This window comes from Xenopus tropicalis, chromosome 9 (assembly GCF_000004195.4).
Source record: "Xenopus tropicalis strain Nigerian chromosome 9, UCB_Xtro_10.0, whole genome shotgun sequence".
NCBI lineage: Eukaryota > Metazoa > Chordata > Amphibia > Anura > Pipidae > Xenopus > Xenopus tropicalis.
Window position 1 is genome coordinate 89,731,311 of NC_030685.2, and position 267,919 is coordinate 89,999,229.

At 52.6% G+C, this 267,919-nt stretch overlaps 10 protein-coding genes and 2 long non-coding RNA genes across 13 annotated transcripts; 3 read left to right on the top strand and 9 right to left on the bottom strand.

Annotated features, from left to right (window-relative positions):
* Window positions 1–5,626: 5,626 nt before the first annotated feature.
* heg1 (heart development protein with EGF like domains 1) lies at window positions 5,627–40,520 on the bottom strand. Its single transcript, XM_031893888.1, has 13 exons — window positions 40,301–40,520; window positions 20,956–23,172; window positions 20,756–20,869; window positions 20,450–20,572; window positions 20,214–20,317; window positions 18,967–19,025; window positions 18,259–18,428; window positions 17,912–18,046; window positions 13,416–13,458; window positions 12,466–12,503; window positions 9,076–9,158; window positions 7,557–7,925; window positions 5,627–6,359 (listed from the first exon to the last, which is right to left on the bottom strand). The coding sequence occupies exons 1-13, from the start codon at window positions 40,518–40,520 to the stop codon at window positions 6,216–6,218; spliced, it is 3,819 nt and encodes a 1,272-aa protein (XP_031749748.1). The 3' UTR covers window positions 5,627–6,215.
* Window positions 40,521–45,092: 4,572 nt separating this feature from the next.
* slc12a8 (solute carrier family 12, member 8) lies at window positions 45,093–89,233 on the bottom strand. Its single transcript, XM_031893157.1, is given in 17 exon segments — window positions 45,093–46,567; window positions 46,645–46,705; window positions 47,550–47,667; window positions 49,053–49,150; window positions 49,370–50,000; window positions 52,857–53,003; window positions 53,133–53,220; window positions 61,024–61,049; window positions 61,051–61,112; window positions 65,575–65,688; window positions 70,824–71,055; window positions 72,006–72,197; window positions 72,627–72,773; window positions 76,269–76,463; window positions 76,571–76,635; window positions 80,318–80,389; window positions 89,136–89,233. Coding segments are annotated over 14 exon segments (2,172 nt in total). The 5' UTR covers window positions 76,362–76,463; window positions 76,571–76,635; window positions 80,318–80,389; window positions 89,136–89,233; the 3' UTR covers window positions 45,093–46,404.
* Window positions 89,234–94,057: 4,824 nt separating this feature from the next.
* znf148 (zinc finger protein 148) lies at window positions 94,058–114,051 on the bottom strand. The gene is made up of 7 exons (XM_031892893.1): window positions 113,956–114,051; window positions 104,670–104,757; window positions 102,606–102,942; window positions 102,117–102,241; window positions 101,829–101,912; window positions 101,581–101,699; window positions 94,058–100,946 (listed from the first exon to the last, which is right to left on the bottom strand). The coding sequence occupies exons 3-7, from the start codon at window positions 102,923–102,925 to the stop codon at window positions 99,369–99,371; spliced, it is 2,226 nt and encodes a 741-aa protein (XP_031748753.1). The 5' UTR covers window positions 102,926–102,942; window positions 104,670–104,757; window positions 113,956–114,051; the 3' UTR covers window positions 94,058–99,368.
* Window positions 114,052–117,097: 3,046 nt separating this feature from the next.
* snx4 (sorting nexin 4) lies at window positions 117,098–128,877 on the bottom strand. Its single transcript, XM_031893158.1, is given in 14 exon segments — window positions 117,098–117,651; window positions 120,931–121,045; window positions 121,139–121,284; window positions 121,359–121,458; window positions 121,999–122,063; window positions 122,065–122,155; window positions 122,451–122,512; window positions 122,613–122,685; window positions 123,385–123,440; window positions 123,528–123,575; window positions 123,703–123,852; window positions 125,703–125,841; window positions 126,636–126,757; window positions 128,697–128,877. Coding segments are annotated over 14 exon segments (1,314 nt in total). The 5' UTR covers window positions 128,796–128,877; the 3' UTR covers window positions 117,098–117,603.
* A 2,018-nt stretch (window positions 128,878–130,895) lies between these two features.
* LOC116407716 lies at window positions 130,896–140,192 on the bottom strand. The gene is made up of 3 exons (XR_004220518.1): window positions 140,115–140,192; window positions 139,843–139,907; window positions 130,896–131,582 (listed from the first exon to the last, which is right to left on the bottom strand). It is a non-coding gene; the product is annotated as an uncharacterized LOC116407716 (long non-coding RNA).
* Window positions 132,753–150,019, top strand: tgfbr2.2 (transforming growth factor, beta receptor 2, gene 2). Its single transcript, XM_031893595.1, has 7 exons — window positions 132,753–132,855; window positions 140,143–140,290; window positions 142,607–142,809; window positions 145,103–145,896; window positions 147,356–147,497; window positions 147,707–147,834; window positions 148,021–150,019. The coding sequence occupies exons 1-7, from the start codon at window positions 132,807–132,809 to the stop codon at window positions 148,162–148,164; spliced, it is 1,608 nt and encodes a 535-aa protein (XP_031749455.1). The 5' UTR covers window positions 132,753–132,806; the 3' UTR covers window positions 148,165–150,019.
* A 1,168-nt stretch (window positions 150,020–151,187) lies between these two features.
* osbpl11 (oxysterol binding protein like 11) lies at window positions 151,188–165,924 on the bottom strand. Its single transcript, NM_001030491.1, is given in 13 exon segments — window positions 151,188–151,528; window positions 151,902–152,055; window positions 152,505–152,687; window positions 154,899–155,085; window positions 156,651–157,137; window positions 157,210–157,350; window positions 157,729–157,877; window positions 160,185–160,386; window positions 160,924–161,109; window positions 161,547–161,626; window positions 162,200–162,375; window positions 162,999–163,067; window positions 165,570–165,924. Coding segments are annotated over 13 exon segments (2,196 nt in total). The 5' UTR covers window positions 165,695–165,924; the 3' UTR covers window positions 151,188–151,471.
* Window positions 165,925–171,487: 5,563 nt separating this feature from the next.
* LOC101732858 (glycerol-3-phosphate dehydrogenase [NAD(+)], cytoplasmic) lies at window positions 171,488–186,974 on the top strand. The gene is made up of 8 exons (XM_031893889.1): window positions 171,488–171,567; window positions 173,302–173,479; window positions 179,859–179,999; window positions 183,146–183,284; window positions 185,029–185,141; window positions 185,839–186,072; window positions 186,246–186,393; window positions 186,892–186,974. Exons 1-8 carry the CDS (start codon window positions 171,527–171,529, stop codon window positions 186,972–186,974), a joined length of 1,077 nt encoding a protein of 358 aa, XP_031749749.1. The 5' UTR covers window positions 171,488–171,526.
* A 9,862-nt stretch (window positions 186,975–196,836) lies between these two features.
* lmln (leishmanolysin-like (metallopeptidase M8 family)) lies at window positions 196,837–210,595 on the bottom strand. Its single transcript, XM_031893306.1, has 17 exons — window positions 210,408–210,595; window positions 205,539–205,636; window positions 204,106–204,136; window positions 203,077–203,159; window positions 202,786–202,903; window positions 201,829–202,007; window positions 201,586–201,691; window positions 201,384–201,478; window positions 200,721–200,838; window positions 200,276–200,383; window positions 199,970–200,046; window positions 199,716–199,826; window positions 198,656–198,788; window positions 198,418–198,577; window positions 197,966–198,096; window positions 197,136–197,346; window positions 196,837–197,055 (listed from the first exon to the last, which is right to left on the bottom strand). The coding sequence occupies exons 1-17, from the start codon at window positions 210,549–210,551 to the stop codon at window positions 196,955–196,957; spliced, it is 2,004 nt and encodes a 667-aa protein (XP_031749166.1). The 5' UTR covers window positions 210,552–210,595; the 3' UTR covers window positions 196,837–196,954.
* Window positions 210,596–211,878: 1,283 nt separating this feature from the next.
* LOC105945676 lies at window positions 211,879–228,190 on the top strand. 2 transcript variants are annotated; one of them, XR_001925372.2, is made up of 4 exons: window positions 211,879–212,659; window positions 215,004–215,133; window positions 223,941–224,022; window positions 228,109–228,190. It is a non-coding gene; the product is annotated as an uncharacterized LOC105945676 (long non-coding RNA). The 2 variants fall into 2 exon arrangements; XR_004220387.1 differs by lacking the exons at window positions 223,941–224,022; window positions 228,109–228,190 and adding an exon at window positions 215,405–216,581.
* Window positions 214,521–237,467, bottom strand: parp14.2 (poly (ADP-ribose) polymerase family, member 14, gene 2). Its single transcript, XM_002942598.5, has 17 exons — window positions 237,073–237,467; window positions 234,780–235,048; window positions 234,628–234,661; window positions 233,260–233,478; window positions 232,368–232,607; window positions 229,991–232,248; window positions 228,691–228,927; window positions 228,058–228,273; window positions 226,366–226,441; window positions 224,778–224,927; window positions 223,902–223,964; window positions 223,473–223,649; window positions 222,394–222,600; window positions 221,301–221,906; window positions 218,992–219,131; window positions 217,693–217,867; window positions 214,521–214,905 (listed from the first exon to the last, which is right to left on the bottom strand). Exons 1-17 carry the CDS (start codon window positions 237,263–237,265, stop codon window positions 214,616–214,618), a joined length of 5,550 nt encoding a protein of 1,849 aa, XP_002942644.2. The 5' UTR covers window positions 237,266–237,467; the 3' UTR covers window positions 214,521–214,615.
* A 2,755-nt stretch (window positions 237,468–240,222) lies between these two features.
* On the bottom strand, window positions 240,223–260,103 carry LOC101732564 (protein mono-ADP-ribosyltransferase PARP14). The gene is made up of 17 exons (XM_004919679.3): window positions 259,733–260,103; window positions 256,307–256,578; window positions 256,160–256,193; window positions 255,386–255,604; window positions 254,456–254,689; window positions 251,396–253,653; window positions 250,522–250,758; window positions 248,718–248,939; window positions 248,119–248,194; window positions 247,109–247,258; window positions 245,608–245,670; window positions 244,685–244,861; window positions 244,321–244,527; window positions 243,233–243,838; window positions 242,325–242,458; window positions 241,851–242,025; window positions 240,223–241,217 (listed from the first exon to the last, which is right to left on the bottom strand). The coding sequence occupies exons 1-17, from the start codon at window positions 259,923–259,925 to the stop codon at window positions 240,928–240,930; spliced, it is 5,547 nt and encodes a 1,848-aa protein (XP_004919736.2). The 5' UTR covers window positions 259,926–260,103; the 3' UTR covers window positions 240,223–240,927.
* Between the last annotated feature and the right edge of the window lie 7,816 nt (window positions 260,104–267,919).

Here is a 267,919-nt window from a genome sequence, read left to right on the forward strand (position 1 = left end):
ATATTGTCACCCAGTCTATGCTTACTAGGTATACTGGACACCCTACAATTGAGACCTCCAGCCAAATTGTGCTACTTACAATTGCTATACTATGCCAAAAAGTCATTGTTACTACACTGGAAATCTACAGGACCACCCTCGCTGAACTTTTGGAAAAAGCTCATTAATGACTTCCTACCAAAACAGAAGCTAGTGTATCAAGCCTGCGGATGCCCGGACAAATTTGAGGCCATATGGGGGGCATGGCTCCTGGCAAATGCACCACCCTAGCCGACCTGGAACACTCAGCAAAAAAGACACAAGGTCTCCTTCTTGGCTTTGTATAAAAGTAAACCTTGGATATGGCAGCCCAGCTCACTCCCCCTTTCCTCCTCTTCTTTTTCTGACTCTTCTTGCTCCTTTGTCTTCTCTTCTTATTTTCCTCAAAGGGAATTTTCCCTTACGTTGTTGTTAAAATTAAAAAATGCAAAATAAAATCTTTAAAAAAAAAACTTGGTGAAACTGGAGGGGCAACAAAGGTGCCTCTAGGGCAGGGGCAACTCCCCTGGGCCTCAGTTATTATGCTGAATTCCAGGGCAAGAGGGAGACAGTAGGGCAAGATGGAGACAGTAGGGCAAGATGGAGACAGTGGGACAAGATGGAGACAGTAGGGCAAGATGGGCAGTAGGGCAAGATGGGGACAGTAGGGCAAGATGGAGACAGTAGGGCAAGATGGGCAGTAGGGCAAGATGGGGACAGTAGGGCAAGATGGAGACAGTAGGGCAAGATGGGGACAGTAGGGCAAGATGGGGACAGTAGGGCAAGATGGGGACAGTAGGGCAAGATGGGGACAGTAGGGCAAGATGGGGACAGTAGGGCAAGATGGAGACAGTAGGACAAGATGGAGACAGTAGGGAAAGATGGAGACAGTAGGACAGGATGGAGACAGTAGGGCAAGATGAGACAGTAGGACAGATGGAGAACAGTAGGGGCAAGATGGGGACAGTAGGACAAGATGGAGACAGTAGGACAAAGATGGAGACAGTAGGGCAAGATGGGGACAGTAGGACAAGATGGAGACAGTATAGGACAAGATGGAGACAGTAGGGCAAGATGGGGACAGTAGGACAAGATGGAGACAGTAGGACAAGATGGAGACAGTAGGGTAAGATGGAGACAGTAGGACAAGATGGGAGACAGTAAGGCAAGATGGGGACAGTAGGACAAGATGGAGACAGTAGGACAAGATGGAGACAGTAGGGCAAGATGGGGACAGTAGGACAAGATGGAGACAGTAGGGCAAGAGGGAGACAGTAGTACAAGATGGAGAGAGAGCTGGACAAGATGGAGACAGTAGGGCAAGATGGGGACAGTAGGGCAAGATGGAGACAGTAGACAAGATGGAGACAGTAGGACAAGATGGAGACAGTAGGGCAAGATGGGGACAGTAGGGCAAGATGGAGAGAGAGGACAAGATGGGACAGTAGGGCAAGATGGAGAGAGAGCTGGACAAGATGGGGACAGTAGGGCAAGATGGAGAGAGAGCTGGACAAGATGGGGACAATATGGAGACAGTAGGACAAGATGATGGACAAGAGACAGTAGGGCAAGATGGGACAGTAGGGCAAGATGGAGAGAGAGCTGGACAAGATGGGGACAGTAGGGCAAGATGGGGACAGTAGGGCAAGATGGAGAGAGAGCTGGACAAGATGGGGACAGTAGGGCAAGATGGGGACAGTAGGCAAGATGGAGAGAGAGCTGGACAAGATGATGGGACAGTAGGGCAAGATGGAGAGAGAGCTGGACAGTAGGGCAAGATGGAGAGAGAGCTGGACAAGATGGGGACAGTAGGGCAAGATGGAGAGAGAGGACAAGATGGGGACAGTAGGGCAAGATGGAGAGAGAGATGGACAAGATGGGGACAGTAGGCAAGATGGAGAGAGCTGGACAAGATGGGGACAGTAGGGCAAGATGGAGAGAGAGCTGGACAAGATGGGGACAGTAGGGCAAGATGGGGACAGTAGGGCAAGATGGAGAGAGAGCTGGACAAGATGGGGACAGTAGGGCAAGATGGGGACAGTAGGGCAAGATGGAGAGAGAGCTGGACAAGATGGGGACAGTAGCGGCAAAGATGGGGACCATAGGGCAAGATGGAGAGAGAGCTGGACAAGATGGGGACAGTAGGGCAAGATGGAGAGAGAGCTGGACAAGATGGGGGACAGTAGGGCAAGATGGAGAGAGAGCTGGACAAGATGGGGACAGTAGGGGCAAGATGGGGACGCAAGATGGAGAGAGAGCTGGACAAGATGGGGACAGTAGGGCAAGATGGGGACAGTAGGGCAAGATGGAGAGAGAGCTGGACAAGATGGGGACAGTAGGGCAAGATGGAGACAGTAGGGCAAGATGGAGACAGTAGGGCAAGATGGAGAGAGAGCTGGACAAGATGGGGACAGTAGGGCAAGATGGAGAGAGAGCTGGACAAGATGGGGACAGTAGGGCAAGATGGGGACAGTAGGGCAAGATGGGGACAGTAGGGCAAGATGGAGACAGTAGGGCAAGATGGAGAGAGAGCTGGACAAGATGGGGACAGTAGGGCAAGATGGAGAGAGAGCTGGACAAGATGGGGACAGTAGGGCAAGATGGAGAGAGAGCTGGACAAGATGGGGACAGTAGGGCAAGATGGAGAGAAGCTGGACAAGAGGGGACAGTAGGGCAAGATGGGGACAGAGGGCAAGAGGGACAGTAGGGCAAGATGGAGACAGTAGGGCAAGATGGAGAGAGAGCTGGACAAGATGGAGACAGTAGGGCAAGATGGAGAGAGAGCTGGACAAGATGGGGACAGTAGGGCAAGATGGAGAGAGAGCTGGACAAGATGGGGACAGTAGGGCAAGATGGAGACAGTAGGGCAAGATGGGGACAGTAGGGCAAGATGGAGAGAGAGCTGGACAAGATGGGGACAGTAGGGCAAGATGGAGAGAGAGCTGGACAAGATGGGGACAGTAGGGCAAGATGGAGAGAGAGCTGGACAAAGATGGGGACAGTAGGGCAAGATGGGGACAGCAGTAGGGCAAGATGGAGACAGTAGGGCAAGATGGAGACAGTAGGGCAAGATGGAGAGAGAGCTGGACAAGATGGGGACAGTAGGGCAAGATGGAGAGAGAGCTGGACAAGATGGGGACAGTAGGGCAAGATGGAGACAGTAGGGCAAGATGGAGACAGTAGGGCAAGATGGGGACAGTAGGGCAAGATGGAGACAGTAGGGCAAGATGGGGACAGTAGGGCAAGATGGAGAGAGAGCTGGACAAGATGGGGACAGTAGGACAAGATGGGAGACAGTAGGCAAAGATGGAGACAGTAGGGCAAGATGGGGGACAGTAGGGCAAGATGGAGGACGTAGGGCAAGATGGGGACAGTAGGGCAAGATGAGAGACAGTAGGACAATGAGAGACGGTTAGGATGGGGACAGTAGGATGAGAGACAGTTAGGTGAGAGACAGTAGACAAAATGAGAGACAGTAGGATGAGAGACAGTAGGACACAATGAGAGACAGTAGGATGAGAGACAGTAGGACACAATGAGAGACAGTAGGATGAGAGACAGTAGGACACAATGAGAGGCAGTAGGATGAGAGACAGTAGGACACAATGAGAGGCAGTAGGATGAGAGACAGTAGGACACAATGAGAGACAGTAGGATGAGAGACAGTAGGATGAGAGACAGTAGGATACAATGAGAGACAGTGGGTCAGTATTTGCTCTAAGGAACTTTACAAAACACATTATAATTAAAGCAATCTCCTCCGTGTTTGTTATGGAGATGTCTGTGCTACATTGTGTCGGGAGTCGGACCCACAGTCACAGTCACAAACCCCCCCGGTGAATAAAGAAACAGAGAGGGGCAGATAGTGAGACACACGTGTAACATGTTTATTCCATTATTGTTGCACTTTCTCTCCCGGTTCCTCGCTCGCTGACTAGAACGCCAGACGTAATTACGCAGAATTGTATAAAAATAATCCAACTTTGCTCCGACCGACCCTGTAACCGGAATTGCCCCCCGGGGCAGGGGGTTTTGCTACAGACCCCCCGGGGGGGGCAGTTACGCAGTTTGCACACAACAAGATGGCGGCGCGTGTGTTACACACTCACAGGAGCGGCAGGTACATTAGTGAAACACAAATAAAGTTAAAATAAATAGAATTGGGTACAATAAGTGCTACAAATCTACCCTAAAACTCACACTCTGAGGGCCCCGGTACGTCGCAGAGCTTGCAATCTAATCAGGGGGGCAGTCTGAGCCAGTTGGGGGCCCAGGCTCACACACTTTGGGAATTGGGAATAAAATGCGACCCTCCTTCCCCACAGAGCTTACAATCTATTGGGCAGCTGGAGGGCCTCAGCCTTATCTAGAGACCTCGCTGTTTAACAGAGCTTACAATCTATTGGGCAGCTGGAGGGCCTCAGCCTTATCTAGAGACCTCGCTGTTTAACAGAGCTTACAATCTATTGGGCAGCTGGAGGGCCTCAGCCTTATCTAGAGGCCTCGCTGTTTAACAGAGCTTACAATCTATTGGGCAGCTGGAGGGCCTCAGCCTTATCTAGAGACCTCGCTGTTTAACAGAGCTTACAATCTATTGGGCAGCTGGAGGGCCTCAGCCTTATCTAGAGACCTCGCTGTTTAACAGAGCTTACAATCCATGGGGGGAGGTTTAGAGGAAGGAAGGAGGTATACAGAACGTTTAGCAGTTTGGGTGATTAATTTGTTCTATGGAGCTTACACTCTAATAGGAAATTAGGCCACAGAGCTTACAATTCAGGAGCCATACAGGGCACGTCAGGCACTAAATGAGCAATGGGGGCTCTGGGGGGGCAGATTAGCCCTTTTGGATCAGCTCAGTACAAAGCGGTGCCCCCCACCCAAAGGGAACCCCCATTTCTCGACACCCCGGAGACCCGGCTCTGTTGCTTGGACACAAGGCAACTCATGGGCAGGAGTCCAGTTCTAACAGAATAATGCCAAGTGGTACCAGCGCCACCAGTCTAGTCCCGGCCCAGAGTCCCTGCTGCAGTGTTGGCCCAATAGAACAATTCTGATACATTTATTCATGAGTCGCAACAGTGGCATTTCCCATTCTCTCATTATTCCAGTCGCCGAGCAGCCATAAGGGGCGGGTCCTACGGGAGGTGCTGCCATATTGCACTGTGGGTTCTGCCAACAGACTCAGCACCCACAGCCCTGTAACCTGCCTGTACAACTCCCAGATACCCTTATGGGGGTACAGTAACCCCATTCTGCCCCCAGCCTATATATACAACTCCTGCTTGTGCGGGGGGGGGGGGTGTTGGGGCCCCTGTCTGGGGCAATCTCGGGCCCCTGCCTGGGGCAATGAGACACAAGTTTGGGGGCTTGGGGCCCTGCCTGGCCATGAGACACAGGTTTGGGGGGGTTGGGGCCCCTGCCTGGGCAATTGAGACACAGGTTTGGGGGGTAAATTGGGGCCCCTGCCTGGGGCAATGAGACACAGGTTTGGGGGTATTGGGGCCCGGGGCAATGAGACACAGGTTTGGGGGCTGTTGGGCCCTGTCTGGGGGCAATGAGACACAGGTTTGGGGGGTGTTGGGGCCCCTGCCGGGCAATGAGAACCAGGTTGGGGGCTGTTGGGGCCCCTGCCTGGGGCAATGAGACACAGGTTTGGGGGTATTGGGGGCCCTGCCTGGGGCAATGAGACACAGGTTTAGGGCTGTTGGGCCCCTGCCTGGGGCAATGAGACACAGGTTTGGGGGGTGTCGGGGCCCCTGCCTGGGGCAATGAGACACAGGTTTGGGGGTGTCGGGGCCCCTGCCTGGGCAATGAGACACAGGTTTGGGGGTGTCGGGGCCCCTGCCTGGGGCAATGAGACACAGGTTGGGGGGTATGGGCCCCTGCCTGGGGCAATGAGACACAGGTTTGGGGGTGTCGGGGCCCCTGCCTGGGGCAATGAGACACAGGTTTGGGGGGTGTCGGGGCCCCTGCCTGGGGCAATGAGACACAGGTTGGGGGGTGTCGGGGCCCCTGCCTGGGGCAATGAGACACAGGTTTGGGGGGTGTCGGGGCCCCTGCCTGGGGCAATGAGACACAGGTTTGGGGGGTGTCGGGGCCCCTGCCTGGGGCAATGAGACACAGGTTTGGGGGTGTCGGGGCCCCTGCCTGGGGCAATGAGTCCGTGAGTGACCCCAGGGGGGCAGATCAGCCTCTCGCTAGAAATAGTCCCTTCTCCTGTTCTCCTCGCTGATGAACGAGGGGTTGTACTGCCCGGGGTAAATGCACGAGTGGCGCGACCCTGGCAATCCCGTGTAGGGGTACAGCCCGTTCCTGTCCAGTTCTGGGTTCCGCAGGCCCGGCTGTAAAATCACAGAATGGGTCATTAGTTAATCACAGGCACAAGGCATTGTGGGAAGATCCCCAGGGGCCACATCACCTGACACCCGTCTTACAGAGGGGGGCGCTATTGGGCCCTAGTGTTGCCTCTGTGCCACGGCATTCCCAGTAGCCCCCTGGCATTCCCAGTAGCCCCGTGGCATTCCCAGTAGCCCCCTGGCATTCCCAGTAGCCCCGTGGCATTCCCAGTAGCCCCGTGGCATTCCCAGTAGCCCCCTGGCATTCCCAGTAGCCCCCCAGCATTCCCAGTACCCCCCGTCATTCCCAGTACCCCCCCTGGCATTCCCAGTAGCCCTGTGGCATTCCCAGTAGCCCCCCCGGCATTCCCAGTAGCCCCGCGGCATTCCCAGTACCCCCGGCATTCCCAGTAGCCCCCTGGCATTCCCAGTAGCCCCGTGGCATTCCCAGTAGCCCCGTGGCATTCCCAGTTGCCCCCTGGCATTCCCAGTAGCCCCCCGGCATTCCCAGTACCCCCGTCATTCCCAGTAGCCCCCCTGGCATTCCCAGTAGCCCTGTGGCATTCCCAGTAGCCCCCCGGCATTCAGTAGCCCCGCGGCATTCTCAGTACCCCCCGGCATTCCCAGTAGCCCCCGCATTCCCCAGTACCCCCGCACTCCCAGTAGGCCACTGACATTCCCAGTAGCCCCCCCGGCATTCCCAGTAGCCCCCCGGCATTTCCCAGTAGACCCCCGGCATTCCAGTAGCCCCCGGCTTCCCAGTAGCCCCCGGCATTCCCAGTAGCCCCCCCTGGCATTCCCAGTAGCCCCGTGGCATTCCCAGTAGCCCCCCCTGCATTCCCAGTAGCCCCCCGTGGCATTCCAGTAGCCCCCCTGGCATTCCCAGTAGCCCCCCGCATTCCCAGTACCCCCCGTCATTCCCAGTAGCCCCCCGACATTCCCAGTAGCCCCCCGGCATTCCCAGTAGCCCCCCGGCATTCCCAGTAACCCCCGGCATTCCCAGTACCCCCGGCATTCCCAGTAGCCCCCCTGGCATTGCCAGTAGACCCCCTGGCATTCCCAGTACCCCCGCATTCCCAGTAGCCCCCCTGGCATTCCCAGTAGCCCCCCGGCATTCCCAGTAGCCCCCTACGGCATTCCCAGTAGCCCCCCGGCATTCCCAGTAGCCCCATTGCCAGCCCGGGCTGGTTCCGGGCCACATACCGAGTAGTAGACGTCGTTGATCTGGAGCAGGTTCTTGGTGCTGCCGTTCTCCTGCATCTCGATGGAGTCGCGGGCCCAGTCGGGGGGCCGGGGGGGGTTCTTGCCGCACTCGGCATAGGGAGACATCTGGAAGTCGCCGCTCTTGAAGATCAATTTGCTGAGGTCGTTCTTGTTTTTCCTGCCCAAAAAAATCAGAATTTGGGGTGAGGGTCTCTGTGTGCGGATGGGACCCCTTATCCGCCGGAGGGATCTGTTATCTGGAACGTGTGGGGATTCCCAGGGGCTGAGGATTCTGGGTAACAGATCCCTGCGTGCGGAATATAAAGGTCGCGGCTTTATCAGATGAACATAAACATCATTATAGATCGGCTATGGGGCAATTGCACCGACGTGCGAGGAGTTTGCCCCCGGGGGGAGGAAATAACTGCACTTTATGGCTCTGAGCAAACAGGTGATTTACATAATGATAAAGGGGCGGGGCTAAATATTCTCCAGCAGCCCCCCCCCCTAGCAACCAGGTAACCGTGTCAGCCAGGGATGGGCACAGGGGGTGTCTGTCCCATTCCCTTCCCTGCACTGCTGGTTCTGACTCCTGATACAACTCCCCAATATCCATTCATCCCTCATTCTCACTGGGTTTATTGTTATGTGTAACTGTCACTGTGTCTGTCCCTTTCCCTTCTCTGCACTGCTGGTTCTGACTCCTGATACAACTCCCCAATATCCATTCATCCCTCATTCTCACTGGCTTATAGTTATGTGTAACTGTCACTGTGTCTGTCCCTTTCCCTTCCTGCACTGCTGGTTCTGACTCCTGATACAACTCCCCAATATCCATTCATCCCTCATTCTCACTGGGTTTAAGTTATGTGTAAACTGTCACTGTGTCTGTCCCTTTCCCTTCCCTGCACTGCTGGTTCTGACTCCTGATACAACTCCCCAATATCCATTCATCCCTCATTCTCACTGGGCTCTATAGTTATGTGTAACTGTCCACTGTGTCTGTCCTTCCCTTCCCTGCACTGCTGGTTCTGACTCCTGATACAACTCCCCAATACCCATTCATTCCTCATTCTCACTGGGTTAAGTTATGTGTAACTGTCACTAGTGTCTGTCCCTCCCTTCCCTGCACTGCTGGTTCTGACTCCTGAATACAACTCCCAATACCATTATTCCTCATCTCCCTGGGTTTTAATAGTTATGTGTACCTGTCACTGTCCCTGTCCCTTTCCCTTCCCTGAAAACTGCTGCGTTCTGACTCCTGATACAACCCCCAATACCCATTCATTCCTCATTCTCACTGGTTATAGTTTATGTGAACTGTCACTGTGTCTGTCCTTTCCCTTCCCTGCACTGCTGGTTCTGACTCCTGATACAACTCCCCAATACCTCATTCATTCCTCATCACACACACGTTCTTCCCTTTCCCCATTCCCTGCACTGCTGTTCGGATCTTGATAACAAGAGACATATACACATACTATAGATTGGGGGGTAAGTGTAACTCAACCTGCAATACATTGTGACAGTCAGTGCGACGCCCAGGGAGCAGTAAGAGCCCGCTCCTGCAGCCAGCAATAACACTGTGATCAGCCTGATACGCTGGGAAACAAAATAATAAGAATAACCCCTCCCCTCTGATTCCCAACAGCTGAACTGTAACTCACACCAATGCTACAGTAAACAGGTGACTGTTACCCAATGTTCTATATATCTGTAACCTTGTTATGGGCTAAGGGGGCCCACCTGAGGCCAGTTAGGGGGATTTGGTAGTGCTTATTTGTGCCCTGGGTAACCCTTGGAACTATAGCGGGGTGACTGTTACCCAATGTTCTATATACTGTAACCTTGTTAGGTAAAGGGGCCCAGCCTGAGGCCAGTTAGGGGGGGATTTGGGGTGAGCGCTTTATTTGTTCACCTGGGTACCCCCCGGAACTATAGCGGGGTGACTGTAACCCCAATGTTTCTATATATTCTGTAAACCTTGTTTATGGGCTAAGGGGGCCCAAGCTGAAGGCCTAGTTAGGGGGGAATTTGGGGTGAGTGCTTATTTGTGCCTGGTACCCTGGAAACTATAGCGGTGACGTACCCCAATGGTCTATATATCGTAACCTTGTTATGGGCTAAGGGGCCAGCCTGAAGCTAGTAGGGGATTTGGGTGAGTGGGTATTTGTGCCTGGTACCCCTGGAACTATATGCGGGTGACTGTTACCCCAAATTTTCTATATAATCTGTAACCTTGTATGGGCTAAGGGGGCCCAGCCTGAGGCCATTAGGGGGGATTTGGGGTGAGTGCTTATTGTTGCCTGGTACCCTGAACTATTAGTCGGGTGACTGTTTACCCCAATGTTTCTATATATCTGTAACCTTGTTATGGGCTAAGGGGCCCAGCCCTGAGGCCAGTTACGGGGATTTGGGGCTTATTTGTGCCCTGGAACCCCTGGAACTATAGCAGGTGACTGTTACCCAAATGTTCTAATATATTCTGTTAACCTTGTTATGGCTAAGGGGGCCCAGCTGAAGGCCAGTTAGGGGGGATTGGGGTCGATGCTTTATTTGTGCCCTGGGTACCTGGAACTATAGCGGGGTGACTGTAACCCAATGTTTCTATATATCTGAACCTTGTTATGGGCTAAGGGGGCCAGCCTGACGGCCATTAGGGGGAATTTGGGGTCTATTTGTGCCCTGGGTACCCCTGGAACTATAGCAGGGTGACTGTTACCCAATGTTTCATATATCTGTAACCTTGTTATGGGCTAAGGGGGGCCCAGCCGAAGGCCAGTTAGGGGGGATTGGGTGAGTGCTTATTTGGCCCGGGTACCCCTGGAACTATAGCGGGTGACTGTTACCCATGTTTTAATATATCCGTAACCTGTTAATGGGCTAAGGGGGCCCAGCCTGAAGCAGTTAGGGGGGATTTGGGTGAAGTGGGTAATTTGTCCTGGTACCCCTGGAACAAGCGGGTGACTGTTTACCCAAGTCTATATACTGTAACCTTGTTATGGGCTAAGGGGCCCCAGCCTGAAGGCCAGTTTAGGGGGGGATTTGGGGTGAGTGCCTATTTGTGCCCTGGTGTACCCTGGAACTATAGTGGGGGTGACTGTACCCAATGTTTCAAATATATCTGTACCTTGTTATGGGCTAAGGGGGCCCAGCCTGAAGGCCAGTTAGGGGGATTTGGGGTGAGTGCTTATTTGTGCCCTGGGTACCCCTGGAACTATAGCGGGGTGACACAGAGGAGTTGGTACCAGGATGGCACAGTGTATATATACAGTATATAAAGTATCTGCAAGTTAATTGTTAATCTGGACCCACATCATTAAATTTAATCTGCAGATCTCTGAGCTTTGTGTGAGACGTAAATAAACAAGAGGAAATCTCCTGCATATCAATGCCTGGGGGTTATCTATATGAATTTTGCTGGTTCTCTTCCTGGCATAACAAGCCCTTGGAGTGGAGATCTGATCTGAGGGTTCAGTTGGTACAAAGTTCCCCCCAATCATTAATTCACCTTATTACACAAAACTGGGGGGTAATGCACGCCGGACAGGTGTCAGTACAGGGGCCCGACCCGAAGCCTTTGGACCCCCAGCAAAATAATAATAATAATAATAATAATAATAGTAATAATAATAATAGTAAACAAATAATAATAAAACAATAATAATAATTAATAATAATAGTAATAATAATAATAATAATAATAATAATAATAATAATAATAATAATAATAATAATAATAGTACTAATAATAATAATAATAATAGTAACAATAATAATAATAATAATAATAATAATAATAATAATAGTACTACTACTAAATATAATAATAGTAACAATAATAATAATAATAATATAATAATAATAATAGTAATAATAATAATAATAATAATAATAATGGGGCAGTTAATGGAGCTTCAGGCCGGGCAGCTCAGGGAGTGCAGCGCACACTTTGGCCACTGGGTGTCGCTGTTGCAACAGATCCGGACTAAGCGTCGCTGCGCTCAGAGGCAATGTTGGCTTCGGACCAGGCCTGGGCTAAACCGGATCTGTTCTGAGCTTCCTAGAACCATAAATAACGTCACATTCCCACAAGCCTCCGGGAAATCACTTCAGTCTGACAGGGGGACCAAACGGCCTGTTCGTTTCTTGACTACGGAGCTGCCGTATGTTTGTTAAACTACATCTCCCAGAATCCTCTGAGCGGCAGCTTGTCCTTCCCACACGTCTCCTGACAATAACCCCGCCCCCCAATTGTTCAGCTCCTATATTGGCGCGGATGTGTGAGAACTCTGAGCAGTGAAGGGGTTAAAGAGAAGAGGCGGTGCCTGTGGCTGTGGGGGCGGAGCCATATGTTGGGCCCTGTGGGTGGGGGGTTTCTCTCTGTGAGACCCCAATACCCTTTATGATAAGTAACGACCCTGGTGCCCTATAAGCCCCTGACATGATCTGGGCTTTGCCCCAGACTGGGGGGCGTAGGCCCTCAGTTCCCTGAAAGTTTTATTCTTCCTGTTCGCAACTCCAACCCACCCCGCCTGGACCCCCAGCCCCCCCTCCATACCCCCAGCCCTCCCCCAGCCCCCCCCCATAACCCCCCCCAGCCGGACAGGTCATGGATCTCTGCGGAGCATACAAAACCCCTTCCAGTTTAACCCCTTCTGCTCCAAATTCACTTCCTCAGCAGCTTCCCTTTCAGTTTAACCCCTTCACGCCCAGCTCAGTCCAAATTCCTTTCAGATTAACCAGTTTCCTGCTGACTTTAACCCTTTTCACTCCACTTACTCATTAACCACTTTCCTTCCAGTGTAATTGCCCCATTTCCAGTAGGAAAGTGACCCCCCCCCCAACCTCCCTGACTCCCCCAGCTCTCAGTTTGGGGGGACACAAGTACAGGGGGGATTATACTCACGGTTTGAGCAGTTAAATCCTCCCAGGCCAAAAGGGCCTCTGGAAAAGAGACAGAGGGGTATGAGGAGGGGGGGTATTGGCAGGGTAAGAGGGGTAATGAGGAGAGGGGGTATGTGGGCAAGGGTAAGAGGGGTATGAGGAGGGGGGTATTGGGCAGGGTAAGAGGGGTATCAGGCAGGGTTAAGAGGGGTATGAGGAGGGGGTATTGGCAGGGTAAGAGGGGTATCAGGCAGGGTAAGAGGGGTATGAGGAGGGGGGTATCGGGCAAGGGTAATGAGGGGGGGGTATCAGGCAGGGTAAGAGGGTATGAGGTAGGGGGGGTATTGGGCAGGGTAAAGAGGGGTTTCAGGCAGGGTAGAGGGGTAATGAGGAGGGGGGGGGTTATTCCCGGGCAAGGGGTAAGAGGGGTATTGAGGAAGGGGGGTATTCGTCAGGTATGAGGGGGGTTCTGGGCCGGGTAAGAGGGGTTATGAGGAGGGGGTATTCGGGCAGGTAAGAGGTATTGAGGAGGGGGGTATCGGCATGGTAAGAGGGGTATGAGGAGGGGGGTATCGGCAGGGTAATGAGGAGGGGGTATGGGCAGGGTAAGAGGGGTATGAGGAGGGGGGTATCGGCAGGGTATGAGGGTATGAGGAGGGGGGTAATCGGGCAGGTAAGAGGGGTATGAGGAGGGGGGTATCGGGCAAGGGTAAGAAGGGGTTATGAGGAGGGGGTAAATCGGCAGGGTAAGAGGGGTATGAGGGGGGGTATCGGGCAGGGTAAGAAGGGGATGAGGAGGGGGGTAAATCGGGCAGGTATGAGGAGGGGGGTATCGGGCAGGGTAAGAGGGGTATGAGGAGGGGGGTATCGGGCAGGGTAAGAGGGTAATGAGGAGGGCGTATCGGGCAGGGTAAGAGGAGGGGCAATTGAGTGGGTGCCAGGGTACATCTGAGCATGTCGGGGGTCACTGACCTGGCGCAGCTGCCGTTCACTCGCTGGAATCCATCCTCGCAGGCTGAGGGAACAGAGAGTCGGGGGGTCAGTCTGTGCGTTAGGGATCCGGCCCCCATAACAGATCACATGATCCCGTAATATTCTATTGGCAGTGACCCTAGCGCTCTGCCCAATCGGGCACCTTGGGTCGTCAGCCCCACTGACTAAATCGAAGGAGGAGCCATGTCTGAAGGGGCGGTTCCCCGTTAAGCTGACATTTAATATGTTATAGAATGGCCCATTTCTAGCAACCTTGCAATTGGTCTTTGTTGTTAATTTCTTTTTATAGTTTTTGAATTATTTCCCGTCCCTTTATACATCCTTCCAGCTTTTAAATGGGGTCACGACCCCCCCCCCCCCCCCCCCGTGAGGCTTCAATTTTATTATTGTTCCTTTTTATTCCTTCATATTCCAGTCTCTCGTTCACACTACTGCCTGGTTGCTAAGGTAACCAAGAGCCCTAGCAACCAGATTTAAGTGTAAGTCACAACTGCCCCTATTGACCCAGGCCTTGCCCCCCTCAGGCCAAACAGACCCCTGGCCATGGTATCAGTTCTGATGTCAATGCCCCCCTGTAACTTGTCTGGCACTTTGGGCACCGCCACTGGCACAACTGGCATTTTAGTGCGAGGGCAATTACCGAGGGGCATGTAGGGGCACCGGTACCTTATTATGGGATGGACTGGGCACTTACACAGGTTGGTAACTGAGCCCTAATATTTCCAGCAGGGTACAGGGAGTCAGGGGGCGGGGAGTCGAGGTGCGGGGAGTCGGGGTGGGCGGGGAGTAGGGGTGCGGGGGGTCATGGTGGCGGGAATCAGGGAGCGGGGAGTCAGGGTACGGGGTGCGGGGAGTCAGGGAGCGGGGAGTCGGGGTGCGGGGAGTCAGGGAGCGGGGAGTCAGGGTTCGGGGTGGCGGGGAGTCAGGGAGCGGGGAGTCAGGGAGCGGGGAGTCGAGGTGCGGGGAGTCAGGGAGCCGCGGATCAGGGTACGGGGTCGGGGAGTTAGGGAGCGGGGAGTCGGGGTGTCGGGGAGTCAGGGAGCGGCGGAGTCCAGGTTCGGGTGCAGGGAGTCCTGGGAGGCGGGGAGTCGGGGTGCGGGGAGTCAGGGAGCGCGGAGGTCCAGGGAGCGGGGTGCGGGGAGTCAGGGAGCGGGGAGTCGGGGTGCGGGGAGTCAGGAGAGCGGAGTCAGGTACGGGGTGCGGGGAGTCAGGGAGTGGGGATCAGGGAGCGGCAAAGTCAGGAGCGGGGAAAGTCGGGAGCGGGGAGTCAGGAGCGCGGATCAGGTAGGGGTGCGGGGAGTCAGGGAAGCGGGGGAGATCGGGGGCGGGGAGTCAGGGAGCGCGGAGTCAGGGTACGGGGTGCGGGGAGTCAGGGAGCAGGGATCGGGTGCGGGAGTCAGAGCGCGAGTTCAGGGTAAAACGGGTGGGGAGCAGGGAGCGTGGGATCAGGGAGCGGGGAGTCGGGGTGCGCGAGTCAGGAGCGCGGAGTCAGGGTACGGGGTGCGGGGAGTTAGGGAGCGGGGGTCCGAGGTCGGGGAGTCAGGGAGCGCGGAGTCAGGGTAAACGGGGTGCGGGAGTCAGGGGCGGGGAGTCGGGGTGCGGGGAGTCAGGGAGCGCGGAGTCAGGGTACGGTGCGGGGAGTCAGGGAGCGGGGAGGTCGGGGTGCGGGAATCAGGGAGCGGGAGTCGGGTACGGGTGCGGGAGTCAGGGAGCGGGGAGTCGGGGGTGCGGGGAGTCAGGGAGCGCGGAAGTCAGGGTACGGGGTGCGGGGAGTCAGGGAGTGGAGAGTCAGGGAGCGGGGAGTCGGGGAGCGAGGAGTCGGGTACGGGGTGGCGGGGAGTCAGGGAGCGGGGTGCGGGGAGTCAGGGACGTGGAGTCAGGGTACGGGGGTGCGGGGAGTTCAGGGAGCGGGGAGTCAGGGAGCTGCGGAGTCAGGGTACGGGTGCGGGAGTTCAGGGAGCTGGGGAGTCGGGGTGCGGGGAGTCAGGGAGCGGCGGAGTCAGGGGGGGTACGGGGTGCGGGGAGCAGGGAGCGGGGAGTCGGGTGCGGGAATCAGGGAGCGGGGAGTCAGGGTACGGGGTGCGGGGAGTCAGGGAGCGGGAGTCGGGTGCGGGGAGTCCAGGGAGCAGCGGAGGTCAGGGTACGGGGAGGTCAGGGAGCGGGAGTCAGGGAGCGGGGAGTCAGGGAGGGGGAGCGGGGAGTCAGGGTCGGGGTGGGCGGGGAGTCAGGGAGCGGGAGTCGGGGTGCGGGGAGTCAGGAGCGCGGAGTCCAGGGTACGTGGTGCGGGAGTCAGGGAGCGGGGAGTCGGGGTGCGGGGAATTCAAGGGAGCGGGGAGTCAGGGTACGGGGTGCGGGGAAGTCAGGGAGCTGGGGATCGGGGTGTGCGGGAGTCAGGGAGCGCGGAGTCAGGGTACGGGGTGCGGGGAGTCCCAGGGAGCGGGGAGTCAGGGAGCTGGGAGTCAGGGAAAGCGGGGCGGGAGTCAGGGAGCGCGGAGTCAGGGTACGGGGTGCCGGGGAGATAGGGAGCGGGTGAGTCGGGTGGCGGGGAGTCAGGGAGCACGGAGTCAGGTACGGGTCGGGGATCAGGGAGCGGGGAGTCGGGGTGCGGGGATCAGGGACGCGGAGTCAGGGTACGGGGGTGCGGGAAGTCAGGGAGCGGGGAGTCAGGGAAAGCGCGGGTGCGGGAGTCAGGGAGCGGTGGGAGTCATGGTAGCGGGGAGTCAGGGAAGCGCGAGTCAGGGTACGGGGTCGGGGAGTCAGGGAGCGGGGAGTCAGGGTATTCGGGTGGCGGTGGAGTCAGGGAGCGGGGAGTCAGGGTACGGGTGCGGGGAGTTCAGGGAGCGGGGAGTCAGGGAGCGGCGGAGTCAGGGTACGGGGTGGTCGGAGGAGTCAGGGGACGGGGAGTAAGGGAGCGGGAGTCAGGGAGCGGCGGAGTAGGGTACGGGGTGCGGGAGTCAGGGAGCGGGGATCCAGGGAGCGGGGAGTCGGAGCGCGGAGTCAGGGTACGGGTGCGGGGAGTTAGGGAGCGGGAGTTCGGGGGTGCGGGGAGTCAGGGAGCAGCTGAGTCAGGGTAACGGGTTGCGGGGAGTCAGGGAGCGGGGAGTCGGGGAGTCGGGGTGCGCGGGAGTCAAGGGAGCGCGGAGTCAGGGTAACGGGGTGCGGGAGTCAGGGAGCGGGGTGCTGGGGAGTCAGGGAGCGGGGTCGGGGAGTCAGGGAGCGGGGATCATTGGTGCGGGGAGTCAGGGAGCGCGGAGTACAGGGTACGGGGTGCGGGGAGTCAGGGAGCGGTGGAGTCAGGGTACGGGGTGTGCGGGGAGTCAGGGTAACGGGGTGCGGAGTCAGGGAGCGGGGGGTTGCCGGGGAGTCAGGGAGCGGGGAGTCATGTGGGGGAGTCAGGGAGCGCGGAGTCTAGGGTACGGGTGCGGGAGTCAGGGAGCGGGGAGTCAGGGAGCGGAGTAAGGGAGCGGGGAAGTCAGGGAGCGCGGAGTCAGGGTACGGGTGCGGGGAGTCAGGGAGCGGGGAGTCGTGGTGCGCGGAGTCAGGGTACGGGGGTGCGGGGAGTCAGGGAGCGGGGAGTCAGGGAGCGGGAGTCAGGGAGCCGCGAGTCAGGTCCCGGGTGCGGGAGTTAGGGGGGAGCGGGGAAAGTCGGGGTGCGGGGAGTCAGGGAGCGCGGAGTCAGGGTACGGGGTGCGGGGAAGTCAGGGGACGGGAGTCGGGGAGTTCGGGGTGCGGGGAGTCATGGGAGCGCGGAAGTCCAGGTAACGGGGTGCGGGGAGTCAGGGGAGCGGGGTGCGGGGAGTCAGGGAGCGGGGTGGCGGGGAGTCGGAGCGGGGAGTCATGGTGTCGGGGAGTCAGGGAGCGCGGAGTAGGGTACGGGGTGCGGGGAGTCAGGGAGCGGGAGTCCCAGGGTACGGGGTGCGGGGTAGTCAGGGTACGGGGTGCGGGGAGTCCAGGGAGCAGGGGTGCGGGAGTCAGGGAGCGGGAAGTCATGGTGCGGGGAGTAAGGGAGCGCGGAGTCAGGGTACGGGGTGCGGGGAGTCAGGGCGGGAGTAGGGAGCGGAGTAAGGAAGCGGGGAGTCAAGGAGCGCGAGTCCAGGGTACGGGGTGCGGGGAGTCAGGGAGCGGGGAGTCGTGGTGCGGGGAGTCGGGGTACGAGTGTCGTGGGCGGAGTCGGGTACGGGGAGTCAGGGGGGGGGGTACGAGGTTCGTGGTGCGGAGTCGGGGTACGGGGAGTCGGGGTACGGGGAGTCGGGTACGGGGAGTTTGGGGTTACGGGGAGTTTGGGGTACGGGGTCGGAGAGTCGGGTACGGGGTGCGGGATCCGGGTACGGGGAGTCGGGGTACCCGGGTGCGGGGAGTCGGGGTACGGGGAGTCGGGGTATCGGTACGGGAGTCAGCGGTACCGGGGAGTCGGGGTAAACGGGGTTGCGGGACGTCGGGGTACCAGGGTGCCAGACCCGGGCAGCGCCGCTCACCTTTGCACGAATGGTCCATCTTGGTGTACTTGAAGTACCCGGGTTTGCACTGGCAGAGGGGCACGCCGGTCCCGTCGGAGCACTCGGTGGTGTCCCGGTCACATTCCGGGGGGCTGGCGCTGCACAGACCGTCGGCTGCAAACAGAACCGGGAAAGGGTTAAGGGTCCAGTCTGTTAAACTGGGTGCAAATGGGGGGTTTTACCCTTAGCTGCCTGGGAAGGCTCCCCAGTTCCATCAGGGCTGGATATTGTGCCAACATGTTCCGTGGCGCTGCCCAATGCAGGGGATGCTGGGAGTTTTCACATAATGGGATCTGGGGGGGCTGCGGGGATACTGGGGGGCTCACCTATATAGTAGAGCTGGGGGTGCAGCATGAGGTGGCACCCAGGGGAGCTCTCCAGGCCCGACTGGCACGAGCGCATGTAGTTCTGCAGGTTCTGCTTGATCTCCTTTTTGGTTACGTTTGAGCCCAATGAGAAAAGGTTCTGCACCGAGATGAGGATGTGATTGGTGTCGCTGGAAAGAGAGACCCCAGGGGCTTATGGGGGATTTGTGCTTTACCCAGAGGGAGGTGCCCCCCACCCACGTCACGTTCTCCCCAATTCTCTTCTTCATCCCCAAAATGCACGAGTGCCAGCGAGTGGGCGAGCAGTCGGCTAAGGGAAATCCCAACGGCACTGGGTCTTCTCCCCCCCGGGGTCTCCGACCCTCACAGACTGCCCAGAACTGACCAACAGCTGCTTTGTGCCTCCCCAGTAACCTGCATGGCACTGCCACCCCAACCAACTGCCACCTCAACCAACTGCCACCCCAACCAACTGCCACCCCAACCAACTGCCACCTGAATCAACTGCCACCTCAACCAACTGCCACCCCAACCAACTGCCACCCCAACCAACTGCCACCCACAGGACTAATCAGGAAATCAATAACTGATACAAAGTCGGTGCCATAATGGAAAGGGGGTGCATGGGTGACACAGTGTCATGATACCCCCCTCTCACCTGTGTTACCCCCAAACCACCCCCAAGGACCCCAGCTCCGCCCACCTTACCTGCTGTTGGTCACTTCCGACAGGTAATAACCACTCAGGCCTGAGAAGGATCTGTTCAACTGCACAAGAGAGAAGAGAGTTCAGATCACAGAACCGGCCCAGATGTTAGACTGTATGAGACTACCAATGAGAGAGACTGGCACTGAGACTACCAATAAGAGAGACTGTATGAGACTACCAATGAGAGAGACTGGCACTGAGACTACCAATGAGAGAGACTGGCACTGAGACTACCAATGAGAGAGACTGGCACTGAGACTACCAATGATAGAGACTGGCACTGAGACTACCAATGAGAGAGACTGGCACTGAGACTACCAATAAGAGAGACTGTATGAGACTACCAATGAGAGAGACTGGCACTGAGACTACCAATGAGAGAGACTGGCACTGAGACTACCAATGAGAGAGACTGGCACTGAGACTACCAATGAGAGAGACTGGCACTGAGATTACCAATGAGAGAGACTGGCACTGAGACTACCAATGAGAGAGACTGGCACTGAGACTACCAATGAGAGAGACTGGCACTGAGACTACCAATGAGAGAGACTGGCACTGATACTAACAATGAGAGAGACTGGCACTGAGACTACCAATGAGAGAGAGTGGCACTGAGACTACCAATGAGAGAGAGTGGCACTGAGACTACCAATGAGAGAGACTGCACTGAGACACCAATGAGAGTGGCACTGAAACTACCATGAGAGAGACTGACACTGAGACTACCAATGAGAGAGAGTGGCACTGAGACTACCAATGAGAGAGACTGAAACTGAGACTACCAATGAGAGAGACTGACACTGAGACTACCAATGAGAGAGACTGAGACTACCAATGAGAGAGACTGACACTGAGACTACCAATGAGAGAGACTGGCACTGAGACTACCAATGAGAGAGACTGACACTGAGACTACCAATGAGAGAGAGTGGCACTGAGATTACCAATGAGAGAGACTGGCACTGAGATGAGAGACTGGCACACTACTGAAGAGACTGAGACTACAATGAGAGAGACTGGCACTGAGACTACCAATGAGAGAGACTGGCACTGAGACTACCAATGAGAGAGACTGGCACTGAGACTACCAATGAGAGAGACTGGCACTGAGACTACCAATGAGAGAGACTGGCACTGAGACTACCAATGAGAGAGACTGGCACTGAGACTACCAATGAGAGAGACTGGCACTTAGACTACCAATGAGAGAGCTGCAGGGGCGGAGCCGAGGGGCAGATACTCACCATATGCACAATCACCTCCTCAATCTGCCCCACGTCGCTGTATTGCCCCATCGTCCCATTTAGGAAGTTTCTGGGCACCTTGATGTGTCCGAGGAAGGTTCTTGCTGGGGGGGGGGGGAGAGGGACACAGGGTGAGACCGACCCCATCACATGAGTAATTTTGCCCATTGGGGTACAATGCCCTTATTGCCCGTATCGGGGGCACCACAATGTACCCCCCATAGAGATTTCCTTACCCGGGACACAGCCGCTTTCCTTTTCCAGGAAGGACCCCAGGGGGCAGCGGCAGCTGAAAGACCCCCTCTTATTAATGCACGACGCCTGGGGGGGGCAGGGCTCGGCGAGACACTCGTCCACATCTGGGCAGAGAAGGGCAAATGGTTACAGGGGCCCCCCATATCCGCACCCCCCAATGCAAATGATTCTACAGCCCCCAAAACTGATACTTTTCCCCCCACAGAGAGAATCCAAATCCCAGAATCCCCCATTAATGCCCCATCCCCATGATCCACTGATTCCACCCCCCCCCCCCGTTCACCTACCTGTGCCGCAGTGTTGGCCCTGCCAGGCTGGGGGGCACTCACACTGATAGGTGGCACGGCCCAACTCCACACAGCGGCCTCCGTTCTGACACGGGTTGGACAAACAACGACCACCTGGAAAACACAAGAGGCATCAAGTGGGCAACTCCCCAATCCGGTGCCCCCGGCCAACGTAACCCCCAGTGCCCACTGGGCTGTACCTCTCTCTGCTGGTTGTGTGGCCCTGGGGGCGGTGATCACTGGGGCTTTTGTTGTTGCCGTAGTTGTGATGGGCTTCCCTTTCTGTACGTGTGATTGGGTCGTAGTTTGGTCGGCGCTGCGTTCGGTGGCACCAACTGTGCTGGTTCTTATGTCCATCCCTGGCGTGAAGGTCTCTGGATTCAGCTCGGTTGTTATTGGTGTCGGAACTTGCCTGTTGGGATCGTTTGTGGTGAAGTGGAAATCACTTGTTTTTGTGGTGTGGACATCAGGCTGGGGAAGTCCTTGTGTCGTGGGGCGGATGGGGGGCAGGAGAAGATCACTGGGGGTTGTTGTGGAAGGAGCAGTTGGTTGAGCAGAAGGTTCTGAAGTCACCACGACCGTCTGTAGCTTCTCAGTTGACGTTGTCCATTCGCTTCCATCCACTGGTTTTGAAGTCTCCACCAAAATGTCTTCTGCTGCTGAGACTGTTGGGTTATTTGTGACTTCTCGAGCGTCTGTTCCAACAAACACCGTTGTGACAGAACCTGTGATGGTTCTGTGGGGCTGAATGGTTTGATGGATGGGACCAGTCACCGAACTGGTGGCGGCTGTAGTAAACTCTGAAAACTGGTTGGTTGTTTCTATGGTCGAGAGAGGGATGGCGGTCACCTCTGTGCCCACCGTGGCTGGGGAGGAGGCTGGTCCAGATGTGGGTAATGTGGGCATGGGAGAGAGAGAGATGGAGGATGTGGAGGAGAAAGCAACAGAGGGAATCTCTGGTGGAGAAGGTGGGAGTGAGGAAGAAGAGAGCAGCTGTGGTGGCTTTGGGGATGAGGAGAAGGTATCTGGGGAGGAAGAGGAGGAGAACTTGGTGAAATGTGTGGAAGTTTCTTGTACAGGAGATGAACCCAACTCAGCAGAAGAAGCTGAAGGTGATAAAGTGGATGATGAAGGCTCAGACTGAAGAAGAGAAGGGTGTGAAGGTGACGGCCAGTTGGAAGCTGATGATACCCATGTGGATGGATTGTTGGTTGGAACTTCAGTTCCAGTATCTGGAGCCGTGACAGGGAGGCTGGACGAGGGCCCAGAAGTATCCGAGACACGGTGAGCGGTGGGAGACAAGACGGTGGATGCACCATAGGAAGGAGTCAGCAGGGGGTAAGTTCTAGAGGTTCCAGAGTCAGATGCAGTAATAACATTGTGGGTTGTGATCTCCGGCGCCATTGTTGGGCTCTCAGACTCTCCGGCTTCACTCGTAGACAACAAACTTGAGTTGCTGCTCTTGGAGGTTGTTAACCCAGATATTGTGATTTCCGAATCCTGCACCGTTATGGCGTTCCTGGTTACGTTGGCCGATTCCTGGGTTGAGGAGTTTGGGCCACGGATGGTCTCGGTGTTTTGGCTCCAGTTGCCAAACAAAGTCGTGTTGCCAAAGTCCTGCAACGTGACCTTGGAGTTGTGTAAGTCTTGTGCCGTGTTGCCCCATGTAGCGGTGCCGGAATAGTGTCCGGTTGTGCCCAACTGCCCAGCCTGGTTCCGCAGGAATCTGGGCTCCGTAGCCGTGTCATAGGCACCGGGGATCTCAGTGATATCTGCCGACCCATTGGGCTTGGTGACTGACAACAAAGTGCGGGTGATGGTGGCTGAGTGGTACAGAGTGGTGCTGGCGTGGGTGCCGGTGTTGGTGCTGGTGTGGGTGCCAGTATCGGTGCTGGTGTGGGTGCCGGTGTGGGGGCCGGTGTGGGTGCCAGTGTGGGTGCTGGTGTTGGTGCCGGTGTCGGTGCCGGAGTGGGGGTCGGTATCAGTGCCAGTGTGGGTGCCGGTGTGGGTGCCGGTGTGGGTGCCAGTATCGGTGCTGGTGTGGGTGCCGGTGTGGGTGCTGGTGTGGGTGCCAGTGTGGGTGCTGGTGCCGGTGTGGGTGCCGGTGTTGGTGCCGGAGTGGGGGTCGGTATCAGTGCCAGTGTGGGTGCCGGTGTGGGTGCCGGTGTGGGTGCCAGTATCGGTGCTGGTGTGGGTGCCGGTGTGGGTGCTGGTGTGGGTGCCAGTGTGGGTGCTGGTGCCGGTGTCAGTGCCGGTGTCGGTGCCGGAGTGGGGGTCGGTATCAGTGCCAGTGTGGGTGCTGGTGCCGGTGTCAGTGCCGGTGTCGGTGCCGGAGTGGGGGTCGGTATCAGTGCCAGTGTGGGGGCCCCTCTTATTCACTTGTCTCCTTGTTACCGATTTATGGACAATTTCAGTGGCTGAAAAACAAAGGAACAAAATGAGAAACCGGGTTCATACAATGAGGGAACCTGTAGAACAGAACCAAAATAGTCCAATTGTTTAGGATCTTGGTGGAACCAGACAGCCACTCACACAATACACGGATGCCCCGGCCCCACGGAGCTTGCCAGGAAATGCCCCGAGGCCAAACCGGGCAAAAGCACCACATTTTATTGCTTTTCTCACCCAAGATGCCACAAATTTCCATGAACAGTTGAACTGGCGAAACAGTTGCAACCACAGCCGCAACGACCTTACAGGGACACGGGGGCTTCCAGGCATGAATCCAGGGGCAAAGGTGGGGTGAGGAGAGGGGCTTTCTGTGTATTTTGCCCCATCGGGGGCCTTTTCAGTGGGCTGCACAAGGGGGGCAAATACTCTGTTCCAAACCGAATAGTTTTATTAAAGGCAAAGCAAAGGGGACCACAATACTCAACATCCCTGGCCGGGGGGCTTCCTGCCTGAAGTGCCGCTATGGGGGCCCCCCACTATGCAGGGCCCTGGAACTCTATGTGCCCCCCTAAAGGAAGCTCAGAGGGCATTTATTCTCATTCCTGTATATAAAGACCCCAAAGCCACTAACTGCCCCACTGAGGGGGCAGTAACATCCAGGCCCAGTGTGGATTTGTCCTTTTGTTTCCTCTTGTTATTACCCTGTGCAAATGCCCCGAGTGGGGCCCAGTAACCCCCCCCTCGGAGCAGGGAATGATGGGAAGCTGCGGCTGCGGATATCAGGATTTTGGGTGGAGAGGAATTGGCAGGGAAAGGAATGTGAGTGAACAAAGGAGACGGCCGGTATCTCGCGAGTCGGAGGCTCCCAGGGTCCCCAGTGTTTCCTTCCTAGTGACCGACCCCTCCCAGCCCCGGGAACACTGTGACCTGCCCTAGGGGGGGCCCTTCTATTGTCTAGACAGGCGGCACCGTCCCCCCGCCCCCGGCCTTATAAACATCCTACCTCCTGATTAGGGAGCACGTCTGGCATTACATGGGGGGCACCAACACCCAGAATAGAAACCCACCATAACCCCCCTCCATGCATTCTAGTTCCACAGCGGCTGCTTCTGCAGGAAGGTCCTGCCATGTAACTACTACTCAGCCTCACAACAGTAGGGCAAGATGGAGACAGTAGGGCAAGATGGAGACAGTAGGACAAGATGGAGACAGTAGGGCAAGATGGGAACAGTAGGGCAAGATGGGGACAGTAGGGCAAGATGGAGACAGTAGTGCAAGATGGAGACAGTAGGGCAAGATGGAGACAGTAGGACAAGATGGAGACAGTAGGACAAGATGGAGACAGTAGGGCAAGATGGAGACAGTAGGGCAAGATGGAGACAGTAGGAAAGATGGAGACAGTAGGAAGAGACCACGTCAGGGCTAAGATGGAACCCAAGGGCCAAGATCGGAGACCAGCTGGGCAACATGGAGAACAGTAGGGCGAAGAATGGAAGACAGTAGGGTCAAGATGGGACAGTATGGGCAAGATAGGAGACAGTAGGGCATAAGGAGACAGTAGGGCAAGATGGAGACAGGTAGGGCAAGATGGAAACAGGTAGGAAAAAAAGGCAAGATGGAACATACACAACAGTAGGCACAAAATGCCCCAGACAAGTAGGGAAGAATGGACACTAGGGGCAGAGGAACAGTAGGCGCAAGCAGGAGACAGTGGACAAGATGGAGACAGTAGGAGCATAGATGGAGACATAGGGAACACACACACACACACACAAAAGACAGTAGGGCAAGGCTGAGAAGTAGGGCAGATGGGGCAGAAAAAAAGGGAGCAGTAGGGCAGAGACAGTAGGGCAATGGAAACAGAGGGCAAGAATGGGGCGGTATGGAAAGACTGGAGACAGTAGGAAGAGGAGACAGTAGGCAGAAGTAAGGACAAGATGCGAGACAGTAGGCGAAGATGGAGACAGTAGGCAGAGGGAAACAGAGGGCAGAAAAAAAAGTAGGACAAGATGGAGAAATAGACAAGAGGGAGGAACAGTAGGTGCAGAAGTAGGGCAAAGGGCATATGATGGAGACAGTATGGTGCAAAGAGGAGACAGTAGGGCAGATGGAGACAGAGGATGCAAGATGGAGACAAGTAGGCGCAAGATGAAAACAAGTAGGACAAGATGAAACAGTAGGGCAGATGGAGACAGTAGGTGAAATGGAGACGTGGGGCAAGATGGGGACAGAAGTGCAAGATGGGGACAGCAGGGAAGATGGAGAAGCAGGGCAGAGGAGACAGGAAGGGTAAAAGATGGGAGTAGGGAAAGAGAGACAGTAGGAAAAGGAGACAGTAGGCAAGAATGGAAGACAAAAGGGCCAGATGGAGCAGTAGCACAAGATGGAGACAGAAGGACAGATGGAGACAGTAGTCAGCAAATGGAGCACCGAATGAGCAAGATGGAGACAGTAAGGCGCAAGATGGAGACATGAGGACAGAGAATGGAAACAAAGGACATAGATGCGAGACAGAGGGCAAGATGGAGGACAGTAGACAGTCATGGCAGACAGTAGGACAAGATGAACAGTAAGACCGAAGACTGAGACAGCTAGACAAGATGGTAAGACAAGTAGGCAAGATGAGACAGTAGGCAAGATGGAGACAGTACGGCGACAAGATGGAGACAAGTAGCCTGCAAGACTGAGAGACAGTAAGACAGAGATGGAGACGTAAAGCACAAGATGGAGACAGTAAGGACACAAATGGAGACAGTAGGGCAAATGGAAGACAGCTCAGGCAAGATAGGAGACATAGAGAAGACGGACACTAGTATGGGCACGATGACGGCAAGTAGGAACGGATGAAGACCAGAGGGCACAGATGGGGACAGTACGGGCACAGATGGCAGACAGTAGGCCAAGATGGGGCAAGTAAGGCGAAAGCATGCGAGACAGTAGCGCGCAAGCCAATGGGGGCAGTGGGAAACGATGGGGGCAGTAGTGGAAAGATGGACGACCGTAAGGGCAAGATGGGGCAGTAGGGGAAAGATGGGACAGTAGGGGAAAGATGGACGGCAGTAGACAAGAATGGAGAACAGTAGGAGCAAGATGGGGGCAGTAGGCGAAAGACTGGAGACAGTAAGGGCAAGATGGAGACACAGTAGGGCAAGAGTGGGGGCAAGTAGGGAAAGACTGGAGACATAGGACATAGATGGAAGACAGTAAGGCACAGATGGGAGAAGAGTAGGGCAAGATGGAACAGGTAGGAACAAGATGAGACAGTAGGCACAAAGATGGAGACAGTAGCGGCAAGCATGGAGACAAAGGAGCAAGATGGGAGAAGTAGGGCCAAGCATGAGACAGTAGGCGAAGATGCAACACGTAGGGACAAGATGGAGAGCAGTAGGACAAGCATGAGACATTTAGTCACGGCACTGATTTGGAGAACAGTATGGGCAAGATGGGACAGTTAGGACAAGATGGCGACAGTAGCTACAAGCATCGGACGCCAAGTAGGGCAAGAATGGAGACAGAAGGCGCAAGATGTGAGAAGGTAGGGCAGATGGAGACATAGCACAGATGGAGACAGTAGACAAACTGGAAGACAGTAGGGGAAGATGGACAGTAGGGCAAGATGGAAGGTAGGGCAAGAATGCGACAGAAGGCCCAAGGATGAGACAGTAGGCAGCATGAACATCGCGCGCATAGATTGGAGACCACGTAGGCACGATGGAGACAGTAGGGCAAACATGGAAGGACAGTAGGCAAGATGGAGACAGTACGGCATGATGAGACAGTAAGGCAGATGGAGACAGTACGGACAAGATGCGACGACAGTAGGGCCAAGATGGAGACGTAGCAAGATCGGAGACAGTAGGCGCATAGAATGGAGACAGTAGCGAGCAAGATGGGACAGTAGGGCAAGAATGGAGACAGTAACGCAAGATGAGACAAGTAGGACAAGATCGGAGAACAGTAGGTACAAGATGGAGTCAGCTAGGACAAGATGGAGTCTAACGCAAGATGAGAGCAGCTGAGGGCACGAATGATGACAGTAACGGCGCAAATGAGACAGTAGGACAAGAATGGAGACAGTAGGACAAGCATGAGACAGTAGGCTAAGATGGAGACAGTTAGCAAGATGGAGACAAGTAGGGCAAGATGGAAGGTAGGGCAAAGATGGAACAGTAGGGCAGATTGGGGACAGTAGCGCAAGATGGAGACCAGTGGACAAGATGGAGACAGTAGGACAAGATCGGAGGACCAGTAGGGCAAGATGCGCCAGTAGGGCAAGAGGAGACAGTCGGGCAAGATGAAGACAGTGGAGAATGAGACAAGTAGACAAGAGAGAAGCGTAGTCGCAAGATGGGACAGTAGGAAGCAAGAGACGACAGAGGCAAGATGGAGAACAGTATAGGACAAGATGGAGACCGTAACGGGCGGCACAGATGGACAGTAGCGGCAAGAATGAGAACAGAAGGACACCACGATTAGACAGTAGGGCAAGATGGGACAGTAGGACAAAGATGGAGACAGTAGGGCAAGATGGGGACAGTAGGCGCACAAGATGGCCAGACGTCAAGGCCACAAGATGCGAGACAGTAGGGAAAGATGAGATCAGTAGGCAAGATGGGGACAGTAGGGAAGAGTGGAGACAGTAGGGAAAGATGGAAGACAGTAGGGCAAGATTGGAGACAGTAGGGCAAGATGGGGACAGTAGGGCAATGATGAACAGTAGGACAAGATGTAGACAGTCAGGGGCAAGATGGGGAACAAGTAAGGACAAGATGGAGAACAGTGGGCACGATGGAACCCAGTAGGACAAGATGGGACAGTAGGGCAAGATGGAGACAGTAGGCAAAGGGAGACAGTAGGCAAGAGGAGCGTAGGCGAAGATGAGACAGTAAGGGCAAGAGGCGAGACAGTAAGGGCAAGAGGAGAGTGAGCACACTTTATCTCAATGTTTCCCCACTTACACAAAGGGAAGCTGTAGATTCTGTGTTGCCCTGCCCCCATAGATACAAGGTACAGGCCCAGTAAGGGTTAAGTTGCGCTGATCACATTCCTTTCCTGACTCGGCGCCGGGAACACAAACCCCAAATGACCAAATCGGTGCCAGAAAATCAGAAAGAACCTCCTTCCATACAGATTGGCCCTAAGCCCCTCGGGACCCCGACTGTGTCCAACTGTCAGACCCAGAGTGTTTTGTTGCCTGTTGCAGCACCATGGCCTGTGGCCCCAGTAGGGGGGGTAGGGAAGGAGATTGCACCCCCCCTCCTGCCCCCACTGTCACCCTCTCGCCTGTTCCACATACTGGGTGTTACCAGGAAATTCCAGCACAAATCTCCCATCGCCCCGAGCCAGTTCCTCTGATAAGGATCCAGCCTGCAGGGAAAGTGCTTCCCAAACCCAAAGTACCGGCAGCAGTTCTGCTCCAGAACCACAGCCTGTGCCGGCCAGGGGTGCATGCTGGGAAATGTGGCTGTAATGTATGTCATTCCCTGCAGTACCGAGTCTCACCAGCTTCAGCCAAGGCCTGTGTCACCCCTAGGGCTGCAGCGGAACAGCGCCACCCATACAGTGTAAGCCTAAATATATTGGGCCCCAGCACGGCCCATACCTGTATATACTGTATATTGGGCCCCCAGCACAGCCCATACCTGTATATACTGTATATTGGGCCCCCAGCACGGCCCATACCTGATATAACTGTATATGGCCCCTCACAGGCCCATACTTATATCTGTATATTTGGCCCCCAGCAACGGCCCATACCTGTATATACTTGTATATTGCCCCTAGCACAGCCCTTACCTGTATTATCGTAATATGCTCCCGCACGGCCCATACCTGTAATACTACTGTATGTTGCGCCCAGCACAGCCATACTGTATATACTGTATATTGGCTCGCCCACACAGCCGCTACTGTATAATACTGTATATTGGGCCCCAGCACGGCCCATACCTGTATATACTGACTATTGGCCAGCACGGCCCATACCTGTATATACTGTATATTGGCCCCCAGCACGGCCCATACCTGTATATACTGTATATTGGCCCCCAGCACAGCCCATACCTGTATATACTGTATATTGGGCCCAGCAGCAGCCATACTGTATAATACTGGTATATTGGCCCCGCAGCACGGCCATACCTGTATATACTGTATTATGGCCCCAGCATGGCCCATACCTGTATATACTGGATTATTGGTCCAGCACAGCCCATACCTGTAATATTAACTGTATATTGGGCCCCAGCACGGCGCATCACCCTGTAATATACTGTTAATTGGCCGCCAGCAGCGGCCCATACTGTATAAACTGTATTGGCCCCAGCATCAGCCTACCTGTTAACTGTATATGGGGCCCAGCCCGGCCGCATCCTGTTATATACTGTTTATTGGCCCCCAGCACAGCCCATACCTGTATATACTGTATATTGCCGCCAGCAACCAGCCCATTACTGTAATATATGTATATTGCCCCAGACAGCCCATACCTGCTATATACGTATTGGCCCCCAGCACAGCCCATACCTGTATATACTGTATATTGGGCCCCAGCACAGCCCATACCTGTATATACTGTATATTGGGCCCCAGCACGGCCCATACCTGTATATACTGTATATTGGGCCCCGCAGCACAGCCCATACCTGTTATATATAGCTGTATATTTGGCCCCAGCACGGCCCATACCTGTATATACTGTATATTGGGCCCCAGCACAGCCCATACCTGGTATAATTACTTGTATATTGCCCAGCACGGCCCTACCTGTATATACCTGTATATTGTGGCCCATGCAGCCGGCCCATACCTGTATATACTGTATATTGGCCCCAGCACAGCCTCATAAGCCTGTTATATTCTGTAATATTGGACCCGCAGCGGCCCCATACTGTATATACTTGTATACTTGGCCTCCGCAGCACGGGCCCATACCTGTATATCTGTTATTGGGTACCCCGTCAGCACAGCCCAACCTGTAAATACTGTATACTTGGGCCCAGCTACGGCCGCATACCTGTATATATGTAATATTTGGGCCCCGCAGCAAGCCCAACTCTGTATATACTTGTATATTGTGCCCCAGCACGGCCCATACCTGTTCATATACTGTATATGCCCCCAGCACCGGACCGCATAACCATGTAATATACTGTATATTTGGGCCCCCCAGCACAGCCCAACCTTATTAACGTATATTGGCCCCAGCACGGCCCATCCTGTATATACTGTATTATTGGGCCCGCCAGCACTAGCCCATACCTGTATATTACTGTATATTGCCGCAGCAATCAGGCCACTACCTGTATATACGTATAATTGGCCCGAGCACAGCCCATACCTTCTATACTGTATATTGGGCCCGCGCACAGCCATACCTGTATCCTGTATATTGCCCCAGCACAGCCATCCTGTATATACTGTATATTTGGCCGGCCGCACAGCCCACTGTATAATACTGTAAAGTTGGGCCTCGCGAGCACAGCCCATACCTGTAAGTAACTGTATATTGGGCCGGCAACAAGGCCATTACTGTATATGACTGTATTATTGGCCCAGCAACGGCCATAACTGTATATAGTGTATATGGCCCCCAGCTCACGGCCCATACCTGTATTATACTGTATATTGTGGCCCCGCTAGCACAGCCCATCCTGTATCTTACTGATAATTGGCCACTCAGCACGCCCATACCGTAATATACTGTATAATTGGCCCAGACCGGCCCATACCTGTCAATACTGTATACTTTGGCCCCAGCACAAGCCCATATACCTGTATATTCTTAATGTGGCCCCAGCACAGCCCATAACCTGTATATACTTGTATTAGTTTGGCCCCGCAGCACAGCCCTATACCTGTATTAATTGTATAGATTCGGCCCCAGCACAGCCATACCTTACTATACTGGTATACTTGGCCCCCAGCACAAGCCCATACCTGTATAATCTGCGTGATATTGGCCAGCATCAAGCCCATACTGTATATACTGTATATTTCCCCGCAGTCAGCAGCCCTCTACCTTGTATAACTGTAATATGTGGCCCCAGCACAGCCCATGCCTGTATATACTGTATAATTGGCTCGCCAGCACAAAGCCATAACTCTTGGTATATACTGGATATGGTGTCCCAGCACAGCCATACCTGTATATACTGTATATTTGCCCCTCAGCACAGCCATACCTGTAATATACTGTATATTGGCCCCCAGGAAGGCCCATACCTGTATATTACTCGTATATTTGGCCCAGCACAGCCCATAACGCTTATGATTACTGTATAGTTGGGCCCAGCACAGCTCATATCTATATAACTGTTATTGGGCCCCAGCACGGTCCGCATCCCTGTATACATGTAATTAATTGGGCCCCACACGGCCTAACCTGTAATACTGTGATAGTTGGGCCCGCGCACGGCCCATAGCCTTAATATATTCTGTATATCGTGCCCCCTGCAGCACACCCATAACTGTATATGTACTGTATTATTGGGTCCAGCACAGCCCATTACCTTATATTACTGTAATATTGGGCCGCCAACACGCCTCATACGTGTAAATATACTGTATTCTTGGGCCCAGCACGGCCGCATACTGTAAGATACTGTTATTGGCCCCAGCAAGCCAACCTGTAAATGTCATATGTCTACAGCCAAGCCCATACCTGATATGACTGATATTAGGGCCCCTAGCATTCAGCTCCATATACTGTATAGTATCTGGTATTTGGGCACAGCACAGCTCATACTGTATATAACCTGTATATTGGGGCCCACAGCACAGCTCATACCTGTAAACTGTATAATTGGGCCCCACACGGCCCCATACCTGTATATACTGTATATGGCCCACAGCCGGCCAATATCCTGTATATACTGGTATATTGGCCCCAGCACCGGCCATACCTGTATAACTGTATTAATTGGGGCCCAAGCACTGGCCATACTGTATATACTGTATATGCGGCCCCCAGCACAGCCATACCTAATATATATACTGTAATGGCCGCAGCACAGCCCATCACACTGTATATACGTATATTGGCCCCAGCACAGCCCATACCTGTATATACGTATATTGGCCCCCGAGCCAACGGCCATACCTGTATATAATGTATATTGGGTCCAGCAAGCCAATCCTTATATACTGTATTATTGGGCCCAGCCAGCGGCCATACCTGTATATACTGTATATTTGGCCGCCAGCGCCATACCCTGTATCTACTGTATATTGGGGTCCAGCACAGCCGCATAACTGTATAATACTGTAGTATTGGGCCCAGCACGCCCATACCTGTATATTACTGCAGATTGGGCCCAGCAAGCTCAACCTGTAATATTACGTTATGGGCCCCGAGTCTACAGCCCAATAACTGTATATACTGTGATATTGGGCCCAACAGCACAGCCCATACCTTGTAAAATACTGTATATTGGGCCCAGACAGCCCATTACCTGTAGATACTGTATATGGGCCCCCAGTAGAGCACAGCCACATACCTGTAATACTGTATATTGGGCCCCAGCACAGCCCTACCTGTAATAGTACTGTCTATTGGGCTCGCCAGCACAGCTCTACTGTATACCTGTATATTGGGCAGCGCCCAATAGCTTATACCATGTTACTAGCTGTATATTGGCCAGTCACAGCTCATATCCTGTATATACTGTACTACTTGGGCCGCCCAGCAAAGGCGCATACCTGTATATACTGTATATTGGGCCCAGTCACAGCTCATACCTGTAATACTGGTAATTGGGCCCAGCAAGCCCATACCCTTATACTGTATATTGGCCAGCGCACAGCCCATACCTGTATAATCCTGGTATAGTTGGGCCCCATGCACGGCCTATACGTATATACTGATATTGGGCCCCAGCACGGCCTCATACCTGTAATACTGGTATATTGGGCCCCGAGCACGGTCCCAGTACCTGTATATACTGTATACTTGGCCCCACACAGCCATAACTGTATATACTGTAGTATTGTACCCCAGCACAGCCCATACCTTATATACTGTAATTTGCCCGCTGCAGCACAGCCATACCTATAATATATTACGTATATTTGGGGCCCCCAGCACATGCATACCTTAATATTATCTGTCATATTGGCCCAGCCCAGCCATACTGTATTAACTGTTCTATTGGCCCCAGCACGGCCCAACCTGATATATACTGTTATTTGGGCCCCAGCACGGAGTACTGTGAATCATACTGTATATTGGGCCCGCACAGCGACAGCCCAATACCTGTATATACTGTATATGGGCCCCCATTCAGCGTCCCATACTTTTAAATACTGATTTTGGCCCTGCACACAGCCTACTGTATATAACTGATATCTTGGGCGCCCCAGCACAGCCATAGCTGGTATAATATGTATATTGCCCATGCACAGCCATTACCTTATATATGTTACTTTGGCCCCAGCACGCCCCATATCCTGTAAAGTACTGTATCTTGGGCCCCAGCGACAGCCATACCTGAAACTGATATTGCCCCCGCTAGCAACAGCCAACCTGTATATGACTGTATATTGGCCCCAGCAAACAGCCATACCTGTATATACTGTATATTGGCCCCCAGCACGGCCCATACCTGTATATACTGTATATTGGGCCTGCCAGCAACAGCCCATACTGTACTATCTGTATATTGGCCCCAGCACAGCCCATACCTGTATATTACTGTAATGATTGGCCCCAGCACGGCCGATACCTGTATTACTGTATATTGACCCCCGCACGGCCCATACATGTTACTCGTATTTTGGCCACATGCCAATACCTGTTATAGCTGTATATTGGGCCGCCAGCACAGCCCATAACCTGTATATCTGGTATATTGCCCTCAGCACAGCCCATACCTGTATATACTGTAATTGGCCCCCCAGCACGGCCATGACCTGTATATACTGTATATGGCCCCCAGCACAAGCATACCTGTACGTACTGTCTATTGGCCCAGCACAGCCCATTACTGTATATACTGTATTTGCCCCCAGCACGGCCCAGTACCTGTATATACTTGGTATATTGGCCCCCAGCACGGGCCCATACGGTATATACTGTATATGGGTCCCCAGCAACAGCCATATCCTGTGTATTAGCTGTATTAGTTGCCGCGCAGCACAGCATACTGTAATACTGGTATATTGGCCCCTTCAGCCGGCCAAGTACCTGTATATACTGTATATTGGCCCCTCACACGGCCCATACCTTATATCTTGTATAGTTGGGCCCCCACACGGCCCATACTGTATAGTACTTGTTAATGGTCCCAGAATGCCCATACTGTGTATTAACTGTTATTGCCCCCGCACAGCCATACCATGTATATCTGTAGTATGGCCCCGCAGTACGGCCCATACCGTTGTTATAACTGTATATTGGCCCCAGCAACAGCCCATACCTTGTATACTGTAATATTGGCCCCCAGCCACAGCCATACTGTATGATACTGTATATTGCCCTCAAGCAAAGCCAATGTACAATGCTTGGAGGGGCAAAGAAGGACTCCTTGGGTGGAATGAAGAACACCGGGGGGGGGGGGTCCAATTGTTCTACTGAGCGGCACAGATGAGGTTCAACTGTGCGTACCTGCTCTCTCAACTTGACCACAGCAATAGGGCCGCCGCTTCGTTCTCTTTGTGCCCCTACAATTGGGGGGGGGGGGGGGGTAGGGTGACCAGGAAGCCCCTTGTGGTTGGGATCAGATATTGGGGCAATTTATAGAAGACTTTGTTGGTTCTGAGAGAGCGTGAGAGAGGCTGAGAGAGGCTGAGAGAAGCGGCCATTGGTGTGAGAGTGATGTAACAATTGGGCAGGTGAGGTTATCAATGTTTCGTGGGAGCACACTCGGTTATTCCGGGGGGGGGGGCCGCTAACATTCCCACAAGCAGGTCTCTGAAGGCGCCTTGTCAGCCCACAATCACCGGACTGCCCCCCCCGGTGTCCATCAGCAGTCACACAGTGGCACTCTGGCTGCCTACGCCAGGTAACCAGAGAGCCCTGGGAGCAAATTATACCCCCCCCAACCTGCCCCCAGGGGGCACCTATACCAGCACCAACCACCTGCCATTGCCCCCACCCTAAGGAATTCTGATATACCTCCCTGGGTAGGAAACAGCATAGTGGCATAGAGACATGGCAGATTGGGGAGATATGGCTGATTACAGAACGATCATAAGATAGTATAGAGTAGATTAGATAGATAGATAGATATAATGAGAATAGAGGGATAGATTAGATAGATAGTGAGATAGATAGATGAGATAATAGACCAGACATGACAGATAATAACATGACAGAACGACAGACAGAGTGAGATAGACAGACAGACCGATAGATAGATAGATCAGGATAGATAATAGACAGACAGATAATAGACAGACAGACAGACAGACAGACAGATAATAGACAGACAGACAGACAGACAGATAGCTAGACAGACAGATAGATAGATAGATAGATAGATAGATAGATAATAGACAGACAGACAGATAATAGACAGACATACAGTCCAATTATTGGATCCCATGGGGGGGGTTTGCAGGGCTCGGCTAATGGAATTTTCTGCCCCAGCTCAGCACTATGAGCGGCCGGTTCCACTGAGGGGGGAGTAACAGACGCCTGAGAAGTGTAAGAGGATTAGTCCATCTGCCCCGGGGGCTCAGTGCCCCTTACACACAGACTATAGGGTTAGTGCCCGGCTGCCCCGGGGGCTCAGTGCCCCTTACACACAGACTATAGGGTTAGTGCCCGGCTGCCCCGGGGGCTCAGTGCCCCTTACACACAGACTATAGGGTTAGTGCCCGGCTGCCCCGGGGGCTCAGTGCCCCTTACACACAGACTATAGGGTTAGTGCCCTGGCTGCCGGGGCTCAGTGCCTTACACACATGACTATAGGTTAGTGCCCGTCACTGCCGGGGCTTTCAGTGCCTTACACACAGACTATAGGGTTAGTGCCACTGGCTGCCCGGGGGCTTCAGTGCCCTTTACACACAGAACTAAGGGTTAGTGCCCGGCTTGCCGCGGGTGCTCAGGCCCTCTTTACACACAGACATATGGGTTTATTGCCGCTGCCCGGGGCTCAGTGCCCTTTACACCAGACCATATGGTTAGTGCCCGCCTGCCCCGGGCTCAACCAGTGACCTACAACAGCTATGGGTTAGTGGCCCGGCCCCGTCAGTGCCCCTTTACACACAGACTATAGGTTAAGTGCGGACTGCTGCGGGGGCTCAGTGCCCCTTACATCACAGACTATAGGGTTAGTGCCGCGCCGTGCCGGGGCCAGAGCCCTTAACACAGACATAGGGTTAGTGCCCCGGCGCCCCGCGGCTCAGTGCCCTTACACATCGACTAATAGGGTTTAGTGGCCGGCTGCCCCGGGGGTCAGCCCTTACACACAGACTAAGGTTAGGCCCGCTGCCCCGGGGGCTTCAGTGCCCTTAACCGACTATAGGGTAGGTGCCCGGCTGCCCGGGGCTTCATGGCCCCTTACACACAACATATGGGTTAGTGTCCTGCGGACTGCCCCGGGTCAGTGCCCTACACACAGACTATATGGTTAGTGCCCGGTCTGCCCGGCTCAGTGCCCTACAGCACAGATATAGGGTTGTGCCCGCTGTCCCCGGGGCTCAGTGCGCTTACACACAGAGCTATAGGTTGCCCGGCTTGCCGGGCTCAGTGCCTTACAACACAGACCATAGGGTTGAGTGCCCGCTGCCGCCGGGGGCTCATGTGCCTGTCTTACACACAGACTATAGGTTAGTGCCGCTGCCCGGGGGTTAGTGCCTAACACACTATAGGGTTAGTGCCGGCTGCCCCGGGGGCTCAGTTGCTCCTACCCACAGACTATAGGGTTCGTGCCTGGCTGCCCCGGGGTCAGTGCGCCTTACACACAGACTATGGGTTAGTGCGCGGCTGCCGCGGGGGCATCAGTGGCCTTACAACACAGGACAGGGTTAGTGCCGCGCCACGGGGGCTCAAGTGGCCCTTAACAGCAGACTATAGGGTTAGTGGCGGTCTGCCCCGGGGCTAGTGCCCTTACACACGACTATAGGGATGCCGCGCTGCCGGGGCTCAGTGCCCCTTAACACAGACATAGGGTTAGGCCGATGCCCGGGGCTCAGTGCCCCTACACAAGACCATAGGTTAGTGCCGGCTCCCCGGGTCAGTGCCCTTACACCAGAGTATAGGGTTAGGCCCGGGCCGGGCTCAGTGCCCCTAACCACAGACTATAAGATTTTGCCCGCTGCCCGGGGGCTAGTGCCCTTACACACAGTACTATACGGGTTAGTGCCCGGCTGCTCGGGGCTCAGGTGCCCCTTAACACAGACTATAGGTAGTGCTCAACGGCTGCCCCGGGTGTCAGTGGCCTTACAACACAGACTATGGTTGTGCCGTCTGCCCCGGGGCTCAGTGTCCGCGCTTACACACAGACTATAGGGTTAGTGCCCAGCGTGCGCCCGGCGGGCTGCAGTGCCCTTACACACAGCTAAAGGGTGTGCCCGGCTGCCCCGGGGGCTTCAGTGCCCCTTAAACACAGCTATAGGGTAGTGCCCGCTTGCCGCGGGGGCTCAGTGCCCTACACACAGCTTATAAGGGTTAGTGCCCGCTGCCGGGGGCTCAGGCTTACACACAATATTAGGGTTAGGTGCCCGTCGCCCCGGGGGCTCAGTGTCCTTACACACAGATAGAGGTAGTGTCCCGGCTGCCCGGGGGCTCAGGCCTTACACACAGCTATAGGTAGTGCACCGCTGCCCCGGGCTCATGCCTTTACCATCACGACTATAGGTTTAGTGTCCGGCTGCCCTGGGGCTCAGTGCCCTTACAACACACTCTGGGTTAGTGCCCGGCTGCCCCGGGGCTCAGTGCCTCCTTAACATTCACAGACTATAGGGTAGTGCCGATCTGCCTCGGGGCTCAGTGCCTATAACACAACTATAGGGGTTTTAGTGATACATTGGGGTGGGGAGGAAAGGGGATCTCACCATAGCATAGGAAGGGTTCTTACGTAAGGGCATCGAGGTTAGTGGGGTTCCCTACAAGAGAGGGGGAATGAGTGATACATTGGGGGTGGGGAGAAAAGGGATTCCACCATCAGCAATTAGGAAGGGTTCTCTACTGTAGCAGGCAGTCAGTTATGGGGGTTGCCCTACCCAGAGAGGGGGAATGAGTGATACCATTGGCGGGTCGGGTCGCAAAGGGGATCTCACATCAGCGTAGAAGGGTTCCTTTACTGTAAGGGCAGTCAGGTTATGGGGTTCCCTACCAAGAGAGGGGAAATGAGGTGATTACATTGGGGGTGGGGGAGGAAAGGGAATCTCACCATCAGCACGGAAGGGGGTTCCTTACTTAGGGCAGTCAGGTTTGGGTTCCCTACAAGGAAGGGGGAATGAGTGATACATTGGGGTGGGAGGTGCAAGGGGAGTCTCACATCAGCAAGGAAGGGTTCCTTACTGTAAGGGCAGTCAGGTTATGGGGTTCGCTACCCAGAAGGGGAAATGAGTGATACATTGGGGGGAACCAGGGATCCATCAGCATAGGAAGGTTATCCTTACGTAAGACAGTTCAAGGTTATGGGTTTCCCTACCAGAGAGGGGAATGAGTGATACATTGGGGTGGGAGAAAAGGGGTCTCACCATCAGCATCGGAAGGGGTTCTTACTGTAAGGGCCAGTCAGGTTATGGGGTTCCTACCAGAGAGGGGGTATGAGTGATACATTGGGGTGGGGGAGGAAGAGGGGCCTCACACATAGCATAGGAAGGGGTTCCTTACTGTAAGGGAGTCAGTTATGGGTTTCCTTACCAGAGAGGGGAATGGAGTGATACAGTTGGCGGGTCGGAGGAAAGGGGAATCTTCTAAACCATCGAGCGTAGGAGGGGTTTCTTACTGTAAGGGCAGTCAGGTTATGGGTTCCTCCAGAGAGGGGGAATGAGTGTTACATTGGGGGTGGATGAGGACAAAAGGGATTCAACCATTCGAGCGTCGGAAGGCGGTTCCTTACAGTATGGGCAGGTCAGGTTATGGGGTTCCTACCAAGAGAGGGGGAATGATGATACATTGGGTGGGAGAAGGGGATCTCACGAATCAGCATAGAAGGGTTCCTTACTTGTAAGGGCAGTCAGGTTTATGGGGTTCCACCAGTAGAGGGGGAAGAAAGTGATTACTATTGGGGGTCGGGCAGAAGGGGAATTCTCAACCATCAGTCATAGAAAGTGGGTTCCAACTGTCTTTAGTGTAAGAACGAACAAGAAATGGCCAAAGGAGAGCATGTTAGGTGCAATAAGAGACAGGGGGCATATAGAGACCGTAGGGTAATATAGAGACAGGGGGGCAATAATAAGAGAAGGGGTGGGCAAATAGGACGTAGGGCAAATATAGAGACAAGGGGGGCATTAGGAGACGTAAGGGAATTATAGGACGGGGGGCAATATAAGAAAGAGGGCAATAAGAGAAGTAGGGGCAATATAGAACAGGGGGCAATATAGAGACCTGAGGCAATATCGAGACAGGGGGCAATATAGAGACAGAGGGGCATATAGAGACAGTAGGGCAATTATAGAGACGAGGGGAATATCGAGACAGTAGGGCAATATAGAGACAGAGGGGTGCATCTAAGAGACAGTAGGCATATATAGAAGAACATGGGGCAATATGGAACAGGGGGCAAGTTCAGGGCAGGTTGGAGACCATAAAACGTAACATAAGCATAAAATCCTCAGAGACAGGAGCGTACATTTGCATATGAAAAAAAGGAAATTGGGTACGAGAGTGGGTCGGCGCGGGCATTGGAGTGCAAGCTTTGAACACTCGAGTCCCGGTACCTGCTCATGAGGATCTCATTGGTCAGAAGTGGTTTCGGCCCTGATCAGCCTGGTTTTGACAAAGGAGTTGATGATTGGGCTCGTTCGAGGTTCTGGCTGGTCCATTTGTGCAGCTTTGGTTCTGACAGGCGGGGGGGTCTGTGCGATGTCTCCAGACCTGCCTGGAATCCGTTTGGTCTTTCTTCCAATGTCGATGCCAGTGCATATTGCTTGCACTTTCTCACAGATAAATCGGTACTAGATCTGAACCCGCGGGCTCGGGGGGTCCAACTCTCGTTCCTAAGACCGCCAGATCTAGGTGAATTGGGGTTGCATCTGTACCTGATCCGACTGCGAGATTGCCCGGTTCGTGGTGATGGGTCCCCAGGTCATGAGCTGACCAGTGTTTCCTTGGTCCACATCCCGGGTTAGGGTGCGATGTTCGAGTCCGGTTGGGTCCGGGGGTGACGCTGGGGGGTGTCCCGGTGGGTGAGACCCAGTCTGGGTGCGGACGGACCGGAACCCAAGGGACAGAGAGAAGCAGCAGGAGCCCGGGGAACATTGTGCGGAGCAGCCGGACTGGGATCTCCCCGCAGCGGCCGCAGAGTCACAGGGAGCCGGGAGGGAGCAGCATGGAGCAGCCGCTGGGTCTGTGGGGCGGGGAGACCGGGGGCGGGGTGTAGCCTGAGAGGGGGGGATACAGCCTACCGGGGGGATACAGCCTGACTCCGGGGGGATCAGCCTGCCTACCGGGGGGATACAGCCTACCGGGGATACAGCTGCCTCGGGGGATACAGCCTCCGGGGGATACAGCCACTCGGGGGAAATACAGCCTGCTACCGGGGATACAGCCATGCATACTGGGGGGGATACAGCCTGCCTACCGGGGGGATACGCCTGCTACGCGGGGGGATACAGCTGCCTACTGGGGGGATACAGCCTGCTACGGGGGATAGCAGCCTGTCTACGGGGGGGATACAGCCTGCCTACTGGGGGGAATACCGCTGCCTACGGGGGATTACGCCTGCCTAACTGGGGGGATACAGCGCTACCGGGGATCACAGGCCTGCCATACTGGGGGGATACAGCCTACCGGGGGGATACAGCTGCCTACGGGGGGGATCCGCCTGCCTACTGGGGGGATACAGCTGCTACCGGGGGGATACAGCCTGCCTACCGGGGGGATACAGCCTGCCTACCTGGGGGATCAGCCTGCTAACCGGGGGGATACAGCCTGCCTACTGGGGGGATACCAGCATACGGGGGGGATAAGCCCTACCTACCCGGGGGGATACGCTGCCCTACCGGGGGGAATACAGCCTGCTACTGGGGGGTACAGCCTGCCTCTGCGGGGATACAGCCTGCCTACCGGGGGATACAGCTGCCTACGCGGGGGGATACGCCTGCCTACCGGGGGGATACAAGCCTGCTACCGGGGGGATACAGCCTACCGGGGGGATACAGCCTGCCTACTGGGGGGATACAGCCTGCCTACTGGGGGGATACAGCCTGCCTACCGGGGGGATAACAGCTGCCTACCGGCGAGGGATACAGCCTACCGGGGGATACAGCACCTGCCTAACCGGGGATTACCAGCTCTGCCTAACTGGGGGATACAGCCTGCCTACTGGGGGGATTACAGCTGCCTACTGGGGGGAAACAGCCTGCCTACTGGGGGGATACAGCCTGCCTACTGGGGGGATAAAGCTGCCTACTGGGGGGATACAGCTGCTACTGGGGGGAATACAGCTGCCTACTTGGGGGATTACGCCCTGCCTACCGGGGGCGGATACAGCCTGCCTACGGGGGGATCACATGCCTGCCTATGGGGGATACAGCCTGCCTACCGGGTGGGATACAGCCTGCTACTGGGGGGAATCAGCCTGCCCGGGGGGATTCAGCTTGCCTACTGAAGGGGGATAGAGTTTCTTTTAGGGGGGATACAGCCTGCCTCTGGGGGGAAGAGATGTCTTTTAGGGGGGATACAGCCTGCTACTGGGGGGATAGAGTCTTCTTTTAGGGGGGATACAGCCTGCCTACTGAGGAAGAATAGATTGCTTTAGGGGGGATACAGCCTGCCTACTGGGGGGATACAGTCCTGCATACTGGTAGAATAGAGTGCTTTTAGGGGGGATACAGCCTGCCTACTGGGGGGAATAGAGTCTGCTTTTTAGGGGGGATACAGCCTGCCTACTGGGGGGAATACAGCCTGCCTACGGGGGGATACAGCCTGCCTACTGGGGGGAATAGAGTCTGCTTTTTAGGGGGGGAATACAGCCTGCCTACTGGGTAAAATAGAAGTCTGCTTTTAGGGGGGATACAGCCTGCCACTGGGGGGATAGAGTCCTTCTTTAGGGGGGATTACGCCTGCCTACTGGGGGGGGATAGAGTCTCTTTTAGGGGGGGATACAGCTGCCTACTGAGGGAGAATAGAGTCTGCTTTTAGGGGGGATACAGCCTGCCTACTGGGGGGATACAGTCTGCTACTGGGGGAATAGAGTCTGCTTTTAAGGGGGGATACAGCCTGCTCTGGGGGGATACAGTCTGCTACTGGTAAATAAAGAATAGAGTCTGCTTTTAAGGGGGATACAGCCTGCCTACTGGGGGGAATAGAGTCTGCTTTTAGGGGGATACAGCCTGCCTAACTGGGGGAATACAGCCTGCCTACTGGGGGGGGGGGATACAGCCTGCCTACTGGGGGGGATACAAGCCTGCCTACTGGGGGATACCGCCTGCCTTGGGGGGGTACAGCCTGCCTACTGGGTAGAATAGAGTCTGAGGGGGGGATACAGCCTGCTTACTGGGTAGAATAGAGTCTGCTTTTTAGGGGGGATACAGCCTGCCTACTGGGGGGATACAGTCTGCCTACTGGGTAGAATACGAGTCAGCTTTTTGGGGGGTACTGCCTGCCTATGGGTAGAAATAGGTCTGCTTTTAGGGGGGATACAGCCTGCCTACTGGGTAGAATAGAGTTTGCTTTTAGGGGGGGGATACAGCTCTACTGGGTAGAATAGAGTCTGCTTTAGGGGGGGGATACACTGCCTACGGGGGGCGATACAGTCTGCCACTGGGTAGATAGAGTCTGCTTTTAGGGGGGATCTGCCTGCCTACTGGGTTAGAATAGAGGTTGCTTTTAGGGGGGATAAGCCGCCTACTGGGTAGAATAGAGTTTGCTTTTAAGGGGGGGATACAGCCTGCCTACTGGGGGGAATAGAGTCTGCTTTTAGGGGGGATACAGCCTGCCTACTGGGGAAATTAGAGTCTGCTTTTAGGGGATACAGCCTGCCTAACTGGGGAGAATAGAGTCTGCTTTTAGGGGGGATAAAACAGCTACTGGGGGATACAGCCTGCCTACTGGGGGGGGGGGATACAGCCTGCTGGGGGGGGGGGGATACAGCTGCCTAACTGGGGGGGGATACGCCTGCCTACTGGAGGAGGGGGGGGGGATGGGGGGGATAACAGCCTGCCTAACTGGGGGGTGGGGATAAGCCTGCCTACTTGGGGGGGGGATACAGCCTGCCTACTTGGGGGGATACAGCCTCTACTGGGGGGGGGGATACAGCCTGCCTACTGGGGGGGGAATACACGCCTGCATACTGGGGGGGGATACAGCCTGCCTACTGGGGGGGGGGATACAGCCTGCCTACTGGGGGGGATACAGCCTGCCTACTGGGGGGGATAAAGCCTGCCTACTGGGGGGGGGATATAGCCTGCCTCAGGGGTATAAGGGCCCAGTTGGGGGAATCTCTATAGTTGTGTATTAATGTTTTATTTTCAATGTTTAGTGGGGCCCTTACGTGGTTTTGCGGTGGGGCCCAGTAACCTACATACCAATTACCCACCTACATATTAATTACCCTGCTCTGCCCAGTCCCTATAGGGCATATAAGGCAGTCTGCCAGTCACACTGTTAGTATCAGAACCATGTTCGGGGGAAACGCTTAAAATTGCCCCTCATTGCCCCAATCGCTTTGTCCCATTTCCCGCCCACAAAGGTGCCCGATGGGCAAACCTGGATTTCTATTTTGTGCCTGGGCAACATGGTGCCACTGCCCCTGCCGGGATAAACTGCCCTACTGTTAGGGTAAAGTCCTTCATGGCCCAGTACCGGAGCTCCTATAAAAGGGAGAGACCCCCAGTAGCTTGGAGACCCCTCTGCCCCGGACCCCACAAGAATAAAACATATGATGATGGTGGGCCCTGGAGAAATGCCTCCAGCTCATCAATTGCCCCAACTTCTGCCCCATGCAATCAGCCTTCCCTTAGGCAGTAGGTGCTGCATGTAGATCAGAAGGTGGAGACATTAGATCAGTGGGCGGAGACATTAGATCAGTGGGTGGTGCCTGTAGATCAGTGGGAGGGACAGTGGGTGGTGCCTGTAGATCAGTGGGAGGGGCAGTGGTGGTGCTGTAGTCAGTGGGAGGGATCAAGTGGAGGGACAGTGGGGGTTGCCTGTAGATCAGTGGAGGACAGTGGGTGTGTGCTGTAGATGCAGTGGGAGGGACAGTGGTGCTGTAGATCAGGGACAGTGGGTGGTGCCTGTAGATCAGTGGGAGGGCAGTGGGCGGTGCCTGTGATAGTGGGAGGGACAAGTAGGTGGTGCTGTAGATCAGTGGGAGGGACAGTGGGTGGTCCTGTAGATCAGGGGAGGGACAGTGGGTGGTGCCTGTAGATCAGTGGAGGGACAGTGGTGGTGCCTGTAGATCAGTGGGAGGGACAGTGGGTGTGCCTGTAGATCAGTGGGACGTGGGGGTGCCTTAGATCAGTGGAGGGCAGTGGCGGTGCCTGTAGATCAGTGGGAGGGACAGTGGGTGGTGCCTGTAGATCAGTGGGAGGGACAGTGGGTGGTGCCTGTAGATCAGTGGGAGGGACAGTGGGTGGTGCCTGTAGATCAGTGGGACAGTGGGTGGTGCCTGTAGATCAGTGGGAGGGACAGTGGGTGGTGCCTGTAGATCAGTGGGAGGGGCAGTGGGTGGTGCCTGTAGATCAGTGGGAGGGACAGTGGGTGGTGCCTGTAGATCAGTGGGAGGGACAGTGGGCGGTGCCTGTAGATCAGTGGGAGGGACAGTGGGCGGTGCCTGTAGATCAGTGGGAGGGGCAGGTTGAACCCTATATATAAATAAAGGACACAACACAAGATACAAGAGTTTGTATTTAAATCCCTGGAGTCCGGTTTGCACGGTGCCCGGGGCCCAGTCGGGTTCCACTGTATTCACCCCCGGCCCCGGGATCCGCCTCTCAGTAACGCCCAGTAAGCAGTAAGATTTTATCCCAGAGGGGACGATGGTTCAAAAGGTACCAAGATCTGGATCAGTCTGAGTCATTGGTACCAAGTCCGGTCCATTTCACTGTGTTTTCTGAAAAAAAACCCATTTCCCCTGTGGGTTGCGCTCCCCTGACCCATTTGTCATCCTCAAAGAGATCAGATCAGGGGAGTTTCATGGCTTCGTCTCCCAAGAAGTCAGCATCCCCTGACCGTAGCCCCACCCACAGCTCGACATATTCCCGCCCTGAGGTAGTTGCACCAATGGCCAAGCTTAACTCGCTCTTCATGGAGTCATGTGATTGGGTCATCAGAACCACCTTGACTTATCTGCTTCAGTTCTGTAACGTAACTCCGCCCCTGAGTTATCTGCTTCAGTTCTGTAGTGTAACTCCGCCCCTGAGTTATCTGCTTCAGTTCTGTAGTGTAACTCCGCCCCTGAGTTATCTGCTTCAGTTCTGTAGTGTAACTCCGCCCCTGAGTTATCTGCTTCAGTTCTGTAGCGTAACTCCGCCCCTGAGTTATCTGCTTCAGTTCTGTAGTGTAACTCCGCCCCTGAGTTATCTGCTTCAGTTCTGTAGTGTAACTCCGCCCCTGAGTTATCTGCTTCAGTTCTGTAGTGTAACTCCGCCCCTGAGTTATCTGCTTCAGTTCTGTAACATAACTCCACCCCTGAGTTATCTGCTTCAGTTCTGTAGTGTAACTCCGCCCCTGAGTTATCTGCTTCAGTTCTGTAGTGTAACTCCGCCCCTGAGTTATCTGCTTCAGTTCTGTAGTGTAACTCCGCCCCTGAGTTATCTGCTTCAGTTCTGTAACATAACTCCGCCCCTGAGTTATCTGCTTCAGTTCTGTAACATAACTCTGCCCCTGAGTTATCTGCTTCAGTTCTGTAATATAACTCCGCCCCTGAGGAACCTAAATCCAAAAGACAAGTCCTAAGACACACACTACTAGCCAGTCTATCTACAGATTGCACTGGTAGGGGGTAAGGGAAGGCTCAGCTTCTTATTTCTGATACTTTGCATTTCCACAAAGAGGGGCTCAGTACCACTATACGGTGCAGCGGCCTGTGGTGCTGATAAAGCATTTCCCAAAATGCAGTAATATCCCCTTTGGGGCACAGAGGCCCAGTTTTGGCAGCGGAGACTGATGGGGAATGAGGCGCTGGGATACCCCCGGGCCCCTAGTTGTACCGGTCAATGAACTGCCCCTGGGTGATGATGGACGAGTGGTGGTACCGCCCACGAGATGCAAAATCTTCATTCTCTTCTGTCAGTTGAGTGGTCTCCATGCCAACAGAATGCAGGGAAGGGGTCACCACAAACTGCTCCTTTGGGCGGGGCTTCCTGGGGGGGCAAGTAAGAGGGGGGTGAGTGCCAGCGCCCAGTCTATAGGCCAATATCCCATCATTCCCTGTACCTACCTGAACAGCGTCTGCGCCCCGTGTCGGATCCAAGCGAAGAAGCTGAAATTTGCGGCAGCCCCTGTTTGATATGAGAGATACAGTATCAGCCAATCAGAACTGGTCTCTTTATGGGGCCCCTCAGTAACTACTGGTAAGGGTACAAAATGGCTTTTCTGATTGGGATTTGAGGACCCCAACTGGACACGACGGTACCTGGAAGTCTTGGGGTCCAGCTGAACCGACTGCAGGGGCCACTTAGTGATCTGTGGGTCCAAACAGCCAAGGAACCCCACTCCCTCCCACTCTGGGGCCTGGAACCCCCCCTCCCTCCCACTCTGGGGCCTGGAACCCCCCCTCCCTCCCACTCTGGGGCCTGGAACCCCCCCTCCCTCCCACTCTGGGGCCTGGAACCCCCCCTCCCTCCCACTCTGGGGCCTGGAACCCCCCCTCCCTCCTACTCTGGGGCCTGGAACCCCCCCCCCTCCCACTCTGGGGCCTGGAACCCCCACTCTGGGGCTTGGAACCCCCCTCCCTCCCACTCTGGGGCCTGGAACCCCCCCTCCCTCCCACTCTGGGGCCTGGAACCCCCCCTCCCTCCCACTCTGGGGCCTGGAACCCCCCCTCCCTCCTACTCTGGGGCCTGGAACCCCCCCTCCCTCCCACTCTGGGGCCTGGAACCCCACTCCCTCCCACTCTGGGGCTTGGAACCCCCCTCCCTCCCACTCTGGGGCCTGGAACCCCCCTCCCTCCCACTCTGGGGCCTGGAACCCCCCCTCCCTCCCACTCTGGGGCCTGGAACCCCCCCTCCCTCCCACTCTGGGGCCTGGAACCCCCCCTCCCTCCCACTCTGGGGCTTGGAACCCCCCTCCCTCCCCAGACCCTCTGCCAGATACACTGTGGGACCTTCCCAAACGGGCACTTACCTGGATTAAGGCCGGGGTTCACTCTGCCGATATAGAGGTACAGAATTATTGCTACACCGAGGTTAGCGAGGGCATAAATCCACTGGATCACAAACATGATTACGATCGACAGGATCGCCTATAGCAGGTAAAGGACATAAGGGCGATAGGTAAGTGTTTCACTTCTGGGAATCCCACCCCGTCCCCATATATCCCAAGGGGGTCACAATAAGCTGTACCCCCATACTGTACTGTCTAAGGGAAACACTATGGCACCTCCTACCCATATGTATAAATACAAATATACAGAGAGGGAATGTTCTGGGCACACAATAAGCTGTACCCCCATACTGTACTGTCTAAGGGAAACACTATGGCACCTCCTACCCATATGTATAAATACAAATATACAGAGAGGGAATGTTCTGGGCACACAATAAGCTGTACCCCCATACTGTACTGTCTAAGGGAAACACTATGGCACCCCCTACCCATATGTATAAATACAAATATACAGAGAAGGAATGTTCTGGGCACACAATAAGCTGTACCCCCATACTGTACTGTCTAAGGGAAACACTATGGCACCCCCTACCCATATGTATAAATACAAATATACAGAGAAGGAATGTTCTGGGCACACAATAAGCTGTACCCCCATACTGTACTGTCTAAGGGAAACACTATGGCACCCCCTACCCATATGTTATAAATACAAATATACAGAGAAGGAATGCTCTGGGCACACAATAAGCTGTACCCCTATACTGTACTGTCTAAGGGAAACACTATGGCACCCCTACCCATATGTATAAATACAAATATACAGAGAAGGAATGTTCTGGGCACACAATAAGCTGTACCCCCATACTGTACTGTCTAAGGGAAACACTATGGCACCCCCTACCCATATGTATAAATACAAATATACAGAGAGGGAATGTTCTGGGCACACAATAAGCTGTACCCCATACTGTACTGTCTAAGGGAAACACTATGGCACCCCCTACCCATATGTATAAATACAAATATACAGAGAGGGAATGTTCTGGGCACACAATAAGCTGTACCCCCATACTGTACTGTCTAAGGGAAACACTATGGCACCTCCTACCCATATGTATAAATACAAATATACAGAGAAGGAATGTTCTGGGCACACAATAAGCTGTACCCCCATACTGTACTGTCTAAGGGAAACACTATGGCACCCCCTACCCATATGTATAAATACAAATATACAGAGAAGGAATGTTCTGGGCACACAATAAGCTGTACCCCCATACTGTACTGTCTAAGGGAAACACTATGGCACCCCCTACCCATATGTATAAATACAAATATACAGAGAGGGAATGTTCTGGGCACACAATAAGCTGTACCCCCATACTGTACTGTCTAAGGGAAACACTATGGCACCCCCTACCCATATGTATAAATACAAATATACAGAGAGGGAATGTTCTGGGCACACAATAAGCTGTACCCCCATACTTTCTAGAGACTCACAATACAAATACCTACCCCCAGAAAGGCGACCCAGTGGTTGCAGAACTTGGCATAAAATGATGTTGATAATTCCTGAATCTCGAACTCTGGGACTTTTTGTGCCACTGTGGAATCTGTAGGGGAACAGAGAATAAATGTGACTCATGAGTTTCCTCTCTATGATCCCCGTCTCTCAGATCTATGAGATGGTTGGTTGGATTGCTGGTTGGCTGGTTGGTTGGTCGGCTGGTTGGATGGTCGGCTGGTTGGTTGGCTGGCTGGTTGGTTGGGGACATTGTAGCAACCCTGGGCACCGTTGCTGGCCATAACCTACCCTGTTGGCTCTCACTTACCTCCTTTCTGCTCCTCTGTTGGCTGCTCGGCCTCCATATCTTCTCCTCTGTCGGACTCGTCGGTCTCAGTGGGCTCCGCTCCTTCGTTCCCAGTTTCCGCTTTGGAATTTGTTTCTTCTGGATTCTGGATTTCATTTTCTGCCAGGTCCGTAACCAGCAACCTGCTCTCCAGGCCGTGCTCGGGGTCCTGGTGGAGATCCAGTTGGAAGCTGTCCTGCAGGGTCTGCTTGGCCGGCCTTCTTGGCTTTCTGAACTTAAACATCTTCAGATCTTTCTCTTGGCTGCTGCTGCTCCCAGGAACCTCTGTCTGGTTGGGTTTGAAGAGTTGGTTCATGTCCTTAGTGAATTCTAATAAAGTTCCATTGGATCCGTAGCTGGTGGACTTGTTGAGTATGAGGGGTTGGGTGGAGCTCATCCCCCGGGACTGGGGCTTCCCGTTCTTCTTGGGACTGTGCCGCATTCTGTAGCTCATAGTCACGGAGAAGTAGGAGTAGTCGACGGCGCTGTAGGTCAGCATGAAGTTAATGGTGACTATTGGTGCCAGCACGTTCACTTGGCCAATAAAGACAAAGGCCATGGTGAGGAGTCCAGTTATGAAGATGGCGGCCACTGGGGTCTTGTTTGGGCCTTTCTATTGGGGGAGACAAAACATTGCACAGAACCTTTAATATCAAATGAAGTGTTAGGGAACAAGACCCAATATTCTCAGGAACCAGAACTTGCCCCACCACCTCAGGGATGATGTCAACTGAAGAGACCTACAACAATACCCATAATGCATTGCTTGCAACGTCCCCACCCCCTGTGTGATACTTTTTGCTCCATACATGCCAAGATGAGCTCCAACCCAGTTGGCAATGGGGTCCATTTCTTAAGAACAAATGCAGCTCATTCAGATGATCAGTCGAAGGGACCTCTCCCCCCAAAGGCTTGTGGGGCCTCTGGGCGACCAATGAGAGTGACCGATGTGCACTTCATCATCATCATTGGGCAACAATGGCGCATTCTCTGGGCCAAGAGAACTTTGCAATGTGGCCAATCACCTGCCAGCCAAATGTCCCATCATCCAATAGATTGGCCCCTTCCCCAGTAGTAACCCAGAGAGTCCCCCAAGGGCCAAAATGTGCCCCGACAAACTGTGTCTAAACCTGTTTTATGGGATACTGTGTATTATGGGTAATAAAGTACAGGGCATAGTGCTGAGTGGGATTGTGGGTAACACGGTGCTGAGTGGGATTGTGGGTAACACGGTGCTGAGTGGATTGTGGGTAACCGGTGCTGAGTGGATGTGGGTAACACGGTGCTGAGTGGGATTGTGGGTAACACGGTGATGAGTGGATTGTGGGTAACCACGGTGCTAGGGATGTGGATTGTGGTAACACGGTGATTGGTGGGGTAACACGGTGCTGGTGGGATTGTGGGTAACACGGTGCTGAGTGGGATTGTGGGTAACACGGTGCTGAGTGGGATTGTGGGTAACACGGTGCTGAGTGGGATTGTGGTAAACACGGTGCTTTGAGTGGGATTGTGCTGGTAACACGGGTGGCTGGGTGGGATGTGAGGGGGGTAAAACACGGTGCTAAGGGATTGTGGCGTAACACGGTGCTGAGTGGATTGTGGGTTAACACGGTCTGATGTGGATTGTGGTAACACGGTGCTGAGTGGATGGGGTAACACGGTGCGGGTGGGATTGTGGTAAACCACGGTGCTGGGTGGGATTGTGGGTAACACGGTGCTGAGTGGGATTGTGGGTAACACGTGACTGAGTTGGGATTGTGGGTACACGGTGCTGAGTGGGATTGTGTGGTAAACACGGTGATCTGGTGGGATTTGGAGAGGGTAACACGTGCTGGGTGGGATTGTGAGTAACACCGGTGCTGGGTGGGATTTGTGGTACACGTGTGCTGGGTGGGATTGTGAGTAACACGGTGCGGGTTGGATTGTGGGTAACACGGTGCGGTGGATTGTGCGGGTAACACGGCTGCTGGTGGGGTTGTGAGGTAACACGAGGCTGGTGATTGTGGGTAACAGCGGTGCTGGGTGGGATTGTGGGTAAACACGGTGCTTGAGTGGGATGTGGGTAACACGTCGCTGGGTTGGATTGTGGGTAACACCGGTGCTGAAGTGGGATTGGTGGTAACACGCTGTTTGCTGATGGATGTGGGTACACGGTGCTGAGTGGGATTGTGGGTAACACGGTGCTGAGTGGGATTGTGGGTAACACGGTGCTGAGTGGGATTGTGGGTAACACGGTGCTGAGTGGGATTGTGGGTAACACGGTGCTGAGTGGGATTGTGGGTAACACGGTGCTGGGTGGGATTGTGGGTAACACGGTGTGCAGTTGGGTGTGGGATAAACACGGTGCTGAGTGGGATTGTGGGTAACACGCGTGCTGGGTGGGATTGTGGCGGTTAACACGGTGCTGAGTGGGAATTGTGGTAACACGTGCTGAGTGGGATTGTGTGGTAACACGGATGCTGAGTGGGATTGTGGTTACACGGTTGCCTGAGTGGGATTAGTGGTAACACGGTGCTGGGTTGGATTGTGGGGAACACGGTGCAAAGATGGGCATTGTGGTAAACGGGGCTGAGTGATGTGGTAACACGGTGCGGAGTGGGATTGTGGGTAACACGGTGCTAAGTGGGATTGTGCGTAACCGGTGCCTGGGTGATTGTGGCGGGTAACACGTGCTAAGTGGGATGGAGTAACACGTGCTGAGTGGGTTGTGGGAACACGGTTGCTGCATGGGATTGTGGGCTAAACACGGTGCTGAGTGGGATTGTGGGAAACGGTGCTGAGTGGGATTGTGGGGTAACACGGTGCTGAGTGTGCATTTGTGGGTTAACACGTGCTGGGTGGGATTGTGGGTAACACGGTGCTGAGTGGGATTGTGGGTAACACGGTGCTGAGTGGGATTGTGGGTAACACGGTGCTGAGTGGGATTGTGGGTAACACGGTGCTGAGTGGGATTGTGGGTAACACGGTGCTGAGTGGGATTGTGGGTAACACGGTGCTGAGTGGGATTGTGGGTAACACGGTGCTGAGTGGGATTGTGGGTAACACGGTGCTGAGTGGGATTGTGGGTAATGTGACAAGGTCTCTGGACAGTAACAAGCTGAGTGGGAGGAGCCAAAGCCCCTAATTGGGGGGGGGGGCCGAGCTGATCTGATTAGCAGATTCCCGCCCATAATGCGGTGTAATCGCCGCGCTTGTTGCCCCTGAGGGTAAATAGGGAAAGGCGACAGCAGCCGAGCGCTAATCCCGTTAATCTGCCGAATTAATTGTGGAACAGAATGTGCAGCTTTTTCCATTAACCCTTTGCTTCCTGGGAATTCTCTGTGTGACATGTGACCCCCGGCCCTTCCTGAGTGAGTGGGGGGAGGGGGGACCCATCAAGGCTCTCCCAGAATCCCTTGCTCCTCCCCTGCTATTGGCTCTGCACCAGGATAAATAATAATATAAATAATATAATGGGGGGGGCGCTCACCCCACGTCCCAGGAAGGAAAGGGCGGGGATAACCTTCTCCTGCGCAATGCACTGAAGGATCCTGGGGGCCCCGTACAGCCCCCCCATACAGGAAGCCAACGAGGAGATGTAGAGACCCAGCAGGAAGAGAGCGCCGACCAGAGAGACCTGTGGGACAGAGAGACAGGGGGGTCACTCTGATATAGATTTATATACCCAGAGCCCTGGCCCCCCCCACCCCCCAATGTCCCTTTACCCCCCGTGGGGTAATTACTGTCAGCGGAACATTGGACTCACCTTCTCCGCGATCATAAACTCGTAGCGCAGGAAATCCCTGGTGCAAATGGCGCCGAGCAGGAACACGAACACCACGTACAGGAACCACCTGCAAACAGAGAGCGGAACCTGAACCGGGCCCCAACCTGAACCTGAGCCGGACCCCAACCAGAACCTGAGCAGGACCCCAACCAGAACCTGAGCCGGGCCCCAACCAGAACCTGAGCAGGACCCCAACCAGAACCTGAGCCGGACCCCAACCAGAACCTGAGCCGGGCCCCAACCAGAACCTGAGCCGGACCCCAACCAGAACCTGAGGCAGGGCCCAACCAGAACCTGAGCAGGCACCCCAACCAGAACCCAACCATGAGCAGGGCCCCAACCAGAACCTGAGCAGGACCCAACCAGAACCTGAGCAGGGCCCCAACCAGAACCTGAGCAGGGCCCCAACCAGAACCTGAGCAGGGCCCCAACCAGAACCTGAGCCGGGCCCCAACCAGAACCTGAGCAGGGCCCCAACCAGAACCTCCTGAGCTCAGCCAAATACACTGGGCCCTCAGGTGGTTCCGTCAGGCCCAGACTGGCAATCTGTGGGTACTGGCATCTACCCCGGGGGGGCCTCTGGGTACTGGGAATGCCGGGGGGGCTGTAAGGTGCCACAGACAGTCACTATTTATTGGGCTGGGGGGGGGGCTGTTTGTGCCTCTGGGTACTGGGAATGCCAGGGGGGCTGTAAGGTGCCACAGACAGTCACTATTTATTGGGCTGGGGGGCTGTTTGTGCCTCTGGGTACTGGGATGCCGGGGGGCTGTAAGGTGCCACAGACAGTCACTATTTATTGGGCTGGGGGGGGGGCTGTTTGTGCCTCTGGGTACTGGGAAATGCCGGGGGGCTGTAAGGTGCCCACAGACAGTCACTATTTATTGGGCTGGGGGGGGCTGTTTGTGCCTCTGGGTACGGGAATGCCGGGGGGGCTGTAAGGTGCCACAGACAGTCACTATTTATTGGGCTGGGGGGGGGCTGTTTGTGCCTCTGGGTACTGGGAATGCCGGGGGGGCTGTAAGGTGCCACAGACAGTCACTATTTATTGGGCTGGGGGGGGCTGTTTGTGCCTCTGGGTACTGGGAATGCCAGGGGGGCTTTAAGGTGCCACAGACCAGTCACTATTTATTGGGCTGGGGGGCTGTTGTGCCTCTGGGTACTGGGAATGCCAGGGGGGCTGTAAGGTGCCACAGACAGTCACTATTTATTGGCTGGGGGGGGCTGTTTGTGCCTCTGGGTACTGGGAATGCCAGGGGGGCTGTAAGGTGCCACAGACAGTCACTATTTATTGGGCTGGGGGGGCTGTTGTGCCTCTGGGTACTGGGAATGCCAGGGGGGCTGTAAGGTGCCACAGACAGTCACTATTTATTGGGCTGGGGGGGCTGTTTGTGCCTCTGGGTACTGGGAATGCCAGGGGGCTTTAAGGTGCCACAGACAGTCACTATTTATTGGGCTGGGGGGGCTGTTTGTGCCTCTGGGTACTGGGAATGCCAGGGGGCTGTAAGGTGCCACAGACAGTCACTATTTATTGGGCTGGGGGGGCTGTTTGTGCCTCTGGGTACTGGGAATGCCAGGGGGGGCTGTAAGGTACCACAGACAGTCACTATTTATTGGGCTGGGGGGGGCTGTTTGTGCCTCTGGGTACTGGGAATGCCAGGGGGCTGTAAGGTGCCACAGACAGTCACTATTTATTGGGCTGGGGGGGCTGTTTGTGCCTCTGGGTACTGGGAATGCCAGGGGGCTTTAAGGTGCCACAGACAGTCACTATTTATTGGGCTGGGGGGGGTGTTTGTGCCTCTGGGTACTGGGAATGCAGGGGGGCTGTAAAGGTGCCACAGACAGTCACTATTTATTGGGCTGGGGGGGCTGTTTGTGCCTCTGGGTACTGGGAATGCCGGGGGGGGCTGTAAGGTGCCACAGACAGTCACTATTTATTGGGCTGGGAGGGGGGGCTGTTTGTGCCTCTGGGTACTGGGAATGCAGGGGGGCTGTTAAGGTGCCACAGGGACAGTCACTATTTATTGGGGCCTGGGGGGGGGCTGTTTGTGCCTCTGGGTACTGGGAATGCCGGTAGGGCTGTAAGGTGCCACAGAAAGTCACTATTTATTGGGACTGGGGGGGGCCGAGCAGGGAACACGAACACCACGTACAGGAACCACCTGAAACAGAAGAGCGGAAACCTGAACCGGGCCCCAACCTGAACCTGAGCGGACCCCAACCAGAAACCTGAGCAGGGGCCCCAACCAGAACCTGAGCCGGGCCCAACCAGAACCTGAGCGGGCCCCAACCAGGAACCTGAGCCGGGCCCCAACCAGAACCTGAGCCGGAGGCCCAACCAGGAACCTGAGCAGGACCCCAACCAGAAACCTGAGCAGGGCCCCAACCAGAACCCTGAGCCCGGGCCCCAACCAGAACCTGAAGCCCGGGCCCCAACCAAGAAACCTGAGGCAGGACCCCCAACCAGAACCTGGTCTGAGCAGGGCCCCAACCAGAACCTGAGCAGGGCCCAACCAGAACCTGAGCCGGACCCCAACCAGAACCTGAGCCGGCGCCCCAACCTGGAACTTGGAAGCCGGACCCCCAACCAGGAACCTGGAGCGCAGGCCCCAACCCAGAACCTGAGCCGCGGCCCCAACCAGAACCTGAGCAGGACCCCCAACCAGAAACCTGAGCAGGGCCCCAACCAAACCGAGCAGGGCCGCCAACCAGAAACCTGCAGCCGGCCCCAACCAGAACCTGAGCAGGGCACCCAACCCAGAACTCCTTGAGCTCAGCCAAATAGCCACTGGGCCCTCAGGTGGTTCGTCAGGCCCAGACTGGCAATTGTGGGGTACTGGCAATCTACCCCGGGTGGGAGCCTCATGGGTACTGGGAATGCCGGGGGGTGTAACGTGCCACAGACAGTCACTATTTATTGGGCTGGGGGGGCTGTTTGTGGGCCTCTGGGTACTGGAATGGCCAGGGGCTGTAAGGTTGCACAGGGACAGTCATATTTTAATTGGGCTGGGGGGGGGGGGCTGTTTGTTGCCTCTGGGACTGGGAATGCCAGGGGGGCTGTAAGGTGCCACAGACCAGTCACTATTTATTGGGCTGGGGGGTGTTTGTGCCTCTGGGTACTGGAATGCCAGGGGGGCTGTAAGTGCACAAGACAGTCACTTTTATTGGCTGGGGGGGGGGCTGTTTGTGCCTCTGGTACTGGGAATGCAGGGGGCTGTAAGGTGCCACAGACAGTCCTTTTTATTGGGCTGGGGGGGGCTTGTTTTGGTTGCCTGGGGGGTACTGGGAATTGCCGGTGGGGGCTTGTAAGGTGCCACAGACCAGTCACTATTTATTGGGGCTGGGGGGCTGTTTCTGCCTCTGTACGGTACTGGGAATTGCCATGGGGGCTGTAAGGTGCCACGACAGTCACTATTATTGGGCTTGGGGGGGCGTTTGTGCCTCTGGGGACTTGGCGAATGCCAGGGGCGTAGGCTGCCACAGCAGTCACTATTTATTGGGCTGGGCGGGGCTGTTGTGCCTCTGTGGACTGGAATGCCAGGGGGGCTGAAGGTTGCCCACAGGACAGTCACTATTTATTTGGCTTGGGGGGGTGTTTGTGCTCTCTGGTACTGTTGAATGCCGGGGGGCTGATAAGGTGCCAACAGACAGTCACTTATTTACTTGGGCGGGGGGGGGCTGTTTGTGCCTCTGGGTACTTGGGAAAGCCAGGGGCTGTAAGGTTGACAGACAGTCACTATTGATTGGCTGGGGGGGCGTTTACCTCTGGGGTTTACTGGGAATGCCAGGGGCTTAAGGTGCCACAGACAGTCACTATTTATTGGGCCTGGGGGGAGGGGGCGGTTGTGCTCTTGGGGTACTTGGGAAATGCCGGGGGGCTGTAGGTGCCACAGGACAGTCACTATTTATTGGGCTGTGGGGCTGTTTCTGCCTTCTGGGGTACTGGGAATTGCCAGGGGGGGGCTGTAAGTGCCACAGACAGTCACTTATTTATGGAGCTGGTGGGGGCTTGGTTTGTGCTCTGGGTATGGAATGCAGGGGGGCTGTAAGGTGCCACAGACAGATCACTATTTATGGGCTGGGGGGGGCTGTTTGTGCCTCTGGGTACTGGAAATGCCAGGGGGGGGGGCTGTAAGGTGCCACAGACAGTCACTATTTATTGGGCTGGGGGGGCTGTTTGTGCTCTGGTACTGGGAATGCCAGGGGGTCTGTAAGGTGCCACAGACATCACTATTTATTGGGCTGGGGGGGGGCTGTTTGTGCCTCTGGGTACTGGGAATGCCGGGGGGCTGTAAAGGTGCCACAGACAGTCACTATTTATTGGCCTGGGGGGCTGTTTGTGCCTCTGGGGTACTGGGAATGCCAGGGGGGCTGTAAGGTGCCACAGACAGTCACTATTTATTGGGCTGGGGGGGGGGCTGTTTGTGCTCTGGGGTACTGGGAATGCCAGGGGGGCCTGTAAGGTGCCACAAGACAGTCACTATTTATTGGGCTGGGGGGGCTGTTTGTGCCTTCTGGGTACTGGAATGCCGGGGGGGTGTAAGGTGCCACAGACAGTCACTATTTATTGGGGCTGGGGGGGCTGTTTGTGCCTCTGGGTACTGGAATGCCAGGGGGGCTGTAAGGTGGCACAGACAGTCACTATTTATTGGCTGGGGGGGCTGTTGTTGCTCTGGGTACTGGGGAATGCCAAGGGGGGCTGGGTAAGGTGCCACAAGAAAAGTCTACTATTTATTGGGCCTGGGGGGGGGCCGTAGCAGGAATCACGAACACCACGTACAGGAACCACCTGCAAAACAGAGAGCGGAACCTGAAACCGGGCCCCAACCTGAACCTGAAGCCGGACCCACCAGACCTGAGCAGGGCCCCAACCAGAACCTGAGCCGGGCCCCAACCAGAACCTGAGCCGGGCCCCAACCAGAACTGAGCCGGACCCCAACCAGAACCTGAGCCGGGCCCCACCAGAACCTGAGCAGGACCCCAACCAGAACTAAGCAGGGCCCAAAAACCAGAAACCTGAGCCGGGCCCCAGACAGAACCTGAGCGGGCCCAACCAGAACCTTGAGCAGGACCCCAACCAGAAACCCTAGAAGCAGGGCCCCAACCAGAACCTGAGCAGGGCCCCAAACCAGAACCTGAGCCGGACCCCAACCAGAACCTGAGCCGGGCCCCCCAACCTGAACCTGACCGGACCCCAACCAGAACCTGAGCCGGGCCCCAACCAGACCTGAGCGGCCCCAACCAGAACCTGAGCAGGACCCAACCAGAACCTGAAGCAGGGCCCAACCAAGAACCTGAGCAGGGCCCCAACCAGAACCTGAGCCGGCCCCCAACCAGAACCTGAAGCAGGGCCACAACCAGAACCTCCTGCTCAGCCAAATACACTGGGCCTCAGGTGGTTTCCGTCAGGCCCAGACTGGCAATCTGTGGGTACTGGCATCTACCCCGGGGGGGCCTCTGGGTACTGGGAATGCCGGGGGGCTGTAAGGTGCCAACAGACAGTCACTATTTATTGGGCTGGGGGGGGGCTGTTTCGTGCTCTGGGTACTGGGAATGCCAGGGGGCTGTAAGGTGCCACAGACAGTCACTATTTATTGGGTGGGGGGGGTTGTTTGGCCTCTGGTACTGGGAATGCCAGGGGGGCTGTAAGGTGCCACAGGACAGTCACTATTTATTGGGCTGGGGGCTGTTTTGTGCCTCTGGGTACTGGAATGCCGGGGGGGCTGTAAAGGTGCCACAGACAGTCACTATTTTATGGGCTGGGGGGGGCTGTTTGTTGCTCTGGGTACTGGAAATAAGCCAGGGGGCTGTAAGGTGCCAACAGACAGTCACTATTTATTGGGCTGGGGGGGGGGCTGTTTGTGCCTCTGGGTACTGGGAATGCCAGGGGGCTGTAAGGTGCCAACAGACAGTCACTATTTATTGGGCTGGGGGGGGGGGGCTGTTTGTGCCTCTGGTACTGGGAATGCCAGGGGGGCCTGTAAGGTGCCACAGACAGTCACTATTTATTGGGCTGGGGGGGCTGTTTCTGCCTCTGGGTACTGGGAATGCCAGGGGGGCTGTAAGGTGCCACAAGAAGTCACTATTTATTGGGCTGGGGGGCTGTTTGTGCCTCTGGGTACTGGGAATGCCAGGGGGGCTGTAAGGTGCCACAGACAGTCACATTTTGGGCTGGGGGGGGCTGTTTTGTGCCTCTGGGTACTGGGGAATGCCGGGGGGCTGTAAGGTGCCACAGACAGTCACTATTTATTGGGCTGGGGGGGCTGTTTTGCCTCTGGGTACTGGGAATGCCGGGGGGCTGTAAAGGTTGCCACAGACAGTCACTATTTATTGGGCTGGGGGGGGCTGTTTTGTGCCTCTGGGTAACTGGAATAGCCGGGGGCTGTAAGGTGCCACAGACGTCACTATTTATTGGCTGGGGGGGGCTGTTTGTGCCTCTGGGTACTGGGAATGCCAGGGGGGGGGGCTGTAAGGGTGCCACAGACAGTCACTATTTATTGGGCTCGGGGGGCTGTTTGTGCCTCTGGGTACTGGAATGCCAGGGGGGCTGTAAGGTGCCACAGACAGTCACTATTTATTGGCTGGGGGGGGCTGTTTTGTCCTCTGGGTCTGGAATTCCAGGGGGGGGCGTTAAGGTGCCACAGACAGTCACTATTTATGTGGGCTGGGGGGGCTGTTTTGTGCCTCTGGGTACTGGGAATGCCAGGGGGGCTGTAAGGTGCCACAGACAGTCATATTTATTGGGCTGGGGGGGCTGTTTGTGCCTCTGGGTACTGGGAATGCCGGGGGGGCTGTAAGGTGCCAAGACAGTCCCACTATTTATGGCTGGGGGGGCTGTTTGGTGCCTGGGTACTGGGAATGCCAGGGGGGCTGTAAGGTGCACAGACAGTCACTATTTTATTTGGGCTGGGGGGGGGGTGTTGGCCTCTGCGGTACTGGGAATGCCAGGGGGGCTGTAAGGTGCCACAGACAGTCCATATTTATTGGGCTGGGGGGGCTGTTTTGTGCCTCTGGGTACTGGGAATGCCAGGGGGGCTTAAGGTGCCACAGACAGTCACTATTTATGGCTGGGGGGGCTGTTTGTGAGTCTGGGTACTGGAATGCAGGGGCTGTAAGTGCACAGACATCACTATTTATTGGGCTGGGGGGGCTGTTGTGCCTCTGGTACTGGAATGCCAGGGGGGCTGTAAGGTGCCACAGACGTCACTATTTATTGGGCTGGGGGGGCTGTTTGTGCCTCTGGTACTGGAATGCCAGGGGGCCTGTAAGGTGCCACAGACAGTCACTATTTATTGGGCTGGGGGGGGGGGCTGTTGGCCTCTGGTACTGGGAATGCCAGGGGGGCTGTAAGGTGCCACAGACAGTCACTATTTATTGGGCGGGGGGGGGCTGTTGTGCCTCTGGGTACTGGGAATGCCAGGGGGGCTGTAAGGTGCCACAGACAGTCACTATTTTGGGCTGGGGGGGGGCTGTTTGTGTCCTCTGTACTGGGAATGCCAGGGGGGCTGTAAAGGGTGCCACAGACAGTCACTATTTATTGGGCTGGGGGGGCTGTTTGTGCCTCTGGGTACTGGGAATGCCAGGGGTGGCTGTAAGGTGCCACAGACAGTCACTATTTATTGGGCTGGGGGGCTGTTTGTGCCTCTGGTACTGGAATGCCAGGGGGGGGCTGTAAGGTGCCACAGACAGTCACTATTTATTGGGCTGGGGGGGACTGTTTGTGCCTCTGGGTACTGGGAATGCCGGGGGGCCTGTAAGGTGCCCAGGGAGGGTGGGACCCACAGATGAATATCCCGGGGGGGTCACACCGCATGACCTTTTCTTAATGACACAACCAGCAGTCTGGGGGTCACTGCCCCCACAAAACACTTACGAGGTGCCGATGGCAGCGAGGGAACCCCACGGGGATGTTGCGTGACGGTCTCTGTAAGTCCCCACTCATGTTAAATCCCACCATGACCCCTGGGAAGGAGGAACAGGAGGGATAAGGGAAATATATATACTTACACTCACACTCACATACACACTCACAGACACACTCACATACACAACTCCATACATACATACATACAACACTTCACAGACACACTCACATACACACTCACATACATACATACATACCACACTCACAGACACACTCCCATACACACTCACATACCACACTCAACGATAACAACATCACATACACACCACAACCCTCACAGACACACTCACATACACACCACATAACAACTCACATACACACTCACACACACACTCTACACTTCAACATACACACCACAGACACACCTCACAGACACACTCAACAGACAACTCACAGACACCTCACAGACACACTCACAGACACACTCAACATACACACTCACATACACACTCACATACACACCACAACACCTCCACATTACACACTCACACTCACATACACACTCACATACACACTCACATACACACTCACATACACACTCACATACACACTCACACTCACCAGTTAAATTACCTTTACAAATTTCAGTCACTTACAGAGAATTAATCGGTTCCATAATCCAGTTCTTTGTTGCCATAGTAACGGGGCTAATCAGGGCTAATTCCTTACTGGCTCCCAGTATCCCGGCTCCATGTGACTGGGATTATTATGGGAGCCACCGGCAGTTGATCAGACTCAGCCACACGGACTGTTCCCACGATTACGATCAGTACTGAGTATCCCGAGTGATTAGCTCCCCCACTGTACTGAGTATGTGGGGGTCCCATTGCTATCGGGGGGCACAATCTCACTCCCACAATACCTCCCCTCCCCACTGAATCCCCTGTAACACTCAGCAGTCCTACTGCCCGCGGGCGCGGTAACAGCAGTGCTTGGGCCCCATTATTACCATTAGACCTGCTGGACTGCGGGGGCCCCAGTGAGACCCCCCGGATTAACTTTCCGCGGCTCCGAGGCCGCCACCCCCCCCCCCCCCACCCGAGTGTGCATGCGCGATCGCACATTTAAACTCCCATACGGAGCAGTGGGAGAGAGTCCTCACTGGCCCAGTATGGCAGCATGCCACCCTAAACTCCTGCCGCCCCTAAAAACTCTCGGCCGCCCTAAACTCCTGCCGCCCCTAACTCGCCTGCGCGCCCCACTGCCTGCCGCCCCCTAAACTCCTGCCGCCCACTAAACTCCTGCCAACCTAACTCCTGCCGCCCCTAAACTCCATGACCGCCCCCCTAAACGTCCGCACCCCTAAAAACTCCTACCGCCCCTAAAGCTCCTACCAACCCTAAAACTCCTGCCGCCCCTAAAACTCTGCCGCCCCTAAACTCCCTACCGCACCTAACCTTCCTGCCAACCCTAGAAACTCCTGCCGCCCTAAACTTCGCCCAAAATCCTGCCGTACCCTAAACCTGCCCCCTAAACTCCTGACCGCCCCTAAACTCTCCGCCCTAAACGCCACGCCTATAACTCCTGCCGCCCCTAAACTCCTGCCGCCCCTAAAACTCCCTGCCAACCCTAATCTCCTGCCGCCCCCTAAACTCCCTGCCAACCCTTTAAACCCCTACCGCCCCTTAAACTCCTGCCCGCCCCTAAATCCTGCCAACCCTCAAACTCCTGCCGCCCCTAAACTCTCCCCCCGCCTCTACTCCTTGCCCCTAAATCCTACCCGCCCTAAAACTCCATGCCAACCCTAATAAACTCCTGCCGCCCCTAAACTCCCTGCCCCCCTTCTAAACTCCTGCCGCCCCTTAACTCCTGTCTCAACCTAAAACTCCCTGCCAACCCTAAACTCCTGCCAACCCCTAAAACTCCTACCAACCCGCCTAAAACTCTGCCGCCCCTAAAACGCTGCACCCCTAAACCTCTCCTGCCAACCTAAACTCCTGCGCCGCCCTAAAACTCCTCACAACCCTAAACTTCCTGCCGCCCCTAAACTCCTGCCGCGCCCCTAACTCTACTGCCGCCACTCTTAAAACTCCGACTGCCAAACCGTTATCATACTACCGACCAAACCCCCTACAATCTCCTAACCAACCTCTAACTCCCGGCCGCCCCTAAACCGCGCCACCCTAAACTCCTGCCAACCCTAAACTCCTGCCGCCCCTAAACTACCTCCAACCAACTCCGCCCCTAAACTCCTGCGGCCCCTAAAACCTCCTATGCAGCCCCTAAACTCCTCTGACCCCCCTAAAACTCCTCAAGCCGCACCCTAAGACGTCCACCTAAACTCCTTATGCCCCAACTCCTCAACCAAACCCCGCCTAAACCTCCGGCCGCCCCTAAACTCCTCCGCCCCTAAACTCCAGCCGCCCCTAAACTCCAACCCTCACTCCGCCAACCTAAACTCTGCAACCCTAAACTCCTCCTAACCCTAAACTCCTGCACCCCCTAAACTCCTACACAACCCCATAAACTCCTCTGCCGCCCCTAAAACATCCTCCACCCCTAAACTCCTGCCGCCCCTAAACTCCCTGCCCCCCTAAACTCCTGGCCGCCCCTAATTGAACTACCTGCCGCCCCTAACTTCCTGCCGCCTAAATCACTCCGCTAACCCACCACTAAACTCCTGCCGCCCCTAAACTCCTGCCCGCCCGCAAATCGTGGCAACCGCTAAACTCCTGCCAACCCTAAACTTCCTGCCGCCCCTAAATCCTGCCTACCGCCCCCCCTGCCGCCCTAAACTCCTGCCGCCCCCTTAAACTCCTGCCGCCCCCTAAACTCTGCCCAGCCCTAAACTCCTGCCGACCCTAAACTCCTGCCGCCTAAACTGTGCCATACTTCGCTGCCAAGCCCTTAAACTCCTGCCAAACCAATAACTCCCTGACCAAACCCTAAACTACCTGCCAACCCTAAACTCGGCAACTCAACTCCTGCCGCCTAACTCCTCCCTAAACTCTGCCGCCCCTAAAACTTCCTGCCAACCCTAAAACTCCTGCCGCCCAAAACTCCTGCCGCCCCTAACCCTTGCGCCCCTTAAACTCCCTGCCGCCCCAAACTCGTGCCAACCCTAAACTCCTGCAACCCTAACTCCTGCCGCCCCGTAAACTCCTGCCGCCCTAAACTCCGCCCGCCCCTAAACTTTCCTGCCGCCCTAAACTCTGCCAACCTAAACTCCTACCGCCCCCAAACTCCTGCCAACCCTAAACTCCTGCCGCCCCCTAAACTCCTGCCGCGCCCCTAAACTACCTGCCAACCCTAAACTCCTTGCCCGCCCCTAAACTCGTGCCAACCCTAAACTCCTTGCGCCCCTAAACTCCTGCCGCCCCTAAACTCCTGCCGCCCCTAAACTCCTGCCGCCCCTAAACTCCTGCCGCCCCTAAACTCTGCCTGCCCCTTAAACCCCTGCGCCCCCTAAACTCCTGCCGCCCCTAAACTCCTGCCAACACCCTAAACTCCTGCCACCTAACTCACCCTAACTCCTGCAACTCCAATCCTGCCGCCCGTAAACGTCCTGCCGCCTCCTAAACTCCCTGCCGCCCCTAAACTCCTTGCCGCCCCCTAAACTCCTGCCGCCCTACAACTCCTTGCCGCCCCTAAACTCCCTGCCGGCCTAAACTCCTTGCCAGCCCCTAAACTCCCTGCCGCCCCTAAACTCCTGCCGCCCTAAACTCCTGGCCGCCCTAAACTCCTGCCGCCCCTAAAACTCTACCAACCTAAACTCCTGCCGCCCTAAACTTCCTGCCGCCCCTTAAACTCGTGCCAACCCTAAACCCTGCCGCCCTAAACTCCTGCCGCCCCTAAACTCGTGGCCAACCTAAAACTTCACTGCCGCCCCTAAACTCCTGGCCGCCCCTAAACCCTCCTGCCCTCAAACTCCTTGCCAACCCCTAACTGCCCTGCACCCCAAACCCTCACCCTAAACTCCTGCCGCCCCTAAACTCTGCCAGCCCCTAAAACTCCTGCTTCGCCCTAAATACCTCCTGCCGCCCCTAAAACTCCTGCCGCCCCTAACTTCCTGCCGCCCCTAAACTCCCCCCTAATGCGCCCCTAAACTCCTTCAACCCTAAACTCCTGCCGCCCCTAATACTCCTGCCGCCCCTAACTTGCACTAATCTCTGCCAACCCTTAAACTCCTGCCAACCCTAAAACTCCTGCCAACCCTAAACTCCTTCCGCTGCCAACTCCTGCAAACTCCTGACCGCCCCTAAACTCCTGCCGCCCCTAAACTCCTGCCGCCCTAAACTCCTGCCGCCCCTAAACTCCTGCCGCCCCCTAATCTCCTAACTGCCTGCCAACCCCTAAACTCACCTTTGCCAAACCTAAACTCCTGCCGCCCCTAAACTCCTGCCGCCCCTAAACTCCTACCAACCCTAAACTCCTGCCGGCCCCTAAACTTGTGCCAACCCTAAACTCGTGCCGCCCGCCCCTAGCCTTTGTGGCCTTTCCACAAATCGGGCCCTGCCTGTATGACTATGTGCCCCCGGGGTGGGGGGGGGGAGTCAGTACCTGTTGCTGCCGGGAAGAAGACCCCAAACACAGTGAAGAAGGTTTCACCCGGCGAATAATCGGGGAACGTGTTTGTGCGCAGCAGCTCCTCCGAGTACCCCACAAAGCCATTCTCTGTGGGCAAAAAACACAAGACAAATTTATTATGGCAAATCCTGGGGTAGGTATCTCAGTAATGGGGGGTCTTATCTCAGTACCACGGGGGGCAGGGGGGGAAGGAGGTTGAGTATCTCAGACCAGGGGGGGGGGCAGGGGTGGGTACCATCCAGGGGGTGATCAGTCACAGGGGGAGTGGTGGGTCTATCAGGGGGGTGCGGGGGTGGGGGTATCTCCAAGTACCACAGGGGGGGCAGGGGGTAGGTATATCAGTACCACGGGGGTATATCAGTACCCCACGGGGGGGCAGGGGGTATCACCAGTACCCAGGGTGGGGGCAGGGGGTGGGTATATCAGTACCACGGGGGGAGGAGGTTTCGCACGGGGGGGCAGATATATCAGTCACGGGCACTGGGAGTTAAGTCACGGGGGGCAGGGGGAATATTCAGTACCACGGGGGTGGGGCAGGGGGGTATATCAGTACCAACCGGGGGGGGGGGGGCAGGGAGTAATATCAGTACCACGGGGGGGGGGCAGGGGAGTATTGTACCACCTGGGGGGGGGCAAGGGGTTAATATGCGTACACGGGGGGGGGGCAGGGGGTATATCAGTACCACGGGGGGGGCAGGGGGTATATCAGTACCCACGGGGGGGGGCAGGGGGAGTAATCAGTACCACGGGGGGGGGCAGGGGTATATCAGTACCACGGGGGGGCAGGGGAGTATATCATACCACGGGGGGGGGGGGCAGGGGGGTATATCAGTACCACGGGGGGGGGGGCAGGGGAAGGAAACTCAGCGCCAGAGGGAGGGAAAACTATTCAATTCCTGTTTATTTATCAGGAAACTGCGACATGTGAGTGTGGAGCTTCCTGTGGCCCCCCCCCCCCCACAAACCAATGAGGGGCTTTGGTGCCTGTGAGACGTTCTGGAAACATGACAACAATGGGCCGACGCCTGTAACCGGGATGGGATAATGTGCAATTGTCTCAGTTTAGCTCCTCCTCCTGCGCTGGGGGCGGGTCCCATTCATCTGACCCGCCTCTGTCTGTCTGTGAATATCATTGGTGCCCATAGAAGGTTAATTGCCCCAATGTACTGGGGAGATGAATGGGGCAAATGCCAAGCGCAGCAGCGCCGGTGCCGTTACTGAGGGAGTAGTTGAGGCCCGGAACAGACTCCTTGTATAATGTACCCCGGCATTAGAGACGTGAGGGGCAGGTTCCCAGGGTACATGGGGCATTAGGGGGGGCACAGAATATGTTAAAGGGAAATTGGGCTTTAAAGGCATCTGCGACGGGTCCGGTCCCACTTGGCGCCGGTCCAACTCACTGTCATTCCCACTGCCGAACCCCATGATGTCAGCCTCCTACTATGTGTGTAATTGGAAAAACCTGCCTCTCTCTCCCTCGCACACTCACTCGCACACTCACAGCCCGCAGCCACAGCAAGCGAGAGTGCCACTGCATGAGTGTGAGTAGCCCTAGTGCCACTGAGGAGTAAGCCTTGCCAAGTGAGTGGAGTACCCTAGTGCCACTGAGGGAAGTAGCCTGTCAGTGAGTGTACCTAATGCTGAGGAGTGTGAGGCCTAGCCATGCCAGTGAGTGGTGAGTAGCCCTCAGTGCGGAGGCGCCCTAGGCCGCCGTGTAGTGAAGTAGCCTGTGATGATAAGTGGGGGTACCTAGTCCGCCGAGTGGATAGCCTAGGACGATGTAGTGTGAGTAGCCTAGTGCCACCTGAGATGAGTAGCTGTGACTGTAAGTCCTAGTGCCACTGAGATGGTACCTGCCACTTGATGTAGTAGCCTGTCCAGTAGGTAGTCCCTAAAGTGCTATGAGAGTAGCCCTTAATGCATGCAGTATCTAGGCCATGGCATGAGTGTAGTAGTAGGCCAACTAGCCATGAGTTGCAGTGCTAAGTGCCTCTGAGTGTGAGTAGATCCCTAGTGCCAACTGGTGAGTTGGTGAGTAGCCCTAGTGCCACTGCAAATGTGGGTAGTATCCTAGTGGCCAACTGCATGAGTGTGAGTAGCCCTAGTGCCACTGAGTGATTGAGTATGCCCTAGTGCCACTGCACCAGTGTGAGTGGTGAGTAAGCCCTAGTGCACTGATAGTGTGAGTTAGCTAAGTGCCATCCTAGAAGTGTGGAGTAGCCTAGTGCCATGAGTGCAGTGTGAAGTAGCCCTAGTGCCACTCTGAGTGTGAGTACCCTAGTGCCACTGGACATTGAGTGTGAGTAGCCCTAGTGCCACGCAAGTGTGAGTGTGAGTAGCCCTAGGTGCCACTGCTAGTTGATGATGTGAGTAACCCAGTTTGCCACTGCCAATGTGTGAGATGTGAGTAGCCCTAGTGCCACTGCATGAGTGGCGAGTAATGCCCTAGTGCCACGAGTGTGTAGTAGCCCTCCCTGAGTAGGTTGGATGCCTAAACTGGAGAGGGTGGGTGTGAGTAGCCCTAGTGCCCACTGCATAGAGTGTGAGATTGAAATCCCTAGTTGGCCACTGAGTGAGTGTGAGAGTCAGCCCTAGTGCCACTGAGGTGGAGTATCCTAGTGCCACTGTGTGAGTGTAGTGCTGAGTCCACGCACCTAGTGTGTGGCCCTTGTGCACGCTAAGTGACGTGTGAGTACCCTAGTGGCCCTTGATAGTGTGAGTGTGAGTAGCCCCTAGTTGCCACTGCAATGAGTGCTGAAGAGCCCTCCGTGCCACTGAGTGTAGATCGCCTGATGAGCCCGCTAGAGGACTCTCGGCCACTGTGCCAAAGCATGTGAGTGTTGAGTCAGCCTAGTGCACTGTAAAGTTGTTGAGTGTCCCTAGTGCCACTGGAGTGAGTGTGAGTATCCCTAGTGCCACTGAGTGAGTGTGAGTATCCCTAGTGCCCACTGAGTGAGTGTGGTAGCCCTAGTTACCACTGCAATAAGTGTGTAGTGTGAGCAGCCCTAGTGCCACTGCATGAGTGTGAGTGTCCCTAGGCCACTGAGTGAGTGTGAGTAGCCCTAGTGCCACTGAGTGAGTGTGAGTAGCCCTAGTGCCACTGATGAAGTGTGAGTAGCCCTAGTGCCACTGCATAAGTGTGAGTGTGAGCAGCCCTAGTGCCACTGCATGAGTGTGAGTGTCCCTAGTGCCACTGAGTGAGTGTGAGTATCCCTAGTGCCACTGAGTGAGTGTGAGTATCCCTAGTGCCACTGAGTGAGTGTGAGTATCCCTAGTGCCACTGAGGAAGTGTGAGTAAGCCCTGAGTTGAGTGCCCACTGAGTGAGTGTGAAGTATCCCTAGTGCACTGCCCTGAGTGTGAGTATCCCTAGTGCCACTGAAGTGAGTGTGAAGTAGCCCTAGTGCCACTGAGTGAGTGTGAGTAGCCCTAGTGCCACTGAGTGTGATATCCCCTAGTGCCACTGAGTGAGTGTGAAGTAGCCCTAGTGCCACTGAGTGAGTGTGAGTAGCCCTAGTGCCACTGAGTGAGTGTGAGTAGCCCTAGTGCCACTGCATGAGTGTGAGTAGCCCTAGTGCCACTGAGTGTGAGTATCCCTAGTGCCACTGAGTGAGTGTGAGTAGCCCTAGTGCCACTGAGTGAGTGTGAGTAGCCCTAGTGCCACTGAGTGAGTGTGAGTAGCCCTAGTGCCACTGAGTGAGTGTGAGTAGCCCTAGTGCCACTGAGTGAGTGTGAGTAGCCTAGTCCAACTGAGTGAGTGGAGTAGCCCAGTGCCACTGATGAGTGGTGAGTAGCCTAGTGCCACTGAGTGAGTGTGAGTAGCCCTAGTGCCACTGAGTGAGTGTGAGTAGCCCTAGTGCCACTGAGTGAGTGTGAGTAGCCCTAGTGCCACTGAGTGAGTGTGAGTAGCCCTAGTGCCACTGAGTGAGTGTGAGTAGCCCTAGTGCCTACATGGGGTGTATGTGACAGAGGGGCAGGAAGCAATGAGCACAGAGACCAATGGGAGGGGATTGCGACCGTATCCTTCCTGCCCCCCCCACTCACTGGACCCCCCCACTCACTGACGCCCCTCCCACTCACTGACCCCCCCCACTCACTGACCCCCCCCCCCCACTCACTGACCCCCCCCCCCCCACTCACTGACCCCCCCCACTCACTGACCCCCCCACTCACTGACCCCCCCACCACACTGACCCCCTCGCCACTCACTGCCCCCCCCCCCCACTCACTGACCCCCAACACTCACTGACCCCCCCCACTCACTGACCCCCCCCCACTCACTGACCCCCCCCCACTCACTGACCCCCCCACTCACTGACCCCCTCCCACCTCACTGCCCCCCCCACTCACTGACCCCCCAACACTCACTGACCCCCCCCCCACTCACTGACCCCCCCCCCACTCACTGACCCCCCTCCCACTCACTGCCCCCCCCCACTCACTGACCCCCCAACACTCACTGCACCCCCCCACTCACTGACCCCCCACTCACTGACCCCCCACTCACTGACCCCCCCCCCACTCACTGACCCCCCCCCCACTCACAGTACAGCAGGGAGTAAACAAGAGGAAGTTTCCCTTTCCTGCTCAGAGTCTCCCCCCTGGCACAGAACTGCCCCTCACTCCCTGCCCCCCCTGACCCTGTTACCCTTTAAAGGGAAAGTTGACCTTACAATTAACTCTCGGTGCCTTTGTGTTTTTTGTGGCTTTTAAATTAACTCTTTTTGTTCTCCCCAGTCAGCCATTTAACCTTGTGTCTGGTTGCTAGGCTGACTGCCCTTAGTAACACAGTGCTCAAGGTGAACAGCAAAATCAAGGTTAAATAGGAGAGGGGATGATTTTCTAGTTGTTGGGCATCCTGACCATAGCAACCATGCTGTATTTTAAAATTAATGACTGGAAAAGAAAGGCAACAAAATATCATGGTGCAGCCCCCCAATATTACTGCACAGCAGGGGGGGCTCTGTACCCTAGGGTTACGGGGTTCCCTGGCAGGGGAGGGCAGTTGCCACTGGGTCACTTTATTTGCCCAAAGACTCAGAGAGGAACATGTGATGGGAAAGATCTTTGTGCAGAGGCTGCAGTTTCCCATTAATAGGGAGGTGCTGCCCCCTAGTGGCACTTTGTGTATTGCAGGCTCACAGCTGATTGGCTGGCACCGGGCACTACACAAACTCACCCCCTAAATACACATATAAAGGCCCCGCCCCCCGCGCTGACTTACCTGGATCCAGGTGAGTGAAGGAGCCAATGACAAAATCCAGGGTGGAAATAGCCAATAGCAGGAGCAGCAGGAGCTGGAGGCGGATGATCCACTTGACTCCGGCCAGATTAATGCCCAGCAGCGCCACGAGCACCGCCAGGCTGATGCCCCTCACCACCCACATGTTCTCCAAGTTCAGGAGGTCAGAGATGGACTCGGCGAAGCCCGTGATGTACATGGCACCTGCAACACACTGAGGGGCACATCCCTAGTACCGCCCTGGCACTGCCAACCCCCCCGACCCTGGCACCGCCATCCCCCCGACCCTGGCACAGGCATCCCCCCGACCCTGGCACCGCCATCCCCCCCGACCCTGGCACAGGCGTCCCCCCAACCCTGGCACAGCCACCCCCCCGACCCTGGCACCGCCATCCCCCCAACCCTGGCACCGCCATCCCCCCCGACCCTGGCACAGCCCATCCCCCCCGACCCTGGCACAGCCATCCCCCCGACCCTGGCACAGCCATCCCCCCGACCCTGGCACAGCCATCCCCCCGACCCTGGCACAGCCATCCCCCCGACCCTGGCAACAGCCATCCCCCGACCCTGGCACAGCCATCCCCCGACCCTGGCACCGCTATCCCCCCCGAGCCTGGCGCCACCATCCCCCGACCCTGGGACCGCCATCCCCCCGACCCTGGCACCGCCATCCCCCCCCCAACCCTGGCACCATCCCCCCGACCCTGGCACCGCCATCCCCCCCGACCCTGGCACCGCCATCCCCCAACCCTGGCACCACCATCCCCCCACCCTGGCACCACCATCCCCCCACCCCTGCACTGCCATCCCCACCACCCTGCACTGCCATCCCCCCGAACCTGGCACCGCCTCCCCACCAACCCTGGCACCGCCATCCCCCCGAACCCGGCACCGCTCCCCACCAACCCTTGCACCGCCATCCCCCCAACCCTGGCACCACCATCCCCCCACCATCCCCCCACCCCTGGCACCACCATCCCCCCACCCCTGGCACTGCCATCCCCCCAACCCTGGCACCGCCTCCCCCACCAACCCTGGCACCACCATCCCCCCCCAACCCTGGCACAGCCCTGGCACCACCATCTCCCGTGACTGGAATAAATGGAATAATGACCCACGTTGGCACCATCTGCCCCTCAGCCCAAGGCATAAAGGGGAACTTACCTGCCCAAAGATGTACAGCAGCCCCACGGTGCCCCCAACTTTGCCCCCCAGGACAGTGGAAACCATGGAGTAGACTCCGCCGCTGCCGATGCTGCATCTCTCACACACCCCGATGCCCGACAGCACCGTCACCAGCGCCACCAGGATAACGAAGGAAACCAGAACCACCCCCAGTAGGACCCCCGTGTTCCCCTGCAGGAGAGGCACAGCATGAACGTGGGGGGCAAATAGCCACGGGGTTAATGGGGGTCCCTACACACCCCACCCAGGAACGGGGTCACACCCACTCCCCATTCTCAAATACTCCCAGAAACCCTTCCAGTTCTGACCCTTAAGTTCAATCAGGCCCATTTGGGCCAAAGCCGGGCAGGGCCCCCCCGTCGGTACCAACTACAGGGGGCGCCGCTGTTACTGATCAGTCGCATGTTGCATGGCTGCTTGGAACCCAGTGCGGCCCAGCGCTTTGTACTGGTTATTAGTGATGCAGCAGGAGTAGTGCCTATGGGGCTGGTAATTACAGCTGAGGTGGCAGCAGCACTCAGACTCCGATGCCCAGATACCCCCGGGGCCCCATTCAGCCCCCCCCCCCCCCCCCATATACAGGAGGCCACTCCCACCTACCACGAGCCAGCCAGTCCTGAGGAACAGAACCACTCCGAAGATATTGATCATACAGGAGGTAAAGACTCCGTCCCACGTCCCGAACAGAACCGGCTCCCAAACAAACAACTGGATCTTCCACCAGGGCCGAGACTGCAGCTGCGATACCTGCAGAACCAGCGAGACTGTCAGGGGCCCGAGAGCCACACAGAACCCCTAGTGATACTGTAAATGTGCCCTAGGGGGCAGTATAAGTGTTGGTGTAAATGTGCCCTAGGGGGCAGTATAAGTGTTAGTGTAAATGTGCCCTAGGGGGCAGTATAAGTGTTGGTGTAAATGTGCACTAGGGGGCAGTATAAGTGTTGGTGTAAATGTGCACTAGGGGGCAGTATATGTGCTGGTGTAAATGTGCCCTAGGGGGCAGTATAAGTGTTGGTGTAAATGTGCACTAGGGGGCAGTATAAGTGTTGGTGTAAATGTGCACTAGGGGGCAGTATAAGTGTTGGTGTAAATGTGCACTAGGGGGCAGTATATGTGCTGGTGTAAATGTGCCCTAGGGGGCAGTATAAGTGTTTGGTGTAAATGTGCACTAGGGGGCAGTATAAGTGTTGGTGTAAATGTGCACTAGGGGCAGTATAAGTGTTGGTGTAAATGTGCACTAGGGGGCAGTATATGTGCTGGTGTAAATGTGCCCCTAGGGGGCAGTATAAGTGTTGGTGTAAATGTGCACTAGGGGGCAGTATATGTGCTGGTGTAAATGTGCCCTAGGGGGCAGTATAAGTGTTGGTGTAAATGTGCACTAGGGGGCAGTATAAGTGTTGGTGTAAATGTGCACTAGGGGGCAGTATAAGTGTTGGTGTAAATGTGCCCTAGGGGGCAGTATAAGTGTTAGTGTAAATGTGCCCTAGGGGGCAGTATAAGTGTTGGTGTAAATGTGCACTAGGGGGCAGTATAAGTGTTGGTGTAAATGTGCACTAGGGGGCAGTATATTGCTGGTGTAAATGTGCCCTAGGGGGCAGTATAAGTGTTGGTGTAAATGTGCACTAGGGGGCAGTATAAGTGTTGGTGTAAATGTGGCACTAGGGGCAGTATAAGTGTTGGTGTAAATGTGCACTAGGGGGCAGTATATGTGCTGGTGTAAATGTGCCCTAGGGGGCAGTATAAGTGTTGGTGTAAATGTGCACTAGGGGGCAGTATAAGTGTTGGTGTAAATGTGCACTAGGGGGCAGTATATGTGCTGGTGTAAATGTGCCCTAGGGGGCAGTATAAGTGTTAGTGTAAATGTGCACTAGGGGGCAGTATAAGTGTTGGTGTAAATGTGCACTAGGGGGCAGTATAAGTGTTAGTGTAAATGTGCACTAGGGGGCAGTATAAGTGTTGGTGTAAATGTGCACTAGGGGGCAGTATAAGTGCTGGTGTAAATGTGCACTAGGGGGCAGTATAAGTGTTAGTGTAAATGTGCCCTAGGGGGTAGTATAAGTGTAAGTGTAAATGTGCACTAGGGGGCAGTATAAGTGCTGGTGTAAATGTGCACTAGGGGGCAGTATAAGTGTTAGTGTAAATGTGCCCTAGGGGGCAGTATAAGTGTTAGTGTTAATGTGCACTAGGGGGGCAGTATAAGTGTAGTGTAAATGTGCACTAGGGGGCAGTATAAGTGTTAGTGTAAATGTGCCCTAGGGGGCAGTATAAGTGTTAGTGTAAATGTGCACTAGGGGGCATATAAGTGTTAGTGTAAATGTGCACTAGGGGCAGTATAAGTGTTGGTGTAAATGTGCACTAGGGGGCAGTATAAGTGCCGGTGTAAATGTGCCCTAGGGGCAGTATAAGTGTTAGTGTAAATGTGCACTAGGGGGCAGTATAAGTGCGGTGTAAATGTGCACTAGGGGGCAGTATAAGTGTTAGTGTAAATTGGCCCTAGGGGGCAGTATAAGTGTTGGTGTAAATGTGCACTAGGGGGCAGTATAAGTGCGCGTTGTAAATGTGCCCTAGGGGGCAGTATAAGTGTTAGTGTAAATGTGCACTAGGGGCAGTATAAGTGCCGGTGTAAATGTGCACTAGGGGGCAGTAATATGTTAGTGTAATGTGCACTAGGGGGATATAAGGCGGTTAAATGCACTAGGGGGCAGTATAAGTGTTAGTGTAAATGTGCACTAGGGGCAGTATAAGTGCCGGTGTAAATGTGCACTAGGGGCAGTATAAGTGTTAGTGTAAATGTGCACTAGGGGCAGTATAAGTCTTAGTGTAAATGTGCCTAGGGGGCAGTATAAGTGGGTTGTGTAAATGTGCACTAGAGGGCAGTATAAGTGTTAGTGTAAATGTGCCCTAGGGGGCAGTATAAAGTGTTAGTGTAAATGTGCACTAGGGCGGCAGTATAAGTGTTAGTGTAAATGTGCCTAGGGGGCAGTATAAGTGTTAGTGTAAATGTTGCCCTAGGGGGGCAGTATAAGTGTTAGTGTAAATGTGCCTAGGGGGCAGTATAAGTGTTAGTGTAAAATGTGCACTAGGGGGCAGTATAAGTGTTAGTGTAAATGTGCACTAGGGGGCAGTATAAGTGTTAGTGTAAATGTGCACTAGGGGGCCATATAAGTGTTAGTGTAAATGTGCACTAGGGGCAGTATAAGTGCCGGGTGTAAATGTGCACTAGGGGGCAGTATAAGTGTTAGTGTAAATGTGCCCTAGGGGGTAGTATAAGTGCCGGTGTAAATGTGCACTAGGGGCAGTATAAGTGTTAGTGTAAATGTGCCCTAGGGGGCAGTATAAGTGTTAGTGTAAATGTGCCTAGGGGGAGTATAAGTGTTAGTGTAAATGTGCACCTAGGGGCAGTATAAGTGTTAGTGTAAATGTGCACTAGGGGGCAGTATAAGAGTTAGTGTAAATGTGCCCTAGGGGGCAGTATAAGTGTTAGTGTAAATGTGCCCTAGGGGGCAGTATAAGTGTTAGTGTAAATGTGCACTAGGGGGCAGTATAAGTGTTAGTGTAAATGTGCCCTAGGGGGCAGTATAAGTGTTAGTGTAAATGTGCCCTAGGGGGCAGTATAAGTGTTAGTGTAAATGTGCACTAGGGGGCAGTATAAGTGTTAGTGTAAATGTGCCCTAGGGGGCAGTATAAGTGTTAGTGTAAATGTGCCCTAGGGGGCAGTATAAGTGTTAGTGTAAATGTGCACTAGGGGCAAGTATAAGTGTTAGTGTAAATGTGCCTAGGGGGCAGTATAAGTGTTAGTGTAAATGTGCACTAGGGGGCAGTATAAGTGTTAGTGTAAATGTGCCCTAGGGGGCAGTATAAGTGTTAGTGTAAAATGTGCCTAGGGGGCAGTATAAGTGTTAGTGTAAATGTGCCTAGGGGGCAGTATAAGTGTTAGTGTAAATGTGCACTAGGGGGCAGTATAAGTGTTAGTGTAAATGTGCCCTAGGGGGCAGTATAAGTGCCGGTGTAAATGTGCACTAGGGGGCAGTATAAGTGTTAGTGTAAATGTGCACTAGGGGGCAGTATAAGTGTTAGTGTAAATGTGCACTAGGGGGCAGTATAAGTGTTAGTGTAAATGTGCCCTAGGGGGCAGTATAAGTGTTAGTGTAAATGTGCCCTAGGGGGCAGTATAAGTGCCGGTGTAAATGTGCCCTAGGGGGCAGTATAAGTGCCAGTTCTGCCCCCCGTGCTGGCACCTACCTGGGCATCCTCGTGGAACAGGTCCTTGATATTCTCGCTGCCGTTCATACTCCCATTCAGAACAACCGATCTGTTTGGCTCATTCATTCCCATGATGCCTTGCAGGGTCCAAACTGGTAACCGCGGAGATGCCAACTGTCCGGAACCCCCAGGCAGAACTGCGACGCCCGCTGGTACCTACCCTGCATCGTAACGCTGGCACAGAGAGTAGAGGGCAGTGAGTAGCTATTATATTGGGCTGGGGGGGGGGGGTGTGGGAATGTTGGGGGCTATTTTGGATCCCAGTCCGGGCTGATCCTCACCATGTTCTTATTGCACACGGAGCAGTGTCAGTTACAGGAGAGAAGTGCCACCTTCTGGGCAACACCTGCAATTACAGCACAGGGAGAAACAATTAAATCTTGTAGGTGCAGAAGCACAAATATTCCATAAACCCAGAGAGGGGGAATGAGTGATACATTGGGGGGGGGGGGAAAGGAGATCTCACCATCAGCATAGGAAGGGGCTCCTTACTGTAAGGGCAGTCAGGTTATGGGGTTCCCTACCAAGAGAGGGGGAATGAGTGATACATTGGGGGTGGGGAGGGAAGGGGATCTCACCATCAGCATAGGAAGGGGCTCCTTACTGTAAGGGCAGTCAGGTTATGGGGTTCCCTACCCAGAGAGGGGGAATGAGTGATACATTGGGGGGGGGAGGAAAGGGGATCTCACCATCAGCATAGGAAGGGGTTCCTTACTGTAAGGGCAGTCAGGTTATGGGGTTCCCTACCAAGAGAGGGGGAATGAGTGATACATTGGGGGTGGGGAGGAAAGGGGATCTCACCATCAGCATAGGAAGGGGCTCCTTACTGTAAGGGCAGTCAGGTTATGGGGTTCCCTACCCAGAGAGGGGGAATGAGTGATACATTGGGGGTGGGGAGGAAAGGGGATCTCACCATCAGCATAGGAAGGGGTTCCTTACTGTAAGGGCAGTCAGGTTATGGGGTTCCCTACCAAGAGAGGGGGAATGAGTGATACATTGGGGGTGGGGAGGAAAGGGGATCTCACCATCAGCATAGGAAGGGGTTCCTTACTGTAAGGGGCAGTCAGGTTATGGGATTCCCTACCCAGAGAGGGGGAATGAGTGATACATTGGGGGGGAAAGGGGATCTCACCATCAGCATAGGAAGGGGTTCCTTACTGTAAGGGCAGTCAGGTTATGGGATTCCCTACCAAGAGAGGGGGAATGAGTGATACATTGGGGGTGGGGGGGAAAGGAGATCTCACCATCAGCATAGGAAGGGGTTCCTTACTGTAAGGGCAGTCAGGTTATGGGGTTCCCTACCCAGAGAGGGGGAATGGGTGATACATTGGGGGTGGGGAGGAAAGGGGATCTCACCATCAGCATAGGAAGGGGTTCCTTACTGTAAGGGCAGTCAGGTTATGGGGTTCCCTACCAAGAGAGGGGGAAGGAGTGATACATAGGGGATGGGGGGGGAAAGGGGATCTCACCATCAGCATAGGAAGGGGCTCCTTACTGTAAGGGCAGTCAGGTTATGGGGTTCCCTACCCAGAGAGGGGGAATGAGTGATACATTGGGGGTGGGGAGGAAAGGGGATCTCACCATCAGCATAGGAAGGGGTTCCTTACTGTAAGGGCAGTTCAGGTTATGGGGTTCCCTACCCAGAGAGGGGGAATGAGTGATACATTGGGGGTGGGGGGGAAAGGAGATCTCACCATCAGCATAGGAAGGGGTTCCTTACTGTAAGGGCAGTCAGGTTATGGGGTTTCCTACCAAGAGAGGGGGAATGAGTGATACATTGGGGGTGGGGAGGAAAGGGGATCTCACCATCAGCATAGGAAGGGGTTCCTTACTGTAAGGGCAGTCAGGTTATGGGGTTCCCTACCAAGAGAGGGGGAATGAGTGATACATTGGGGGTGTGGAGGAAAGGGGATCTCACCATCAGCATAGGAAGGGGTTCCTTACTGTAAGGGCAGTCAGGTTATGGGGTTCCCTACCAAGAGAGGGGGAATGAGTAATACATTGGGGGTGGGGGGAAAGAGGATCTCGCCATCAGCATAGGAAGGGGTTCCTTACTTAAGGGCAGTCAGGTTATGGGATTCCCTACCCAGAGAGGGGGAATGAGTGATACATTGGGGGTGGGGAGGAAAGGGGATCTCACCATCAGCATAGGAAGGGGTTCCTTACTGTAAGGGCAGTCAGGTTATGGGGTTCCCTACCCAGAGAGGGGGAATGGGTGATACATTGGGGGTGGGGAGGAAAGGGGATCTCACCATCAGCATAGGAAGGGGTTCCTTACTGTAAGGGCAGTCAGGTTATGGGGTTCCCTACCCAGAGAGGGGGAATGAGTGATTCATTGGGGGTGGGGAGGAAAGGGGATCTCACCATCAGCATAGGAAGGGGTTCCTTACTGTAAGGGCAGTCAGGTTATGGGGTTCCCTACCCAGAGAGGGGGAATGAGTGATACATTGGGGGTGGGGAGGAAAGGGGATCTCACCATCAGCATAGGAAGGGGTTCCTTACTGTAAGGGCAGTCAGGTTATGGGATTCCCTAACCAGAGAGGGGGAATGAGTGATACATTGGGGGTGGGGGGGAAAGGAGATCTCACCATCAGCATAGGAAGGGGTTCCTTACTGTAAGGGCAGTCAGGTTATGGGGTTCCCTACCCAGAGAGGGGGAATGAGTGATACATTGGGGGTGGGGGGGAAAGGAGATCTCACCATCAGCATAGGAAGGGGTTCCTTACTGTAAGGGCAGTCAGGTTATGGGGTTTCCTACCAAGAGAGGGGGAATGAGTGATACATTGGGGGTGGGGAGGAAAGGGGATCTCACCATCAGCATAGGAAGGGGTTCCTTACTGTAAGGGCAGTCAGGTTATGGGGTTCCCTACCAAGAGAGGGGGAATGAGTGATACATTGGGGGTGTGGAGGAAAGGGGATCTCACCATCAGCATAGGAAGGGGTTCCTTACTGTAAGGGCAGTCAGGTTATGGGGTTCCCTACCAAGAGAGGGGGAATGAGTAATACATTGGGGGTGGGGGGAAAGAGGATCTCGCCATCAGCATAGGAAGGGGTTCCTTACTTAAGGGCAGTCAGGTTATGGGATTCCCTACCCAGAGAGGGGGAATGAGTGATACATTGGGGGTGGGGAGGAAAGGGGATCTCACCATCAGCATAGGAAGGGGTTCCTTACTGTAAGGGCAGTCAGGTTATGGGGTTCCCTACCCAGAGAGGGGGAATGGGTGATACATTGGGGGTGGGGAGGAAAGGGGATCTCACCATCAGCATAGGAAGGGGTTCCTTACTGTAAGGGCAGTCAGGTTATGGGGTTCCCTACCCAGAGAGGGGGAATGAGTGATTCATTGGGGGTGGGGAGGAAAGGGGATCTCACCATCAGCATAGGAAGGGGTTCCTTACTGTAAGGGCAGTCAGGTTATGGGGTTCCCTACCCAGAGAGGGGGAATGAGTGATACATTGGGGGTGGGGAGGAAAGGGGATCTCACCATCAGCATAGGAAGGGGTTCCTTACTGTAAGGGCAGTCAGGTTATGGGATTCCCTAACCAGAGAGGGGGAATGAGTGATACATTGGGGGTGGGGGGGAAAGGAGATCTCACCATCAGCATAGGAAGGGGTTCCTTACTGTAAGGGCAGTCAGGTTATGGGGTTTCCTACCAAGAGAGGGGGAATGAGTGATACATTGGGGGTGTGGAGGAAAGGGGATCTCACCATCAGCATAGGAAGGGGTTCCTTACTGTAAGGGCAGTCAGGTTATGGGATTCCCTACCAAGAGAGGGGGAATGAGTGATACATTGGGGGTGGGGAGGAAAGAGGATCTCGCCATCAGCATAGGAAGGGGTTCCTTACTGTAAGGGCAGTCAGGTTATGGGGTTCCCTACCCAGAGAGGGGGAATGAGTGATACATTGGGGGTGGGGAGGAAAGGGGATCTCGCCATCAGCATAGGGCTGCACTGTACGTGTAACACAGAGGAGGGATAAGACAGAAGTTGCAGGGAGTTGCAGGGAGTTGCAGGGAGTTGCACATTCTCACCTTATTCCAGATGTTTCTTTGTTCCTCTGTTGAGTGTTCGCTCCCCCGAGTGTTCGCTCAGATTCCTGACTCCTAGTGAGCGATGGGTAGAATAACAGAATTAGCAGCTGCTGGGGCAGTTTGGGGCAGTTTGGGGCAGTATTCTACTGTTACTTTACTCCCCCTTAGTGAATAAGCCCCTTGGGGGCGGGGCCGGGCGGATCCCAGTAAAGATTCCGGATGTCGCAGAACAAATCCCTTCCTGTGGCTTAACTTGCCCTTTAATCCTGCTCATATGTTATCTGGGGGTGCCCGGGCCCCTGTGCCAGTGGGAGTCTATGGCACGGGGGGGCACATTTCCTACCAGCCAATAGCAATGAGCCGCAGGGGCACAGGGATCTGGTAGGTGCCCAGTCAGCAAGCCCAGTGTGCCCAGTCAGTGAGCCCAGCGTACCCAGTCAGTGAGCCCAGCGTACCCAGTCAGTGTGCCCAGCATGCCCAGTCAGTGTGCCCAGCGTGCCCAGTCAGTGAGCCCAGCGTGCCCAGTCAGTGAGCCCAGCGTACCCAGTCAGTGAGCCCAGCGTACCCAGTCAGTGAGCCCAGCGTACCCAGTCAGTGTGCCCAGCGTACCCAGTCAGTGTGCCCAGCGTGCCCAGTCAGTGAGCCCAGCGTGCCCAGTCAGTGAGCCCAGCGTGCCCAGTCAGTGTGCCCAGCGTGCCCAGTCAGTGTGCCCAGCGTGCCCAGTCAGTGTGCCCAGCGTGCCCAGTCAGTGTGCCCAGCGTGCCCAGTCAGTGTGCCCAGCGTGCCCAGTCAGTGTGCCCAGCGTGCCCAGTCAGTGTGCCCAGCGTGCCCAGTCAGTGTGCCCAGCGTGCCCAGTCAGTGTGCCCAGCGTGCCCAGTCAGTGAGCCCAGCGTGCCCAGTCAGCGAGCCCAGCGTGCCCAGTCAGCGTGCCCAGTCAGCGTGCCCAGTCAGCGTGCCCAGTCAGTGTGCCCAGCGTGCCCAGTCAGGGAGCCCAGCATGCCCAGTCAGCGTGCCCAGCGTGCCCAGTCAGCGAGCCCAGCGTGCCCAGTCAGCGTGCCCAGTGTGCCCAGTCAGTGAGCCCAGCGTGCCCAGTCAGTGAGCCCAGCGTGCCCAGTCAGGGAGCCCAGCGTGCCCAGTCAGCGTGCCCAGTCAGCGTGCCAGCGTGCCCAGTCAGCGAGCCCAGTCAGCGTACCCAGCGTGCCCAGTCAGCGAGCCCAGCATGCCCAGTCAGCGAGCCCAGCGTGCCCAGTCAGTGTACCCAGCATGCCCAGTCAGTGTGCCCAGTGTGCCCAGTCAGCACGCCCAGTAAGCGTGCCCAGTCAGTGTGCCCAGCATGCCCAGTCAGTGAGCCCAGCGTGCCCAGTCAGTGAGCCCAGCGTGCCCAGTCAGTGAGCCCAGCGTGCCCAGTCAGTGTGCCCAGCGTGCCCAGTCAGTGAGCCCAGCGTGCCGTCAGTGAGCCCAGCGTGCCCAGTCAGTGTGCCCAGCGTGCCCAGTCAGTGTACCCAGCATGCCCAGTCAGTGAGCCCAGCGTGCCCAGTCAGTGAGCCCAGCATGCCCAGTCAGTGAGCCCAGCGTGCCCAGTCAGTGAGCCCAGCGTGCCCAGTCAGTGAGCCCAGCGTGCCGTCAGTGAGCCCAGCGTGCCCAGTCAGTGAGCCCAGCATGCCCATTCAGCGTACCCAGCATGCCCAGTCAGTGTACCCAGCATGCCCAGTCAGTGAGCCCAGCATGCCCATTCAGCGTACCCAGCATGCCCAGTCAGTGTACCCAGCATGCCCAGTCAGCGTACCCAGCATGCCCAGTCAGTGTACCCAGCGTGCCCAGTCAGCGTACCCAGCATGCCCAGTCAGGGAGCCCAGCGTGCCCAGTCAGCGTACCCAGCATGCCCAGTCAGTGAGCCAGCATGCCCAGTCAGTGTGCCCAGCGTGCCCAGTCAGCGAGCCCAGCATGCCCAGTCAGTGTACCCAGCATGCCCAGTCAGCGTACCCAGTCAGGGAGCCCAGCGTGCCCAGTCAGCGTACCCAGCATGCCCAGTCAGTGAGCCCAGCATGCCCAGTCAGTGTGCCCCAGCGTGCCCAGTCAGCGAGCCCAGCATGCCCAGTCAGTGTACCCAGCATGCCCAGTCAGCGTACCCAGTCAGGGAGCCCAGCGTGCCCAGTCAGCGTACCCAGCATGCCCAGTCAGTGTGCCCAGTCAGCGTACCCAGCATGCCCAGTCAGGGAGCCCAGCGTGCCCAGTCAGCGTACCCAGCATGCCCAGTCAGTGAGCCCAGCATGCCCAGTCAGTGTGCCCAGCGTGCCCAGTCAGCGAGCCCAGTCAGTGTACCCAGCATGCCCAGTCAGTGTACCCAGCATGCCCAGTCAGTGAGCCCAGCATGCCCAGTCAGTGTGCCCAGCGTGCCCAGTCAGCGAGCCCAGTCAGTGTACCCAGCATGCCCAGTCAGTGAGCCCAGCATGCCCAGTCAGTGTGCCCAGCATGCCCAGTCAGCGTACCCAGCATGCCCAGTCAGCGTACCCAGCATGCCCAGTCAGTGTACCCCAGCATGCCCAGTCAGTGTACCCAGCATGCCCAGTCAGCGTACCCAGTCAGTGTACCCAGCATGCCCAGTCAGTGAGCCCAGCATGCCCAGTCAGTGTGCCCAGCATGCCCAGTCAGCGTACCCAGCATGCCCAGTCAGCGTACCCAGTCAGTGTACCCAGCATGCCCAGTCAGTGTACCCAGCATGCCCAGTCAGCGAGCCCAGTCAGTGTACCCAGCATGCCCAGTCAGTGTACCCAGCATGCCCAGTCAGCGTACCCAGTCAGTGTACCCAGCATGCCCAGTCAGTGTACCCAGCATGCCCAGTCAGTGTACCCAGCATGCCCAGTCAGTGAGCCCAGCGTGCCCAGTCAGCGTACCCAGCATGCCCAGTCAGCGTACCCAGCATGCCCAGTCAGGGAGCCCCAGCGTGCCCAGTCAGCGTACCCAGCATGCCCAGTCAGGGAGCCCAGCGTGCCCAGTCAGCGTACCCAGCATGCCCAGTCAGTGTACCCAGCGTGCCCAGTCAGCGTACCCAGCATGCCCAGTCAGGGAGCCCAGCGTGCCCAGTCAGCGTACCCAGCATGCCCAGTCAGTGAGCCAGCATGCCCAGTCAGTGTGCCCAGCGTGCCCAGTCAGTGTGCCCAGCGTGCCCAGTCAGCGAGCCCAGTCAGTGTACCCAGCATGCCCAGTCAGTGTACCCAGCATGCCCAGTCAGCGTACCCAGTCAGTGTACCCAGCATGCCCAGTCAGTGTACCCAGCATGCCCAGTCAGTGTACCCAGCATGCCCAGTCAGTGAGCCCAGCGTGCCCAGTCAGCGTACCCAGCATGCCCAGTCAGCGTACCCAGCATGCCCAGTTCAGGGAGCCCAGCGTGCCCAGTCAGCGTACCCAGCATGCCCAGTCAGGGAGCCCAGCGTGCCCAGTCAGCGTACCCAGCATGCCCAGTCAGGGAGCCCAGCGTGCCCAGTCAGCGTACCCAGCATGCCCAGTCAGGGAGCCCAGCGTGCCCAGTCAGCGTACCCAGCATGCCCAGTCAGGGAGCCCAGCGTGCCCAGTCAGCGTACCCAGCATGCCCAGTCAGGGAGCCCAGCGTGCCCAGTCAGCGTACCCAGCATGCCCAGTCAGTGTACCCAGCATGCCCAGTCAGGGAGCCCAGCATGCCCAGTCAGGGAGCCCAGCGTGCCCAGTCAGCGAGCCCAGCATGCCCAGTCAGGGAGCCCAGCATGCCCAGTCAGGGAGCCCAGCGTGCCCCAGTCAGCGAGCCCAGCGTGCCCAGTCAGGGAGCCCAGCGTGCCCAGTCAGGGAGCCCAGCCATGCCCAGTCAGCGAGCCAGCATGCCGTCAGGGACCCGCATGCCCAGTCAGGGAGCCCAGCATGCCCAGTCAGGGAGCCCAGCATGCCCAGTCAGCGAGCCCAGCATGCCCAGTCAGGGAGCCCAGCGTGCCCAGTCAGGGAGCCCAGCGTGCCCAGTCAGGGAGCCCAGCATGCCCAGTCAGGGAGCCCAGCATGCCCAGTCAGGGAGCCCAGCGTGCCCAGTCAGTGTGCCCAGCGTGCCCAGTCAGGGAGCCCAGCATGCCCAGTCAGGGAGCCCAGCATGCCCAGTCAGCGAGCCCAGCATGCCCAGTCAGGGAGCCCAGCGTGCCCAGTCAGGGAGCCCAGCATGCCCAGTCAGGGAGCCCAGCGTGCCCAGTCAGTGTGCCCAGCGTGCCCAGTCAGGGAGCCCAGCATGCCCAGTCAGGGAGCCCAGCGTGCCCAGTCAGTGTGCCCAGCGTGCCCAGTCAGGGAGCCCAGCGTGCCCAGTCAGTGTGCCCAGCGTGCCCAGTCAGTGTACCCAGCATGCCCAGTCAGGGAGCCCAGCATGCCCAGTCAGGGAGCCCAGTCAGTGTACCCAGCATGCCCAGTCAGTGTACCCAGTCAGTGTACCCAGCATGCCCAGTCAGCGTACCCAGCATGCCCAGTCAGGGAGCCCAGCATGCCCAGTCAGGGAGCCCAGTCAGTGTACCCAGCATGCCCAGTCAGTGTACCCAGTCAGTGTAACCCAGCATGCCCAGTCAGCGTACCCAGCATGCCCAGTCAGGGAGCCCAGCATGCCCAGTCAGGGAGCCCAGTCAGTGTACCCAGCATGCCCCAGTCAGCGTACCCAGTCAGTGTACCCAGCATGCCCAGTCAGTGTACCCAGCATGCCCAGTCAGTGTACCCAGCATGCCCAGTCAGTGAGCCCAGCGTGCCCAGTCAGTGTACCCAGCATGCCCAGTCAGTGTACCCAGCATGCCCAGTCAGTGAGCCCAGCGTGCCCAGTCAGCGTACCCAGCATGCCCAGTCAGCGTACCCAGCATGCCCAGTCAGGGAGCCCAGCGTGCCCAGTCAGCGTACCAGCATGCCAGTCAGGGAGCCCAGCGTGCCCCAGTCAGCGTACCCAGCATGCCCAGTCAGGGAGCCCAGCGTGCCCAGTCAGCGTACCCAGCATGCCCAGTCAGGGAGCCCAGCGTGCCCAGTCAGCGTACCCAGCATGCCCAGTCAGGGAGCCCAGCGTGCCCAGTCAGCGTACCCAGCATGCCCAGTCAGTGTGCCCAGCGTGCCCAGTCAGCGTACCCAGCATGCCCAGTCAGGGAGCCCAGCGTGCCCAGTCAGCGTACCCAGCATGCCCAGTCAGCGTACCCAGCATGCCCAGTCAGGGAGCCCAGCGTGCCCAGTCAGCGTACCCAGCATGCCCAGTCAGGGAGCCCAGCGTGCCCAGTCAGCGTACCCAGCATGCCCAGTCAGTGTACCCAGCGTGCCCAGTCAGCGTACCCAGCATGCCCAGTCAGGGAGCCCAGCATGCCCAGTCAGGGAGCCCAGCATGCCCAGTCAGGGAGCCCAGCATGCCCAGTCAGCGAGCCCAGCGTGCCCAGTCAGGGAGCCCAGCATGCCCAGTCAGCGAGCCCAGCATGCCCAGTCAGGGAGCCCAGCGTGCCCAGTCAGCGAGCCCAGCATGCCCAGTCAGGGAGCCCAGCATGCCCAGTCAGCGAGCCCAGCATGCCCAGTCAGGGAGCCCAGCGTGCCCAGTCAGTGTGCCCAGCGTGCCCAGTCAGTGTACCCAGCATGCCCAGTCAGGGAGCCCAGCATGCCCAGTCAGGGAGCCCAGCGTGCCCAGTGTGCCCAGTCAGCGTACCCAGCGTGCCCAGTCAGTGTACCCAGCATGCCCAGTCAGGGAGCCCAGCGTGCCCAGTCAGGGAGCCCAGCGTGCCCAGTGTGCCCAGTCAGCGTACCCAGCGTGCCCAGTCAGCGTACCCAGCATGCCCAGTCAGGGAGCCCAGCGTGCCCAGTCAGTGTACCCAGCGTGCCCAGTCAGTGTACCCAGCATGCCCAGTAGGTGGCACCTGTGTTTGCCCAAGGCATTGAGAGGGTTAAAGAGGGACGTCCCATTTAGCAAACAGGTTGGTTATTTACTGTCGGGATTTCACATTCCGGCCCCGGGGGCCCCTCCCAGGTGTTTATTAAGCCCCACCCTTAGTGAGTGAAATCCGCATTCTGATTGGCTAATTAGCATGTAATGCAGAGGGCTGGCTGCAGCCTGTACCGGTAATGTACCATCCCAGGGGCCCCACACTGCCATCCCAGGGGCCCCACACTGCCATCCCAGGGGCCCCACACTGCCATCCCAGGGGCCCCACACTGCCATCCCCAGGGGCCCCACACTGCCATCCCCAGGGGCCCCACACTGCCATCCCCAGGGGCCCCACACTGCCATCCCAGGGGCCCCACACTGCCATCCCCAGGGGCCCCACACTGCCATCCCCAGGGGCCCCACACTGCCATCCCCAGGGGCCCCACACTGCCATCCCCAGGGGCCCCACACTGCCAGCCAATGTAACATCCCCAGGGGCCCCACACTGCCATCCCAGGGGCCCCACACTGCCATCCCCAGGGGCCCCACACTGCCATCCCCAGGGGCCCCACACTGCCAGCCAATGTAACATCCCCAGGGGCCCCACACTGCCATCCCCAGGGGCCCCACACTGCCATCCCAGGGGCCCCACACTGCCATCCCAGGGGCCCCACACTGCCATCCCCAGGGGCCCCACACTGCCAGCCAATGTAACATCCCAGGGGCCCCACACTGCCATCCCCAGGGGCCCCACACTGCCAGCCAATGTAACATCCCAGGGGCCCCACACTGCCAGCCAATGTACCATCCCAGGGGCCCCACACTGCCAGCCAATGTAACATCCCCAGGGGCCCCACACTGCCATCCCCAGGGGCCCCACACTGCCATCCCCAGGGGCCCCACACTGCCATCCCCAGGGGCCCCACACTGCCATCCCCAGGGGCCCCACACTGCCAGCCAATGTAACATCCCCAGGGGCCCCACACTGCCATCCCAGGGGCCCCACACTGCCATCCCCAGGGCCCCACACTGCCATCCCCAGGGGCCCCACACTGCCAGCCAATGTAACATCCCCAGGGGCCCCACACTGCCATCCCCAGGGGCCCCACACTGCCATCCCAGGGGCCCCACACTGCCATCCCCAGGGGCCCCACACTGCCAGCCAATGTAACATCCCAGGGGCCCCACACTGCCATCCCCAGGGGCCCCACACTGCCAGCCAATGTAACATCCCAGGGGCCCCACACTGCCAGCCAATGTACCATCCCAGGGGCCCCACACTGCCAGCCAATGTACCATCCCAGGGGCCCCACACTGCCAGCCAATGTACCATCCCAGGGGCCCCACACTGCCATCCCCAGGGGCCCCACACTGCCAGCCAATGTACCACCCCAGGGGCCCCAAACAAGCAGTTTAATGAATCACTGACTTACCCATCAGCCCCAGAAAATCCCCAATTAGGCCAAATCCCTAATTATGGGGCGGAGTTCTCCCGGGACTGGATCCTTATTGGCCGCATTGGAAGGGATTAGGTTTGAGCAGCAGGGAATTGTGGGAATGAGGAAGACGATGATGGGAAGATTAAGGGCAGAATTAGAGTTAATGAAGGCACACTGGCCAATGGGAGGCAAGGTCCCAGCAATGAATCTTGGGGCCAACATACTGGAAAGGATTGGGACAAATTGCCCATCTCGGCCAAGGGGCTCATTCACAAAGGTGCAGTAAAGCAAAGATGATAAAACTGTGGTAAAAAGAATAAGGAAAGTTCCAGGTCAGTTCCCAAGGGAAACTCAATTGGTCGATATGATTTATTTCTATTGGTCTAAATGATCCGCCCCCTATTCCACCTGGGTTTTCTAAAAAACACAACTGTCTGGTTGTCAGGGTCACAGACCCTGGCAACCAAACAAACTGACTGCCAGGCTTCAGATTCCCTGCTTCTCTTTCTTCCCAGACCCAATCCCATTGGCTGGGGAAAGTCTGTCAATCTCAGTACCGCAGCTAATGGATCAGAGTGGATCAGTACCGCAGCTAATGGATCAGAGTGGATCAGTACCGCAGCTAATGGATCAGAGCGGATCAGTACCGCAGCTAATGGATCAGAGTGGATCAGTACCGCAGCTAATGGATCAGAGTGGATCAGTACCGCAGCTAATGGATCAGAGTGGATCAGTACCGCAGCTAATGGATCAGTAACAGAGAAGCAAGTTTCTGTTTGGTTCCCCTAAGATTTATGGAGAAGACACACGGAGCGACTTAGTAGCAGCTACTGAACCCCAGGGAACCCCCTGCCACAGACAGTACTGGGAATTCCCTCTGCTAAACTCACGTAGGGGCAATTATCAGCAACTGATCAGCACTGTCTGTTTCTGTAGCTGCTACTAAGTAGCTCCGTGTGTCTTCCACCTTTATACCCCCTTACCTGTCCCATATACCCCCTTACCTGCCCCCATATACCCCCTTACCTGCCCCATATACCCCCTTACCTGCCCCATATACCCCCTTACCTGCCCCCATATACCCCCTTACCTGCCCCCATATACCCCTACCTCCCCATATACCCCCTTACCTGCCCCCATATACCCCCTTACCTGCCCCATATACCCCCTACCTGCCCCCATATACCCCCTTACCTGCCCCATATACCCCTTACCTGCCCCCATATACCCCCTTACCTGCCCCATATACCCCCTTAACCTGCCCCATATACCCCCTTACCTGCCCCATATACCCCCTTACCTGCCCCCATATACCCCCTTACCTGCCCCCATATACCCCCTTACCTGCCCCATATACCCCCTTACCTGCCCCATATACCCCCTTACCTGCCCCCATATACCCCCTTACCTGCCCCCATATACCCCCTTACCTGCCCCCATATACCCCCTTACCTGCCCCCATATACCCCCTTACCTGCCCCATATACCCCCTTACCTGCCCCTCTCTCTCTCTCGATCCAATCGCTGCGTCACCTGCGCCACGTGGGACTCAGCAGATCCAATTCCTGCCCCATGACCCGCCCCCGGACTTGCCCCCCCCCCCGGGATCTGCCCCCTCCCGCCCCAAGAACCAGCAACTCCGCCGGTGCAATAACTGCCCCCGTTATACAGCCCCTCCCCACACTCCGTTACTGCCCTTAATGCTATAAATACCCCCCCGGGGCAGAAGCTAAACAAACAGGGGGGGCTCCGGGAAGGGGAGAGATGGGATTAATATTTGGGGGAGACAGTTACGCCCCCCCAAATGGCCATTTGCTCAGGGATTACTTCCCCTTTAAATGGGCGGTTCCTATTCCCGAGATTCCCTTCAGCTGATGTGGCCAATGCGGCGCGGCTTCTGGGCCCAAAGGGGAACTTAACCCTCCCCCCAGGCTGGTACTGACCCCCCCAACCTACAGCAGCTTGCATTCAGTGGCAGCGCAGCCCAAAGCGGAATGGGGGGGGGGGGGTATTAATGACCCGGCATGGGCACATACCCCCCAGCCCCCCGGCATGGGCACATACCCCCCAGCCCCCCCGGCATGGGCACATACCCCCCAGCCCCCCGGCATGGGCACATACCCCCCCCGGATGGCCACCCCCCCGGCATGGGCACATACCCCCAGCCCCCCGGCATGGGCACATACCCCCCAGCCCCCCGTCATGGGCACATACCCCCAGCCCCCCGGCATGGGCACATACCCCCCAGCCCCCCGGCATGGGCACATACCCCCCAGCCCCCCGGCATGGGCACATACCCCCCAGCCCCCCGGCATGGGCACATACCCCCCAGCCCCCGGCATGGGCACATACCCCCCAGCCCCCCGGCATGGGCACATACCCCACAGCACCCATAATATCTATTCCCGGCCGGAGGGCCGCCCTGTATGTATAATATCTATTCCCGGCCGGAGGGCCGCCCTGTATGTATAATATCTATTCCCCGGCCGGAGGGACCCCCTGTATGTATAATATCTATTCCCGGCCGGAGGGACCCCCTGTATGTATAATATCTATTCCCGGCCGGAGGGACCCCCTGTATGTATAATATCTATTCCCGGCCGGAGGGACCCCCTGTATGTATAATATCTATTCCCGGCCGGAGGGACCCCCTGTATGTATAATATCTATTCCCGGCCGGAGGGACCCCCTGTATGTATAATATCTATTCCCCGGCCGGAGGGACCCCCTGTATGTATAATATCTATTCCCGGCCGGAGGGACCCCCTGTATGTATAATATCTATTCCCGGCCGGAGGGCCGCCCTGTATGTATAATATCTATTCCCGGCCGGAGGGACCCCCTGTATGTATAATATCTATTCCCCGGCCGGAGGGACCCCCTGTATGTATAATATCTATTCCCGGCCGGAGGGACCCCCTGTATGTATAATATCTATTCCCGGCCGGAGGGACCCCCTGTATGTATAATATCTATTCCCCGGCCGGAGGGACCCCCTGTATGTATAATATCTATTCCCGGCCGGAGGGACCCCCTGTATGTATAATATCTATTCCCGGCCGGAGGGACCCCCTGTATGTATAATATCTATTCCCGGCCGGAGGGCCGCCCTGTATGTATAATATCTATTCCCGGCCGGAGGGACCCCCTGTATGTATAATATCTATTCCCGGCCGGAGGGACCCCTGTATGTATAATATCTATTCCCGGCCGGAGGGCCGCCCTGTATGTATAATATCTATTCCCGGCCGGAGGGACCCCCTGTATGTATAATATCTATTCCCGGCCGGAGGGACCCCCTGTATGTATAATATCTATTCCCGGCCGGAGGGCCGCCCTGTATGTATAATATCTATTCCCGGCCGGAGGGACCCCCTGTATGTATAATATCTATTCCCGGCCGGAGGGACCCCCTGTATGTATAATATCTATTCCCGGCCGGAGGGACCCCCTGTATGTATAATATCTATTCCCGGCCGGAGGGACCCCCTGTATGTATAATATCTATTCCCGGCCGGAGGGCCGCCCTGTATGTAGATATATCGGTAGGAGTCGGTATGAGGAGTCGGCACAGACTCACCCCTGATTCTGCTGCTGCACTACATTTCCCATGATCCTCAGCAGAGACGAGTTGCTGGGGGGGGGGGAGGCTCTGGGCACACGGTTCTCCCGGCACCGGGGAATCAGACGGTTTCAGACACGGGGGGGGTCACATTAGGTTTGGGGAGGGGACAGGTGACAGGGAGCTTATTGCTGATTGGAAGCCGCCAGACCCCCCCCCAGGGAAGTGCAGGAACCGGTGCGACCGGACTGGGGGGGGGGGGGGGGGGGGGTAATTATTTACTCTGGAACCCGCATTTCTGCTCAATCCGTAAAAACAAACTTTCTGTTTATTGAGAAGTTTCCAAATAATCAGTTTTCTGCCCTCCAGTCATAAAGTGCGGGGGGGCCCCCAGTTACAGTACCCCCCATACCCTTGCCAGAAAAAGCATGCTGGGAGTTGTAGTCCAGAAACCCCTCAGGGTTAGAACAACCTTTATTGCCCAGGAATTTACCCCCCGCCGGGGCAGTTCTGTGACTCAGGGAAAAGATGCACCAAGTTCAGATGATAAAGCCCCGACCCCGGAGGGAACAGCTGCAGCCCCTGGGGGTAAGTTTTACCCCTCACTATTCTGACCAATCAGCAGAGAGAGCCAGTGGAAAGCTTTAGATAGGAAGTGAACCAATTACACAGCAATGATCTCTCTGCCAGCAGAGCTTGCAATCTACAGACTGTGGCCCCCAAGCTGCCAGGGGATGCTGGGAGTTGTAGTACCAGGCTCCCAGAGACTCAATGCCAACCCCAGCCTGGCACTCGGGGGTGGGGTTGGGCGGTTGGTCACAAGGTCCATCAGCAGATAAGGAGCGTCAGCTCTTTGCACAAATTACAACAATAAATAAGCCCCTCCTTCATTCTCCGTCTGCTGAGCCTGCGGCCTGATTGGTCAGAGAGAATTCCCATCAGCCCTCGTATGGGCACCTTCAGGGAGGCAATGGGGCATCTGTACCAGCTCCTGGGGCAGAACTGCTTCTGAGCTTTCACCAATCAGGGCAAAGACACACGGAGCGACTTAGTAGCAGCTACTGAACCCCAGGGAACCCCCTGCCATAGACAGTACTGGGAATTCCCTCTGCTAAACTCACGTAGGGGCAATTATCAGCAACTGATCTGCACTGTCTGTTTCTGTAGCTGCTACTAAGTAGCTCCGTGCGTCTTCTGTAACTAAAGGTCCATCAGTTGCGCAAAGATCGTACAATCGGCCACTAACGTTCAGGGATTTCTACCTCCGATTCTATGGCGCCCAATCAGAATCTTCTAACCCGGCCGATCAGCGAGTCGACCAATATCAGCAGCCTCCTGCGCCGACTCGCCCACTCCCCGACTCGCCCAGTCACCGACTCGCCCACTCCCCGACTCGCCCAGTCACCGACTCGCCCACTCACCGACTCGCCCAGTCACCGACTCGCCCAGTCACCGACTCGCCCACTCCCCGACTCGCCCACTCCCCCAGTCACCGACTCGCCCACTCCCCAGTCACCGACTCGCCCACTCCCCGACTCGCCCAGTCACCGACTCGCCCACTCCCCGACTCGCCCACTCCCCAGTCACCGACTCGCCCACTCCCCGACTCGCCCAGTCACCGACTCGCCCACTCACCGACTCGCCCACTCCCCGACTCGCCCACTCCCCCAGTCACCGACTCGCCCACTCCCCGACTCGCCCACTCACCCTACAGGCAGTGAATATCCTACCAAACAGGGGTTTATATATTAGCGGTGCGTGTATGGCCTCCATCTCAGCTTCCTGTCCCCCTCTCGCCCAACCGCCTCCCTCTCGCCCAACCGCCACCCTCGCCCAACCGCCTCCCTCTCGCCCAACCGCCACCCTCTCGCCCAACCGCCTCCCTCTCGCCCAACCGCCTCCCTCTCGCCCAACCGCCACCCTCTCGCCCAACCGCCTCCCTCTCGCCCAACCGCCACCCTCTCGCCCAACCGCCTCCCTCTCGCCCAACCGCCACCCTCTCGCCCAACCGCCACCCTCTCGCCCAACCGACTCCCATTTGGCCAACCATCCCCCTCTCGCCCAACCGACTTTGGCCAACCATCCCCCTCTCGCCCAACTGACTCCCATTTGGCCAACCGTCCCCCTCTCGCCCAACTGACTCCCATTTGGCCAACCGTCCCCCTCTCGCCCAACTGACTCCCGTTTGGCCAACCGCCTCCCTCTCGCCCAACTGACTCCCATTTGGCCAACCATCCCCCTCTCGCCCAACTGACTCCCGTTTGGCCAACCGCCTCCCTCTCGCCCAACCATCCCTCTCTCGCCCAACTGACTCCCACTTGCCCAACCGCCTCCCTCTCGCCCAACCATCCCCCTCTTGCCCAACTGACTCCCACTTGCCCCAACCGCCTCCCTCTCGCCCAACCATCCCCCTCTTGCCCAACTGACTCCCATTTGGCCAACCGTCCCCTCTCGCCCAACTGACTCCCGTTTGGCCAACCGCCTCCCTCTCGCCCAACCATCCCTCTCTCGCCCAACTGACTCCCACTTGCCCAACCGCCTCCCTCTCGCCCAACCATCCCCCTCTTGCCCAACTGACTCCCACTTGCCCAAACCGCCTCCCTCTCGCCCAACCATCCCCCTCTTGCCCAACTGACTCCCACTTGCCCAACCGCCTCCCTCTCGCCCAACCATCCCCCTCTTGCCCAACTGACTCCCACTTGCCCAACCGCCTCCCTCTCGCCCAACCATCCCCCTCTTGCCCAACTGACTCCCACTTGCCCAAGCCCCCTATGTACAGTAACCCAGTGCTTGTGCCCAATGGAAATGGAGGGTTGGATGGATCTACTAGGAATAACCAGTCAGCGACACGGGGGCGGGGTTTGGTGACATCACCAGATTTATTGGGGGACATTCCCGCGCCAGAGCATAAAAAACAAAAACAATGAAAAGACGGAATCCAGTAAAATTGAGGCCCAGACAGTAATTGTGCCCCACCCCCGGGGGAGCGGCTGCTCCGCCCCCTACAATAGAAAGATATCAGTGTATAATACACAGGGGGGTGGCTCCTCCCCCAACGCACGCGCCTATAAGAAAGATCTAGCGGTAAAAAACATTTCTCCTCTATAAAAATGCAGCCGATTTACACACGTATAAATTATCCTGGCACCCCCTGCAGGTACCCCCCCCTACTGCCCAGCCCCCCCCCACGTGGGGCACATGGGGGCTAGTGTAGAGCATTATGGGTAAAAACACATTCTGATGATAAAATTAAAAACAAATCATTATTCTGAAGCAAAACATGTGACCTGGTGCAGGATATAAATAGGGGGAGGGGCTAAATCACAGGGCCCGCCCATGTCCCTTTAATGTATTCCCTGTTAGAGGGCAGGAGGGCCCCAGGGATCAGTCAATTGAATAGAGATAAAGGGGAAGTATTTCCTACTGTAACAGCAAATGAGACGGCAGCCATTTTTTTTAGCTGAGTAACCAATCAGTGAGGAGTTAGTGTCTAACAACTGCCCCCTTCTACTCTAGACACGCCCCTCCCTACCAATTGGTTAACTTTGTTTACATACCCAACCAATAAGGCAGTTACCCAATCAGGAATCAGCTCTTACTGGCCTAGTGCTGTTATACTAATAAAAGCAAAGATCTGATTGGCTGCTGCTGATGCCTTTCCCTATGAGACAGAATCCAAGGCTTAATGTGACCTATGGAAGTTTAGACTGTAAGCTCTAAGGGGCAGGGGCCTTTGTACCCCCCACCCCTGTATTGTATTGGTTACTCACACCCAGTGAATCATGGGAGTTTATAGTGGTGAAAGGGAAGTGCGAGCTGCGTCCAATCAAGTTTCAATATCCCTGCAACCAATGATGTAACGATATGGGGGCCCCGGTACGGCCCTCCCCTTTAGTCAGATCCCCCCACTCTGCGTCCGGCCTCAGGCCGCTCTCAGGGGTCCGGAAATAAAAGTGAATATTTAGTGATGACCTCATCGAGCCGTGGTGACCTCATCGAGCCGTGGTGACCTCATCGAGCCGTTGCATCACTGGGAAACAGAGGGATCTGACTGAAGGGGAAGGTGGGAAGATTCTGTCTCTGACCAATCTGGGACCTGCTTCCATCTCAACTACAACTCCCAGCATCCTCCAACAGCCAAATAACAGATGTAGGGCAAGTGGGTGGGGCTAATCTCCCCTCCATGAGCCAATGGATACGCAGCACACAGACGCACCCCGTTAGCCCTACAACTCCCTGCACCCTGGGGGACATAGGGCCTTGATTGTCAGATGTGAATCCCCCCCCCCCCCCCCCAGCCCTGTGTAATTGCCCGACGTATGGAAATAACTGCCCCGGGGCCCCTCCTGGGGAACATCACATACCGTCCTATGTACAAAGGTGCCATTAACCCTTCCTTCCCCAGAGGGGTGTCTAGGCCGGCCCCACAGCATTCATTGGGATCTGGGGGTGCCCATTCTGCTTCCCCAAATAACTGCAGACAAACCAGCCACTTGGGGAGCCCCCCCCCCCAGCAACAAGTGCCACAAGGGGCAGTATCACCCTCAGGGTCCTAGCTCCGCCCCTTGCGCCCCACAATTCCATTCCCATCCGTAGAGCAGCCCCCCCTGCCTGTATAGAACACTCAGTGCGGGGCGGTGGTTTTCATTCCCCTTCCAGCAAACTCTCTGCCCCAAGCAGATACCAAAAGTCATGTGACTGAGTAACAGCCCCCAGAGGGGCATTTACTGAAACCCCCGGCAACCGCAATTCATAAGCAAAGCCAAGTCCTGGGGTCACAGCCGAACCCCCAAGCTGGGCCCCCCCGGGCAGGAGCAGCGCTATATAGTGGGACAGAGTATTGGGTGGGACACGCCCGCAAACTAAGGCACAAACTCCCACCCATTAAAGCCCCAAACTGCACCCCCCCCGTCCCCTGTAGAGGGATAAATGATTGGCTGCTATCCCAACCAACCAGGTTATTCAGGGACTGGAGACCCTGCTGATTGGCCACTATCCCCCCTGGGCGGGGCATTCGGAGACCCCACAGGCCAATAGGAAGAGGAAAGACATAACAAATATAATACAAATCTGCACAATAAATGTCAAATAAAAACAAGGGAACTATTGCCCCTAATGGGGGCGCGGGTGCAAGTGGCACCACTGTTCATATAAAATCCCCCCCCCCAGTGAGTTACACAAACAATAAGTGCTAGAATTCATACAATAATAGCCCCCCCAGGGGCACTGCCAGCAGCCTCAGGGCCCTACAGAACATGGGGGGGCTCAGTAAGCGGATGCACTCTAATTGCCCTGGCACTGCCCTGCTGGCACTATTGCACTAGTGTGTGCGCCCCCACTCCTGTACCGTTACTACTAAGGTGCTCCCTGCAATGTGCTTGCACCCTAACACTAGGGGGCCCCCCCACTCGTATAGCGATAACCCGGCACCATTACATTAGGGGGCCCCCCGCTTGTATAGCGATAACCTGGCACCATTACATTAGGGGGCCCCCCGCTTGTATAGTGATAACCTGGCACCATTACATTAGGGGGCCCCCCGCTTGTATAGTGATAACTCGGCACCATTACATTAGGGGGCCCCCCACTTGTATAGTGATAACCCGGCACCATTACACTAGGGGCCCCCCACTCGTATAGCGATAACCCGGCACCATTACATTAGGGGGCCCCCCGCTTGTATAGTGATAACCCGGCACCATTACACTAGGGGGCCCCCCGCTTGTATAGTGATAACCCGGCACTATTACACTAGGGGGCCCCCCACTTGTATAGCGATAACCCGGCACCATTACACTAGGGGCCCCCCACTTGTATAGTGATAACCCGGCACCATTACACTAGGGGCCCCCCACTTGTATAGCGATAACCCGGCACCATTACACTAGGGGCCCCCCACTTGTATAGTGATAACCCGGCACTATTACACTAGGGGGCCCCCCACTTGTATAGTGATAACCCGGCACCATTACACTAGGGGCCCCCCACTTGTATAGTGATAACCCGGCACCATTACACTAGGGGGCCCCCCACTTGTATAGTGATAACCCGGCACCATTACACTAGGGGGCCCCCCACTTGTATAGTGATAACCCGGCACCATTACACTAGGGGCCCCCCACTTGTATAGTGATAACCCGGCACCATTACACTAGGGGCCCCCCACTTGTATAGTGATAACCCGGCACAATTACACTAGGGGGCCCCCCACTTGTATAGTGATAACCCGGCACCATTACACTAGGGGCCCCCACTTGTATAGTGATAACCCGGCACCATTACACTAGGGGCCCCCCACTTGTATAGTGATAACCCGGCACCATTACACTAGGGGCCCCCCACTTGTATAGTGATAACCCGGCACCATTACACTAGGGGCCCCCCCTTGTATAAAGTGCTATACTTACTACTATACTTGTACCCACACACTAGTGCACAGTCTCTCTTGCACCATTACACGAGTGCAAGCTCTGGTACAAAGTGCTACTCGCACCATTATATAGTGCTCACACAACCCACTCATACCCAGGGGCACACAGTAGTGTATTGGGGCAGGTGTGGCATTACATACCCCCCCCCCGCTCTCACCAGCGCCACCGAGAGGGAAAAACACTAAATGAATCTCCCAGAAACTGGGTGCAACATGGGGATACCGGGGGTCACGAGACCCACATGTGGCACGTCCCTGCCCAGTCCCACCAATAGGAAATGTTTATCTGGCCACAAGGGCTGCACCCCCCCCCCCCCAACATGTCCAACCTTATAGCCACGCCCCATGCCGGGGTCACAAACAGAACCAGTTATGACCCGGTGACACCAGCAGCTCCGCCCTCTCTTTCAGCAAGCCCCACCCAATAGTGAGTTCTGCTCACAAAAGTGCCTAAATGAGTGCGAACAGAAATATTCCCCCCCCCCCCAAACGCAAGAGTTTCAGGGGCAACTAAGTGCTAATAAGAGCAAATTACAAAGCAAATCCCCCCCCCCCCCACTTGCAGTTGGTCCGTCTCAGCGATAATTACTAGCGGTGTCATCGTGAGAAAACGCGTATTTCTGAAATGTAACTGTGACATCACTCGCCAACTTTGCACTTTTAGTGCAACTAAAATCTGCCCCCCCTTAGTGATCAGCCCCCCCATCCCTGGGGAGAAACCCAAATGCACATCCGTGTGTCTATGATGTGCGATTTATTGCAATTGGTCTGTTTAGTCCCTCAGGGAAAGTGACCCTTTAGATTTCATGAAGACCAACTGCAGATTGTCTGAGAACGTCGCTGCCTGCATAATAATACTAAAAGTTCATTTAAACACAAGCCCCCCCCATTATGATACAAAAGCCCACCCCCCCATCGACAAACAAGGTTAAGTGCTTAATGACATGGGCCCCCCCCCACTAATGGGAACGCGAGAGAAGCCGCAGAGCAATCAGGCGCAGGGGCCACAGCGAGCCAATCACAACACAAAGCGCCACTAGAGAGGTCACAATGGAGAAGTAGCAGCTTGCTCACAGGCCCTCTAGTGGGGAGAAGATGGTACTACACTGCTGAGAATCATTCTGCTCCGCTGTGCACCCCGCCCTGACCTCTGTTTAACCAAAATGCACAGCTCTCCCGCCAATCAGGAGTCTCCATTTGAGGCAGATCTCCCTCTCTGTAAAGTGCCTTGTAATATCTTATATTTATATATCTCTATATATTTATATATCATTTCTTTCCTTTGCTGGGCACGCTCCCAGCGAGTCTCTGTGTAACGGGGGCGGAGGGGGGCGGGCAGAGAAATTGGCCAATTACACACACTGTACTCGCTCACGTGCCATTGGCCAGACTCGCCCAGGGCAGCCCAGATGGTACATGTCCCTGAGCTGCCCACGGGCAAAACCCACTTCCTCCAGTCTGATCTGTGCAGGGAAAGTGCCGAGGATCCTTAGACTTGGGGGCAGGGGGCACTACACTGGTATCCTGGGCATGATCCCTGCCAGCCCTCGGTGCCACTCAGTACAGCAATCAATGTACCGACAGCACCCACCTCTGCCCTGGGGATGGGGAAGGGTACGGTGCAACTTCATGGTGCTACATTGTACTGGGGCAACACAGACCTGTGCCCAAAGGGCGGGTACAAAGGGCAGAGCTCCGCCCCTCCGGTGCCACAGACAAGTTACACATAATAAGCATTAGCCAAAGGTCTGACCGGCCGCCGTGTCAGTGGTGGAAGTCAGCTGGGCTCTGCTCTCGTTTACATTCACCAGAGAGAATTCTGGGAAGTCAGGGCTGGCAGTCGGTTGCCGCAGGTTCACCTGCCCGTTGGCAGTGCTAAACTGAGGGGATATGCCGGCCCGGGCCCCCTGGAACTGAGCCCTGTACGGCTGCTCGAAGGCATTCAGCTGGTAGGACTGGTGCACGGGCTGTGATTCGCTCTTCTTCTGCCCGGTCACCTGATCTATGAAATCCTGCGCCGAGGAAGAGGGAGCCGGGGACGCACTGTTGCCGTCGTCCGCCGCGAAGCTGAAGTTGTGCTGGGAGTCGGTCACAATGAGGCCAAAGTGGGCCTTGTCGGGGGTCAGGCGGAGCGGGGCGGCCAGGCCCGGGCGGAAGCTGCTGATTGGCAGCGTGGCGTATACGTGTTTGTCCAGAGAGGGGAAAGTGCTGGGCGTGGCCAGGGCCGCTCCGTCCGTCACAAAGTTAAGGCTCGTGTTGCTCAGGTAGGCGTCGTTTTGGCTGGTCCGCTCCAGCGCCTGTTGGAGGAACTTGGAGTATTCCTGCAGCATGCTGGCCTTGTCCCCGGCCGCCACTTGGGCACTCGCGGCCAGAGCCTCCGATTGGCTGCTCTCGCCCACCTCCGCCGAGCTGATGGAAATGCTGGAGGTGACCTCGGTGTCGCCCACACTGAAGGAGATCTCGTGCTGCCCGTTGGCCTTGTGCGTGTAGTGATCCAACAGCGTCTGCAGCACCTCATCCGGGATCACCTGGTTCTTATCCTGATTGGCTTTCAGGTCCACGGACAGCGATTGGGCGTCCATAAGCACGGCGGCGCCGCTCTCGTCCATGACGCTGGCTACGGCAGCCTGGGTGGCCGAGGGCTGGGACGCGATGGAGCCGACGTTCAGGGCGTATTCCCGGCTGCTGCTCGCTGCCTGCAGGTACCGCTTCTTCTTGGAAAACTGCATGGCTTCGTCGTAACTGACGCTGCTATTGGCCGGCTTGCTGCCCCCCTCCTGCAGGGGGTCCCCATGATCCAAATCCGAGTTGCTGCCCGAATCCACCAGCTCGAAGGTGTATTTAGCCACCTTGGTGTCGTCGAAGGCGGAGAGCGCCGACAGCGTTGGGCTCTGCTCCAGCGACTGCTTCAGGCCCTTCTTGCCACTCACCTTCTTCAGGAGAAGCTTGGGGGGATTAATGTCTGTGGGAACCACTTCCTGTAAGTGCAGGGGGCCAAGAGTCGGCTGGGGCATCTCCACCGCGTATTCTGCCACCATGTACTCGTCCTTGACTTTGGTGCCGTCGGGGAACAGGGGCAGGAAGTCATTCTTCTCTTTCTTTTGCTCCGCCTTCTCCGAGGGGCTTTCCTTGTCGCCCAACAGCTTCTTGTCGCCCTTCTGCTTCCTCTTTGCGCCTCCATCTTTGGGAGAGAGGGTGGGGTCCCCCTCGGGAGACAAGAGCCCCCCCTTGCCAGCACCCTTCCCCGGTTTCCTCTCTCGGTTCTCGTGACACATGCGCTTGTGTTTCAGCACCCGGTCCGTCCTGGAGAAATACTGCAACACAGAGTAAGGGGGTGGCTTAGGCGCCAGCGAATCAGAGAACTAAGGGGAGTGGCTATTAAAGGGAGGAGCACAGTATTGGGGCGGCTAGGGATCTCCCCTACCCAAGGGCACGAGTCAGACAGTGAATGTACTGGCGGATACATAAGGAGGGGGGGGTGTCACCGTTAAGATAACGTTTAATATATTATAGAATGGACTATTCCTAGCAACTTTGCAATTGGTCTTCATTATTAATTTGTTATAGTTTTTTACCAATTTGCTACATTTGTCTATATCTTACCAGCTTTCAAATGGGGGTCACTGACCCCGGCAGCCAAAACCTATTGCTCTGTGAGGCTCCAGTTTTATTGTTATTTTTACTTTATATTCTATGGAGGCCCCTCTCCTGTCTTTCATTCACACCACTACCTGGTTGCTAAGGTAAACAAGACCCTGGCAACCAGAGAGCTGCTGAAATTCCAACATGCAGAGTTGCTCAACACAAAGCTAAATGACTGATAAAAAATGAAGACCAACTGCAAATTGTCTCAGAATATCAATGTCTGTCATAAGAAATGTTACTACCCCTTTATGGAAGGGACGGGTGGCATTTTTCAGCCAGTGGGGGGCGCCCCGGCTCTCTCACCTGCAGGCAGTACTCGCACTGATACGGTTTCTCGCCGCTGTGCGTCCGCTTGTGCCGCTCCATGTGATATTTCTGAATAAAGCGCATCCCGCACTCGTCGCAGTGGAACGGCTTCTCCCCTATTGGAGGGACGCAGGAAGGAGTCAGCACCCAGGGCATGCTGGGAGTTATACCCCACCCAGTGTATCATTTACAAGCAACTCCCTGGGGCCCCCCACCCCATGTGCCCGCCCTGCCAGGGTACCTACCCGTGTGGATCTTCTCGTGCCTCTGGAGCAGATACTTCTGGATAAAGCGCATCTCACACTGACTGCACTGAAACGGCTTCTCCCCTGGAACAGAACCCCAGCAATGAGAATGGGCGCCCCCCCGGGTACAAAGGTACTTAGCACCATTATATCCTGCAGCTCCATATTGGCGCTCCCCCGTCTCTTTCCCAGTAATGGGGGCCCCTAACCCCAACCACCCAATAGCTCTCAGCGACAGTAAGGATCTCATTGGTGGGCACATTGGAGATGGGGGGGGTGGGCAGTTACCTGTGTGGATGAAGACGTGCCTCTGTAGGTGGTAGTTGGTCCGGAAGGCGGCGTTGCAATGCTCACACACGTGGCACTTGGCGATCTTCAGGCCGAGGGAACCGTCCTCGTTGATGGTGAGGATCTACAGGGGGAACACAAGGGCTGGTAACTGGGCCATCATGAGTCTAAGGGGGGGGGGTGCTGTTTATACAGGGGGCCTGTACCCGTATTCACATCCCCTACTCAATCAGCTATAGCCCCGGGGGCTGCAGGGTTTCCCCTGGGGGGCAGAGGGTAAGTAGCCCAAGTCACCTTGGCAGGAGAGCGCTGTTTCCTCTTCTTCTTCTTCTGCAAATCCACCACCCCCCCAGCTGCGCCCGTTCCGCCCCCGGCGAGTCGCCCTCCTCCATGAACTTCATTTCCTGCTTCACGTGAACCTGCCGACACAAGGAGACATATAATAAGGATTACGCTAGCCCGAGAGGCAAGAGAAGCCCCGGGCCGGGGGGAAATCTCACCGTGAAGTGCAGCCCCTGGGGCAGGATCCGCTCCGGGGGTTCCGCCATCTCTTCCTCGTCGTTTTTCACGGTTTCCTCCTGCACCATGAGCTCATCCTGTGACATCATCTCGTCCCGCCCCTGCAGCATCTCCTGGGCGGCCATGATACCCTGGGGCAGGGGCTTCTCCCCCAGGCCTGCGTTTGACCCGGGGAGCTCGGGGCACAAAGGATCAGCTGCCCCCAGGCCTATCAGGCCCCTGGAAGACTGCATGTTGCTGGTGGGGCTGCATTTAATGAAGATTCCCCCGAGTTTATCCTCAATGTTCATTATTCAGCAGGAGAACCCTGGGGGCGGGGAAGAAGGAAAGAGCCAATCAGAACTGGTCTTCAGCCTGACAACCCAGAGCTCCGACCCAATCCCTTATAATTCGTACACAGAACCCCGTAATCCCCCCTCTATTAACTGACCCCCATTTCCTGTGTGTAGCATAGAGAAATACAGGTTACATGGCAGCAGCCTGACAGACCTGACTCGCTGGGGGAGACCGACCTTTGCAACATTGTTTAAAAAGTAACAGCCAGGAGTTCAGCCAATGCTGCTTTCTGTAGAAATTACATTAAAGCACTAAATAAATTCACATTGGAAAGTTGTTTAGAATTAGGTTTTCTTTAATTAAACAAAAAACATTTTTGGGGTTAACATGTCTTTTAGAGGAGAAGGAAAGTCATTTAGACATGTTACTGCCAAAAGATTTGCCACATTAGTGCCCCCTAGAGCCCTATATTTATTCTGCAGAAAGCTTTACCTGCCTGAGTAACAGCCCTAGGGGCTTCCTCTGTGTGTGTAAGATAGCAGGCGCCATTTTAGCTCGGTCTCAGTAGCTTCCTGCTGCAGCTCTGGCACTTATAGCTCAGATTACACATTCCTAAGGGAGGGGGAGTGAGTTTAATGAATTCTTATGGGAGGGGGAGTGAGTTTAATGAATTCTTATGGGGGGTGTGATTTTAATGAATTCTTATGGGAGGGGGGAGTGAGTTTAATGAATTCTTTTGGGAGGGGGAGTGAGTTTAATGAATTCTTATGGGAGGGGGAGTGAGTTTAATGAATTCTTACGGGAGGGGGAGTGAGTTTAATGATTAGGAGGGGAGTGATTAATTCTTATGGGAGGGGGAGTGAGTTTAATGAATTCTTACGGGGGGAATTGGGGGAGTTAATTACGGGAGGGGGAGTGAGTTTAATGAATTCTTATGGGAGGGAGGAGTGAGTTTAATGAATTCTTACAGGAGGGGGAGTGAGTTTAATGAATTCTTATGGGAGGGGGGAGTGAGTTTAATGAATTCTTATGGGAGGGGGAGTGAGTTTAATGAATTCTTATGGGAGGGGGGAGTGAGTTTAATTAATTCTTATGGGAGGGGGGGTGGGTTTAATGAATTCTTATGGGGGGGTGGGTTTAATAAATTCTTATGGGAGGGGGAGTGAGTTTAATGAATTCTTATGGGAGGGGGAGTGAGTTTAATGAATTCTTATGGGAGGGGGGAGAGATGAGAGAGCTGCGCAGAGAGAGCCGATAAAGCGACTGAGTTTGTACCTTTACTTCCCCTTTAAATTAGCCCTGCCGCTGAGTGAATGTTCAATATCTGTGCCATAAAGCGACTCTGTGCTGCTGTTTCCTGCTAGAGAGAGTCACGTGACCAGGGAGCGCATGTACCAATGAGTGCATCACAAGGGACTCCAATGAATTAACCCTTTCACAGAACCCTCCCCAATTTGCACTCCCAGCAAGCTTAATAAGAGATGCAAGAGAGTTATCCAATGAGAACCTGCCAAGATCTTATCACCCAGAGAAACAAGGGGGCGGGGCCGTATAGAGCACCCCCTTGCATATTGGGCGACGTCCCAGCCCGGCCGATTCCCTGCGGTGGTGCCAAGAAGAAATTTTGATGCCAATCCGCGCACCGTTGCTATGGGCTATGTGAATAACAATACAGCGGTTTCTCTGATGAGGAACAATATGGCCGCCCCCACCCGCTATGAAGCAAAGAGTTAATCCTCGGGGCAGCTCGGAACCCACCTCTACTGGCGCAGGGCCTCCGGGGAACCATTTTCCTGCGCGCGTGACATTTCCGCCACGAGGACAAATGACGTCACCAGATGAAATTCTGTCAAATCAAACGACACAGGGAGAAGGGAATGTAAGGGCTGAATGATGTCACCAGTGCCCGCCCACTACAGGTGCAAGCCCCGCCCCCTTGTGTAATGCGCCGGTGCAGCAGCAAATGCAACTGGCCCCTACAAGTATGTACAGTCGGTGGTTTTGTTTCCTTCTCTCCCCCCTAGTTACATGCCCCTCACTGTATAGCCACAATGGCTGCCATAAAGCGAGACTGGGCTGCTGCTCTCTCACCAGAAGGGAAGGAGAGACAGTCACACAGGGGCAGGAGAGTGCAGGAAGTGACTCAAACTTTATCAATCTGCATGTATTTGTTGTCCAATAAGAACCCTGGGTGTCGGCGCTACGGCAACCATAGTGATCAGATAATAAGGCTACTGTGCCTTTAAATTGACTCTCAATTTCTTATTGGCCCCTGCTGCTGGGCATGTGCTGCTACTTACCCCCTGAATATTACTACCCCCCCCCTGTAACAGCCCCACTCACCTGCCCCTGTGTAATAATTACCCCGTTATACCCCCACTCACCTGCCCCTGTGTAATAATTACCCCGTTATACCCCCACTCACCTGCCCCTGTGTAATAATCACCCCGTGTTATACCCCCACTCACCTGCCCCTGTGTAATAATTACCCTGTGTTATACCCCCACTCACCTGCCCTGTGTAATAATCACCCCGTGTTATACCCCCACTCACCTGCCCCTGTGTAATAATCACCCTGTGTTATACCCCCACTCACCTGCCCGTGTAATAATCACCCTGTGTTATACCCCCACTCACCTGCCCGTGTAATAATCACCCCGTGTTATACCCCACTCAACCTGCCCGTGTAATAATCACCCTGTGTTATACCCCCCACTAACCTGCCCCCTGTGTAATAATCACCCCGTGTTATACCCCCACTCACCTGCCCCTGTGTAATAATTACCCTGTGTTATACCCCCACTCACCTGCCCCTGTGTAATAATTACCCGTGTTATACCCCACTCACCTGCCCCTGTGTAATAATTACCCCGTGTTATACCCCCACTCACCTGCCCCTGTGTAATAATTACCCCGTGTTATACCCCCACTCACCTGCCCCTGTGTAATAATTACCCCGTGTTATACCCCCACTCACCTGCCCCTGTGTAATAATTACCCTGTGTTATACCCCACTCACCTGCCTGTGTAATAATTACCCCGTGTTATACCCCACTCACCTGCCCGTGTAATAACCACCCCGTGTTATACCCCCACTTACCTGCCCCTGTGTAATAATCACCCCGTGTTATACCCCCACTCACCTGCCCCTGTGTAATAATTACCCCGTGTTATACCCCACTCACCTGCCCCTGTGTAATAATTACCCTGTGTTATACCCCACTCACCTGCCTGTGTAATAATTACCCCGTGTTATACCCCACTCACCTGCCCCTGTGTAATAATTACCCCGTTATACCCCCACTCACCTGCCCGTGTAATAACCACCCCGTGTTATACCCCCACTTACCTGCCCCTGTGTAATAATCACCCCGTGTTATACCCCCACTCACCTGCCCCTGTGTAATAATTACCCCGTGTTATACCCCACTCACCTGCCCCTGTGTAATAATTACCCTGTGTTATACCCCACTCACCTGCCTGTGTAATAATTACCCTGTGTTATACCCCACTCACCTGCCCGTGTAATAATCACCCCGTGTTATACCCCCACTCACCTGCCCCTGTGTAATAATTACCCAGTTATAACCCCTACTCACCTCCCCCTGTGTAATATTTACCCCCCATCTCACCTGGCCCGGTTATTACATTACCCCGTGTTATACCCCCACTCACCTGCCCTCTGTGTAATAATTACCCCGGTGTTATACCGCCCAACCTCACCTGCCCCTGTGTAATAATTACCCCGTTATACCCCACTCACCTGCCCCCATGTATAATAATTACCCCGTGTATATCACCCCCAACTCACCTGCCCCTGTGTAATAATACCCCGGTCGTCTATAACCCCCACTCACCTGCCCCTGTGTATTAATTACCCCGTTATACCCCCACTCACCTGCCCCTGTGTAATAATTACCCCGTGTTATACCCCCACTCACCTGCCCCTGTGTAATAATTACCCCGTTATACCCCCACTCACCTGCCCGTGTGTAATAATTACCCCGTATTATACCCCTACTTACCTGCCCCTGTGTAATATTTACCCCCACTCACCTGCCCTTTAATAATTACCCCGTGTTATACCCCACTCACCTGCCCCTGTGTAATAATTACCTCGTGTTACCCCCCTGCCCCTGTGTAATAATTACCCCGTGTTATACCCCCACACTCACCTGCCCCTGTGTAATAATTACCTCGTGTTATACCCCCACTCACCTGCCCCTGTGTAATAATTACCCTGTGTTATACCCCACTCACCTGCCCCTGTGTAATAATTACCCTGTGTTATACCCCACTCACCTGCCCCTGTGTAATAATTACCCCCACTCACCTGCCCGTTTAATAATTACCCCGTGTTATACCCCCACTCACCTGCCCCTGTGTAATAATTACCCCGTGTTATACCCCACTCACCTGCCCCTGTGTAATAATTACCCCGTTATCCCCCACTCACCTGCCCTGTGTAATAATTACCCCGTGTTATACCCCACTCACCTGCCCCTGTGTAATAATTACCCCGTTATACCCCCACTCACCTGCCCCTGTGTAATAATTACCCTGTGTATACCCCCACTCACCTGCCCTGTGTAATAATTACCCCGTGTTATACCCCCACTCACCTGCCCCTGTGTAATAATTACCCCGTGTTATACCCCACTCACCTGCCCCTGTGTAATAATTACCCCGTGTTATACCCCACTCACCTGCCCCTGTGTAATAATTACCCCGTTATACCCCCACTCACCTGCCCCTGTGTAATAATTACCCCGTTATACCCCCACTCACCTGCCCCTGTGTAATAATTACCCCGTTATACCCCACTCACCTGCCCCTGTGTAATAATTACCCCGTGTTATACCCCCACTCACCTGCCCCTGTGTAATAATTACCCCCGTTTATACCCCACTTCACCTGCCCCTGTGTAATAATTACCCCCTGTTATACCCCCACTCACCTGCCGTGTGTAATAATTACCCCCGTGTTATACCCCCACTCACCTGCCCCTGTGTAATAATTACCCCGTGTTATAACCCCCATCACCTGCCCCCTGTGTAATAATTAACCCCGTGTTATAACCCCACTCACCTGCCCCTGTGTAATAATTACCCCGTGTTATACCCCCACTCACCTGCCCCTGTGTAATAATTACCCCGTGTTATACCCCCACTCACCTGCCCCTGTGTAATAATTACCCCGTTATACCCCCACTCACCTGCCCCTGTGTAATAATTACCCCGTTATACCCCCACTCACCTGCCCCTGTGTAATAATTACCCCGTGTTATACCCCCACTCACCTGCCCCTGTGTAATAATTACCCCCGTTATACCCCCCACTCACCTGCCCCTGTGTAATAATTACCCCGTTATACCCCACTCACCTGCCCCTGTGTATTAAATTACCCCGTGTTATAACCCACTCACCTGCCCCTGTGTAATAATTACCCCGTTATACCCCCACTCACCTGCCCCTGTGTAATAATTTACCCGTGTTATACCCCACTCACCTGCCCCTGTGTAATAATTACCCCGTTATACCCCACTCACCTGCCCTGTGTAATATTACCCCGTGTTATAACCACATCACCTGCCCCTGTGTAATAATTACCCCCACACACTGCCCCTGTGAAATAATTACCCCGTGTTATACCCCCACTCACCTGCCCCTGTGTAATAATTACCCCATAACCCACTCACCTGCCCCTGTGTAATAATTACCCCGTGTTATACCCCCACTCACCTGCCCCTGTGTAATAATTACCCGTTACACCCCCACTCACCTGCCCTGTGTAATAATTACCCCGTTATACCCCCTCACCTGCCCCTGTGTAATAATTACCCCGTGTTATAACCCACTCACCTGCCCCTGTGTAATAATTACCCCGTGTTATACCCACTCACCTGCCCCTGTGTAATATTTACCCCGTGTTATACCCCCACTCACCTGCCCCTGTGTAATAATTACCCCGTTATACCCCCACTCACCTGCCCCTGTGTTATAATTACCCCGTGTTATAACCCACTCACCTGCCCCTGTGTAATAATTACCCCCACACACCTGCCCCTGTGTAATAATTACCCCGTGTTATACCCCCACTCACCTGCCCCTGTGTAATAATTACCCCCACACACCTGCCCCTGTGTAATATCACCCCGTGTTATACCCCCACTCACCTGCCCCTGTGTAATAATTACCCCGTTATACCCCCACTCACCTGCCCCTGTGTAATAATTAACCCCCACCACACCTGCCCCTGTGTAATAATTACCCCGTATACCCCCACTCACCTGCCCCTGTGTAATAATTACCCCGTGTTTATACCCCCACTCACCTGCCCCTGTGTAATAATTACCCCGTGTTATACCCCCACTCACCTGCCCCTGTGTAATAATTACCCCGTGTTATTTTTACCCCACTCACCTGCCCCTGTGTAATAATTTACCCCGTTATACCCCCACTCACCTGCCCCTGTGTAATAATTACCCCCCGTGTGTTATACCCCCACACACCTGCCCCTGTGTAATAATTACCCCGTGTTATACCCCCACACACCTGCCCCTGTGTAATAATTACCCCGTGTTATACCCCCACACACCTGCCCCTGTGTAATAATTACCCCGTGTTATACCCCCACTCACCTACCCTGTGTAATAATTACCCCGTTATACCCCCACTCACCTGCCCCTGTGTAATATTTACCCCGTGTTATACCCCCACTCACCTGCCCCTGTGTAATAATTACCCCGTTATACCCCCACTCACCTGCCCCTGTGTTATAATTACCCCGTGTTTATAACCCACTCACCTGCCCCTGTGTAATAATTACCCCCACACACCTGCCCCTGTGTAATAATTACCCCGTGTTATACCCCCACTCACCTGCCCCTGTGTAATAATTACCCCCACACACCTGCCCCTGTGTAAATAATCACCCCGTGTTATACCCCCACTCACCTGCCCCTGTGTAATAATTACCCCCGTTATACCCCCACTCACCTGCCCCTGTGTAATAATTACCCCCACACACCTGCCCCTGTGTAATAATTACCCGTTATACCCCCACTCCACCTGCGCCCCTGTGTAATAATTACCCCGTGTTATACCCCCACTCACCTGCCCCTGTGTAATAATTACCCCGTGTTATACCCCCACTCACTCTGCCCCTGTGTAATAATTACCCCGTGTTTATACCCCCACTCACCTGCCCCTGTGTAATAATTACCCCGTGTTACCCCCACTCACCTGCCCCTGTGTAATAATTACCCCGTGTTATACCCCCACACACCTGCCCCTGTGTAATAATTACCCCGTGTTATACCCCCACACACCTGCCCCTGTGTAATAATTACCCCGTTTATACCCCCACACACCTGCCCCTGTGTAATAATTACCCCGTTTATACCCCACTCACCTGCCCCTGTGTAATAATTACCCCGTTATACCCCCACTCACCTGCCCCTGTGTAATATTTACCCGTGTTATACCCCCACTCACCTGCCCCTGTGTAATAATTACCCCGTATACCCCCACTCACCTGCCCCTGTGTAATATTTACCCCTGTTATACCCCCACTCACCTGCCCCTGTGTAATAATTACCCCGTTATACCCCCACTCACCTGCCCCTGTGTAATAATTACCCCGTTATACCCCCACTCACCTGCCCCTGTGTAATAATTACCCCCACACACCTGCCCCTGTGTAATAATTACCCCGTGTTATACCCCCACTCACCTGCCCCTGTGTAATAATTACCCCGTGTTATACCCCCACTCACCTGCCCCTGTGTAATAATTACCCCGTGTTATACCCCACCTCACCTGCCCCTGTGTAATAATTACCCCGTTATACCCCCACTCACCTGCCCCTGTGTATAATTACCCCGTGTTATACCCCCACACACCTGCCCCTGTGTAATAATTAACCCGTGTTATACCCCCACACACCTGCCCCTGTGTAATAATTACCCCGTGTTATACCCCACTCACCTGCCCCTGTGTAATAATTACCCCGTTATACCCCCACTCACCTGCCCCTGTGTAATATTTACCCCGTGTTATACCCCCACTCACCTGCCCCTGTGTAATAATTACCCCGGTTATACCCCCACTCACCTGCCCCTGTGTAATATTCTTACCCCGTTTTATACCCCCACTCACCTGCCCCTGTGTAATAATTACCCCGTTATACCCCCTCACCTGCCCCTGTGTAATAATTACCCCGTTATACCCCACTCACCTGCCCCTGTGTAATAATACCCCACACACCTCCCCTGTGTAATAATTACCCCTGTTATACCCCCACTCACCTGCCCCTGTGTAATAATTACCCCGTGTTATACCCCCACTCACCTTGCGCCGTGTTGTTAATAATTACCCCGTTATACCCCACTCCTGCCCCTGTGTAATAATTACCCCGTTCTATACCCCCACTCACCTGCCCCTGTGTAATAATTACCCCGTTATACCCCACTCACCTGCCCCTGTGTAATAATTACCCGTTATACCCCCACTCACCTGCCCCTGTGTAATATACCCCGTGTTATACCCCCACTCACCTGCCCGTGTGTAATAATTACCCCGTTATACCCCCACTCACCTGCCCTGTGTAATAATTACCCCGTGTTATACCCCCACTCACCTGCCCCTGTGTAATAATTACCCCGTTATACCCCCACTCACCTGCCCCTGTGTAATAATTACCCCGTTATACCCCACTCACCTGCCCCTGTGTAATAATTACCCCGTTATACCCCCACTCACCTGATCCCCTGTGTAATAATTACCCCGTGTTATACTCCCACTCACCTGCCCCTGTGTAATAATTACCCCGTGTTATACCCCCACTCACCTGCCCGTGTGTAATAATTACCCCGTGTGGGTATACCCCCACTCACCTAGACCCGTTTGTGGTAATAATTACCCACGTGTTATACCCCACTCACCTGCCCCTGTGTAATAATTACCCGTGTTATACCCCCACTCACCTGCCCCTGTGTAATAATTACCCTGTGTTATACCCCCCCCACACCACCTTATTTGCCCCTGTGTAATATACCCCGTGTTATACCCCCACTCACCTGCCCCTGTGTAATAATTACCCCGTTTATACCCCAACTCACCTGCCCCTGTGTAATAATTACCCCGGTATACCCCACTCACCTGCCCCTGTGTAATAATTACCCCGTGTATACCCCCACTCACCTGCCCCTGTGTAATAATTACCCCGTGTTATACCCCCACTCACCTGCCCCTGTGTAATAATTACCCCGTTATACCCCCACTCACCTGCCCCTGTGTAATTAATACCCCGTGTTATACCCCACTCACCTGCCCCTGTGTAATAATTACCCCGTGTTATACCCCCACTCACCTGCCCCTGTGTAATAATTACCCCGTGTTAGTAAACCCCACTCACCTGCCCCTGTGTAATAATTACCCCGTGTTATACCCCCACTCACCTGCCCCTGTGTAATAATTACCCCGTGTTATACCCCCACTCACCTGCCCCTGTGTAATAATTACCCCGTGTTATACCCCCACTCACCTGCCCCTGTGTAATAATTACCCCGTGTTATACCCCACTCACCTGCCCCTGTGTAATAATTACCCCGTGTTATACCCCCACTCACCTGCCCCTGTGTAATAATTACCCCGTGTTATACCCCACTCACCTGCCCCTGTGTAATAATTACCCCGTGTTATACCCCCACACACCTGCCCCTGTGTAATAATTACCCCGTGTTATACCCCACTCACCTGCCCCTGTGTAATAATTACCCCGTGTTATACCCCCACACACCTGCCCTGTGTAATAATTACCCCGTGTTATACCCCACTCACCTGCCCTGTGTAATAATTCCCCGTTATACCCCCACTCACCTGCCCCTGTGTAATAATTTGACCCCCACTCACCTGCCCCTGTGTAATAATTACCCCGTGTGCATACCCCCACTCACCTGCCCCTGTTATAATACTCCCGTGTTATACCCCCACTCACCTGCCCCTGTGTAATAATTACCCCGTGTTATACCCCCACTCACCTGCCCCTGTGTAATAATTACCCCGTTATACCCCCACTCACCTGCCCCTGTGTAATAATTACCCCGTGTTATACCCCCACTCACCTGCCCCTGTGTAATAATTACCCCGTTATACCCCAACTACTGCCCCTGTGTAATAATTACCCCGGTTGATTACCCCCACTCAGCCTGCCCCTGTGTAATAATTACCCGTGTCTATACCCCCACTCACCTGCCCCTGTGTAATAATTACCCCGTTATACCCCACTCACCTGCCCCTGTGTAATAATTACCCCGTGTTATACCCCCACTCACCTGCCCCTGTGTAATAATTACCCCGTGTTATACCCCCACTCACCTGCCCCTGTGTAATAATTACCCCGTTATACCCCCACTCACTGCCCCTGTGTAATAATTACCCCGTATATACCCCCCACTCACCTGCCCCTGTGTAATAATTACCCGCGTGTTATACCCCACTCACCTGCCCCTGTGTAATAATTACCCCGTTATACCCCCACTCACCTGCCCCTGTGTAATAATTACCCCGTGTTATACCCCCACTCACCTGCCCCTGTGTAATAATTACCCCGTTATACCCCCACTCACCTGCCCCTGTGTAATAATTACCCCGTGTTATACCCCCACTCACCTGCCCCTGTGTAATAATTACCCCGTTATACCCCACTCACCTCCCCTGTGTAATAATTACCCCGGGTTATACCCCCACTCACCTGCCCCTGTGTAATAATTACCCCGTGTTATACCCCCACTCACCTGCCCCTGTGTAATAATTACCCCGTTATACCCCCACTCACCTGCCCCCCCTATAATGAGTAGATGCCCCTGTGTCGGTTCCCCCAGTAGAGTTTCCCTGTATATAAAGTTGCCCCGGGGGGGGTATTTAGGTTGCGGCCTGCCCCAGCCCCGGATCCCCAGACTTTCCTGCTCTCGGCTCCGCCCCCCCGGCCGCGTTTCCCACAATTGCCCCAGGGTCGGGCCGCCTGTCCCTCAGGGTCTCACCCGGTGCCGCAGGGGATCTCGGGAGGAGCCGGTACGGTCGCTGCAGCTTCTGCCTTTCCCTCCGGAACCGGAACCGGAACCGGAGTCTGGGCGGCCTGGCGCAGGGCATTGTGGGAGGGACTGACAGTCACCGGAACCGCGACACCTTCTAACCCGCAGCGCCGGCCCCTCTCCCCACTCACACTCACACTCACCCCTCTCCCCACTCACACTCACCCTCACTTCAACCCCTCTCCCCACTCACACTCACACTCACCCCTCTCCCCACTCCACACTTCAACCCTCCTCCCCCCACTCACACTCACCCCTCTCCCCACTCACCCACTCTCCCCGTCCGCTCACTCACACTCACCCACTCCCACCTCTCTGTCCGCTCACTCACACTCACTCACCCACCCACCCACACTTACCCACTCACACACTGGCAGAGGGCACTTACCCCACTTCACACACTGCAGAGGGCACTTACCCCTCACACAACGGCAGAGGGGTGCACTTACCCAACTCACACACTGGCAGAGGGCACTTACCCACTCACCAACTGCAGAGGGGCACTTACCCACTCACACACTGGCAGAGGGGCACTTACCCACCTCACACACTGGCAAGAGGGCACTTTACCCAACTCACACACTGGAGAGGGGCACTTTACCCACTCACACACTGGCAGAGGGGCACTTACCCACTCACACACTGGCAGAGGGGCACTTACCCACTCACACACTGGCAGGGGGCACTTACCCACTCACACACTGCTGAGGGGCACTTACCCACTCACACACTGCAGAGGGCACTTACCCACTCACACACTGGCAGAGGGCACTTACCCACTCACACACTGGCAGAGGGGCACTTACCCACTCACACACTGGCAGAGGGCACTTACTCCACTCACACACTGGCAGAGGGCACTTACCCACTCACACACTGCTGAGGGCACTTACCCACTCACACACTGGCTGAGGGCACTTACCCACTCACACACTGGCTGAGGGGCACTTACCCACTCACACACTGGCTGAGGGGCACTTACCCACTCACACACTGGCAGAGGGGCACTTACCCACTCACACACTGGCAGAGGGGCACTTACCCACTCACACACTGGCTGAGGGGCACTTACCCACTCACACACTGGCAGAGGGGCACTTACCCACTCACACAATAGGAAGCAAATGATAGTCACTAGATACCCCCAGCACTTACACGGATTAATTTTGTAATAAAGTGGAATACATTTTTTTTTTTTTAATGTTAGAAAATTGTTGATTGCCCCCCCCCCCATATCTATCCATTGCCCCCCTTCCCCACCCACCAATTACAGAATTTTTTTTAAGGGCCCCAGCGGCGCAATCCCACGTTAATAATATCACTGATCCAAACACAGTGGTTCTGGCAGATTTGCCGTTGGCTTTTCCCCATTCGTAAGTGCGACGCTTGGAATATAGTGCCGGGGGGGGCAAATATTCCCATATTCATATCTATGTAACGTGCTGTGACCCCCCCCTGTAACATACACATGTCCTGCCCCATTGCCCGGCCCTGCCCCATTGCCCATCCCGGCCCTGCCCCATTGCCCGGCCCTGCCCCATTGCCCGGCCCTGCCCCATTGCCCGGCCCTGCCCCATTGCCCGGCCCTGCCCCATTGCCCGGCCCTGCCCTATTGCCCTGCCCCATTGCCCATCCTGGATTTATCTGGGAAACAGGGCAGTGGAACGGACAGTGAGGGGGCAGTGTGTAACAATACTGTGCCAGTGAGGGAATGGGCTTTAAAAAGTAGTGTTTTTGGCTGACCCCACTAGCCCCGCCCACCTGTCCCACTTCCTGCTGCCTCCTTTCCCAGGCTGTGCAGGGGGGCCGGCGGCACTGTAGGGTAGGAACCAATCAGCAGCCAGGCTGACCTGATAGGGAACTGAAGCCTGTCTGTGCTTGAGAGTGCAGGGCTGTGATTGGCTCTCCCCCTCCTGTGCTTCTGGCAGGGACTGTTAGGACACGCCCACCCCTCATATGAAACCCAGACAGGGACCTGAGAGGCCCCAGGTACCCAAAACTGCTTCCGACTCCACAGCGCAACTCCCTGGTCCCTATATATATATCAGGGCGGCACTGAGTTACTCACATAGCTCCCAATTCAGCCAATAGCGATGGTGTATTTGGCCACGCCCACAGAACGCGCCATTCGGTACAATGAAAGTAAGGAGGAGTCCATGTCGCGTTAGTGTTTATTCAGCTCATTTGGCACGAGGAATACAAATACACACCTCATCGTTAGCCGCTGTCACATTAATTAACACTGCAGCAGATGAGCAAATAGGTAATTAAAAGTGAAATTACAAAAACAATTAAAGACATAGCCATCAACACCCCGCCCCCCCCATCCTGTAAGGTGGGCGTGGGCTTCTGGCAATTTGCTCCACTCACCCAACAGCTGAAGGCTGGGTCAGGCGTCCCTCTGGGCACTAACACAGGGACAATCATCTGGCGCAGGGTGTTACAGTTCAGCCATTTATTTCCCATTACAACCACATGGTCCCTACGAAACAGCAGAATCCTCTCTGTGGCGCAAAATCCGCTCAGGTAATGCCTCTCCCATTCTCTGTGGGGGCAATGGGAGTCACCAGGGGGTGGGATCATGTATAATGCCCCTGCATAGTCACTGTGGGAGGTGGGACTGTATAATGCAGGGCTGCAGAGTCACTGTGGGAGGTGGGACTGTATAATGCAGGGCTGCAGAGTCACTGTGGGAGGTGGGACTGTATAATGCAGGGCTGCAGAGTCACTGTGGAGGGGGGGCTGTGTGTAATGCAGGGTCACTGTGGGAGGGGGGGCTGTGTGTAATGCAGGGTCACTGTGGGAGGGGAGGGGGGCTGTGTATAATGCAGGGTCACTGTGGGAGGGGAGGGGGGCTGTGTATAATGCAGGGTCACTGTGGGAGGGGAGAGGGGCTGTGTATAATGCAGGGTCACTGTGGGAGGGGAGGCTGTGTGTAATGCAGGGTCACTGTGGGAGGGGAGGGGGGGCTGTGTGTAATGCAGGGTCACTGTGGGAGGGGAGGGGGGGCTGTGTGTAATGCAGGGTCACTGTGGGAGGGGAGGGCCGCAGAGCCACAGGCAGCTGTAGTGCAGGACAGAGTTGCTGTGCCCGGGGGAGTGCACTTTGCTTTGTTACTGGATACAAACATAATGCTCTGTGCAACTTGGCACAACGCTCTCCATGCCAGTCTGATGCCAACCTTCTGATTGGGTTAAGGAAAGAATTCCGCTAATAATAAAGAGCAGGAGGGCAGAGATAAAGGCTTGGGGGGATCCCGTCGGCGGAACATTTCCATGGTCCCTATTTATGTACATGGGGAAGAGAGGTTTGGGCACTGGGGGGGTGAATCCGGCTGCCCATACAGGGGGGCACAACCCGGTGCTGCCAGTCACGCAGAAGGTGCCGCTGGGGGGGCCCAGGTTCCTGCTCTTTGGGAGAGTCACGTCATAAACCGCTTGTAAATAAGCCAGAGAGGCACAAACAAGCCTGCACCGTCTCCATAACAACCGGGGGGCACTTCTGCACCCAGCCCCCCCACATAGAGCTGCAGATACATGCACGATGCCCCTCTGTGTTACCCCTCCCAGCGCAACTCGGGGGGCACCTGCTCCGGCGTTACATCTTACTGAAACACTCCTTGGCATTGCTCCACACCTGGATCCCCTGCCAGCACAAAAACACACAAACAACTGGGGGTTAAACTCACACAATGTATAGAGCTGGGGGTTACACACACACACAAGGATGTAAAGAGCTGGGGGTTACACACACACACAAGGATGTAAAGAGCTGGGGGTTACACACACACACACAGTATATAGAGCTGGGGGTTACACACACACAATGTAAAGAGCTGGGGGTTAAACACACACACACACACACACACACACACAATGTAAAGAGCTGGGGGTCACACCACACACACACACAGTATATAGAGCTGGGGGTTACACACACACACACACACACAATGTAAAGAGCTGGAGGTTCAACACGCAACACAAATGTTAAAAGAGCTGCGGTGTTTAGCACACACACACACCACAACAATTGCTAAGAGCTGGGGTTTACACACAGCTGACACACAATGTAAAGAGTCTGGACCGGTGTACACACACACAACTTGTAAAAGAGCTGGGGAGGTTATCACACAGGCACACACACACACAATGTACAAGAATGCTGTTGGGCGGCTGTACACACACACACAACACACACAATGCTAACAGGAGCTGCGGGGTTACACACACACTACACACACACAATGTTGAACACGAGCTGCGGGCTACACACACAGTATAGTAGAGCTGGGCGGTTCAAACGACATATCACAATGTAAAGAAGCTTGGAGGTTTACACACCACAATGTAACCAGAGCTGGGGGTACCACACACCACAATGTAAGATGCGTTGGCTGGTTACACACACCACAATTGTAAAGGTAGTCTGAGGGGTATACACCACAGCACAATGTAAATGAGCTGGGGTTACACACACACAAAGTGAAAGAAGTGGGGGTTACAGCACACACAATCGTTAAAGAGCCTGGGGTTACAGACGTAATAGTACAGTAAATGTAAAGAGGCGAGGGGCTTGTCATTGCACCACACCACTCACATCCATCACACACAATGTACAAGAGCTGGTGAGTTACCACACACGAGATATAGAGCATTGAGGGCAGTCTAACACACAGGCACAATTAAAGAGCCTGGAGATTACCGACACACAATGAAAGAGCTGGGGTACACACACACAATGTAAAGAGTCGGGGCGTTACCACACACACTAATGTAAAGAGCTGGGGGCTTACACACACAGTATATAGAGCCTGGACGGGTGTCTTATTAAACACCACAGGCCAATGTAACAGATGGCTGCGGCGGTTCCACACACACACACACAATGTAGAAAGCATCTGGGGCGTTACACACACACAACACAATGAAAGAGCGGTCTGGGCACCGGGTTACACACCCACACCACCAATCGTCAAGAAGCTGTGTCGTAGGGTTACACACACACCACCACCAATGTAAATGTAGCTGGGGCGTTACACCGACACACACACAGCACACACTGTAAAGAAGACTGGGGTTGTTACACCACACACCCCCACGACCACACAATGTAAAGAGCTGTCCATGCGGGGTTACACATACACACCACCATCATCAATGTACAACGATTGCTGGGGTCTACGACACACACACACAATTGTAACAGCTAGCTGGGGATCAATTCACACACACACACACAATGTAAAGAGCTGGGGGTTACACACACACACACACAATGTAAAGAGCTGGGGGTTACACACACACAATGTAAAGAGCTGGGGGTTACACAACACACACACCAATGTAAAGAGCTGGGGCATTACACACACACACACAATGTAAAGAGCTGGGGGTTACACACACCACTCAAATGTAAAGAGCTGGGGTTACACACCACACATGTTCACAAGAGGCTTGGCGGGTTCACACACACAAACAATGTAACGAGCGAGCTGCGCGCGGGTTACTCTATCACAGCTAAGTAAAAGAGCTGCAGGCGTGTCTAACCACACCCACACACTACATCAATGTCAAAAGCCGCGGAGCGTTACACATCACATCATTCACATCTATCAGTGTAATGCAGCTGTGGGAGGCTTTACACAGAACAACCACAATGTTATAAGAGCTGATGGGTTACATTCACTACACACCTAATTGTAATAGAGCTGGGGTTACAGCACACACACACACACATCAATGTAAAGAGGTCTGGGGGTTTAAACTACACACAATGTAAAGAGCTGGGGGTTTACATCAACACACAAATGTAATAGAGCTGGGGGTCTACAGCACACACACAATCACAACTGTAAAGAGGGCTGTGGGGGTTACACACACACACACACACACAATGTAAAGAGCTGGGGGTTACACACACACGATATGTAAAGAGCTGGGGGTTCACACACACACAATGTAAAGAGCTGGGGGTTACACACACACAATGTAAAGAGCTGGGGTTACACACACCACACAATGTAAAGAGCTGGTCACAAGTGGTTACACATCACACACACAATGTAAAGAGCTGGGGTTACTACACACACACAATGTAAAGAGCTGGGGTTACCTACACACACACAATGTAAAGAGCTGGGGGTTACACACACACAATGTAAAGAGCTGGGGGTTATCCACACACACACAATGTAAAAGAGCTGGGGGTTACACACACACACACACAATGTAAAAGAGCGCGGGGTTACCATCACCACACACATGTAAAGAGCTGGGGTTACACACACACAATGTACCAAGGCTGGGTGCTGTTACACAGCACACAATGTAAAGAGCTGGGGGTTACACACACACAATGTAAAGAGCTGGGGGTTACACACACCACACAATGTAAAAGAGCTGGGGGTTTACACACACACACATGGTAAAGAGCTGGGGGTTACACACACACAACAATGTAAAGAGCTGGGGGTTACACACACACACAATGTAAAGAGCTGGGGTACAACACACCACAATGTAAAAGAGCTGGGGGTTACACACACACAATGTAAAGAGCTGGGGGTTTAACACACACACAATGTAAAGAGCTGGGGTTAACACACACACAATGTAATAGAGCTGGGGGTGTTACACACACACACAATGTAAAGAGCTGGGGGTTACACACACACACAATGTAAAGAGCTGGGGGTTACACACACACAATGTAAAGAGCTGGGGGTTACACACACACAATGTAAAGAGCTGGGGGTTACACACACACACAATGTAAAGAGCTGGGGGTTACACACACACAATGTAAAGAGCTGGGGGTTACACACACACAATGTAAAGAGCTGGGGGTTACACACACAGAAGTGGGGGAACAAAGAGAGAATGGGGGGAGCCCCAATATTAAAGGGTAAGTAAAGGCACGGACCTTCTTGCACATGCTGATCTGCATGACGGCGTAACTGATTAGCGCCTCCTTTAAGTCCCGGTTCTTCTGCTCCTTAAATCGCTCCACCTCCTGCCAGGCATCTCTCACAAACTCTCTGCAAACAAAGCAACAATCAGGGCCGCTCTCAGCCAATCAGCTTTGCTTTTATAGCAAGGAGCGTATTCAGGCAGGGAACCAATCAGCCTACCTGCTCTCCACATTGTGGCTCTTTAGCTGCTCCTCCCCTTCTTCTATCTGCTCCTCTAAAAGCTTCATCTTGGCCTCTCTCTGCTCGGGGGTCTCTTGGCCGAAGAGCTTGCTGGTCATGCCCTTTAGTGAGAAGGTTCTGACAGTCTGTAAGGGAAGTCAGGGCTCAGCATCAGGGAATGATCCGACACTCGGGGCCAAACAAACAGAGAGGCACCTACCCCCGTCGCTAGCTCCTCGCACTGCTGTTTCTTTGACTGGAGATCGAGGGCAGACATTTCCAGATCGTACTGCATGAGTTCATGTTTCCTGCACACAGCCCTGAAAGCACAAAGCCAACTTTTACTTTGGGCCCCGCCTCCTCCACTTTTCCCTGGGCCCCGCCTCCTCCACTATTCCCTGGGCCCCGCCTCCTCCACTTTTCCCTGGGCCCCGCCTCCTCCACTTTTCCCTGGGCCCCGCCTCCTCCACTTTTCCCTGGGCCCCGCCTCCTCCACTTTTCCCTGGGCCCCGCCTCCTCCACTTTTCCCTGGGCCCCGCCTCCTCCACTTTTCCCTGGGCCCCGCCTTCCCCACTTTCCCCTGGGCCCCGCCTTTGCCACTTTCCCCTGGGCCCCGCCTTTGCCACTTTCCCCTGGGCCCCGCCTTCCCCTGGGCCCCGCCTTCCCCACTCTCCCTGGGTGAGATATTAAACCAGGAAATGCTTTTCTTATGGCAGCTCATGGATATTTTGCCCTCAGCAGCAACCAAGCAGAGAGAGCCTAGTCCCACCCCCTGTGCTTATGGGGGGCTAATGCTTCTGCCCCTGAGGGGGGTGTGAGACCACTGTGGGGGAATAAGGGCATTAGAAAGAGAGCGGTACCGCAGAGCCTCAGCGTAGAACAAATATTGCTGTTCAGGCTTGATCCCGCTGTAATGTTCCTCCTCCTACCAGTATCATCATCGAATAGAGGCTTGCGTACTCTGCACCAGCGCTCTGCAGCCCGTCCCCCATCTCCCTCTCGATTGCACTCCATTCGCTGGGGACACAAGTGAGGTCACATTAGCAGGATAGCTCCCACAATGCAATATTCCTTGCCCCCCAATACCAGGCCACCCACAAACACATACAGATCTTTATTTATAAATCAACCTTGAATATTTATTTTGCAGCAAGAACACCCCTGCCACCCAATCACAATGCCCCTTGGCTTTAACCCCTTGCACCCCAACAACAGCAGTCAGCCAGCCCAATAGCTGCAATACAAGGCCGATCCGCCAGATTCTGGTAGATTTGTACCCAGGTAGGGGAATAAGGATTGAGCCCCCACCTACCTGAACACTCGCCCATAGTTCCCATGGACCTTGTACACTCCGTACAGCCGGTCAGCCACTCTCTGTGGGGAGAAGAGCAATGAATGGGACAGTGATTCAAACAATGCACAGCCCGGGCACCGGGGGCACTGCCCCCTCACTAACAGACCAGGGGATACTCACGGCTCTGACCCGCAGGAGGTGAGAGATGACCGACTGCAACTCGTCGCTGTAATGTTTCAGCTCTGTAAATCTCCTGAGGGAACAAGAGACAGAGTAAGAGATGGGGGTTAGGGCAGATTCACCCACAAAGTGCCCCCAGTGCTTCACATTAGAACTGCTTTTCAGCTATTGTTTCTCCTACTCCCATGTAACTGGAGTCCCAAGCCGGACTTGGATTTCTTACTATTGAGTGCTATTCTGATACCTACTGGGAGCTGCTATCTTGCTCCCTTCCCATTGTTCTGCTGATCGGCTGCTGGGGGTGAGGGGGATATCACTCCAACTTGCAGCGCAGCAGTAAAGTGTGCCTGAGTCTGAGCTTTCAGCCAGCGCTACACATTAGAACTGCTTTCAGCTAACCTATTGTTTCTCCTACTCCCATGTAACTGGAGGAGTCCCAAGCCAGACTTGGATTTCTTACTATTGAGTGCTATTCTGATACCTACTGGGAGCTGCTATCTTGCTCCATTCCCATTGTTCTACTGATCGGCTGCTGGGGGGGGGGGGTATCACTCCAACTTGGGGGGGCAAAAGTACTGCCCTATAGATTATTGGTTCTGTGCTTCTGTCCCACAGCCATCGGCGCTGGAGAGATTTCTATATTTTGCAGAAGAATTTCTTGGCGCTTTATAAATAAGAGTTGATTCTAATAAGAAAAGGAGGGGGCAGGACTCTCCGGGGGCCCCTGGGTAGTGGCAGAGGGGCCACACTCACAGCGCAAATGGTTACTCACTTGTCTGGGTTTTTAACTCGAAACGTGGCGTTTAGCGACTTGAGCCTGGAGTCGGCCTGAGAAACAAACACAAAGAGCAGTTTATGAGTAGAAAGTGCCCCTGTGCTGCCCCCGGGGGGGGGGGCACAAACACAAACACTTACCTTAAGCTGCAGCCCGGCCTCATTCAGCAGCTCCTTCCAGCCCGATTCCTATAAAGCACAAGGGGAAAGGGTTTGCCTCAGAGGAACCAATCACCCCCCCCAGGCGGGGCAACCGAGCAGCTAGGGGCATTACTGTTGCTCCTACCCCAGTGCCAGGGGATCCGCGGGGATTTACCTGATTAAGGAAAGCATGGAAAACGTCATCGTGACTCAGGGCAGGATGGGAAGCAACTCGCAGAAGGAAGTTCTCCAGTCCGATCCTCCTCCGCTCCACAAAGTCCGGGTCCATGTTATCAGCCGACAGTTTGTGCCACACAAATTCAGCCTGCGCAACGCGAGCGACAGTCAGGGTATCGGTGCGGATCCACCCACCCATAACCAACCCAGGGGCAAAGCACTATAGCACCAACCAGCAATCTGCCCCATAACCCCTTACATTCTCTACATAGGGAGGGGTAATTATATGCTATTCAACTACAACTCCCCGAATGGCCAAACACAGATGTTATAGTGCAATAAGAGCTTGTATGGTAAGGAGGTCTTTCTACCCCCAGTGACCCCTCCCATCAGTACAAAGGACACACAGACATTGGTGGCCAGGGCCCCCTAAAACACTGGTAGCCAGGGCTCCCCTAAAACACTGGTAGCCAGGGCCCCCTAAAACACTGGTAGCCAGGGCCCCCTAAAACACTGGTAGCCAGGGCCCCCTAAAACACTGGTAGCCAGGGCCCCCTAAAACACTGGTAGCCAGGGCCCCCTAAAACACTGGTAGCCAGGGCCCCCTAAAACACTGGTAGCCAGGGCCCCCTAAAACACTGGTAGCCAGGGCCCCCTAAAACACTGAAGAGGCCCCCTAAAACCATGGTAGCCAGGGCCCTAAAACACTGGTAAGCCAGGGCCCCCTAAACACTGGTAGCCAGGGCCCCTAAAACACTGGTAAGCCAGGCCCCCCTAAAACACTGGAAGCCAAGGCCCCCTAAAAACACTGGAAGCCAGGCCCCCTAAAACACTGGTAGCCAGGCCCCCTAAACAACTGGTAGCCAGGGCCCCCAAATCACTGGTAGCCAGGGCCCCCTAAACACTGGTGCCAGGGCCCCCTAAAACACTGGTAGCCAGGGCCCCCTAAAACACCTGGTAGCCAGGGCCCCCTAAAACACTGGTAGCCAGGGCCCCCTAAAACACTGGTAGCCAGGGCCCCCTAAAACACTGGTAGCCAGGGCCCCCTAAAACACTGGTAGCCAGGGCCCCTAAAACACTGGTAGCCAGGGCCCCCTAAAAACACTGGTAGCCAGGCCCCTAAAACACTGGTAGCCAGGGCCCCCTAAAACACTGGTAGCCAGGGCCCCCTAAAACCACTGGTAGCCAGGGCCCCCTAAAACACTGGTAGCCAGGGCCCCTAAAACACTGGTAGCCAGGGCCCCCTAAAACACTGGTAGCCAGGGCCCCCTAAAACACTGGTAGCCAGGGCCCCCTAAAACACTGGTAGCCAGGGCCCCCTAAAACACTGGTAGCCAGGGCCCCCTAAAACACTGGTAGCCAGGGCCCCCTAAAACACTGGTAGCCAGGGCCCCCTAAAACACTGGTAGCCAGGGCCCCCTAAAACACTGGTAGCCAGGGCCCCCTAAAACACTGGTAGCCAGGGCCCCTAACCTGACCAGGCCCCCTAAAACACTGGTAGCCAGGGCCTCCTAAAACACTGGTAGCCAGGGCCCCTAAAACACTGGTAGCCAGGGCCCCCTAAAACACTGGTAGCCAGGGCCCCCTAAAACACTGGAAGCCAAGGCCCCCTAAAACACTGGTAGCCAGGGCCCCCTAAAACACTGGTAGCCAGGGCCCCCTAAAACACTGGTAGCCAAGGCCCCCTAAAAGACTGGTTGCGCCCCATGCGTACTGACGTCACACATACGCATGGGGCGACCAATAGGATTACCCGCTCACCACCAATGACAGGGGCCCGGAATGGATTAAAGGGGGCTCGAGCTACTGTAGGATGGGACGACCCCCCTGATGGCGGCCCTGAATCTGATAGGATATCTTAGCCCCTGTGAGGGAATGAGCCCCACAATCAGGGCATTTACCCATATACCCATATAGCGGGCAGCTAGTTGGGATCGGCCCATATAAATCAAGGGGGGCAGATTCCCAGGAAGTGCCACCCTGTTACAATAACTGTACCCGTTTCTCTGGTAACGGCGGCACCACCACGTAGGGGTAACTGACGCACAGGTAGTTCCGCAGCAGCTCAAACTCGCTGTAGCGCCTCCATAGCGAATCAAGGGGGGAATTCTGCAGCTCTGATTGGCCGTCCAGTGCCCTGAAACACAAGGACTCAGGTGAGAGTAAATAAACAAGCCGATTCGAGTTTATCCGTTCCCTTTGGCAGTGCTGTACTACCGGCTATAGATATATATATATATATAATATACAGTCGGGTCATTTCCCTATGGGACCAAACTGTAAATTATATCCTTATAAATGGTGCCTAGTGATGTCATCAGTTATAATCGGAGCTTAGTGATGTCATTTCTGTCACATGACTCACTGAAACTTGTATAATAAATAAAGTACCCCCTGTTGTAAAATATAAGGATATTAAAAGTCACCTCTGAGTTCCACGGCCTGTATAAAATATATGGTCACGGAACTCCTCGGTGACTTATAATATACAACAGGGGGTACTTTATTCACTATACTGTATATACAGCAGCAATCGGGGGCTAAAGGGGTAGTTAATTTTTAGTTTATTTGCCCTCCTTCTGCCTCTTTCCACCTCTCAAATGGGGGTCACTGACCCCGACAACCAAACCCTATTGCTCTGTGAGGCTCCAGCTTCTGTTATTGTTACTTTTTATTCCTTATCTTTCTTCTCACTCCTCTCCTATTCATCTCCCATTCATGCCCTTGCCTGGTTGCTAGGGTAAATTGGTCCTAGCAACTGATATCTACGTAATTTCAAAACAAAACAGCTGCAGAACTGTAAACGAAATCACTCAGTGTTGGTGCCGGGCATAAAACCAACATTTTCTTCCACTTCAATTTTTGGGGCTTGCCCCCGGGCTACTAACAGCGTGCCAGACAGGGGCGCACTCGTGCCCTACGGCTCCTTACCGGGTCTCAATCAGATACGCCGTGTAGGTCTCCTGCATGCTCACCGCGTTCTTCCCGCTCCGTTTTTCCGCTTCAGAAACACTGATTTCAAGTTTCTTCAATAAACAATTTTCATCCGACATCTGAGCCAAAAGGCAGAATGTTACTTGGGGGGAAATGTGGCCTTTAATTTATGTGCGACTGGCGGGAACTAACGTGGGGCTTTACTGTCTAGCGACTTATGTTCCTTACTATACACTAACAAACGGGGGTTTCACTTCCTGTCGCCCTCTGCCCCTCCCACCTCCCGGCTGCCCCCGTGTCTCAGGCTTACACATAAGGAGGATGTTACTGGGAAGTATCTTTTCATTAACTGCCACCTTCCCAGTTTGGCTCAACATAATAACCAAATGCACAGAATGAGAGGGGGGTAAAGTTACTGGGGTAATTACTGTAACAGGCAGCGGGAGCAGTATTATCTGGGGCAGAATTACAGGGGGTATTAGGGGACAATAGGATTACTGGGACTCACAGGGTATAAGAAAGGGGTAATATTACACATGAGGATATAAGCAGCACAGCTGGGGGCAAGAATGTTATTGGGGGGGAGAGTATAATGGGGGGCAGTGACATGCCCAGGGGGGTAACAGTAGGGATTATTGGGGGCAGTAATATTAGGGGGGTATGAATGACAGGACTTGGGACATTATTGAGGCAGAGGGAGGGAGCAAACGGGGAGGCTGTCGGTGCCACTGGGGGGTGAGGGGGGTAAAAGACGGCTGAGAGACAGTTGGGAGACAGGGAAGAGACGGCTGAGAGACAGTTGGGAGACAGGGAAGAGACGGCTGAGAGACAGTTGGGAGACAGGGAAGAGACGGCTGAGAGACAGTTGGGAGACAGGTAAGAGACAGTTGGGAGACAGGGAAGAGACGGCTGAGAGACAGTTGGGAGACAGGGAAGAGACAGTTGGGAGACAGGGAAGAGACGGCTGAGAGACAGTTGGGAGACAGGGAAGAGACAGTTGGGAGACAGGGAAGAGACAGTTGGGAGACAGGGAAGAGACAGTTGGGAGACAGGGAAGAGACAGTTGGGAGACAGGGGAAGAGACAGTTGGGAGACAGGGAAGAGACAGTTGGGAGACAGGGAAGAGACAGTTGGGAGACAGGGAAGAGACAGTTGGGAGACAGGGAAGAGACGGCTGAGGGACAGTTGGGAGACAGGTAAGAGACAGTTGGGAGAAAGGGAAGAGACGGCTGAGAGACAGTTGGGAGACAGGGAAGAGACAGTTGGGAGACAGGGAAGAGACGGCTGAGAGACAGGGAAGAGACGGCTGAGAGACAGTTGGGAGACGGCTGAGAGACAGTTGGGAGACGGCTGAGAGACAGTTGGGAGACAGGGAAGAGACAGTTGGGAGACAGGGAAGAGACAGTTGGGAGACAGGGAAGAGACAGTTGGGAGACAGGGAAGAGACGGCTGAGAGACAGGGAAGAGACGGCTGAGAGACAGGGAAGAGACGGCTGAGAGACAGGGAAGAGACGGCTGAGAGACAGTTGGGAGACAGGGAAGAGACAGTTGGGAGACAGGGAAGAGACGGCTGGGAGACAGGGAAGAGACGGCTGAGAGACAGGGAAGAGACGGCTGAGAGACAGGGAAGAGACGGCTGAGAGACAGGGAAGAGACGGCTGAGAGACAGGGAAGAGACGGCTGAGAGACAGGGAAGAGACGGCTGAGAGACAGTTGGGAGACAGGGAAGAGACGGCTGAGAGACAGTTGGGAGACAGGGAAGAGACGGCTGAGAGACAGGGAAGAGACGGCTGAGAGACAGTTGGGAGACAGGGAAGAGACGGCTGAGAGACAGGGAAGAGACGGCTGAGAGACAGTTGGGAGACAGGGAAGAGACAGGGAAGAGACGGCTGAGAGACAGGGAAGAGACGGCTGAGAGACAGTTGGGAGACAGGGAAGAGACGGCTGAGAGACAGGGAAGAGACGGCTGAGAGACAGTTGGGAGACAGGGAAGAGACGGCTGAGAGACAGGGAAGAGACGGCTGAGAGACAGTTGAGAGACGGGCACATAGCTCCCACCTCACCAATCCGGCCCGGGGCGGGGCCCTCACTCTCTTCCCCGCTCTCCCCCTCAGGGTCCCCGGACTGGAACATCTCTCTCTCCCGATCAGCTGACATCCCGCCCTGAATCAAATCTACTTCCGGGAGCTACAGCCCTGAGTTTTCTACCACTTCCGCCAGTCCCGCTTTCGCTTCCGGTTTGAGCGCTGACTTCATGGCTAAGGCGCAATGCGCATGTGCAAAGCTGCTTAAAGGCGTGACGTGGCGTTCTGCTGGGTCACATGACATATCCTTAGTTGTATTTCCCCCCATAATGCACCTGGTGGAACTGGGGGCTCCTGGGTAGTGAGTTTAACCCAGTGGTTCCCAAGCTTCCTAATGCCGCGACCCTTTCATACAGTTCCTTGTGTTGTGGTGCCCCCCAACCTTCACATTATCCCTAAGGCCCCCGGAATATGTCTCCCCAAAGGGGTCCCGCCCCCAGGTTGAGAAGGTGGGGGGGAGAGTAATGGCGGCTCTCTGTTAATCCCAGTAGCTGTGTGGGCCCTGAGCCCCAATGTCCTGCTGCCCCAGACTGGGGCACTTTCCTCTCTGGGGTATTTATTCTGAGGGGCAGAATCAGGCCAAGGTTATTCTTTGCCCCTTATTAACAATAATTAACTCCTACAGCGCTGCTGGCAGTAGAGTCTGGGGCAGAAGGGGGGCTTGAGTTCTGACTGAGGCGCAAAAACTGATCTTTGACCCTAAATGTATGTGGGGGTTTGAAAAAATGGGCCCCGTAGGATGGGCACCCCTAGTATAGGCCCCAGGGGGGTGCTGGTTAATGGGACACTGGGTATAGTCTGGGATATTAGGAGTTAACAGGGAGTATCCCTGCAGTTTGGGTCGTAGCCATAGGGTGGGGTGTAAGGTTATATAAAGGGGTGCAGCCATGTGCTGTGGGGCTTAGGCCTGGGACTGCCTCTGGGTAGGGGAGTGCTACAGGCGCAGTTATTAGAGAGTCAGTTCTGGTGATAGGTCGCTCCACGAGTGACATGTAGGTAATTATGTTAGAATGGGCGGATATTGCCCCTCCAGGGGTGGTAGTGGGGTTAATACCCCCCAGCAATACATCTGCTGGAGAGCAGGGCCTAAAGTGTCTAGGTGGGTGGATTAAGCCGCCGCTAGAAGGGGTCCTACTCTGAGGGTACCTGGGCGAGAGTACCGGGGTGAGGCCTGGAGGTGGTTCAGCCTGGCGAGAGTACCGAGGAGAGTCCTGGAGGTGGGTCGGCCTGGCGAGAGTACCGGAGAGAGTCCTGGAGGTGGTTCAGCCTGGCGAGAGTACCGAGGAGAGTCCTGGAGGTGGTTCAGCCTGGCGAGAGTACCGAGGAGAGTCCTGGAGGTGGGTCAGCCTGGCGAGAGTACCAAGGAGAGTCCTGGAGGTGGGTCGGCCTGGCGAGAGTACCGAGGAGAGTCCTGGAGGTGGTTCAGCCTGGCGAGAGTACCGAGGAGAGTCCTGGAGGTGGGTCGGCCTGGCGAGAGTACCGGGGTGAGGCCTGGAGGTGGTTCAGCCTGGCGAGAGTACCGAGGAGAGTCCTGGAGGTGGGTCAGCCTGGCGAGAGTACCGGGGTGAGGCCTGGAGGTGGGTCAGCCTGGCGAGAGTACCGGGGTGAGTCCTGGAGGTGGGTCAGCCTGGCGAGAGTACCGGGGTGAGTCCTGGAGGTGGGTCAGCCTGGCGAGAGTACCAGGGAGAGTCCTGGAGGTGGGTCAGCCTGGCGAGAGTACCGGGGAGAGTCCTGGAGGTGGGTCAGCCTGGCGAGAGTACCGGGGTGAGGCCTGGAGGTGGTTCAGCCTGGCGAGAGTACCGAGGAGAGTCCTGGAGGTGGGTCAGCCTGGCGAGAGTACCGAGGAGAGTCCTGGAGGTGGGTCGGCCTGGCGAGAGTACCGAGGAGAGTCCTGGAGGTGGTTCAGCCTGGCGAGAGTACCGAGGAGAGTCCTGGAGGTGGGTCGGCCTGGCAAGAGTACCGGGGTGAGGCCTGGAGGTGGTTCAGCCTGGCGAGAGTACCGAGGAGAGTCCTGGAGGTGGGTCAGCCTGGCGAGAGTACCGGGGTGAGGCCTGGAGGTGGGTCAGCCTGGCGAGAGTACCGGGGTGAGGCCTGGAGGTGGGTCAGCCTGGCGAGAGTACCGGGGAGAGTCCTGGAGGTGGGTCGGCCTGGCGAGAGTACCGGGGTGAGTCCTGGAGGTGGGTCAGCCTGGCGAGAGTACCGGGGAGAGTCCTGGAGGTGGGTCAGCCTGGCGAGAGTACCGGGGAGAGTCCTGGAGGTGGGTCAGCCTGGTGAGAGTACTGGGGTGAGTCCTGGAGGTGGGTACTGGGTCTCCTAAGAGAGGATCTCTCGGCGAGAGTACCGTAGGTTACCCAACAGGAGGGAGGTGCTCTTAAGGTGAAGCTGAGGAGTAAATGCCCTGTCGAGTGTATGCCGCTCCTGTAGAGGTTCTGCCCCAAATAAATACATCCATCTGGTTCATCACAATCTCTGTGTCCGGCTTTTTCCTGCACCAGGGATCACCTACCTGCCAGTAAGCAACTACCCCAGGGAGGGGCAAGGTGCCGGGAGTTGTGTGGAGTCCCTGACAAGGTTACTGTGTAATATCGGGTCCCAGGGTGGGAGTTACAGTCTCACAACATCATCCCTGGGTGGAGGCACGCCACTTAGAGTGAAGACTCCCTGTCACCCCCATAGTAAGCAGGGGCTCGGGGCTCCTGTTAGCGCCAAGAGTGAGCCCGCAGGGCACCTGTAGCAGCACCGTTTGATAAAGTAGGCTACATGTATAACTGTATAGGCCGGTGGCGCCGGGGTGTTCCGATGGTCGCTGGGCTTTGGTGGCACCCAAGTGGGTGTATTTTGTCTTCTGGGAGTTCTGTACCTATTTCAGAAGACAAAAGGGGGTAGAAAACAGGGTAAAGGGGCAAATAAAAGTGAGGGAGGGCAGAAGAGGGATGGAGGAAGTTAAAGGGGAGGAGTGAGAATAAGAAAGGGGCGGTAACAATAGAACTGGGAGGAGCTCAGGAGATCACAGAGAGGGGAGAGCATGGAAGGAGGAGAGACAACAGCCCCCCCTTGATTTCCAGGAGACCCCTGTAATTATACCCCCAGCAGGGAGGGAACAATGAGTGTAGTTGAGACACGGTGGGGCTATTCTGCCTGCCAGTGTACATGCCGGTGTAGCAGATGCCCCCTGCGGGGTCGGAATAACTACTGGGGTACTTGCTGTGGGTGTGGCTTAAAGGGGAGGTGTGGTTACACGACAGACTCTCCACCCCCAAACATTACATGGCACCCGTGTAGTTCAGTAAGGATAAACCTGTTCATTGTTGGGGTACAGACCCACTTGGCAGAATGAAGGGGGGCAGCAGGGGGGCAATCTCAGTGCCACTCACCCCCAGGCTCCGTGCCAACCCTGCCAGTCTGCCCAAGGGCCAGTAAGGATGGGTCCCATCTGGGGGCCACAGTTACAGGGACAGTTGCCAGTGGCTCATATTTTACTGAGGAGGCTCCCTGACCCCCCCATATAGAGACTCGCACCCCCATTCATTAGCACTTAGTATTAGCATCGTGCCTAACGAGCCGGCCATAGGGGCAACTTATAAATGGGGAGCAAAATGCAGTCTAGGGGGGCTGCACTTCCTCTGAGCACCCACTAAGGCTCATTCTGCACCCACATACGCAAACTGTATCCCAGCAGCTGATCAGCACTGAGGGGAGGCACCCGGGGGGCACCCTGGCTCTGGCTGCTGCACCCAAACAGCTGGAGGCCCCCGGGCAGTGCAGGGAGGCCCCAGCCTGGATCCCATTAAGGTTTAGTGGGGCCCCAGTGTCCTGCACTTGCCTGGGGTGTATCAGGTGGGGGGGGCAGATGGATATGTTGGGGTTACACACCGGGGTCCCACCATTCCCACAGTGGGGCTCTCACTGTACAGGATTGGCTCTTCCCCCCACCCCACATCTGGCCGGGAACAGCTGGGTCCCCTCCCTGCCTGGCCCCCACCCCCGGCCCCCACTCCCTGCCCGGCCCCCACTTCCAGCTCAAAGGAGGAGGAGGTGAGCGACTGACAGCCGGACGCAGCCACAATGAGCTGAAACCCCCAGAATGGAGACCTCTTTGGGTGCAACGGGGGTCACTGTGCTGCTCCTGAGCTGTAAGTAACTCTCCTTCATTAGGAACCTACAGATGTACTGGGAATGGGGGGACTGTACTGGGAATGGGGGGACTGTACTGGGAATGGTGGGACTGTACTGGGAATGGGGGGACTGTACTGGGAATGGTGGGACTGTACTGTGGATGGGGGGACTGTACTGGGAATGGGGGGACTGTACTGGGAATGGTGGGACTGTACTGGGAATGGTGGGACTGTACTGTGGATGGTGGGACTGTACTGGGAATGGTGGGACTGTACTGGGAATGGTGGGACTGTACTGGGGATGGTGGGGATGGTGGGACTGTACTGGGGATGGTGGGGATGGTGGGACTGTACTGGGAATGGTGGGACTGTACTGGGAATGGTGGGACTGTACTGGGGATGGTGGGACTGAACTGGGAATGGTGGGACTGTACTGGGAATGGTGGGACTGTACTGGGAATGGTGAAACTGTACTGGGAATGGGGGGACTGTACTGGGAATGGGGGGACTGTACTGGGAATGGGGGGACTGTACTGGGAATGGTGGGACTGTACTGTGGATGGTGGGACTGTACTGGGAATGGTGGGACTGTACTGGGGATGGTGGGAATGGTGGGGATGGTGGGACTGTACTGGGGATGGTGGGGATGGTGGGACTGTACTGGGAATGGGGGGACTGTACTGGGAATGGTGGGACTGTACTGGGGATGGTGGGACTGAACTGGGAATGGTGGGACTGTACTGGGAATGGTGGGACTGTACTGGGAATGGTGAAACTGTACTGGGAATGGTGGGACTGTACTGGGGATGGTGGGACTGAACTGGGAATAGTGCGAATGGTAGCGCTGGCTGAAAGCTCAGACTCAGTCTCACTTTACTGCTGCGCTGCAAGTTGGAGTGATACCCCCCCCCTCAGCCCCAGCAGCCAATCAGTAGAACAATGGGAAGGGAGCAAGATAGCAACTCCCAGTAGGTATCAGAATAGCACTCAATAGTAAGAAATCCAAGTCCGGCTTGGGACTCCTCCAGTTACATGGGAGTAGGAGAAACAATAGGTTAGCTGAAAGCAGTTCTAATGGGTAGCGCTGGCTGAAAGCTCAGACTCAGTCTCACTTTACTGCTGCGCTGCAAGTTGGAGTGATACCCCCCCCCCTCACCCCCAGCAGCCGATCAGTAGAACAATGGGAAGGGAGCAAGATAGCAGCTCCCAGTAGGTATCAGAATAGCACTCAATAGTAAGAAATCCAAGTCCGGCTTGGGACTCCTCCAGTTACATGGGAGTAGGAGAAACAATAGGTTAGCTGAAAGCAGTTCTAATATGTAGCGCTGGCTGAAAGCTCAGACTCAGGCACAAGGCACTGAGATGGCGCCTACACACCAATATTACAGCTACAAATACATTTGTTGGTTGAAGAATAAAGGGTTAAATGGCAGAGGGAATTATCCAGTACAGGTCTGAGTCCCATAGAAAACATAACAGGATCCCTATAATGTGCCGGCGCCACTGATCCAATGCTCACAGCTCATCCCAATACTATTCACCAGCAACTGGGGGGCCCCAGCTTGGACTTGCCCCAGGGCCCCTCTAATATTAAAGAGCAACTAAATTCCCTGAACATTAGTGATGAGCGGGTCAGACATCCACACAAGTTCTGGGGGGTCCAGGCTGAGCCTTCCCTTCCACCTGCCCCCCTACCACCTTACTGTGCCCTACTGTCTCCATCTTGTCCTACTGTCTCCATCTTGTCCTACTGTCCCCATCTTGTCCTACTGTCTCCATCTTGCCCTACTGTCCCCATCTTGCCCTACTGTCTCCATCTTGCCCTACTGCCCCCATCTTGTCCTACTGTCCCCATCTTGCCCTACTGTCCCCATCTTGTCCTACTGTCCCCATCTTGTCCTACTGTCTCCATCTTGCCCTACTGTCTCCATCTTGTCCTACTGTCCCCATCTTGTCCTACTGTCTCCATCTTGCCCTACTGTCCCCATCTTGCCCTACTGTCCCCATCTTGTCCTACTGTCCCCATCTTGTCCTACTGTCTCCATCTTGCCCTACTGTCCCCATCTTGTCCTACTGTCCCCATCTTGTCCTACTGTCTCCATCTTGCCCTACTGTCCCCATCTTGCCCTACTGTCTCCATCTTGCCCTACTGTCCCCATCTTGTCCTACTGTCCCCATCTTGTCCTACTGTCTCCATCTTGCCCTACTGTCCCCATCTTGTCCTACTGTCTCCATCTTGCCCTACTGTCCCCATCTTGTCCTACTGTCCCCATCTTGTCCTACTGTCTCCATCTTGTCCTACTGTCCCCATCTTGTCCTACTGTCTCCATCTTGTCCTACTGTCTCCATCTTGCCCTACTGTCTCCATCTTGTCCTACTGTCTCCATCTTGTCCTACTGTCCCCATCTTGTCCTACTGTCCCCATCTTGTCCTACTGTCTCCATCTTGCCCTACTGTCCCCATCTTGCCCTACTGTCCCCATCTTGCCCTTCTGTCTCCATCTTGTCCTACTGTCTCCATTTTGTCCTACTGTCCCCATCTTGCCCTACTGTCCCCATCTTGTCCTACTGTCCCCATTTTGTCCTACTGTCTCCATCTTGTCCTACTGTCTCCATCTTCCCCTACTGTCTCCATCTTGCCCTACTGTCTCCATCTTCCCCTACTGTCTCCATCTTGCCCTACTGTCTCCATCTTGCCCTACTGTCTCCATCTTGCCCTACTGTCTCCATCTTGCCCTACTGTCCCCATCTTGTCCTACTGTCCCCATTTTGTCCTACTGTCTCCATCTTGTCCTACTGTCTCCATCTTGCCCTACTGTCCCCATCTTGCCCTACTGTCCCCATCTTGCCCTACTGTCTCCATCTTGTCCTACTGTCTCCATTTTGTCCTACTGTCCCCATCTTGCCCTACTGTCCCCATCTTGTCCTACTGTCCCCATTTTGTCCTACTGTCTCCATCTTGTCCTACTGTCTCCATCTTGTCCTACTGTCTCCATCTTCCCCTACTGTCTCCATCTTGTCCTACTGTCTCCATCTTGTCCTACTGTCTCCATCTTGTCCTACTGTCTCCATCTTGTCCTACTGTCTCCATCTTGTCCTACTGTCTCCATCTTCCCCTACTGTCCCCATCTTGTCCTACTGTCCCCATTTTGTCCTACTGTCTCCATCTTGTCCTACTGTCTCCATCTTGTCCTACTGTCTCCATCTTGTCCTACTGTCTCCATCTTGCCCTACTGTCCCCATCTTGCCCTACTGTCTCCATCTTGCCCTACTGTCTCCATCTTGCCCTACTGTCCCCATCTTGCCCTACTGTCTCCATCTTGCCCTACTGTCTCCATCTTGCCCTACTGTCCCCATCTTGCCCTACTGTCCCCATCTTGCCCTACTGTCTCCATCTTGCCCTACTGTCTCCATCTTGCCCTACTGTCTCCATCTTGCCCTACTGTCTCCATCTTGTCCTACTGTCTCCATCTTGTCTCCATCTCCATCTTGTCCTACTGTCCCCATCTTGTCCTACTGTCCCATCTTGCCCTACTGTCTCCATCTTGCCCTACTGTCTCCATCTTGCCCTACTGTCTCCATCTTGCCCTACTGTCTCCATCTTGTCCTACTGTCTCCATCTTGCCCTACTGTCTCCATCTTGTCCTACTGTCTCCATCTTGTCTCCATCTCCATCTTGTCCTACTGTCCCCATCTTGTCCTACTGTCCCCATCTTGCCCTACTGTCTCCATCTTGCCCTACTGTCCCCATCTTGCCCTACTGTCTCCATCTTGCCCTACTGTCTCCATCTTGCCCTACTGTCTCCATCTTGCCCTACTGTCCCCATCTTGCCCTACTGTCTCCATCTTGTCCTACTGTCTCCATCTTGTCCTACTGTCCCCATCTTGTCCTACTGTCCCCATCTTGTCCTACTGTCTCCATCTTGCCCTACTGTCCCCATCTTGCCCTACTGTCCCCATCTTGCCCTTCTGTCTCCATCTTGTCCTACTGTCTCCATTTTGTCCTACTGTCCCCATCTTGCCCTACTGTCCCCATCTTGTCCTACTGTCCCCATTTTGTCCTACTGTCTCCATCTTGTCCTACTGTCTCCATCTTCCCCTACTGTCTCCATCTTGCCCTACTGTCTCCATCTTCCCCTACTGTCTCCATCTTGCCCTACTGTCTCCATCTTGCCCTACTGTCTCCATCTTGCCCTACTGTCTCCATCTTGCCCTACTGTCCCCATCTTGTCCTACTGTCCCCATTTTGTCCTACTGTCTCCATCTTGTCCTACTGTCTCCATCTTGCCCTACTGTCCCCATCTTGCCCTACTGTCCCCATCTTGCCCTACTGTCTCCATCTTGTCCTACTGTCTCCATTTTGTCCTACTGTCCCCATACTTTTTTCCATAAATCCCACCAATCACAGGGCTGCACTGTGTTCCCTACCTAATATCAGGGTTGTACCCCGGGTTAGAAATAAAGGGGGGCCCCCACCTGAGGGGAAGTGACATAATCAGCCTGACGTACAATTCCCAGCATGCACTTGTGTGCACCCAACACCTGTCACACAGAATCATACGGTGATTGGGGCCCAGAGCCCCCCCTCTCTGCTGAACCCTAAAACCCCTGCTGCCGCTGAGCCAATATAAAAGGAGACAAGATGGCGGAATATCCGCGCAGCGGCAGCCTGTGGCCCAATGGAGCGAGTTGCACCCCCCCCGTGTCGCCTCAGTGCCAGGCAGGGTCACTGGAAGGGGTTAATTTCCAGCTGTACTTTGCCCCATCCCTGGGCGGCTAATTGGGTGCAGATGACAGGCCCTGTGGTTACTATGGCAACGCCTTCCTGTCCATATTTCCCATCAACCCCCACTTCCAACGAAGCATCTGGGCCCGAAATTCTGCAGAAATTAATTAAGTCTGAAATCAACTTCCAGCCGTGTAATTGGATCCTTTAGGGTCCCGCCCAGCCGGTTAGTCCCGCCCCCTCCTACGGGTCTGTATTAACTGCCCCCTGGCCCTGCCCCACTCACTACTGGGGGCATCTGCACAGAGATACCCACTCACCCCGGGGCATTAGGGGGTAACGATCCCACTCCCGGCACAGAGATACCCACTCACCCCGGGGCATTAGGGGGTAACGATCCCACTCCCGGCACAGAGATACCCACTCACCCCGGGGCATTAGGGGGTAACGACCCCACTCCCGGCACAGAGATACCCACTCACCCCAGGGCATTAGGGGATAACGATCCCACTCCCGGCACAGAGATACCCACTCACCCCGGGGCATTAGGGGGTAACAATCCCACTCCCAGCACAGAGATACCCACTCACCCCGGGGCATTAGGGGGTAACGATCCCACTCCCGGCACAGAGATACCCACTCACCCCGGGGCATTAGGGGGTAACGATCCCACTCCCGGCACAGAGATACCCACTCACCCCGGGGCATTAGGGGGTAACGATCCCACTCCCGGCACAGAGATACCCACTCACCCCGGGGCATTAGGGGGTAACGATCCCACTCCTGGCACAGAGATACCCACTCACCCCGGGGCATTAGGGGGTAACGATCCCACTCCCGGCACAGAGATACCCACTCACCCCCGGGGCATTAGGGGATAACTATCCCACTCCCGGCACAGAGATACCCACTCACCCCGGGGCATTAGGGGGTAACGATTCCACTCCCGGCACAGAGATACCCACTCACCCCGGGGCATTAGGGGGTAACGGTCCCACTCCCGGCACAGAGATACCCACTCACCCCGGGGCATTAGGGGGTAATGATACCACTCCCGGCACAGAGATACCCACTCACCCCGGGGCATTAGGGGATAACTATCCCACTCCCGGCACAGAGATACCCACTCACCCCCGGGGCATTAGGGGGTAACGATCCCACTCCCGGCACAGAGATACCCACTCACCCCGGGGCATTAGGGGGTAACGATCCCACTCCCGGCACAGAGATAACCACTCACCCCGGGGCATTAGGGGTAACGATCCCACTCCCGGCACAGAGATACCCACTCACCCCCGGGGCATTAGGGGATAACGATCCCACTCCCGGCACAGAGATACCCACTCACCCCGGGGCATTAGGGGGTAACGATCCCACTCCCGGCACAGAGATACCCACTCACCCCGGGGCATTAGGGGGTAACGATCCCACTCCCGGCACAGAGATACCCACTCACCCCGGGGCATTAGGGGGTAACGATCCCACTCCCGGCACAGAGATACCCACTCACCCCGGGGCATTAGGGGGTAACGATCCCACTCCCGGCACAGAGATACCCACTCACCCCGGGGCATTAGGGGATAACGATCCACTCCCGGCACAGAGATACCCCACTCACCCCCGGGGCATTAGGGGGTTAACGATCCCACTCCCGGCACAGAGATACCCACTCACCCCCGGGGCATTAGGGGGTAACGATCCCACTCCCGGCACAGAGATACCCACTCACCCCGGGGCATTAGGGGGTAACGATCCCACTCCCGGCACAGAGATACCCACTCACCCCGGGGCATTAGGGGGTAACGATCCACTCCCGGCACAGAGATACCCACTCACCCCGGGGCATTAGGGGGTAACGATCCCACTCCCGGCACAGAGATACCCTCACCCGGGGCATTAGGGGTAACGATCCCACTCCCGGCACAGAGATACCCACTCACCCGGGGCATTAGGGGGTAACGATCCCACTCCCGGCACAGAGATACCCACTCACCCCGGGGCATTAGGGGGTAACGATCCCACTCCCGGCACAGAGATACCCACTCACCCCGGGGCATTAGGGGGTAACGATCCCACTCCCGGCACAGAGATACCCACTCACCCCGGGGCATTAGGGGATAACGATCCCACTCCCGGCACAGAGATACCCACTCACCCCGGGGCATTAGGGGGTAACGATCCCACTCCCGGCACAGAGATACCCAAATGTGAGGAACCAAAGGAGAGAATTGGGCTCTGATGGTTCTGAACTAGAGGTACCGAATGGGAGTCGGACTTCACCTTGATGTGACATGTGACACGCTGCAGCCAATCAGAATTGCTCGGGTTTCTTTCTCCTTCGATTCCTATAAAACGTAATGAAATAATTATGCAAAACTGTATTGATGTCACAATAATGGCACCAGGTCTAGTAACCCATAGCAACCAATCGGGAAGTGGTCCCTTGCACAAAAGCAAGCATCTGATTGGTTGCTACAGGTTACTAGACCTGGTGCCTTCTCTGATACTGGGGAGCAGCCCCCCAACATCCACATATCCAGTATATTTCTTACCCACGTCTCCCCTCTCTCTGCCCGACAGTCATGGCCGCCTCCCACAATAACATGAGGACCAATGTGTGCAAGTGGTGTGACCACTCCCACCCTGTGTGCGACGGGGGCGTCTGTCTGACCAACTGCTCCCTCAGCTCCTACTGTGAGAATCCGGAGGAAATCTGCGTCACCGTTTGGTGAGTGTCCTGCCCAATGGGGCGAAGCCTTACATACTGTCTCTCTCTCTCTATTTAAAGGGGAACTTTACCCAAAATCTGCCCCTAATGACAATATCATTCTAAGGAATTTCCCATTATCTTTTCATTGACATTGTCTGGCCCTTTCTGTTCCTGCACTGCTGGTTCTGACTCCTGATACAACTCCCCAATATCCATTCATCCCTCATTCTCACTGGGTTTATAGTTATGTGTAACTGTCACTGTGTCTGTCCCTTTCCCTTCCCTGCACTGCTGGTTCTGACTCCTGATACAACTCCCCAATATCCATTCATCCCTCATTCTCACTGGGTTTATAGTTATGTGTAACTGTCACTGTGTCTGTCCCTTTCCCTTCCCTGCACTGCTGGTTCTGACTCCTGATACAACTCCCCAATATCCATTCATCCCTCATTCTCACTGGGTTTATAGTTATGTGTAACTGTCACTGTGTCTGTCCCTTTCCCTTCCCTGCACTGCTGGTTCTGACTCCTGATACAACTCCCCAATACCCATTCATTCCTCATTCTCACTGGGTTTATAGTTATGTGTAACTGTCACTGTGCCTGTCCCTTTCCCTTCCCTGCACTGCTGGTTCTGACTCCTGATACAACTCCCCAATATCCATGCATCCCTCATTCTCACTGGGTTTATAGTTATGTGTAACTGTCACTGTGTCTGTCCCTTTCCCTTCCCTGCACTGCTGGTTCTGACTCCTGATACAACTCCCCAATATCCATTCATTCCTCATTCTCACTGGGTTTATAGTTATGTGTAACTGTCACTGTGTCTGTCCCTTTCCCTTCCCTGCACTGCTGGTTCTGACTCCTGATACAACTCCCCAATACCCATTCATTCCTCATTCTCACTGGGTTTATAGTTATGTGTAACTGTCACTGTGTCTGTCCCTTTCCCTTCCCTGCACTGCTGGTTCTGACTCCTGATACAACTCCCCAATACCCATTCATCCCTCATTCTCACTGGGTTTATAGTTATGTGTAACTGTCACTGTGTCTGTCCCTTTCTGTTCCTGCACTGCCGGTTGTGACTCCTGAAGCAATGACAGGCGCCAGACATTTCCCCGCAGGGAGAGACTTATGGGAAGAGCATCTGTTGCTGATAAATCCATGTTTATTCCAGTCTGAGCGGCGGCCAATGAGATTTGGGGAAAGTGTTTGATCCCGCGCCATTGGAATCATTTGTATCCGTGGCTCAGGAATTCTGCCAGGAAATGGGATAAAATGGGGGGGTACCAGCCAAGGGCCACTCCGGGGGCCACTACATGGGGATTGGCCCAGTGCATTGTGGGAAAATTGGGAGATTGTGCCCATTTTAGTTGCCCTTTGAAACCCATAATCACTAGGGCGCTGGCTATGGGGGCAACTACATGGCCCCAGTACTGAACTGCTCCGTGTGGCATCATGATGCGCCCCAGGGCCAATACCCCGCCTGCCCTCAAGTACCGGAAATGATAAGCTGCACCCTCAGTTCTGACTCCTGAAACCCCTCAGAGCCTGGTGGGGAATAAAGACTCCAGTAACGGGGGGAGTCCCTTGGCCTCTATGGGGAGGGGCTAAGCAGGAAGCAGAACCCAATCACAGAGCAGCTATATTGTACCCTTAGGGGCAAATTTAATAACATTGGAGACAAAGATGAGCAGCGCTGTTGCTAGGGTCTGCTGGCTTTATTCACCGGGCAGGGGGCGGGCGGTGACGTCACGGGGCAGCGAAGAGGTGGGTCATGATGTCATAGGGCTGAGGTGTGGCAGTTATGTCACTGGGCGGGGCTATGATGCGGTAGATTTTGACCCGGACAGCCTTTCCGAAAACTGAACAGGTGGCAACCCTAGGTGTTGGCCATAGCAACCAATCAGCAATTAGATTCCAACAGTCACCTACAAGTTCAAAGGTCTGGTATCACTGGAGTCACCGATGTTAGTAAATACACCCCCATATTACCCCTGTGTAACCCCCATGTAAACCCTGTGTAACCTCTGTGTGACCCCTGTGTAACCTCTGTGTAACCTCCGTGTAACCCCCGTGTAACCTCTGTGTAACCCCTGTGTAACCTCCGTGTAACCCCCGTGTAAACTCCATGTAACCCCCATGTAACCTCCGTGTAACCCCCGTGTAAACCCTGTGTAACCTCCGTGTAACCCCATGTAAACCCTGTGTAACCTCTGTGTGACCCCTGTGTAACCTCCGTGTAACCCCCGTGTAACCCCATGTAAACCCTGTGTAACCTCTGTGTGACCCCTGTGTAACCTCTGTGTAACCCCCGTGTATTGTGCCTTTTTAGGAAGGAGGAAAATGAGAGTCTCCAGCTCAGCACCCGCTGTCACCACCCCCTCCTACTGCTGGAGAACTTCCTGGTGCCCAACTACAACTCCACCCTCTGCGTCATGAGCGCCGTGCCCTCCGTATCCGGCCGACTGTACACGTGCGCCTGCACCGAGGAGCAAGAGTGTAACGACAAACTCATCTTCTACAACCAGAGCAACGGTAACGGCACCCACTGACTGGCACAGCCCCCCCATATGTATAAATACAAATATACAGAGAGGGAATGTTCTGGGCACACAATAAGCTGTACCCCCATACTGTACTGTCTAAGGGAAACACTATGGCACCCCCTACCCATATGTATAAATACAAATATACAGAGAGGGAATGTTCTGGGCACACAATAAGCTGTACCCCCATACTGTACTGTCTAAGGGAAACACTATGGCACCCCCTACCCATATGTATAAATACAAATATACAGAGAAGGAATGTTCTGGGCACACAATAAGCTGTACCCCCATACTGTACTGTCTAAGGGAAACACTATGGCACCCCCTACCCATATGTATAAATACAAATATACAGAGAAGGAATGTTCTGGGCACACAATAAGCTGTACCCCCCATACTGTACTGTCTAAGGGAAACACTATGGCACCCCCTACCCATATGTATAAATACAAATATACAGAGAGGGAATGTTCTGGGCACACAATAAGCTGTACCCCCATACTGTACTGTCTAAGGGAAACACTATGGCACCCCCTACCCATATGTATAAATACAAATATACAGAGAAGGAATGTTCTGGGCACACAATAAGCTGTACCCCCATTGTGTACTGTCTAAGGGAAACACTATGGCACCCCCTACCCATATGTATAAATACAAATATACAGAGAAGGAATGTTCTGGGCACACAATAAGCTGTACCCCCATACTGTACTGTCTAAGGGAAACACTATGGCACCCCCTACCCATATGTATAAATACAAATATACAGAGAAGGAATGTTCTGGGCACACAATAAGCTGTACCCCCATACTGTACTGTCTAAGGGAAACACTATGGCACCTCCTACCCATATGTATAAATACAAATATACAGAGAGGGAATGTTCTGGGCACACAATAAGCTGTACCCCCATACTGTACTGTCTAAGGGAAACACTATGGCACCCCCTACCCATATGTATAAATACAAATATACAGAGAGGGAATGTTCTGGGCACACAATAAGCTGTACCCCCATACTGTACTGTCTAAGGGAAACACTATGGCACCCCCTACCCATATGTATAAATACAAATATACAGAGAGGGAATGTTCTGGGCACACAATAAGCTGTACCCCCATACTGTACTGTCTAAGGGAAACACTATGGCACCCCCTACCCATATGTATAAATACAAATATACAGAGAAGGAATGTTCTGGGCACACAATAAGCTGTACCCCCATACTGTACTGTCTAAGGGAAACACTATGGCACCCCCTACCCATATGTATAAATACAAATATACAGGGAAGGAGTGTTCTGGGCACACAATAAGCTGTACCCCCATACTGTACTGTCTAAGGGAAACACTATGGCACCCCCTACCCATATGTATAAATACAAATATACAGAGAGGGAATGTTCTGGGCACACAATAAGCTGTACCCCCATACTGTACTGTCTAAGGGAAACACTATGGCACCCCCTACCCATATGTATAAATACAAATATACAGAGAAGGAGTGTTCTGGGCACACAATAAGCTGTACCCCCATACTGTACTGTCTAAGGGAAACACTATGGCACCCCCTACCCATATGTATAAATACAAATATACAGAGAGGGAATGTTCTGGGCACACAATAAGCTGTACCCCCATACTGTACTGTCTAAGGGAAACACTATGGCACCCCCTACCCATATGTATAAATACAAATATACAGAGAAGGAGTGTTCTGGGCACACAATAAGCTGTACCCCCATACTGTACTGTCTAAGGGAAACACTATGGCACCCCCTACCCATATGTATAAATACAAATATACAGAGAGGGAATGTTCTGGGCACACAATAAGCTGTACCCCCATACTGTACTGTCTAAGGGAAACACTATGGCACCCCCTACCCATATGTATAAATACAAATATACAGAGAAGGAATGTTCTGGGCACACAATAAGCTGTACCCCCATACTGTACTGTCTAAGGGAAACACTATGGCACCCCCTACCCCATATGTATAAATACAAATATACAGAGAGGGAATGTTCTGGGCACACAATAAGCTGTACCCCCATACTGTACTGTCTAAGGGAAACACTATGGCACCCCCTACCCATATGTATAAATACAAATATACAGAGAAGGAATGCTCTGGGCACACAATAAGCTGTACCCCCATACTGTACTGTCTAAGGGAAACACTATGGCACCCCCTACCCATATGTATAAATACAAATATACAGAGAAGGAATGCTCTGGGCATGATGCTGAGATGTTTCCTTATTATCTGTAGGATTTTCCATGTTGCACAGCCGGGAGGCGGTACCTGTGGCTGCAATTAGTCTCCTCCCCCCGTTTCTGTGCGCGGTGATGGTGACGGTTCTGTTCTACCTGTACCGAACCCAAAGGCTCAGTAAGATACCCCACTCCTGGGCAGACAAAGGGGGGCAGTGCCCGGAGGAGGCCGGTGGGAGGGACGGGTACAACTCGGTTCTGATGGGCACCTCAGAAATGAGCCCCACATGCGCCCACAGCATGAAGCACAAGGCGGAGCTGCTGCCCATCGAGCTGGAGCAGCGGGTTGGCAAGGGGCGCTTTGCGGAGGTTTGGCGGGCCAGGCTGCGGGGCGGGGCGGCCGGGCAATACGAGACGGTGGCCGTGAAGATCTTCCCCTTCCAGGAGTTTCCTTCTTGGAGAAATGAGAGTCGGATTTTCGCCGACGCCAACCTGAAACACGAGAATGTGCTGCGGTTCATCACCACGGAAACCCGCGGCACCGGCCTCCGGCGGGAATATTGGATCATCACCGCGTTCCATGCCAGGGGCAACCTGAAGGATTACTTGGCCGGCCATCTCCTCAACTGGGCCACCTTCCTGCGCATGTCGGGCTCCATAGTGAGTGGCGTGGCCCATCTGCACAGCGACTCCGCCCCCTGCGGCGCCGCCAAGGTCCCCATTGCCCACCGGGACATCAAAAGCACCAACATCCTGGTGAGAAGCGACTGCCGGTGCCTCGTGTGCGACTTTGGCATCGCCGTGCGGCTGGACCCTGCGCTCACCAGCGAGGACTTGGCCAACAGCGGGCAGGTAACGTCAGCCAATCACAGGGCCCCAATTATTAGCCCTCTGGGTCCTGCCAACATGGAACTGCAGCCCCAGTTATGCCCCTGACCCACCCTCTCCATTCCCCAATTGCCCCAAATGTTCACAACCTACTCAAGTTCTGCCCACTCCCTGCAAGCCCCGCCCCATTCACAGCCTGCCCCACCCCCTTCCTATCATGTATAGAGTTCCTTTGCCCCGCAGGTTGGCGCTGCCCATGTATAGTGTTCCTTTGCCCCGCAGGTTGGCGCTGCCCATGGATAGTGTTCATTTGCCCCGCAGGTTGGCGCTGCCCATGTATAGTGTTCCTTTGCCCCGCAGGTTGGCGCTGCCCATGTATAGTGTTCCTTTGCCCCGCAGGTTGGCGCTGCCCATGTATAGTGTTCCTTTGCCCCGCAGGTTGGCGCTGCCCATGTATAGTGTTCCTTTGCCCCGCAGGTTGGCGCTGCCCATGTATAGTGTTCCTTTGCCCCGCAGGTTGGCGCTGCCCATGTATAGTGTTCCTTTGCCCCGCAGGTTGGCGCTGCCCATGTATAGTGTTAATTTGCCCAGCAGGTTGGCACAGCCCATGTATAGTGTTCCTTTGCCCCGCAGGTTGGCGCTGCCCATGTATAGTGTTCCTTTGCCCCGTAGGTTGGCGCTGCCCATGTATAGTGTTCCTTTGCCCCGTAGGTTGGCGCTGCCCATGTATAGTGTTCCTTTGCCCCGCAGGTTGGCGCTGCCCATGTATAGTGTTCCTTTGCCCCGCAGGTTGGCGCTGCCCATGTATAGTGTTCATTTGCCCTGCAGGTTGGCGCTGCCCATGTATAGTGTTCCTTTGCCCCGTAGGTTGGCGCTGCCCATGTATAGTGTTCCTTTGCCCCGCAGGTTCGCTGCCCATGTATAGAGTTCCTTTGCCCCGCAGGTTGGCGCTGCCCATGTATAGTGTTCCTTTGCCCCGCAGGTTGGCGCTGCCCATGTATAGTGTTCCTTTGCCCCGCAGGTTGGCGCTGCCCATGTATAGTGTTCCTTTGCCCCGCAGGTTGGCGCTGCCCATGTATAGTGTTCCTTTGCCCCGCAGGTTGGCGCTGCCCATGTATAGTGTTCCTTTGCCCCGCAGGTTGGCGCTGCCATGTAGTGTCCTTGCCCGCAGGTTGGCGCTGCCCATGTATAGTGTTCCTTTGCCCCGCAGGTTGGCGCTGCCCATGTATAGTGTTCCTTTGCCCCGCAGGTTGGTGCTGCCCATGTATAGTGTTCCTTTGCCCCGCAGGTTGGCGCTGCCCATGTATAGTGTTCCTTTGCCCCGCAGGTTGGCGCTGCCCATGTATAGTGTTCATTTGCCCCGCAGGTTGGCGCTGCCCATGTATAGTGTTCATTTGCCCCGCAGGTTGGCGCTGCCCATGTATAGTGTTCATTTGCCCCGCAGGTTGGCGCTGCCCATGTATAGTGTTCATTTGCCCCGCAGGTTGGCACTGCCAGGTACATGGCACCGGAGGTTTTGGAGTCCCGAGTGAACTTGGAAGACCTGGAATCTTTCAAACAGATGGACGTCTATTCCCTGTCACTGGTACTGTGGGAACTGGGCACCCGCTGTGATGCCTCCGGGGGTAAGAACCCCTCTATCTGCCCCATACCCCACCCTCTCTGCCCCATACCCCACCCTCTATCTGCCCCATACCCCACCCTCTCTGCCCCATATACGCAGTGTGAGTGCCCCTAATTTATCCCAATCCCCCCTTTCTTTTCCTTTACCCCTTTATATGCACCAACATTCAGGCCTAATACTGTCTTCTCAACTGCCCCAATTGCCCCTCAGAGACAAGGAGCTATGAGCTGCCTTTTGGGAGCAAAGTGCGAGAGCAGCCGTGTGTGGAAACCATGAGGGACCTGGTGTTGCACGGGCGCGTCCGGCCCGAAATCCCCCCCTCCTGGGGCAGCCACCCGGTGAGTCCAACAGCCCCTTCCTATGATGATGGTGAGATCCCCTTTCCTCCCCACCCCCAATGCATCACTCATTCCCCCTCTCTTTGTAGGGAATCCCATAACCATACATATATGATGGCATTAGGCTGTGCCCCACTCACTGCTAAAGGTAACGAGTATCTGTGCACCTATCATTTCTGCCCCCAGGGACTGAATATCCTGCGAGACACAATCACAGAGTGCTGGGACCATGACCCCGAGGCCCGTCTCACTGCTCACTGTGTGGCCGAACGCTTTAAACTAATGGCACAGACGGACTGTGATCCCAGTAACCATCACTCGACTGACTGAGGCGCTGCCCAGGGGGGCCCCAGGGGCCAACTCAATTCTTGGATCTCGTTGCATCCCTAACAGATCATTTCCATTGGCTGCAGCTGGCTACTCACACAGGGAGGGGACCCCTTGCCGCCCATGTACAGCAGCCTGCCCCGGCCAATACTGCAATGCCTCTATACTGTGTATAGCCCCCGTACTGTATATAGCCCCCACCCCGTGTATAGCCCCCGTACTGTATATAGCCCCCACCCCGTGTATAGCCCCCGTACTGTATATAGCACCCACCCCTTGTATAGCCCCCGTACTGTATATAGCACCCACCCCGTGTATAGCCCCCGTACTGTATATAGCACCCACCCCGTGTATAGCACCCACCCCGTGTATAGCCCCCGTACTGTATATAGCACCCACCCCGTGTATAGCAACAAGGCTGTACAGCACCCACCCCGTGTATAGCAACAATGCCGTGTACAGCACCCACCCCGTGTATAGCAACAATGCTGTACAGCACCCACCCCGTGTATAGCAACAATGCTGTACAGCACCCACCCCGTGTATAGCAACAATGCCGTGTACAGCACCCACCCCGTGTATAGCAACAATGCTGTACAGCACCCACCCCGTGTATAGCAACAATGCTGTACAGCACCCACCCCGTGTATAGCAACAATGCTGTACAGCACCCACCCCGTGTATAGCAACAATGCTGGGTACAGCACCCACCCCGTGTATAGCAACAATGCTGGGTACAGCACCCACCCCGTGTATAGCAACAATGCTGGGTACAGCACCCACCCCGTGTATAGCAACAACGCTGTATAGCACCCACCCCGTGTATAGCAACAACGCTGTATAGCACCCACCCCGTGTATAGCAACAACGCTGTATACCCCCCTACCCTATGTATAGCAAACAATGCTGGGTACAGCACCCACCCCGTGTATAGCAACAACGCTGTATAGCACCCACCCCGTGTATAGCAACAACGCTGTACAGCACCCACCCCATGTATAGCAACAATGCTGGGTACAGCACCCACCCCGTGTATAGCAACAACGCTGTATAGCACCCACCCCGTGTATAGCAACAACGCTGTATAGCACCCACCCCGTGTATAGCAACAACGCTGTATAGCACCCACCCCGTGTATAGCAAACAATGCTGGGTACAGCACCCACCCCGTGTATAGCAACAACGCTGTATAGCACCCACCCCGTGTATAGCAACAACGCTGTACAGCACCCACCCCGTGTATAGCAACAATGCTGGGTACAGCACCCACCCCGTGTATAGCAACAATGCCGTGTACAGAACCTGTAAATGCAGAAATATAAACATGAATACCAAAGAATGACAAAATGGCAGCACAGAACCATGGAACAGAACAAATGGTTTCCATACCAAACAAATTGTATCAGAACCTGCCCCAGGGGATTGTGGGTAGGAGATTGCACAGACCCACAGTACATTACATATCCAGGGGCTGAAGCCTTGATCCAATACTATTGTGGTACCGAGACCCTTATGGGAATTGCAGCAGATTAGACAAAAGACAAACACACAACACTGCCCATTCGGGATCATTTATTGCCCCCCCCCCCACCTTATTTACATATCCCTGACCCACCCCCTTTCATATAACCCCACCCACACCCCATTTTTCAAAAGTTAGATTCACAGCAGGAGAGAACCTGTATCATAATGAGAAATGGGGGTCCCGGGGGGGGGGGGGGTGGAGCTGCATTTCAGAGCTTGGAAGACAACACAGAGAAGAGGAGAGAGTAAGGCACCACTCTGTGTGTAATGTACAGTATAGTGCGCGAGTGTGTGTAATGTACAGTATAGTGCGCGAGTGTGTGTAATGTACAGTATAGTGCGCGAGTGTGTGTAATGTACAGTATAGTGTGCGAGTGTGTGTAATGTACAGTATAGTGTGCGAGTGTGTGTAATGTACAGTATAGTGTGCGAGTGTGTGTAATGTACAGTATAGTGTGCGAGTGTGTGTGTAATGTACAGTATAGTGTGCGAGTGTGTGTGTAATGTACAGTATAGTGCGCGAGTGTGTGTGTAATGTACAGTATAGTGCGCGAGTGTGGTGTAATGTACAGTATAGTGCGCGAGTGTGGTAATGTTACAGTATAGTGCGCGAGTGTGTGTAATGTACAGTATAGTGCGGCGAGTGTGTGGTAATGTACAGTATAGTGCGCGAGTGTGTGTAATGTACAGTATAGTGCGCGAGTGTGTGTAATGTACAGTATAGTGCGCGAGTGTGTGTAATGTACAGTATAGTGTGGCGAGTGTGTGTAATGTACAGTATAGTGCGCGAGTGTGTGTAATGTACAGTATAGTGTGCGAGTGTGTAATGTATAGTGTGCGAGTGTGTAATGTATAGTGTGCGAGTGTGTGTAATGTACAGTATAGTGTGCGAGTGTGTGTAATGTACAGTATAGTGCGCGAGTGTGTGTAATGTACAGTATAGTGTGCGAGTGTGTGTAATGTACAGTATAGTGTGCGAGTGTGTGTAATGTACAGTGTGTGTATAATATACAGTGGGGGGGGATACCATGTCCATCATTGGCAGCAACCCTGAGGGGCTCACCATGTAGAAAGCTGTGTATCAGGAGGACAAGGCGGGGCCTATGTGACATGGGCGGGGTCTGTACTGTGCTGGACAAGCAGTTGCCCAGTAGCTTACGCTCTATTTCCTGTCACTGAACTGCACTACAGCCATTAAACAGCAAACTCCACCCCCACCCACCCATCAAACCCATTCATTTGTCTCCTCGCTGACTTCTGCCCCACCCCCAGCTCTGTTCCAGCCCACTTCTCCCCCCCAGACACCAGCCTGCCCCCTATTGGCTGGTTTGCTTTGTGGATTAAAGAATCCTATTGCGAGGCCTATCGGGCCAGGGGTGGGCGTGGCTACACATTGTGACATCACTTTCATTTTCTTTGTTTCTTTCTGTATTTGGGGCTGAAGGCACCACAGGAGTATATGTGGGGGGGGGTGGAGAAAATGATATAATACTGCACAGCGCTCCAGCACTGAAATGGTCACTGGGAGTTTTATTATTACTGCAAGTACAGAGAGGGTGTGGCCTGCAGAGTCCTGAGCGAATTGAGGGTCCGGGGGGGTGTCGTGAGTCCATAGTGGAAGTTCCAGAGTGGGGGGGGGACACAGAAGACAAGTAACACTGATTCCACCTGACTTCCAGAAGCAGATTTGTGCCCCCAGTTTGCCACTGGGCACCCCCGGGAGAGACTGCAGATCCGGGCTGGTCCGGCCACTGGGTGCAACCATCCAGCGATGCAGGGGGAGCCTTTACTGGCCAGAGTCCGAGCTTTTCCACAGGGGCTGCTTGTAGGACCATCCGTCTCCCTGCAACGGGGGGGGGTTAGAAGTGAGACCTATTCTCAGGTATATACTGTATATGGGGGGGGGGAAGTTGTATGGGCTTTGCCTGGGTCGGTACTGTTAGACCTGCACTGCTCATCGCTACAAGATTCCACCAGTGCAAACAACATGGCAGCTCCCACTCACTGACATTGGGATAAATAGGGCAGGAGAAGCCCTGTAATAAGCATTTATCAATACAATGGGATAATGTCGCTGTTTCCTCTGTACCCGTGGCCCAACTCTGCTGCACTCTCAGGATAGGGCAGAGACCTGGGAACTTACCCCTCAGCAGAACTCTATGTGATGCCACTGGGCCCCAGCACTCTCGGGGAGGGGCCCCGCTCACACAACTTACCTCTTTTGTGAAGTATTTTGTGATCCACGGAGTCTCTGTCTCTGCCCGGAGTCGCTCCTCTGCCCGCTGTCTCTCCTCCAGCGCTCTCTTGTGCTCCGTTGCTCTCTCTATATCCTTTGCACTCAGAGCCTCAGTTACATTCTCCCACAGTCGCCTGCAGTGAGAGGGAACAGTTACACCCCCAACCTTCATGCCCCCCCAGATCCTCCAATAGAACCTTACAGTGGGGTCACTTGGGGGCAATCTGTACGGCACACAGTACCCACAGCAACATCCCTTCTGCCAGGCTTGTGCCGGCGCGGGGGTGGGAGTCAGTGTGTGCCGGCGCGGGGGTGGGAGTCAGTGTGTGCCGGCGCGGGGGTGGGAGTCAGTGTGTGCCGGCGCGGGGGTGGGAGTCAGTGTGTGCCGGCGCGGGGGTGGGAGTCAGTGTGTGCCGGCGCGGGGGTGGGAGTCAGTGTGTGCCGGCGCGGGGGTGGGAGTCAGTGTGTGCCGGCGCGGGGGTGGGAGTCAGTGTGTGCCGGCGCGGGGGTGGGAGTCAGTGTGTGCCAGCGCGGGGGTGGGAGTCAGTGTGTGCCAGCGCGGGTACATGCAGACCGGGCTCACCTCGACTCAAACAGGCCCTGCTTCTCCACGGGCCGCACCAGTTTGCGGGTGACGGGCAGCTTGGTGAGGTCGATGGATCTGGTTTCCCCGCTGCTGTAGGTAAATTCCAACACGCTGTTCCACTCGCCCTGCACCTTACATACCACACTGTTAGTGGCGTTGTGCTTCACCTCCCCCGTCACCCTGCGCATAGAGTCACAGTGATTATAGTGGGACCCCCCCTGTATTATATAGGTGCAGCCCAACACTGCCGGCCCCTGGGCACGGAACTGCCCAAACGCAGTAATCTGGTGGCACTGGGGCAGATCTGGGCGCAGGCAGCGCCACTACAGAGCAACACAGCAACATATATATTTGCCCATTGTCCGGGGGCACTTGTATACACTACACGGTGCTAATGGGCAAATGAATGTGCTCCCTAATCCTGCCCTATAAAACTCTCATCCTACAGCCAACATAAAGTTTTCTACATTTCCCACAAGTCCCCAAATAAATCACTGCGGCACCATTACAGCTGATAAACCCCCCATTTATTTAGGGACCTGAGGGAAATGTAAAAAACAGTATGTTGGTTGTAGGATGGGAGCTTTATAGGATTAGGGAGCACATTAATCGAACTGATAATATAGTGAATAAAGTGCCCCCTATTGTAACATATAGGGGTATTATAAGCCCCCGAGGAGTTCCTTATAATATATAGTGAATAAAGTGCCCCCTATTGTAACATATAGGGATATTATAAGCCCCCGAGGAGTTCCTTATAATATATAGTGAATAAAGTGCCCCCTATTGTAACATATAGGGATATTATAAGCCCCCGAGTAGTTCCTTATAATATATAGTGAATAAAGTGCCCCCTATTGTAACATATAGGGATATTATAAGCCCCCGAGGAGTTCCTTATAATATATAGTGAATAAAGTGCCCCCTATTGTAACATATAGGGATATTATAAGCCCCCGAGGAGTTCCTTATAATATATAGTGAATAAAGTACCCCCTATTGTAACATATAGGGATATTATAAGCCCCCGAGGGGTTCCTTATAATATATAGTGAATAAAGTGCCCCCTATTGTAACATATAGGGATATTATAAGCCCCCGAGGAGTTCCTTATAATATACAGTGAATAAAGTGCCCCCTATTGTAACATATAGGGATATTATAAGCCCCCGAGGAGTTCCTTATAATATATAGTGAATAAAGTGCCCCCTATTGTAACATATAGGGATATTATAAGCCCCCGAGGAGTTCCTTATAATATATAGTGAATAAAGTGCCCCCTATTGTAACATATAGGGATATTATAAGCCCCCGAGGAGTTCCTTATAATATATAGTGAATAAAGTGCCCCCTATTGTAACATATAGGGATATTATAAGCCCCCGAGTAGTTCCTTATAATATATAGTGAATAAAGTGCCCCCTATTGTAACATATAGGGATATTATAAGCCCCGAGGGGTTCCTTATAATATATAGTGAATAAAGTACCCCCTATTGTAACATATAGGGATATTATAAGCCCCCGAGGGGTTCCTTATAATATATAGTGAATAAAGTGCCCCCTATTGTAACATATAGGGATATTATAAGCCCCCGAGGAGTTCCTTATAATATACAGTGAATAAAGTGCCCCCTATTGTAACATATAGGGATATTATAAGCCCCCGAGGAGTTCCTTATAATATATAGTGAATAAAGTGCCCCCTATTGTAACATATAGGGATATTATAAGCCCCCGAGGAGTTCCTTATAATATATAGTGAATAAAGTGCCCCCTATTGTAACATATAGGGATAATAAAGCCCCCGAGGGGTTCCTTATAATATATAGTGAATAAAGTGCCCCCTATTGTAACATATAGGGATATTATAAGCCCCCGAGGAGTTCCTTATAATATATAGTGAATAAAGTGCCCCCTATTGTAACATATAGGGATATTATAAGCCCCCGAGGAGTTCCTTATAATATATAGTGAATAAAGTGCCCCCTATTGTGAGATACAGGGATAATATAAGTCACCAAGGGGTTCCATGCCCATATAAAGGGATGAGGCCGAACCCCGAGGTGACTCCTAATATCCTTATACTTTACAGCAGGGGGTACTGTATTTATTATAATATACACGTTTCAGTCAGGCTTTGCATATGGGGAGTTAATAAGTTTTAATGGATTGAAATAAATAAATAAAAATGTTAACATTACCATTTGTGCAAAAATATATATTAAATGGTCAATTTTTCCTTTTTTGCCCCTAGAGGGTATTCCTGCACAGTTACGGGGCAGGAGCTTACTATATACAATATTTACTCTATGATTTCCATTATAACATGTACCTATATGTGTGCCCCCCTCCCCAGAAACACACCAGGGGGCACAGAAATGGAACTCACCTGTGCAACTTGCCCCCATAGAAAGGCTTGGTGTGGAAAGTGATGGCTGCAGAGTAACCGGACTTTGCGCAGTTCACATTGACCTTCCCCCCCAGTTCCACCCACGGCACGGTGAGAATGGAGCGAGCGTACGCGCAGGGCAGCGTGAATGTGTACTCCTCCCCGTGCTCTAACAGGTACAGCACTCCTGTAAGGCAAGGAGGGGGGGTTACCCTACAGTACATTTACTCATACACCCCCCAAATACATGTATTCTCATACCCTGAATGGCATCCCCTGTGGGAGACACCCAGAACACCCCCCCCCCAGTGGGAGACAGACCCACTCACACACCCAGAACACCCCCCCCCAGTGGGAAACAGACCCACTCACACACCCAGAACAACACCCCCAGTGGGAGACAGACCCACTCACACACCCAGAACAACACCCCCAGTGGGAGACAGACCCACTCACACACCCAGAACAACACCCCCAGTGGGAGACAGACCCACTCACACACCCAGAACAACACCCCCAGTGGGAGACAGACCCACTCACACACCCAGAACAACACCCCAGTGGGAGACAGACCCACTCACACACCCAGAACGACATCCCTAGTGGGAGACAGACCCACTCACACACCCAGAACAACATCCCTAGTGGGAGACAGACCCACTCACACACCCAGAATAACACCCCCAGTGGGAGACAGACCCACTCACACACCCAGAACAACACCCCCAGTGGGAGACAGACCCACTCACACACCCAGAACGACATCCCTAGTGGGAGACAGACCCACTCACACACCCAGAACAACATCCCTAGTGGGAGACAGACCCACTCACACACCCAGAACGACATCCCTAGTGGGAGACAAACCCACTCACACACCCAGACCGACATCCCTAGTGGGAGACAAACCCACTCACACACCCAGAACGACATCCCTAGTGGGAGACAAACCCACTCACACACCCAGAACGACATCCCTAGTGGGAGACAGAACCCACTCACACACCCAGAACGACATCCCTAGTGGGAGACAAACCCACTCACACACCCAGAACGACATCCTTAGTGGGAGACAAACCCACTTACACACCCAGACCGACATCCAGTGGAGAAACCCCACCCAGAACGACATCCCTAGTGGGAGACAAACCCACTCACACACCCAGAACGACATCCCTAGTGGGAGACAAACCCACTTACACACCCAGACCGACATCCCTAGTGGGAGACAAACCCACTCACACACCCAGAACGACATCCCTAGTGGGAGACAAACCCACTCACACACCCAGAACGACATCCTTAGTGGGAGACAGACCCACTCACACACTCAGAACGACATCCCTAGTGGCAGACAGACCCACTCACACACCCAGAATGACATCCCTAGTGGGAGACAAACCCACTCACACACCCAGAACGACATCCCTAGTGGGAGACAAACCCACTCACACACCCAGAACGACATCCTTAGTGGGAGACAGACCCACTCACACACTCAGAACGACATCCCTAGTGGGAGACAGACCCACTCACACACCCAGAATGACATCCCTAGTGGGAGACAAACCCACTCACACACCCAGAACGACATCCCTAGTGGGAGACAAACCCACTCACACACCCAGAACGACATCCTTAGTGGGAGACAGACCCACTCACACACTCAGAACGACATCCCTAGTGGGAGACAGACCCACTCACACACCCAGAATGATATTAGTAAGGGTCAATACACATTGATCTCACTACCTTCTCCAATCATGGTCACGCCAATGGACATCCCCATGAATTTGCTCTTTGTCCAGATGTGGGTGTTGACACACATTCGGCGCTCCGGACACTCAGCATAGAACCCTGAGACCGGAGGATGATGGGAGACCTGCTCAGCCACAAACCTAATGGTGTAAGAGTCTGGTTTATTTGAGTCCTCCACAAGCGGGGCCTGATCCTGTGCTTTGGGGGGCTTCTCTGTGGGGTTAGAAAGCTGCAGAGAATCTTTGGGTACCCTCCAGGAGCAGTGAAATGTCTCCCCAATGATTGGGTTGTATGGCTTTTTGGCCAGCGCCCCCTTGCGTCCTTCATGGAAGGAGGTCAGGTAATATTCCACAAATCTCACCATGCGCTCCTCGGGGGTGAGGCCAGCGCTGATAGACAGGAAGAGGTCTGGGTGGGACAGGAAGTCGGCGTACATCTCTAGCAAGGAGCGTTTCTCCAGGATGAAAGTGGGGAGGACCACCTAGGAAAGAGAAACATGGAGTCAGTCTCTGGGTGAGTGAGAGAATGGAAGCTCCTGGGAGCACTGCCTTACCCGGGTCAGATCCATGCCCAGTTTGAGCTGGGATAAGAGATGCAAAATGACGCTGCGCTGCTCCTCCACGGCCCCCAACTCATCCTCTTTGAGATCACACCCGTCCTCCACCTCATCCTCTGGGTTTATGTCTTCAGGTTCCTATGGGACACAATGGGACTATGGGAGACAAATCCTGGGCTTCCCGCTCACACCCAACTTCTACTCAGTTTCCCTTTTTCTCCCACTTAAAGGAACGAAACCCCCAAAAATGACTCTGTAAACTAATTCAGAGTGCTCCTCTGAGCACATTTGCATTTTTGTGGTATCGGAGATATTTGCAGTTTTAGACTGCTAATACAAGGCCTTGGGCTCGGCAGCTCTTAAGAGTATCAGGGAGCCCCGAGGCAGAGAATGTTAGTTCAGTGTAATCCTACAGAAAGGAATAGGAATGTACCAATCAGTGCAACCCCAGCAAAGAAACAACTTCCACCACCTTTTTATTTCTTTGCCCCCCCCCCCGTACCCCACAGACCTTACCCCAGAAGCCAGGGTGCTATCAGACAGGGCCTGCGTCTCTCTCAGAAGCTCTTGCTCTTGGCTTTCCGGCAGCGCCAGGCCGGACTCCTCCCCATTATTCAGATGATTGGGAATTTGGATTTTCGCTTCCAGCCAATTGATCGCTGTACCTGGAGTGAGAGGAAATTTGCTCATAATCCAGAAGAAGCAGAGCGCTCAGTGGGCACAGTGTGGGCAGCCGGGGGCTCCTTGGCAACCCATATAACCCAGATGCTGCGGGCACGAGCGGGCACCAGTCTGCCAGGTAACTCGTTTCTAATTGTTCAGCTGCATCTCCAACAGGCAGCACCTTTCCCAGCCATTAGCATACTGCAATACGATTGGCTGGAGAGTGTCACCTGAATCTGCCGGCACAGTCTGGGAACCCGATACGGGGGGGTGTAAAGCGACACGGTGACAGGAAGAGAGCCCAGTGTCCTGTACATGACCCAGATGTGGCGGCGCCAGGTCCCAGGCTGACAGAACCGAGAGGCACAAGTAGTGCCCAGGCCCAGCTGGGAAGAGCCTAACTGCCCCCTAGTGCCCCCTGACCCTCCCACAAGCAGAGAAATGATAGGGACCCAGCGCAGGGCACTTTCAGCTGTGACCCCCCCTGGAAAGAGACTCGGAGCTCCCGTTACCTCCCGACTAATCTGCCAATCACATGAATTATTCACTTGTTCCATTCTCAGGCTGCGGCTCATCCAAGCAACATGTGCCCCCCCCCCCCCGACTGCTTAACATTTACTGACCCCATTTACAGAAAGTCACTCGGCTGCTGAGTCACATGGAGAGGTGTCACAATTCTCCCCCTTTCCCTATTATTATTATTCTCATTACATATGCTAAGGATCTGCTCGTCTGGCCGCCTCCCTATCTGCCCCTTTGGCCACAAACTACCAATCAGATCATTCAGCCCAGGGGGCCATTGATTGTAGATCATGTCCATTGGGTCCTTAGCCAAAAGGAGTTCCCAGCCAGCCCAACCAGAATACAAATGAATCCTGGTCGGCTATATGGAGCTTTTTGGGTTACTATGGCTACCAAGAGTGGCCGAGTCAGCAGCCAATGCCCCCCCGGGTATGGGTGCCCCCTATAACAAGACTCCATGCCTGAAAAACACAGTACCAGCCAATAAAAATCACTTTATATGGCTTCTGGCAGCCTTTGGTTTTTATGGGCATTACTTGCCAATCCATACACATGGGGGGTTCTCTTTGTGCCAAACTATCTAAATTTTACCGATTATGTTGGGGAAAGTTACCTTGGTCTTCATTTTTTATTATTTGTAGTTTTTTAGTTATTATCTTTTCAGTTCAGCGGCTATTTGGTTGCTAGGGTCCAAGCGACCTTAGCAACCAGGGAGTGGTTTGGATGAGAGGCTGGTATATGAATAGGGGAGGGGCTGAATAGAAAAATAAGTTATAAAAAGTAACAATAGAACTGGAGCCTCACAGAGCAATAGGGTTTGGCTGCCGGGGTCAGTGACCCCCATTTGAAAGCTGCAGAAGAAGAAGAAAAAAGGCAAATAATTCATTAATTACTATAAAAAATAAATAATGAAGACCAATTGAAAAGTTGCTTAGAATCGGCCATTCTATAACTTTACTTTTTGTTTCTTATTACTCTATACAGGCCTCTCCTATTGATCTCCTAGTTTCTTATTCACACCACTGCCTGGTTGCTTGGGTAAATTGGATCCTAGCAACAAGATAAAGTAACATTTCAAACTAGACAGCTGCAAAACAAGAATATAGACCAACTGCAATTTTTATCAGAATAGTGCTGTCTGCATTATACTAACAGTATGATGCCTCAGAAATTCTGATGCCAGAAACCTTAGCAGCAGGCCCAATGCCTAGGTCTCGATGATAATATCTGTGCCTGGGTACCAGTGCCATTTCTGGGGCATCACACAGGGCTATGACTGGGTGGCACTTACCTGTGGGCCCATGTATCTATGCATGGGAGGGATTTACCTGTGGGGGGGGATGAGCCATATAAGAGTGGGGCTATGCCCTTGGGTGGGGGGGCACGTTACACACTGTGGGGCAGTGCAGGTAAGGCTCACCTGTGGGGGGGATGAGCCATATAAGAGTGGGGCTATGCCCTTGGGTGGGGGGGCACGTTACACACTGGGGGGCAGTGTGGGTAAGGCTCACCTGTGGGGGGGATGAGCCATATAAGAGTGGGGCTATGCCCTTGGGTGGGGGGGCACGTTACACACTGGGGGGCAGTGCGGGTAAGGCTCACCTGTGGGGGGGATGAGCCATATAAGAGTGGGGCTATGCCCTTGGGTGGGGGGGGCACGTTACACACTGGGGGGCAGTGAAGGTAAGGCTCACCTGTGGGAGGGATGAGCCATATAACAGTGGGGGGCTATGCCCTTGGGTGGGGGGGCACGTTACACACTGGGGGGCAGTGCGGGTAAGGCTCACCTGTGGGGGGGATGTGCCTCTGCAGGGCTATATGTTGCTGGTGTAACATTTGGAAGCAGTCATTCAGGCAGCTCAGTGTGGCCATAGAGGTGGCTTTCAGCATGAGAAGATCCTGATCCAGGGAACTGAGGTGCCCGGCGCTGGGGAGACCCTCAATGCTGCGCATTAGATCCCTCTGCTGCCCCTCCGCTTTGCTCATCATCTGGGGAGAGAGAGTGAGAGTGAGTAGCCCTGCCATACCATATACAGCTCATGTACTAGAACATCTCTGGCCCAGTAGCCAAACTGAATGAAAAATAATATCACTGGCCCCTGAACCGACCAGTCACGCAGCAGTGGAGAGGGGTAAATGAATCAATAGTAAAATAATAAATGTGCCGAGTTAATTTTAAAGAGGAAGAAAATAAAATTCTCCCAGAGAACAAGAGACCGTTGCCGAGGGGCCGGCGGAGCTGCTCTGGGCCAGTACAGTATTTGCTTTCAGGGATCGCTGTGCATCTAAGTGAGGATCAGCTGCATCTCCATTACACTTTCCATAGCCGGCGGCACCGTGCCACGGGGAGATAATCACACGGAACCGGGGTTGGGTTTCCTTCAGACTAGAGAACAGGAGCAGTATCCCCTCACTGCACTCTCTGGGGGTCACACACAATGGGGTCTCTACCTCCGAGTAACTACGGGGCAACACCTCCCTTCCCAGTGCTCCCCACTTTAACCAGTTGAGCCCCCCCTTTCTGACCTCTCGCACATCGCCCAAGTGGTCCGGCTGCAGCAGCTGAGCTCTCCTGTTGGCCGGCACCATCCTGTGATGGCCAAGGTTGAAGAAGGAGGCAGCATTTTGGCTGGGCCGGCGCTGGGACCCAGGAGAGTTGCCGCTGCCCTGAGAGGCCAATGAGAAGCTTCTTGATTTCAGAGGAGGGTTGTTCTGTGGGAAGAACGAGGGGCATTGGTTAGTGATGAATTAGCCAGGGGGTGAGAGCCTGCGGGGTAACTGCTCAGTGTTGCATTGTGGGAAGGAGGGAAGATATGGGGCTGACCCTGCTCAGTGTTGCATTGTGGGAAGGAGGCAAGATATGGGGCTGACCCTGCTCAGTGTTGCATTGTGGGAAGGAGGGAAGATATGGGGCTGACCCTGCTCAGTGTTGCATTGTGGGAAGGAGGCAAGATATGGGGCTGACCCTGCTCAGTGTTGTATTGTGGGAAGGAGAGAAGATAAGGGGCTGACCCTGCTCAGTGTTGCATTGTGGGAAGGAGAGAAGATATGGGGCTGACCCTGCTCAGTGTTGCATTGTGGGAAGGAGAGAAGATATGGGGCTCGGTGTTGCACAGTGGGATATAAAGGGGATTTTACCAGGCTCTTACCTTGCCAATGGCTTCTGTGTGGTGCTGGGTGCAAATCTGTAGCCGACTCACCCAGTGCTGACGTTCTTTGGCATCAGTGGCTATTGGTAATAAAAAACAAAAATGTTATTTTCTCCTGCTGAAACCAAATGGCCCCTCTGCACATGAACTCTCCCTCGGTGATGTACATCTACCTACCCCCGACTCAATTATACCCCCACCTACCCCTGACTCGCTTACACCCCCACCTACCCCTGACTCGCTTACACCCCCCACCTACCCCTGACTCGCTTACACCCCCCACCTACCCCTGACTCCCTTACACCCCCCACCTACCCCTGACTCCCTTACACCCACCACCTACCCATGGCCCTGCCTCTTGTGCCAGAATAAAAACACATCCCCCTACCGACATTCCCTGACTCACCCCTACTGATACACCCCCACCTACCCATCACTCTGTCCATCATTTACACACACTATTACATACCCCCCTCTCCTCCTGTGCTTGGTCTCTCCTTGCCGGATACCCAGCTGCCTGTATGAGCAGAAATCTCACAAGCAGAAGCCAGAGAGGGGCTGCCCTGTACTAATGAGTCAATGTAGGACCCCCGGCTGCCCTGCTAAAAGCATAACATTGGGGGGGGGGGGGGGCCCAAATCTTACCCCCCTACCTCTTAGCTTGTACAGTTCCCCACTGGCAGCATTAACAGTGAAGGTGTGGGAATCTTCATCACTGGGTGAGATGACGGCCCCGGCGAGCTGGACTGTTCCTCTGGGCTTCTGATTCCTGGACTGCTCGTTAACAAAGTATTCTAGCAGGCCGGCCTCGTTATTCAGCACAAAGTATCTGCCAACCCAGAGAGAGTAAAGTGTCAGTTAGAGGAGCCATTAATCACTGTGCTGCTAAGCCCCCCAGTAAAGGAGCAACATTCTCCAGGACTGTGACCCCCAACCAGTGGCTCAGGGGAAACATGCTGCCCCCCAGCCCCTTGGATGTTGCTCTCAGTGCCCCCAAACCAGGGAGTTATTTTTGAATTCCTGACTTGGGGGCAAGTTTTGGTTCAATAAAAACAAGATTTCCTACCAAATAAAGCATAGAGGCCCCTAATAGCCAATCACAGCCCTTATTTGGCTCCTCCATGAACCTTTATGGTGCTTGTGTTGCTCCCCAAGTCTTTTTATATTAGACTGTGGCTCCCGAGTAAGAAAGGTTGGGGATCCCTGGTCTAGTGTATTGTGTGGGGCCCAGCAGCACCCCCTAGTGGCACAGGTACAATATACCCAGCCTGTAGCGCAGGTGAGCTGTACGTCTGCCCATTCCCATAACCCGTATACACAGCGCTGTGCGTAGAATATGTAGGTGGCCCCCGAAGCAGCAAACTCAATAACATCAGCTCAGTAATGCATTACGCTGGCTCCAGGGCTGGGCCCTAACTACCCCGACAACGTGCTCTTGGGCAAGGAACATACCGGAACTGCCAGCCGGTCACCAGGTTAGTGTACTTCATCAGGTAGCCGCTTATATTCTCCATGTGATCACTGCAAGAAACAGAAAGACTTCATTGGATACTGAGTGGGCGCGAGTGAGTGTGAGTGAGCATTTGTCCTGTTTACTCAGACTCCTGCAGCAAACCTGTCAGCAGAATAAGCCAATCATTGAGAGAGGAACTCGTGCCTCACCCGCTGGTGCCGAGGAGACGGTTAAACAGTAACAGAATTACAGCAAAGGGCACAGTCTCTGCCCCTTACGGCTCCCGGGGCCACAATACACTTGGCATTAAAGGGAAAGTTCACTTTTTAGATAACTTACAGAATGACCTATTCTAAGCAACTTTTCAATTGGTCTTCATTATTTCTTTTTGAGTCATTTTTGAATTATTTGCCTTCTGACTTCTTTCCACCTTTCAAATGGGGGTCACTGACCCCAGCAGCCAAACCCTATTGCTCTGTGAGGCTACAATTGTATTGTTACTGCTTATTCCTTATCTTTCTATTCAGCCCCGTATTCATATACCTGTCTCTCATTCAAACCACTGCCTGGTTGCTAAGGTAGTTTAGATCCTAGCAACCAGATAGCTACTGAAAATCCAAACGGGAGAGCTGCTGGACAAACAAAAGTGCAATAACTAAAAAAAGAACTACAAATGAAAAATGAAGACCAATTGCAAGTTGTCTGGGAACATCACTCTCTACATCATACTATAGGTGAACAGCCCCTTTAATGTTCAGGCCCTGATCAAACATATGCCTGAGGGGTAGTCGGGACACGGATCTGCCGGCCAGCCCTGACAAGCTCACAGTTATTCTGTTTGTATTATATTGTTTTCACCCCATAATAAACATACACCATAAGCTGCTCAGCGGCTGATCCTTATTCCCTATCACTGATACGGCGGCAGCTTATTAACTAGCACAAGAAATGGTTAATTACCCACGTGCCCCAGCCCTTCCCCTCCCACACACGGGACCATCAGGCACTGCCCGGAATCAAACCAGTTACCCACGTGCAGTGATGCAGCAATGCCGCCCCCTGTGCCAGTCTGTAGAACCGACTCTATTCTGACTCTACTGTCTCTATTTCCCATTCTCAGGCTGGCCACGCCCCTATGCACAGATGTGTTGCACCCACTACACCTGAACTACAGCTCCCAGAATCCCCAGCTAACACCCCCCCTATAACTGTGCCAGACTGGGCTACACAGGAGTGTGTATGGGAGGGGAGCTGCTATAGAAATGCCCCAGGGCAAGTTGCAGTGAGTTGCATCACAAAGCCTGTCCCACGGGGGGTTAATTACTGCACCAGGGAGCCCTCACGCTGCTTCTCTTCCGGCCCCCCGCTCCCCCTGCCCCAGGGGCAGTTCCATTCCTACTGTGGGGGGTAATAGCAATACAAGGTACAAGCCCTTAACTGAGGGAGGTGGGAGTGCCCTCCAGCACAGCATATGGCTATACCCACCCCCAGTAATACCCACCCCCAGTAATACCCCCAGTACCCGCTATACCCACTCCCAGTAATACCCCGGTACCTGCTATACCCACCCCCAGTAATACCCCCAGTACCCGCTATACCCACCCCCAGTAATACCGCCGGTGCCCGCTATACCCCCGGTACCCGCTATCCACCCCCAGTAATACCCCGGTCCCTATACCCACCCCCAGTAATACCCCGGTGCCCGCTAATACCCACCCCAGTAATACCCCCGGTGCCCGCATAACCCCCCCAAGTAATACCCCGGTGCCCGCTATACCCACCCCCAGTAATACCCCCGGTACCCGCTATACCCACCCCCAGTAATACCCCACCCGTATACCCCCCAGTAATACCCCGTACCCCGCTATACACCCCAGTAATACCTACCCGCTATACCCACCCCCAGTAACCCCGGTACCCGCTATACCCACCCCCAGTAATACCCCGGTACCCGCAGTAATACCCACCCCAGTAATACCCCCGTACCCGCTATACCACCCCAGTAATACCCCCCCGCAGTAATACCCCCAGTACCCGCTATACCCACCCCCAGTAATACCCCCGGTACCCCTATACCCACCCCAGTACCCGCTATACCCACCCCCAGTAATACCCCCGGTGCCCGCTATACCCACCCCCAGTAATACCCCGGTACCCGCTATACCCACCCCCAGTAATACCCGGTACCTGCTATAACCACCCCCAGTAATACCCCCCGGTACCTGCTATACCCACCCCAGTAATACCCACCCCCAGTAATACCCCCGGTATAACCCACCCCAGTAATACCCCGGTACCCGCTATACCACCCCCAGTAATACCCCCGGTACCCGCTATACCCACCCCCAGTAATACCCCCGGTACCCGCTATACCCACCCCCAGTAATACCCCCGGTACCCGCTATACCCACCCCCAGTAATACCCCCGGTACCGCTATACCCACCCCCAGTAATACCCCCGGTACCTGCTATACCCACCCCCAGTAATACCCCCAGCTGCCTGGCTGTTAGTGCAGGGAGTGTGGGATAAAATGGGGCTGACAGAGCCCCCCCTGGAGCCCCCATATTACCAGTACTGCCAGGCTTTGCTGCCCCCGGCTGCCCTGCTGGAGGGCCGGTGAGTGAGGGGGCTGGGGGAGGCGTCGGGCCGGCTCTCGCTGTCAGACACCTTCATGGTGGGCACTTCCCCCTGCATGTTGGGGCCCCCCGGCCGCTGTCACTCAGTGTCCGTCACACAGGTGCGCTCATGGGCTCCGGTCCCAGTAACGGGGGGTCTGGGGGTCTCTGAGCCGTACGCTGGGGGCGCCACCCCGGTTACAGAGAGCGGGGTATGGGGGCGGCTAGTGGGGGTCTGTCAGTCCGGGCATTGCGGCCCTCCCGCTCCGCGTCTCATACTCCCGGGCCGCGGTGTGAATGTCCAGCCGGTTATACGTCTCTCCCCTCCGCCCCTGCCGGTGCGCCAGCCCCGCCTCACTGGGCTCATCTCGCGAGATTACGGTCACAGCGACGGCTCGGCGCGCTGACGTAAGCACGTAACCGCATGTGGGAGGGGCACGCCGACGCCCAGCGTATAGCGTCACACGCCTGTATGTTGTTGCTTAGCAACAGTGGGGCGGCTCCTACTTGTATTTACCCGGTTATGCAAAACAAAACTTTGTGCGGAGCAACGCCAACACTTGTTTTCATAAAAATCTTTCTTTATCCAATCTTTTTAAAAAAGCATGTTGTGCTTATACAGAAAAAGACCATACACTTGACGCGTTTCGTGGTATTTTCCTTCTGGAAAGGCCTTAAGGCTCCTCCCACAATCAGTTAACCCTTACAACGCATCTATTAACCAATATATATTAGTTAAAAGCAACAATAAGAATTGCAAAACATCACAGTATTACTTGGGACGTATCAAACATCTCTCAGCCATTGGGAAATACTAGATATAAACGGCAATAGGGGAGAAACATAAATAATATCAATAATATCAATATTCTAAAGCCACACGTATGTAGCCAAATATCAATAGAAACAGGTTAATTCCCACTCTCTGTTCATACCTCCCAATGTCTCTATAGTACCCAACTGATAAATCCAAAATGCTTCCCTACGTAATAATCTATTCTCAAAATCACCTTTCCTTATATTGAGGCCACATGTATCTATAATTTGAAAATGAAAGTCCATATTACCCTCATGTTTCTCAATACAATGTTTAGCTATAGCCGATTTAACATCCCCTCTCCCAATGGCCGACAGATGTTCCAAGATACGTTCACATACTTTTCAGATCATTTTTCCTATATATTGAGCTCCACATTTACATGTAATCAAGTACCGTATATACTCGAGTATAAGCCGAGTTTTCCAGCACTCAAAATGTGCTAAAAAAGGAACCCTCGGCTTATACTCGAGGCAAGTACCAAAATACCTATCCAACCGGGCAATTCATCCTCTCCAGGCATCGGGCACGCACCGGCCAGCCGTCGCATCCAGCCATCAGATTTATACTGGCCATCCGTCTCATCCAGCCTTCCCAGCCATCTCCAGCCATTGGGCGCACACTGGGCAGCCGTCGCATCCAGCCATCAGGTTTATACCGTCCATCCGTTACATCCAGCCATCAGGTTTATACCGTCCATCCGTCGCATCCAGCCTTCCCCAGCCATGGGCATGCACTGGCCAGCCGTCACATCCAGCCATCGGGAGCTGTTGCGCAAGCACCCCCCCCCCCCACTTGACATGCGACGCGGCGTGCGTGACGGCTCCCGATGGCTGGATGCGACTGATGGCTGGTATAAACCTGATGGCTGGATGCGACGGCTGGCCGGTGCGTGCCCATGGCTGGGGAAGGCTGGATGCGACGGCTGGCCGGTATAAACCTCATTCCAATACAAACTTAACTTGCTTCAGGACATTAACATTTTATAGACCCACTTGTTACAATTTAGAATAAACAAGCTCCACTGCGGCAAGAGTATCTTTACCTGTAGGGGTTTGTATGGGAACTGAGGGGCTAGGGGGGAGAATGATATCTGTGGCACTGTTTGGGTAGGGCTAACAAGGGACAAAAAGAGTGTTTTAGGTCTGTGAAAGGATAATAAATCATCTGAAACTTTGGAAATGAAATATTTGGAATAGCTGGGAATCCCTCAGTATTTCCTAGTTCCATGGTTAGTATATCAGTCTCTGTGTATCTGCCATCGGGCATTTAGATGGATGGCCGGTTGGACAAGCAATCTGGCGCTGCCCTTACTACTCCGACACAAGCTAGTGTGCAGGTGTGTTAAAAGAAATGGATGCCTAGGCTTATACTCGAGTCAATAAGTTTTTCCAGTTTTCTTAGGTAAAATTAGGTACCTCGGCTTATATTCGGATCGGCTTATACTCGAGTATATACGGTATATCTTTGTGACATGCAATAATAAATATTGTTTAATGACATATATTTTCCCAGTATTAGTACTCTTGAACTCTTTAGATATTTTTATATATTGACATGCTTTACATCTTTTCCTCCCACAACGATAATTACCATTATTTTTAAGCCAAGATAAATTACTATTCAATTGTTTAGAAGCATATAAGCTCCAAGAAAGTCGGGATGCAATATCCTTGTCTTTTTTGTATACAAAAGATGGTCTCTCCTCTAAAACTCTTGCTAAAACAGAGTCCTGTAAGAGAATTCCCCAATTTTTCATGATACTCCGTTTAATCAGATATGGGTCGCTATTATAGGTCATGCAGAACCGTATTTTAGATATTGCTGTGTTACTAGCTGACTGCTTACCAGATCTATCTTTCCTATTATCCCTCAATAGATCATTCCTATTACTGGCTACTGCCCGTTCATAGGCTGACCTGATAACATCGGTGCTATAACCCCTATCAAGAAAGCGGTCCCACAAATGCATCGCTTGGTCATGAAAGGTGTCCCATGTAGAACAGATCCGATGCAGCCGTAGGAACTGTCCAACCGGGACACCTCTTTTACAATTGGCTGGATGAGAGCTTTCATAGTGTAATAAAGTGTTACAAGTGATAGGTTTTCTATAAAGATCCATCTGTATTTTAGTGTTAATGGATGTTAATAAAACATCCACAAAAGAAATTGTGTGCAAATGTGACTCGCAGGTAAAGGTGGCCATACACGAGGCGATTTCGCTCGTTGTGCGATGAACGATTATATCGACAAACGATCGTATGGCGATCGAGTTCCCATACGATATGCCATCCACGAGCAACGATAATTCGGGAAAGATTTCGTCGCATCATTATCGTAAAATACGTACGATCGTACATCTACGTACGATCGATGTCGTTGACTTCCGCTGCTGGCAATCGTGACATGCGCAGAGAACAATCGTTGAAAGACAAATGTCTGACACTCACACCAACTGGCAGATTTTATCGTTAAACGACCAAAATTTTTAAACCTGGCCGATCGATTTTGGGGACGATAATGTCGGCTCGTTTAGTGGGCCGACGATCGTTCGTACACCACCAACTATACGATAACTTAACGATAGCATCGGATCGTTCGGGAATCGGTCGTTTGTAAGTAAAAAATCGGTCCGTGTATGGCCACCTTAAAGGTTAAACCTCTTACTCTAGTATTACAATAGTTAACAAATTCCTTTAGTGAAATCTCATCCCCATCCCAAATACCCAGACAATCGTCTATATAACGAAAAAAACACACAAGTTGTGATCTATGGGGGTTAGACAGTCCAAAGACGTGGAGCCGTTCAAACCATCCCATGAAGAGATTGGCATAAGTAGGGGCAAAGGAAGCACCCATAGCGGCTCCACGTCTTTGGAGGTAAAACCGCCTATCAAACATAAAATTATAAAAAAACTATAGATGAAAGAATAAAATCTTTCTGTGTAGATGGAAATAAATTCTCTCTCTCCAGCCAAAATTGTATAGCTTGTATACCATATTCATGTTCAATAGATGAGTATAAAGACACTACATCCATTGTAAACCATTCGATATGTCCCACTCGATTAATGCACATGGTTGTATCTTTCAGATAGCTAGGTAACGATTCCACTATAGGACGTAACAATTTGTCCACATAGCCCGACAAATTCTGACTCAATGATCCTATACTGGCTTCTATAGGTCGTCCCTTAACCTCTGTTAATGACTTATGGACTTTCATTTTCAAATTATAGATACATGTGGCCTCAATATAAGGAAAGGTGATTTTGAGAATAGATTATTACGTAGGGAAGCATTTTGGATTTATCAGTTGGGTACTATAGAGACATTGGGAGGTATGAACAGAGAGTGGGAATTAACCTGTTTCTATTGATATTTGGCTACATATTTTTGCTACAGAAACCCTACTATAGTTTATATAAATACCCCGCTGTGTAGCCCGGGGGCAAGCCATTCCTGCACTGGTACAGCTGGGGTGTTTGCTACAGAAACCCTACTATAGTTTTATATAAATACCCATTCCTGCACCGGTACAGCTGGGGTGTTGCTACAGAAACCTACTATAGTTTATATAAATACCCCGCTGTGTAGCCCCGGGGGCAGCCGTTCCTGCACTGGTACAGCTGGGGTGTTCGCTACAGAAACCCTACTATAGTTTATATAAATACCCCGCTGTGTACCCCCGGGGGCAGCCATTCCTGCACTGGTACAGCTGGGGTGTTTGCTACAGAAACCCTACTATAGTTTATATAAATACCCCGCCGTGTGTAGCCCCGGGGGCAGCCATTCCTGCACTGGTAAGCTGGGGTGTTTCTACAGAAACCCTACTATGTTTATATAAATACCCCGCTGTGTAGCCCCGGGGCAGCCATTCCTGCACTGGTACAGCTGGGGGTGTTTGCTACAGAAACCCCTACTATAGTTTTATATAAATACCCCGCTGTGTAGCCCCGGGGCAGCCGTTCCTGCACTGGTACAGCTGGGGTGTTTGCTACAGAAACCCCTACTATAGTTTATATAAATACCCGCTGTGTAGCCCCGGGGCAGCCATTCCTGCACTGGTACAGCTGGGGTGTTTGCTACAGAAACCCTACTATAGTTTATATAAATACCCCGCTGTGTAGCCCCGGGGGCAAGCCGTTCCTGCACTGGTACAGCTGGGGTGTTTGCTACAGAAACCCTACTATAGTTTATATAAATACCCCGCTGTGTAGCCCCGGGGGCAGCCATTCCTGCAACCGGTACAGCTGGGGTGTTTGCTACAGAAACCCTACTATAGTTTATGATAAATACCCCGCTGTGTAGCCCGGGGGCAGCCATTCCTGCACTGGTACAGCTGGGGTGTTTGCTACAGAAACCCTACTATAGTTTATATAAATACCCCGCTGTGTAGCCCCGGGGGCAGCCATTCCTGCACTGGTACAGCTGGGGTGTTTGCTACAGAAACCCTACTATAGTTTATATAAATACCCCGCTGTGTAGCCCCGGGGGCAGCCATTCCTGCACTGGTACAGCTGGGGTGTTTGCTACAGAAACCCTACTATAGTTTATATAAATACCCTGCTGTGTAGCCCCGGGGGCAGCCATTGAGGCTGGAAGAAGGGGATAAGGCGCAGGTTAAATAGCAGATAACCAATAAACTCTGCAGAATACAATGGTGTTTTATTTGTTGTCTGCCAATCCAAATACCCCAGTGCCAGCACCAACCCCATCACCCCTGTGCCCGTGCCATCTGCCAGTAGACCCAGGGGCACGCAAGGTGAGTTTTTGTCCCACAATTCCCAGGATTTGCCCCTTGAGATCTCACACCTGTGTTATAACAAGTTAACTGGATCCTGCTTTGCTAGGCAGTGAATGGGTTAAGGGAACATGGCTAGCTGATAGATACAGGAGCCTTTATGAACTAGGGAATTGGATTCCAACAGGACAGTGTGCCCGCGGGTTGGCTTGGGCAGGTACAGCTGGGCAGGGCGGAGTCACAGAGAGACTGGGGCAGATACCAGTGCCTTATACAACACCGACTGATAAACGGATCTGGGGGCGGGGCAAGCACTTTCCTTCAGCAGGTGACGGACTGTGATCAGAACCATGGAGCCTCTCCGGGTCTGTATCATCGGCTCCGGCAACTGGTGAGTCCAGAGACAAACAGGGAACAGGGACTCACTAATACTGGGAGCCATTATATCTGCCCCTTTGTGTACTGGGAACCACTCCTATGGGAGATCAGTGGTACTGGGAGTCACTGGGTGGGATTGTCACTAACAGCCCCATACGGGGAGCCACTGGGTGGGATCGTCACTAACAGCCCCATATGGGGAGCCACTGGGTGGGATCGTCACTAACAGCCCCATACGGGAGCACTCGGTGGGAATCCGTCACTAACAAGCCGCCATACGGGGATCACTGTCTGGGGATCGTCACTAACAGCCCCATACGGGGAGCCACTGGGTGGGATCGTCACTAACAGCCCCATATGGGGAGCCACTGGGTGGGATCGTCACTAACAGCCCCATATGGGGAGCCACTGGGTGGGATCGTCACTAACAGCCCATTGGGGAGCCACTGGGTGGGGTCGTCACTAACAGCCCCATACGGGGAGCCACTGGGTGGATCGTCTACTAACACCCCCATAATGGGAGCCACTGGGTGGGGTCGTCATAACAGCCCCATACGGGAGCCACTGGGTGGGATCGTCACTAACAGCCCCATACGGGGAGCCACTGGGTGGGACGTCACTAACAGCCCCATACGGGGAGCCACTGGGTGGGATCGTCACTAACAGCCCCATATGGGGAGCCACTGGGTGGGGTCGTCACTAACAGCCCCATGTGGGGAGTCACTGGGTGGGATCGTCACTAACAGCCCCATATGGGGAGTCACTGGGTGGGGTCGTCACTAACAGCCCCATATGGGGAGTCACTGGGTGGGGTCGTCACTAACAGCCCCATACGGGGAGTCACTGGGTGGGATCGTCACTAACAGCCCCATGTGGGGAGTCACGTGGTGGGGTCGTCACTAACAGCCCCATGGTGGGGAGTCACTGGGTGGGGTCGTCACTAAACAGCCCATGTGGGGAGTCACTGGGTGGGGTCGTCCACTAACAGCCCCATGTGGGGAGTCACTGGGTGGGGTCGTCACTAACAGCCCCATGTGGGGAGTCACTGGGTGGGATCGTCACTAACAGCCCCATGTGGGGAGTCACTGGGTGGGGTCGTCACTAACAGCCCCATGTGGGGAGTCACTGGGTGGGGTCGTCACTAACAGCCCCATGTGGGGAGTCACTGGGTGGGGTCGTCACTAACAGCCCCATATGGGGAGTCACTGGGTGGGGTCGTCACTAACAGCCCCATGTGGGGAGTCACTGGGTGGGGTCGTCACTAACAGCCCCATGTGGGGAGTCACTGGGTGGGGTCGTCACTAACAGCCCCATGTGGGGAGTCACTGGGTGGGGTCGTCACTAACAGCCCCATGTGGGGAGTCACTGGGTGGGATTGTCTCAGTGGGGGCCACATATCGGCAAGTGGGTTGTACCTGATGTAATTTCCCTTGGTGCTGTACCCAGTAAGTACATCCACCCAAATCAGCCCCCTGAGAAGCCTCAATCCAACCCCCCCACACACTGGGGTCACTTTATCAGGAGCCAGTTACCCTGCCAGTATGTAGTTGGGCTCGAACCCAGGCCTCTAAGGCACCACTGAGCCCATACCCTCCCATCTGCCCCAATGGTGCTCATTTTCCCTTCCTGCCTCTGTGGGAATCTCCCATTGCTTGTGTGGGAACACGTGCCCTTTGTACCAACCTATTAAATGCCCCACTGCCGGGTGCCCTATATGGTGCCATTGCCGCCGCTCTCTTTCCTACAGGGGATCGGCCATAGCCAAGGTTATTGGCAACAACATCAAGAAATGCGCCAGCTTCCAGCCGACAGTGAACATGTGGGTATTCGAGGAGCTGATCGAGGGCAGAAAACTGACTGAAATTATTAACCAGGAACATGAGAACATCAAGTATCTGCCTGGCCATAAACTGCCCCACAATGTGGTACGTCTCCCCCGTATTACAAGTGGTATGTTCCTTCTGCCCCCACTCAGAGTGCTGTCTCCCCCATATTACAAGTGGTATGTTCCTTTTGCCCCCACTCAGGGTGCTGTCTCCCCCATATTACAAGTGGTATGTTCCTTTTGCCCCCACTCAGGGTGCTGTCTCCCCCATATTACAAGTGGTATGTTCCTTTTGCCCCCACTCAGGGTGCTGTCTCCCCCATATTACAAGTGGTATGTTCCTTCTGCCCCCACTCAAAGTGCTGTCTCCCCTGTATAACAAGTGGTATGTTCTTTGCCCCCACTCAGGGTGCTGTCTCCCCCATATTACAAGTGGTATGTTCCTTTTGCCCCACTCCAGGGGTGGCTGTCTCCCCCATATTACAAGTGTATGTTCTTTTGCCCCACTCAGGGTGCTGTCTCCCCCATATCTACAAGTGGTATGTTCCTTTTGCCCCCACTCAGGGTGCTGTCTCCCCCATATTACAAGTGGTATGTTCCTTCTGCCCCCACTCAAAGTGCTGTCTCCCCTGTATAACAAGTGGTATGTTCCTCCTCCCCCATTTTACAAGTGGTATGTTCCTGAGTGCTGTCTCCCCCATTTTACAAGTGGTATGTTCCTGAGTGCTGTCTCCCCCATTTTACAAGTGGTATGTTCCTGAGTGCTGTCTCCCCCATTTTACAAGTGGTATGTTCCTGAGTGCTGTCTCCCCCATTTTACAAGTGGTATGTTCCTGAGTGCTGTTTCCCCCATTTTACAAGTGGTATGTTCCTGAGTGCTGTCTCCCCCATTTTACAAGTGGTATGTTCCTGAGTGCTGTTTCCCCATTTTACAAGTGGTATGTTCCTGAGTGCTGTCTCCCCATTTTACTAGTGGTATGTTCCTGAGTGCTGTTTCCCATTTTACAAGTGGTATGTTTCCTGAGTGCTGTCCCTCCCCATTTACAAGTGGTATGTTCCTGAGTGCTGTTTCCCCCATTTTACAAGTGGTATGTTCCTGAGCGCTGTCTCCCCCATTTTACTAGTGGTATGTTCCTGAGTGCTGTTTCCCCCATTTTACAAGTGGTATGTTCCTGAGTGCTGTCTCCCCCATTTTACAAGTGGTATGTTCCTGAGTGCTGTCTCCCCCATTTTACAAGTGGTATGTTCCTGAGTGCTGTCTCCCCCATTTTACAAGTGGTATGTTCCTGAGTGCTGTCTCCCCCATTTTACAAGTGGTATGTTCCTGAGTGCTGTCTCCCCCATTTTACAAGTGGTATGTTCCTGAGTGCTGTTCTCCCCATTTTACAAGTGGTATTCCTGAGTGCTGTTTCCCCCATTTTACAAGTGGTATGTTCCGGTGCCTGTCTTCCCCATTTTACAAGTGGTATGTTCCTGAGTGCTGTTTCCCCCTTTTTTACAACGTGGTATGTTCCTGAGTGCGGGTCTCCCCCATTTTACTAGTGGTATGTTCCTGAGTGCTGTTTCCCCCATTTTACAAGTGGTATGTTCCTGAGTGCTGTCCTCCCCATTTTACAAGTGGTATGTTCCTGAGTGCTGTTTCCCCCATTTTTACAAGTGGTATGTTCCTGAGCGCTGTCTCCCCCATTTTACTAGTGGTATGTTCCTGAGTGCTGTTTTCCCCCCATTTTTACAAGTGGTATGTTCCTGAGTGCTGTCCTCCCCATTTTCACAAGTGGTATGTTCCTGAGTGCTGTCTCCCATTTTTACAAGTGGTATGTTCCTGAGTGCTGTCCCCCCCATTTTACAAGTGGTATGTTTCTGAGTGCTGTCTCCCCATTTTACAATGGTATGTTCTGAGTGCTGTCTCCCCCATTTTACAAGTGGTATGTTCCTGAGTGCTGTCTCCCCCATTTTACAAGTGGTATGTTCCTGAGTGCTGTTTCCCCCATTTTACAAGTGGTATGTTCCTGAGTGCTGTCTCCCCCATTTTACAAGTGGTATGTTCCTGAGTGCTGTTTCCCCCATTTTACAAGTGGTATGTTCCTGAGTGCTGTCTCCCCCATTTTTACAGTGGTACTGTCCTGAGTGCTGTTTCCCCCATTTTACAAGTGGTATGTTCCTGAGCGCTGTCCTCCCCATTTTACTAGTGGTATGTTCCTGAGCTGTGTTTTCCCCATTTTACAAGTGGTATGTTCCTGAGCGCTGTCTCCCCCATTTTACAGTGGTATGTTCCTGAGTGCTGTCTTCCCCATTTTACTAGTGGTATGTTCCTGAGTGCTGTTTCCCCATTTTACAAGTGGTATGTTCCTGAGTGCTGTCTCCCCCATTTTACAAGTGGTATATGTTCCTGAGTGCTGTGTTCCCCCATTTTACAAGTGGTATGTTCCTGAGTGCTGCTCCCCATTTTACAAGTGGTATGTTCCTGAGTGCTGTCTCCCCCATTTTACAAGTGGTATGTTCCCGAGTGCTGTTTTTCCCACCATTTTTACAAGTGGTATGTTCTGAGTGCTGTCTCCCCATTTTACAAGTGGTATGTTTCCAGAGTGCTGTTTCCCCCATTTTACAAGTGGTATGTTCCTGAGTGCTGTTTCCGCCATTTTACAAGTGGTATGTTCCTGAGTGCTGTTTCCCCCCACATTTTTACAATGGTATGTTCCCGAGTGCTTGTTTCCCCATTTTACAAGTGGTATGTTCCTGAGTGCTGTCTCCCCCATTTTACAAGTGGTATGTTCCCGAGTGCTGTTTCCCCCATTTTACAAGTGGTATGTTCCTGAGTGCTGTTTCCCCCATTTTACAAGTGGTATGTTCCTGAGTGCTGTTTCCCCCATTTTACAAGTGGTATGTTCCCGAGTGCTGTTTCCCCCATTTTACAAGTGGTATGTTCCCGAGTGCTGTTTCCCCCATTTTACAAGTGGTATGTTCCTGAGTGCTGTCTCCCCCTGTATAACAAGTGGTATGTTCCCCATTTTACAAGGGATCTGCAATTGGGGCCCCGGACCCAGGGAGACTTAAAGCCTCTGACCCAGTGGATTATGGCGGATCCCAGAGAGTCCATAGGGCAGGGACACCAGGGAGGGGAGAGAGGAGGCTAAAGGTCCATATCTGCCCCTATCGATCCGTTGGCTGAGCAGCAGGAGAGGCAGAACAAACAGCGGGTGTGGCCCCTTATCTGCCCCAACCCAACCTCTCACCCCCTGCAGCCTGGAAGGGACGTCCGTGGGTTCCACCCAATCACGCGCTCTTTCCAAGCAGACTGAGATTAGGCGCCCAGAGGGTTAATCATCATTCCATAATCAGAAAATTAAAGGAACAGTAACACCAAAAAATTAAAGTGTATAAAAGTAACTAAAATATAATGTGCTGTTGCCCTGCACTGGTAAAACTGGTGTGTTTGCTACAGTAACACTACTATAATTTATATAAATAAGCTGCTATGTAGCCATGGGGGCAGCCATTCAAAGGAGAAAAGGCACAGGCACATAGCAGATAACAGATAAAACACTATTGTATTCTACAGAACTTATCTGTTATCTGCTATGTAACCTGTGCCTTTTCTCCTTTTTTCCAGCTTCAATGGCTGCCCCCGGGGCTACACAGCGGGGTATTTATATAACCTATAGTAGGGTTTCTGTAGCAATAACACCCCAGCTGTACCAGTGCAGGAATGGCTGCCGGGGCTACACAGCGGGGTATTTATATAAACTATAGTAGGGTTCTGTTAGCAAACACCCCAGCTGTACAGTGCAGGAATGGCTGCCCCGGGGCTACACAGCAGGTGATTTTATAAACTATAGTAGGGTTTCTGTAGCAAACCACCCCAGCTGTCCAGTGCAGGAATGGCTGCCCCGCTGGGCTACACAGCGGGGTATTTATTAAACTATAGTAGGGTTTCTGTAGCAAACACCCCCAGCTGTACCGGTGCAGGAATGGCTGCCCCGGGCTACACAGCGGGGTATTTATATAAAACTATAGTAGGGTTTCTGTAGCAAACACCCCCACTGTACCGGTGCAGGAATGGCTGCCCTCGGGGGCTCACAGCGGGGTATTTATATAAACTATAGTAGGGTTTCTGTAGCAAACACCCAGCCTGTACCAGTGCAGGAATGGCTGCCCCCGGGGCTACACAGCGGGGTATTTATATATAACTATAGTAGGGTTTCTGTAGCAAACACCCCAGCTGTACCAGTGCAGGAATGGCTGCCCCCGGGGCTACACAGCGGGGTATTTATATAAACTATAGTAAGGGTTCTGTAGCAAACACCCCAGCTGTACCAGTGCAGGAATGGCTGCCCCGGGGCTACACATGGGGGGGTATTTATATAAACTATAGTAGGGTTTCTGTAGCAAAACACCCCAGCTGTACCGGTGCAAGGAAGGCTGCCCCGGGGCTACACAGCGGGGTATTTATATAAACTATAGTAGGGTTTCTGTAGCAAACACCCCGCTGTACAGTGCAGGAATGGCTGCCCCCGGGGCTACACAGCGGGTAATTTATATAAACTATAGTAGGGTTTCTGTAGCAAACACCCCAGCTGTACCAGTGCAGGAATGGCTGCCCCCGGGGCTACACAGCGGGGTATTATATAAACTATAGTAGGGTTTCTGTAGCAACACCCCAGCTGTACGCAGTGCAGGAAATGGCTGCCCCCCCGGGCTACACAGCGGGGTATTTATATAAACTATAGTAGGGTTTCTGTAGCAAACACCCCAGCTGTACAGTGCAGAGCCGGCTGCCCCGGGGCTACACAGCGGGGTATTTATATAAACTATAGTAAGGGTATTTCTGTAGCAAACACCCAGCTGTACCAGTGCAGGAACGGCTGCCCCGGGGCTACACAGCGGGGTATTTATATAAAACTATAGTAGGGTTTCTGTAGCAAACCCCAGCTGTACCAGTGCAGGAATGGCTGCCCCGGGGCCTACACCAGCGGGGTATTTATATAAACTATAGTAGGGTTTCTGTAGCAAACACCCCAGCTGTACCCGGTGCAGAATGCTGCCCCCGGGGCTACAGCAGGGGTATTTATATAAACTATAGTAGGGTTTCTGTAGCAAACACCCAGCTGTACCGGTGCAGGAATGGCTGCCCGGGCTACACAGCGGGGTATTTATATAAACTATAGTAGGGTTTCTGTAGCAAACACCCCAAGCTGTACCGGTGCAGGAATGGCTGCCCCGGGGCTACACAGCGGGGTATTTATATAAACTATAGTAGGTTTCTGTAGCAAACACCCTAGCTGTACCAGTGCAGGAATGGCTGCCCCCGGGGCTACACAGCGGGGTATTTATATAAACTATAGTAGGGTTTCTGTAGCAAACACCCAGCTGTACCAGTGCAGGAATGGCTGCCCCCGGGGCTACACAGCGGGTATTTAATATAAACTATAGTAGGGTTTCTGTAGCAAACACCCCAGCTGTACCAGTGCAGGAATGGCTGCCCCCGGGCTACACAGCGGGGTATTTATATAAACTATAGTAGGGTTTCTGTAGCAAAACACCCAGCCTGTACGGTGCGGAATGGCTGCCCCGGGGCTACAACAGCGGGGTATTTTATATAAAAACTATAGTAGGGTTTGTCGAACACCCCAGCTGTAACCATGCAAGAAGGCTCCCCCGGCGGCTAACAGCGGGGTATTTTATATAAACTATAGTAGGGTTTCTGTAGCAACCCCCAGCTGTACCAGTGCAGGAACGGCTGCCCCGGGGCTACCAACAGGGGTATTTATATAACTATAGTAGGGTTCTGTAGCAAACACCCCAGCTGTACAGTGCAGGAATGGTGCCCCCGGGGCTACACCAGCGGGGGTATCTATATAAAATCTTAGGTAGGGTTTCTGGTAGCAAAAACCCCAGCTGTACCGGTGCAGGAATGGCTGCCCCGGGGCTACACAGCGGGTAATTTATATAAACTATAGTAGGGTTTCTGTGCAAAACAACCAGCTTGTACAGTGGCAAGGAATGGCTGCCGCCCGGGGCTACACAGCAGCTTTATTATATAAATTATAGGTAGTGTTACTACTGTAGCAAACACACCAGTTTTACCAGTGCAGGGCAACAGTGCTTATATTTTTTATTACTTTAAAGCTCTTTCATTTTTTAGTGTTACTGTTCCTTTAACCCCTGAAAGGCACGAGGGAAACCTATACCCCTATATGGAATCAAAGGCACCACGTTTGCCCAGGAGCAGTAACCCATAGCAACCAACAAGATATTTGCTTTTAAACAGCGGACCAGTAAATTCTAGCTGCTGATTGGTTGCTATGGGTTACTGCTCCTGGGCAAACTCTTATTACATAAACAGGTTCCAGAGTTTGGCACTGGGGGGGGTCCCATAGATAATGAGTGAGTGGGGAGCTGCGGGTATCACCAGTACCAGTCATGTCTCTCCCCCCCCGGGCTGAATATAATGGTATGTCCCACTCCTTGTCCCAATGAAGGTGGCGGTGGCGGATCTGCTGGAAGCGACGTCGGGGGCCGATATCCTGGTGTTCGTCATCCCCCATCAGTTCATTGGGGGGGTCTGCGACCAACTGGCCGGGCACATCAAGGCAGAAGCTTTTGGCATTTCCCTCATTAAGGTGAGCCCCCCCCCCCGGTTTATAATTAGTGGGGAAAAGGGGTAAAACAAGGTCCCAATGTAAAGAAGCCCTTTTTGCAGAACCTGGGGTGCAGGGAGTTAAAGGGACTATACCAAGGTGTCAGGGGCATAGGGGTCCCAGGCAATGTGGTGGGGGGGCAGGCTGGTGAGTGCCTGTGAGTGGGTGCAGGGACCCTTGGAGCCACACCCCCCATAAGAGTCACACAGACCTACAACCCCCAAAGCCACACCTACTTGGAACCACACCCCTTATCTACATAGCCATGCTTCCTTTTTATTGAGCCACACCCCTTATCCACATAGCCATGCTTCCTTTTCTTGAGCCACACCCCTTACCCACATAGCCATGCTTTCTTTTCTTGAGCCACACCCCTTATCCACATAGCCATGCTTTCTTTTCTTGAGCCACACCCCTTATCCACATAGCCATGCTTCCTTTTTATTGAGCCACACCCCTTATCCACATAGCCATGCTTCCTTTTCTTGAGCCACACCCCTTATCCACATAGCCATGCTTTCTTTTTATTGAGCCACACCCCTTATCTACATAGCCATGCTTCCTTTTAATTGAGCCACACCCCTTATCCACATCGCCATGCTTCCTTTTCTTGAGCCACACCCCTTATCCACATAGCCATGCTTCCTTTTCTTGAGCCACACCCCTTATCCACATAGCCATGCCTTTCCCTTTTTCTTGAGCCACACCCCTCATCTACATAGCCATGCTTCTTTCTGAGCACACCCTTACCCACATAGCCAGCTTTCTTTTCTTGAGCCACACCCCTTATCCACATAGCCATGCTTTCTTTTCCTTGAGCCACACCCCTTATCACATAGCCATGCTTTCTTTTCTTGAGCCACACCCTTATCCCCATAGCCATGCTTCTTTTTTATTGAGCCACACCCCTTATCCACATAGCCATGCTTTTCCTTTCTTGAGCCACACCCCTTATCCACATAGCCATGCTTTCTTTTTATTGAGCCACACCCCTTATCTACATAGCCATGCTTCCTTTTAATTGAGCCACACCCCTTATCCACATCGCCATGCTTTCCTTTTCTTGAGCCACACCCCTTATCCACATAGCCATGCTTCCTTTTCTTGAGCCACACCCCTTATCCACATAGCCATGCTCCTTTTCTTGAACAACACCCCTTATCCACATAGCCATGCTTCCTTTTCTTGAGCCACACCCCTTATCCACATAGCCATGCTTCCTTTTCTTGAACCACACCCCTTTATCCACATAGCCATGCTCCTTTTCTTGAGCCACACCCTCATCTACATAGCCATGCTTCTTTTTTCTTGAGCCACACCTTATTCTAGATAGCCATGCTCTTTTCTTGAAGCCACACCCCTCATCTAAATAGCCATGCTTCCTTTCTTGAGCCACACCCCTTATCACATAGCCATGCTTCCTTTCTTGAGCACCACCCCTCATCTACATAGCCATGCTTCCTTTTCTTGAGCCACACCCCTTATCCACATAGCCATGCTTCCTTTTCTTGAGCCACACCCTCATCTATGCCATGCTTCCTTTTTTCTTTGAGCCACACCCCTTTATCCACATAGCATGCTTCCTTTTCTTTGAGCCACACCCCTTATCTACATAGCCATGCTTCCTTTTCTTGAGCCACACCCCTTATCTACATAGCCATGCCTTTCCTTTTCTTGAGCCACACCCCTTATCCACATAGCAGCTTCCTTTTTAGGCCACACCCCTCAATCTACAAGCATGCTTCCTTTTCTTGAGCCACACCCCTTATCCACATAGCCATGCTTCCTTTTCTTCGAGCCACACCCCTTATCCACATAGCCATGCTTCCTTTTCTTGAGCCACACCCCTTATCTACATAGCCATGCTCCTTTTCTTGAGCCACACCCTTATCCACATAGCCATGCTTCCTTTTCTTGGAGCCACACCCCTTATCTTACATAGCCATGCTTCCTTTTCTGAGCCACACCCCTTAATCACATAGCCATGCTTCCTTTTCTTGAGCCACACCCCTTATCCACATAGCCATGCTTCCTTTTCTTGACCAACCTTATCCACATAGCCATGCTTCCTTTTCTTGAGCCACACCCCTTATCCACATAGCCATGCTTCCTTTCGGTGAGCCACACCCCTTATCTACATAGCCATGCTTCCTTTTTTCTTTGAGCCACACCCTTATCTACATAGCCATGCTTCCTTTTCTTGAGCCACACCCCTTATCTACATAGCCATGCTTCCTTTTCTTGAGCCACACCCCTTATCTACATAGCCATGCTTCCTTTTCTTGAGCCACACCCCTTATCTACATAGCCATGCTTCCTTTTTATTGAGCCACACCCCTTATCTACATAGCCATGCTTCCTTTTCTTGAGCCAACCCCTTATCTTACATAGCCATGCTTCCTTTTTTAATTGAGCCACACCCCTTATCTACATAGCCATGCTTCCTTTTCTTGAGCCACACCCCTCATCTCATAGCCATGCTTCCTTTTCTTGAGCAGCACCCCTTATCCACATAGCCATGCTTCCTTTTCTTGAGCCACACCCCTAATCTACATAGCCATGCTTCCTTTTCTTGAGCCACACCCCTTATCCACATAGCCATGCTTCCTTTTCTTGAGCCACACCCCTTATCCACATAGCCATGCTTCCTTTTCTTGAGCCACACCCCTTATCCACATAGCCATGCTTCCTTTTCTTGAGCCACACCCCTTATCTACATAGCCATGCTTCCTTTTCTTGAGCCACACCCCTTATCCACATAGCCATGCTTCCTTTTTATTGAGCCCCGCCTCCTACCTTGGGACCATACCTCATACATATAATGCCACTTCTATCCAAGAGCAATGCCTCCTAACCATGAAACCACACCCCCTACACATAGGCCACGCCTCTAGCTTCAAGCCAAACTATGGTTCCTTGGAAAGCAGAAATAAGTGTTAAGGGCAGTAACAGAGTGGGACGGGGGTAGGTAGGTGCCAAGGGCACAGTTGGTGTGGGTGGCAGAGTATTGGGGTTCAGTCCCTTGTGTGTATATGGGGAAGGATTAGATGAGGCTGCGTATGAGGGGAATATTGGGGGACAGTAAGTCCCTTGGGTCCAACCCGCCCACTCACTGTGTTTGCCCTTAGGGGGTGGATGAGGGACCGGACGGACTGAAACTGATCTCGGAGATTATTCGGGAAAAACTCGCCATCGAGATGAGTGTTCTGATGGGGGCAAATATCGCCAGCGAGGTGGCCAACGAGAAGTTCTGTGAAACCACAATCGGTAAGGAACTCAATCAGGTGGGGGGAACTGGGGGGCAGGATATCAATAACCAAATTTGGGGCAGTTTATTAGAAATTCAGTGCTCCTTGCTGCCCCAGGAGTCCAATTCTACCCTGGCACCATACAGGGCTCCCTGGCCCTAGGGTATTTAATAGGTTGGTACAAAGGGCACTTGTTCCCAAACAAGAAAAGGTTTTGGGCACATTGGTTACTGCTGCCAACTTGCCTTTGGGTCCTGGGTATTATTCCAGTGTATACAGGGCACCGCGGGGTTAACTCCAGCGACCCCCTCCCACAAACCAAATACACACTGGTAGGTTATACATTGGCTACTGATGCACTTGGCCCTAGTGCGTGGGACCTTAGATTGTAAGCTCACTGGGGCAGGGATTGATGGGTATGGGATAGGGACCTTAGATTGTAAGCTCACTGGGGCAGGGGCTGATGGGAATGTGATAGGGACCTTAGATTGTAAGCTCACTGGGGCAGGGGCTGATGGGAATGGGATAGGGACCTTAGATTGTAAGCTCACTGGGGCAGGGGCTGATGGGAATGGGATAGGGACCTTAGATTGTAAGCTCACTGGGGCAGGGACTGATGGGAATGTGATAGGGACCTTAGATTGTAAGCTCACTGGGGCAGGGACTGATGGGAATGTGATAGGGACCTTAGATTGTAAGCTCACTGGGGCAGGGGCTGATGGGAATGGTAGGGACCTTAGATTGTAAGCTCACTGGGGCAGGGACTGATGGGAATGGGATAGGGACCTTAGATTGTAAGCTCACTGGGGCAGGGGCTGATGGGAATGGGAATAGGGACCTTAGATTGTAACTCACTGGGTGCAGGGCTCGATGGAATGGGATAGGGGCCCTTAGATTTGTAGCTCACTGGGGCATGGGCTTGATGGGCCATGGGAATAGGGACTGATTGGGTAAGCCTACTGGGGCAGGGCTGATGGGAAATGGGATAGGGAACTTAGATGTAAGCTCACTGGGCAGGGGCTGATGGGAATGGGATATGGGACCTTAGATTGTAAGCTCACTGGGGCAGGGCTGATGGGAATGGGATAGGGACCTTAGATTGTAAGCTCACTGGGGCAGGGGCTGATGTATAACAGGCTATAGCAATAACAGGCTGCTCTGCCCAATGCCGTGTGTGGGTGCCGGGGCCAGAGGTGCCCATAGGATTCCGAGGGCTGGCCGCCCTTGGGGAGGGGGGGGGTTGGTTAATAAGAGCTCCATGCTCACATGACCTATGAGTCACATTCCCGGGGCAGGAAGCAGCCGGTGCCTATCAGTTCCATTAATGTGTCGGCTCAGCAAATCAGTGCCGGGGGGGGGGCTAAAGGGGAAGTATAAGGGCAGTAATATTGCAATTTAATCGATAAATACACGGATGTCTCATTAGACGGGAGGATGTGACTGATTGGGCCACTAAAGCAATGATCAGTATTGGGCCGATCCAACTGTTTGGCTCTTGGGCACGGGGCCACCGTCAGTGTTGTCAGGGGCCCAGTCTAAGCCAGAAAGTGAGGCTGCTGCAAAAGGGGCAGATACTTCATGTTACAGTGGCAGAATTGGGCCAATCAGGGGCATCATGGGGCCCAGCGACCCCCGGCACTTCTGCCTGAGCCCGGAGCCCCCGGTGCACATAGGTGTGGCCGAACGGCAGAAGTGACCAGTTTCACCCCACGAATGGGCAGTTTCTTGCTACCAACCCCTTTATTTGCCCCCCCCCCCCGCAGGGTGTAAGAACTTGCAGCACGGACAGACCCTCAAGCGGCTGATACAGACCCCAAACTTCCGCATCACCGTGGTGCAAGATTGTGATACAGTGGAGATCTGCGGGGCATTAAAGGTAAGTACCCAGGGGCAGATGTGGGGGCACAGAGGGCCAAAAGTTGCCCTTAAATCTTACCCTGATCCCATGTATCCCCTGGGGGGGAGGAAAGGCTGAGGGGCGGGGCTGGCAGATACACTGGGTAGGTTCAAGGAAGGGTCAGATGCCATTTTAAAGGGGAAGTTCACCTTTGAGTTAACTTTTAGTAGGATGTAGAGAGTGATATTCTGAGACAATTTGCAATTGGTCTTCATTTTTTATTATTGGTAGTTTTTTAGCTATTTCATTTTCAGTTCAGCAGCTCTGAAGTTTCAGCAGCTATTTGGTTGCTAGGGTGCAAGTAACCTTAGCAACCAGGGAGCCGTTTGGATGAGAGACTGGTACATGAATTGGGGAGGGGCTGAATAGAAAGACAATAACAATAAAACTGGAGCCTCACAGAGCAATAGGGTTTGGCTGCCGGGGTCAGTGACCCCCATTTGAAAGCTGCAAAGAGACAGAAGAAGAAGGGAAATAATTCAAAAACTATAAAAAAATAAATAATGAAGACCAATTGCAAAGTTGCTTAGAATAGATCATTCTGTTACATACAAACAGTCCCTACTGATACAATGTAGATCCAGGGTCCGGTCCAATTGCTGTTTTGGGAATAGAACCGCGCAGAACTTTCCCCGGGAGAGTGAAGCCCCCACATAACGTGTCTCTCCCCCCGCAGAACATTGTAGCGGTCGGAGCCGGTTTCTGTGACGGACTGGGCTTTGGGGACAACACGAAGGCAGCGGTGATCCGCCTGGGCCTGATGGAAATGGTGGCATTCGCCCAGCTGTTCTGTAAGAGGTCCGTCAGTACCGGCACCTTCCTGGAGAGCTGCGGGGTGGCCGATCTCATTACCACCTGTTACGGGGGGCGCAACCGCAGGGTGGCAGAGGCTTTTGTCCTCACAGGAAAGGTGAGTCCGGCAGGAAGGTTCTGGGACCCCCTAACCTCATTGTATGGCACCGGCCCAGCGGGGCAATGGGAACCGAGCAGCCAATGAGGCGAGGGGGCCCCAGCCAATAGAATGTCCCCCCCCTTATAGAGCGGCTTATTTCTATCTCTCATTGGTTCCGCCTTCCTTTCCAGTCTATTGAGGAGCTGGAGAAAGAGCTGCTGAATGGGCAGAAGCTTCAGGGGCCCCAGGCGTCGCGGGAAGTGTATAAGATCCTGCGGCAGAACCGCTCGCTCCATAAGTACGTGCCTCACCCCCCCTCACCCCCCAGTCACTCCATAAGTACGTGCCTCACCCCCCTCACCCCAGTCGCTCCATAAGTACGTGCCTCACCCCCCCTCACCCCCCAGTCACTCCATAAGTACGTGCCTCACCCCCTCACCCCCAAGTCGCTCCATAAGTACGTGCCTCACCCCCCCACCCCCAGTACTCCATAAGTACGTGCCTCACCCCCCCTCACCCCCCAGTCGCTCCATAAGTACGTGCCTCACCCCCTCACGCCCCCCAGTCGCTCCATAAGTACGTGCCTCACCCCCCCTCACCCCCAGTCGTCCACATAGTACCTGCTCACCCCCTCACCCCCCGTCGCTCCATAAAGTACGTTGCCTCACCCCTCACCCCCAAGTAACTCCATAAGTATCTCAACCCCCCTCACCCCCAGTCACTCCATAAGTACGTGCCTACCCCCTCACCCAAGTCGGCCAGGCTTCCCTGGTACTTCTCAACCCCCTCACCCCCAGTCGCCTCATAAGTACGCTGCCTCACCCCCCTCACCCCCAGTCGCTCATAAGTCCGTGCTCACCCCCCTCACCCAGTCGTCCATAAGTGTGCTCACCCCCCCTCACATCCCCAGTCGCTCCTAAGTAGTGCTCACCCCCTCACCCCCAGTCGTTCCATAAGTACGTGCGCACCTCCCCTCACCCCAGTGGCTCCATAATAGTGCCTCAACCCCCCTCCCCCAGATCGCTCATAAAGTAGTGCCTGCAACCCCTCCCCCCAAGTCGCTCCATTAAGTACGTGCCTCACCTCACCCCGCCGGCTCCAAAGTACGTGCCCACACCCCCCCTCAACACCCCCAGTCACATCATAGTACGTGCCTCACCCCAGCTCGCTCCATAAGTAGTGCCTCACACCCCTCACCCCCAGTCGCTCCATAAGTAGTGCTCACCCACCCTCACCCCCAGTACTCAATAAGCTACGTGCTCACCCCCTCACCCCCCAGTCGCTCCATAATCGTCCTCACCCAGTCCTCCATAAGTACGTGCTTCACCCCAGTCGCTCCATAAGTACCTGCCTCACCCAGTCGCTCCATAAGTACGGCCTCACCCCCCAGTTCCTTCCAATAAGTACGTGCCTCACCCAGTCGCTCCATAAGCTACCTGCCTCACCCCCTCACCCCCATCCGCTCCAGTAAGTACGTGCCTCTCACCCCCTCACCCCCCAGTCCCCTCATAAGTAGTGCCTCAACCCTAACCACCCTAACCCACCCCCAACCCTACCCAAACTATCCCCAACCTCCAACCCTACCTATCCCACCCCACCCCACCCCAAACCATCCCCAACCCTAACCCAGCCCTAGCCCTAACCCTATTCCTACCCCTAACCTATCCCTATCCGTAATCCTTCCCTAAGACCTATCCCTATCCTATCCCTAACCCTAACCTAACCCTACCCCAACCTAACCCCAACCTATCCTATCCCCACCTCTATCTGGCCAACTACCCTATATCCCTAACCCCATCCCTTCCATCTTTCCCCCTAACCCCACCCACTCCTCCAAACCCCACATCCCCACCAACCTATCCAACCCTATCCCACCTATCCCCATATCAACCCTATCCCTACCACACCCATCCCTGACCCCTATCCTAACCCTACCTACCTATCCTACCCTACCTATCCCTAACCTACCTATCCCTAAACCTAACCTATCCTAACCTAACTCTCCTCAACTATCCCTAACTATCCCTAACTAACCCTTCCTAACCTATCCTAACCTGACTTCTTGAGGTTCCCTGTTTGAGGTGTGTATAAATGCTACAGGGCAACCTGTACCAATTCATCTCCTGCCTCAGAAATCATCCAGAACATTACTGACCCAAATGGTCCAACACAGCAGATCTCTGGAGTATGATTTGCCAAAAAGAACTGCTAAACAATGAACCGTAGCAGAATCCCCTGGCCGAATCACAAAACGAATCAAAACGAGCAGAAACCGATACATCCCGGCAGCTCACCCGAGTACAGAGAAGCCCAGAGCCGCCTTGTCATCCTCCCGAGTTACAGAGAAAGCCCAGAGCGCCCTGTAGTCTCTTCCCCGAGTAACCCAGAGAAAGCCCAGAGCGGCCCTGTCAGTCCTCTCCCGAGTAACCAGAGAAGCCAGAGGGCCCTGTCAGCTCTCTCCCTCCCCGAGTACCGAGAGAAGGCCCAGAGCGGCCCTGTCAGTCTCTCCCCGAGTAACCAGAGAAAGCCAGAGGTCCTGTCATGTCTCCCCCGATAACCAAGAAAGGCCCAGAGCGCCTGTCAGTCTCTCCCCAGTACCAGGGAGGCCCAGAGCGGCCTGTAGTCTCTCCCCGAGTACCAGAGAAGGCCAGAGCGGCACTGTCCGTCTCTCCCCAGAGTAACCAGAGAAAGCCCAAGAGCGGCCCCTGCAGTCCTCTCCCCGAGTAACCAGACGAAACGGCCCGAGCGGCCCTGTCAGTCTCTCCCCGAGTAACCAGGGAGGCCAGAGCGGCCCTTTCCGTCTCTCCATGAGTAACCAGGGAAGGCCCAGAGCCGCCCTCTCCTGAGTAACCGGGGAAGGCCCAGAGCGGCCCTGTCAGTCTCTCCCTGAGTAACCGGGGAAGGCCCAGAGCGGCCCTGTCAGTCTCTTCCTGAGTAACCAGGGAAGGCCCAGAGCCGCCCTGTCAGTCTCTCCCTGAGTAACCAGGGAAGGCCCAGAGCCGCCCTGTCAGTCTCTCCCCGAGTAACCAGGGAAGGCCCAGAGCGGCCCTGTCAGTCTCTCCCTGAGTAACCGGGGAAGGCCCAGAGCCGCCCTTTCAGTCTCTCCCTGAATAACCAGGGAAAGGCCAGAGCAGCCCTGTCAGTCTCTCCCCGAGTAACCAGGGAAGGCCCAGAGCGGCCCTGTCAGTCTCTCCCCGATAACCAGGGAAGCCCAGGCCGCTCCCTCTCAAGTAACCAGGGAAGGCCCAGAGCGGCCCTGTCAGTCTCTCCCCGAGTAACCAGGGAAGGCCCAGAGCGGCCCTTTCAGTCTCTCCCCGAGTAACCAGGGAAGGCCCAGAGCGGCCCTTTCAGTCTCTCCCCGAGTAACCAGGGAAGGCCCAGAGCGGCCCTGTCAGTCTCTCCCCGAGTAACCAGGGAAGGCCCAGAGCGGCCCTGTCAGTCTCTCCCCGAGTACCAGGGAAAGGCCCAGAGCCGCCCTGTCAGTCTCTCCCCGAGTAACCAGGGAAGGCCCAGAGCCGCCCTGTCAGTCTCTCCCCGAGTAACCGGGGAAGGCCCAGAGCGGCCCTGTCAGTCTCTCCCTGAGTAACCGGGGGAAGGCCCAGAGCCGCCCTGTCAGTCTCTCTCTCCCCGAGTAACCAGGGAAGGCCCAGAGCTGCCCTTTCAGTCTCTCCCTGAGTAACCAGAGAAAGGCCCAGAGCGGCCCTGTTAGTCTCTCCCTGAGTAACCAGGGAAGGCCCAGAGCGGCCCTTTTCGTCTCTCCCTGAGTAACCAGAGAAAGGCCCAGAGCGGCCCTGTCAGTCTCTCCCCGAGTAACCAGAGAAAGGCCCAGAGCGGCCCTGTCAGTCTCTCCCCGAGTAACCAGAGAAAGGCCCAGAGCGGCCCTGTCAGTCTCTCCCCGAGTAACCAGAGGAAAGGCCAGAGCGGCCCTGTCAGTCTCTCCCCGTGTAACCAGGGAAGGCCCAGAGCCGCCCTTTCAGTCTCTCCCCGAGTAACCAGGCGAAGGCCCAGAGCCGCCCTCTCAGTCTCTCCCCGAGTAACCAGAGAAAGGCCCAGAGCGGCCCTGTCAGTCTCTCCCGAGTAACCAGGGAAGGCCCAGAGCGGCCCTGTCAGTCTCTCCCCGAGTAACCAGGAAAAGCCCAGAGCCGGCCCTTTCAGTCTCTCCCCGAGTAACCAGGGAAAGGCCAGAGCGGCCCTGTCAGTCTCTCCCCGAGTAACCAGAGAAAGGCCCAGAGCGGCCCTGTCAGTCTCTCCCCGAGTAACCAGAGAAAGGCCCAGAGCGGCCCTGTCAGTCTCTCCCCGAGTAACCAGAGAAAGGCCCAGAGCGGCCCTGTCAGTCTCTCCCCGAGTAACCAGAGAAAGGCCCAGAGCGGCCCTGTCAGTCTCTCCCCGAGTAACCAGGAAAGGCCCAGAGCCGGAGTGCAGGTCTCTCCCGAGTAACCAGAGAAAGCCAGAGCGGCCCTGTCAGCCCCCCGAGTAACCAGAGAAAGGCCCTGAGCGGCCCTGTCAGTCTCTCCCCGAGTAACCAGAGAAAGGCCCAGAGCCGCCCTTTCAGTCTCTCCCCGAGTAACCAGGGAAGGCCCAGAGCGGCCCTGTCAGTCTCTCCCCGAGTAACCAGAGAAAGGCCCAGAGCGGCCCTGTCAGTCTCTCCCCGAGTAACCAGAGAAAGGCCCAGAGCGGCCCTGTCAGTCTCTCCCGAGTAACCAGAGAAAGGCCCAGAGCGGCCCCTGTCAGTCTCTCCCGAGTAACCAGAGAAAGGGCCCCAGAGCGGCCCTGTCAGTCTCTCCCCGAGTAACCAGGGAAGGCCCAGAGCCGGACCTTGTCAGTCTCTCCCTGAGTAACCAGAGAAAGGCCCAGAGCGGCCCTGTCAGTCTCTCCCCGAGTAACCAGGAAAGGCCCAGAGCGGCCCTGTCAGTCTCTCCCCGAGTAACCAGAGAAAGGCCCAGAGCGGCCCTGTCAGTCTCTCCCCGAGTAACCAGAGAAAGGCCCAGAGCGGCCCTGTCAGTCTCTCCCCGAGTAACCAGGGAAGGCCCAGAGCGGCCCTGTCAGTCTCTCCCTGAGTAACCGGGAAAGGCCCAGAGCGGCCCTGTCAGTCTCTCCCCGAGTAACCGGGGAAGGCCCAGAGCGGCCCTGTCAGTGCGACTCCTCCTTCCTGCCACCAATGAAATGATTATTATTAATGAATATATTTCCATAATTAAACTCAGCATTGGACCAGCTCAGTGAGTCGTTAGTCTGTTAGTAATGCCCAGGCCCGGCCGGAGGGCTCTATGCAGATGGCACCCATGTTGCCGCGCTACTCCCAGCCTGGGGAAGTGTCAGGGTGCCGGGAGTTGCACCAATATCTGCAGAGCAACAGGCGCATCTGGCACCCGAAGTCTCATTCAGTGGGAGGCTCCACCCAGTACCAGTTATTTAGTTCTGGGCCTACTCACCCAACCATGAACTGGACCATACAAAGCCCATACGGAGGGGTCTGGGCTCAATGGAGTTTGTTGAACTACGACTTTCCCACAAAATCCACTTTTATAACTGGAGCAAAATCTAAAGATTCCTCTTTGCAAATCTGTCAGTCTGATCTTCCGCCCATTGTCTTTATCTTCACTCAATCAGTCTCAGCACCAGTCACTTCTACTCACAGTCTCAGACTTAGTCTTAACTCCTCCAGTCTAGGCCTTAGTTCAGTATTAGCCACTTCCAATCAGAACCTTAGCCCAGATTTAGCCACTACTAGTCTTAGCCTCAGTGCTTCCAGTCTAGGCCTTAGTTCAGACTTAGCCACCTCAGGTCTTAGTCTTAACTCCTCCAGTCTAGTCCTTAGTTCAGACTTACCTACCTCCAGTCTTATTCTCAACTCCTCCAGTCTAGGCCTTAGTTCAGACTTACCTACCTCCAGTCTTAGTCTCAACTCCTCCAGTCTAGGCCTTAGTTCAGAATTAGCCACCTCCAATCAGAACCTTAGCCCAGATTTAGCCACTACTAGTCTTAGCCTCAGTGCTTCCAGTCTAGGCCTTAGTTCAGACTTACCTACCTCCAGTCTTTGTCTCAACTCCTCCAGTCTAGGCCTTAGTTCAGCATTAGCCACTTCCCGTCAGAGCCTTAGCCCAGATTTAGCCACTACTAGTCTTAAGGTGGCCATACACGCACCAATAATATCGTACAAAACCTCGTTTCGTACGATATTCGGTGCGTGTATGGTATGTCGGCGAGGCAGTATCGCAGGAGGCTGCTGATATCGGTCGACTCGCCGATCGGACCAGTTTGAAAATTTTGATCGGGTGCCATAGAAGGCGCCTGACCAAATTCTCCCTTCAGCGCTGAATCGGCAGAAGGAGGTAGAAATCCTATTGTTTCTCCTTACCTGCCGATTCAGCCCTGAATGGTGTGTGGCGGATCTGGCGATGTTTCGTGCGACCACATCGTCAGATCGCCACGTGTATGGCCAGCTTTAGCCTCAGTGCTTCCAGTCTAGGCCTCAGTTCAGACTTAGCCTCCTCCAATCTCAGTCTCAACTCCTCCAGTCTAGGCTTTAATTAAGCCCTAGCCACCCAACATGGGCCTAAGCCCAGATGTAGCCACCTCCAGTTATAGTCTCAGCTCATTTAGTCTAGACCTTAGTTCACCCATAGCCACCTCCAGTCTCAGTGTCAACTCCTTCTCTTGGTTTAAGTTCAGAAGTGAGAGGGCATTTGCCCCGGGGCCCCAGGATCAGACAGGGCCTGGGGGAGGAATCTTAGGTAAGGGCAGAAAGCACAGAGTATTACACTGGGTAACATTGTTCTATAGTATCTGTATATACAGCAGGGATGTCCGGCCTGCAACTCCCAGTATCCCAGGGACAGAAGGTTGTTGGGGGGCAGCTGGAAGGCTGCCAGGGGCCCTCACATACACAACAGATCCCAGGGGCCCCTCCCACTGTCAGTGAATAAATACACCTCATTTTATCCAATGATACTTTATTGCACATGGATAATAAAATCTGTAGCCCCTCCCACTACTGCTCATGGCAGGGAAGGGGTTTATCAATGTAAACATGAAGCCCCGCCCCAGGCAGTCGCATGTATAAATCAGCTGCGTGTAAAATGGCGTAAAATGCGCGTAAAAAGTAAATCTCTGTATCGCTATGGATACGCAGTGCTGTACATAATCACAGATATGGGGGGGGGACAAACACAGCAATAAATAAACAGACACAATTACACATATTCAGTGCCACATTTAGACATAGGCAGTTTCTGCCCCACAGAGCTTACAGTCTAAGGGAGTGTATAACATATAAATGTAACGCAATGGTACAGAAAATAAACAGACAAAGTGGTTCTTGGGGTTTAGTTTCCCTTTAAGCCTCACAAAGAAGATAAAACCAAATACCAGTTCCCTACGGAAAGACGCTGTCTGGGAATCAGCCCCTCCCCTGGCATCAGACTCCTCCCTTTCCTGCACACGGAACCATTGTCTCCGCCCACACACACAACGGATATTGGCAAAAAAACGCAAGAGTTGGCAGTTCAGAGCCGATATCTGCTGCATGGGCGGAGACAATGGTTCCGGGTGCAGGAAAGGGAGGAGTCTGATGCCAGGGGAGGGGCTGATTCTCGGCTTTGGCTGGCACGGGCACAGACACACATATGGCACGCTGAGCTGGGGATATACCCATGTGCCACAAGTACAGGCAGCAGCAGAACTGAGGCAATGAAGCCTGAAGCAGCAGCAGATACTCTGCACCCCTCTATCCCGCGGTAACAACCCCACCATTAAACATACACACAATAGGCAGAAGGGCACCCAGCACCCTGGCAGTCTCAGGGAGACATTTGGGCCACATTCTCCTCTGCACCCATTTCTCACAAACAATATGGCGGCGCTACACGGACTGTACCATGATATGAACCCCCCTACCATGAAGGAAACTGGGCCCCCTAGCAGCTCCGGGAATCCTCAGCCCCAGAATTCATTGCTGTGTCAGGTATTGTCCACTATACTTGGCCAAGCAATGCAATTATTGCCCAGAATCCTTTGCAGTGCAAGACTTATTACCCAGTACCCTTTGCTGGGAGTCATTATTTGGCAGAGCACTTGCCTTAATGTACCAGCATGCACCAGTGCCCCCCGATCATGATCATTAGGGGAAATACTGCACCAAGAGTTGCCACTGATACCCCAGCAGATCAGTCTCCCCTAGGAAATACTACCCCCCCATCCAGTAAGTGTGTGCGCTATATATCTGCCCCCGCCTGCAGGCAAATGGTTACAGCAGTATATACTCTGCACCTTACCTGTATATATACATTCTGTGCGCTATGGGAGGAGCTACGCCGCCCACATAACAAACAGGCACTGCTGAGTATTTAGAGCTGCACTGGAGACTGGGGGGTATGTGGGGCAATAGGGATCTATATACACTCTGTGCTGTGAGTATGGGGGTAGCAGCAATGTACGGGTATCTGGGGAGGAATATATGTAGCAAAATATTTATTCTGTATAGAGACCTGGGGGGGGGGGGGGGCACTGGCCTCAGTGGGGTAAATCCCTGTCGTTATCCCCCCCAAGATGCAACCAGTCTCAGTCCTGAGTGTGTAAAATTGCAGCTAAAATAAAGGACAAATAAAGTCACAGTTTGTGGGAGCAAACAAGATCACATGACTGACACAAGGACACGTTACGCACTATAAATACTCTCTGGCTATGTACCCAGCAACCGGGCACCCCCTGCCAAGGTCTCTGTACCCAGCAACCGGGCACCCCCTCCCAAGTCTCTGTACCCAGCAACCGGGCACCCCCTCCCAAGTCTCTGTACCCAGCAACCGGCACCCCCTGCCCAAGTCTCTGTACCCAGCAACCGGCACCCCCTGCCCAAGGTCTCTGTACCCAGCAACCGGGCACCCCCTGCCCAAGTCTCTGTACCCAGCAACCGGCACCCCCTGCCCAAGGTCTCTGTACCCAGCAACCGGGCACCCCCTGCCCCAAGTCTCTGTACCCAGCAACCGGGCCACCCCCTGCCCAAGTCTCTGTACCCAGCAAACCGGCACCCCCTGCCAAGGTCCTCTGTACCAGCAACCGGGCACCCCCCTGCCCAAGGTCTCTGTACCCAGCAACCGGGCACCCCCCTGCCCAAGGTCTCTGTACCCAGCAACCGGGAACCCCCTGCCCAAGGTCTCTGTACCCAGCAACCGGGCACCCCTGCCCCAAGGTCTCTGTACCCAGCAACCTGCCAAGGTCTCTGTACCCAGCAACCGGCACCCCCTGCCCAAGGTCTCTGTACCCAGCACCGGGCACCCCCTGCCAAGGTCTCTGTACCCAGCAACCGGGAACCCCCTGCCCAAGGTCTCTGTACCAGCAACCGGGCACCCCCTGCCCAAGGTCTCTGTACCAGCAACCGGGCACCCCCTGCCCAAGTCTCTGTACCCAGCAACCGGGCACCCCCTGCCCAAGGTCTCTGTACCCAGCAACCGGCACCCCCTGCCCAAGTCTCTGTACCCAGCAACCGGGCACCCCCTGCCCAAGTCTCTGTACCCAGCAACCGGGCACCCCCTGCCCAAGTCTCTGTACCAGCAACCGGCACCCCCTGCCCAAGTCTCTGTACCCAGCAACCGGGCACCCCCTGCCCAAGTCTCTGTACCCAGCAAACCGGGCACCCCCTGCCCAAGTCTCTGTACCCAGCAACCGGGCACCCCGCTGCCCAAGGTCTCTGTACCCAGCAACCGGCACCCCCTGCCCAAGTCTCTGTACCCAGCAACCCGGGCACCCCCTGCCCCAAGTCTCTGTACCCAGGCAAACCGGCACCCCCTGCCCAAGTCTCTGTACCAGCAACGCGGCACCCCCTGCCCAAGTCTCTGTACCCAGCAACCGGGCACCCCCTGCCCAAATCTCTGTACCCAGCAACCGGGCACCCCCTGCCCAAGTCTCTGTACCCAGCAACCGGGCACCCCCTCCCAAGTCTCTGTACCCAGCAACCGGGCACCCCCTGCCCAAATCTCTGTACCCAGCAACCGGGCACCCCCTGCCCAAGTCTCTGTACCCAGCAACCGGGCACCCCCTGCCCAAATCTCTGTACCCAGCAGCCGGGCACCCTCTGCCCAAATCTCTGTACATAGCAACCGGGCACCCTCTGCTCAAATCTCTGTATCGAGCAGCCAGCCAATCAGGATACAGTAGGTACTGAGCAGCCAGCCAATCGGGGTACAGTAGGTACTGAACAGCCAGCCAATCGGGGTACAGTAGGTACTGAACAGCCAGCCAATCGGGGTACAGTAGGTACTGAGCAGCCAGCCAATCAGGATACAGTAGGTACTAAGCAGCCAACCAATCAGAATACAATAGGTACTGATCAGCCAGCCAATCAGGATACAGCAGGTACTGAGCAGCCAGCCAATCAGGATACAGCAGGTACTGAGCAGCCAGCCAATCAGGATACAGCAGGTACTGAGCAGCCAGCCAATCAGAATACAGTAGGTACTGAGCAGCCAGCCAATCAGGATACAGCAGGTACTGAGCAGCCAGCCAATCAGGATACAGCAGGTACTGAGCAGCCAGCCAATCAGGATACAGCAGGTACTGAGCAGCCAGCCAATCAGGATACAGTAGGTACTAAGCAGCCAGCCAATCCGGGTACAGTAGGTACTGAGCAGCCAGCCAATCAGGATACAGTAGGTACTGAGCAGCCAGCCAATCAGGATACAGCAGGTACTGAGCAGCCAGCCAATCAGAATACAGTAGGTACTGAGCAGCCAGGGACCCTATGCCCACAACACTGGGCAGAGAGCAAGTAACCAAGGGCCCCGTCAGTATCGGGGGGCAGGTGTTTATTCACTCTGATGGCAGAGTAAGGTGCGGCCAGTGTCACAGACACGAGAGAAGCTCTGATCCAGAGCGAGCCCATCTCCCCCAGCCCATAGCCTGGCGGCTAGTTATACACACAGAGGAAGAAGCCGGCCAGCACCGGGAGCAGATTGAGCGTCAGGAGCCGCAGGGTCACCACCAGGTTGGGGGAGTGAGAGCAGAGATCTGAGAGAGGAGAGAGAAGGTTAGGGGGCCCCATACCCACAGGGGGGGGGGTGTCTGGCTCAGTAATGTTACCAACTCACCCAATGGGGCGGCTCGGCTTCTGTTGTCCAGAGGGGGGTCTCGCTCAGGTGGGCACATCTCACAGAAGTCTGGGCAGGGGGGGCAAACCAGATTCCCATCATAGAGCCAGGCATTCATCTGCACACGGACACGCAGGATCTGGCCCCATTTGGTGCAGAGATACGGGGTGTCATGAACCCACACTTGCAGCCCGTCCTCTGTGCAACTCACCTGCAGGGGGGGAAGGACATATATACTTATATACACACATACACTCACACATATACTTATACACAGACACACATACACACACACGCATACATATACACACACATATACACACAGACACGCACACACATACATACACACACACAAGCAAACATATACGCACAGACACACATACACACATATACGCAGACACGCATACACACATATACATACACACAAGCAAACATATACGCACAGACACACATACACACACAGACACGCACACATACACACAGGCACGCACACATACATATACACACAGACACGCATACATACACACACATACACATAGATACACACACATACAGTAGATACACACAGACAGATACACACACACACAGACAGATACACACAGACAGATACACACATACACACACATATACACACACACATAGATACAAACACACACAGACAGAGCACAGTGCTGCGTAAGCCAATAAAGGAAATAATTCAGTAGCCAAAAGGAGAAGAATCCAAATCAGCACCAAAATGGCCTCTACTCATTGCTGGGAGCCAACATGATGGTACATTTTTTGGTAAATATGTTTAGAAAATGTGCTTTAGAAATGATGGGAGTAAGTACCTGGTAACAGCCGCTGCCCCAGTCGGGGTAACTCATCCTTTTAGTGCACTGCTCCATCACAAAGGCAGATCTCTGCTCCAGGCAGGCAGACCCCGGCCCATAGCGCTCAGCGCCGTAATTTTTAGAGGAAGCTGAAATAGAAATAAAGTTCTAATGAATCCCCCGGTACCAACAGGGTGGGCATATAGGGCACACGGAGGGGTACGTGGGCAGGGTGTCATGCAGGGTTGGCAAGTGTCACAGCAATGGAACCAACAACCCCAATTAATACAGATACAGACAAGTAACTGGGTTGACTTGCCCTTTTAAGGACCGACCACTTGTCCATTTTCTGTACACAAAGCCTCTAATCCCAACTGTGGGGAACGTTATACCCAAGGAGATATTTCTGCTGCAGAACCGAGAGTCCCGGGGAAGATAAAGGCAGAACCACAAGGCACTTTATATCCCACCTGGTTGGTTCTCCGGGGCTCTGCAGTCGGAGCTGCGCTGGAACTCCCCGCTCTGGTGCCAGCGGAACTCCTGGGCAAAGGGGCAAAAGTCTGCGATTTCCACAGCGCCGCCGTAGTGAGGCAAGTCGTCCGCCAACACCCCAGGGATGTCATCAAAGTACTGCAAGTAACAACCCACAGTCACTATCCCAACCCAGGCAGCTGGGGGGCACTGTATGGAACTGGGGGGTTATATTACCTGGTATTCCTGGGGTAACGGGCTGGCAAATCTCTGCAGGTTACATATGGCCACAGCCTTCTGGTCCTGCCTACAGGTGAGTTGCAGGGGGTTGCTCCGCACCGTGTCACAGAATGGACTTAAGCGCTGATTCCTACACACAAATAACAGGGTTTGTCCAACTCAGCTACTAGTAAAAGACTGACCTGGGTCCCACCGACAGAAGCACAGAGACACCCAATGATGGGCCAGCACCCCCACAGGTGGCATGGAGAGACAGGCAGGCACCCAATGATGGACTGGCACCCCCACAGGTGGCATGGAGAGACAGGCAGACACCCAATGATGGACCGGTACCCCCACAGGTGGCATGGAGAGACAGGCAGACACCCAATGATGGGCCGGCACCCCCACAGGTGGCATGGAGAGACAGGCAGACACCCAATGATGGACCGGTACCCCCACAGGTGGCATGGAGAGACAGGCAGACACCCAATGATGGACCGACACCCCCACAGGTGGCATGGAGAGACAGGCAGACACCCAATGATGGACCGGTACCCCACAGGTGGCATGGAGAGACAGGCAGACACCCAATGATGGGCCGGCACCCCCACAGGTGGCATGGAGAGACAGGCAGACCGACCCCCCCACAGGTGGCATGGAGAGACAGGCAGACACCCAATGATGGACGCGCACCCCCACAGGTGGCATGGAGAGACAGGCAGACACCCAATGATGGACGGCACCCCACAGGTGGCATGGAGAGACAGGCAGACACCCAATGATGGACCGGCACCCCCACAGGTGGCATGGAGAGACAGGCAGACACCCAATGATGGACCGGCACCCCCACAGGTGGCATGGAGAGACAGGCAGGCACCCAATGATGGACTGGCACCCCCACAGGTGGCATAGAGAGACAGGCAGGCACCCAATGATGGACCGGTACCCCCACAGGTGGCATGGAGAGACAGGCAGACACCAGCACAATGAATTGCACACCCACACAGACAGACACGCACACACACAGACACACCCACACAGACACCGAGACACAGACACACACACAGACACTTACTTTCTCTTGAGTTTGTCAATCCAGAATTTACAGCTTTTCATGGCAAAATCGCAGCCTTGCCCGCGGCCCCAGTCCAGTCTCTCCGCCATACTGTAATTGGCTCTGTACCACCTGGAACACAAACATGGGTATCATTCTCCCACTGGGCCTGCAGGGCACTGAGTACCCACTGCTGCCCAACTCCCCCCCTTACGGTGAATGCAAGCAGCTGGCACACAGCAGAACCTTTCCTGGTACAATAAATCACATCTTACCCCGTGTCTTCCATCAGTGCCAATGTTATTCTGGAGAACACTCTGTTCTGTGTGTGGGACCCAGTCATGGCTTCATTCTATAAGAAACAACACTCATTACTCACGTCGTGCCCAATGGGCAACCATTACTGGAATGCAGCTGGGATTGGCTGGGGGCAGAGAAGTAAATGCCAAAGCCTTGGAATGATCACCGAGCAGCTTCCTCCCCCTCCCGCAATCCCACCGACTGTCGCTCAGTGTCCCTTGTGCTGCTGGAGTCTCATACCCATTGTGTCCCTGAGCAAAGGGACAGGCACAGAGTCTGACCTCTAATAGCCGTTTCTCCCAGTGGTTCAGCTCTGTGCCGATGCCGCCCTGGTTCTCCAGCTCCATCCCCTCCAGAATGGGGCAGTCAAAGTGCTTCCGTGCTTCCTCCTGGGCAAACAAACAGAGCGCAGAGCTGGGTAAGCGACAAGCCACAAACAGAGAAACAATTCACACTCCACATAGAGAAGAATGTGTAATAAACACCAACATGGCCCATATACATTGCTGGGTGCCAAAAGGTCCCCTTTACCTGTAGCCGATTATTTAGATACCTTTAATACTACATAGAGTTCCCCCGGCAAGGCAGCTAACACTCATACATGCAGCTATAGAAAGAGGGAATGTGTATGGGAAACACTATGGCAGCTCCATCCTACACAAATTATACCCCTATATTAACTCATAAACACCACAAACCACAGTGAGTAGTTAGATAGGAACTTACTGTAACTCTCGGGGTGACCAGGAGAAAAACGTTGTGGGGAAGAGTTTTCTGGCCGCGCACGTCCCAGACCCTCTGCACCATGCGAACCACTTTGTTGCTCCACTGGTAGAATCCGCGGCTGTAAGGGAACAACAGTCATTGGGAGCAAAAGCCATATTGTGTGGCAGTGACTCCCAATGAGACTCCCCCCCCCCTCACTGGTAGCTCTCAATGAGACTCCCCCCCCCCTCACTGGTAGCTCTCAATGAGACTCCCCCCCCCTCACTGGTAGCTCTCAATGAGACTCCCGCCCCCCACTGGTAGCTCTCAATGAGACTCCAACCCCCTCACTGGTAGCTCTCAATGAGACTCCCACCCCCTCACTGGTAGCTCTAAATGAGACTCCCCCCCCCCCCATCACTGGTAGCTCTAAATGAGACTCCCCCCCCCCTCACTGGTAGCTCTCAATGAGACTCCCTCCCCCTCACTAGTAGCTCTCAATGACACTGACCCTTCGCTGGCTGCACATCTCTGCATTACTCCCACAGAATTTAACCCCTAATTACACCACTGAAACTCTCTCCCCCCAAACTATGACTTTCATTATTATGATTGTCCCAGAATCCTTCACTGCCATCCCCCTGCTCCATAAGTGCGGGTGGAAGGAGCGGTCTATGGACTTACCTCTCATTGAAGTACGGGAGGCCATTTATGTATCTCGGTGTCAGCGGGTTCCCATCATCGTCATAGTAAAAGGCAAAGAGCCCAGCGGAAAAGCCCTTTGGAGAGAGAGACAGTCAGAAATCTAACGAGACACTTGGTACACAGTGATCTATACACTCACTGCACTCAATGCCCACAGGTGTCACAGGGTTTGGCCACTTACCAGGGCATGGATGATCTCATGTTTCACTGTGGATAACATGCCCACAAACTCCTGGGGCTGAGTGGAAATCATGTTTGGGCACAAGTTGGCGTAACCAGCGATGGGTCTGTGAAGGGAGGAAATAAGGAGTAAAAAGAGGGCAGCGGGACTCGGGCAGCGGGACTCGGGTGGGGGGGTCAGGTGTCTCTGTAGTTTACTGGCCCATAGGGGACCCCGTATCTCCCAGAGATCCCAGTAACCCACCTGTCCATTTCAGCCTCCAGCTGGCAGTAAGCGGCATACGCCACAATGTTCTCCTGGCTGCACCGCTCAGTGGTCATTGCACTCACGTACAGAACAAAGTCAGTATCCGGAATCCCTGGGCCGTCGGGGGGACCTGAGGGGCCACAGTGCCACTGGGTTTCACTACACACCCTGCATTGCTAGGGAGAGATACTGGCTGTCAATGAGGAGGAAGGACTCGCTGCTCTACAGATCCAACAGCACTGCCCTGTCCCCAAACCCACAGATCCAACAGTACCACCCTGTCCCCAAACCCACAGATCCAACAGTACCGCCCTGTCCCCAAACCCACAGATCCAACAGCACCGCCCTGTCCCCAAACCCACAGATCCAACAGTACCACCCTGTCCCCAAACCCACAGATCCAACAGCACCGCCCTGTCCCAAACCCCAATCCACACTCCTTCCTCAACCCAGATCCACAGCACCGCCCTGTCCTCAAACCCACAGATCCTACAGCACCACCCTGTCCCCAAACCCACAGATCCTACAGTACCGCCCTGTCCCCAAACCCCTACAGACCCTCCTCAACCAGATCTACACACCCCTGTCCCCAAACCCACAGATCCAACCAGTACCGCCCTGTCCCCAAACCCACAGATCCAACAGTACCGCCCTGTCCCCAAACCCACAGATCCAACAGTACCGCCCTGTCCCCAAACCCACAGATCCTACAGTACCGCCCTGTCCCCAAACCCACAGATCCAACAGTACCGCCCTGTCCCCAAACCCACAGATCCTACAGCACCACCCTGTCCCCAAACCCACAGACCCAATAGTACCACTAACTCTATTCCCAAACCCACAGACCCAACAGTACCACTGTACAACCCCACAGTACAGGCCACACAAACAAATAACCCTACAGCCCCTATTGCCGAATGCTTGTCTGTGAGCAGATGCTTTATGGGGCAGTACCTGTAGATGTTCTTCTGGTACAATGACGGGGCCACACCGTGTGGACTCTGAGCAGGCGCCATGACAGTATCTATGGGGATCGTCTCTCTTTTTCAGATACTGGTTGGTTGCACATTGCCTATTAGGGCAGAAAATTGAAAGGTGACAAAGTCGCATGTGCCTTGTGCAAGTCAACTACCAAGCGGCACTACGGGTTCCCTGGGGCAAAGCCGCCTAGAGGAACAGGACTCTCCCACCATATTTAAGTGGGAGGATGTTTAGCGAAGGCCTCATTCAGTAGCTGCCACCTACCTGCTGAGCAGAACGGAGCTGCTGGGCTTCCGCACCTGGAAGGTCATTTGCAGATAGGAGATCGCTTGTGGGAAAAGCTTGTTCTGTGGGAAACACAAACGTCGCCAGTGAAGGGACATTTCTCCTTAGGGCAACGGCTGAGGGTTTGGCGCCTGCCCTTACTGCGCTATAGGGGGCATCAGTGGGCATCAGTGTGACTCCCCAGCGGCAAAAGAGGCACAAATTGCCTTCTCCTGTATATCCCAGCGCTTCAAAATGCCACTGGGTATTTACACTGATACCAATGGGAGGGTATTTACTGTTCTGTTGCCTGGACAACAAAATCCACCATGTTCCCCCCTTATTTGCAGGTATTATTAAACTGTGCTCTGATTGGATGGAACCCGGGTACCATGATATCTCAGTGCACAGTACCAGACCTTCAGTGCAGGAGTTCCTAAGAGAGTAAACAGTCATTTTCCCAAGTGTTTCCCTAGGAGGCCCTCAGGCTGGGACCCCCAGGTGTGGCCAGGGCCCCACTGTCAGTAATGTGAGCTGCTACGGGTAGCCCTGCCCCAGCCTTATGCGCTCCATACCCCCCCCCGTGCGGTTACAGGCACACGTACCCCCCCCACATCGGGTTACAGGCAAGCGTACCCCCCACATCCGGTTACAGGCAAGCGTACCCCCCACATCGGGTTACAGGCAAGCGTACCCCCCACATCCGGTTACAGGCAAGCGTACCCCCCACATCGGGTTACAGGCAAGCGTACCCCCCACATCCGGTTACAGGCAAACCTACCCGCACATCCGGTTACAGGCAAACCTACCCGCACATCCGGTTACAGGCAAACCTACCCGCACATCCGGTTACAGGCAAACCTACCCGCACATCCGGTTACAGGCAAACCTACCCGCACATCCGGTTACAGGCAAACCTACCCGCACATCCGGTTACAGGCAAACCTACCCCCACTCAGTGTAAGGACAAGGCCAGATTACAAGTGGTACGTAAATCCCACATGAGAGGGAGGTGTGGGTACCACTTACCTTCACGAGTCTTCTCTTTTCCAGTGTAAGGCTACGAGATACAGAGAGGGAAGAGTTAATGCAACATGGCACATAAAGCGCTTAGCAATCCCCCACTCTCACTTACAGACAGTGCTGGATACAAGGAGAGGAATACAAGGGGTTAAAGAAGGGCAGAACCCCCAACATTGCTAATTATATACCAACTGTTTGTCTGTGAACAGTAACATGCCAAGTGCTGATCTGGGGGTTCTGCCCAGTGAGTTCTTTAACCCCTTGTGTTCCTCTAATTTTCCCCATTCACAAGATAATACCCCAATAATTCTCTGTTATTGTAATATTGTACTCACTAACTGTACTCACTAACTGTACTCACTAACTGTACTCACTAACTGTACTCACTAACTGTACTCACTAACTGTACTCACTAACTGTACTCACTAACTGTACTCACTAACTGTACTCACTAACAACTGTACTCACTAACAACTGTACTCACTAACAACTGTACTCACTAACAACTGTACTCACTAACTGTACTAATTGTACTTACTAACTGTACTTACTAACTGTACTCACTAACTGTACTCACTAACTGTACTAATTGTACTTACTAATTGTACTTACTAACTGTACTCACTAACTGTACTCACTAACTGTACTCACTAACTGTACTCACTAACTGTACTCACTAACTGTACTCACTAACTGTACTCACTAACTGTACTCACTAACTGTACTAATTGTACTTACTAACTGTACTCACTAACTGTACTCACTAACTGTACTCACTAACTGTACTCACTAACTGTACTCACTAACTGTACTCACTAACTGTACTAATTGTACTTACTAACTGTACTTACTAAATGTGTACTCACTAACTGTACTCACTAAACTTGTACTACACTAAACTGTACTACACTAACTGTCATACTACTAACTGATAAACCAGCTACGCTTAACTCAACTGTACTACACTAACTGTCCACCTATGGTACTCTAACTCCAGAACTGTCCTTATCTCTCGATCATAACCTAAACTCGTACTAAATTCGTCCTGCACTAATGATACTCATAACTTCGTACCGTACATAACTGTAACTCACATTAACTGTACTCATTGTACTTACTAACTGTACTTACTAACTGTACTTACTAACTGTACTTACTAACTGTACTTACTAACTGTACTAATTGTACTTACTAACTGTACTTACTAACTGTACTTACTAACTGTACTTACTAACTGTACTAATTGTACTTACTAACTGTACTTACTAACTGTACTTACTAACTGTACTAATTGTACTTACTAATTGTGGATGTGGCACGTGAGCTTACACATTTTGGCCAAAGTGCGGTACTAATTTTTGTAAAAATGATTGATAAAGGCACCCTGTGCCCCGGCAGCCGACTGTCACATTGGGAAATAAAGAGACAGCGGAACTCACCTCTCAATACTTTTATCATAAACTGTCTGTACTCGCAGCTGCGGGGCCACATGTCTCTTCAGTTTGTGATTGGATTTCTGGGGAACTTTATATACAACCTGCGAGAAACCAAAGATCTCCCTAATTATTCATCTGAAATCCCTATTCACCTGACTGCTCCCCCTTATTCCCTTCCCCCCCAGCCTGACTGCTCCCCCTTATTCCCTTCCCCCCAGCCTGACTGCTCCCCCTTATTCCCTTCCCCCCCAGCCTGACTGCCCCCCTTATTCCCTCCCCCCCAGCCTGACTGCCCCCCTTATTCCCTTCCCCCCAGCCTGACTGCCCCCTTATTCCCTCCCCCCCAGCCTGACTGCCCCCCTTATTCCCTCCCCCCCAGCCTGACTGCTCCCCCTTATTCCCTCCCCCCCAGCCTGACTGCTCCCCCTTATTCCCTCCCCCCCAGCCTGACTGCTCCCCCCTTATTCCCATCCCCCCCCAGCCTGACTGCTCCCCCTTATTTCCCTCCCCCTCCAGCCTGACTGCCCCCCTTATTCCCTTCCCCCCCCAGCTGACTGCCCCCCTTATTCCCTCCCCCCCAGCCTGACTGCTCCCCCTTATTCCCTTCCCCCAGCCTGACTGCTCCCCTTATCCTTACCCCGCCTACTGCCCCCCTTATTCCTCCCCCAGCCTGACTGCTCCCCCTTATTCCCTCCCCCCAGCCTGACTGCTCCCCCTTATTCCCTCCCCCCCAGCCTGACTGCTCCCCCTTATTCCCTCCCCCCCCAGCCTGACTGCTCCCCTTTATTCCCCCCCCAGCCTGACTGCCCCCTTATTCCTTCCCCCCCACCTGACTGCCCCCTTTTCCCCTCCCCCCAGCCTGACTGCTCCCCCTTATTCCCTTCCCCCAGCCTGACTGCCCCCCTTATTCCCTCCCCCCCCCAGCGCCTGACTGCCCCCCTTATTCCCTCTCCCCCAGCCTGACTGCTCCCTTATTCCCTTCCCCCCAACTGACTGCTCCCCCTTATTCTCGCGTCCCCGTGGTATCCCTCCCCGCCAGCCTGACTGCCCCCTTATTCCCTTCCCCCCCAGCCTGACTGCCCCCCTTATTCCTCCCCCCAGCCTGACTGCTCCCCCTTATTCCCTTCCCCCCAGCCTGAACTGCCTCCCCTTATTCCCTCCCCCCCAGCCTGACTGCCCCCTTTATTCCCTCCCCCCTCAGCTGACTGTCTCCCCTTTCCCTCTCCCCAGCCTGACTGCTCCCCCTATATTCCGCTTACCTCCCCAGCCTGACTGCTCCCCCTTATTCCCTCCCAGCCCAGCCTGACTGCTCCCCCTTATTCCCTCCCCCAGCCTGACTGCTCCCCCTTATTCCCTCGCCCCCCAAGCCTGACTGCCGCCCCCTTATTCCCTTCCCCCCCGCAGGCCTGACTGCTCCCCCTTATTCCCTCCCCCCCAGCCCTGACTGCTCCCCCCTTATTCCCTTCCCCCAGCCTGACTGCCCCCCTTATTCCCTCCCCCCCACCTGGAACTGCTCCCCCTTATTCGCCGTCCCCCCAGCCTGACTGCTCCCCCTAATTCCCCTCCCCCAGCCTGACTGCTCCCCCTTATTCCCTCCCCCCCAGCCTGACTGCTCCCCCTTATCCTACCCCACCTGCTCCCCCCTATCCCCCCCCCAGCCTGACCTGCTCCCCCCTTATTCCCCTCCCCCCAGCGCTGACTGCCTCCCCCCCTTATTCCCTCCCCCCCCAGCCTGACTGCTCCCCCTTATTCCCTTCCCCCCAGCCTGACTGCTCCCCCTTATTCCCCCCCCCAGCCTGACTGCCCCCTTATTCCCTTCCCCCCCCCAGCCTGACTGCCCCCCTTATTCCCTCCCCCCCAGCCTGACTGCTCCCCTTATTCCCTTCCCCCCAGCCTGACTGCTCCCCCTTATTCCCTCCCCCCCAGCCTGACTGCTCCCCCTTATTCCCTTCCCCCCCCAGCCTGACTGCTCCCCCTTATTCCCTTCCCCCCAGCCTGACTGCCCCCCTTATTCCCTCCCCCCCAGCCTGACTGCTCCCCCTTATTCCCTCCCCCCCAGCCTGACTGCTCCCCCTTATTCCCTCCCCCCCAGCCTGACTGCTCCCCCCTTATTCCCTTCCCCCCCAGCCTGACTGCTCCCCCTTATTCCCTCCCCCCAGCCTGACTGCCCCCCTTATTCCCTTCCCCCCCCAGCCTGACTGCCCCCCTTATTCCCTCCCCCCCAGCCTGACTGCTCCCCCTTATTCCCTTCCCCCCAGCCTGACTGCTCCCCCTTATTCCCTTACCCCCAGCCTGACTGCCCCCCTTATTCCCTCCCCCCAGCCTGACTGCTCCCCCTTATTCCCTCCCCCCCAGCCTGACTGCTCCCCCTTATTCCCTCCCCCCCAGCCTGACTGCTCCCCCCTTATTCCCTCCCCCCCCCCAGCCTGACTGCTCCCCCTTATTCCCCCCCCAGCCTGACTGCCCCCCCTTATTCCCTTCCCCCCCCAGCCTGACTGCCCCCCTTATTCCCTCCCCCCCAGCCTGACTGCTCCCCCTTATTCCCTTCCCCCAGCCTGACTGCCCCCCTTATTCCCTCCCCCCCCCAGCCTGACTGCCCCCCTTATTCCCTCCCCCCCAGCCTGACTGCTCCCCCTTATTCCCTTCCCCCCAGCCTGACTGCTCCCCCTTATTCCCCCCCCCCAGCCTGACTGCCCCCCTTATTCCCTTCCCCCCCCCAGCCTGACTGCCCCCCCTTATTCCCTCCCCCCCCAGCCTGACTGCTCCCCCTTATTCCCTTCCCCCCAGCCTGACTGCCCCCCTTATTCCCTCCCCCCCCCAGCCTGACTGCCCCCCCTTATTCCCTCCCCCCCAGCCTGACTGCTCCCCCTTATTCCCTTCCCCCCAGCCTGACTGCTCCCCCTAATTCCCTTACCCCCAGCCTGACTGCCCCCCTTATTCCCTCCCCCCCAGCCTGACTGCCCCCTTATTCCCTCCCCCCCAGCCTGACTGCTCCCCCTTATTCCCTCCCCCCCAGCCTGACTGCTCCCCCTTATTCCCTCCCCCCCAGCCTGACTGCTCCCCCCTTATTCCCTCCCCCCCAGCCTGACTGCTCCCCCCTTATTCCCTCCCCCCCAGCCTGACTGCCCCCCTTATTCCCTCCCCCCCAGCCTGACTGCTCCCCCTTATTCCCTTCCCCCCAGCCTGACTGCTCCCCCTAATTCCCTTACCCCCAGCCTGACTGCCCCCCTTATTCCCTCCCCCCCAGCCTGACTGCCCCCCTTATTCCCTCCCCCCCAGCCTGACTGCTCCCCCTTATTCCCTCCCCCCCAGCCTGACTGCTCCCCCTTATTCCCTCCCCCCCAGCCTGACTGCTCCCCCCTTATTCCCTTCCCCCCCAGCCTGACTGCTCCCCCTTATTCCCTCCCCCCCAGCCTGACTGCCCCCCTTATTCCCTTCCCCCCCCAGCCTGACTGCCCCCCTTATTCCCTTCCCCCCAGCCTGACTGCTCCCCCTTATTCCCTCCCCCCCAGCCTGACTGCTCCCCCCTTATTCCCTTACCCCCAGCCTGACTGCTCCCCCTTATTCCCTCCCCCCCAGCCTGACTGCTCCCCCCTTATTCCCTCCCCCCCAGCCTGACTGCTCCCCCCTTATTCCCTCCCCCCCAGCCTGACTGCTCCCCCCTTATTCCCTCCCCCCCAGCCTGACTGCTCCCCCTTATTCCCTTCCCCCCCAGCCTGACTGCTCCCCCTTATTCCCCCCCCCAGCCTGACTGCCCCCCTTATTCCCTTCCCCCCCCCAGCCTGACTGCCCCCCTTATTCCCTCCCCCCCAGCCTGACTGCTCCCCCTTATTCCCTTCCCCCCAGCCTGACTGCCCCCCTTATTCCCTCCCCCCCCCAGCCTGACTGCCCCCCTTATTCCCTCCCCCCAGCCTGACTGCTCCCCCTTATTCCCTTCCCCCCAGCCTGACTGCTCCCCCTAATTCCCTTACCCCCAGCCCTGACTGCCCCCCTTATTCCCTCCCCCCCAGCCTGACTGCCCCCCTTGATTCCCTCCCCCCCAGCCTGACTGCTCCCCCTTATTCCCTCCCCCCCAGCCTGACTGCTCCCCCTTATTCCCTCCCCCCCAGCCTGACTGGCTCCCCCCTTATTCCCTCCCCCCCAGCCTGACTGCTCCCCCCTTATTCCCTCCCCCCCAGCCTGACTGCCCCCCTTATTCCTCCCCCCCAGCCTGACTGCTCCCCCTTATTCCCTTCCCCCCCAGCCTGACTGCTCCCCCTAAATTCCCTTACCCCAGCCTGGACTGCCCCCCTTATTCCTCCCCCCCCAGCCTGACTGCCCCCCTTATTCCCCTCCCCCCAGCCTGACTGCTCCCCCTTATTCCCTCCCCCCCAGCCTGACTGCTCCCCCTTATTCCCTCCCCCCCAGCCTGACTGCTCCCCCTATTCCCTTCCCCCCCAGCCTGACTGCTCCCCCTTATTCCCTTCCCCCCCAGCCTGACTGCTCCCCTTATTCCCTTACCCCCAGCCTGACTGCTCCCCCTTATTCCCTCCCCCCCAGCCTGACTGCCCCCCTTATTCCCTTACCCCCAGCCTGACTGCTCCCCTTATTCCCTTCCCCCCCAGCCTGACTATTATCCCCCTTATTCCCTTCCCCCCCAGCCTGACTATTATCCCCCTTATTCCCTCCCTCCCCCCAGCCTGACTATTATCCCCCCTCCTCCCTTATTCTGACCCAATCTGACAGTTCCAATGTAATACCCCAGTAAGTCAGACGGTGCCCCCCTTACCTGCCCACCCCCAGCCCCACAGGAATGGCCTTCCCAGCCTGACAGCCCGCCCACTGTAAGGCTAATCCCATTCCCAGGCTCCCATAGGGCCGTTTCCCAGTTACCTCTCGGGGGGCGGGGGCCCGGTGCCTGCAGTGAGCGGCTCCAGTATAACAGACGCACAACAGGAATAACGCCCCGAGTGTGAGCAGCCAGGCCGGGCAGCCCCAATGCTCTAACGTCCCTCTCCTTCCCGGCCCGGCCGCCATCTTGTCCCCATTCAGCCGGTCACCATGGCAATCTGACGTCAAAGCGAAACTATCAACAAGCAGCCTCTTCCGGGTCACATGAGGGGGTGGAGCGACTCCAACCAATTAGATGATGTTATTGGGCGAAAGAACCGTTAGGCCGAGTGTAGAGAGTTCCCAGCAGTTCTGAGGCAGTGAGTGGGTTAGTGAGAGACTGATTAGTGAGTGGGTTAGTGAGAGACTGACCAGTGAGTGGGTTAGTGAGAGACTGACCAGTGAGTGGGTTAGTGAGAGACTGATTAGTGAGTGGGTTAGTGAGAGACTGACCAGTGAGTGGGTTAGTGAGAGACTGATTAGTGAGTGGGTTAGTGAGAGACTGACCAGTGAGTGGGTTAGTGAGAGACTGATTAGTGAGTGGGTTAGTGAGAGACTGACCAGTGAGTGGGTTAGTGAGAGACTGACCAGTAAGTGGGTTAGTGAGAGACTGACTAGTGAGTGGGTTAGTGAGAGACTGACCAGTGAGTGGGTTAGTGAGAGACTGATTAGTGAGTGGGTTAGTGAGAGACTGACCAGTGAGTGGGTTAGTGAGAGACTGATTAGTGAGTGGGTTAGTGAGAGACTGACCAGTGAGTGGGTTAGTGAGAGACTGATTAGTGAGTGGGTTAGTGAGAGACTGACCAGTGAGTGGGTTAGTGAGAGACTGATTAGTGAGGGTAGGGTTGAAGAGTGAGAGACTGACCAGTGAGTGGTTAGTGAGAGACTGACCAGTGAGTGGGTTAGTGAGAGACTGACCAGTGAGTGGGTTAGTGAGAGACTGATTAGTGAGTGGGTTAGTGAGAGACTGACCAGTGAGTGGGTTAGTGAGAGACTGACCAGTGAGTGGGTTAGTGAGAGACTGACCAGTGAGTGGGTTAGTGAGAGACTGACCAGTAAGTGGGTTAGTGAGAGACTGACTAGTAAGTGGGTTAGTGAGAGACTGACTAGTGAGTGGGTTAGTGAGGGAAATTCTGACCAGTGAGTGGGTTAGTGAGAGACTGACCAGTAAGTGGGTTAGTGAGAGACTGACTAGTGAGTGGGTTAGTGAGGGAAATTCTGACCAGTGAGTGGGTTAGTGAGAGACTGATTAGTGAGTGGGTTAGTGAGAGACTGACCAGTGAGTGGGTTAGTGAGAGACTGATTAGTGAGGGAAATTCTGACCAGTGAGTGGGTTAGTGAGAGACTGATTAGTGAGGGAAATTCTGACCAGTGAGTGGGTTAGTGAGAGACTGATTAGTGAGAGACTGACCAGTGAGTGGGTTAGTGAGAGACTGACCAGTGAGTGGGTTAGTGAGTGACTGATTAGTGAGAGACTGACCAGTGAGTGGGTTAGTGAGAGACTGACCAGTGAGTGGGTTAGTGAGAAACTGACCAGTGAGTGGGTTAGTGAGTGACTGATTAGTGAGAGACTGACCAGTGAGTGGGTTAGTGAGAAACTGACCAGTGAGTGGGTTAGTGAGTGACTGATTAGTGAGAGACTGACCAGTGAGTGGGTTAGTGAGAGACTGACCAGTGAGTGGGTTAGTGAGAAACTGACCAGTGAGTGGGTTACTGAGTGACTGATTAGTGAGAGACTGACCAGTGAGTGGGTTAGTGAGAAACTGACCAGTGAGTGGGTTAGTGAGAGACTGATTAGTGAGGGAAATTCTGACCAGTGAGTGGGTTAGTGAGAGACTGATTAGTGAGGGAAATTCTGACCAGTGAGTGGGTTAGTGAGTGACTGATTAGTGAGGGAAATTCTGACCAGTGAGTGGGTTAGTGAGAGACTGATTAGTGAGGGAAATTCTGACCAGTGAGTGGGTTAGTGAGAGACTGATTAGTGAGAGGGTCAGTGAGTGAGACTCCATATAGTGAAAGGGTCAGTAAGTGAGAGACTGCAGCTGGTGAGAAAGAGTCCTGCTAGTGAGAGGGTCAGTAAGAGACTGTTTGAGACTGCTGCCAGAGGCAGGATGAGACTGAGGTTGGTACCATATGAACCCATGGCTATTTATCAAGCTCCAACTTATGTGTCACTCACACTGGAAGGATTTCCTGCCCCGCCGCAGTCCTGCACAGGAAGTACACGGTGCAAGTGCAGCAGGAAGTGGGTGACGGTGAGTGAATACGTTGGCTCTTGGCAATATTTGGATCCTGCAGAGTCAGCATATTGGCCTCATGAAATTCTATTATCTGTGCATAATTACAGCACTGCTGCCTGGAGAGGTTGATGTAACCAGGAGAGACTGAACACCCAGGGGAGAAGGAAGACTTACTTATTGCTCTTTCACCATGAGACCCCTGTGTAATGAACTGTTCCTTATCAGTAAGCCAGAGACAGGGTCATTAATAAGGGAAAAGGACTCCTTTCCACACGGCTCATTATTATTATTTCTTTAAACAAACACTGCCCATTCCTGGTGAAGGGAGGGGTACTCATTTAGCTACACTCATAGCATTGCCTTAAAGCAAAAAATGGGAGGCATTACCCTTTGCTTAAGAAATGATATGCTGAGATGTACAAATTGTGCACCAGGGCCTATGGCGCTGTAATTACATTGCTGCTTTTTTGCACAGAGGTCTGTCTCTCACCATTAAACTAATACCGCCACAATCAGTGACATAACTGCAGAGGCAATTAGTATTGTATATCCTCAGAGCCAACGGCAGAGTAAATGCTGTGAAAATTCCATGTGTACTATCCCAGAACACATGACAGAATACATAGAGGGCAAATTCCATGTATAATACCCCAGAACCCACAGCAGGATAAATACAGTGCCAATTCCATGTATAATACCCCAGAACCCACAGCAGATAAATACAGTGCCAATTCCATGTATAATACCCAGAACCCACAGCAGATAAATACAGTGCCAATTCCATGTATATACCCCAGAACCCACAGCAGGATAAATACAAGTGCCAATTCCATGTATAATACCCCAGGAACCCACAGCGGGATAAATACAGTGCCAATTCCATGTATAATACCCCAGAACCCACAGCGGGGATAAATACAGTGCCAATTCCATGTATAATACCCCCAGAACCCACAGCGGGATAAATACAGTGCCAATTCCATGTATAATACCCCAGAACCCACAGCGGGATAAATACAGTGCCAATTCCATGTATAATACCCCAGAACCCACAGCAGGATAAATACAGCGCCAATTCCATGTATAATACCCCAGAACCCACAAGCGGGATAAATACAGTGCCAATTCCATGTATAATACCCCAGAACCCACAGCGGGATAAATACAGTGCCAATTCCATGTATAATACCCCAGAACCCACAGCGGGATAAATACAGTGCCAATTCCATGTATAATACCCCAGAACCCACAGCAGGATAGATACAGTGCCAATTCCATGTATAATACCCCAGAACCCACAGCAGATAAATACAGTGCCAATTCCATGTATAATACCCCAGAACCCACAGTGGGATAAATACAGTGCCAATTCCATGTATAATACTCCAGAACCCACAGCAGAATAAATACAGTGCCAATTCCATGTATAATACCCCAGAACCCACAGCAGGATAAATACAGTGCCAATTCCATGTATAATACCCCAGAACCCACAGCAGGATAAATACAGTGCCAATTCCATGTATAATACCCCAGAACCCACAGCAGGATAGATACAGTGCCAATTCCATGTATAATACCCCAGAACACTTAGCAGATAAATACAGTGCCAATTCCATGTATAATACCCCAGAACCCACAGCAGATAAATACAGTGCCAATTCCATGTATAATACTCCAGAACCCACAGCAGAATAAATACAGTGCCAATTCCATGTATAATACCCCAGAACCCACAGCAGGATAAATACAGTGCCACAGCACCCACAAACACTCACACAAGGCATATACGTACACTGACACACAAACACGCAGGTATACACACACATCACCAAGCACATGAACCAGATAAGACAAATTCTCAGGGACAACAGCAGAAAATTTTGATCTTTATTTATGTAATTATTATTCTTTAGCAGCTCTATCTTACACACTGTTCCTCATACAGTCAGTGGCGGGGACATTAGATGATTATCTAGTGAATGTGATGAGATACTCGGGATAGGCCTGGATATCGTTAAATATGACAAACATTGAAGGGCGGTTGATATTATCCGTTACGCTGTCATACAGATCCGTGGGGTTTGATTGGTTCTTAGGTGGAGGGGTGATCATATTAGTTTGCCCAGTAGTGAAGGTGCCAGTGAGGACCCGCGCCAGGTACATGTGTTTATGGCCACTCGGGTCCGGCTTGGAGTAGGTGTCATCGGCAGAGTAATTGGCATCAACGGCAAAGTAGGTCCCGTTCCCAATCACAGCCGCTGTACAGAGAAAGGGGAAATAAACCATGAGTTTGCTGTTCCTACTGAAGAGATTATTTGGATGAATCACTTAGTAACTCCTCACTTTCTAATCTTAGCTTCTCCCCAGCAGCCCAGAGCCCACTGAGCATGTGCAAAAAAAGATGGCCTAACAAGATTCAAGATGGGGGGCTGCTGGGGCAACTGTGAAGGCCTGGATCTTTCCTGTTATCGGGCTGCTGCAGTACAGTAAGTACAGTATGTAAAACACAGAATTACTAGTCATTTCATTTTTTAACCTTTAGTTCCCCTTTTAAGCTTAGCTAAAATGCTATTTTGGGGTTCACATACATAGAGCATTTGGATATCGGCACCAGAGATTACTGGCCGAGGTGGAGAATCAGGTTAACCAGCGAGCCCGGATGGCACAGGTATAGGCATGCCACGCAGAACCCCAGCAGAATGGTTCTGCTTTTCCATTTGAATTAAATTTGACTTAAATATCTTTAAATCCAAACAGGTAAAGACCAACTTGCCCCATGACCAATCAGGTTGTGTGTGAATGGCTCTATTTCAGAAGAGATGAATACAAAGAATCCAACTGTTACTTTCCATATCCAATCCTCTTGGTAGTGAGAGCCATGTGGGTCTCCATGGACGTAGCAGTAGCCAGCCTAGTGAGTGAGCCTTGGGTGTACACTCTCTCTACTCCCTCTCAGTATGTATCTATAGCTTATGTACCAGGAGCACCTGAGAATGTAGGGAGTAACTTTCTCCTGACCCGTAACCTGCTGGACTCTATGCAGTTTGGGTTTGTGACCTGCACGCTCTATTGAGACTAATACAAATGATCTCCAGATTGGAAAGGCCAAAGGATACGTCTCTGTCTCATTCTCCTGGATTTATCTTCTGCTTTTAATATTTACTACCATTCTCCGTCCCTGTGGAACTCCATCCCTGAAGTCCTCGCCAGGCACAAAACCACTTACGATTGAGCCAATAATTGTGAGTTTTGTAGCTGAGCGATAATGAAAGTGCTGACGGCGAGTGACACAACTTGGCTGCTCAAGAAGCCATGTTAGTTGCAATATGTGATGATAACTGGGACCTCAGCCAGGAGAATGAATCCCTGCTTGGCCTTCTGAAATGGTTCCTTTGGTGTCTTTGTGTTTCCCCCTCTCTCACTGATCCATATCCTTGCAGCCTTTTTCCTGAGGTTCTCCCAGTCCCCCCTCTCTAACTGACATCCATAACCTTCCAACTTCTTTCCCAAGTTCCCTACCTCTCCCACCAATATCCAGCCCTTGCATGTCTCTTCTCCATTGCCCTCCCACTCCTCCTTCGTATAGATGACCTTACCAATACAGTTCCTTCCACAAGGCCCCCACTTGTCCTACTTCTACCAAAGTCTGTATGTCAGGAACTGCAGGGAATCGAACCCTGGACTTGGTGCTGGACTGCTGGTGCACTAGCTTAATGAGCCACAGGAGGCTCTTTGAGCTACGTGGGGTCTGTTGCCCTTATGTGCTTTTGACATCGCTACCCATTTTCCTTCAGTCTCAACCAATCCTGTTTATCACATGTGTTGCTGTTTTAGTAATCACCAACCTATATAAACCCCCTCCGTGTAGTGCTGGGCGGTATGACCAAAAATTTATATCACGGTATTTTTCAAAATTATATCGGTATCACGGTATTTGACGGTATTTTTTTTCCCCCATGCATGATTAGGTGACCACCCCAAACACCCGCCACCCGCACCCCCCCCGCCACCCCAAACACCCCCCCATCCGCACGCAGCCCCCCCACCCGCACGCACCCCCCCACCCCAAACACCCCCCCATCCGCACGCACCCCCCCATCCGCACGCACCCCCCCACCCCAAACACCCCCCCATCCGCACACACACCCCCCACCCCACCCCAAACACCCCCCCATCCCCTTCGCATAAATATAACCCCCCTCCCCACCCCATCCCACCCCCCCCAAACACAACCCCATCCCCTTCACATAAGTATAACCCACCCATCCCCTTCACATAAAATATAATTACTGGCCAGGCACCCCCCGACAGCTCACATTGGTATCCGACTCTGAATGCGTCCTAGCGATGGCGCTTTTGTAGAGTGTGCGCGCTGACGTCATGTGCGCACCCGGAAGTATTCAGCACACCGGTATGGGGGTATGTAGAAAATTCATATCGGTTTCAAAAAAAAAAACGGTGATCGGTTTTTACCGGTATACCGCCCAGCACTACCTCCGTGCAACACCCAGTTGCTCGATCATCGTTGCTACTGAGCCTGGTCTTGCCACTTCTGATTTCGTGTTCCCTGTCCTTGCCCTGCCTGGTCCCAACTTGGTTTCCTTGATTGACTTCTGCTTGATTCCTGGATTTGCTGACCCCTGTCTGATAAATGGTATTGCTTGAACTCTGCCTGGACTGACCCCTGCCTGATTAACAGTATTGCTTGAACTCTGCCTGGACCGACCCCTGCCTGTTTCATGGATTTGCCTGTTGCCGGACTCTTCTTACCTCATCACAGGCTTGTACTTATTCTTATTTTGTTTTGTTTTCATTAAACTACCTTTTTCATCGCTCCTTGGCTGTCTGGCCCTTAAAGGGAGTTCTGGGGGTTATTTACATATAGGCTCCTACCTGCTGGTCTCTCGCCAGAGGCCAGTCTTGACACTGTACCTTCAAACCTGAGTTTACCTTTATCTTTGCCCCTTTCCAGTCTTGGGTTTGCCCATGTGCCAGTGGGTAAGTAGTGCCCCCAACAAGCCCATTAACCAACAAGTCCCTCTCACCGTTCTTCCCGGCGTAGCTGCGGTTGAAGCCATGATTGTTGACATTATCTATAGTGCCGGGGTCAGTCCCATGGAACAGCTGCTTCTCGTTGTTGGTGGAACCGGTCTTGTTGTCAATACTCTGCTTCTTAATCTGGTAGTTCTGCCATAGGTACTGGTTCTGTACCCTCTGGATCTGCAAATGGGCAAATAATTATGAATATAGCCTAATAATGTGTGTGTCATTAATAGACATTTCTCATTTAGGAAATTAAAAGTGTAAAACAATTAAGTGGTGGGAGGGGGCAGGAAGAGGAGTCTTTTGCTCATTGCCTCAATAGGGACTTCTCACGCGCTGCACCCATCCTCTGGAACGCTCTTCCCCATCCCATTAGGCACTGCCAGACTCTCCAAGCCTTTAAACGGTCTCTTAAAACTTCCCTTTTCACTCAAGCCTATAACCTAAACCCCCCTAACATTTACTAACCACTGGTTTTCACCTCTCACTCCACAGTTACTGTCACTTTACACACCTACATGAACTCCCAACGCCATGCTAGTTACCCTGACCTTATGTCTCACCCCTCCCTTTTAGAATGTAAGCTCTTGCGAGCAGGGCCCTCCCCCTAGGGTCTCCGATCTTCATCCAATATAACTGCAAACCATTTTTGTGAATTGTTTATATGTACATGTTAACTGTTATGTCTTTTGTACCCCTCTATTCTGTAAAGTGCTGTGTAAATTGATGGCGCTATATAAATAATAATAATAATGCGTTAATCATATCGCATGCACAAAAAAACGCATCATCACAAAGCGTTATTTCTAATGCATTGCGTTAATTAGCGCATAGAAATAATACTAACGCATGATTAACAAACACATATGAAGCGTTAAACGCGCTAAATATTGCGTTAATCTGTGCGAATATTAGCACCTACTTGGGGCAGGCGATACTCAAAGAAAATTGCGGTCCGTGAACTTTTGGCAACACAACATGGACTTTGCAGTGGGATTTTTTCAAGTATGTGTTGGCCCTAGAGTGATACAGCCTCCAATTTTCAGAAAGTAACGGTTACGTGTGGAATAGCACGTGCTGCGTAAGATAATGCGCGAGGCAACATATCGCTTAAAAATCGATCATCGTGAGATAAATAACACCAAGAACATCACTTCTTAATTATGACGCCTGTCCTTTTAGTGAATCGTGCATTAAGTCGCAAAAAATAAGAAGTGATAAAAATTTTAACGCATGCTATAAATAGCGCTCATTTTATCGAACCTTAGTGAATCGGCCCCTATGTTGGGTACAGTCCTTACCGTAATGATCCTCATCTGGCAGCTCCGTGCAAACATCCCCCCGACATGGTTATATTCTGGGCTCCCGGGACTCAGAGGCACAATCTTCATCTGTTCCTTATCCATCGGATCCCAGTTCCCAGGCAAACTGGCAGCCAGACCTAAAGGCCAAAATCAGTTTAACTCCCTGTTGTTTCCTAATAAACTTTGACACCCTATTGCTCTCCGAATGGAATCCAAGTTTCACAGGACTTCATTTATAATGAATGTTTTTCTCTTTATAGGCAGTGTAAGGGGACTTCTCCTAACGCAAGGGCCGGCCCAACGTACATAGGACTCGCCACTTTCCAATAGTTATTTTCTTTTTTTAGGTTTTTTTCCCAAGGATTTGAGTTCTCAGCTGATTGTGAATCAGTAACCCAATAATTCATTTAATTAATTCATTTTAACATTTTCCTTGATATTTTCTATATTTTATATTCTAAAAAGTTTCTCTAAAGGGGGAAATTTATCAACGTTTTTTCATGATTTGAGTTTGTTTTGCTCTTAAAAAACTCGAATTCGAGTTATGGTTCAAAAACTTGAATGTCTGCATAGAAAACCAGACACTCAAAAAATTCAAATTATTCGAATTTTTTTATTCGAAACGGTTTTCCATTTTAATAAATATACCAGCATTCGATATGAGAGTTTATTTAGAAAACAAATTCAAAGTCACAAACTCTAAAACTGATAAATAAGCCCGTAAATAACAAAAAAAAATAACAATGAAAACATAATGAATGTGTCCCTATTATGGATCCTATGAATAAAAACATGAAACTTGAAATTTGGACAAATTTTTAAAATGATTTCCCTTTTCTCTGTAATAATAAAACAGTACCTGTACTTGATCCCAACTAAGATATAATTACCCCTTATTGGGGGCAGAACAGCCCTATTGGGTTTATTTAATGGTTAAATGATTCCCTTTTCTCTGTAATAATAAAATAGTACCTGTACTTGATCCCAACTAAGATATAATTACCCCTTATTGGGGGCAGAACAGCCCTATTGGGTTTATTTAATGGTTAAATGATTCCCTTTTCTCTGTAATAATAAAACAGTACCTGTACTTGATCCCAACTAAGATATAATTACCCCTTATTGGGGGCAGAACAGTCCTATTGGGTTTATTTAATGGTTAAATGATTCCTTTTTCTCTGTAATAATAAAACAGTACCTGTACTTGATCCCAACTAAGATATAATTACCCCTTATTGGGGGCAGAACAGCCCTATTGGGTTTATTTAATGGTTAAATGATTCCCTTTTCTCTGTAATAATAAAACAGTACCTGTACTTGATCCCAACTAAGATATAATTACCCCTTATTGGGGGCAGAACAGCCCTATTGGGTTTATTTCATGGTTAAATGATTCCCTTTTCTCTGTAATAATAAAACAGTACCTGTACTTGATCCCAACTAAGATATAATTACCCCTTATTGGGGCAGAACAGCCCTATTGGGTTTATTTAATGGTTAAATGATTCCCTTTTCTCTGTAATAATAAAACAGTACCTGTACTTGATCCCAACATAAGATATAATTACCCCTTATTGGGGGCAGAACAGCCCTATTGGGTTTATTTAATGGTTAAATGATCCCCTTTTCTCTGTAATAATAAAACAGTACCTGTACTTGATCCCAACTAAGATATAATTACCCCTTATTGGGGGCAGAACAGCCCTATTGGGTTTATTTAATGGTTAAATGATTCCCTTTTCTCTGTAATAATAAAACAGTACCTGTACTTGATCCCAACTAAGATATAATTACCCCCTATTGGGGGCAGAACAGCCCTATTGGGTTTATTTAATGGTTAAATGATTCCCTTTTCTCTGTAATAATAAAACAGTACCTGTACTTGATCCCAACTAAGATATAATTACCCCCTATTGGGGGCAGAACAGCCCTATTGGGTTTATTTAATGGTTAAATGATTCCCTTTTCTCTGTAATAATAAAACAGTACCTGTACTTGATCCCAACATAAGATATAATTACCCCTTATTGGGGGCAGAACAATCCTATTGTTCAACAGGAATTCAGCAGTATTTACTATTAATGTAATTGTATTTGTAATATCTATAATATTTTCACTTCCCTTCTGGGATCAGTTTTTTGTATATATAAGAGTGTTGGGCCCATTGTATTGATAATCTGACTCCTGAGAATAATGTTCGATTGAGAGGGGGTTCCCAGTGTGTGTATGTGTAGCACAAGGAGACCCCGGGGGTTACATGACGTTGATATGTTCATCTTACATAGACAGAAGAGCAAAACACTCACCACCTTTACACACTCGTTCTATCCCAATGATCTTTCCTTTCCCATCAGACGCAGATTTCTGCTCCATGTTAACCGTGTATTTAACTCCCCCAACATCCACAGTGAGGCTCAGCTTGCCCTCATTCTGGGCCTTTTCTAGATCCAGGTTGGACATTTTATCAAAGGGAACAAACCCAGAGCCATCATGGTACCTCCATTCCACCAGGTTACTGTAGAGCTCCTCCTCCCGCTCCCGCGTTTTCCTGTAATTGACTTCTTTTATAATAGTGTGGATTTCTTTGGATATATCAAACACATCTCTTGTGAGACCCGACACTCTAATGGCAGAACCTGAAGGTTCAATAGAAATGGACACCTGGGATTTCTTTTGAAGTTCAGTTAGTTTCTTCAGCTCGTGCTCTTCAAACTCCAGGATCCAAGCATCAGAGATAGTGTCCTCATGTTGTTCCTTCAGTAAAAGCTCTTCCAGCCAAGATGAAGCCGCCATAACTTTCTTCTTCTCTTCTCCACAAAGATGGAAAACCGCCGGCTCAATGTTTTGTTTGGGAATATAAAGCTTTGGCTTCTCTGGTTCTTCTTTCTTTGAGGTGAGATAGTTCCAAAAGGCTGTTTAAAGGACAAAGAACTTTATCTGTAGGCAGCACGAGGTACAACGTTGCTGGTGTGGATTTGCTATGGAAATGAGTGACTACTTACCTACATACACAGTGTATTAATACAAAGTATGTGCAATATGTGGTTCGTGTTCTTATTGAGCAATTTTTAGATTATGATCTGAGCTTTCCCTGAATACGTTAATCATAGATAATAGAAATTACTTAGCAAGGTGCAGTATCTGGATAAAGAAGTCTCATCATATCTGGACCAGAGGGACTTCACGCCCTTGAATGCACCCAGTGGTCAGAGCACCTCTAGAATATTTGCATTACTCAGGAAGAAGGCCAGTGGGCAACTACCCATCTGAGTATGAGCTCAGATAATTGCCTGCCAGTGAAGCCCAGGCTGCTGTAACGTTCTGCTAATGGAATGGGCTGGAGATGTGTAAGGATTGGCACCTACTGTACATAGAAGATACAGTGCCACATGTACTTACATTGTATCGTACCCATAAACCCAGACTGTGCCGGGACACCGGTTCCCTCTTTGCTCATCATACTCTTATAGAAGTCATCCAACATTTTCTGCTGGAAAACAATCACTTTTACTGTTTGTACAGACTTAGGGGACTTCATGGTGACAAATTCCTCAACAGCATCCAACATGGCCGCAGCAACGGCAGCAGAGGTCGCCCCACCCGCACCTGCAATGGAGAGAGGAACAAAATGACTTTGGTTTCTGTTATACTCTGAAATGCTACATTGTGAGAATAGTGCCACTTAGCCTGGCGCCTAGACCACAAGTGCAATGGGGATGCGCTGAGATGGCTGCCAAACTGAGTGAGCTTTGACCCTATCCTGACAGTTACTTTATACATCTTGCATTTAGCACCAATGCGCCTGTTCAGCCAGCATCCCACCAATAGCAACACCATTCCCTCCCTAAGGCAAACCTGTGTCTCAACTTTTGTGTATCCAGTTTTGCATCCACGCTGGCTGGTACATTGTACACAAGTTGCGGCGCTTGCTATTTAATGTAAACAGAAAGGTACAAACTCAGTAGCTTTATCAGAAAGGTCTATATAAATACAGCCATAAGCACTCACAGACAGAGTCCTCTATCAACGGAAACACAGGATTTTTTTTTTTTTTGTAAACATGTTCTTCTGTGTCAGGCTTCCTCTCTTAGGAAAATCCTTCAGGGCATGGGCGATCTCTCGCTCTTCCCTTCCCATCAGAATTCACTCCCCCTCCCAACTCTTTGTAATCTGAGATACCAGCAACCAGAGCTGCAGCAGGAAGCTACCGAGACCGAGCTAAAATGGCAGCTGTTATCTTACACAAACAGAGGGTGCTTCTAGGGCTGTTACTCAGGCAGGTAAAGCTTTCTGCAGAATAAATATAGGGTTCTAGGGGGCAGTAATGTGGCGAATCTATTGGCAGTAACATGCAAAATGCCTTTCCTTCTCCTTTAACAAGGACCCACAATTATACTGGAATTCTGGGGACACCGTAATGAGTCTTCGGCTGTCATGCATAATAATGCCACTTATCGGAATATATATGTATATATTACCTGTTCCCACGGCTGGGAGAGCAACTGACGTGGCCTTTAGATTCTCACACTCCTGCAGAACATCCAGCACAGAGGCTTTAATCCTATCAGGCGTTGATATCGTATACACATGAATGATGTGCCGGCAGGGCAGGTTTCCCTTCTGTGTGACAATATACCCTTTATTAGCCTGGGCACCTGGGGAATGAGGTCGTTAGATAATAAGAGAGAGAAGATGGGCACCAGAGATGCCACTGCTGACATATTGACATGATCAGGGTGAACTTAATAGCCAATCGCTATACAGAGAGCCTATTGTTAGAGCCCATATACCCTGAAAGGCAAGTATTGGTGGCTAAAGAACATGGCATCATGAGTTTAGTGCATTTGTTTACTCTGCCTGTGCTGAGCCTCCTTATCTATTTCCCCCATTGTTTAATCTGTACTTACCTAATGTGGCGCATTCATCTTCTATACTCTTTCCCGCAGCCTCCAGAATCGCCTTGGAAACACCTACAGGGGGCATTTGTTATAATTAAGGGGTCCGGGATGCGCTGCTGCAGCACAACAGGTAATTTAAATGACAAAACACATTTACAGTAAATGACCTACATGGGCCTAAGAATCATGTTCATAAGAGGGTCTGGCAGTCAAAACTAAAACTTAAATAGACTTGGGTCTAGACGTGGGTGTGGAACTACCTCTGGTGCAACAGGCGCGACCCATAAAGCTCTGTCTGGGTGGAAATATTCAATATATTATAGGTTGGCCTGTAATAGAAGTTGATGCTACAGGGCTCATTACATTCTGATGCTAACTGCACCGGATTCTAAGCTGTCGTGCACTAGTAATCTGTATTATTACTAATTAGCTGTATATTTTTTCTATATATACAGTATATTGTGCATCTCTACCCAAGCGAATCAGGGAATCAGCAGAAAAGAAAGATTGGGGGCTACTGGGGGCATTTTGGGGGCACAGATCTTCCCGGCTATAGTTGCCTTGGGCTGGTACAGAAGCACAAAGCATAATGTACAAGTACAACATTTGTGCCCTACTTGTTTAGTTAGTTCTTTAAATAAGTCCTTGCCAGGGGGCCTCTCGTATCTTGTTCCACCACTAGCCGTGTCCCGTGAGTTATTTCCCCACTTTGCTCTGTGTATTTAATGTAAATATCCACAGATCCCCCAGCAAAGTATGGGCGCTTTATCCTGATATTCTGCTGTTATGGCTGAATGTCAAGTTGACGATGAGCCAAAGGATAATCTGTAGATTAATATGTGACGCTACAATGAAAACATTTGAAAAGAAATGAAAGTCAAATACCTATTTTTTGTGTAAATGAGCTGTTTGAGGAATTAACGATAACATCGGTGCTCTCCTTGGTTATATCTCCTGTTCTCACTTGGTACTTAAGGGATCCGATTCTCATCTCATGGACTCCGAGGGTCGGGGTTGAGACCAAGCCAAATAAAGCTGGAAAAAAAGAATCCACTCAGTGTGTATGTGGCCCAGGCTCCTCTAACCACTTACCCACATTCCCTACTAACACTGAGCCCAACTCCCACTGCAGAGGTTTCCAATTACATTGCAGTGTTTAACAACGAACACTCAAGGGCCCATTGGTGGACAGAGAAGAGAAGAGAAAGGGGGTTCAGGGAGCAGAGAGACAAATGGGGGGAGAGAAGAAATATAGAAGGGGGAGAAGAGGGAGGATGGGGGGGAGTAAGGCCAAACAGTTGGGGGGGGGGGGAATAGAAAAGGAAAGGAGAGGGGATGAGAAACAGAAGGAGAGAGGGGAAGGGAAAGGGGGTTTGGGGGGTAGAGAGACAAATGGGGGGAGAGGGGAAATATAGAAGGGGGAGAAGAGGGAGGATGGGGGGGGGAGTAAGGCCAAACAGTTGGGGGGGGGGGAATAGAAAAGGAAAGGAGAGGGGATGAGAGACAGAATGAGAGAGGGGAAGGGAAAAAGGGTTCGGGGGGTAGAGAGACAAATGGGGGGAGAGGGGAAATATAGAAGAGGGAGGATGGGGGGGAGTAAGGCCAAACAGTTGGGGGGGGAATAGAAAAGGAAAGGAGAGGGGATGAGAGACAGAAGGAGAGAGGGGAAGGGAAAGGGGGTTCGGGGAGTAGAGAGACAAAGGGGGAGAGAGGGGAAATATAGAAGGGGGGAGAAGAGGGAGGATGGGGGGGGGAGTAAGGCCAAACAGTTGGGGGGGGGGAATAGAAAAGGAAAGGAGAGGGGATGAGAGACAGAAGGAGAGAGGAGAAGGGAAAGGGGGTTCGGGGAGTAGAGAGACAAATGGGGGGAGAGGAGAAATATAGAAGGGGAGAGGAGAGGGGGAGTATTGCTAAAAGGCTAAGGAGATGTACTAGAGGTGGCACAACTGAGATTCTTGAATTTGCTGGTAATGACTTTTGCCTGAAGGTAAATCACTTTCAACAAGATTTGGGAAATGCCCTCACATTATTAACGTCTATACAGATTCTATACTAGAATTACGGAAAGTCTTCTTCAGGTTCTTGCAGTGGAGGAGAATTTTAGCGACACAAAACCTGTAAAACCAGTTTTCTCCGTATAATATTAAGGTGAGACATTTGAACAGACCCCATGGGGACTGATTTATCACATTGAATCCAGAGGCTTCTGGAAATCACAGGACCCTCATTCAACATTGCTGAGTTGTATGTGATGTGGGGGGAGAATATTTTCCTGTCTTGGCTCCGTAATTGTCTCCTGGTCATATTTGTGCAAGTTGGACTGGTGTCCCATTATCCCAGATGTTACCCCAGGTTACCCCACATAGTTATCAGAAGGTTCCCCTCCATGTTCTGCAGTGCAGCCGTGGCACAGAGTAATACATTCTAAACTGTGCAACAAACTAACATTTTCCCCCTAGGGAATGTCCCTCACCTGCTTTGGTTCCATCCTTAGCTTGGCGACTGGATTCCTCTGCTCCTGCTCTCTTAGAAAGAGCATCCTTAAAGGCCTGCAAATACCAAAGATACCATTTTAGCCAGATAAGAAGAAGCTAAGTAAGAAATCCATTTGTGAGTCGCAGCTGAGCCAATAGACATTATGGCTGAGGTCTTCAGAGTTCTAGATCTCCTTTGTGGTCCCACATTTGGTCAGGTACCTACTGGGCTCCCAACAAGGTTATAGCTAAAAAAGGTCCCTCTTCTCTCACAGAATATTACAACTCCTACACATTGTTTCTTGGTTACATCCTTTGCTTGTCTGTTAGTTGGGTTTAACCAAAAGAATGGCTAAATGCTGAGACTTATTTCTGTTTGTTGAGTTTAACCAAAAGAATCACTAAATGCTGAGACTTATTTCTGTTTGTTGGGTTTAACCAAAAGAATCGCTTAATGCTGAGACTTATTTCTGTTTGTTGGGTTTAACCAAAAGAATCGCTAAATGCTGAGACTTATTTCTGTTTGTTGAGTTTAACCAAAAGAATCCCTAAATGCTGAGACTTATTTCTGTTTGTTGGGTTTAACCAAAAGAATCGCTAAATACTGAGACTTATTTCTGTTTGTTGGGTTTAACCAAAAGAATCGCTAAATGCTGAGACTTATTTCTGTTTGTTGGGTTTAACCAAAAGAATCGCTTAATGCTGAGACTTATTTCTGTTTGTTGGGTTTAACCAAAAGAATCTCTAAATGCTGAGACTTATTTGTGTTTGTTGGGTTTAACCAAAAGAATCGCTAAATACTGAGACTTATTTCTGTTTGTTGGGTTTAACCAAAAGAATCGCTAAATGCTGAGACTTATTTCTGTTTGTTGGGTTTAACCAAAAGAATTGCTAAATGCTGAGACTTATTTCTGTTTGTTGGGTTTAACCAAAAGAATCCCTAAATGCTGAGACTTATTTCTGTTTGTTGGGTTTAACCAAAAGAATCGCTAAATACTGAGACTTATTTCTGTTTGTTGGGTTTAACCAAAAGAATCCCTAAATGCTGAGACTTATTTCTGTTTGTTGGGTTTAACCAAAAGAATCCCTAAATGCTGAGACTTATTTCTGTTTGTTGGGTTTAACCAAAAGAATCACTAAATACTGAGACTTATTTCTGTTTGTTGGGTTTAACCAAGAGAATCGCTAAATACTGAGACTTATTTCTGTTTGTTGGGTTTAACCAAAAGAATCCCTAAATGCTGAGACTTATTTCTGTTTGTTGGGTTTAACCAAAAGAAACCCTAAATACTGAGACTTATTTCTGTTTGTTGGGTTTAACCAAGAGAATCGCTAAATACTGAGACTTATTTCTGTTTGTTGGGTTTAACCAAAAGAATCGCTAAATGCTGAGACTTATTTCTGTTTGTTGGGTTTAACCAAAAGAATCGCTAAATGCTGAGACTTATTTCTGTTTGTTGTTTTCCACTGTTAAAAACAATCAATCACAGTATTTGGAGATTTGGCAAATTTCATATTTAAAACCTCAAAAAAATATGATTGAAAGAAAATGTTTGGGTTATTTTAAAGACATTGCTTATCCCTTACTGTTCTTTGGCTCTTAACACAACAAAGGTAAGTCAGGCCTTCTGTTTAATTATTTTAATTATTATTTGGGTGGTGTTGCTCTAGGAATAGAATAACTCTGTTACCTTGATAGTGTTCATGTCACTTGGATGTAACAGAAAGTTGACTTCTTGCAGTTGGCCACCTTTGCAGCTGGATTTCAGAACCTCATCAAACATTAATGAAGCAACCAAATCTTTCGGGAACCCAAGAGCTCCTGTTCCAATGGCCGGGAACGTTATGGACCTCAGTTTCTCCTTCTCTGTGGTACTCAGGCAATTCGTCATGATCGTCCTTAATATCTGCAAGTACGGACAATTTGTGATTGGATATAAAGCTGGTGTCCCTCTCTGGGGAACAGAAGGTACCTTCACAGAAGGCGTACACTAATAAATCTACTCATTTTGCCAAAACAAGAGATCTTGGTGTTGGAGTGAGATGAACATATAACCCAGAACAATTCTCACTAGAGGGAAACTGTGGGGGGTAATATCGCTGCATAGGTCATTAGCCAACTGGACAGGGTTTGATTTCAACATAAAAATACTTATCAGTTGGCCCATGGGCTAATTGGACTTATTAGTGCAGTTTTGTTTTCCACTTGAATTATTAAATTACATGAAATTGGCTGCCCATTGAACACCTAATCCCTGACCAGCTTGAACAGGAGCCCACATAGTAATGGCTTTATGATCTTCCCATATATCATTTATCTTTACCTTCTCAGCAGAGCGCTTTCCTTGGTCCCACCCGGGAGTCACAACATGAATGACTTTCTTGCAGTTGAGGCCAAATCCGTTGGTGACAAATACAGAACCTTCTTCCACTTGGGTCCCACGGCTCATTTCTCTTAATTGTTGTTGGAGTTTGGTACCGGCTTTGGCATTTAGCGCTTTAGAAACGGCGCCGGTATTCAGGTCCAGGTCCTTCCCCACACTGTTCACTATCACATCTGTCTGATGAGAATTAAATATTGTATTTGCATCATTATTGGAGCCCTGTAGAACTCAGCCTTACATGTCTTCTTCTGCTAACAACTCAAGCATGTTTATTGGCAGTTGGACATTCTAAATCACAGATTTGTGCTGGAATATGAAAAATCCTGATTTTTTTAATTGGCTGGCCATAATAAAAGAAAGCATAAGGGCCTGTGTAGCAATGGTCCAACATGGTGCTGGGCGGTGGGATTTAGTAACCTGTCTGAAAGATATTTAGCTAATTTTCAGTCAGATATTGGTGTCTGACCATCCATTTGGCTACATACTGTAAGTTACCCATCTGCAGCTACAATTGTACCACGTATGGTCAACTTGATGTGCCCTCAGGCTAACAATCTTCCCCTGATACAAACTAATGCTCCTGCTCTCAGTCTGGGACTTGTACCAACATTTAGTTCTTCTCGGCAGGGAACAATGTGACATTAATGGAATTATTAATAAAACATGAAACACAGAGGAAAAATATTACTAAGATTACATTTATTTAACCAATAAACTTGTGTCGGTATCCCCAAATTCAAAATCTGTATTTGCATTGGTGGAAGGGACATATGGGAGCCAAAGGGCATGGCAGCAAGAGTTTTAAGTGGCCAAGAAAAACACACAGGTCCTGGGTTAAGTCAACAGTATTCCTTTAGCAAACATTATACTTTCACTTCTTTTGTAGAAATCCCTCCTGCTCTCTCCTATAATATTATTCATCATTGATTCCCTCACTATAGTCAGTACCCAGGCCTCACCCATTCGAATCATAGCAATCTAACAGCAACGTTGCTGTCACATACACAGTTACGTTGCCTCCACAGTACAAGTCATAATCGCATTCGCCGGACTGCTGTGTTTTTTCTTAGAAACACAAAATAAGTTCTTTTGGATTCATCATTTTAGTAAAAAATAACAAGGAATCCATTAGAACTGAGCATAATTGTAATTGGGTCTTACAAAGACTCCCATGTTGCACTCTCTCTGTCGGACTTCCGACAGCTGGAAACATACATTTACATCAATTTATATTACTTACTGTTGCATCTTGGATATTCCCTTGGATTATTTTGATATTCACTCCCTCTTTAGTTGTTACCATATGGACATCTGACCTTCTTAGTGGTTCTTTACTATCGGGGTTGGTGTTGCCTTTACTGGAGGTTTCTGAGACATAATCTCCAAATTCAGCCCTGACAGCCTTAGCAAAAGCCGCAACGGTACCATCAGCAGAATCAACAAGATGAATTCTTGTAACCTTCCTAGACCTTTGTGGGCTCTCCACATACTGCCTGACCGACTCCACAATGTTCTGCACAGAGACAGTCACAGGGAAGCCAGACATCTGGGAACCAACAGCTGGGATCCCAATGGAACTGAGTCCATTTTCTGCAGCCAGTTCTAAGCACCTGCTTATTCCTCTCCGGAGCAGTCGGGTGCATCTGGTTTGTGAGTTTGGATCCCATTTGGGACTAACAGTATGTATAACCTGCTTGCACGGCAGATTACCAGCACCAGTAATTACTGAGTCACCAACTGAATATTTCCCTTCTCTTTTTATTATATGATCACACTCTGTTTGTAATTTGGGCCCCGCAGCATTCAGTAGGGCCAATGCCAGCCCCTCAGTGTGCTTCAGATCTTCCCTGGCTGCATTAACTACAACATCAACGCGGTGACGGGTCAGGTCATCCTTATAGACTGCAATGGTCACTCTTTGTGGCAAGTCTACTTGGCAGTGAGGTTCACTGAGATCCACCAGACTAGTAGTAATGTCTTCTCCATCCTTCTGGAAGTGAACCAAGCACTGAAACTTATTCTTTGCTGTACTAACATACATTTCCTCATTCTTTATCCAGAACTTCTTGGCTCCCGGCTTTTTAATGCGCAGAACATTGGTGTGTAGTGAAGAGAGAACCCTTTCTATAAGGGCGGCTGCCTCTTGAACATACAGTTTGGATCCACTCAGGGCAATAGATTTCCTCTTTAAGGTAACACTTACATTTTTCTTTTTTATTTCCATACAAGTATCCTGCTTTTCTTCTTTAATAAACTGTATAACGGCTGCCGATGTGACGGGAATGTCCTTCTGTATGGGAGTGTTCCTCTCCAGAAAGTCATGGATCTGTTGGGAAGCTTTCCCTACACTGGGAGCCAGACCAGCAATAACCACCTGATTCTCTGCCCCTCGGGGAAACTCCTCAATCACAACCGTGCATTTCTCTGAGTTAAATAATTCACACAAATGAGTATGGAGACTTCTCCACTCAGGGCCCTTGATAATCATCTTGTCTTCTACAGTAAGTTGCTTACAGACTAACTCTTGGCCCATCTGTGCTTCTGCCTCTGACAGATCTTTCATGGAGAGTCCGGTCAGTGTAACTGATTTACCCTCAGTCTGAAACATCGCATTAATATTGTGCCGTGTGAGGAAGAGACAGGACAACTCATCATTATCAGTAAAACCCAAGAAATGGATGATGTGGGGATCCAGTGGGAGGGGTTTAGATTTCAGTTGTTGTGTTTCTTTGAGTATTTCACATTTGGCAGAGAGAACTTCTTCTTTGACTCCATAGAGCTTGAGGTTCCTGGTTGGCACATCATACTCAATTCTGAGCTCTGGAGACTGTGACTGGATAGTTTCCATCTGCCCAGTTTTGCACATTATTTCATAGAGAGCAGGGGCCAGTGGCTCAGACATTTCCATACTGCGGTTTTGTCTATCAATCCGCCTGGTGGTATTTTCTACCAGGTCCCTGAAATTTTTCTCAACCTTAGTCATAACCTTGGAGAGTCCTGCAAGGAAGACTTTGTGTTTGGCAAGGTCTGGTTTGACCAAAACCCCCCCATATGAGGAGCTGCTGGCTTCTCTTTTGATGGCTTCCCAAACTGGTGGAATCACATCGTACTCTGCATCTTTGAACTTGGAAATAATAAGGGAGAATTCTGTAGAAACCTGATCTCTCCATGTCCGTACAATCTTTGCCACAGTCCTGAGATGAGATGATATGGAGCTGGGGATGGACAGTTTAATGTTGGGATTGGGGCAGTTTGGATCTGGCCATGTCATCTCACAGTTCTTATCTGCCATCTTCTTGTCTATGTCGCCTTTTATCTGTGGGTCTCCCAGTATGAATTCCAGTACATACGGACTGACTGGCACCTCCAGGGGTTCAGGTAATGTTACACAAGGTCCCTTCTCCCCATATAGAGTTAAACCCAGGGACTCATAATACGGATACACTGATATTGGCTGCTTCCTAAACACATGCTGCTTCCCCAACACTCTCTTTGCATCTTAAAGTAAACAGAAATAGAAATGCAAGTAGCAGTAAATAAACAACAGACAAGTATATTCCCTAGTTTCCCAACAGGTATAATAATGAAAGATCAATAATTTGTTATATGGGGGTTACCTTCTATATTATGGAACGTTATTATTGCAGTGTTCTCTTCTGGTATCAGCTCCACCTCCTGTACCTCCCCCCCTCCGTACCGCGGGTTCTCAAAGTAAATCTCCAGGAGGTCGTCAGACATGTCGGGGGGCAGATTCTCGACCCGGATACTTTTAGTTTCCTCCAGAACTTTAACTGTTAGTTTCTTCTGTTTCTTAACCCTGTGATTTCTGGTGAGTTTCCCAATAAAAGTGGGGATATCTGTAAAATGTTAGCGATGTATTAAGTCTATTTGTTAATGGACTGATTATCTGGGACTGATAATGAAAGACAACAGAATAGAATCAGAGCTCATCGGCAGGTACATCTGTCTCAAACGATCACCTTTTCTTTTTTTTTCAGGTTTTTATACCAACAGGGCCATATAATATTTATATTGTGAGTGTGAGATCAATGAGAACATTTCACAAACTGTGTATGTTGTTGTCTTTATCTTTAAATGCCTCCCACTGTTGTATTTCACCCAAGGTGCCCATGACCTTATGGTGGGCCCTTGCTGGATAACAGGTCCAGGCTACAGTAAATACCTGCAAGGGTTCACACCTAGACCTGCCATCCAATGGGACTGTGAGCAGCTTTACCCACAAGCTGCCCTGCTACCTGATGCTCATTCTGAAACTCAGAGCTAATGTCATTGTGTACATGAACGTGACGGTATATAAGGGTTCTGTTAGAGCAAAAGCCTCTGCTCCTCAGCTAGCAGCAGCCACCCTTTCCCCCATTGTGCTGCAGGTACTGAGCCACCGCAGGACTCCGCTTCAGGACAGACAAATGCAAGACTGTGGATTGAGAAACACAATAAGCACACAACCCACTTGCTGTCGGTATGGAGCAATAACCTGCTGGTACTTACCTATGTCACATGTAAAAGTGACCACAGCAGAGTGGATCTCAGGGATCATCTCCACATAGAAGTCTTGGCCCTCAGCTTTGCCACTGTCTTTCTCCACCAGGAGGTTCAACATTTCAGCAGTGTAGGATTCTTGGAGATTCTCAATCAGAACCATGGAGTTCGGGGTGCCATGGACCGTACTATTTGCTTTCTCTGATTTTACATCTGGTGCTGCAGAACCTGTAATTAATAAATAGTAAAGAAAATTAAGTTCCAATCTCTGAACATTCCTTGCTGCCAGGTTCTCCCTCTTCCAATCACATTGTTGAGAAAAAAGAGTTATGCTTTGTCCCTCTCCATCTCCTGTAACAAGTATTCTTGTCACCATTCCTCTGTGGGTTTGAACTCAGGACCAAATGCTTTTATCCCGCTCTTTAACTAGTGGGATAGGTCAGGACAGTTTTCAGGTTTTGACTTTAACCCCAACAGGAACAAATGATAGGAATCATTGTTGCACATTTTGCAGTAAAGGATTATTAGAAATGGCCCATTTTCCCTGAAGTTTTAGAATCCCAGGAGCCATTAGTTTTTCAGCAGCAGCCCACTGAGCATGTGCAGTGCCACTGACACTCACAGAATGGCCTAAGAAAATCCAAGATGGGGATCTGCTATGGCAAAGACTGTTATAGTGCTGCTGAACATTTAGGCTGGTGCAGTGAGCTCAGTATATATGGTATAACATTATAGCCATATTTGTTTTTAGTGTTTAGTTCTCTTTTAGGTCTGAATTGAATTGATCATGCTTTATTTCTTTCTTCTAACGTGTAAAAAAAAAAACTTAATGGGCAAGAATATCTGTAGACTCTCTGCCTAAAACGATAGGTCCTTAGGTGGAACACTCACTACTGAGTTCCAAACCGACTATATGCAGGGAGCGAGTGGTTTATATTTGTGATTGGAGGCAAGTAAACCTAAAACTGCCATTGTGTACAGTGTTAAATGTTGCTTGGAGTGGTGTAATAGGCAACTCCATTGGACTTTGAAAACTTGATCTGTGGAGGGACACATGTCACTTCTCACTCAGCCTGGGTTGGGCAGATGCTACAACATTACCTGAATGCCAACAGTAAGGTTTTGTGGCAACAGAATAAAGATCTGGAGCTGTTTGTCATAGTTTGGACTAAGGCCCTTGTACACACCTTAGTAGAAATGACCTGAGGAGGTAGTGTTTTGTGTTTGTAAGACAACTATGCGCCCAAAAAACTGACCCCAGGCAGGACCAAATGATGTTGATAAAGCCGACAGTAAAAAAATGACATTTAGGGCACGAGGTAAAGTCTTTGTTGTCCATCCATTGAAAGACTTTACTCTGTCCCAAGGTCTCATTACCTGGTTCCTGTTGATTTTCTGTGTCTTTGGATCCCTGCAAAACACAATTATGAGATAATGGAAAGTGAAAGCTGCAGTTCCTTTCATGGGTTAAGCAATATAACCTTCCCATTGGGAATATCCCATAATACTCTGCATATGTAAATACTCACAGCTGGAGGTTCCTGGGCTTGAGTCTTCTTGGCTGAGGTTTCCTTGGCTGAAGGTTCATTGAGTGGAACTGCTGGTTCCTTGGCTGGAGATTCCTTCAATCGAGCCTTTTTAGCTTTAGGTTCCCTTACTGCGGAGCCCTTGGCTGGACTTTCCTCTGCTTTGCTGACATTTGGCCTCCCCGCCTCTGGCAAACTGATATTCAGCTTTAACTTTTGCCCCCCGGGCAAGCTCAGCTCATGGGTTTGTTTCTGGAGAACTCGGTCTCGCACTGCGATGGAATAAACAATAGAAATATTCAATGAATAAAAAATAAAATACAATGTGAAATTATACCCCTGAATTTAGAAAAGATTCATGCGACGTGCGTGTAGTTCAACAGCTCAGCAGGAGAAATGTGGGTTGTGAGGGCCCCAGGCCTGTGGCTCCAGGGGGTAATTCATACTGAAGCTACTGTGGCAGCCACTCTGGAACTGTTGGGAAAAACCATTGCATTCTGGGTATATAACATGACAAATTGCAACTGCCCTTGTGCCCTATAATCCTTTATACACAGAATAACCTTAGAACAATGTGCAGTGAAAGAGACATGAAGGGCCATTTATGACCCCAAGTGACATTTAACATGTAATGTTTTATACCCAGAATGCAAAGTTGTCCTCCAGGATCATTGTGGCCACAAGGGGGAGTTTTGTTTTGTGCAATTGTGGTCGAAACATTTGCGTTATGACAAATTGGACACAAAGTTTCGGGACCTGACATTGTGGCATTTCCAGCGCTCAGTGTCAAAATGGTGTCAGCATCTGTTTGTTTAGGTGCAAATCTGCCGCAGTGGGAGCCCTGGGATTAGTGGCGCCTACAGGGCTGTCAGTATCCCACGTGGGAATAGGATTCACTTGGGGAACAACTCTGCAGAGGTGCAAAGAGCGGGATAATTACCTTTAAGGAATGGATTCAAATTCGTGCCGCCATTTTTGCACAACCAAAAATGCATCTGTGGTTATAAAATGGGGTTTAATAAACACCTGAATTCAGTGGGGATTGGACCAACCTTGTTCCTGAACTGCAACAACCTACTGACAGGCAGAGCTACTGGGGAGTCACAGCTAAAGTTGAGCATTTAGGGCTCTGGGGCCCTAAGTACCAAAAGGGCAGTAACTGGAATGGAACTTGCTGGACAGGGAGGTTTTTCAAGTTTTACATGTTTATTTTCTTTCCCCTCGCCACCATCGGCCGCTACACAATCTGCTCCCATGTAAAATGGCGGGAAAACCCAAAGTTACTTTGTTTGAATATTTGTTTTTTGTTTTTTTTTACTTACAAGGGACGTGACTGATAGAGTCAAATCTTTGTGTCTTTCTGCTTTGTGCGATGGGCAGAACCTTCTCTCCCCCTTGGGTGACATCAATACAATTTGTGCTAATCCTACTGTCTATTGGCTGAACTGGGTGAGAGAATATCCCTGTACCCCAATCCTACCTGTACCCCCAATCCTACCTGTACCCCCAATCCTACCTGTTTCTTGGCTGAAGTGGATGAGGGGATATCCCTGTACCTCCAATCCTACCTGTTTCTCGGCTGAAGTGGATGAGGGGATATCCCTGTACCCCCAATCCTACCTGTTTCTTGGCTGAAGTGGATGAGGGGATATCCCTGTACCCCCAATCCTACCTGTTTCTCGGCTGAAGTGGATGAGGGGATATCCCTGTACCCCCAATCCTACCTGTTTCTCGGCTGAAGTGGATGAGGGGATATCCCTGTACCCCCAATCCTACCTGTTTCTCGGCTGAAGTGGATGAGGGTATATCCCTGTACCCCCAATCCTACCTGTTTCTCGGCTGAAGTGGATGAGGGGATATCCCTGTACCCCCAATCCTACCTGTTTCTCGGCTGAAGTGGATGAGGGGATATCCCTGTACCCCCAATCCTACCTGTTTCTCGGCTGAAGTGGATGAGGGGATATCCCTGTACCTCCAATCCTACCTGCTTCTCGGCTGAAGTGGATGAGGGGATAACCCTGTACCCCCAATCCTACCTGTTTCTCGGCTGAAGTGGATGAGGACATATCCCTGTACCCCCAATCCTACCTGTTTCTTGGCTGAAGTGGATGAGGGGATATCCCTGTACCCCCAATCCTACCTGTTTCTCGGCTGAAGTGGATGAGGGGATATCCCTGTACCCCCAATCCTACCTGTTTCTCAGCTGAAGTGGATGAGGGGATATCCCTGTACCTCCAATCCTACCTGTTTCTCGGCTGAAGTGGATGAGGGGATAACCCTGTACCCCCAATCCTACCTGTTTCTTGGCTGAAGTGGATGAGGACATATCTGGGGGTGCAGTCGGGGTCCCTGATCACACACTCCCCTCCGTTAGACTTGCTCTTGCTCTGGAAATACACAAGCAGTTTGTTCTTCACCTCCTTCAGTTTCTCAGGCCCCAGATCCCACTGAAGGGCCACAGGGAACTGGAATGTACTTGGTTCCCCCATATTTAGGGCAGGATAGGGCTCGCTGGGGCTGTTCCGACTCTGAGCCACATATGAAAGAGATCTGTTATGTAAAGAAGAATAAGGAAGAACCAGTTTTTTACTTTCATTTCTCCTGAAGCCGACAGTGACAGACACCCCTATCTGTAGGCGTCGCTCCTGCCTGAAATAAACTCAGCTCCCTATAGGCCTGTGTGTGGCAGCCAAGGATCCACTGACACTGATGCTCCAAACTCTTTTAATTTGTAATATTTCTGCCTAAATATAACTGAAAATATGATCTTTGATTCACACTGTTAAAACTATAGACAATGAGAAGACAATGAGTTTATCAGGAACTATGGGGATTCGAACATTGGACTTTGTGCTAGACGGCAAGTGCACTTGCTTAGTGAGCCACAGGAGGCTCCTTGAGCTCTATGGGATCAGTTGCCCTTATGTGCCTTCTGCATTTCCACCAGTTTTCCTTATGTCGCAACCTATATTGTTAATCACATGTGTGGCTGCTTTTCTAATTACCCGCCTATATAAACCCTCTCCGGGCAACACCCAGTTGCTCGATCATCGTTCCCGCTGAGCTTGGTCTTGCCACTTCTGATTCCGTGTTCCCTGCCTGTGCCCTGCCTGGTCCCTGTTTGGTTTCCCTGGTTTGACTTCTGCCTGACTCCTGATTTGCTTGAACCCTGCCTGGACCGACCTCTGCCTGATTAACGGATCTGCTAGAATCCTGCCTGGACTGACCCCTGCCTGATTAACGGACCTGCTAGAATCCTGCCTGGACTGACCTCTGCCTGATTAACGGACCTGCTAGAATCCTGCCTGGACTGACCTCTGCCTGATTAACGGATGTGCTTGAACTCTGCCTGGACTGACCTCTGCCTGCCTACGGATTTGCCTATTGCCGAACTCTGTATTTTCTTTATTAAACTTCCTTGATTATCATACTTGGCTGTCTGGCCATTAAAGGGAGTTCTGGGGGTTATTTACATATAGGCTCCTACCTGCTGGCCTCTTGCCAGAGGCCAGTCCTGACAGAGTTACAGACAAACACATTTGTGTGTGTGTGTGTGTGTGTGTGTGGTGGGGGGGGGGGGGGGGGGCGGGCAATAGGATTCTCAGTTTATTTTAAGGGAAAATTTGTATTTCAGTCAATGGGATGCTAATCAGGCGTAAGTGATTCTTCACTTTTCAAGTCTGATCCTAACAACCCAGTTATGTGGGGGGGGGGGGGGGGGGGGCATCATGGCTCCAACACAGGAAATTTCTGGGGACATCCAAAACAGTTACTGAAGCTCCCGAGGCCAGAAAACTCTTTCTACATAACTATTTTTGGGCTCCACCAGTCTATTCTTGGTCAGATCTCCAAGAACTACAACAACTAAGGGACTGAAGGCCCTTCTTGCCTTGGCCAATGTCAGTGTTTATGAGCTCGCCATCAGGAGAACCTTGAGCAACTATGGTGTTCCTGGTAGGACAAAAAGGAGAAAGCTGCTACTATCTAAAAGGAACATTATTGTCCGACTTTGCTGTTGGTGGAGACCACATTTTTTGAGAATGAGATTGTGTTTGGGGCAAGGCAAGCCCCATGTTCCAGCATACGGACCATATCCCTATATCTTTGCAACATGGTTGGGCATTATCATGGTTTGGGCCTGCTTTGTGCCTCTGGCCCAGGAACTGGAGCTCCAGAGAAAGTAGATCATGTAGCAGGACCCAGACCATAAACACATGTCCTTCTACCAAAGAGTGGTCCCAGCAGCAGAAAGTCAATGTTTTGGCCAATGAGCCCCCAACATCCTTCAGGGGACGCTGTTCTGTGAAGAGAAAAGGGCCAACGTGCTGGACTGATCAGCAGTTACTGGATCCAAGGGGGCACATCATGGAACTGAGAGCAAAGGGGCACATACTATTGCCCCACTCACACAAATGTGTTACTTTGGATCATTTCCCTCAGTAAATAAATGGACCAGCATTATGTTTGTGGCTCATTTGTTGTCATTACCTAGTGTTGGGCCTGTGTGAGGAATACATCACTTTTATGCAGAAATATCACATGTAGAAGGTGGTGGTTACTTCAGGGTCCATAGGGGCTTTGTACGTGTGTATAAGGAATTGGGTGCAGATGTCATTTTGGTGTTAAATGCTGTAAAATGACGATTGTGCACTTTTAACCCATTAGTTGCATATACCCCCTTGTGGACACAATTACCCTGGAATAATGGGGAGAAACACAGCAGGCAGTATTGATGCACCAGTTGTTTTGGGGTCTCTACATACTTTGGTAATCCTACCCATATGGGGCACCAAAATGTTCAATAGACCCCAGGGATTCATTTTTGTGGTGTTTTATCTTTGTATTAAACGACATGTAGGAAACAAGATGCTGTAGATTGCAAGCTTTGAGGCAGTTTTCAGAAATTTCATACAAAATGCTTATTTTGCAGCTTTGCAGTAGAAAGACACCGTTACTCACTGAGAATTGATCAGAATGAGTCCCATCCAATAATATATGGTTTTATGAGGTCAGCTTACTTTTTGGGGTGATATTGCAGTAGCTGAATGAAGGGTTAGTGGTAAACCCAAACTGTCACCTGTTTTGGAACAATAAAAACGCTGCTTGTCATTACGCCATGTGCTGCTGGGTTGGATTTATGACGCTGCATTAGCTCAGGTCCCCGCCATGACAATGTGTTTGATCTACTTTAATTGGGGGGTCTCTGCCTAGTTGCGTAACCCTATGTATAGCAGGAAACCCCTGGCACCCACATTTGGTGATTTAACTCTGCATTTGTTTAAGCCCAACATGTAGTGGTGTCAGATCTATGTAATGAAATATACGGCCGGGGCAGTTCCAGTACAGGAGGCCTCTCCCCAGAGTGAGGGTATCAGTAGGCCCCAAGGAGCCCCCCATCAGTGCGTTGTCATATCAGGGTGGGTTCCAATAAAGGGACGACAGCAAATTTTTTTTTTCCATCTTTATTTCTGTAGAACTATTGATTTAATGCAGTGCATAGAGTTTCTCAGTCACTGTGAGGGTTCTGGCCCAAAGCCATAGTGAGAGTACGTGCCACACTGTAAATCTAGACTCACTACGTGGAAACAGTGCGACAGCCGTGAATTGAAGCTAAAGCTGCGCCGTGGCACCCCCATGGCACCGCCCTGACACCCCCATGGCACCCCTCGTCTCACGCAGCTCCAAGCTCCAGAGGGCACACAAGCAATAACCAAACCTTCATTCTGCTTATTCTCATTCCATCATTAAAAGAAAATATAAACCAAACCTAAATACTATATATAATATGGTGCATATATATATATTCAATTCCGTCCCCAAATCATTTGCCCACAAAAAAAATCTACCCTGAAACTGAGGGTGCACTAAAATGCTTAGTTGGCCAATACTCTTCTCCATCTTGTCTTCCTACTCTGGATTTTCTGGCCTCCCCTCTTTTGGAACACACAGAACTCACAGACACCCCTCCCACTGACCCCTGGTTTCAATGGGAGCCAATCAGGACGGGAGCTGAAGGCTAGCGGGGGGCAGGAGGATCCCCAATCCCCATGATTTATAAGTGAATTTTGATTGTTTGAGGCCTTTACTTCTCCTTTAAAGAACAAAAAAGCTCACAATAAGTTACTTCTCATGGGGCGGGGACATTAGATGATTATCTAGTGAATGTGATGAGATACTCGGGATAGGCCTGGATATCGTTAAAGATGACAAACATTGAAGGGCGGTTTATATTATCCGTTACGCTGTCATACAGATCCGTGGGGTTTGATTGGTTCTTAGATGGAGGGGTGATCATATGTTTTTGCCCAGTAGTGAAGGTGCCAGTGAGGACCCGCGCCAGGTACATGTGTTTATGGCCACTCGGGTCCGGCTTGGAGTAGGTGTCATTGGCAGAGTAATTGGCATCAACGGCAAAGTAGGTCCCGTTCCCAATCGCAGCCGCTGTACAGAGAAAGGGGAAATAAACCATAAGTTTGCAAATTAGGGTCCTTTATAAAAGATTTGGGATTCGCCCAAAGTCCAAAATCGGGATTTGGTGCTTCTCCGACTAAAGCCCATCCCTCAATACGGGACGTATACGGCACCGCGCTCACACACAAACCAACGGCATACACATACACATGCTAGGTTACATCAGCCAATGAATGGTCAGAGGCGGAGCTTTTACTCCCACACTTCTAAGTGTTATAGTTAGAGCCTGCATTTCCTGTCAGGTGATCAGTGAATGCTTCTATGAAAAAGACAAAATGGCGGCTCAGTATAAAAGGCCAACATTAACTTATTTGCCTGGGCCAGTTTTATTCTGAAATAGGAGTTTTATTAGGGGAAGCCATGTTAGTTGGGCAGCCCTGTGCTATGTATTATAGGAAACATAGGTCAGCCCTTCTCAGGATGGGTAATTATTGGTAATATATTGCAATATACTGCCTATAGACCGACCCTGCCAGGTTATTTATAGGGCTATAGATCAGGCATAGAGTCAAATGTGTCCGGGTTCCCAGGCTTGGGCTGCCCCATGTGCCAGCGGGTAAGTAGTGCCCCCAACAAGCCCATTAACCAACCAGTCCCTCTCACCGTTCTTCCCGGCGTAGCTGCGGTTGAAGCCATGATTGTTGACATTATCTATAGTGCCGGGATTAGTCCCATGGAACAGCTGCTTCTCGTTGTTGGTGGAACTGCTCTTGGTGTCAATACTCTGCTTCCTAATCTGGTAGTTCTGCCATAGGTACTGGTTCTGTACCCTCTGGATCTGCAAATGGGCAAATAATTATGAATAGACCCAAATACGGTGTGTTTTCTCATTATGGTGCCACATGTCTCATTGCTCTGATTCTGAATGAATCCCTGATATCGCTGCCATAAAGCAAGTCAGGGCTGCTGTGCATTTGCCAGAAAGGAAGTAGGGACAGTGTTGTGTGCACCAGGAAATGGATTCCCCCATTCAAGTGTAACAAGTGACAATAGTTGAGCGTTTGTGTTCCACAATCACCCATTCATACATTATTGCACCTTGTCTTAATCACAAGGAAATCCATCTCAATTCTGTACCTTAATGATCCTCATCTGGCAGCTCCGTGCAAACATCCCCTCGACTTGGTTATATTCTGCGCTCCCGGGACTCAGAGGCACAATCTTCATCTGTTCCTTATCCATCGGATCCCAGTTCCCAGGCAAAGCCAAACCTAAAGGCCAAAATCAGTTTAACTCTCATTTTTTGTCAATGTAACACTCTCCTGAACAGCCTGAGGCAGAAGATGGGGCAATTTGAATTTTATCTCCGCTCTAAACTCAGATTACACAGCAGAGAGGGGAGGGGGAGAGGTGGGAGGGGAAAGAGGAGAAGGGAGGGGGAGAGAGGAGCTAACTGAGCAGACTCCTGCCGTGTGAATCTGAAGGATTTTACTGACACAGATCATTTATACAGAATAGGTTATAGTTAGGTTAGGGTTATGTCAGGGTTAGGTTAAGGTTACGGTAGGGTTAGGTTACAGTTAGGGGTTTTTCCTTCTTGAACCTTTTGCATTGCCATTGAAATCGATTGAAATAAAAAGCAATAGGGAATATTTTATTATTATGCAGACAATAATATATCCCAAAAACTGTTCATCAACATAAAACTGAGTCCTAGGGGCAGATTTACCAAAGCACTAATTCAAATCCCGAATAGCAAAAATTCGTATTGGAAACTAAAATTTCGCGACTTTTTCGTCGCCGATGAAATAGTCACAAAAATACAGATCATTACGAAAAAAATACATTCGGACGCATTCGAAGCGTTCGTGCCTTAGTAAATCTCCCCCCTAGAGTGTCGGTCTATCAGTTGGGCCCTGTGTATGTGATAATCTGATCCCTAAAAATAATGTTCCCAGTGTGTGTATGTGTAGCACAAGGAGACCCCGGGGGTTACATGACGTTGATATGTTCATCTTACGTATACAGAAGAGCAAAACACTCACCACTTTTACACACTCGTTCTATCCCAATGATCTTTCCTTTCCCATCGGACACAGATTTCCGCTCCATGTTAGCCGTGTATTTAACTCCCCCAACATCGACAGTGAGGCTCAGCTTGCCCTCATTCTGGGCCTTTTCTAGATCCAGGTTGGACATTTTATCAAAGGGAACAAACCCGGAGCCATTATGGTACTTCCATTCCACCAGGTTACTGTAGAGCTCCGCCTCCCGCTCCCGGGTTTTCCTGTAATTGACTTCTTTTATAATGAGGTGGATTTCCTTGGATATATCAAACACATCTCTTGTGAGACCCAACACTCTGATGGCAGAATCTGAAGGTTCAATAGAAATGGACACCTGGGATTTCTTTTGAAGTTCAGTTAGTTTCTTCAGCTCCTGCTCTTCAAACTCCAGGATCCAAGCATCAGAGATAATGTCCTCATGTTGTTCCTTCAGTAAAAGCTCTTCCAGCCACGATGAAGCCGCCATCACTTTCTTCTTCTCTTCTCCACAAAGATGGAAAACCGCCGGCTCAATGTTTTGTTTGGGAATATAAAGCTTTGGCTTCTCCGGTTCTTCTTTCTTTGAGGTGAGATAGTTCCAAAAGGCTGTTTAAAGGACAAAGAACATTATCTGTAGCAGCACGAGGTACAACATTGCTCACGTGGATTTGCTATGGAAATGAGTGACTGCTTACCCCCATACACGGGGTATCGATATATATGTAATTAATATATGTATTGTACGTTCCATCTACTTATTGAGCAATATTCAGATTATGAACTGAATTTTGCCTGAACAGTTTAATTGGATTTATAGCAGTTGATCAGTAAGTTGTAGTATCTGTCCGGCTGGATAGAGAGATCCCATCATGTTATGGGACAGCTTTTCGCAAGGATGTACCCTCTTCCTATATCGTCAGAATGTTTTCAAAGAGAGAAAGTGGGCAGCTACCCAATGTACTATGAGCTGGAGTTCGGGATATTGCCTGCCAGTGAAGCCCAGACTGCTCTATTTAGTGGAATGGGCTGGAGATGTGTAAGGATTGGCACCTACTGTACATAGAAGATACGGTTCCACATGTACTTACATTGTATCGTACCCATAAACCCAGACCGTGCCAGGAGACCGGTTTCCTCCTTGCTCATCATACTCTTATAGAAATCGTCCAACATTTTCTGCTGGAAAACAATCACTTTTACTGTTTGTACAGACTTAGGGGACTTCGTGGTGACAAATTCCTCAACAGCATCCAACATGGCCGCAGCCACGGCAGCAGAGGTTGCTTTACCTGCACCTGCAACAAAGGAACAGAATGACTGTGTGTTGTGTCAGTGCTGAGGCACAATATGGTGGCACAGTGATACGCTATGTACTCAGGAGCTGAGCTAAACAGTAGGCACAGGGTTCATTCAGAAAGGAAATAGTGGGGGGAGCGATACAACAGACGTTACCTGTTCCCATGGCTGGAAGAGCAACCGACGTGGCCTTTAGATTTTCACACTCCTGCAGAACATCCAGCACAGAGGCTTTAATCTTATCAGGTGTTGATATTGCATGCACATGAATGATGTGCCGGCAGGGCAGGTTTCCCTTCTGTGTGACAATATACCCTTTATTAGCCTGGGCACCTGGGGGAGAGAGGGCCTTAGATAATAAGAGAGAGAAGATGGGCACCAGAGATGCCACTGCTGACATATTGATATGATCGATGTGATTGTAAATAGCCAATCGCTTGTTGGGCAGCCTTCCTTTTGGGCATTTAACACTTTTAGAAGGTTTATGGGGTAATTTGTTCAAATGGAGATAATAAGCTCTGTATAAACAAATCTTTCACCTTTGCTAGTCTTTCAGATATGGAACATCTCATTATATTTATTTAGTTCCTAGTATGTTCTTCTTCTTGCTTATATAAAAAAGTTACTTGGTAGAATAAGTGAATCAGGTACAACAGGAAGTGATTCAGGTAGAATAGGAAGTGATTCAGGTAGAAAAGGAAGGGATTCAGGTAGAACAGGAAGTGATTCAGGTAGAACAGGAAGTGATTCAGTTAGAACAGGAAGTGGCAGGAAGTGATTCAGGTGGCAGGAAGTTAGAAAGTGAAAGTAATTTCAATTTCTTGGTGTCAAGTCTTATGAGACTGTGGCTCTGATACCAAGAATTCCAGCCATAAAGCAAGACTTCTGCTGTTCTCCGGAAAGAAATAGTGACATGTGGAACAAGAAATCGATTCCCCTATTCGAGTATTAAATGTTAAAAGTAGCAGAAGTAGAGCACAAAGTATCCCAAAGCGGCACGGCTTTATCCAAACATTCTCAGAATAAAGTTCCACTCCCTTTAAGTTAAACTCAGATTATATAACCCCCTCTGTACTTACCTAGTTTGGTGCATTCATCTTCCACACTCTTTCCCGCAGCCTCCAGAATTGCCTGGGAAACACCTACAGGGGGGGGATTGATTATAATATATAAGGGGTTCTACACACTGGGACCAAATATTCATAGTAGTGCAGAGCAGCAGATTCACAGCAAGTATTCTACATGTTATCACTGGTTACACTCGCTCAGTGTGGCTCCCCTAAGCTCAAGGTTACAGATATATAGAAACATTGGGGTAACAGTCACCCTGCTATAGTTCCAGGGGTACCCAGGGCACAAATAAGCACTCACCCCAAATCCCCCCCTAACTGGCCTTCAGGCTGGGCCCCCTTAGCCCATAACAAGGTTACAGATATATAGAAACATTGGGGTAACAGTCACCCCGCTATAGTTCCAGGGGTACCCAGGGCACAAATAAGCACTCACCCCAAATCCCCCCCTAACTGGCCTTCAGGCTGGGCCCCTTAGCCCATAACAAGGTTACAGATATATAGAAACATTGGGGTAACAGTCACCCTGCTATAGTTCCAGGGGTACCCAGGGCACAAATAAGCACTCACCCCAAATCCCCCCCTAACTGGCCTTCAGGCTGGGCCCCCTTAGCCCATAACAAGGTTACAGATATATAGAAACATTGGGGTAACAGTCACCCTGCTATAGTTCCAGGGGTACCCAGGGCACAAATAAGCACTCACCCCAAATCCCCCCCTAACTGGCCTTCAGGCTGGGCCCCCTTAGCCCATAACAAGGCTACAGATATATAGAAACATTGGGGTAACAGTCACCCCACTATAGTTCCAGGGGTACCCAGGGCACAAATAAGCACTCACCCCAAATCCCCCCCTAACTGGCCTTCAGGCTGGGCCCCCTTAGCCCATAACAAGGTTACAGATATATAGAAACATTGGGGTAACAGTGACCCCTCTAGGGATACATTTGGGAATCGCTGCCCTAGTGGGATGGTACAAAGTTTATGACATATTTCATGCAGGAAGATAAAGAATTAAGAGGATTAAGGACAAGAAATGACAATTGAATATTTACAGAAAGAATCAGCTGATGGAAGGACACACAGTTCCAATCTTGTGCCCTTTGCAAGGGATAATTTATAAAGAGCCAAACCCAGACGGAATTTCTGTATGAATATTATTTATCGTAGCCGCCACTGGCGCCGCAGGTACAAGTGCACTAGGTCTCCCCAAGTTTAGTGACCCATTTAGTTCTGTTTCGGGGGTAATTATGGTTCAAATGGTTCTATTTTTTGTGCAGCAGGAAACCAAAATATTCCAGTTCCACCAATGCATGGGCCGCGTCAGAATTACCGAATATCCAGAGCCCTTCCCCCAATGGCCCTAATACAAGGCACGGATTCACCAAACTGAAATCTTTTGTTTTTTTCCAAATGTAAAATCTCCCTTTAAACTTATAATGATCCAAACCCCAATTTATACATCAAAGTGTGACAGTGAGAATGAATCTTTACGTAGAAAAGCCAAATACCTGCTTTTAGTGTAAACGAGCTGTTTGAGGAATTAACGATAACATCGGTGCTCTCCTTGGTTATATCTCCTGTTCTCACTTGGTACTTAAGGGATCCGATTCTCATCTCATGGACTCCGAGGGTCGGGGTTGAGACCAAGCCAAATAAAGCTGGGGGAAAAAAAACCATTATGGACTTTATGGCATTCATTTCTCATTAATAGGTACATGGCCCATCTCCATTTCTAAATGGCTGAAGTTTGGGAGAATAAGTTGCCCCATTATAAAACCAGTATGAGCTTCCTGGTGTCCCAGACAGTCGTACATGTAGAATTGAATGTCCTTGCAGTGGTCATGATGAAGGGGAGTGGGAGAAGTAATATTCAGCTTGGAGGCCAAGACTACAAAGCGGTGTAGAACTAAACCTCCAAAGGTCCACTAGTGAACCCCCCATCAAGAGCCCACGTTCACAAACGTTATACAGAGTAGTTATGGAAGTCATAAGAAAAGGCTTATAGCACTTGGACATTGACAGGGGCCAGTCCCAGTCCTGGTGTTCTTAGAGGGAAGTCTAACCCTGCCCCTCAATGTTTCCCCAGATATCATAGTCATCATGGCAGCTGCTTGGTAATGTCATCGTGACCCTTCCCCAGTGCCATAAAATGTAATGTTGCCCAGTGTCGGACTCGCCCAGTAGGATACCATGAAAACTCCAGGTGGGCCTAGGTGTCAGTGGGCACTCCTGCTCCTGACCATTTGGCCTACTTCATGGTCAATTGCTATTTCTGAATGGGAAGAAAGAGGAGAAATAGATGGGAGGATAGATGCTAGCATGTAAATAAAAGAGACTAGGAGAATAAAGAGGTTGGGTGAGGAAAGGAGAAAATATAGTTTGGAGAGTGGGCCTAGGGTCTAAGGGTTTCTGGTGTTCCCTGGGGTCCCAGTCCGACACTGATGTTGCCCATGTCCTGCAGTGCAACCAGAGTAACAGGTTCTCCATAAAGGACATGGTTATAGGGAACGCCCCTCACCTGCTTTTGTTCCATCCTTAGATTGGTGACTGGATTCCTCTGTCTTTGTTCTTTCAGAAAGTTCACCATTAAAGGCCTAAAAAAAAACCAAATTGCATATATTTACAACATTTCAGTCTGGGAAACCTGTGTGTAGGTCCCTGCTGAGTCCAGCTAAACTTGAACAGACTTTGAGATGTGTGGAATTTAGTTTAGGCCAGCCTTTGTGGTCCTTTATTGGTTAGGGCAACTTCAAGCTCACAAAACGTGATTTTAGTGGTCATTTCCCTTAATGGCGTCACCCATATACAGTTTGTTTGTATTTCTCTCCCTAAATGAACACACGATAAAGTGGAATGAAATCACGATGGCAGCGGCCACTGTTGACTCAAGAACGTGTGGATACCCAGGAGCTGAATTTAGACTCCTGTGTGGTTGGTGGAGGTTCAGGCAAATTGGGGAATGTCATGGCATACCTGCCCAAGGTGGGTCAGGGGCATTGCCTATGTTGTGCCTTAATGAACAAATGAAAATGTTATTAACCCTTACCATAATGATCGAGTGTTAGCACAGGGTTAGTGCAGCTAAACTGTCTCAGAGGAATAGAACAATTCTGTTACCTTGATTGTCTCCGTGTCACTTGGATGCAACAGAAAGTTGACTTCTTGCAGTTGGCCGCCTTTATGTTTGCAGCTGAATTTCAGAACCTCATCAAACATTAATGAAGCGACCAAATGTTTAGGGAACCCAAGAGCTCCTGTTCCAATGGCCGGGAACGTTACGGATCTCAGTTTGTCCTTCTCTGTGGTACTCAGGCAGCTTTCCAGGCTCCCCCTTAGTGCCTAAAAACAGACCAAGGTTGAGTAGATATGAAGGTGCTTTCCCCAAAACTTTCTTTTCTGAAAAATGTCAGCTCTGCATTCATCTAATCGCCTAAAGAAGGGCTGTCCAACTTGATGCCTATAGGCAACCCTCTAACCCCAGCTTACTCAGTGACTCCATAGATTTCTATATGTCACATTGGTATTTTAATATAATTTGGCCCATAAATATGTCATTTGTACAATTCATGGCCACCTAGATGGAAAACATTTAATAGCACTCTTTTACCTGTAGGCTGTCATGCAGTTTTTTCAGTAAGGGTGGGGGTGCCAGGTGGGAGACACTTCTTGAACATTTAAAACCCAGGAGAACATCTCAGAAACTTTTTCAATGGTTTCCCTATGGGTGCATTTAGGCTGCAGTCAGATATGAAACACATTACTTAGAGCTGGATGGCTTCTTAGCAAGTGAGGGATTACAGGGTTATGGGGGATAGCTCTTATTACAAGTTGCCCCAGGGACTGGTCCGATTGCCATCTTGGAGTCAAAATAATTTTTTCCCCTCTGCGGCAAATTAGAGAGGCTTCAGATGGGGTTTTTTGCCTTCCTCTGGATCAACTATTAGTTAGGCAGGTTATATATAGGCATTATGGTTGAACATTATGGACGTACGTCTTTTTTCAACCCAACTTACTATGTTACTATGTTACCATGGAAAACCTGAGGTGCTGTTATATTTTGATGGATAGGTGGCCAAGTAAATCAACCCATGGGCTCAGTGGCCAAGTCGATCAACCCATGGCCTCAGTGGCCAAGTCGATCAACTCAAGGGCTCAGTGGACTGATAAGTACAGTTTCCCAAGCCATATGTGTTAAGAGTTGCCACCTTTTCAGGTCTACTAAAACCAAAATGTGACAAAAGGTGGAATGGTAATGTAACTGGTGGTGATGACATTCAGCTGGGGACATTATATTTTGATGATGTAAAGGGTGGGGATTTGTGCTTTGGGATTGGCTGGCCCAGTGCAGAGATTGGTAAAGCTGTGAAACCCAGACAGTTAAATCGTTTTAACCCGACAGCTCAGGAAAAAAATGGGATGGGATGTCTCGTTCAAAACTGGACAGGTGGAAACCAAATCCCCTAAAATTTGGCTCAAACCCTGACCAGTAGTTCTCTTTAAACATATTATTTTGATTGGAAGTCTAAAGGTGGCCATACACGTGAAGATCCGCTCGCTTGGCGAGGTCGCGAAGCGAGCGGATCTTCTCCCGATATCCCCACCTACGGGTGGGCGATATCGGGGAAAATGTAGGCTAATTCGATCTTTTGGCCCCCAATATATTGGCGGCAATGGGGCAGTTGGTTCGGGGACCGTATCAACAAGCCGATGCGGCCCCCGATCCGACTAAATCTTTTAACCTGCCCGATCGATATCTGGCCAATTTCAGGCCAGATATCGATCGGGCATGCCCCTCGTTCCTGCCCCTACATGGGCCGATAACCTGCTGAATCGGTCCAAAGGACCCATATCGGCAACTACAATCGGCCCGTGTATGGCCACCTTAAGGGCTTTATGTCTCACATTTCTGAATTATCTTTACCTTCTCAGCAGAACCCATTCTTTGGTCCCACCCGGGAGTCACGACATGAATGACTTTCTTGCAGTTGAGGCCAAATCCGTCGGTGACAAATACAGAACCTTCTTCCACTTGGGTCCCACGGCTCATTTCTCTTAATTGTTGTTGGAGTTTGGTACCGGCTTTGGCATTTAGCGCTTTAGAAACGGCGCCGGTATTCAGATCCAGGTCCTTCCCCACACTGTTCACTATCACATCTGTCTGATGAGAAGTTTCATTCAATGTTAGATTCCCATCATTGTGAGGCCACAGCATAGGGTACAGGTACGAGCAAAAGGGCAGGTACAGTTTTCATAAAGTGCCCTTTACTGACCTTTTTGCAAACTTATCATTATAGCAAATATTATATATATTATTGATATTTTGTTTAAATTCTATTTTCCCCTATAAATTTAGTTCTACACCATTTTAGACGTTTGCCATGGTCAGTTCCAGAACCTCACCCACTTGTCTCATAACAATCAAACATACAGTTGGCATTACTTAGTTGGAATGTTGTGTGAATGGCTTCCCCATTCTAGTAAAAACTCTTGGATTAGGGACTATTTTCAGTGCGATGGAAGAGGAGAAAGTAGTAAGGGGTCCCTTCCTGCCTCCATGATACTGAGATGGAGCCTCACAACCGGGACAGGGAAAGAACAGAATTTTATGTTAATTTAGAGAGGCCTGTGGGTGGTATGTGGCCCTCCAAAGGAGCTTTATGGCCCCCAGTCTGCTCAGTGGCTCCACAGACTCCACTATATGACATCATCATTTTTAATCCATCCCACCAGCTGTATGAGATATAATTGGCCTACTACTTGTGATACGTTAGACAGCACTCATTTAGACTACTTACTGTTGCATCTTGGATATTCCCTTGGATTATTTTGATATTCACTCCCTCTTTAGTTGTTGCCATTTGGCCATCTGACCTTCTTGGTGGTTCTTTACTATCGGGGTTGGTGTTGCCTTTACTGGAGGTTTCTGGGACATGGTCTCCAAATTCAGCCCTGACAGCCTTAGCAAAAGCCGCAACGGTACCATCAGCAGAATCAACAAGATGAATTCTTGTAACCTTCCTAGACCTTTCTGTGCTCTCCACATACTGCCTGACCGACTCCACAATGCTCTGCACAGAGACAGTCACAGGGAAGCCAGACATCTGGGAACCAACAGCTGGGATCCCAATGGAACCGAGTCCATTTTCTGCAGCCAGTTCTAAGCACCTGCTTATTCCTCTCCGGAGCAGTCGGGTGCATCTGGTTTGTGAGTTTGGATCCCATTTGGGACTAACAGTATGTATAACCTGCTTGCACGGCAGATTACCAGCACCAGTAATTACTGAGTCACCAACTGAATATTTCCCTTCTCTTTTTATAATATGATCACATTCTGTTTGTAATTTGGGCCCCGCAGCACTCAGTAGGTCCAATGCCAGCCCCTCAGTGAGCTTCAGATCTTCCCTGGCTGCATTAACTACAACATCAACGCGGTGACGGGTCAGGTCATCCTTATAGACTGCAATGGTCACTCCTTGTGGCAAGTCTATTTGGCAGTGAGGTTCACTGAGATCCACCAGACTAGTAGTAATGTCTTCTCCATCCTTCTGGAAGTGAACCAAGCACTGAAACTTATTCTTTGCTGCACTAACATACATTTCTTCTTTCTCTATACAGAACTTCTTGGCTCCCGGCTTTTTAATGCACACAATGTCAGAGTGTAGTGAGGAGAGAACCTTTTCTATAAGGGCGGCTGCCTCTTGAACATACAGTTTGGACCCACTCAAAGTGATAGTTTTTTCTTTCATACCAACATTTACATTCTTACGTTTTATTTCCTCATAAAGCTGCTTCTTCTCTTGCATTATATACTGTATAACGGCCACCGATGTGACGGGAATGTCCTTCTGTATGGGAGTGTTCCTCTCCAGAAAGTCATGGATCTGTTGGGAAGCTTTCCCTACACTGGGAGCCAGACCAGCAATAACCACCTGATTCTCTGCCCCTCGGGGAAACTCCTCAATCACAACCGTGCATTTCTCAGAGTTAAATAATTTACACAAATGAGTATGGAGACTTCTCCACTCAGGGCCCTTGATAATCATCTTGTCTTCTACAGTAAGTTGCTTACAGACTAACTCTCGGCCCATCTGTTTCTCTGCCTCTGACAGATCCTTCATGGAGAGTCCGGTCAGTGTGACTGATTTACCCTCAGTCTGAAACATGGCATTAATATTGTGCCGAGTGAGGAGGAGACAGGACAACTCATCATTATCAGTAAAACCCAAGAAATGGATGATGTGGGGATCCAGTGGGAGGGGTTTAGATTTCAGTTGTTGCGTTTCTTTGAGTATTTCACATTTGGCAGAGAGAACTTCTTCTTTGACTCCATAGAGCTTGAGGTTCCTGGTTGGCACATCATACTCAATTCTGAGCTCTGGAGACTGTGACTGGATGTTCTTTATATGGCCGCTGTTACACATTATTTCATAGAGAGCAGGGGCCAGTGGCTCAGACATTTCCATACTGCGGTTTTGTCTATCAATCTGCCTGGTGGTATTTTCTACCAGGTCCTTGAAGGTTTGCTCTACCTTAGTCATAACCTTGGAGAGTCCTGCAAGGAAGACTTTGTGTTTGGCAAGGTCTGGTTTGACCAAAACCCCCTCATATGTCGAGCTGCTGACTTCTCCTTTGATGGCTTCCCAAACTGGTGGAATCACATCGTACTCTGCGGCTCTGAACTTGGAAATAATAAGGGTCCATTCTGTAGAAACCTGATCCCTCCATGTCCGTACAATCTTTGCCACAGTCCTGAGATGAGATGATATGGAGCTGGGGATGGACAGTTTAATGGTGGGATTGGGGCAGTTTGGATCTGGCCATGTGATCTCACAGTTCTTATCTGCCATCTTCTTGTCTATGTCGCCTTTTATCTGTGGGTCTCCCAGTATGAATTCCAGTACATACGGACTGACTGGCACCTCCAGGGGTTCAGGTAATGTTACACAAGGTCCCTCCTTCCCATAAAGGGTTATACCCAGAGGCAAATAGTACAGATACACTGATACTGGCTTTTTCCCAAAAACATGCTGCTTCGCCAATACCTTGTATGTATCTAAGGGTAAACATACAAATAAACAAAGAAACATAAGTAAATAAATACCAACAGGCCAGTACAGTCCCCTTCCCTATATATATATGTTTTACCATAGTTGGAAACAGTTTTGCTTATAAGATATTAACTGTGAAAGTGAAGAACGTATTTTCTCAGCCGGGATTTGACTGATTGGTTGATGTTTTGTTGATTGCAGTGGAAACTTTTTTGGTTGAGATCTCTTAGGCCTTCAATAGCCATAATGGCCAACCTATTGGGCAGTTGTGCCATCATCCCTGTACAGTATGTTGTGCCTAATGTGTCCCAACAATCCCCTTTCTCTCACTCACCTTCTCCTGCCATGATGACCAACATGGCCGTCCTTATTGTATCTCATCGATCTTTTTCTTCCCAGTGTAACTACAGTTGCTGAGGTCAATTCCCCAAGCCATGGAAACCAAAATAAATAAATGGCCCTATCCACCACTTCTATATATGACTATTGCCATGGTGGGATTGATAATGCTGACCTTGGGAACCAGCCCTGTGTGGAAGTCATGATTGCAGAATATTCCATGTCCCTCATTTACTGATTGGGAGTTTAGTGTTGACTTTGCTGTGACCCAAACTTTCCCATGAAACCCAAGTCTTATCAAATAACACGGCTCAAAAAAAATTTCATTACAGTAATGATGCTTCATTATTATTTGTATATGACAATAAACTTGAAACTTGAACCTATGTGTAATCTAAACAGATGTGCAAGGAAAAAGCACTGTCAGGCAGGGCAGTAGCTTTAGAAAATTTGTTACATGGGGGTTACCTTCTACATTGTTGAACGTTACTATTGCTGCGTCCTCCTCTGGTATCAGCTTCACCTCCTGTACCTCCCCCCCTCCATGCCGCGGGTTCTCAAAGTAATTCACCACATGATCATCAGTGCCGGGGGGCAGATTCTCCACCCGGATACTGTTGGTTTCCTCCAGAGCTTTCACGGTTAGTTTCTTCTGCTTAAACCTGGGGTTTCTGCCCAGTCTCCCCATAAAACTGGGGGTATCTGGGATAAGAAAGAGATTTATATTAAGTCTATGTATTAATGAACTGATTATCTGGGATTGATAACGGAGACTAAAGAATAAATGTAAATAATACAGGCGTCTGTTATAACCACCATAGAAACCGGCTGGATGTAGGTGGCCATGTACATACTGGGTGCCAATACTAACTTGATTGGCTGAATCAGACAACTCATTGGCAAATGTACAATTCACCTATTCTCTGTACCCTAATGTTGGCCCTTGGTTAATAAGAAGTGAGGCACAGGATAAACACCCAACCAGATTCTCAACAGCTTCACCCTCAACCTGACCTGCTGCTTCTGTAACAAGGAAGTTATAGTGTCCCAAACATGGACATAATGTCATCTGAGGATGAGCAGAAGGAGTAGGAGTAGATGAAGCTGCCATAAAGCAAAATACTTCACCAGACCCAACCAGCCAACAAGGAAATGAAACCCACTCGTGACCTGTATTTAACTGTCACTCAACTCCACGGGTGTCTGACCGGAGTGCAAGCTCAGGACAGACAAATGCAAGGCTGTGGGTTGAAGGATACTCAACTATGCAGCAAAGGAACCATACTGGTTGGGGAGAGAGGGGCTAAAAGGATCCCAAGAGCCCAAAAACAAAAGGCTTTGACCTTCAGTTATGGAATTTATAGACACGCAAATGACTCCACACCCAAAATGGCTTACCTATGTCACAGGTAAAAGTGACCACAGCAGAGCGGATCTCAGGGATCATCTCCACATAGAAGTCTTGGCCCTCGGCTTTGTCACTGTCCTTCTCTACCAGGAGGTTCAACATTTCAGCAGTGTGGGATTCTGGGAGATTCTCAATCAGAACCATGGAGTTCAGGGTGCCATGGACCGAACTATTTGCTTTCTCTGATTTTACATCTGGTGCTGCAGAACCTGTAATTGATAAACAGTGAGGAATATGGAGCTCAGATCCCTCAACACCCATGGGCACCAAATCTTCTTTCTTTGAGTCACTTTATCTAAAGAGAGAGTCATCCTTCTGCTCATCCTTGTCCCCCTCTTGTAACATCTATAGTACTCGGCCATTTCTGTCTAGCTTTGTCCAAAAGCTTTCAGCCGCATCATGAAAACAAATGAGAGAAACCCTTAATACCCAGAAAGGGAAGAGCTTGGAATGGCCCTGGTGTATTATGGACCTTGGAGTTTCTGATGTGAACATTAAAGCTATAACACAAGTATCATCTAAATAGCTATAGGAGACAAGGGGCAATACATTGTTTGCCATCCCTAGTGATGTTAGTACATATAAATACATGTGATGTCAGGGTTCTTTTGGACCTTTTGTGCATTTGGACCCAAGGTGACCTTAAGCTGCTGTTGATGCCCTATCCGGTTGTCTGACAAGAGAACTTGGCACAGAATAAAATTTAGAAAGAATTGACATTGGACAAAGTGAGAAAAGACTTTACCGACCCGAGGTCCCATTACCTGGTTCCTGCTGAATATCTGCGTCTTTGGATCCCTGCAGAACACAAATATGAGATGAAAAGGGAGATGAAGGCTGCAGTTGAGCAGAAGCAAAATCACCTTCCCATTGGGAAAATCCCATAATACCCTGAATATGTATATACTCACAGCAGGAGGTTCCTGGGCCTGAGTCTTTTTGCCTGAGGTTTCCTTGGTTGGAGGTTCAATGACCAGAGTTTCTTTAGGTGCCGGTTCCATGTATGGAGGTTCCTTAGCATCTCCGGCTTTAGGTTCCTTTACTGCAGAGCCCTTGGCTGGACTTTCCTCTGCTTTGCTGATGTTTGGCCTCCCCGCCTCTGGCAAACTGATATTGAGCTGTAACTTTTGCCCCCCGGGCAAGCTCAGCTCATGGGTTTGTCTCTGGAGAACTCGGTCTCGCACTGGGATGGAATAAACAATAAAAATATAAATACAGAATAGAATACAATGTAAAATTGGGCCACAAATATGTGTTTGTCTGCTCCTTATACTCATTATGGTGCCCAACCCATAAGTGTGGGGGCAACGTTGTGTGGCAGCTTGGTGGGGGGCTATGGGGCCGGGGGCGCTGTCCCCCTGTGGGCCTGGAGCCTGTCCAACCTCAATTCAGTTCAACCTCATTCAACCTCAATTCAAATTCTGACTTTGGGGCTTATTTAGGAGCACAGGTTCCAGTACCAACCAATCGGGGTTTTGCTTTCATTTTCCAACTTATAGTTGACTGTTCAAAAATAGTTGCTCATTGGTGCCCCATAACCCTAAATGCATAGAAAGAAACCATCCAAATATATAGGAAATTATTACCCACACAATATGGGTTTTAAGCAGTTGAGGTCAACTGGCATTGGACCAACTCCCATCAACCTCTCATAGCCCAGGCAGTGGGGCAGATATGGGAATTGTAGCTTAGAAACAGCCAGGGGGGGGGGCAGTTTTGCTTAAGGTGCAGTATTTAGGGCTCAGGGCACAGTCTCTGCCCTCTGTAAGGGCACAAAGCAGAACGGCTCTCGTGGGGCAGAGAGGTTTGTAACTCAATGTGACTTTTTGGGTCAGTTCCCAAAGGCAGAACATTGGCCGAGGGTCTGTATCAGCCATAATGGCCAGAATATCTAGAATATGTATTTCTGCCTCCCAGGTGTTCTGCCCAGAGGCTGTGGGAACTGAGCAAGTGAGATAATAAATAGCATGTACCCCCCCCCCCCCAGTCTCAGGCAGGGACTCAGCATTCCAGGGGGGGCGGGGGGGGGGGTCCCTTCCTTCTCTCACTTTCACCGGCTGCGTCTGAGCCTGGGGCACATAATGCCATGTGGGTGAGAGATTAGTGCCCTAGGGGGCAGGGCTGTATTTAGAGCAGGGGGGGGCAGGGCAAAGGGGCATTGCAGAACCTCATAGTTTATATAAAGTAGGCCTGTTGTTAAACTACAACTCCCACCTCCCTCTGCCTGGGGGATTGTCCCGCACACACTCTTCCTGATACATCTGACCCTCTGTGTCACCCCAGTACATGCAGTCTCTAAACAATTACCCCTCTTTAAACCCCCAAAAAATCTACGTCTGCAGAGGAAACCCCCCCCCCCCCCCCCCATATAAATCTGCTTATCTTGGGACACTGATCTGTACTGTACTCACCTTCCCTACAGAAACCAGTCCTGATCCCACCTCAGTCTTCTTATGTTTATCTGCTGGCCTGGAACTGGGGGACAGGGAACCCCCAATGCTACAGTAATAACATTAATTCTGTTTCTTGGATGAGGGGATATCCCTGTACCCCCAATCCTACCTGTTTCTTGGCTGAAGTGGATGAGGGGATATCCCTGTACCCCCAATCCGACCTGTTTCTTGGCTGAAGTGGATGAGGGGATATCCCTGTACCCCCAATCCTACCTGTTTCTTGGCTGAAGTGGATGAGGGGATGTCCCTGTACCCCAATCCTACCTGTTTCTCGGCTGAAGTGGATGAGGGGATATCCCTGTACCCCCAATCCTACCTGTTTCTTGGCTGAAGTGGATGAGGGGATATCCCTGTACCCCCAATCCTACCTGTTTCTCGGCTGAAGTGGATGAGGACATATCCCTGTACCCCCAATCCTACCTGTTTCTTGGCTGAAGTGGATGAGGACATATCCCTGTACCCCCAATCCTACCTGTTTCTTGGCTGAAGTGGATGAGGGGATATCCCTGTACCCCCAATCCTACCTGTTTCTTGGCTGAAGTGGATGAGGGGATATCCCTGTACCCCCAATCCTACCTGTTTCTTGGCTGAAGTGGATGAGGGGATATCCCTGTACCCCCAATCCTACCTGTTTCTCGGCTGAAGTGGATGAGGACATATCCCTGTACCCCCAATCCTACCTGTTTCTGGGCTAAAGTGGATGAGGGGATATCCCTGTACCCCCAATCCTACCTGTTTCTCGGCTGAAGTGGATGAGGACATATCCCTGTACCCCCAATCCTACCTGTTTCTCGGCTGAAGTGGATGAGGACATATCCCTGTACCCCCAATCCTACCTGTTTCTTGGCTGAAGTGGATGAGGGGATATCCCTTTACCCCCAATCCTACCTGTTTCTCGGCTGAAGTGGATGAGGGGATATCCCTGTACCCCCAATCCTACCTGTTTCTCGGCTGAAGTGGATGAGGGGATATCCCTGTACCCCCAATCCTACCTGTTTCTCGGCTGAAGTGGATGAGGACATATCCCTGTACCCCCAATCCTACCTATTTCTGGGCTGAAGTGGATGAGGACATATCCCTATACCCCCAATCCTACCTGTTTCTCGGCTGAAGGGGATGTCCCTGTACCCCCAATCCTACCTGTTTCTCGGCTGAAGTGGATGAGGACATATCCCTGTACCCCCAATCCTACCTGTTTCTCGGCTGAAGTGGATGAGGACATACCCTGTAACCCCAATCCTACCTGTACCCCCAATCCTACCTGTTTCTCGGCTGAAGTGGATGAGGACATACCCTGTACCCCCAATCCTACCTGTTTCTCGGCTGAAGTGGATTAGGACATATCCCTGTACCCCCAATCCTACCTGTTTCTCGGCTGAAGTGGATGAGGACATATCCCTGTACCCCCAATCCTACCTGTTTCTCGGCTGAAGTGGATGAGGACATATCCCCGTACCCCCAATCCTACCTGTTTCTTGGCTGAAGTGGATGAGGACATATCCCTGTACCCCCAATCCTACCTGTTTCTCGGCTGAAGTGGATTAGGACATATCCCTGTACCCCCAATCCTACCTGTTTCTCGGCTGAAGTGGATGAGGGGATATCCCTGTACCCCCAATCCTACCTGTTTCTTGGCTGAAGTGGATTAGGACATATCCCTGTACCCCCAATCCTACCTGTTTCTCGGCTGAAGTGGATGAGGGGATATCCCTGTACCCCCAATCCTACCTGTTTCTCGGCTGAAGTGGATGAGGACATATCCCTGTACCCCCAATCCTACCTGTTTCTTGGCTGAAGTGGATGAGGGGATATCCCTGTACCCCCAATCCTACCTGTTTCTCGGCTGAAGTGGATTAGGACATATCCCTGTACCCCCAATCCTACCTGTTTCTTGGCTGAAGTGAATGAGGACATATTCGGGGGTGCAGTCGGGGTCCCTGATCACACACTCCCCTCCGTTAGACTTGCTCTTGCTCTGGAAATACACAAGCAGTTTGTTCTTCAGCTCCTTCAGTTTCTCGGGCCCCAGATCCCACTTTAGGGCCACAGGGAACTGGAAAGCAGTAGGTTCCCCCATATGGAGGGCAGGATAGGGCTCGTGGGACTGTGCTGTTGTGCCTCTGGGCTGAATATGAAAGAAATAAGTTCAGTACAAAGGGAATAAGAAGGAAACAGGTTTCACTTTCAGTTTGAGGCGCAGATGACAGAGATCTATTTGTGCAGCGGCAGCCGCTCCCTCCAGGAATGAATATTTGTGCAGCAGCCAAGAATCCTCTGTCAGAAACCAACTGGGAGTCAATAAGTAACCGGAGAGGTTGGATCTTATGATCTCCTGACTGTGAGGAAAAGACACATTTATACAGGGCCCGGGGCAGTTGGGCAGAACATGGCAGGTTTGAGTGGCTGAACCCTATTCTGCCCCATGGAGTGACAGTGTTTGTGCTGCCCCTGGGGGGCGGGGTAACTAAGGTACAAAGGGGTCGCAGTTCTCTCCCATTGGGCACTGTGTCCCTCACACCTTCATGTATATTTATAGGAAGAAAATGGAACCAGGGCAGGATCCTGATTGAAGCAGAAAATAAATAAAGAATATTAAGTGTGAGGTGAGACTGACAGGGCCGCTCTGGGCCTTCCCCCGGTCACTCGAGGTGAGACCGTCGGGCCGCTCTGAACTTTTCCCGGGTTACTCGGGGAGAGACTGACAGGGCCGCTCTGGGCCTTCCCCCGGTTACTCAGGGAGAGACTGACAGGGCCGCTCTGGGCCTTTCTCTGGTTACTCGGGGAGAGACTGACAGGGCCGCTCTGGGCCTTTCTCTGGTTACTCGGGGAGAGACTGACAGGGCCGCTCTGGGCCTTTCCCGGGTTACTCGGGGAGAGACTGACAGGGCCGCTCTGGGCCTTTCCCGGGTTACTCGGGGAGAGACTGACAGGGCCGCTCTGGGCCTTTCCCGGGTTACTCGGGGAGAGACTGACAGGGCCGCTCTGGGCCTTTCCCGGGTTACACGGGGAGAGACTGACAGGGCCGCTCTGGGTCGTTACTCAGGGTGAGACTGACAGGGCCGCTCTGGGCCTTCCCTGGTTACTCAGGGTGAGACTGACAGGGCTGCTCTGGGCCTTCCCTGGTTACTCAGGGTGAGACTGACAGGGTAGCTCTGGGCGTTACTTGGGGAGAGACTGACAGGGCGGCTCTGGGCCTTCCCCCGGTTACTCGGGGTGAGATCGACAGGGCCGCTCTGGACCTTTCCTGGGTTATTCGGGGAGAGACTGACGGGGCCGCTCTGGGCCTTCCCCCGGTTACTCGGGGTGAGATCGACAGGGCCGCTCTGGACCTTTCCTGGGTTACTCGGGGTGAGACCGACAGGGCCGCTCTGGGCCTTCCCCCGGTCACTCGAGGTGAGACCGTCGGGCCGCTCTGAACTTTTCCCGGGTTACTCGGGGAGAGAACGACAGGGCCGCTCTGGGCCTTTCCCGGGTTACACGGGGAGAGACTGACAGGGCCGCTCTGGGCCTTCCCCCGGTCACTCGAGGTGAGACCGTCGGGCCGCTCTGAACTTTTCCCGGGTTACTCGGGGAGAGAACGACAGGGCCGCTCTGGGCCTTTCCCGGGTTACACGGGGAGAGACTGACAGGGCCGCTCTGGGTCGTTACTCAGGGTGAGACTGACAGGGCCGCTCTGGGCCTTCCCTGGTTACTCAGGGTGAGACTGACAGGGCTGCTCTGGGCCTTTCCCTGGTTACTCAGGGTGAGACTGACAGGGTAGCTCTGGGCGTTACTTGGGGAGAGACTGACAGGGCGGCTCTGGGCCTTCCCCCGGTTATTCGGGGAGAGACTGACGGGGCCGCTCTGGGCCTTCCCCCGGTTACTCGGGGTGAGATCGACAGGGCCGCTCTGGACCTTTCCTGGGTTACTCGGGGTGAGACCGACAGGGCCGCTCTGGGCCTTCCCCCGGTTACTCGGGGTGAGACCGACAGGGCCGCTCTGGGCCTTTCCCGGGTTACTCGGGGAGAGACTGACAGGGCGGCTCTGGGTCGTTACTCAGGGTGAGACTGACAGGGCGGCTCTGGGCCTTCCCCGGTTACTCAGGGTGAGACTGACAGGGCTGCTCTGGTCCTTTCCCTGGTTACTTAGGGTGAGACTGACAGGGCAGCTCTGGGCCTTCCCCGGTTACTCGGGGAGAGACTGACAGGGCGGCTCTGGGCCTTCCCTGGTTACTCGAAGAGAGACTGACAGGGCGGCTCTGGGCCTTCCCCGGTTACTCGGGGCGAGACTGACAGGGCGAGACTGACAGGGCGGCTCTGGGCCTTCCCCCGGTTACACGGGGCGAGACTGACAGGGCGGCTCTGGGCCTTCCCCCGGTTACTCGGGGCGAGACTGACAGGGCGGCTCTGGGCCTTCCCCCGGTTACTCGGGGCGAGACTGACAGGGCGAGACTGACAGGGCGGCTCTGGGCCTTCCCCCGGTTACTCGGGGCGAGACTGACAGGGCGAGACTGACAGGGCGGCTCTGGGCCTTCCCCCGGTTACACGGGGCGAGACTGACAGGGCGAGACTGACAGGGCGGCTCTGGGCCTTCCCCCGGTTACTCGGGGCGAGACTGACAGGGCGAGACTGACAGGGCGGCTCTGGGCCTTCCCCCGGTTACTTGGGGAGAGGCCGACAGGGCCGCTCTTTGAATATCCCTATTATTCTTCCCTCCATACAACAGTTATGATGCAGGAAAAAAAAGATATTTTAAGACTTTTTTTATTAAAACATCTGTACCCATTTTAAATATATTTAAATTCTCTGCTGTCAGTCATACATTCCCTGCCCCGCCCCTATGCCCCAGGCAGTTACTTTCCCTTTCCATTCTGCACTTCCTACACGGCACCCCCCTCTCATTGCCCCTCCCTCCTCACTGTCTGTCACTATGTATCCTGCCCGTGGGCATCGGGCCCCCCATTCTGGCACATACACAGGATTTTGGGGTGATACAAAACTCGCCTTAATAACAGGGCCCACAAAATGGATTGTGGGAACAAAATTGAAAGCATTTACAGAGTGTAATTAAGGGTTATTTTGCTTGACAAATGCATTAGAAAAGAACTTGGGGTTGTTTTTTAGGGTGACAGCTCCCCCACATTAATCGGAGCCACAGACCAATTCTTTCCCCCTGAAATGAAGGGCGGGTCCTTTCATTCTCCCACAGGAAGTGGTCATAGCACAGACAGGCTAAACCCCTCCCACTTTCCTGCCTGTTTCTCTCTGTTCTGATTGCACTCTGCCTTCTCATTGGGTAATTTCATCCCTGGGGCAATTAGCAGGACTGTGTGTATTTTGGAGTTTGCAATGATCCTAATGTGCTGAGAGGAGTCTGGACCCTGACTGGAATAGAACCTTCAACCCCAGCGCTGCCCCACAGTACTGGGCAAATTGGTGTCACCATCAGCCCCCCTGCACATGTCTGCCTGCCCCGTCCTTACTAAATGGATGCGCTATGGATTCTGGGAGTGCCGGCCGCCCCATAGAGACAGAGTGTGGGGCAGCAAGTCAGGTAAAGGGGCATCAGGAGATCTGTAATTTGACCCAAAAGTTACTAAAAATGACAACAATTACTTCTATTTTACATGTAACACCATCAATCGGTGCTGGTTGTAAATTGATGGTATATTTCCCCTTTAATGGCTGTTATTGGCCACTGTTCTCCGATGCCCATTAGGTGCCAGGGCAGCGGTGGATAAAAGACGACAGAGGAAATGTAAATGTGCAGGGAGGACAGGGAGCCGGGAGTTGTTTGTAATAATGTATTTATTGTGCTTCCCTTTAGTGAGATTCCAATGGGCACGACTGTAACATTCCCATTGTAAGTAACACAGTAACACAGGTTGAAAAAAGACACACGTCCATCAAGTTCATCCTGTTCTGCCTGTATAGAACCTGCCCAACCGAACAAAACATTATACAGTAAGAAGGAAATGGAGTTTGGATGAAGCTGTTCCCATTGGCTGCACGACGGTTGCACAGAAAGCGGTGCGAGGGTGAGTGTGCGAGGGTGAGTGTGCACTAATTACTGCCCCTGAACCTTTCCTCCCCAGGGGCTGGGCAGTCTTATCTTCTATTGCCCCGAGAAGGGGTTCCTACTCTGTGTATAGGAGTAGTAGAGCCAAACTATAGTTATATGGCAGGTCCCCATTGTTATAAAATACTGTGTCAGTTTGTGTCTCTGTAGGGTAGAAAAGTAGGGGCAAAACAAATGTACCCCAGGCTGCCACATACCCCACAGCAGAAGCAATACAAATCTCAGCTATGATTGGCCGGCAGATTACACGGGGATAAGATTACATTACATTTTACATTAACATTTATTTATAAAGCGCCAACATATTCCGCAGCGCTGTACAATAAGTGGGTTCCATACATTGGGCATACAGAGTAACATATAAAGCAATCAGTAACCGATACAGGAGGGGAAGGGAGCCCTGCCCCAAAGAACTTACACTCTACAAGGAGTAACATATAAAGCAATCAGTAACCGATACAGGAGGGGAAGAGAGCCCTGCCCCAAAGAGCTTACACTCTACAAGGAGTAACATATAAAGCAATCAGTAACCGATACAGGGGGTGAAGAGGGCCCTGCCCCAAAGAGCTTACACTCTACAAGGAGTAACATATAAAGCAATCAGTAACTGATACAGGAGGGGAAGGGAGCCCTGCCCCAAAGAGCTTACACTCTACAAGGAGAAAGGGTTGAGACACAAAGTGTGGGAATGGGTATGACCAGAGTTGTGAGAGGGGGGGCACAGGGTGTTGCTAAACTAGATTAGGGTAAGCCTCTCTAAATAAATGTGTTTTTAGAGATCTCTTGAAGGCAGAGAGATTGGGAGAAAGTCTGACAGTTTGTGGGAGCGAATTCCAGAGAAGGGGGGCAGCCCTTGCACAGGCTTGAATGCGAGCGTGTGAGGAGGGAATGAGAGAGGAGTTGAGGAGCAGGTCAGTAGAGGAGCGTAACAAGCGGGTTGGATGGTACCTAGAGATGAGTTCAGAGATGTAGGGTGGGGCAGAGTTATGGACTGCTTTAAATGTGAGGGTCATTAGTTTGAATTTTATCCTGGATGGTAGGGGAAGCCAGTGCAGGGATTGGCAGAGGGGCACGGCAGGGGGATTGGCAGAGGGGCACGGCAGAGGGATTGGCAGAGTGGCACGGCAGGGGGACTGGCAGAGTGGCACGGCAGGGATTGGCAGAGTGGCACGGCAGGGGAGGAGCGGTTGGAGAGGTGTATGAGCCTGGCAGCAGTATTCATTATGGACTGGAGAGGGGACAGTCTTTGGAGGGGAAGGCCAATTAATAGGGAGTTACAGTAGTCCAGGCGAGATATTATAAGAGAGTGAATAAGAATTTTGGCAGCATCTTGGGTGATAAATGATCGGATTTTGGAGATATTTCTTAGGTGAAAGTGACAGGATTTGATAAGTGATTGGATATGAGGAGTGAAGGACAGGGCAGAATCAAGGATAACCCCAAGGCCCCGGGCCTGGGAAGATGGGGTGATGGTAGAATTGTTAACCCTGTTATAGATACCTCGGGAACAATGTGGGGGTTGGATGGGGGAAAGAGAACCAGTTCAGTTTTAGAGAGGGTTAATTTGAGGGAACGTTGGGACATCCAAGTGGAGATAGCGGCCAGGCAGGAAGAGACGCGAGTTAGAAGCTCTGGGTTGAGATCAGGAGAGGAAAGATAGATGTGAGTATCCCCAGCATAGAGGTGGGACTGACAGCCAAAAGAACTGATTAGTTTGCCAAGTGAGGAGGTATAGAGAGAAAATAGTAAGGGGCCCGGGGCAGAGCCTTGAGGAACCCCGACAGGGAGAGGCAGGGGAGAAGATGATTCCCCATTGTAAGAGACACTGAAGGATCTGAGAGATAAGATGGAAACCAGGATAAGGCAGTGTCACGAAGGCCAAGAGAGCGGAGAGTCTGGGGGAGAAGAGGGGGATCCACAGTGTCAAAAGCAGCAGAGAAATCGAGAAGTATTAGTAGCGAGTAGTGTTTTTTGGCTTTAGCCGATAGGAGGTCATTTGTTAGTCGGGTTAGAGCAGTTTCGGTGGAGTGTTGTTGTCTAAAACCAGATTGTAGGGGATCCAGGAGGTTATTGTCAGAGAGGAATAGCGCCAGTCGGTTGTATACTAGGCGCTCAAGCAGTTTGGAAATGAATGGGAGCAGAGAGATAGGTCGGAGGTTAGTAGGATTGGAGGGATCAAGGGAGGGTTTTTTCAGAATAGGGGTTACCAGTGCATGTTTCAGTTGGGAGGGAAAGATTCCAGTAGAGAGCGAGAGATTGAATAGATGAGTTAAGGCTTTGATAAGACATTGCGTAGACGTTTGGTAGGAATGGGATCAAGCGGGCAGGTAGTAAGGTGGGAGGGAGACAGCAGTTTTGAGACTTCAGTCACTGGGGAGAAGGAGCCAAGAAGAGACTGGGGAGCATGTAGGGAGGGAGGGGAATGGTTATGGGGATGAAGTTGTGCTATGTCACTTCGGATGGTGTCAATTTTATTTTTAAAGTGCTCGGCAATAGCTTGAGCAGTGACTGAAGCACACGGAGGGGGCGGAGGAGGGGACAGCAGAGAGTTAAAGGGAGAGAAGAGTTGTGCAGGTTGGTTAGAGAGGGAGTTAATAAGTGCAGTGAAGTAGGTTTGTTTAGCTTGGCAGAGGGTGGTGTTGTAGGAGAGCAGATTTGTAGCTGCAGAAATCTGACTCTGACCTTGACTTGTGCCAGCGGCGCTCAAGTGTACGTGACTGTTTTTGGAGGGATTTGGTATGAGCAGTGTGCCAGGGTGGGTATGAGCAGTGTGCCAGGGTGGGTATGAGCAGTGTGCCAGGGTGGGTATGAGCAGGGTGCCAGGGTGGGTATGAGCAGGGTGCCAGGGTGGGTATGAGCAGTGTGCCAGGGTGGGTATGGGCAGGGTGCCAGGGTGGGTATGAGCAGGGTGCCAGGGTGGGTATGGGCAGGGTGCCAGGGTGGGTATGGGCAGGGTGCCAGGGTTGGAGTGGTTTGGGCCTCATGCGTTTAGTCTTTGCAGGAGCAAGCTCATTGAGGGCAGGGGTGAGTGTGCTGTAGTAGACAGAGAGGCCTGATTAGGACAAGAGACAGTTTGGATGTTAGAATGAAGAGAGTCAAAGGTAGAAGAGAGATGTGACGTGTTTAGGGATTGCAGGTGTCGGTATGTGTATGTTTGGGGGGCAGCAGAGGGTGTAGAGGGAGTTAGCGAGAGGTGAAATGTGAGCAGATTGGGATCAGAGAGGGGGAAAGGGGAGTTAGTGAAGTTGGAGGTAGAACAACATTTTGTAAATATAAGATGCAGGGAGTTTCCATTAGAGTGAGAGGGGGAGTCAGAGCACAGAGATAACCCAAAGGAGGATGTTAGTGAAAGGAGTTTAGAGGCAGCAGGGGCATTAGGATTGTTAACAGGTATGTTACAGTCACCTAGTACAATGGATGGGGAGTCAGAGGAAAGGAAGTAAGGAAGCCAGGCAGAAAAGTTGTCAAAGAATTGTGAGGTCGGGCCAGGAGGTTGGTATATGGGCGCAATGTGAAGTGAAACAGGGGAGAAGAGCTTAATAGAGTGACCCTCAAATGGGGAAAATGAAAGAGAAGGAGGAGGTGGAAGGGCTTTAAATGAATAGGGGGGGGAGAGAAGGAGCCCTACCCCACCCCCTGCCCTGTTCCCAGGCCTGGGAGTGTGAGTAAGGTGTAGCCCCCCAAAGGGCAGGGCAGCGGGGGAGGCAGTGTCAGTAGGGGAAAGCCAGGTCTCAGTTATTGCAAATAAGTTAAGTGATTTAGCGATGAAAAGGTCATGGATGGAGGTGAGTTTGTTGCAGACGGAGCGGGAATTCCAGAGGCACAGGGAATGTGAATAGAGGCTTTGGGTATAGGGGTAAGGGTTCTGTACTTTATAGGGGTACAGGGTGGGTTTGGGTATAGGGGTAAGGGTCCTGTACTTCAAAGGGGTACAGGGTGGGTTTGGGTATAGGGGTAAGGGTCCTGTTCTTCAAAGGGGTACAGGGTGGGTTTGGGTATAGGGGTAAGGGTCCT

Coding starts and splice junctions, on each gene's coding strand:
- LOC101732858 (XM_031893889.1), top strand. CDS start 171,527: ATGGAGCCTCTCCGGGTCTGTATCATCGGCTCCGGCAACTG. Junction 171,568..173,301: donor ATCATCGGCTCCGGCAACTG/GTGAGTCCAGAG, acceptor TCTTTCCTACAG/GGGATCGGCCATAGCCAAGG. Junction 180,000..183,145: donor TTGGCATTTCCCTCATTAAG/GTGAGCCCCCCC, acceptor GTTTGCCCTTAG/GGGGTGGATGAGGGACCGGA.
- tgfbr2.2 (XM_031893595.1), top strand. CDS start 132,807: ATGGAGACCTCTTTGGGTGCAACGGGGGTCACTGTGCTGCTCCTGAGC. Junction 142,810..145,102: donor CTTCTACAACCAGAGCAACG/GTAACGGCACCC, acceptor TATTATCTGTAG/GATTTTCCATGTTGCACAGC. Junction 147,498..147,706: donor CCGCTGTGATGCCTCCGGGG/GTAAGAACCCCT, acceptor ATTGCCCCTCAG/AGACAAGGAGCTATGAGCTG.
- lmln (XM_031893306.1), bottom strand. CDS start 210,551: ATGGCGGCCGGGCCGGGAAGGAGAGGGACGTTAGAGCATTGGGGCTGC. Junction 203,160..204,105: donor AAAAGAGAAGACTCGTGAAG/GTAAGTGGTACC, acceptor TGTTTCCCACAG/AACAAGCTTTTCCCACAAGC. Junction 200,839..201,383: donor CTCCCGTACTTCAATGAGAG/GTAAGTCCATAG, acceptor GTTCCCTTACAG/CCGCGGATTCTACCAGTGGA.
- LOC101732564 (XM_004919679.3), bottom strand. CDS start 259,925: ATGGGGGAACCTACTGCTTTCCAGTTCCCTGTGGCCCTAAAGTGGGAT. Junction 250,759..251,395: donor GGAATATCCAAGATGCAACA/GTAAGTAGTCTA, acceptor ACTTCTCATCAG/ACAGATGTGATAGTGAACAG. Junction 244,528..244,684: donor TCTTCCAGCCATGGGAACAG/GTAACGTCTGTT, acceptor CCTTTGTTGCAG/GTGCAGGTAAAGCAACCTCT.
- heg1 (XM_031893888.1), bottom strand. CDS start 40,520: ATGTTCCCCGGGCTCCTGCTGCTTCTCTCTGTCCCTTGGGTTCCGGTC. Junction 7,926..9,075: donor GTCGCACTGACTGTCACAAT/GTATTGCAGGTT, acceptor ATTGCCCCATAG/CCGATCTATAATGATGTTTA. Junction 6,360..7,556: donor TCAACGACGTCTACTACTCG/GTATGTGGCCCG, acceptor GTGATTTTACAG/CCGGGCCTGCGGAACCCAGA.
- parp14.2 (XM_002942598.5), bottom strand. CDS start 237,265: ATGGGGGAACCAAGTACATTCCAGTTCCCTGTGGCCCTTCAGTGGGAT. Junction 234,662..234,779: donor AAGCCCAGGAACCTCCAGCT/GTGAGTATTTAC, acceptor TGTGTTTTGCAG/GGATCCAAAGACACAGAAAA. Junction 222,601..223,472: donor TCTCCCAGCCGTGGGAACAG/GTAATATATACA, acceptor TCTCCATTGCAG/GTGCGGGTGGGGCGACCTCT.
- znf148 (XM_031892893.1), bottom strand. CDS start 102,925: ATGAACATTGAGGATAAACTCGGGGGAATCTTCATTAAATGCAGCCCC. Junction 102,242..102,605: donor CACTTCACGGTGAGATTTCC/CCCCGGCCCGGG, acceptor GTTCCCCCTGTA/GATCCTCACCATCAACGAGG. Junction 101,913..102,116: donor GCACGTCTTCATCCACACAG/GTAACTGCCCAC, acceptor GTTCTGTTCCAG/GGGAGAAGCCGTTTCAGTGC.